At 41.6% G+C, this 288,358-nt stretch overlaps 4 protein-coding genes, 1 non-coding gene and 5 pseudogenes across 11 annotated transcripts in view; 6 read left to right on the top strand and 4 right to left on the bottom strand.

The window, feature by feature from the left end:
• The window catches only part of ONECUT2 (one cut homeobox 2), a 48,447-nt gene extending 15,606 nt beyond the window's left edge, over window positions 1–32,841 (top strand). Inside the window, 1 exon segment of the mRNA XM_039840938.1 lies at window positions 20,759–32,841. Coding sequence (XP_039696872.1) covers window positions 20,759–21,045 — 287 coding nt within the window. The 3' untranslated portion in view covers window positions 21,046–32,841.
• A 34,215-nt stretch (window positions 32,842–67,056) lies between these two features.
• Window positions 67,057–96,936, bottom strand: FECH (ferrochelatase). Of its 4 annotated transcripts, none has more exons than XM_039840810.1 (12): window positions 96,780–96,926; window positions 93,451–93,501; window positions 93,032–93,236; window positions 87,708–87,827; window positions 86,440–86,588; window positions 80,695–80,829; window positions 77,982–78,088; window positions 74,450–74,548; window positions 71,616–71,723; window positions 71,047–71,211; window positions 68,347–68,406; window positions 67,057–67,870 (listed from the first exon to the last, which is right to left on the bottom strand). In XM_039840810.1, the coding sequence occupies exons 3-12, from the start codon at window positions 93,229–93,231 to the stop codon at window positions 67,736–67,738; spliced, it is 1,278 nt and encodes a 425-aa protein (XP_039696744.1). In that variant the 5' UTR covers window positions 93,232–93,236; window positions 93,451–93,501; window positions 96,780–96,926; the 3' UTR covers window positions 67,057–67,735. The 4 variants fall into 4 exon arrangements, with proteins under 4 accessions (XP_039696744.1, XP_039696762.1, XP_039696755.1 ...); XM_039840828.1 differs by having other exon boundaries at window positions 93,032–93,158; XM_039840821.1 differs by lacking the exon at window positions 93,451–93,501 and having other exon boundaries at window positions 93,032–93,158; window positions 96,780–96,936.
• A 4,368-nt stretch (window positions 96,937–101,304) lies between these two features.
• On the bottom strand, window positions 101,305–101,423 carry LOC120591017 (uncharacterized; annotated as a pseudogene).
• A 2,741-nt stretch (window positions 101,424–104,164) lies between these two features.
• NARS1 (asparaginyl-tRNA synthetase 1) lies at window positions 104,165–117,534 on the bottom strand. 2 transcript variants are annotated; one of them, XM_039840788.1, is made up of 15 exons: window positions 117,304–117,534; window positions 116,178–116,257; window positions 114,294–114,359; window positions 114,101–114,193; window positions 113,923–114,012; window positions 112,886–112,964; window positions 111,962–112,032; window positions 111,122–111,208; window positions 110,021–110,242; window positions 109,710–109,909; window positions 109,158–109,293; window positions 108,391–108,504; window positions 106,233–106,364; window positions 105,790–105,921; window positions 104,165–105,270 (listed from the first exon to the last, which is right to left on the bottom strand). In XM_039840788.1, the coding sequence occupies exons 1-15, from the start codon at window positions 117,344–117,346 to the stop codon at window positions 105,139–105,141; spliced, it is 1,677 nt and encodes a 558-aa protein (XP_039696722.1). In that variant the 5' UTR covers window positions 117,347–117,534; the 3' UTR covers window positions 104,165–105,138. The 2 variants fall into 2 exon arrangements, with proteins under 2 accessions (XP_039696722.1, XP_039696713.1); XM_039840779.1 differs by having other exon boundaries at window positions 116,178–116,260; window positions 117,304–117,533.
• A 5,756-nt stretch (window positions 117,535–123,290) lies between these two features.
• On the top strand, window positions 123,291–123,424 carry LOC120589374 (small nucleolar RNA SNORA5). Its single transcript, XR_005649468.1, has one exon. It is a non-coding gene; the product is annotated as a small nucleolar RNA SNORA5 (small nucleolar RNA).
• Window positions 123,425–136,817: 13,393 nt separating this feature from the next.
• LOC120591061 (uncharacterized) lies at window positions 136,818–136,934 on the top strand (annotated as a pseudogene).
• An 8,359-nt stretch (window positions 136,935–145,293) lies between these two features.
• Window positions 145,294–253,122, bottom strand: ATP8B1 (ATPase phospholipid transporting 8B1). 3 transcript variants are annotated; one of them, XM_039840761.1, is made up of 28 exons: window positions 252,037–252,815; window positions 199,997–200,199; window positions 184,927–185,024; window positions 183,524–183,637; window positions 182,129–182,227; window positions 181,949–182,010; window positions 179,787–179,859; window positions 179,611–179,681; window positions 178,205–178,287; window positions 177,928–178,086; window positions 177,669–177,757; window positions 175,317–175,507; window positions 172,850–173,058; window positions 171,267–171,310; window positions 170,471–170,627; window positions 164,941–165,129; window positions 164,001–164,113; window positions 162,207–162,371; window positions 161,367–161,478; window positions 160,329–160,404; window positions 157,269–157,401; window positions 156,579–156,867; window positions 152,413–152,636; window positions 151,225–151,308; window positions 150,332–150,577; window positions 149,874–150,012; window positions 148,007–148,137; window positions 145,294–146,771 (listed from the first exon to the last, which is right to left on the bottom strand). In XM_039840761.1, exons 2-28 carry the CDS (start codon window positions 200,175–200,177, stop codon window positions 146,547–146,549), a joined length of 3,756 nt encoding a protein of 1,251 aa, XP_039696695.1. In that variant the 5' UTR covers window positions 200,178–200,199; window positions 252,037–252,815; the 3' UTR covers window positions 145,294–146,546. The 3 variants fall into 3 exon arrangements, with proteins under 3 accessions (XP_039696695.1, XP_039696703.1, XP_039696685.1); XM_039840769.1 differs by lacking the exon at window positions 252,037–252,815 and adding an exon at window positions 231,633–231,653; XM_039840751.1 differs by lacking the exon at window positions 252,037–252,815 and adding an exon at window positions 252,988–253,122 and having other exon boundaries at window positions 145,295–146,771.
• Window positions 169,616–169,734, top strand: LOC120590091 (uncharacterized; annotated as a pseudogene).
• LOC120590820 (uncharacterized) lies at window positions 193,016–193,132 on the top strand (annotated as a pseudogene).
• A 13,902-nt stretch (window positions 253,123–267,024) lies between the features above and the next one.
• Window positions 267,025–267,143, top strand: LOC120591083 (uncharacterized; annotated as a pseudogene).
• Window positions 267,144–288,358: the final 21,215 nt, after the last annotated feature.

Here is a 288,358-nt window from a genome sequence, read left to right as displayed (position 1 = left end):
TTACCTTCACAACGTCCATATACGATTGAGTGAAAACAGATTTTATTATTATCCAACTTTAGTAAGAAACTGAAACTAAAAAATTTGGTATATGTCTTATGCGGAAATTACATATTGCCTTGAGATATATTATCTTTTTTATGGTTATGTTTTGACATTCATATTACATGAGTAACGAACTATGAAGACCAACTACATATGAACAGAATTCAGTATTGAAATTAAAGCATTCCAGACTTTTTTTCCCTGATGCCTTTAATTGAATGCATTGCTGTGCTGCACGATAATTAGGTATGCTCAGTAAGCAATTGACTTAAGTGATTGTCATTTGTGTGACTTGCATAGCCAAACCAAGTCTCCTTTGACAAGGAGGCCGACAGGCAGGGTTGGGCAGAGCTGGAGGCAGGTCTGAGGCCTCTCTGAAGAGCCTTAGACTCCCAGTCAGAGGCCAGACTCTGCTCTAGCTGAGGCATCGTGGCCTGAACATGGCTGGCACCAAAAGCCACACACTGTCCTTTTTCTCTTCTGCCCAGTGCCTCAGCCTCCTCCTTTACCATCCTCCCACAGGAATCAGGTCGGACCAAGAGGAGTCAGTACTGCTGAGCTGACCCCTTCTGACCAGTTCTCTACCTAGAGCCTCAGACTTAAGCTTCCATAGGCAGATTCTGGAAAGTCAATCAAAAGGGCAGAGTGGGGAGTAAGTAGGTAATTGGATTGGAGGAGAAAAGGAAGAAAATCCACAGTACACATACTTTTCTCTCATAAGCCACACCAGCTCAGGAGCCTATAATCTGCCTCCTTAGAACTCCATGAGTCCCTAGGATATGAACATCCTTATCTGAAATGGGCGAGGAGCCCTAAGCTCATAAGAGAGGAAGTCTAGAACGGGTCCTGGGAACAGTGTTACTCAAACCAGATTGCTAGACTAGACTGCTGGGAAGAGTGTGGAGGCATCAAGCACACCTTCCTCCCCTTCTCTCTCAGAGCTGATCTTGCAGAGGTAGTGGCAGGGTAGGTCAGTAGAATGAATGGCCTTTGGCTTTGGAGTCAGACAAGCTTGGGAATTAATTCGAACTCTGCCATTTACTAGCTCTAACTTAACCTCTCTGAGTCTGTTTCCTCTTTATAAAATGGGAATATGTCCACCTTGGAGAGCAGATATAAGTATTAGAGATGAGTTGTACAAAGTAGTTGTCGGGTAATAGGCTGAACTGTCTTGAGGGCTTCCCCACAGAATCCCTGGCCTAGAATGGTGGCCTGAGGGACAAGATGGCTTTGGATGTTGGGGAGGGAGAGAGAAAGGAAATAAAAGTATAGATTTTACTGAACTTCTATTATGTGCTATGTATCCGTTACCCATTGCCATCATAACTCTTGAGTAACAAACCACCCCAACACTCATGGCATTCAATAATAAGCATTTTTTTTCTCATAAATCTGCAATATTCAGCTGATCTAGGCTGGTTCCAGCTGGGATTGCCCATACACTGCGGTTCAGCCGGCTTGATCGTGTGTGGTGGTGGCTCTACTCCACGTTTCCCGTTCTCTCCTGAGACCACTTGAGGGACCTGGGCATGTCCTTTTCATGGTGACAGCAAAGGGGAAAGGGCAAGCAGTAACATATTCTCTAACAGTACGTTGATGAAACCAAGTCACATGGCCGAGCCCAGAGACAGGGTGGGAGGGCACTACAAGGTGACATGGCAAGGAGCATGGGTACAGGAAAGGGAGAACTGGAGCTTCTGGAGGCTCTATCTCATGCCGCATATTTTGGCTCACTTTTGTGACATTTCTATGGTAGGGTTAGGATAGAAAAACAAATTTGGCAACAAATAGAAAATAAATGTGGAAGGGGATCAAATATATGGTAGCTGAAGGAAACTGGACTTTGGGTGGTAAACACACAATAGAATATACAGATGTCAAATGATAATGTACACCTGAAAATTACATAATTGTATTAACCAATGTTTAAAAAAATGTACATTTTCAATAGAAAAAAATTAAGATCAAAAAAGAAATGTGGAAGTATTTCAAAATATTTTAATATTTTATGACATGTACAAGTAACAAACCTATGCCTGACTTGACAGTAGCCATGTTTCTTTGTCTTATGACTATTTGTAGACATGCCTAACCTGCTCTTTTAGATCGTAGCAGGTAGGGACCCCGAGCTTTGCTCTCTTTCATCTTCTTTTTGGCACTGGCACAGTGCCTACTCCATACTTGGCACGCAGTAAATACGGAATGCCCTTGATCACCAGTCACACCACTCTAGTGACCTATTAGGAGGTTCCCTCCAGCCCCATCAGGTGACCATGTGTACCTCTAAGCCTTTAAAATAAGGCTTCATTTTAAACTTTTTTTTTTCCACTGAAATAATCATCAACCATCCAAGGAACAAAAGTCCAAATCTATTGCCTACAGAAGTTAAGCCATCCAATTCAGATCCCAGTTATTCCATGCTGATAAAATCCAAATGATGTGAACACTTTGCTTAGCGTTTGCCTATGGACTTAGAAGCAATTTGAAGGAGATATCAGAAAGATCGAAAGATTTACTCATTTGTGACTCCGACAGTGTCTAAGATTTGTTATTTTTTCAACCTTAGATTTTACATCTGGGCATGTTTTTAAAATCATAAGCAGTGTTAAAAAATACTTGGCAGCTTTGTCTTGATTCTTAATGCAGATGTTAAGAGATACCTTCCGTTAGTGACTGTGCCCCCAGACCCTGTGTTTGTTTGCATCGTCCTTCTTCTCTGCCCGTGCCCTAATGGTCTGCCACACATCGGGCTACTGGAGCTGTTTTATGTGGATCTCAGTTTCTCTCATTTGTGCATACTTAATTCAGAGAGGTGATCACACTGACTTTCTCAGCCCATTTTTCAAGACATTGTACTAACATAGAGATCTCAGCTGCTCTAACTATATCATCTGAAAAGGAAAACATTTTAAACCTTTGGAATTTCGATGGACATTTCATTGTGTTCTATATTACTTACCTAATTAAATTTCCCTCACATCGAGGTCTGCTTAAAATTAAATTGAGGAATATTTTTGAGTTCCATTGGGCAGATAACTTTGTTTAGCTGGATTTGTCCTGTGTACATATGAAATGGCATCCTATGAATCAAATACCCAGTGCTTACAGTTCCCATGGATGTGAAGAAGTGACACCCTTAGAAGGCAGATATGGTCTCCTGTTATTCATAACAAGCTGTCCCTCGTTATTGCATTTATTTAACCCGTATTCTAAAAAGTCCTCTGGTTTGGCAGGGTGATTTACTCAGATGCTGAGTGTTGTGAAAAAAATTCCTAATTCTTTCACAGATTAGCTGGAGTCCTGGCACCCCATTTACCAGTTCATAGTCTAGCTCAAGGCAGCTAACTTCCTTTGGGGCGTACAAAAGTCTTATTTGCATAGTTGAGGAGTTAGAATTCCAAACTGGGTTTGAAAGCAAACAGGGCAAGTGGTCTGAGGATTCGTCCCGAATGAAGAGGTGGGGGTTCCCAATGTCTTGTACCTTTAGATGCAAGACATAGGAGAAAGGCCTTATCTCTCAGCTCCACCCACTCTGCTACTAAAGACAAGGAAAATAGCCCTTCTCATTTTTTATCCCTTCTCGAGACAGCCATTCCATTAGATTCTACTGCAAAGCAACCTAGAGTGATAGAACTGTAATTGGAGAGTTGGCACTCCATAAGCAAGGCTTTATTATTTTTAAAAATAGTCCCAAAGAACTGCTTTTTGTTGCATTGTTAATTAGCCTTTAAACATTTTGGAATTCATTCGACTCTTCAAGGCATTCAAGTTTTATCTCTTAGTCCATTCAGGCTGCTATAACAAAATACCACAGAGTGGATGGCTTATAAACAACAGAAATTTATTGTTCACAGTTCCAGAGGCTGGAAGTCCGAGATCAGGGTGCCAGCATCGTCAAGTGAGGTCCCTCTTCCAGGTCACAGACTTCTCATTAAATCACCTAGAGGAAAGGGTCAGGGAGCTCTCTGGAGCCTCTTTGATAAGGCACTAATTCTATTCATAAAGATTTCATCTTCTTGACTTAAGCCCCTCTCAGAGGCCCCACCTACCAATTCTATCACCTTTAGGGGTTAGGATGTTAACATGAATTTCAGGGTCACAAACATTCAGCCTATAGCAATCTCTGTGTCTCAAATAATAGGTACACATAAAGTATACCTGAAATGAGCTTAAAATAAACAACTGGTACATTGTGAGTGTTTGCTAATTTAGCTGTTGTTGCTATGAATGTAATTGATTAATATTACCTTTTGTAGCATCTCTGTATATAAGCAGGAGATTTGGCCTAGGTCATCAACTCTCCCATAACTTTTATGTTAAGAGCATTGCTTGGTGTTGTACTTGAGGCATGAGCTCTGGCATTAGATCTACTTTGTGTCACAGTCACACCACTTACTAGCTAGCTATGTGACCTCAGGCAAATGATTAACTTCAGAGCGCCTCAGTTACCTTCTCTGTAGAATAAGTTGATATCCAACATCACCTACTTGGTGTGCAGATTAAATGAGACACCACAGGTGCTTAGCACTGCACCTGGCACATGTACCTCTTACTTCCTCCATAATATAGATGACACCCTATTGGGTATGGACACATCTATCCTTCAGCATAATTTACACGTCATTTTCACTGATGGAATTTGTGATGAGACAGATTGTCAAACTCCACAGTGGTCCCTGGATATGATCCTTGCAAACTGGTCAAACATGCAGCAATATTATTTACTCCCACCACCACCACCTCTCCCCCACCCAGTGTCCTTTTAAGACACTTAAGACTTCTTCATACATACACATTGTCATCTGTTACAATAAAGTTTAAATGATCCTTTAACACGTATGTGATACTTCTGCAATGTACAATGTTTTCATTACTTATTGTAACATTGAAAACTAAAGTGCAGGAAAGAAAAAGTATCCCAGCACCTTCCTTGTGAACACTTGGAATTACTTTCATTTGGACACATCCAAGATAAACTCAACTTTCAAGAAAACCTTGGATATTATTTAATCATCTGTGTAAGAATGATACATATGCTTGATGATTTCGGTTTAATAGCTTTATTCTGGATCTCTCATCACTAAAGCTAAATCCAAAGGCCTGAAAAGGGACAAAAAGAAAAAAAAGAAAAAAGAAAGAAAAAGAAGGAAAAAAATAGCAAAATAAAGCGCAAACGGATAGGGAAAAAGTGAGTTGTCTCCTGGTGACGTGAGGAAGATGTCGTAATGTAAAAAAGGCAAGAACTTCTTTCCAAGGACTTTCAATAAATGTCTCATACCAGATAATGTCACACCAGAGAGAAATGCGTGCTTTTAAAAAATTACTTACATTTTGCTAAGGTTGTGCGTAAAACACAGAAGTCTGCTGTGTGTGTGGTAGGGCCTCACTGAACCCTTACTGACCTATATTGGGACAGAGCCCATTTTGCAAGTATGGTACGTGTTGAGCACAAACTCTAGATTTGATAGAATTTTACAATTTTACATATAAAAATTGGTGCTCAGCCAGTAAAGCTCAACTCATGTCTCCATCATGATTGCAGGTATCAGGGGTCACATCAGAAAGTTATTTTCTCAGACATCAGGTGCTCGTGAAGCTAAAAGTGCTGAGAATGGTTTCCTCTTTAGCATCTTTTCTGGCTTCACTATGTCTGGACCTTGCCTCTTTATCACATTCCCCAAGACCATTCATTGTGCTTTCAATTGGGTTCTCATCTAACTGCTTAAAGTGATCTTGTTTTGGTTCATACCATCATCTTTATTCCCAAAGCCAGGATCCTTAGGGAGGAGGGGAGAGCAGAGGGAGAAAGGGAAAGGCTACAGACACCCCACTGTTGCTTTTTCTGAAGTAGCAACCTAATAAGATTTTGAAGCCATGAATCTCTGAATTTTCAACACACAAGTCTGTTTAAACACTCTAGAATCCTTTCCTGACCCCAGATTACTCCCAAGGATTAATTGTCCTAGTGGTTTCATGGCCACATTATTTTATATTCATTAGTGTTTTCATGAAAAATTATAACACTAATTAGAGCAGCTTCCAGTTAATTCACTTGGTGATTCATTACTCTCTCCCCTCTTGGTGTTCCGCGTGTGGTCATCTTGGAGAAAGCATCCAAGGGCTAATTGTAGCTCTATTCCCGAGCGATTGCCTAATGCCATTAGTTCTGATCCACAGGTGCATCTCAGGCGGCTCTATGGGATCTGGTTACAGCTGCACCCTGTCCCTGCCCCTTGGATGCAGGGAGAGAGGGATGCCTGCAGTGAGGGCTGGTCCTCTGGGGGGTGGGGGATGCGGGATCCAGGACAGCAGAGGGGAGAGAGCATTTTAAAGAGAAAGAAGTGGGGGTGGAGCTTCTTGGTGGCAAATGAACATCACTTTAACCTCTCCTGGGACCTGAGGTAAGGACAGGATAGTGCCAAGAGAAATCTGCCCTGAGAACTTTGACCTGGAAGAGAATAAGGCAAGCGAATTCTCTTCAGTGGGGGCAAATGTGTGGCCAGGTGCTGCCTGGACTCTGGAAGGCTGGTTCTCTCTCAGAATCCTAACCCAGTTCTTTTCATTAAAAGTTTATTTGACCTCACACCCATTGAAATGACAGCTATCAGAAAACACAGAAGATAACAAGTGTTGGAAGTGAAGAAATTGGAAACCTTGTGCACTGTTAGTGGGAATGTAAAATGGTGCAGCCACCGTGAGAAGAATATGCTGGTTCCTCAAAAAATTAAAAGGAGAATTACTATATGATCTAGCAATTCCCCTTCTGGGTATATTTCTCAAATGATTGCAAGCAGGGTCTCAAAGAGCTTTGTACATCTATGTCCATAGCAGCATTATTCACAATAGTCAAAAGATGGAAGCACCCCAAGTGTCCGCTGATGGAGGAATAAACAAAATGTAGTACATACATCAAGTGGAATATTATTCAGCCTTAAAAAGGAGGGACATTCTGACACATGCTATGACATGGATGAGCCTTGAGGACGTTATACTAAGTGAAGTAAGCCAGTCACTACGTGCGCATGCGCGCGCGCGCGCACACACACACACACACACACACACACACACACACACACTGTGGTTTTACTTCTATAAAGTAATTCATAAAAACAAAGTAGAATGGTGGTTGCCAGGAGCTGGAGAGAGGGGGAATGGAGAGTTGTTGTTTAATGGACATAGAGTTACCTGTTTTACAAGATGAAAGTTCTGGAGATTGGTTGCACAACAATGTGAATACATTTAACGCTACTGAACTGTACACTTAAAAATGGTTAAGATGGTAAATTTTATGTTATTATGTCTTTTACCACAATTTTTGGAAAATATTATTTGTCATTAATATTGTAATGCTTCCTTAATTTAAAAAATTAGAAAATAGAAAAAAATATTTATATCTTCAGTAAGAAAAGAAAAGTTATAGTTTCGGTATTTCCTTTCTTTTTTCTTCTTTTTTTTTTTTTTTTTTTTTTTTTGAGTTATTCCTAAGTACTCTTTTTATTTTTGTATTTTTTCTCTTGCATTTTTCGATAGCTCATTTTTGGTGTACAGGAGAGCTATTCTCTTTCCTTATCAAAAACCCCTCCGTCAACTGTAAAGGAAGCAATTACCTGCCTTTTATGATCACTTCTTGGCTTTGTTGCATAGTTCTTAACACCCAAGTATGTACCCCTAGCCACTCGTTTAGTTTTGTCGGGTTTTCTAGCTTCACGTAAATAGACTCACTGAGTGTGTGTCCTTTGTGTCTGCCTTCCTTTCAACATTCTCTTCGTGTGGCTACGCGTTGCTGCTCGTAGCTGGAGTTTCCTCTTTTTCGTAGTTATATAGTATTTCATGAATGCACCACAATTTACCGTGCTCCTGCTGAAGAGCACTCGGCTTGTTTCCAGTTATTTTTTTCAAGCAGAGCTGCTCAGAACGTTCTTGGACATGTGTTCTAATGTACCTAAGCGTACATTCCTCTCAGGTTTTCTTAGTTTGGGTCCCCCAGAGGCAGACACCGAAACAAGAATTCAAGCGCAAGTAGTTTGTGTGAAAGGTGATCCCAGAAGGTACTGGTAGAGGGGTGGAGAAGTGAGACAGAGAAGGGAACAAGCCCAGTAAGAGTTGCTTCCTCAAGCACATTTCCACCATGGGCAACTGGAACTTAATCCTACCGAGGAACTGTGTGTGTATGTCCATAGAAAACGTTTTGGAGTCCTTCCTCCAGGAAAACAACGATGTTGGGGTATGTGTCTGGCAACCATTATCATGCAGTGATTGGGGGAAGCACCTGGAAGGGGCCACTAATCCCCCAGCACTTCCAGCCTGCCCTGCATGAGGACAGAGCAGGGTCTGGCAGCCAGAGTGAGCCCTTAGGCAAAGAGATGAGGGTGCTGGCAGTTGGCAGTTGGCAATGGCGAAGGCCAGGGGAGTGTGCCAGCATCTGCAACGAGGCGGTCTACCTAGGAGAGAATTTCTGGGTCATAGGACAGGCACGTATTCAACCATATCAGATACTGCCAAACAGCTTTCTACCCTGTCGTACCAATTTACACTCCCACCAGCAGCCTAGGGGAGTTCTCATTTCATTGCCAGCACTTGGTATTGAGAGACTTTTATATTTAAGCCATTTTGGTGGATGTATAATGTTTCAAATTTGTAATTCCTGAATTACTAACAATTTTGAGTGTCTTCATGTATTTATTTGAAATCTGAATTTTTTCTGTGAAGTGCCTGACTGCCTTTTTTTCACGTTAGGATATCTGACTTTTTCTCATTGATCTCCAAGAGAGCGTACATATTCTGGACTCAGGCCCTTTGCCAGGCATGTATTGCAAATAACCAGGCTCTCCTTTAACTCTCCTTTGTTTTTCCTGTTACTCTCTTATTCGTGTCTTTTGATAGACCGAAGTTCTTAATTTTAATGTGCTCCAGGATAGAAATCTCCTTTGGCTTAGTACTTTTTTGGTCTTGCTTAAGAAATTCTTTTCCGTCATGATGAAGATATTCCTCTATATTATTTTCTAAAAGCTTTATTATTTCGCCATTCACACTAAGGTCTGTGATCCTTGCAGAACTTATTCTTCGTGTACGATATGAAGTAGGGGTCAAGAATCGCGCACCATCCCAGTGCCTGTCCAGTTACCCCAGCTCCGTTATCAGAGATAACACTTGTACTGCAGTGCCAGTCTTGCCGGTAAATCAAGTGTCCGTATGTGTGTGGATCTGGTTGTGGGCTTTCTGTTCTGTTCCGCTGGTCTCGTTGTATATATTCTTGTCCCCATAGTGAACCACTGTAGTCTTACTAAAGGTCTTGATTGTTGATACAGCAAGTCCTTTTATCTTGTTCTTCTTCATCAAGAATTACTTGACTATTCTTTAATGTTTTTGCATTCTCATATAGATTTTAGAATCAGCTTGCCAAGTCCCAAAAAGCTGAAAGAAAGAACAAAGAGAGGGAAGGAAAGAAATCTGCAGGGGTTTTGATTAGAGATTTGATTGCATCTATATATCAATATGAAGCGAATTAAACTCTATAATATTGAGTCTTCCGATCCTTTGATTTGGATATTCATTAATTTCTCTAACAAAGTTTATAGTTTTTTTTTTCTTGTCAAAGTCTTGCATACCTATTGTTAGATCTATTTCTGTGTACTTGATTTTTTGATCCTGCTGTAAATAATATCTTTTTCATTTTCTGTTTGTTGTGTTATATAGAAATACAATTGATTTTTTCTACTACTAGTGAGTCTAGGAACCTTGCTAAATTCTTATATTAATTCTAATAGTTTATCTGTGTATTATCTTAGATTTTCTATGTGTACACAATCAGTATTGATCTTTATATGTTCATCTTCTAACTGACTACCTTACTGAACTTTCTTATTAGATCTAACAATTTAAGTATTGAGGCTCTTGGATTTCCTAGGTAAAATATGTGTATATATATACTTATAACTGTGAGGGTTGCCTGGAGAAGTGGTATAGGGTAGCTATTAGGTACAAGGGATCTGGAATCAGACTACCTGGGTTTGAATCCCAGGTTCATTACTTATTATGTAACTTTAAGTGATTTTCTTAATCATTTCTGACTCAGTAGCATTAATTATAAACCACCTCATAGATTGATTATAAAAATTAAGAATTAATATGCTTAAAACAATGCCTATCAAATAATGAGCATTCATTCATTCTTCTTTTATTGCATTAACTACTTTTCCAGCATGATATTGAATAGTAGTGATCCTTTCAAGCCTCACCTGAAACTTAACACTTTGAAATAGTTCCCTCTAGTTTTTTTTTTTTTTTTTTTTGTAGACATAGTTTCGTTTTGTTTTTCATCCATTTGGACTTGTGAATCAGGTGTTAAACTCTGCAAGAGAGAGATACTTTTCTAGAGGAAATTCTTTTTTTCAAACTATATTGTTAACATTGTGATTAAAAAAAACACACACAAATAATGGAATTATTTTTAAACATCATTGAGATCCTGTTGCAAAAGGAGGCACCACCTTTCTACCTTCCTGCAGATTCGTTGGTGTAGCCTTTCCAAAGAATGCTGTGCATGTAATGACATTCCTTTGGATGTGTGGGATAAGCGTAGTAGCCACATAGGGCTGTTGGCCAATCCTTGTTTCAGACAGTGTCACATTCTTCAGCTCTTAATTTTAAATATATTCCAAGTAAGCTGGAGTATGTCTTCAGTTATTTTTCTTTTCATAAAGAGTATAAAGATATACTTTTTGAGTCACTAGATAACTGAGAATGCCTTCCCACAGGAAAGACCCCCTGAGCTGCACAAAGCCTAGCACTTTACAACTGCAGTGTTAGCTTTGCTTTTGAGTTCCTCCAGTGTTATTTCTTATTCTCCTGCAAATTTTTAAAAATATGTATCATCTTTTATCTCTTTAACTACGTGCTATTACTTATAGAGTTCTGTTTTTTCTTCTTTGGAAGTTTTGTGTGTGTGTGATTTTGTTTCGTTTTGTTTCACTCTTGACAAGTTTAGTTAGTTCAAGGTAGTACAAAAGGCACAACTATACTTCTTCTTAATCATTTTCTGTTCCTGTTTCATAGAGGCCATCTCTTTCTGCATCACGTTGAGATACCAAATGATTCTCTAAAATGTTCTTTAAATTTCTGTAAGATGTTTTCAGATGAATTTCCTCTGATTTCATAGAATAGTCTCTTCTTCTGTTTTCCATTATTTTTTATATGTTTTATGTTTCCTGATTTTTTTTTTCTTTTCATTCTCAAATGAGACTCAGTCAGGCCTGATATGGTCCATAGAAAGGTCGTTTTCCTCATGACCTCCTTTCTGGATGTTCGTGCACCCGCCCTCTCAGACCTGCACTAAATTGCTGATTGATAAACCTAACCCAGCTCCTCGCATCTCACCAGCTTTCTTGTAATCTGGCCCTGCTGGGCGGACACAGCTTCGTCTCCTGCGTCCACTCTCAGGTTGCTGACAAGCTGGTTAGATGGAGCGTGTGCGTTGACCCCGATATACTGCACAGCAAAGCCTTCTCTTGTCCCTACGCTTACCCAGAGCACCTTGAGAAATTACATTTCTCATTTCTCAGGCTGTGATCTACCATCGCTAGTGTCCCTCTTCCACACACACACACACACTCACACACACACACACACACACTCACACACTCACACACCCGCACACACCATACCATTTTGTGCCCAATTGTTTTCTGAGCGTTATGATTGTGGAGAGGAGTGGACAGTACTCTGGCTATTTGAAAAGGCATCACCTGTCGAGTCAAGTGATGGCTGCTTCATTTGAATTTCTGAACCGCTAGAGGACCCAGGTGTTATTTTTCGAATCCAGGTGTTATTTTTCAGTCCAGTTCCATTGGCCTTGTGTTAGGCAGAAATTCTTCCTTGGTGGCCCATACAGGTTGACTGCACTCCTAGTGTGCAGTTTGGTGAGTTTTATCTTTTATTCTAGGTCTTTGAGACGATTTTAGTGGGAAGTTAAGAGAGGCTGCACCAGGTTCTCTTAAGCCAGATGTTTCTATCCAGAGTTAAATATTATAGCAACTCACAGCTTCCCGCGTAGCTGACGGGCATGCGGCTGTGCAGCAGAGCCAAGCATCTCTCTTTGCCGGGCTTCTTCACAGGCAGAACAGATGACCAGGAATTGTGATGTCAAAGGCTGAGAGCCTCCAGAGGAGTTCTTCTAATAAAAGCCCCACTGGAACAGAAGTGAGGGAATCTGCATGTTCAGGGCTATGTCACCGACTAGCTGTGGTCAGTGTCGGGCAAATCACATCACCTCTCAGAGCCTCAGTCTCCTTCTATCTAAAATAAAAGATGGGACCAAATGGTCTCCAAAGTCCTGTCACTGTATGACTCGGTCTTACCAGCTGATTTGGAACACCTTCTCTCAGCAACCTGTTCCTTGGGGCTCCCCTTTTGCCCTTAGGGTTTCTGCTAAAAGGGAAGCAGAGGTAGAAGGCACATTTCCGCAGGGCAGAACCTGCCAGCGAGGGCCAGCTGGAGCACTGCTTTGGCGAAATGCAGAGGTCTGACACCCTCCTCCGGGCAGTACGCCCTCTGGGCCACCCTGGGCCACTTTTCCAGTCCCCGCCTCTGCATAAGCAAGTTGGCAGACTTTCTTGAGGAAAAGGACCCCCATTTCCTCAGTCCCCTTCAGTGATGTTTTTTTTTTTACTGAAAGCAAACATAGGACAGGACATAAAACTCGATTTCTTCAGAGGATGTCTTCGAGGCCCTAAAACAGAGAATGGTGGCTGTCTGTCTGTCACTCGATAACGGACGTAGGGGAATTCCTGTGACATTCCTATGACCGACCTGCAAATAACCCTCCCCACGCGCGAGTGAAGGCAGGGGCAGGGCGGAGAGGAAGAGCAGAGGTTTTTCATTTATCATCCGCATTTTCCAAATGAGAGGAAGAGGGGAGGGTACGGCAGGGAAACCCAGATGGGTAGAAATTTGCCTTGTGTCAAAAGTGAAGCCTGAGGGGTGACTCAGGCATTCTAGGGCGTTGGTGGGAGGGGTGTAAACCAAGTCTCCTGGGCTTCTGCATTTCTGAGCTTCGGACACGGCCCCCTTCTGGAGTCTCCAGCATGAGGGGTTTGCGCGTGTTCTCATGCGTGCGTGGCCCCCTGCTCTCTCGTTCTTTCTCCATCCTCTCCTGTCTCCGTCCTGCTCCCACATCCCCCTCCCGTGATAGTTGCTCTGATTAACTGGGCAGCAGCACTCTCGCAGGCACGTAGGTTGTTCAGCCTGAGTGCCTTCCACGTGGCTGTCAGGATAATTTGCCAAATGGTTTAGCGGTTTGTCTCGCTATGGTGTTGCCTGCGCTCACAGTTAGAAGGGAGCAAAGGGAGGGATGAAACCCCGATGACCAAGAATGGCTTCAAGTTCATTTTTCACGATCCATCTTCCTAGTCTCTGTTCTTTGCCCCCCAAATGGACATTGGTCTGGATGTCACTGGCTCCGCTGCCTGAGTGGATTGGCATCTGGTCTGTGAGGAAAACCAGCTCCCGACCTGGAGACAAAGCCATTAAAGTTTCCTGTCTGAACTCAGCCAGGGACATTTGGAGAAATGAGAGTGAAGTTAAAGTTGAGCTCTCAGGGGGCAGGTTCATGGTACTGACTCCATGGTAGTCCGGACCAAGGTGGCCTTCAACAATAAGGTCAGGAATCACAGAGGAGCAGGGAAAACTGCAAAGCATCTAACAGAACTATTTATAGTTTCCAGACGACTTGAAAAGATCCTGTCCCTTGCAGCCCCTCCCCCTTCATCAAGAATTCCACCTCCCAGGTGGGTGATTGGTGGCACCCTCTGGCACCCTATGGCCCTTAGTGGCCAATGGACATGCTTAGAGCCTGAGCCCCAAGTCTCCTGTGTCAGAACCCTCCTCTCCATGTCCCGTTAGAGTATGCCAGCACGTGCCCCTTTACCAGCCTGAGAAGCCTGCACTGCTAAGATTTATCAACATCAGAGGCTTCCTGAACATTCGAAAGGTATGTAACTTCTATTCTTGCCTCTCTGTTTGGATGGAAGGGATCCGATTATGATTTTAAAAGCTCTCGAATAAGCACATTGATTCCAGGAGCAGGGTGTTCTGGACGCCATCGCCTCTCCCATGGGCTTGCTCTTGTGTCAGGCCCAAAGGGCTACCTCTTCAGAGCAGAAAAGGAAAGGGACGTTGTTGCTCTTCTTACCTCAAAACCCCGTCGTTTCTTGGGACAAGGCTGGAGATACAAATGTGAGCTTGCTTTTGTCATTGACTTTCCAACACAACTCCAGCCCCCTTGCTGGGGAGGGTCATTCTCCCCCTTCGCATAGGCCCTGCCTGGTCAGAAGGCAGCTGCAGGCTCTCTAGCTGAAAGATGGAAATGATTCTCCCTCGGCATAGTTCCCAACGCATCTACTCCGAGGCTGAGTGTCAGTGCTGACAAATGCACAGCCCAATGACTTCTTCCCCACCCCCACCCCGTGCCCCGGCGAGATCACATTGAACTATTCAGGGAAAGTGTTTACTGAATGCAAGGAGAATAGAGCCCTTGTGCATTATTTATTAGGGGCTAACAATACCCATCATACGTAGAATGTATTTAGACATAAATTAGTGATGTTAGGAAACACCAATGGTCCAAAGCCTATTAGGATCACTGACACGTATGTAAAAACGCATCGCATCGCAGCCTTACCTTCCTCCGAGGCTGGGAATTGGCTATGAGACAACTTTGCAATGAAAACAAAAATCTTTAACCTTTTATCTGCCATTAACTCCCTGGGAAGTTCATCTACCACTAAGTATTGGAAAATCATTTCAAATGATGAATTCTTAACCTCATCTTCTTTCTCTGTGGAGGAAGGGTACTTATATTTACTGAGCACCTACTGTGTGGCACGCATTACGGCTGACCTCTTGATGTCCAGAGTAATGGGCATTAGTAACCCCATTTTACAGACAAGGAAACTGAGCCTCAGGGTCATGCAGCTGATAGGTGGCCAACGTGGAATTTGAAACCAGGTCTTGATGTCCAGCTGAGGCTTCTTACCCTACATTTGACCCCACGCCCTGAACGGAAAGCAAAGGGGGGTTTCTATATCAGTTATCTATTGTTACAATAATGCTACATAACACAGAACCACACAACCGGTGGCCTCAAGCCATGAACATTTATTTTTGCACAGGAGCCTATGGCTCAGCTGGGTGACCCCGCTGATCCAGGCCACGCTCAAGTGGTCTCAGGCTCGCTCCTGCACCTGCGGTGGTGGCCAGGCAGAGTCCGAGAGTATGAACAAAGCACACAGCTTCTTGAGGCTTGGGCTTACAAGTGCCACACTGTCACTTCTGCCACATTGGGTTCGCTGAGGTGAATCACCGGGCCGGGCCAGTCCATGGAAAAAGCGAACAAACTTCACCTTGTGCAGAGGGTATAGATATTGGGAGGGGAAGAATTGAGGTCAGTTTTGCAGTCAGTCTGCCTCAGTTCCCTCCACGGGGCTGCTTTGCCCCCTTGTGGACACCTGCTTTCTGGGGGCCTCAGTTCCCTCCGCTCCCTTCTTTCAAAGCCCCTTCTTATTCACGCTAAGGGCAGAATGACTGTGGAGAATTTAAAACGGCCCCCTTCCCCAGGAGAAGCAGGTTGTCAGTCTGGCAGGGGTTAAGCCTACAAGTGACCGGATTACACTAAACCAGGCAGCCCTCGGCATCAGCCAGTGGGTGCAGGGGGTTGGGGATGAGGGCAGCTGGCTTTTTGGGGGCCCTTGGAAGCCAGCCAAGATAGATCCTCTGCCTGGACCTTCCTAATTCCCTTTCAGGCTTGGCTCCCTCTTGCCCAGCCCAGAGCATCTTTAGCAGACACCCAGTTTTGCTGGCGAAGACAGGCATCTGCTCATTTCCAGGGCTCAGCCACTCGCCTTCCCATGGGTCTGTGTGAGGGCCTCTCTGGCCTGTGTGCTTGTGATTTCCAGGGTTAAAGGAAAAGTCCGTTTCTGCAGGACTCCAGTGCCAACCTGGTCTGTGCAGGAAGTGAGGTTGGACGTGGGCGGCTGGAGGAAGAGAAGCGAGTGCTGGGCAGAGGTGGAAAGGCTTCTGCATTCCTGCAGCACTGGGAGGGGCCGGAAAGCTCACGAGAAAGGAACAAGTTGAACGGAAGCAGGGGAGGACAAGAAGATGAGAAATGAGAGGACGAGCCAAAGGAGGCTGGTTTCCTGACCCTGGAGACTATTCAGACCATGCTCGCCCCGCTGCTGGCTCGCGGTCGTGCCCTCCCATCGTTTTCTCCATTCTCTGCCACTACCCCTCACCCTGTCTCTCCTCCCTTTGACTCAGCCCCTTCCGAGGTGCGCCACCCCCACTCGACAGCCTTGCCATGTGCCTGCCCACAGGCCCTCGTGCTGTTCTCACGTGGGTGCTGTATAGAGCTGTGGCCAGTTGCAGCTCTGGATGTCTGGGGACAGCTGAGTCCCTGAGGACACCCAGAACAGCCTGACTGTGCAGGAAGCTGGGGTTGGAGGCAGGGAGAAAAGTCAGCTGTGGAGGGAAATTGTCCTCTTTTCTGGTTTGGAACGATCCGCTGCGGAGTGTGGGATGCCCTTAGAGATGCATTTTCTTTGTCCTATTTCTGACCCTCTGAGAAAAACATGGAGGCCCCCGGAAAAGAGGTGAGTTGGCATGGCATCTCAGATCTCAGGGGGCTTGTGCCTTGACAATTCTCTCTTGTTATTTCACTCTGGGAACCCAGCGGTTTGAAAAATTTGTCTACCGAGGACCCTGTGTTTCTTACACAGGAACCAACTGTTAGCGATCACAGATGTCTCTGTCTGTGTATACCTACCAGGCCCAGATCCCAGGCCGCAGTCCCGATCTGACTTAATGTTGCTCTTGGCCAAAAAAAGGGAGTGGGGAGGCCCTGCAGCCTGGGTAGGTAGCCTCGCTTTATTTCACCTCATCTTTAAAATAGGAATGAGCTCTCAAAGTCTATGGCCCACCTAGAGAGGGGAGGGAGGTCAGGAGTAGCTGAGGGCTCTTCGCATCCATACCCCACGTCACCACCCTGCAGTACACACATCAGCCCCCAGCTTTTCTCCTGCAAGTGGGAGGAGAAGCGGCAGATCCAAGTGACCTCATGCCTTCCAGTGGCAGAATCTACCCAGTAAAGTCACTGGAACCTGGCAGAGCTGGATCTGCCCACACCACTGATAAACACCCACTGTCTGTTGGGTTTCTAACACACATTCCTGGGTCGTAGGGGACTACTGGGCACTTTCCTAGCTGTTTAGAAGTGGGTATTTGACTGTACAGTGATTGTGCCCATGGGGTAGGTGGCTTCACACCGTGGTTCTGAGAAATTCTGAGGTTCACAACCTCATACCAGCTTCCAGACATCATTCGATCGGGCTCCAACTTTCGAAGTAGGTGTTCTCCCTCTCGTTTTTATTTTCCTTCAGCTCCTAACCAATTGCTTTTGAGTAACATTCATGGGGTGGATACTGTGAGTGTTGTTTGTTATTTCTGTAACTGTCGGGGTGGTGCGCGAACCTGGCTCTTGAAACATATAGAAATAAGCAGCTTTATATTGTGCACACGTGCGCGTGCACATACACACCCAGAATTGTGGGGTGGCACTGCATTGTAAGGATCAAGCCTCCTTATTTTGGGCTCTTGGACTTGGACGTTCGCAGACCACAGGCTGCTGCTTGGCATTTGCTGGCATGGATTCCGATGGCTTCGGAGCGCTGCTGGGAAGGCATACACAGGGTCTGTTGATCTGTTCTTTCTCTGCGGTTTGCTGAACATTAAGCTTTTAACATTTTTCTCCTAAATTTGTGCGTGTACATATATAATCTCCATATACTCCACAATCTACAAATAGAATCTGATAGGCCAAAGTGGACCTGCACCAACACTGTCTAAACACCCTATGAAAAGCACAAATAAAGCATTATCTGAAGAATAATCAGTATCGATATGAAAATTGTGCAAAGTACGGTTAATCCAAAGGAGCGTGAACCGACAGAGAACCTCAGCCACTGTTTAAAGAAGATATCTGTCCAGGAGACCACCGTACCCCAGTATTTATTCAGAATCCTCCAGATGAAGGCTTGGAACCAGGTGTCCCAGGGGGTTGGGGCAGGGACAAGAGTCTGGGGACCTGAGTGGCCGTGTGGTCAAGCACAATGGCTCTCATGTCTCGAAGAACCCAAGGAGGCTTGTAAAAGCACAGATTCCAGAACCCTGCCCCACACTGTGAAAATCAGAACCTCTGGAGGTGGGCTCGAGGTGGCCCTGCTGGGTGCCTTTTCTGCAGAGAAAGATAGAGAAACTGAAGGACTGAATTCTTGCCTTGGGTCTGCAGCAAACTTGGAACATGATCTCAAGTCAATCCTTTACCCTTCTGGGTCTCCATTTAGTTTGTTTTAAAATGAAAATAATTCTGCCTGCTTATCTACCTCAGGATGACTGGGGGACTCCAATAAAAGAAGGCAAAAAGGGAGAATTTACATAATGTTACTTCACTTCGGTTCACAGACGTGAACACCATCATTTCCTTTATCCAGATGAGGATGACAGGCACTGAGAGGTAAAGTAATTTGCCGAGGTCCCGAGTCTCGTAGGCGAGGGAGCCCAGATTTGAATTCAGGCATGTCTGGGCTCCAGAGCTTTCTGTTCAGGAAAGGTGCTCCTCTGAGATTTTAGAAGCCAAGTAGATGCTTGGTCGTCAATCTGAAGCCTGTGGACCAGCAGCATCACCTGGGAGCTTGTTAGGAATGCAGATTCTCAGGCCGCAGCCCAAGCTGACTGCATTTGAACGAGCTCTCCAGGTGACTCCTGTGCCCCCAAAAGATTGGAAGTACTGTTGTGGAAGGCTTGAGATTAGACAAGAGAAGACATGTGAAAATGAGGTTATGGTAAACAGGCATCCGACAAAAATGTGAGGTCCTCGCATATCTGAGCAAAGAAGAAATCATTACTGGGGGACTCCTGTGAGAGGAAGGAAGGTACTTGAGTCCACACTGCAGCGGGGCAGGCCTTATCTGAGAAGTCCAAACCTCCCAGGGGAACGGGTTTTAAGATGGAAACAAATTGTGTGTGCATGTGTGTATTTAAAATTCAAAGATAATAGGGTTATTTTTATTTTTCAAAATGGAAGAAAGAAAAGTCAGGAAGAAAACGTTTAGCAAAGCATAATGTTGTCACTTTTCATTTATCTCGGGAGCGATTCCTTTATGGCAGACAGCAACCGCCAGGGAAGATGGCCAGCTAGGTGGGGGGAAGTTCAGCTTCCAGAATATCATTTCTGTGAGGGTTGGTCCTCTGCTTAACATCCTAAGACCCATCAGAGGCTATTTCCCTGGTCCTCAGACTGCAGCAGAGAGGGGCCCCAGCACAGGATGCTCACTCAGAATGCAACAAGCGGCAAATGCCCTGGCCCAGGGATCGGAAGCGACACTTGCAAACCAAGGCTTTGAGAAGTATGGGAAAGCATCCAGGTAGCACCCCAAACTGCTAGCCTTGAGAGGGCAACGTCAGTCCAGGGCAAAGAGATTCTCCACGTGGGGCCGGAATGAGCAGCAGGATCTGCTTCGGGGAAGAGTGCCCGATGCCAGGCCTTTGGTCCCTCCTTGCCTTCCCCGGCTTAGCTCTGCCGAGGCTGCTGACACCCCTGGGTGAGCTGGGGTTTCTTTCCAGTAATTTTTAACACATGTTCTCCTGCTGAAATTTGTGATTTGTATGTGCTGTGTTATTTAGCCCTTAGAAAGGTTCAATTTTGGTCTGTTTTCTGAGACTAAATCTGTAAAGTATACATTCCTGAAGGTGTCAGGATACCACTTATCGGCAGCTCAAGCATTCATTTATGTTTATGGCCCCAGAAAGAGCCAGTTGGGAATATTACACAGACCTGATCCCTGCTTTCTAGAACGTGTACGGTAAGGCAGAGGTAGTGACACATTAATGTGCTGGATACACATCTGCAAAATCAGAGACTCTGCATATACTAATTGCCCTCTCTAGGACCCTAAGGTCTTGTCGTTGTAACTTTGGGTTCTTCTACCACCCTCAGCCCTTGCCTTCCTGGACTGGCTTCGTTTTAGCCAAATTAGAATTAGCTAAACCAATATTTTCATAGTCCTTCTCTCTATTTTTTCTTTTTTTTTTTCCTTGATTTTTCAAAAGTCTGGAAGTAGGGGATTTGGGTCAGGGTAATACCGTCATCTGTCACTTCTAATTTCATTCTTTTAACAATTTTTTGAGTCACGTGGGTACAAGCTTTGATTCTGAGAAATTACACACTTTTAAGTTCGACTTTAGAAAGTAATTTTAGCTCAGCTGTAAACAATTGAAGAGAGTGAATATGAAAGAACCGCCTAATCAGGCTTCCCCTGGGAGCCTGGAGTCATCACTGTCTCATAGCGCCTGATTTTGGAGATAAAGAATTTTGAGGATGTGCTTGTGTGTGTGTTGGAGGCGAGGGGGGAGATGAAAGCAATTGGTTCCAAACCAGGCTGTCTAAATCAGCCCTGCTGTTTCCTCCTTTCTCCCACTAACTGATGCCTTCTATCACCCAGAGATGAACTGGGAAGCCTGGTTATCGACAGCTGGGCAATTTGCACGATAAAGTTTAACAGTTTACAGCACCCCCTCCCCCGCCCCCGTATGACTCTGTCAGTGTTTTCAATGGGTCACCTTCTCAGGTGCCAGGACTGACTCCTTTTTCTCTTTTCCCTTCCAGCGTGCAAACGCAAAGAGCAAGAACCAAATAAAGACAGGAACAATTCCCAGAAGAAATCCCGCCTGGTGTTCACTGACCTCCAACGCCGAACACTCTTTGCTATCTTCAAGGAGAACAAACGCCCATCTAAAGAGATGCAGATCACCATTTCCCAGCAGCTGGGCCTGGAGCTCACAACCGTCAGCAACTTCTTCATGAACGCGCGGCGCCGCAGCCTGGAGAAGTGGCAGGACGACCTGAGCACAGGGGGCTCCTCGTCCACCTCCAGCACTTGTACCAAAGCGTGACGGAAGGACCCGGTTGGGCACAAGTCACCTCCGAATGAGGAAGACAGATACCAAATGAAAACACAAAGGAAAAAGACACCGGATTCTTAGCTGGGGCCCTTCACTGGTGATTTGAAAGCACAATTCTCTTGAAAAGAAACTTCTATTCTAGCTGTAATCATAGGCCAGGTGTTTTTTTGTTTGTTTTTAATGGCTATGGAGTCCACGTGCAAGCTGAAAATGAATCTCTTTGAACCGGACATTGTCCTCTGAGCATGCTAAGCGTCCCAGAAAACCAAATGGGGCCTTCCTGGAGCAAGTTTATTTCAGGGTGGTGTCAGCCAAGCTCAGGATTGCTTAAAACGTCAACAGTCTCAGTCTGGGTCCTATGAACCTCTTGCAGTCAGAGTCCCCACAAGTAACAGTGGGAATTTAGCCTGAGTTTGGGCTCCCAAGATGCTATATTAAGAGGAGACTCTAGCAACCAGAATGACCTCATTTGCTTTCCAAGTGCTTAGCCTCATCATACCACAGTACGCCAAAGTTCACAGCCATAACATAAAAAAACATCAGATTGATAATTACTGAGCACAAGTTTTAAATATGGAAGTTAAAAAAAAAAAATCCAAGGACCTGTTTTTCCAACTCAGGTTTCTTTTCATTAAATGGTTTTGAAAGCTTTAAGTTGATTCAGTGTACAGTTTTCTTTTCCTTACCTCCTGGAAATCTCACGTGGTCTTGGATCCATCAAAACAACAAATCAGTTCACTTGAGCTCAAAGTATCAAGCACAACGAAGACAAACAGAGAAGGAAGGAAGGTTCTGGATTCACCGCATCTGGATTTTCAAGACGCCGACTGTGAAGTCATTAGGGAATCGTTGGGAATATGGCTTCGAGCACATTTTGCAGTTTGCTACAAATTCTGTTTGTACGTAATGCAGACGCACACTCAGGAGGCCAATTTAACTGTTACGGTACATGGAGCAAATGCAGCATTTTAAAAGATCTAGATTTTTTTAGATCATTAATATATCCTTCTTAGTTATTAGTCACCTGGTTCCTCCTATTGTACATTCTGACCACCTCGTAATTCATTCTCAGTCTTTGAGATTTGGGTCGTTCCCTCATCCATCCCATTGGTAGGGACATTTTCAGTGTTTTCTAGCAAGAAATAAATAATTCAAACCATCGCCCATGTTACTGTTATCTAGTCCTAAGTCTCTTCCATTGTTGAGTCATCCTAGCAAAACAGCTGAATAAAACTGGAGAAAATACAGCACACCAAAGAAGCAGAATTCTGCAAACCAAAGACATTTATTACTTGCCATTTTCTAGCCTAAAAATACTGTGATTACTTTTAGAAATCAGAAAACCTCTGCAATTCCGAATGGCATTCAGCTCTTGCATTTGGCTCACCATCAAGCTGAGTGGACCAGCTACACCAAGGACATTAGCCAAGCCACCCAGGGAGTGGCTTTGCCACGCCAGCTCTGGTTTCTGGCTGTCACCTTCCCACAGCAAGCGGGAGAGCGCCCACGGAACTCTGGAAGATTGCAAAGGTCACAATGTGCATATTTACCAGTGAATGGCCCCAGGTGGGCACCATGGGGGTGTTCAAAGCAAGCCAAAAGCTGCAGTGATTCTTTACAGACACTTGAGACTGACTTTTTTATGAATTATTTAATCGAAACCAAAGAAACTTTTTCTGCACCTACTTCTGCAACAAACAAAACTGTCCCATTAAGATGAATAAATACATAAATCAGTGAAAATCACCACCAAGAAGGAAGCACGCCAGAAAAACAAAAACAAAAACAAAAACAAAAACAGTGAGACACACTGTGTTTAAACAGACCTCTTGGGACATTTTTTGGAAGCAGATTCTAAAGAAAGGGTTGAGACAAGAATCGAAATAAGGAAGAGCCTCAGTGGCTGCTGCTTCATTTGACAACTCACACAGTAATCTTAAAGTTGAAGATTGTCTTTAATTTGTGCCTATGCAGTTTTCAAAAGAACACGGAACAGAGCAACAGAAACCTCAACAGCTACAATACCAAAGATGAGGATTTCTCACACCTTTTGTTTCAGTTCATTATCTCCTCTTGCCTGGCTAAAATGCTAATAACGCCATTGATCTGTGTAAAGGTAATCAATTTTGTTTCTGAGCAACAAAAGGAAAAGGTCATTTATTTGATTTTATTGTTTCCCTTTAATTTTGTTTTATGGCTTTCTACCCCAACATGGAATCTCTCAAAAGGTTCCGTGGACTCCGAGTTTAAGATGTTGGGATACTGAGTGCTTCTCTCCTCTCTGCTCCGTAGAGTGTGGGGAATAATGCTGTCACTTGAATATTCTTTGCTTATTTTTTAGACTTGGTTCCTTCTGTATTTAGTCTCACCATCAGGGGAGGGAAAGGGAGTGAGGGTCAGGGTTAGGGGTCGTGATGACACATCCTCACCCGAGCCACAGAACCAAAGAGTTGATAGAGGAATTGACAACCTCGTCTTCATATGATCACTATATCTAACAGGGCTTCATTTGAGGGGTTGGGGGGGTGGGGCAACATGTGAAAATAATTGCCAGTTTCTACTTTTCTATTAGCTTTTTAAAAATCAGCTGTAAAGTTGCATTTCTAAAGAAGATATATATATAATATATGAACACATATATGAATTCAACTTGACATTGGTGATAACCCCAAATTATTGCTGTCCAAATTCATGTCTTGTTTTTGACATTCGTTAAGTATTCAGTTCAGAATTTTGCTCATTTTTCATGCCATCCCAGAGTTCATTTGCCACTGTGGATAATTTGGAGTATTCAGGTTTTTAAAAAAATTCCTGGGAAAGATTGAAAGTCAGGTTTAAGTATTTCAGCATTTAAGCTGCTGATAAATAGATCCATGGTGCAAATGTGTTTTATTTGTATTTGGAGTCATCTCCAAACTATGCCTCAACCATTATCAAGGTGGCAAGTGGGATCCATCCAGCAGACCTGGCCTAGAACTGGGCCAGGGCCACTTGGAAGCTCAGTGGTCCATTCCCACTAGTTCTGGAGGTGAGGCCAGCCCAGAACTCGGTTCTCGAGGAGTTTCTCTGTCCCATCAGGGTGTTCCATATTTTCCTCAGTGAGTAGATCCACCAAAGAGACTTCTCCGAGGGAAGTCCAACTCTCATTACAATGGGTTGATCAGGTTTCCTCAGGGTGGTAATTACCAATTCGTGCAGACAGACCTGTGTGCAACCACGGCTGGCACTAGGGGGAGGCAGTGCTGCAGGTGTGGGTAGGGGGCAGTGCCTCAGTCCTGGAAAGAGCAGGGTTTGAGGAGGGTCCCAGAGTCCCACCCCTGGGAGCCCATTGTCCATTGGGCACCTCCTTGCTCCCACCATGTGGGTCTCCCTTTGCAGAGGCAGCAGCCATGGAGCTATGAAAGAATGTGACTCTCCATGGCTTTTGTAATGCATCCTCCCTGGAGATGTTCCTTAACTTTTCTCTGTGTCTCTTTGTCTCTTTCTCATACTTCATGTCTCCTTTATCGAATGACCAAAAAAAGAAAAGAAAAGAAAAAAAAGAAACATATTTCAGCAAGGGAATGCTCCACGTGGGTTGATAAGAATGAATTTCAACTTGTGTATTTCCAAATGGATCCTTGTGACTTGTGGCCAATGGAAATGGTGGTTCTTATTGAGAGGAGATCGGGGAACCAAGCCTGCTTGGTTTCATTAGTGATTCCTTGGCCCTTAGCATCTGGGTCTCTGGCATCCTCTGAAGAGGCTGCCTTTGTAGCCTGAGATTTCAACACTGTCAGCCAGGTGTAGTCACATGCACCCTCTGTCTCCTGGTGACCTGAGGAAGATGTCATAATGTTAAAAAGGCAAGAACTTCCTTCCAAGGACTTCTGATAAATGTCTCATACCAGATAATGTCACACCAGAGAGAAATGCTTGTTTTTAAAACATTATTTACATACATACATAAATACATGTATGTATCTATATACGTATCAAAAATTTAAGCCCTACAGAATTTCAGTTTGTTAAAAATCTGAAAGAAAAAAAAGTCCTGCAAATCGAAAGGTAATAGAATTTGACCTATGAGTTTCCTCAAGCATTTTAAAAACTTACTATAATAATTTCAGGGAAAATAACCGTTTGGTCTTGGCTATAGTTTAGGATGCATTTCCTTCATCCAGGAAAAATTTGGGGCATGCCTCAGCCATCAGTTATGAAAGGGGCAGTTGAAAGGATGGTTCTAAATCAAAACTCACATTCTCGAGGCAACAGAAATCCAAAGGCTATTGAGTGGAAAAATACCCTTCTCTATTCCTTTAGGCTTGCTTTACTTTTGTTTAGTACTGGGGATATAATTATTTCATTCTAGGAAATTTTTCTTTTTTAAAGGGAAACAGCAACAACAATAAAAATTCAACCCTGACATTAAAGGCTTTTCCAGAACGTAAAATAGTGTATAGGTGGTACCACTTAAAGGTACAGGTGAGAATGAGTCGTGAAGGACCCAGGTTGATGCTTTCTCCGTAGAGATTAGAGTACTGCCTCTGTAGCATCTCTTTTCCCACAGGTTCTTGGCAATTGTGGGTTTAGGAAATTCAAGCTAATTTTCATTTCTAGCTAAAATAAAACCAAAATTAGGACAGTAACTCTGATACACACACATGTATCTACATGCATTTTTGTAAGTCAAAGCCAATGTATTTCAAAGCCAAATATAATTTACCTTTTATATGATCAGCCATTTTACCTTATCTCTGCTGGGTACCTATCTATTAGTGCCAATAAATTAAAGTTAAACAGATTTTTAAAAATCGTTACCACCTGGATTCAAGGGTGGACGCTTCCCCACTTTTGAAAATGCTGGTAGAATTACAGAAGTGTTTGTATGATCACCATTAAGCAGTGGCATGACAACATCCTTTTGTGGTAAACTCTAATTTTCAGAAAGTTGTAAAAGAGGAGTTTTTAGAACAGGCCGGGTTCCAATGTTATTGAATAATAATGGACTCTATGAAAAAGTAGAGGGAAAAAAAATGATACACGTGGTTCAGGATGACCCCAAGGCCCAGACACAAGCACTGTGAAGATAACTGTCACGATTCCTAACAGATCAGAGCTGATTTTTTGTTGTTGTTGCTGCTGCTGTTGTGTGAGTCAGACTTGGTAGCCTAAGCAGGAAGAGTGAGTGAGAAATGGCGGACGGAGAAGGGACAGAGCTGGTGCCTATAACTTTCCGATGTTTACCTATAAGACTGGATAGCTTAATAATTTTGTACCTTTAAGTCCAGGTCACCTCTAAAACAGCAGGAGAGTCTAGTTATTAAATACGGCTACAAAATCCTTACTAAAGGAAGAAGGGGCGCCTGAATTTGTTGTATAAATATCCTAAGTTAGTGACATTGGCTTTAAATATGGATGTCTCTATCTATTTTCTACCCATGATTTGTTTCCTTCTAAGGGCCAGGGGAAGGGAGGGTTTGTTTGTTTTAGAAAGTCTCAGAATGCATTATAAATACAATAATAATTATTAAAATATAGGGCTTCACATAGGTAGACACAAAGCTTATAACTGAGGCTGATGAGTTATTTGCATGGATCCCACAGGGACTGGAGATGCTCATTGTTCTTAGATATCGAAATGACTCTGACAGTCCGAGGCAAGTTAAAACTAGAGCCCAAGTTTTCCTTATCTTTCCTTATGGGTTTTTGAGTTCGATGACTGGAATTAACCAGCTAATACCTTTCTAGTAGAGAAAATGTGTATAGGAAAAAATACATCGCTACATGTTTGTTCATTCCATGGAAGTCTACCACTCTGCTCCATTATTAGCAACAGGCATTTTGAATAGCATAAACCTTGGTAGATACATTTGCCTAAAGTTTATACAGTCTGTCAGCTTGAGTGTACACAGATTTAGATGCATCTTTCGACATGTATTCTCATAGGTGTCCTTAAAACAACACACATTATCTATGTGTGTCGAGACTGCACAGACATCTCCATACATACACACTGTCATCTGTTACAATAAATTTTCAATGATCGTTTAACACGTATGTGGTACTTCTGCAATGTACAATGTTTTCATTATTTATTGTAACATTGAAAACTAAAGTGCAGGAAAGGAAAAGTATCCCAGCACCTTCCTTGCGAACACTTGGAATTACTTTCATTTGGGCACATCCAAGATAAACTCAACTTTCAAGAAAACCTTGGATATTATTTAATCATCTGTGTAAGAATGATACATATGCTTGATGACTTCGGTTGAATAGCTTTATTCTGGATCTCTCATCACTAAAGCTAAATCCAAAGACCTGAAAAGGGACAAAAAGAAAAAAAAAAAGAAAAAGAAGGAAAAAACTGATAGGGAAAAAGTGGGCTCTGGCTTCCAGGGGTGACACCATGGTGACGTGGTATTGTGGGGGGCTGCGCTAGCTAGAAGGGGGAAGTGGTGATTTATTTCTCATGCTTCTCTCATCAAAATGGTCTTTGTGAATGAGAAAGTTTTAGAGGTTCTAATTCCTGTTTTACTTTCATTTAACCTCATCGAGAGGGGTTATACATTTTGTCCATCAAAAAAAGAAGACAGCCTAAAGAAACACTTTTTTTTTTTTCCTTGCCTTTTCTGGGTTTTGACGCAACGAGCTGAGTACCATTAATGTAATTAATTTATTTATATTAGTTTCTAGTACAGAAATGTATAGGATTTGGGAAATTGTTTAATCGTCCTTCCTTAGTTTGATTTTACTCCTCGTGCTTATTTATCAAAATCTAGACCAGTGGTGCATCGGAGATGCAAGATCACTTTTAGAATTCTCTTGAAGGTTAGTTTGCTTTATAAAGCAGTGAAATTCTGTTACAGACAGGGAAGAAATACAAGTTACAAAATAAAAAAAGAATTGAGGTATGTTTCCTTCTTGAATTAACTTTGAAAATAGTTTAAACAACAATTATTAAATTATTTAAGTTCGCAGCCCCACCTGGTACCAGGCGAACTTCACCTACTAATTATTGGGGCCCGCAGAGCCTTCGTAGTGTAACTTATTTATTTAACTTATTCGGCATCTGCGAAAGGTGCACTGTATAGTTTATCTTTTTTATTTAAAACGACAGAGAGCACTACAGTTGGTTCGCTGTCAGAACGACAGAGCAAAGTTGGTGGACAAGCAATGACGATTCAACCCAAGCGTGTACATTCAGAAAACATGAGCCGAGACCCTGCTTCCCGAGCCTGGATTTCGGGGCTTCTATACAGAGACTGGAAAAAATACATTTAAAAAAAATCGTAACAGCAAAAAGAGAGAAACCCTTAACACTAGCTGCTTCCAAGGATGAACTCTGTGTGTGTAAGACAACAAAACAAAAAAAGAGGAAAAAAAAAAAGCAGAAAAAAGGAAAAACTTTCTATTTCTAGTGAGAACCAAAGAAGGCTACCTCACTGACTTTTTCCATTTGTAATTTTAATCGTGTTGATGACACCAAAGATACCAAAGATTTCTTTCTCTGTGCGGTCTGCATTTTGCTTGTGCTCTTTTATGATTTTAACTATTCTCTCTGACATATGGTATGTACAGCCACAGCTCAGATATCCCAAAGAAAGAATTATCTATGCGACAGCGGCTGCTAATTTGGAAAGGGATATTTTCTGTGTTTCTCATTTATTCGCTGTCCCCACCGCAAGTTTAGATGCTGCTAATTTGGATTGCATTCCTTAAATTCCAGTTCCAAATGGGTGAAGAAGACTGGTTGGAAGTGGCCTTCTATCCTAGCCATGACCTTGTCCCTGCTTTGGAGCCACCACAGTAAATATGTCCAGTACTGGACCATAGAAAATCTAATCAGCTGGGAAGGACCTTAGAAATTTAGTCCAACCTACAGAGCCTGGAGCAGTGAAATAGCTGAGATTAATAGCTGTATAGAGGCAAAGCCCAGCCAGGCCTCCTGCCTCCCGCTCCAGTGCTATACCCATTGCTCAGAGCTACCTCTGCCAGAGATGGGCCACACGTTGGCAAAGAGGAAGGTGGCAATCCTTAACATCTTCAGTCGGTAAAAACAGTCACAGGCATTTATTTCAGTGTCTGTCTAGTTAGAACCTCAGCAGAAAGTCACATGTGGTCAGTTACTTGTAAAGGTGGCCAGCCTTGAAATATTAGGGCCCATAGAAAGGTTTTTGCCCCAAAAGTACACATTGATTCAGTGTGATCACGGTTGGGGCTCCCCATTACAAAGTGTCATATATATATATATATATATATATATACACTTTTCATTCAGTGGGGAGAAAGTTTGTTCTTGGTCTGATGACTTTAACTGTTATGGATATTTCAGGTCAGTATCAGAGAAGGGAAATTTGATCACTCTTTGCACATGTGACATTTAAGCTGTTTAGCTTTTTACTTTTTCTCTTGACCTGTAGGTGTTTGTATTTTGTTTCTAGGTCCACTCTGTATTTATGAGAGAAGATTAAACCTTACATCATTTGGATGCTAAAGGATTGTCGTAAATGAAAGATGACCCCAAAATTTCCAGAGGAATAGATAGGCCAGATTAAGAAATGATTAAAGTTACTTCTCTCTTCCCTTCTTACTCATGAAATTAATTGGTCTTCTTTAGATTTCAGTAAATGGTTAAATCACTATTCAGATCCATTCATCAGAGTGATTTACTTGTTAGCCAATGAGTCATTCTCAGCTTTTGACTAGATGGGGTTTAGACACATGCAAAGATCTCCCTGTCATCTGTATGCCTCTATATCGAGTACTGGCATTTTGCATTTCACGTGTTATAGTTATCTTTGAGCTTTTGAAGAGACCATTTAGATATAGAAGCTAAGAAGGGAAAAGACCAATCAACACATCCATTCCACACCTTGGCAGAGTGTTGCTAGTAGAGGAATTTAGAAGGCAGATGGACAGACTTGAGGGAACACTTATCCCTTTCTGTAGTTTTCCAAGCAGCATACTGACGTGTGAAAGTTCTCTCCTGCCCAGATAAGCTCAGAGCTCCAACTTCCCACTATACATGGCAAACTCGTAAGCCCTTCCTTCCAGACAGCAAATGGTGTTAGCTTTCTCCCCAAACTCCTATTGGAAATAGAATTCTGAGAGTAGCTGGGAGACACAACAAAGAAGATCTGATGGGGAGCAGCAGAGTGCGCCCCCCGAGCAAACACCACCGCCTTCCTACCGCCAGACGCCTGCAAGAGGGGACCTAAAGAGCAATGACAGCCTGAACACAGAAAACATCCCCAGTTGGCAGACCCCTCCTCAGCAATCCCCCCTCAGCCTCATGCTTCACTTGCAAAGTGTGACATAACCACGGGACGAGTGCCTTGCTTGAACCAAAGCAACGATTTAGCCAGTCTGGACCTCTCTGTGCTTTTTTTAATCCTTCCTGTGAATACCTCAGCTTCAACTGGGCCTCCATACAGTAATTTGGTGGGCTTATTGTACTGTGGTGCTTTGCAATGCAACCCTGCAAAGAACAAGATTTGTACTAATACCAAAGGTTCTTTCTCTCTGTCTCTTCCTTCCGCTCCCCTGTCCTCCTCCCTTTTCTAGTTCTTCATGGTTCCAAAGCTTTAATATGAACCTGGGCATGTTGGCAATGCAGACCGCGCAATTCCTTACCGAATTTTCTCAGATATACCTCATAGATAATAGTGTTTAGAGTAATGTTATTATAGCGTATGTAATAAATTATTCACTGTTTCTTTTGGTAACTGTGATTTAAAAAAAGAAAAAAGAAAAAAAAGCTTTATACGTTTTAGGTTGTGCTTTTGTAATAGACAAAAAGGTGCGCTTAAAAATGTATGTTCTTTTTTTTCCCCTTTGGATTTTATTTATTCTGGATTGGGGAAAGTTGCAGAATGAGCCCAAAGTTTACAGTTTCATATTTTGCTGAAGAAACAATCTGTGTTCATTTGCTCTGTTAAAAGAAATTATTTTCTACATTTGTGCTACTTGGTCTGAACAATTAATTGTTCTGTGTTAACAGTGTAGTATTATAATTAGCAACTGCCAATCAGTGCTATAATTTTATGCATGAGGCTAAAAAATTAGCAGTGTGATGCATTGTGGTTCTAATAGCAACATTTCATTTTGAACTAGATCTTCCCCTTTGGTTCAGTGGACTTTATTTATGCATGGGTGCCCATCGTTTGTTAGCAGTTGTGGAACAGTTGTGTATGCATTAAACTGTGAAAATGTACACAGTTCAGCCTCAGACAGTGGTAATATTGCTTTTATTGAGGACATTTCACCTCAAAAATACCTTTACATCTGTTGGGATTTCAAAAGGAGTCAGATCAAATTGAGTTCAAATTTTACGAGACAGGTCATTCCAAGTTTGAGTTGGCCAACTTGCAGTCCACGATTAGGATCCTCATAACCCAACTGTCTCGTGCTGTATGAGAGGGGTTTGGGAGTAAGCAATGAAAAACGACTCAACTCTGCATTTTTAATTTCCGCTAAAAGGAGTCGTTTTGACTTTATGTTCATGACCTCAGACCTAACTGGCCATGTCTGTGGAGAAGCAGAGTCATCCAGTTCTTGCCTCTCCCGGGTCTCTGCTTGGGAATGGCCACCTCAGCTGTGCTTGGTTTTTCTAATATTTTGTTATCAGGTCATACCCAGTAGAAACTCAAATGGTATCAATATCAATAATTATTCTCTGGGTTGGTTGGTTTCTCCTTTTTTTTGTCCATTCTCCTGGAGAACTCCACCAACTATTCCAGTGATTTGGGCAAAAATAGATGGCCCTTCCCCATAACGTCACCTGTGCAGCCATATCATGGTTCTTCCTCCCTAGAGTCAGAGGTGACTCTAACGTACTCTCTCCTGCCCGCCCAACAATGTCACATCTGTCCTAAAGGGGATAGAGGTCGTTTTGAAACCCAATTTAGGAAGACCCTCTTGGTTTAAACTCCCCAGTTACTCTAAGGCCTCTATATCTCAAAAAGTATTTTTTCAGTTGCATTGGATTGGGCAAACTTGTTCATTCTTATATTTTGGTTCTGAGATCCATTCTCAAGTTTCACACCTATTTCCCAAACCAATATGCTTGACATAAAGCCAAATCAACTGCCAAGCTCACTTTGCATGGGAGAGTGCAGCTTAGGACACAGTGGTGGGAAAGCGACCGTCTGCTATGCAAAATATTCGCAGTCACCAATAGGAGAGCATTCATATTACTTGTCAATGAGAATATACTGGGAGTTCGCTTTCATTAATACAAAGAAACATTTTTATTTGGCCTTATAAAGTGTATTGTGATCATGAAAGCTTTGAAATAGTCTTTTTAATTTCTCCCTGTATTAATCTGCCAAAGATGGGAATGGATACAAGGATTTTAAGTCGGCTTTTGTAAGACAGTTAATGATTGTAATAGTGTTGCATCTTCCAGAAAGCTTTATATGTTTTCCACAATAAACCAAATCAATATTTGTTTCAGTAAAGTTCTCCTCACATTCACAAACCCACTGTTTCTCTTGATACAGATATTGTAGTATCTATACAAGGTTCAGATGCATTTTCCATCCAAAGTAACAGAGGAGTGTCTGAGACATGAGTGTGCCCAGCCCTTTTGATTACAAGTAAGACATGGGACTGGCTCACTAGCATTTGCCAAGAAGACTTGTCTTATAACTCTTGAGGTATATTTTGTTATGTCATTTTATGTCTTTTTTTTTTTTTAACTTTGTGGAAAGTGATATGTTGAATCAAGTGTAAGCTGAGTTTTCCAGACAACTGAAGTAGCTACGTCGTGAATGTTATTTTGTTATTAAAAGGGTTTTTACTCGATGCTTTGTGCCAGTGGATGTCCTTTTCCTTGGAGACACGGAACTATCAATTTACCTCAGCTTGGCCTGGATTTCTCTCCTGCTCTCGTGGGGAATGTGGGCCTGACCTGGGAAATGGAAGGTCATGAGCTAAAAAGTAGATTTTCACACTAGGAAGAGATTTCCATAACATCAGTTGTAAAAAGAGCTGGGCCCAAACTTTCTAAACTCACTCTTGACCCCAACATGTCTATGAAATCCCTTGGCCTTCAGCATATGCCAGCATGATGGTGGGCCTGAATTCTTACAGGAAAGGCAAGAACAAAAAATAGCAATCCTGACTCTTCTGTGGCCCACCAGGCACTGACTGCCCTTCCCCCAAGCTGGGCTCCACCAGCCAAGGCTGTGGGTGGCCCATCTGGGTAGCTTTACTTGTGCTATCCCCGAAGGTGTCTTCCTCCATCTTGACTGCTGCAGAGTCCAGATCCCCACCATCCAGCGGGGCTCTTCCAAATCAGAGCCCCGCCCCCCAGCCTTCCACTCTTCCTCTGCATCCCATTTAGCTATTCCAACTAGAACTTTTGTGGACAATTCTTTGGAAAACAAAGAAAGTCATGAATGGGTTTTTCTGTCATTTTGTTTTTAATTTATATTTTAGCTAGTCCCAGTTCTTTGATCTGGAAAAATACAAGGGAGAAAAAGGGGACCCCGCTGCCTGTCTGTACCTTGCCCGTCTCTCAGGGGTCCATGCACATTGCCCATGCTAGGGGTCTTCCTTAGGGGACAGGATGAACCACAGCTATTAAGCCAAGAAAATGGCCCATCGATGCCTACTTTATCTCTGCTAGAAAGTACTCTTCAAAAAACTGTGGAACTTGGGGTTTTCTCCATTTTCCTTGCTTTGTCTCGGTTTGTCATTTAGCTTAAGAGTTAGTTTACTGTCTAGGAAAGTTTTTTCAGATTATGACAGAGAACCTCCTACCTGGTAAGAAAGGTTAAGTATTCAAAGACTTGGATAGGTAGTAGTCAGAACAGTAACAGATACTTCCTCGAAGCTAGAATATTATTTCCTTTACTATGTTGTTTTGTGTTACACAAGTCTAAATGGTACCAGCAAACTTCTTACCATGAAAGGTTCTAAGACATCTGGCAATTTGGAGTTCCTGAAACAAGAAGACAACCTTCAACTGACAAAATGATAACATCGAAGTTTGGCAGGCAGGGACAGAGATGACACAGGCACAGTCCTGGGGCTGGTTTCTAATCCATCTCTCCAACCACCAAATCTTATTTTTTCCCCTCAACTCTATCCTAGAGCAGTTCAGTCTCTCCTCCCCTGCTCTAGGATGCCAAAGAATTTCATGGGCAAAGATAATTGGGGATTGACCAACATTTCAATTAGTTCTTTTCTTTCCCCTTTGCTTTTGTCTAAGAAGGTGTTTTTCGGGACTGCAGAGAAAGAGCCTGGCCAGTTTTTTTCATCCTTCTTTTTCTGATGTTTCTACTCCAATTTACATTTTATTAGTATACAAGTGCTATAGATTCATTCTTGGCCAATGTTTTTAATGCTAGAGGAACTATCCTGCCACCAAAGTGAGTGAGAACACACTCTGTCATTTTTTCCCCCCATTGGCTTTTGTTCTCAGGATGAGTCAGTCCTGTCTCTTTTCTCACTTTTGGCCCTGATCTCAGATGGGTTTATTTTTAATATTAAAAATACCTGTTCATTTCACATGCTGGCCTTGTGGGGCTTGACTCCTTTCTTCCAATCCGTTGGTTACCTTGTGGTTTTAAAGGTGACTAAAATGAGGGAAGGGAGGAAGAGGGACAGAGAGGAGAATTTCTCCAGCTCTATTAAAGTTTCAAAATGGAAAGTATACTCTTTAAGCCATGGTCAAGTGGCTATAGAGTGGTAGACACTCCAGAACTCATGCTCTGCCACATGGCTTCTAGGTCGGCTCTTCCAGAAACCCAGCCCTGTAGAAATCCAGCTACCTTTGGTAGGTCTCCATCCAGATTCCAAGGTGAAAAGGGATCAAAGACTCGCACGCATACCTCTTGTTCTATTTCCTTGCTTTTACAGATATTATCTCCAAGAAAATCATAGGGGAAAACTTTAAACAATTTTAGTCGACATGACCTCTTATATTTAAAATCAGGAAAACACCACACCTAAAATTTGCACTCCCTCCTGTTGTGAGAAAGAAAACCCACATAACTAGTTAATCCACATTCTTATTTTCTTTTCACCGTGAGCTATGTTTCCAAAGCATATTATAACACAGATTTTGCCCCGTCTCAGGCATGTTAAGTCAGACTCTGCTGAAAGGTTGTTCAGGGACGGTCAACAAACAGGGTATGTGTTCAGTGGCTGCCCTGAAATCCTAAGGGGATGAGGATCACACATCATTGGCAAGGGGCCGCTCACCCCCGATAAGCTCCCAGTCCTTTGGAAAATTTCTTTGAATGTTAATTGCGTTTTCAATTTTGCTCATTTCCCACCCTGATGTTTTGTCTGCGACACTGCTTACACTGGATTCTTTCCATTTTTTATTCCTATCATGAAATGGTAGTGCTGTAAATTCTGCAATTAATGTCAAATAAACTGCTTTCATTCATTGACCGTGGCTCAGTGACTTCTTCCTCTTTTCGTGGAAAGGCTTAAGCATCTACCACTGCATCCCATCGTGGTTCCATTATATAACACGTTATATGAACAAACGTGCCCTTCCTAGGTCACGAAGTTACTGTGAATAGCAAGCAGTGCGATATGTGTGGATGCAAGCGACTAAAGATATAACCACTATTTTATGAAAAAAGAAGCCTGAGAATGGTCATTACCCATGGGAATGGAGCGTGGGTAGCGGGAGGACGAAGAGGGTAAACAGGGTTAAGTCCCCAGTGACAGCAGGGGACCACGCTTCGTGTGGTGAGCGCTCGGTAGAGCATACGGACATCGTTATAAAGTTGTACACCTGAAATTTACATTATTAATCAATGTTACCCCAATAAATTTAATTTAAAATTTTTTAAAAAAGAAGTCTGAAGCTCAGAGAGTTTTAGTAGCTTGCTCTAGGCAACACGGTAACGGAGCCAGAATTTGAGCCCAGAAGCATCGACGTGAAAGCACAGGAAAGTGCTGACTAAACATGGACTCCATGTTTAAGGAGGGAGCCAGTCTTGGCACGTGTGGCAATGTGAATTCCGTGTCAAAAGTCACTACAAAACAATTAGCCTAGAAGTGTAACTAGTAGGAAAATCAACTTGCTTTTCTGCCCTGATAGGATGAGTCATAAAAATAGTTACGAACTGACTAAGCCAATTTGGCCATGCATGACATTTACACTTTCTGGTGGCCAACAGTAGTCACCCAGCGGCTTTGAGATGGGCACAAGTTACCTACTTCCCCCTGCCAGATTTTAAAGAAAGTGAGTCCAAAATCAAATACTGTCACACGTATGACTTTTTAACAAATTCTATTTAGCAAATCAGGCACAGTGGTATGCATACTACCTGCTGGGTAGGCTCAATGCAGTCTGAGTTCTCTGCCGTACTGGGGGCTCTAACCAGATAAACTCAGGATGTCCCAGAGGCAGGCTGTCGTTAGCCCTTAGGCAGCATCAGACAACAGGCGACCTCCTAAACAGAGGATGAAACACAGGATATTTTAGGGCTCAGACCTCCCATGCATTCCCCAATGGTGGAGGCTAAAGTTTTCACTGCATTCTTACAATCTGTGTGTGCAGGGGAGGGCAGGAGGGCTTCTCCAACCCCTCACCTAAAATACATTTAATCTTACCCATCACCAACATCCATTTGTCACATTTCTCATAATCGATAGACTACTATTTTCACCATTGAAACTCCACTTCTGGCATCCGATATGCTAATTAGCAGAGCCTGGTGATGACTGAGAAGTGGATGGCTACGGCGCCAGTTTGCGTGGTGGCTGCCGGAGAGTGACGCCTTTCAGAAATGATGTTCACTGACCAGCCAGGGCACGCGCCCTTGATTAGGACAACTTCTTGCCCCTAGATTGACGCTTGAACTGACACACACATTATAGCAAGCTATCTGTGCTAAGGTCTGTTAAAAGAAGTCACAGTCATTACAAGAAAAGTTCATGTTTATCCACATCCTATGATAGAAAAGATTGGAGACCATGTTGATTTTAATAATAATTTACATTTGCATTTTTAAAAATACTTTTCTACTCATTCTTTTTCAGTCTCATTTTTCCCTGGGACCTATTGTGCATGTATCGTTCTTATTCCCGTTGAATAATTAAGTGCTGAGTTTAAATCATCTTTTTCATACTCACAACGAAGCTTATGTGGATATTTACTATGTGCTAGACATTGTGATAAACACTTTAATGTGGTTTATTTATCTCATTTTGTTCTCCCAACTACCTTATGAGGCAAGTACTATAATTATCTCCGCATTACAGATGAAGGAACTGGTGTTTAGCGAGACCAAGGAACTTGCTTCAGGTCCCAACGCTAAGCAGCCCGAGTCCAGGGCTAAGCTCTGACTTGTGTAGTTTCCTTCCATTAACGGCAGAGCCTAGACTAGTTCTCACAGCACAGGATGGCTACTCCTGTGCTTTTTCAATGGGAAGTCCAGATTGCTAGGCTGCAGAGATGGGCAGACGTGAAGGCGACCAGTTCCAATGGCCTTCAGACATCTCCACAAAATGCGTTCACAGCTGCGATGCCATAGTTTATGGTGGCTCAGAACTTACGTTTCCAAGTCTTCGTTTTGGCCTCGGGGAAGTCCCTGTAGGAACTGGGCGTGGGACTTCCCAAACCACAAAGAGGCATGTAGAAAAGTACAGAGAAGACGTCACTGTTGGCTGTGTGTACTCGAAGCGCAAGAATGAACTTCTAAAGGATAGTGACAGCCGCAAAATTGAAACTGCAAACAAAGTACCTGGTGTCAGTGTGAACCAGTGGCACAAACACCATCTCCTAACTGGATTATTTTTGAGTAACCTCATCTGAGCTTCAAAGGGTCCTCAAAATCATTATCATTGTCATTGTCCTCATGACCTTTGCCTTTGGTATTCTGCCTGAATTTCAGGAAACAAGTAATGCTTCCACCTCCAGGCTGGGCCTCAGCTTGCCCAGCATCCTACAGCGGGTCCAGCAGAGGGGCAAGGTGGTCATGAGTGTGGGTCCCACAGTGCTTCTGCTTGGCAGGGCAGAGTGGCCCACTTCTACCCGCAGAGGAGGAGGCAAGAGGGCCCGGGTCCTTGTCCCCAGTGAGCTGAAGAAGGACCATTCATGGCCTACGGAACCAAAGGGGCACTTGGCCTCCCCTTCTGAAATAATTTCTACTTGAAGGGTGTTTGTTTTCACAATCAGCTTCAAGCATAAATCAAGAAATATCACCTAGAGAAACAGAAGCCCATCGGGGTCCAGACTCTTGTGAGGTGCAGCTGCTCCTCTGCATAGTACTCTCGTCATTCAGCTGGCCCAGGGGACACAAGGGTCAGCCAAGCGATATAACCACAGATAACAGAAGCCTATCAGCGATATATGAGCAAAGACTGTTTAAACTTTTAAAGAACATTCCGCACTGAAGTTGGTCATCTCCAATGTCCCCAAATTAAGTCCATTCCAATGGAGTTAGCACATGGGGGACAATGAGCCCTGACAGTGAGGGAGATAGGACTAAGGAGCCAGGAAGGCCATGTAGGGATGGCAGAGGGGCTGGCCAGCCATTAGAGGACCCCCAGGAGAGAATCATGCTCCCAGTGGCAGGGCTGTAGAGGGCCAAATGTTCTCAGAGATGGACAGGGACAAAAATCTTTAGATAAAAAAAAAAATTATAAAAATTCTAAGTTACTTTCTAGGGAGTTTTTCCCCTCAAAACAAGGGATAGCTGCTGGATGATTCCATCTGCTCCCACATGTCTTTAGGCAAACGGCTTGAGACCTGGGGAGCCCAACAGGCATCTTGGGAAGTCTAGGTCGGGCAGAGCACCTTCTCACGATTAGACTAAGGACAGAGGTTTGGGGAAGGAAGACCGCAGAAGTAAAGTGCCATTTTCATTATGTTACATCCCAGGTTTATGCGATCGACATGACTGATGTTGACCTTGATCACCTGGCTGAGGCAGTGTTTGTCAGTTTTCGCCACTGTAAAGTTACTCTTCCCCCGTTTCCTTGCCATATATTTTGGGAGGAAGTCGCTATGTGCAGCCCTCACTTAGGGAGCGGGAACATTTCTCCTCACCTACTCCCTGCTCCTAGTTTCCCATCTTTTCATCATCTCCAGCTCGGCACAATCACAGACTAAGGGCTAAGAGCCCATCTGCAGTGACACGGAACTGCAACCCGCCTCCCTCCACCCTCCGCCTTTCCAAGCTTGGACTTGAGAGGAGCAACCTTATCTCTGCGAAAGTTTCCTGGCTGTATTCATCCCCCCTTACAACAGAGACGACGGTCCCAGAGTTCCCGGGAAAGTTCCAACTTCAGCTGTTTGATACAGCAATACAGCAATACAGCATCCCCTAAGTATGCTTTAATCCTCAACGCAGGAAAAAAAAACCAAACCAACAAAAAAACAGCCGTCAGTTCAATAACACATACATACGCACTCACTCTCATACACACAGTGTACGTGCAGGGCAGGCCCCTCGCAAAACCCTGAAACAGAATGAATTTATCTTTGACGGCCTTTCTTTTGCAGTTTCAGGCTCTCCCTAGAGGTCCCCCGTGCCTCGTGCTTGAGATCCCCATCCCGGCCTCGTACCTCTCCTTTCTCCAGGATACCATCACAAGCTCGTTAGCAGCTGGGCTTGCAAAACTGTATCCAGGAGAAGGACAGGATGGAGACACCAAACCGTCTCTTGGGGAGGAAAGAGGCCAGGGAGGGTGGTTCGGCAAAAGCAATGATTTTTAATCCGTTCACCTGTCCTTTCCTGAGAACTATGAAAGTTACTTACCTCTGTGCTTTCGACGTATAGGGAATGCAATCATCTAACAGTGAAAAATTGATTCTGCCTCTAGGAGTTTCTACTTAGCCGAGGGATCCAGAGGCAGACTCAGATTTGCACTTCTATCACTCAGATGTGCACTCCCCCTCCAAGCCTGATTAGAGTAACCTGTGTTTCCCAATTGCCCCATTATTTTTCACAGCTTCTCACATTGCGAATCAAACTCCATTTTGGAAATACTAGTCATTTCTCAGAAATTTAGGAAACCTTGCTTTCTCCATGTGTGAATTTTTAGAAAAAAAAAAGTTTATTTTCCCCTCTAGGTTTATTTTTACTTAGCTGAAATAATTAGAGACAGCATAAACTGTACATTTTTTTTTTTATCAGCCCGCTTTCAATGTGCTGGCACTGTAGTTGAATTTCAATGACTGTGTTCAATGACTTGCAATGGAGAACATTGAAACTGCCCGTGCCCAGAGCCTTCCTGTTGGTAAGAGTCCAGACTGCACAGCATTTAGTGTCTCTTCAATCTCAAGACAACCACGTTGTCTCCTTATTCCTCGTGCAAATAATTACGAGCACTCTCGTTTGGGCCTGGCAACTATGTTAGCAACCAAAAGCACACAAAAAGTACAAGGCAAGCTACTTTCCTTCAGAAGCTCATAATTCAATTGGGAGTCGACGTACATGCATAATGTGGTTCAATAACATTATCAAGTCGTATGAATGTGTTTTAAACACTCTAAGCTGTACTAATGGGGTTCTACACCGAATTCCAATGTGTGTGTGCATGGTGGGGCCGGGGGTGTTCCCCACACGTCCAGTGACAAGCAAGTAATTCTCAGACACCAGCTGGATGTCCTACAACTTAATTCTGAAACTATTTACCCGGAGATTAGATCAGATTCCACAGGTTAAGGGTTCAGTCCAACAGGAATGCTTCCCAGCTCCACTTCAGACCCAGCTCGCAGGCCTAGGTTATCACCTGTGCTTCTGACTGCCAGCTATGAACTGGAGGTGTTCCCACGGCCCTCTCCTTCCGTGTGATTAATTTGCTAGAGCAGCTCACAGAATTCAGAGAAATATTTTACTCACCAAACCCAGGAACAGCCAGATGGAAAAGGGGCATGCCACGCTCCCCCGAACTCCACGTGTTCGCCAGCCCAGAAGCTCTCAGAACCCTCTCCTTCTGAGTTTTCATGGACGAGTCTTCACACAGGCATGGTTGATTCACTCACTAGCCACAGATGATCGAACTCAAACTCCAACCCCTCTCTCCCCCCGGGGGGTGGGACTGAAAGTTCTAACCCTCTAACCAACCTCCAACCGTAAGTGCTTTCCAAAAGCCACCTCGTTAACATAACATGAGCCACCTTTAAGCTCTCATCACTTAGGAAATTTCCCAGGAATTTAGGGGCTCTGTGCAAGAAATAGGGCAGAAGAACAAATACCGTAATATTTCTTATTATAAATCACAATATCTCATATACGTATCTGGAGATACCAGCTTGAGTGACACATACTCCCTTTATCAGTGCTGCCGTGGCCCACCTGTGTTTGGATATTGTAAAGGGCTCACTCCGGTGTTTAACAGTCACAAAAGAAAATCAACTTCTTTTCAGCATTAGAGCTTGGTTTTCCCGGTTGTGTTTTATTCTCTTTGCTTCCTATTTAATCACCCACCACCGTCAGCAGATTTGACTTGGAATGACCTCAAACTACACTCGAAACTAGTATCTATTCTCAAAGGAGTTTTTTCAACCTATTCTGTTCTCTTAATCTATTAGCCTCCGGCCATCTTGATTTTCTCTCCTGTCTAGTCTAGAGCACTGAACTCCAGCGAGACTTGTCAAGTCCTTCAACTCCTTTGCCTCTGCTGGCTCCCATTCCACATATCTTCAAACACCCCAGCCTGGAATACGTCATACTGTCTGCCTTTGCTCCACACCTGGGTCCTTGGGCTCAAGAAGAAAACCTCAGGGCCAAGCACTTGGTGCCACCACACAGATGGGCAAAAACATTTCTCCAATGTTTCAGGATAAAGTCCAAAGTCTTTAGCATGTCTTTCAAGGCTTTTCTTCATCTGAAATCCTCATCTTCACCTTTCACCATCCAGCCTCCCACTCGAGAGCCCGATCTTAGAGAGCCCCTCGCAGGTACGTAAAGGCTCTATCTGTTTTTTTGCCCTCAGCCGTTCATACAGGCTCTTCCTTCTTTCTAAAACACCTATCTTTGGCTGATGAACAACTACTTACCTTTTAAGACACAGGTCTGGATTGGTACGCTGATGTTGCCCCATGTTCCTACCAGTGGGAGACCTACCCCATCTTCCTCACTGTCCTGGGAGCTCGTTGGAAACAAAAGCTGAATCTTATTCATTTGTGTCATCAGCATCTTATCTTACACAGAATGGGAAGGCCAGGCCCAGGAGAAAGGGGGAGCTAGAAGCCACCCAACAAAGCAAGAGAAGCGAGATCAGGAACCAGCCATGTGCTAGCAGCACATTCATTGGGGGAGGACTGACAGAAGCTAAGAGCAGATTGACCAGTGTTCTGCTGGGAAACGGGGCCCTGAGCCTCAGGTTTTGGCCAGAAAGAGCCAGCTTCTGGTGGAGCACCCCATTCCATGGCTAGGCCAAGGCCTAATGCCGGCTAGAATGGAAGAGCAGGGACCTTACTTCCTCTGGGAAAGGCTTTGAGAAGTGCCCAGACACGATGGCCTCTGAATGACCATGCTGCTGAGAACATTTGGGGGCTACAAACCAAATGGAAGAGACAGATTAAGGCATATTTATTTGGGGCCAGGAGCATAAACCATAGGCATCCCAGCAAGCCCTTGACTGTTCTCTCATTCTTGAAAAAATGTATAAGGATGCTGTAGGGTTCTCCATCAAGTTTTCCAAAGTCTCAGTGAAAATTTGCTTCCTCTCTGTGTCCATCTTTTTGACAAATGTAGGCACAATGGCCCCGATGAGATAAGTCCCTCTCTCATGAGCTCCCGTTGCTCTCCATGCCATCCCCCGTGAATGTTGATACAATATTTATTAAGGCTTAAATAGCACTGTTAAGTGCACATGTTGATTTAGAATGATGGAGAGTGTCAAGGCAGAGAACAGGAATGCAGCCTCAGCGTAGGGACCCCCAAAGGACAAGGAGATAGATCATTAGCTAAACACCCAAGCTAGCCAATGTCACCAGCAGGAAAAACAATTCTTTAACGAGGGCTTTCTTTACGCCTATTGTTAACACCGCTTTTTATAAAAAAAAAAAAAATTTTCAAATATCATAAAATAATATATGCATATAGTTTTAAAAATTCTAACAATATAGACTGGTATACTGGAAAAGTGAAACTCCTTCCATCCTCTTCCACCCAAGTCCCGCCCTTCAAAGGATACCCCTTTTACCCTTCTGTTTTTATTCTGCTGCTAAGTTACTGCCATAATTTGAAACAATATGCTTAGATCTTGATTTACCAGCAGTAGATAGTATCAAGCCATTTCCATTCTCTTTGATGGAGCAGGAATTTAGCTTACAACATTTTTAACCATCTCTTCTGAGTTTTGTTGGAGTCCTTTCCCGGTGGTCTCCAGGGTCTGTTCCAGCTCTGAGTCCCCTCCTGGCAGAAGCACGCTGCCCACACTTTGCACCAAAGCCCCAGAGCACCTGGCACATTCCAGACTCATATTGTCTCCAAGAGGTCCTAGGGCCCTGCCGGAGAAGGGTAATGGCAGGAAGCCATAATATATTAAAACAGTAGGTTAAAACAAACAAGGGTATTTTGGATCGGATTACACATCATTTTCTTCATGTCTGACAACAGAAAAAAAAAATCAAAGGCAGTAAAAAAGACAACCATAGACCATAATGGTCTAATAACTTGGTGTTATTAGACTCCAGAGCAGGAGTCAAAGCTCTTGTGCAAGCACGCAGTGCTGGGCTCAGAGGAATTACTGCTTAAGTGCCCCTTTAAGACTTCCTCCAAAATGCAGCACATTCGCTGGAGGATCATAATTAGGCCTCAGTTGTGGGCCATATTCACACATTGTGCATCATCCTTAAAGATGACAGAAAAAAAAAATTACCCAGGGCCATGTGGAATAAATATTAGATCTCTCACCATTGTCCTCCATGAAAAAAAAAAATTCCACTTAATAATCTCCTGTCTAGACTCATAGCTGAGTACTGAGCAGTATGGCTTTGTTTTGTTTTGAAATGGAAGGAGAAAAGGCAGGAAAGCAGGAAGGTTGGGAGCACTAGAACCCTGAGATTGGCATTATGGGCACAGACATGGTCAAACCCACAGAAAGGAAGAGTGTAAATCATTTTCCATTCATGGGGTGCTGTCAAAATCCAGGTGTGACAAAAATTCCAGAAAAATCACAGATCGAGTTCATCAGGAGTATACCAGCCCAGAGCTGATTAAACACTGGGAGCGTGTAATCTCTGGAAAACCACTTTCATCTAATAGTTTGTGTGATGAAATAAAATGCCACCAAAACGTTCGGCCATTTCTCCATTACCCCTTCTTTCCTTCCCAACCTTCTCATCCCAAACCCATTCGGTTCCACTCGTGGGGAGGAGCTATCTGGGACTGACAAGCAAATCTGCCCAATTCTCACGTTCCTCACACGAGTGTTGGCCTGTTGCTGCTTTCCATCCTGAGTATCTATTCCTGCTCTGGAGAACTCGGTTGGCTCCCCGGGGGAACAGACCTAAACTTGATTTCGGGTCATTCTCATTTGTATTCTCAACCTGCCTACTGCTGTCATTTCTTCATCTTCTTTTCTAAACCGGTCACACACCAAAAACAGTGGTGCGTATTTATTGGTCTTTTGGTTTTTTTGTTTGTTTGTTTTCCATCACCAGGAGCACTTGAGATTCCCATCGGCTTTTCTGCGACCCATGTGGCCCTTGGCCATATATTGCCTCCATTCACTCAGCTTTTTCAGGCGTTACAGTCTTTGGTCCATGAATACGAAACAGTCTCTTCATTTCCCTGTTTCTCTCACCCAGACCTAGAGCAATGCTCACGGCAGAACCTCAGCTGGTCAGTTGACTTAATCACTGAATCCAGCCAGCCCTCATCTGAAGATGTGGGGGACAAGGAAACGAAAGAGAACCGAAATCTCTAAACAATGCCTAAATGTAATTTATGCTTTAATTTTTTTCTTGGACTGTAACATCCTGCCCCTCCCCGCCCCCCAAAAACCATTCCTTGGCCATCTTTATAAGACTTGGGTAAAAAACTTTCTGTCTTTTCTTCTCGTAACTTTGGCAAGATGTGAATAGGAACAAAAACAGACACGATCATGAAAGAGGAAAATATGAAGGACCTAAAAACCCTCATGGTGGCTCAACCCAAAGTAATCAGTAGTCGACTGTACGTCATTATACACGTTTTCTTTGGGAAAATGGCAAGCAGTTTGGTGCCTGTTTCCTCTTTTCTTTCTCTTTTTAAAGTGTGATGAGCCACCAGAGCTTTTGTAGAATGTTTCAGAATTTGAGAAACCATTTCACATAGTTTTATCTCATTCGATTTTCACGATGACTCTGGGTGCTGAGGAACAGATTATAATTTCTGCGTTACAGATTCTAAAATCTATACTGTAATAAGATCCTCGTGGCTAATATAGGAGGTATTACAAGTCAGTGAGAAAAGAATGAATTATTCAAATGTGATTTTAGAAAAATTGGCTCTCTTGGTGGCAGGAAACATTTAGATCCTCATTTCACATTACGAAATAAAATAAATTCCAGACATGTTAAAATTATAATACGCCCGAATTATAAAAATCTGTAAGAAAATGTAGGTAAATATTTATCTGATTCCCACAATGAAAGAATTCTCCAAGTGTAAAATATTGCAGGAAGTCACAAAGGAATAGACTAACAGATTCTATCACACAAAGATTTTAAATGTCTAGATATAAAATATGAAAAATAAAAGCAAACAATAAACTGGAAAAGTATTAGCTACATACGTGACAGGCAAAGGTTAATATTCTTACAATATAAGGCATCCATAGAAATCAATAAGGAAAAGAAATAGAAAATGAGCAAAGGTTATAAATAGACGATTTACAAAAGAGAAAATACAAACACCTGCCCAATACACACGAGAAAAGTTATTCAGCCAGAAAAAGTAATCAAAGAAATTAAAAATGAAGTCACCAGATACAGCTTCTTGCTTATCAAATTGGTAATAAATGGAAAGACTGATAATACCAGATGCTACAGAGGTCAAGTGAGAGAAGAATATAAATTATATGACCTTTCTGGAAGGCAGTTTGGCAATGTGTATCAAGAACCTTGAAAATAGTCATAGTCTCCGGTTATTCCTCTTAAAAGACTCTGTCTTAAAAAGTAATCAGAAATGTATGCTGAGATGTATGTAAAAGACATTCCTTAGAGAGTAATTTATACCAGTAAAACATGGAAACGATGTACCCCAACAGCAGAGTGGTTTAAGTTGTGGCACATCTATGTCATGGAATATTATGAAGACTTTAACATTTCGAATAATTTTAGTGGCATGAGAAAATATTTATGAGATAGCGTTAAAGAGAAAATGCTGGCTGAAAAATGGTATAGAGTGTAAGATCTCAAATGTATACATATCGGCCTAGAAAAAAAGACCAGAAAGTAATGTCAACAGTGGTCACAAAGTGAGTTGAAAAGTTTACATATCTTTAAAAATATATTTCTGATTGTCTTCGGTGAAAGGGGTTTATTATCACAAAAGGGATTTATAGCCAGAAAAATATAGTTGAGAAAAGCCTCCGTTTTTAATGAAAAAGTCTCAAAAAGGTAAACAGTATAATGGAACTTAACCTCCAGTCACTTGATTCCGTATCTACTGTTCTTTCCACCATATCACACTTTTTCATCTCACAGGAGAAACAAAGACCGCACACAAATTATGAAGCCCACAGTACTCTAAAGTCACTTCTGAGTTGGTGAATATACATCGTTGCAATTACATAGTTATTAGTAATTAGTCCTAAGTAGCGCTTCTGGGTTCTGCTTTTTCTGTTTAATGCTATTTAATATTTAAATTCCCATGTGTCGGCAGAGGCAATGTGCATAGCACGATGTGGCACTCATTGACTGCTGTGTGTTCACCAAACCCTGTCACCCTTTCAACCTGGGCACATAGTGATACCTCATTTCCCAGCCTCCCTTGCAGTTAGATGTGACTAGATGACTGAGTTCTGGCAACTAGAATGTGGGTAGAGGTAATGTTGCCTTCAGACCCACAGATCTGGTTCATGAATTCTCCCTCGCAGCCTTCTGTTATCCCTTTGTTCCCTTATCCATTGGTCTGATGCAGACAAGAAATGATGAAGCCACTAAATGGCTGGACCCTGGGTCCATGAGAGATTGTATGGAGTAGAGGAACTACTTTTCCAGCCACTCACATTAGATGGTGATGCGGAGAAGAAATAAACATTTACTGTAATCAGCCACCTAGGCTTGGTGTTGTTTGTTAAAGGAGATCTCCTACCCTGACTCCAAAGACTCAGCTACTATCCCCTCATCTTAACAGATCACTCTCTGCTTTAAACACTTTCCTGTCCTGCGTGTTTTCGTTGTTGCTAAATAGTGCCGCGATTATCATTGAACAAAGTCTGGTTTTTCATTTACCCCTTCTGGTTTATCTATATTCCCCAGAGGGGATTACCAGGGGTATTACCGATGCATTACCAGGGGATTAACCATTTCATCGCTCTTGTTACACATTTGCCCGACTGCTCTCTCGAAATAGGGAGCAAATGAGTGTAGCTGTTTCTCTACACCCAGACACACTGGTTTTATTATTTTTACTTCTGTTCGTTAATTCCTTGGCACCGATTAGAAAGTGCTTTCAAAGAGGTTTCACTGAGGTCATGTACACTCGCAACACTTAGTTTGAGTTTCTTCGCCGTACAGAATGTGGCAGAGAATATTTTCTTCTTCTACCCTCACCCTACTGCTCACCGTTTAGCCTGCCCTCTGATACAGGCAGCCACAGGGACGTCCACGCATCCTACATTAGGAAAGTGATGACATTGCAAACTGTAGTAAAAGGAATCAAGCTTTCACTTCTACGTTACAAAATAGGCTTTTGGAAACTTGCAGCAGAGACTATAGTTTTAAGAGGGGAAAAAGCTTTCTGTGTTTCAAAGCCTGGCTTCTAAGCATAAGAAGCCTCAGGCCTGAAGGACTCAGGGCATACGGTTGAGGCATAAATAATAGATTTAGAAGAATACGTGATCAGTCAGAGCCAGACAGCTCTGCCCCAGGCTAGATAAAGTTTCTCCAGGCGGAGGGAGTGGAGAAGGAACAGAGGGCTTAAATGGCAGGTTCCGAAGGCAGAAGGCAGAGGTGTGTGACCGAGTCCGGAGGGACAGGTTGGTGCTAAGTCCCCTGCACCCACGTATGCATAAGCAATAGAGGGAGAGGGCTATGCGGATTCGCCCATTCATTCAGGAACTCCTGGTGCACAGGCACTGTGGATACAAAGTGACTGAATCCTTGCCCTGGTGAAGCTGACATCCCAATGGAGGGAAATGGAGAACAAACAAACAAATAAACAAATACATATTACATAAATGGGGGCATATATATACGTATATAATGTCAGTTGTGATAAGTGCTCTAAAGACAAATAAAGTAGGACAGAGAGTAATGGATAGTGCTGTTGTTTTAAATAAGATGTCAGGGGAGGCCTCTCTGAAAACATGACATTTAAATAGTGACGTGGGAAGGGAACCATGAACATATTTGGGCTTAGAGCATTCTGGGAAGTGAGAACAGCAAATGCAAAGACCCTGAGACAGGACTATGTTTTACACAGATCTGCAAGGAGGCCAGTGTGGCTAGAGCAGAGTGAGCAAGACAGCGAGAGAAAGAGAGGAGAGAGAGGTGGTGGGAGAGATGAAGCCAGCGAGTTAGGGAGGCAGGACACGATCAAGCTACGTGGGCAGTCAGGCCGGAGGCAGCCTTACTTCGTACGGGGCCTCTCTTGTCCTTTCTCACAGTGGTGTCTAAGTTCCAGGCTCCGAAGGGCCAAAGCAATGATGGGGAGCGGGGGTGGGTTCGAAGGGGGAGTGTCTGGGCTGCAGTCATATCAGAGGTGACCGATGGTCCCCAAGGTCTCCACAGCGTCCTCCTGGCTTACCACTGACAGGCCCCTTTGTCCACTGTCCCCTCCTTACCCCTGGACCTCTTGTAAGCACACGGAAGACAGTTGGCCTCCCCTGGACCTTGTGGCGGGGAGGAGGTGCTTTGCAGGATGTTAATCAAAGTCCAGAGGAGAAGCTGGTCTTTGGAGCCTGGCGCTTCCTTCTCCACTACTTTGCACCCTCCTTCGCGGCGTACAGTCACGCTGCCGAAGGCCTGGCCTACCAGGGATGCGCCCTGGGCTTCAGTCCCCAGCCCTTCCTTGAGCTCAGGAATTCAGACTAAAGCAAACCGATTATGTGAAGAAATACCATGTACATCAAAATATGAATTAACTTTCCATGGAAAAGAGCTGCTAACTAACATAAATAAGTCTTTAGGGGAACACGGAAAAGTTTTTTTGAGATTTTTTTTTTTAAGAACTTTTCTTACCTATTGTTTTCCATGGGCAGATGAACACACACACACACACACACACACACACACACACGGACACACAGACACACACACACCTGTGTGCTCTAGGAAAGCAGGGATCAGCAATCTGGCACTAGCTATCGACAGGTTGTCACTCCTGTTCTCAGTGAACTGCCGGCCTTGGCCTCCTTGTTGTCTCTAAGGCCATTTGGCATCACCCCATTCATCCGCACAGACTGTCACATTCTCTCTTCCAGACTTCTCCTGTGACCTTCATTTTATTCGCTGCTCGTGCCTGAGTTTGGTGGCTGAACCGGATTGATTAAAGTTTTAGACAAGTCTTGATTTAATTCAAGAGCTAAACGGAGCATTTCAATGAACTCGGAGCAGGATGGACTGCCAGGATTCTGAAGTCTGGTTGACATCAGCCCTCAGGAACCCCACCCCCAATCTCACTGCTCTGTCTCCAGGTTGGCCCCGGGGTGATGTTCATGGCTGGTGAAAAATGACATCATCAGAGTGAGTAAGAGTCAACGAAAGTTTCTTTCTTGCCATCCATCCATCACTGGGGTTCCCGGGTTCGTTGAGTGTACTCCAATCATGATTTCCCTCCATTTCCCATAATTCGTCAAGGGGTCTAATGAATCAGGATCAAGTTTGTCAGTTTCTCCCAGTTTTGACTCTAAGGGCCAGTCCTTCAGTGCGAGGCATCTTTCATCCTACAGAGAGAAGACGAGGAGAAGGGCAGAGAGAGGCCTCGCACAGCGGCATAGAAGTCAGAGCACGCTCACTCATCATGTCTGCGGACAAGCACCATGAAGGGCTCCCACAAGATCACGGGCGCTGAACTCACACCTCCTCTTCTGCCCTGGGTCTTCAGTCTGATTGCTATTTCTCAGGGAGTCATCTGGTCCCTCCATTCTGTTTTTCCACTATAATTGCCTCGGGTTCTTCTCATGACAGAGAAAGGAGCCTGGGAGAAGTGGCCCAGGGCTAGATCAAGCATATAACATCACACCCAGGCCCCACTGAATTCTCAAGGGTCTGCTCATCCATTCGTCCGTGCGTTCATTCAATTCAGCAAATATTTGTCACTCGCCTTCTAAATGACAGGCAGTGGGGTGTTTTAAAATGAGCCAGAGATTTTCTTTTGATTCAAGTGAGGCCAAAGGATCGGGAGATGACTGCAACTGAAAAGATAGTTTGCTACACCCCGTCGGCAGGTCCTAGGAGGTCCATCTTGATGCAATACTGAACAACAACAAAAAAGAGCAAGGGACCAGTACACGCAGCAGCACGGATGAATCTCAGAGACACACCGATGAGTGTAAGGAGCCAGAGGCAAAAGAGTCCCACTTCCATGAAGTTCAAGAACACCTAAAACTTACAGAAGTCGGAATAATGGTTACCTCTGGGTGGGAAGGCACTGATTTAGGAGGGCAAAGGAAACTTCTGGGGTGATAAAATTGCTGTCTAAGGTGCTCTGCATGGTTGTTACGTGGGTGGAATACAAAGGTGAAAAAAGAAAGGAAAGAATAGTTTGTTACAGTTCGCAAGAGGAGGGGCACGCAACTCCGCCCCGTGGGGAGCGCCGCACAGAGGCACCGGGGTCAGTCAGGAGACCCAGGAGTGTGGGGAGAGCGTGGACAAAAGTCTTTATTGTGGTTTTTTTGGTAAGGGATGGGAAAGGCAGGGTAAGCAGCGGGGCAAGCTTGGGAAGGGGTAGTTGGAAGAACTTCAGAAGGCTCTGGGCTTCAGGGATGGTCCTCAGCTATCCAGTACCTGGCCTTGAGGTGATTTGGGGCCAGAGGATAATGTCCTGGACTGACAAAGCCTGATGGAAGAGGGCAGACGGGCTGTATGAATTTGGAATTGGTTTGTACACCAAAGGCAGGCTTGCAGACAAGTTGGATGCAATTCCTAGGAATTAGCTAACTCTGAGAGGGGCAGTGCCTCCCTGGGTCTGGAAGGCACCAAGATGTCTAAGCATCACAAAATATAGAAAATTAAAAACATGATGAATACATGGGGTCTCAAAAACTGACCGTCTCTGCCTTTGAAGAGCTCATAGACCTCAAAGCAAACAAGTGTAGTAAAGTTTGATACCATAATGGCACAAGGAGTTGGACCAGCCACTTTTGGAGATGTCCGCCCAGCTCACAACCTCCCACTCTTGGGAAATACACCCCAAATCTAAAAGAGTAGCGATAGCCAGGTTTGTAGTTCATGACTTAACCTCTCCTGCCTCCCACCCCAGCCATGGCTAATTGGACCTAACTAGAAACCTGGTCCTAAATTCAGCCAATTAAATGTCCTCTCCCACTAATTTGGAATTGGGATTCAGAGACTGCAGGTCTATGTGGGTGGAATTTTAACAGGTAAATGCAAGAGCCAGGAGACAGTATTACTCCATTACCAGTGATCCCCAACTCTGGCTACACAGTAGAGCCATCTGGGGAGCTTGTAAGAAGTACTTATGCCAAGAGAGCAATTAGAGCCACTTACACCAGAATCTCTGAGGGTGGGACCCAGATATCAGAGCCCCTGTTCCCCGCCTGACTCACTCCGACACTCATCAGAACTGAACTCTTGTACCCTAAGCCCTCTGAAAGTGACATGGGACTATGCTGTCATTTGGTGGTTATTCTACACTTCGTGGACTTGTGGAGCACTGCACTAGGAAGCCATGTGTAATACACGCTGAATGCACGGCACTCCGCGTAGTCAGAAAGGAAAGATCTCTCATGGCTGGCTGAACCAGGAAGACTTCCCAGAGGCGAGGGGATTTAACCTAGTCTTTTGAGGAAAAGTGGGCTTCAAACAGGCGGAAAAGGCGGGCAGCCCACTGAATGCTCACGGACCAGAGAAACCAGCAGCGTGGGGGCTTGAGGGAGCAACCTCCCCACTCCACTGAAAAATCAGCCCCACCAGAAGATGTTCTCAGGCCTCTCCCTAACCCACTCCCGGCAACTCCCCTCAATCAACACTGTCCTCTGTTCATTACTCTCCTATAGCCTTGGGATTTGTCCCCTTCCCCAACAAGATGACTTCCTTTTCCATCAAGCAAACCAAAGAAGCCCAGGAACTTAAACTGTCCCTGGTCCAAATCCAAGAAAGTACAAGGCCCCAGGTGGAGCCCTCTGACCTCTCTGAGAGCAGGTGTCAGGGGACTAGATGGGTGATCAGAGAAGACACGAGACCTGGTCTCAGCAGTGGGCAGACGCCACCTCTCAAAGGCACCGGCGCGTCAAGCACTTGAACTTCCCAGTCGATTCAGAGTTGAGTTGTGCCCCTCCTTCAAAACAGCTGCTCCGACAGGTAGAGACAGATAAGAGTTTTGCTCCAGATGCTTGGCTCTTCCTAGGAAAAAAAATCCCTGAATGCTCAGGACCCGGAGTGAGCAGAAAACCTAGACCCTCCAGAGACAGCACCCTCCCTCCAGTCCATCTCCATGTTTACACATCCCTCCCCAGCACCAGCCGTCCTAGTGAGAGCTGCCCCTACCCCCATCTCTACCTGGGCTCCTCGTTCCTTAACTGCAGCCAACTCTCATGTTTTCAGCCTAAAATTCTCCAAATACCTGCCTGGCCCTTTAAGTCCTTCAAATCCACAGCCCGGAGTTGGAGTTTCGGGTCAGGAGTGTCCCCTTTCCTTGCCCTTGAGGGGGGAGCTCAGATTGCTACACATCCTCTTTCTCCTTTAAAACCACCCCTTCCCACCACTCGGTTTGGGTGTGAGAATGACATCTGGGGACAGATGTCTCTTGGATCCCCTGCGTCAGGGAGCTGGGTTTCCCCCTCTGCGCAGTCTAGGGCGGACGGTGACCTCTTGCCAAGGACAACCTCTCCTCCCTCTCCGGATTCTGTTTATGGGCTTTTCTCCACGGTGGCAGCTAGCTGTAGGCTTTCAGCTGCGCTGGGCTCGGCCCCTTTCACTGCCACTGAGGAGTGTAAATGCTCCTCACATGCATTTTTGAAAGACCTTGGAAACCTCTGCGTAAATCAGTGGAAGTTCATTTACGGTTTTCGAATATTCTGGATAATTTATTTGATGTCAGGGATGCTGAGCCTGAATCGAGTCTTCACTTTTCGACCCGGGGCTCTGCAGGCCTGCACTGCGTTTACCCTTGCGTGTTTGTTTTGGTTTGCCCTGAAGTGCTAGCCAGCCACAAGGAGACCTTTACCATTATTCCGAATAGATTTCTCCCCTTTCTAATGACACTCTTTGGAGGTTTGACACTGAGCCAATGCTTCTTCCCCTTTTAAAAAACCAGCAGCTAATCCGGAGCGCTTCCTTCCAAGCCAGGCTCTCAGATTTCATCTGGCTTTGCTGTCCTTCCTGGGAGTTTGAATACTGTGCGCCAACGCGTAGACCACCTCCCCATGAATCCCTGTCACCTCCACGCCGGCCAAGACAGACAGCATGTGGAAAAACGAACCTGATTAGGGTGACACCATAAAAAAACAACATCTTGCACCTAACGGTCAGCAGATTTGGCAAGCTCAGTGCTCTCAGGGCCTTCCAACCAGAAACAGCTGGAGAAAGACACAGCTGACATTTTTAGCAATTCATACAAGGTCGATCCCTTGAGGCTTTTTTATAGCCTTCCTGGCTGTGGATTGAGATTCAGATGCATAGCGTTCTCTGCTTTTTGCTCTCTCAGTATTTCCTCTATTCTGAATCACGTGATTGAGCCCTAAACTCCTGTCCTCAGAGGACGATCGGAATGACACCTTTAGTGTTTGCGCCTGATTTTATGGCCTCATGATCTTGTGCCCTTTGGAGTTCAAAGGTCACATCAGGCAGCAGACAGGGAGGTTTTTGATGTAACCTCTGAACCCCAGAAAACAAAAAGACAGAGGCCCACAGAGACAATTCATCTAAAAACAGTCATATAAAGAATGCAACTCAATCAGCCCAGAGCATGCAAATCACCAATCGTTTTTATGGAGCGCCCTGCTAAATCCAAACTTACAGCCAGAGGAAGGGACACAAACCCCATGATCCCAATACATAAATCAGAGCTTGAGAAAAGCAAAGCAACGAGTTTACAACCGGCTCAGAATGGAAGGATTTGCAAGATGTGATTTATAAATTGGTTCCCTCCCCTCCTCCCGCCCCCGTCCATACACAAGCACACACACTCGTACATACAGTGGTCAGTACCATGCCACTATTTGAAAATCAAGCATTTTCTTTTCCGCAGCCTGTCAGAGGCCCAGTGTTTTCCAGAACCACCAGAACCACCCTCAGAGACAGATAGTGGAGCACACAGCCGATAAGAAAGATGAAGACTTGTGAAATAGGTGAAAGGCTGGCCTCACAAAGCAGGTCACATTCTGCAGAACAGATGTCACCTCTCATACTGCACAGATTTTTCCCTCAATAGCCCTTAATACCTGGCACGCATGCCCCCAGGGCAAAGGTCAAACTAATTTCTGAATTGATGAGAAACACTATTCAAATAGGGAGCCGAGTGGGAGATGCTCCTATTTTTCATTACTATTGAAGTTTTATTTCTTTAAAAAAAAAAAAATCTAAATGTGTGTATCTAGCTTAGTTTGAGAGGACGCTGACAGTGAGAAAGAGATCTTGAGAACTTTGCCAAATAAGACCACCTGAGCAAAAAAATCTGTTCAGAGAGGAGAAAAAAATCTGAACAGTGGGGAGAAAAAAAATAGATGTGCCTTAGCCTTTTGAACGAAGATTCGGTTCACAGATAAAATACGCGTCCTCTTCTACAATGAAACTGAAAATTTAGGTCATCGCGGACCTTCTATTTGGAAGAATTTCTCTCTGCTCTGTCTCATCCAGGAGCCTCTTTCCTTTTAACATTGCATTGAATTGTAATTGCCCTGGGAGGAGTAAATATATTTTTATCTGAACGGCAGCACGACCATGTTTAATAAAGATGTATCCTAAACAGTGGGACCCAAAAGCAATTTCAGATGAAATAAGAATCCTAGAAAGAAGCCTAGAAAAAAAGAATCCTGGTCTTAGAGTCAGAAAACGGATGCTGTGGGATGCTGGGCAGGTCACCTGACCTCTCCGAGCTTCAATTTCTTCATCTGTAAATTCCAGTTGTGCTCGTGTTCTCTGAGGGCCTACTCTGCATAGGCTCTATCTGCCCAGGGGCCAGGACAATCTCTGACCTGCTGTGATTTCTCTGTTCCTGGACAATCTTATCTAGATGTGGGAGGATGGATTAAATAGCTGGTTCTCTAATCCTGGTCTTTAACTCAGGGACTCCTCAGCCTGTTTCCTTCCCAGGAGGAGCGAAATACAACCCGCTGAACCCATTTTCCAAACGAATCCTGAGCAGCAAACATTACTTTTAGATATGCTGCAGAATTCTCCAGAATGTTTTTCTGGAAGCCCGGTCTAAGGAGTATACCTGAGCTAAACTAAAGCTGGTCAAAAATGAGAATTCCTGGGTAGTGTCTGCTGCATCGAGGGCGCGAGGCCGCTGTAGCTGGAAAGGCTAGGAAACCCTTATGCATCCCAGAGACACTCAGAGAGGTGGGCCCCCAGCAGCGGTCACATGGCTGCCTGGGAACAGTCAGGACCGAGGCCCAGGTTTCTCCGCTCCCAGACCATAATAATGGCTACACAGCGAGCGTTTTCTCTGGTCCAGCACATTTGCTTTTTATGTGTCATCTCTGCTCATCTTCACAACAGGTGGCAGGTAGATTCTCCTCTCCTCATGTTAGAGACGAGGAACTGGAGTCCTGAGAGGTTTGATTACTTGCTCAGGTCTCACAGCTGGTACCTGGGGAGCCAGGACTGGGTTCCAACTTCTGTCAGATTCCCGGCCTCTGCTTGTGACCACCCGCCTCAGTCCTGGGCCTCGTTTCTCCACTCTGACCACACCATGCTGCCTCGTGAGCCTACCAGACACTGAAGTTAGTGTGGGGTGGTTTCCAGATAAGGCAAGATTGGGTTTGTGTAGGGGGTGTGTAGAATTTGGTGTCACCCCCCAAAAATATGTCCACATAAGGACAAAAGGGGATGTGACCTATTTTGGAAAAAGGGTCTTTGCAGGTATAATTAAGAATCTCACAGTAAGATCATCCTGGACTATCTGGGTAGGGCCCTAAGTCCAAGGACAAGTGTCCTTCTGAGAGACAGAAGAAGAGACAGAAAAGGCCAGATGGCGATGGAGGCAGAGATTGGAGTGATGCTGCCACAAGCCAAGGAACACCTGGAAGAAGCAAGAAGAGTCATGCTCCTTTTCAGGAGGTGGGGACCCAGAGGGAGCCGACCCCAGCTGTCTGCTACACACTAGTTCTCCTCATTAGGCCCAAGTAGGTGGTCACCTAGGCTTCTGAGGCCGGAGCAGCAGGTTCTGTGAAACTGAAATTTCCACACTTCTGGAAAAGACAAGAGCTGAAAAGCTACCCGGTAAGTTAGCACCAGCCCCAGCCCAGACTCTCGCCTGCCATCTTCATGCTGTTTACCATTATAAAGCTTCCAATAGTGGGTTTTGGGGGATTGTTTTTTTACTATTATTCTATCTGCCTTTTGCCTAATGAAACCCATTTCTTTCTCTTAGTAAGATTTGACAATTGAACCCAGACATGTTCTAGCCTGAGTCAAAAATCGAGACTGAACACCTTAGCCAAGGCGGGAGTGGGTTAGAGGAGGGTTTTACTTCGGCGAAGCTTTCCTTCAGACCCCCGGGCCTCCCAAATCTACGTTAAATGTAATTAGATTTACAAAGCTCTGTTTCCATGGAAATTTTTAGGGACGCAATTCTTACGTGAAGCATCATGGTCCGCGGCACACATCACCTGTTTGTTCACGATGAACGCTCGGGTTATGAGATGAAGGGCAGAGGAGCTGGCCTTCCTTAGAAGACAGCCTGTGACAATCACATGGCTAATGTGACCGAACACTCTTCCTCATACCACTGACGCATTGAATCATGCTTTCCTGTGCCTGTTCTCCTCACCTATAAATTAGAACACCCCACCCCAGGTGAAGGCTGGTTAAAAAGGGAATGACACACTCTGCTTCTTAGGCTGTGTGCTGTGGTCACAGATGGTCACTTGATTGTCACCTTGACACTGTATTCCAGCATTTCCCAACCTTTTTCAAGTAGACCACAAGTCAGATCCTGCTTTGCTCGTGTTGCTCCGAGGAGCCCGGCACTGCTCTGGGTGGCCAGAGGTGAACTGCCTGGGAGGTCAGGCCACCTCAAGCCACACCTGGCCACCCTAAGGGCTGAGGGACTGAGAAGCAACCAGAACACAGAGAGCCCTGCCCATGCACAAGAGTCAAGAGGCTCTGCCTTACATATTTTTTTTTGTATCTATTCAATATTTAATATGCCCAATTTTCAAAAAAAAAAAATGGAATCTCAATTCTCAGGAGCAAATTTTGGAACTATAGAAATATTTGAAGATACCTCTAAAGCAGATAAAAGGAAAGTAGAGGTTCTTAAAAATAGAAGCTTATGCTAAGATTTTTGATAAAATGAAATTGCCATAATAAACAAATTAACCGCCTCTCCTTGGACGTTGGGGCACCCTTGAGAAGATGTAGTTTCAGGAATATGTATATAAGAGCACACCTTTCCTCCACTTTCACAACCAAGACCCCCCTTCCTCCAGTCTCCAACTGTCCCAGCCTCCAGGTGCACACGTGTGTGTGCACACACGCACACACACGCACAATGAACCAAGAAAGGAAGGGAAAGAGATCAGTAATGAGAGCCCACTAATGGATTGGCTTAAGTATAGAACAACATCCCATCACTGTTCTAGAAAATAATCAATCAAGCACTTAATTTTAAACATAAAAGTAAGCTGCCAGGAGACTGTTAATAGATAACCAAATAAATTAACAGTCGTAGGTGGGATTTGAAATGAGGTCAGATTTCCCTCTCCACCAAGCTCTGAGCCCCATGCATATAAAGGGTCTGCCCAGCTTGGCACTTGATCTCACACTGTTTCAAAGTGAGAAATCTCCTTTTAGCCAATATCCCCTCTCAGTGGGCTCCTCACTTCAGGGAATTGTCCTTTGTGCGTCTTCCATAAATTTTATAACACCGCTACTTTAAAATATTGATGGGTAACTTGGCCTTGGCCCAGGCCCGCGGTGGGTTAGTGCAGACCTGAAAACCTTCAGGGGCATAGAAGCAGGAAGAAACACATTCCCCACTGACCTTTCTTAAAGAGAGAATTGTGCAAATGCAGTGGTCACCTGAGCTGGAGGCCTACTTGGCTTTGATGGATGGCTCTGCCCTCTGGGAGCCGGCTCAGAGCCACTCGGAGATAGGAAGATGTGGGGGACACACACAGAAAGTGCTCAGGTACCCGCAGACCTGTAAAGGGCAAGTGAAATCCACACATAATCCCTCAAGTTATTTTAACCTGAAACTTAACTTTTGCCCAACATTCAAACTCTTTGCAAAGTTATTGATGAATAAGGATTGACAGCTTTATAGTCTGTCTCTTCTCCCTCTACCCATGACCTGCTCAGGGCAAGTGACCAAAAGTAAACAGCAACAATGAACTTAAAAGGCAGGACTAGAGAATTGATCCATGATTCCTGGAGGCTCTGTGTGTGCTCTGAACTTCTAATACAACATCCATTCTGCCATCCCACTGTCTTCACAATACCCCCCGAAAAAAAAGAACACAGTCAAATTCCACCTCCTAGAATAAAGTCACCACTGAGAACAATACAGCAATAGTCTGCTAACCAGGTGAATAACGCAAGCTAATAAAAGCTACCATTTATTGGGCCTTTAAAACACACACACACATGCACACACAGTGCATGCACTGTGCCATACAAAATGCATTATGCACATGATCTTATTTAATCCTTTTTTAAATCTGCGAAAATATCCTTTCATCCAGAAAATACACTTTAAAAAATTTTTCCCATGTAAGTGATTGAAGATACGCCCCAAAATAGCATCTACAAGGACATTTGTCAAATACAAGCAAAAAACGAAAATAATAGAAAGTTCCAATAATTGAGGAGTAAAAATTACATTATATCTATAAATACAACATTGTGTAGCCATTTAAAATTGAGTTGTCAAAGAATAATGACAAATAAAACATGTCTGTGAGAGATATTCAGCATACAGAGTATAGGAAAAAAATATGAATATTTTTATAAATTCTAAGTATGTTATTATACACATGTATAAAATATGTCAGATGAGACTCATCAAAGTGGCATAAGATTATGGGTGGTTTTTCCCCTTCTTTTTTATCTTCTTTTCTAATTTTTTATAATTCATAAAAAAAATATTTTTGAAATTTTGACCTAGGTATTATGTCCAAATCATTAACTTAATAATAGCCCATTACACATACAAAGCCCTGTCTGTCTAAAATGTGGTTTTACATACTGTCTCAGCTGAGCCCCACAGCAACCTTTTTGGATAGACAGAGCAGATGTTTTAGAATCCTGGAAATCTTCAAATATACCAAAAAAAAAAAAAAAAATTGGAGGGAATAGTACAAAGAACCAAGAGCCCCCTCCTCCCTTGGGCAGGCAGCACACAGGCCTCTCGGGAGAAGGCTTGCCCCTGGCTGCCGTCCACAGGGCACTGGCTCCAGCTCTCTGCTGCATCCAAGAGTCTGGAAGCAAGCCGCCTCTTTCTTCCTTCAGCTTCCCCTCCTCACCCCCCCCATGAGTGCTTAGGTTCTCCAGGATCCTTCTCTGTTCAGGGACTGGGGCAAGGGAGTATTCCAGAATACATGGCAAGCAAAGTCTCTGACAAAGAGTAGAGTCAGCAGTGTGATGGAGCTGTTTCGTGATGGCTCGTGAAAGCCAGTTGTTGGCATCTGTGCTCAATTCTGCCATCAGTGACACCACAAAGGTAGCTTGAAACTGCCATGGTGGAGTATGTATACCATGGAAATCAACAAACACTATAAACCAGGGCGTTTTCGTCCACCCACCCCTACCTGCCAGAGAGAGCCAGTTGTTAAACAGTTACCAGCAGACCACTGCCTAGTCTTAGAAATAGAAATTCATATATTGAAATGAGGGCCAACCTACTCAGACCCTTGATTTAAACAGGATTACGCCTACATAGGCTAAAGCAGGATGTGAATGTTGTTTGAAAATGATAAAATATTATTCGGAAAACTTTGACAATTTGTCTACTCTTCACCTTCCTTGTGGCCACTTAAATTTCCTTTTGCTGTGTCCTCTTCAGAGCCAAAGGAAGACCATCTGGTGCACTTCTTTCTAAACTTGATCGGTTCAAATCATGGTTGGAACAAGAAGAGTGGCCTGTTCGCCAGTTAGGTGCTGTGTCAGCCAACATCACGGTCTTGGCCCTGAGACTTCCTTCAGGGTCCCTGGGGCTTGTTTGCCTCTGCTCTGGCTCCCAGCCCTGGGGCCACCTCCACTGAGGCTTTATGAACGATCTCTGCTCTTTCTGCACTTGTGGACAGCTCAGCTGGGAGTGAAACTTGATCAGGAGATAATTTGGCCCAGATGGTGCTAACACGGACAGAAATAACAAGCAGAAGCATTCGGCAGCACATATCCTTAGTCTGGGGGAATCCATTTAAATCTTTTTGAGAAGTGACTGTAACTGAGCTGCCACATAGCCTCAAAATGCTACCTCAGGTTGCACAGTTGCAATCAAATGTGTAAAGAGACATTCAGCTCTCAGGAAGGTAAGGCCAGGCTAACCTTTCCTATCAGATAGCACCACGGCTCAGCTGGGTGCTTGGTCTTGGGGGGATATACGCAAGGGATCGGCATAAAACCCCGAAGATATCGCTCGCTCCCGAGGATCGAAGGATTGTAGCAAAGGATAACATGCGGCTGGAAATGAAAGCAAGCATCGCAGAAGCGCGGAAAGGCAGGAGAGCTGAGCAGAGGTGCAGAGAGGCCTGGAGGATGCAAGAAGGGCGAAGAGGCTGCATAGAGGAGTCGTCGTCTCTCTTTCGGTCAAGTTCCGAGGCAGAATTCACGGTGGGATACAGTTTTTTTCTTTTCTTTCACGAACGTGACATGAGCAAGACACAAATAAAAGAAACTTCTTGTCTGTAGAGCCTAGCCCTGAGAAAAGACCATTTAGCTTCAGGAGAAATAGGAACCGTGAAACCAGAGGCAGTAGGCAGAGTGTGATGACGATTCTGTGGTAAGAGGGTCGCTCAGGTATCAGCAAGGCCACTGGGCGGCACTCGGGGCTGGCCCTGGACACTGCGCTCCACCGCATTCTCTCCGGCTATCGTGGATGTCATAAGGTTCGGCCCGCTGGAGTAATGGCCATGAAGAAACCACCCTTACGAACTGTGAGCGGGCTCTCAGAGGACCACTGTCGATCTAACAGACGAGCTTAAGTGCCCTGAACAAGTACCAACTGCTGCATGTGGTCGTCATCTGTGACAGTTCCCCGGGCCCAGCGAGGTGAGAAGTGGAGCCGAGCCCACCCCCCCTCTTTCCAACTTTGCCATCAGAAAGTTCTTCTCCCACCCAGCCCCCTGGAACTGATTGGGAGACCCACACCTGGGATTCTGTCAGTACAACAGGCCCGCAGGATTTTGTTGGAGATGATTGGAATCTTACTAAAAAGATTGAAATATCTAGTCACCATGGGGTAGCTTCTGGCTCTAAATAGATAGTGATATATAGAGTGAGCTGCCTCTCTGTATATAATGAATCTGGGGAACAATGTAAGTATGCATTCCACATACATCATGTCCATCATCCCAGAAAAGTTCCCTTTTAGGCAGTAGTGTGCTGGTAAATGGTCACCTACCAGCATTCTGAAAAAAACAATCTATACACATATGTGTGAGTATATGTTTATTATAAATTTTACCAATATAAGAGATATAGGAAAAAATTCACAGATATTAATAAAATACACAATACTCTTTACTATAAATTCCATGGAGTCAATTGGTTCTCAAAGAATGCTATTGCTGATTTTTACCAAGCTCTGGTTATCTGTAGCCAGCCTATGGTTACAACTGATTAACCAGTGTAGTTCTGATATGATGTTGACGTTTTTGTTTACGTTAATGAGTACTACAAACATGAAACAACATTTTTGCGTGTGGAAACTTCACCTAGTTACATCAGATAATGGTTTTCACATAATGGAAGAACAATTTCCTCGAGTTTTTATGCTATTCACAGTGTAATAGCTACAGGCACGACTTCTAATCTGCGTGATCAACATTTTTTCCCCCCATCACTTTAAGTCTAGATAATCAACAAAACAATCAATCAAGTCCTAAATTTGCTGATTTCCAGTGTAAAAAGTCCTACTGCAGCCAATTTCAAGACATCGATGTAATGTCCCTGAATGAAGCTGCAAAGCCGCACAGTAGCTCATCATCATATGGTATTTCCACCTTATAGGTCCAAATGACATTAACAACCTCCAGGACAAAGTTAACAACATCTAGTAAAAGAATCGGGAAGTGGCGGAGTTCATCTTCACTTTTGTTCTGAATACAATTTAATGGTAAGTTACAGAATTTTGAATGATTGCTGTGTCGAACCCGAAAATTTAACCATCGGCTCTCGCGAGCCAGCACGCCTCCACTTGTACCCTTGCATAGCCTATTCTGTCCCAAACACAGACATTTTTTTCAATAAGGAAAAAGTAAAAATACTGAATACTTGAATGATTGGTGAATGCTCAGGGTAAAATCTATTATATCTTAATATGTCAAGAAAGCAAAGCTTCGACCCATAGAGGTGACCAGAAGTTGATCTGTGTGTTCCCACTTTAGGAGCGGGCTGCTCAGAGCGTGTGCCTGGGATGTCAGTGTGACAGTGATCAAGACACCAGAACAGGACCCAATTCCGGCCCAAGGGCTTATAGCAAAGGCTCAAAGCAGGCTTTTTTCCAAAAATGTTTTTAATTCCAACATCCCTCTTAATGGCTTACGGTAGACTAATTTAGCCAGTAATTGTTATACTAAAAATAGAAGCTAATGATTTCAGCTAAAAACAGCTAAGCCAGTACTATCAAAGTATACTTATTGTACAAAACTGATTATCACTGATCACATTTGTTCCCCACTTCCTTATCCCTGTAGAAAGGCTTAATAAGATGCCCACATCGAAAGCAAAAGCATTTCTTCCTCTCCTGAGACCCCAGACTATTAGGAACGTATTGTCTAGAGGGCACCCACTTCCCAGAGCTCGGCTGAGAGGCATCTCACGCAGGCGTATCCCACAGAGGGTACTACCCACTACGGCTCATCATATTGGTGCCACTCGGCAAATACCGGCAGCATCAACTCGTTTCTCCTGAGCGCCCACAGGCCCCTACCGGCCAGCTCGGTGCCACATAGCTTGGCACACTTTGGTTTCCAAAGTTAAGTGCATTTTGAAAAGAAGCAAGGCTTTTAAGGCAAAGATCAGATCAGAGCTATGCCACACAACTGTCCAGCTGGAAGAAATCTAGCAAAATAAAAGAAAAAATAAAGTTTTCAGGTACCACTGTTTGAATTCGCTAGGCATGCTAGAAGGTAAGCACCTGAAACGTCAATAGGCTGATGACATGATTAAATATTTTAACTGGCAACCATTCGGAGCAGAATTCAGATTTGCTGAGCCACCCGATATTCAGATTTAATCCATCTGATGTACGTTCCCCAAAACTTTATGACGCTTGTTTCTATAAAATGAATTTTGAGTGTCACAAAAAGCCACCTGGACTGGAGAAGTGACTTAAGGGCTTCTTATAAAGGAACCTCAATTATTAGGCGATGAGAACAAAGTTCCTAGGAATGCTCTTTACCAAGCCTTTCTGGGGCATGACCTTGATGAAATGTTAATTTTACAATTTTTAGAAATAATGAAAGAAATGATTAGCTTTTGTCTTCCTCTGAGGATTGCCCACATTGCTAATAATACCGAGAAGCTGAATGATTTTAATGTAGGGCACTAGTTTTAGTGTCAACTCAGAATTTTCTTTTCCAACTTGTGACATCTCAACAGATATCCCATGTCCACCTAACTTTGGGAAGCCTGTTCCTATTCTCGTCTTTGGGGGGGTGGAGGGGGGCGGTCTTTCAGGCTAAGAGCTTCACTGTGCGGTCGTAGGCATCTGTGCACGCACACATCCGCACACAGATACCAGTTCTTCCTTCTGGCCGCCAGCTCCAAATGCTGCCCTCCAGCTATAGCTACACAATCTGGCTCCTTCTCACATCCTGGCCCAGCCCCAGAATGGAGTAGTGAACACAGCAGAACTCCGAGGACTGCAGGCCCACGTGGTCACCTACACTTGGGTGGGTGCAGGTCTTCCGACTGCCCCTACTCAGTGTGGGCTCCCCCCTGTCGTGGTGTAATAACATGTTTTGGATAAACACAGTAGCATCAGATTGGGCAACTGCTTTCTACTGGCAGACCTAAAATTAGGATTTCTTGGATTAAATACCTAATGTATGAGATTAGATTAGTTGATAGGGAAAAAAATTAATCAACTTTAAGACTTATCCCACCAAATCATTGTATTTTCCCCCAAGAAGAAGGAAAATATATTTTTAAAGAGCAGCTGAACACGGAAATGACGTAAATTTAGGATTGTTAACATTATGTACCTTGTGACAGGCTTAGTTTAGGCAATCTGGAGCAGAAAATCCACTTTCTCTTCATACTGATGTAACCATCCTTGTCTAAATAATTTCAGCCATAGGGAAAAATTTAACAGAATCCTAGAAAAATGTTATATATTCTGCGCATGGGATCATCTGAGTAAGGATATGTACTGAGGAAAAGTCATGGATCTTTACTATTTAGTCGGCACCAACATGCCACTGATCTACCTACTTTTATTTATTTATTTTTTACGATGGAATATTATTCAGCTTTTAAAAAACATTTTATTTATTTATTTAACATTTTATTCTCTGCCCCCCACCGGTAACTGATATACATACTTTTAAAGGGCTCTTTACAAGTTTTGTTTCTCTTGAGAAGAAGCAAATTTTCTTTGAGTGCAAAAATGTCTTTTAGTTTTAAAAAGTAAGTAGTTCCAGAATGCATAATTCTGAAGAGTTCCTTCTGTGCTATACACACAGGGGCCTGGGCCTTCTGTGACCCTGGCAAGCTAAACCGCCTCACCATCACAGCTCCTGTAAGTTTTCTGTATCAGCTGATTCATCAGTTAAAGCCAGGTCTGTACATAAGTGCAGCTGGAAGAAACTGTCAGCAGTGCATTGCTACTTACCAGGGCAAGCATTTGTATTTCAAAGTTGACAAACAGGATAACAATTCTCAAAGACTATTAGCTCTAAAAAGAGCAATTGCTGATTTTGTCCTACCAAATGCTACCCTTGCATATGACCCTTACTCATCTTTGGTTAATCGCAGTCAAAAGTAACATTTCTTAGAACAACAAATATCATGGGCAGTGAGCCCAGTATCATTTGCCTTTCACCACAAAGGCCAGTCTGGTCCAAACTCAGAATCAAGGATATTATTCCAGACTGCCTCGTCACTGTCACTGTGGAAGTTTCCTTAGCAAATGATGGGCTTCAGATTCCCTGGCAAGAGCGCCCAAACTGGAATTTTCTGCAACACGTCCATAAGAATGTATATTCAACTCTAAAGCAAAGTAGGGCAGGTGATCAGGAAATTTCCTGAAGGAGAATGGCCATGAACATAACCTGACTCCCGGTGCCACGCCACTAACCCAGAGAACTCACTTCATGTGAGACACTCGAAGTCTACCTTGAACCTACCCTCAAAAGCTGATGGAAACAGACGAGGAAAATTCTTAAGAACTACCCAGGCCTTGTACCTTTCTCTAGAAACACAATCCACAATTAGGAAAACCAATTTGAAAAAAAAAAAATGTAGATGCTACTCAAATTTCAGAGCCGTTATCAGTGTGGGCAAACTATTAACTAAAGTGGCTGATAGGCATGTTTCTTTTCTTGTATTACAAAGTGAATTCCCATTTAACAATTTTGATTATTAACTAATTTAGATTAGTTACAATTTAACAGAGAACATGAATCCAACTGGTTAAAACCTAAATGACACCATAAAACTTATTAATAATAGTAAATCCTGAATATGGAAGATCTGTAACTCCTCTAATACTTCTACTTTATGAACCGGATTTTTTAAAAGATCAAAGAAATACTCTTTTGAAGAACAAAGTTCTAGGACAATGAGGAAAGACAAAATAATCATTACAAATTCATTATGGATCCGTCAGAGATTTTTTTAATCCATTTAAATCTAAGTATAGAAGATCAGACTCTGATCCTACATTATTTCTATTTTTTTAGAACAACTTTTCACTCACAAATTCAAGGTTACAATGGCCTTAAAAATATCCACAGAGAAAGACTGACATGAAATACAATATGATGAGCAGTTGTTGCATTAAGGCGGTTATTTTCCTTTTCTCTATTTTTGAAATTTCCTATAGCATGTCATATAATCTTTGTAATAAAATATTATAAGAAAGAATTCAAGGTTACAAAACACGGTTGACTTTATAAAATAATTCTGCAAACAAATGTGTGGAAAGGAGACGTTCGACCAAGATAAAGAAGATGCTCGATGGGAAGGCTCACTGGGGCCCTGGCCGGGGCCTTAAGGATGAAGGCCATCATTAGCATTACTGTTCCTGGCATCACTGTTCTTGGGGACAGGAGACAGCGGGAGCCCCCTCTCCTGTGGTACACAGATTCCTACCAAGACACGTATGACAAACACTGGATTCCTACCAAGACACGTATGACAAACACTGGATTTCAGAAAATTTATTAGCCTTGTGTGCCTGGGGAATCTCAGAGCACATGTGGAATCTGATTTGGTTTTATGGTGAGGAAAGTGAGGTTCACACACAAATACCAAAATGACCATTAACAGCGACAGCAGTGGCAAAAGCAGCCGCTGTAGGCAACCATACAGCCTCACTGGCATTCTGTAAGCCATGCACTTAGGTGAGATTAGGTAACATTTCTTTTTCATATTATATTTCATTTATTTAACTCTGTTCACTTAAAAAAAAAAAGCTATATGCAAAGGACTGTAAATAGATGTCATTCCCACTGACAGCCCACAGAGGGCACTCTCTGTACCCTTGCAGGAGGTTTTCGAGGCAATAAAACCAAAACCTCTATTTAAAATATGTGTGCATATGACAAAATTTTAAAATTCATTTTTTAAATAGCCTAGCGGCCATTCCAAACTAGTAACTTTACCCAGAGAGAGGGAATATACTGTATTGATATATAAAAATAGAAAACTTTCGATAAGAATTTCAGAGTCCATTCCTCAAGAAATCATACAAGGACGTGTGCCCACAGGCTGTACATATCCTAATGTAACTCCCTTGATCTCTGAATCCGTCCTCCTCTGCATCGGAGGTATCTGGAGGCTGGGCATTTGCCTAATCCCGGGGCAGGGGGCTCCTGGCAGGTGTCACAGCTGCTGGTTGGTGAAGAAGGATTTAGTCTCCCTGCAGACAGGATTCACACAGAGTGGACAGCTCAGTGTCAACTGCTTGGAGCACAGCTCGTTCGACTGGATGTGTGAGTGCACCAGATCGGCCAGGGCCTGCAAGGCGGACGGCAAGAAGCAAAGGTTCCTCAGAGGCAAAATATCTGCTCATCTCCTATGGAGTCCTCCGCCCACCCCCGCTCATCTGCACAGGTGATCACTACGGCCGGGGGTTCTTTTCATTTGAATTACGAATCCTTTGAACCAAATTCTATACTATCTTCTCCCAGGAAGCCTCTCTTGGAGAGAACTTAGAGATTTTTAAAAAATGAAATCCTCTTACCCCCACCCGCTACACCTTGTCTCTGAAAGGCAGCTTTTTAAATCAGACATAGTTATAGGTGAGTAGAAATCAGAAAATTGGGGCTATCTAGAGGAAAAAAGACTGAGAGTATAAGGAATTCGATTTTATTTTTGTAATTAATTGGAACTCAAAATGTTCTAATATGTGAGAAAACCAATATTCTGTAAGGGTTTCTCAGAGGATTACTCTCCGATACGTTCTACTAAAATGGTTGTAACGCTATAGATACCTTAGAGAACAATGGATTTCCATTAAGAGACTCTGCTCTTCTGATGTTTTCAACTCCACACTGAATCGAATGAGAAAGGGGAGGAAAAACACGCACATGTTTTATTTTCTCTCTTAAAAGAAACTGCTACAAAAAATAAAAACATGCACAGATATACACATAGACGACTCAAAGTCTTACTTCAAGAGTTCCCAGACTGCTCGGAAATGAAAAGCAGTCACGGGACCAAGCACATATGCTGATCTTCACCTCTGTTATCGCAAAACTGTTCTTCAATTTCTATTCCTTCCCCCACCCTGTTACCTTCCCACAGGTGCTTTGTTTCCAAACCATTCTTGAGGTTGTATCTGATAGGATTCCCAAGTAATTGAAATCTGTTTACCGTTTTTACTGCACCTCTGTAATACATGCCTTTATGGACTCCACCTACGCAGAACGTTGCTTTAAGTAAGTAAAGTTTTATATCTGTTTTGATTCCGAGTGTCAAAAAAGGTCAATTAATTTAATGTATATTGAACCTAGACTGGATCCAATTCGGAGCTGGATTTTAAATATACTTATATTTAAAAATTCAAGGATTGTTTCACTACTACTCCTGTTCTCCTCTCCCAAAAATATCCAGTTAATTATCCCCCAAGTAAGTGAGGATTATCTAATTATTATTTACTCAGGTAGTAAGGATCTTCTCTTTCCCTTTCCAAAATGCTGATGGCTTTTCGGCTGCATTAACATCAGGAGATGGGCATGGGAAAAATGCTGAGATTCAGCAAACGCATAGCTCTTAACTTGAAAAGAAACTGTGTTCTACAACTTCACAGAGAAGTCAGTAGCCCCGAGGTAACCCGTGTCGGCCAGCAGTGCTGAAACGCTGCTGAAGTGAGAGTTAAAGGATTCAGTTCTGTAGGGCAAAGCAGTAAAATGTGTATCGACATCAAATCCCATTCTAGAAACTTATCCTAAGAAAATAATGGGAAAAATAAAAAAGAAAATGATGTTTGTTACAGAACAGTTTGACAACAAAAATTAGGAACATCTTCAATGTATGCTAATCAAGGATTTGTTAAAAATAATTACAAAGATCTAATTATATTTATTGATTTGGGCCCATAATATATTTTTAAGGAAAAAAAAAGGTTACAAAACAGTGTGCAAAAATACCATTTTTGTTAAATGCGTAGAAAAATACCATCTTAATTAAAATACACATACATTTAGAGGAGAAAGGGGACTTAACTTTTGTTAAAATATTAGTGTACTATGTGTGAGGGGTAAGATTCTGAGTGAGTTCTATGTTATATTTCTCTCAACTGGCTGAGCTTTTTATTATTTTTATTATCAAAAAGGAATATTTACTTCTGCTTGAGGAAAAATTCAAACTACTTTTTAAATAAAGTCAGTTGTTTTAAGCACGGTATATTCTCCCATCAAAAGAATGAAATAAATTGTAGCAAGATGGTTTTCTTTATTCTCTATATGGACTAATTTATAGTCACTAATAATCCATTTGATTACTAAGGAATGGCCTCAGTTTGATAATATGAATGAATGTGAATTATCATTCAATACAAACAAAACTTGTTTTCCAAGTATGAACTATATTTGCACTTAGGTCTTTTTAGCAAGCTCACATTAGCCAAGGTCATGGCGAGACACAGAAGGCGTTATTACGTGAAATCCACAGACAACCCTGCAACCTCATTTTAGCCAATTACAACTTTCCTATAAATTCTTTATCAGAATTACTGACAAGTAATTTAGGTATCCTCTAACTTCATCAATGCTTGATTGATGACCAGGATGTATACACAAAAACCTGTGAGGCTGGGTGCTGGCTGAAGCTTCCCCCAGCCCACACCCTGCCCTATACCAGCCATCCAGCCTTTTAAGACCAGGCCTCCATCAATCACACATGGGATGACCAGGGCCAGGAGTTCTGGCAGAAGATGGCGGGAAGGGCTTCTTGGGTCCCAATGCTTCCACAATTCCCACAGAAACAGTGCCATAATCGAACTCAGGTTTCAGGCCGGCCCTCAGAAGCCATGAGACAGGAGAACAATAGATTTTCTCCATTCTGAATGACAATTCACATCCATCTTACATTACAGGACACTAAGAATAGTAGTTGTTATTTCAATAACCAGACTGATCACAACACAGCAGCAAATAGCTAATTGAGTGCATAAAAAAGGTAGTCAAGAAAATAACAACACACACTGCTCAGTATTCATTCCATGCTCTTCTCTTAAACGACAATGACTCCTAAATACCTCAGAAACCCAGAGAGAAGCAATGTAATAGCCTTAAGTAAAGGGCATTATTAAGCAAAGAAAAGGAATTATAAGATAATAAAATGTTTGGCCTCCAAATTGGTAAGAAGGACGATTACTTTTTCTTAAGGAAATATGGTTTTCATTACTTTTAGGTAGTACAGTAACTCGAACTAAACAAAATGGTGTCGCCCCCAATGGGCTGCCTGGTTTCAGAAAGGCATGAAAGTGCTTCCCCACTGCTGACCTGGAATTAATCTGATGTGCTCAGGTTATTACTCAGATTAAGTATCCTTCAGAACAAGGAGGACGCAGCACATGCAAATGTATATACCAAACAATACTTCTGAGTGATACAGTTAGATCACTACAGAGAAAGCTGCCCTTTCAAACAAATCACAATGGGATTAACAAGCCAGATTGCAAGACTTACCTCATTAGCTAGAACCTGAGAGTACTCGATATCCAGTTCATACAGTGTCTCAATGTGATCGCTGGTAAATGCTATTGGAACCAAAAGAATGTTCTTCCAGCCCCTCTCGCAAAGCCCTTTGATAGTCTCGTCTGTCTGAGGACCCAGCCAGGGCATTGGACCAACCTACGAGAAAGGAGGATGCATGCAGAGGGACCACCTCTCCCACTGTGCCCACTGCCCTGGGCACACACACCTCCTTAGGAGTGAGGGCCATGCTTTACACCTGCTTTAATGGGTTCTGGTATTTCCACGTTCAAGCTCGAATCCTCCTAGAAGTTGGTAGAATATAAATGACAATTTCTGTCATTACAACAGAAAATAATACATTAAGTAAACGAAGCTCGACTAGCCGCTTGATTTCCCTTCCACCTCACTTGCTTGTGGAGTTCTTTCTGCCTACGGTGAGCAATCGGGTTCCGCAACAGTCTGTCTACGTGAAAGAGCCAAATCTCATCGTTTTAAAACAAAGTCCTAAAATAGACCTCCTCAAAAGAGCTGACTGCCTGCAAACACACGGAGCCACCTACCTTGGACTGCCAGACCAGTCGGTAGGGGTTGGAGTAATTCAGCTTCTCCATGACTCTCTGGACGGTGGCGCCCACCTCCTGAGGATAGGGGTCCCCTCTGTTGACCACCTGCAGCAGAGACACAAGGGGGTTCAGTCGCCAACATTGTGCGGGGCTCGGAGGCCTCACCACGCGTGGTGACACGGCGTGAGCTGGGCCTGCAGTCCTCCCCTGCTGTCTCCTGCACTGACTCAGAGCGGGAATTGAAAGAGTGTTGTATGGACAATGTATAGAACTGAGCTGATGGGGTCCAGGTAAAGAAAAGGGGTAAACGCTAGCGGGATAGAGAAAGCAGCAGCAACGGGGTTCAGACTGCGGACTCCTCAGGAGTACGACCTGTGTCTTCTAATTCCCATTCTAATTCCACTGCAGAAGAATGCTTTGTGTACAGCGAATGTCTGATAAGTCAGAGCAGCTTGTTAATACCTTGAAAATATTCAACGGAAATTTCATTTTTAATGCTTTAATATTGAGTTGTGTACTGGCTCCCTAATACCCTTACTCTGCTTATTTCTTCTCTATTATTTCTTCCCATAACACTTACTACCTCCTAATATACCATAAGATTTTCTTACGTGTTATGTTTATTATCTCTTTCCTCCCAATCTTTGGGGGCAAGGATTTCTGTCTATTTTGTTTATTCCCATCCTGTGACAGTGGATGGAACAGTGCCTCGGTGCTGTAGGGGCTCAGTAAATATTGTTGAAGTGAAATAATGATGAATAAGTTTATGATATTACTAAAAGTTAGTAAACAACCATGAGAAACATAAATCTGGAAGGAATGAGGGAAATATAAAGTCACCATCAGGAAAGCACAGAAATAACTGCCACAGGCAAGATCCACCAATTGATACCAAAATTAGTGGGCAAAAGTCTGAGAAACAAGACATTGGCATAGTCTGGAAGACTCTCCCCTAAGATATTTTTAATTACGAAGAGAAAAAGAGTAACTATACAATGGACAAATCCAGCAGACACCACCCTAGATAAATGACAAACGACCACAACACCAGCAGTAAGTCCCACTGCCATTACGCATCCCTGATGTGATGTACTGGGAAGGACAGGTCGCCTCTGGGGTAGTCTCCCTATAACACCTAACCTCTGTCTAATCACGAGAAAGCACATCCAAACACAGGTGCATGCTACCAAACAACTGACATTCTACAAAATCACTCTTCAAAAACATCAAGGTCATGAAAGATAAGCAAAGTATGAGGAACTGCCACAGACTGAAGGATTCTGAGGGGACATGACGACCGAATGTGAGGTGGGATCCTGGACTGGATCCCAGAAGGACAACTGTGGAAGCGGCGAACTCCGAGGGAAGCCTGGCCTTGGCTCGCGGGCACTGCCCCACGGTTCAGTTCTTAGTCCTGCTCTCTCTACTCTGCTTACGTGAGATGCCAACGTTAGGGGACGCTACGTGAAGGGGATGTGGCAACTCTCTGTATTGTTTTTGCAAATTTTCTGTAAGTCTAAAATTACTTGAAGTAAGTTTTTAAAAAGTCACGAAGGGAAAGTCATTAGAAGCAAATGTGGGGGAAAAGAAGCGCTTGCGAGATCCGCTTTCTTCCTCTATGATCGTACTCTCTCCCCTACGCCTTCCTTATCCTCACGACTTCACGGCCTCCCTCCATCCCACACAGATCCCCTGGGCGGCAAAATAAAAACAAAAACAAAAACAATAAAAAACCTGGAAGCAGCATGCTCAGTCCCGAAGAGTTACAAAGGGAAGCAGCACCTGGAAACGTTCACGTATAAAAATGCGTTTCCTCCTTTCTCAGTTCAAGAGCTTCCCTTCTGGCATTGCAGACGTGGCCTCGTCACACACAGGACAGTTACAAATAGGATGAGTGTGGAAAAGGAAGAGGGGCATGTGAAGAGGACTTGCATAATGCAAGAAAGGAGAATCTGACCTGTTCACATAAGATAAGCGTGCTTCCAGAAGAGAGAAATTTCTCTCCAGAGCCATATATCGCTGAAATGCAGGAGGGGAAAAGCTGCAAAGGGCTCGACCCTGGTGACCGCCAGGGGGCAGTAAAGACCAATTAGAAGAGTGGCCCAGACACTACAGTTAACTCCAATAATCCTGGGGTTAAAACCTCAGTAACACCTAAAAAAATGTAATTCTCCACCTCTCCGGCTCTGAAAGCGATGAAACGATGCTGCTTCTAAGCTGATGAAACTGGCTGCTTATTCCAAGTACTTCTATATATTGCACAGCGCACCAGCTCAATCATACTTGATCCTAAAAATGCAACAGATATGGCACAGATGCTGTATTTCGATGAACAGCCAGGGTAATATGATAAACTAAGGAGCAACCAGATCACAATTTGAGGCACTCTACATTCACTTGCCAAAGTGTGGTCCTTAGTCTTAGCGAGTGAAAAATGGTCATCGCTTCCTGGAATTCAAACAGCCGCTTGACAGGCTTAAGGACAGAAGAATGGGATTAGGAGCAATCAGTCTAAATGGTGGTCCTATGAGTCAACCCACTGAAACATCGGGCAGGTAAAAGCAATCTTCTTAACTGTCCCACTTACTAAAAATCTTATACATGACTAAATCTTCAAGTTATTATAATTTTTATGCAATAAACTGTAAATATTATAATTTGAATGAGCTATTAGGTTTCAAGAAGTGAGTCGAGTTAAATGAGTACCACGTTAAGTCTGAGATTTAGAATTCATCCTTGCACTGGGGTCAGGACATTGTAGAAGCTGGGTCCATGTTACACACTTAGAAATCTCCTACCACGGGGTCATCCGACGAAATGTTCTCACTTACGGACATTGGCAGTGAGTGAGCCGAAAAAAGAATGACCACCTCGCTTCTCTTCTCCAGTGGAAAATGGTCCAGTTCTTTCAGAATGTGGTCTGCAAAGCACTGTGGGAACACCAAGAAAAGGGGATCAGAAGGCAGTGGGAGGAAAGAAATGGAAAGAAAAGACAACCTTTTAAAAATAAGAGCTACACCAAAAATCTCAGAGCAATCCTCAGAAATCGGAACTCTTTTTGAAAAACTGCAAACAGTACAGTCTCTCTTGCTTTGGTTCATCATCAAAATGGCTCATAACGGTTTCAGGGGCCTAGGGAATTTGATGGGAAACTTCTAAAGCTCACTAATGGCTCAGTGAAAATGAATGCTCTGGATCTGCCTCCCCGCGGGAGGAACAGGGCACACTTCCAGATGGAAAGGAAACACAGATGGGAAGGAGAAGTTGTTTTAAGACCTCTCATTTGCTCGGTTAGCAGGAAAACAGCTTACAGGGTCTTTCTAAATCCCCTTAGTTTGGCTTTCAGGCACATCGCATTAAAATACATTAGACAGAAATAGTAGAGGAATAAGAAAATACTATCTATTTTTATGACCTTTTCCTTCCGAGCTCACTATCCTCACTGAGTCATTCTTCGGAACAACCTTCATCACAACAGATGAGGGGTTGTACAACTCTCATTAAATTCACAGAGCGGGGAAAGACGCGCCGACTCGGGGGCGTGTTCAGGCACATCTGTGGAACCTGGGCTACGCACAGGCCCCGCCTCCTCCCCCAAATCTCTGTCCACCAGACCAGTTAATGCCTTCGTCTACTTGGCACTTTCTGATTCACATCAATAGGTGCTGAAATACCAGATCTGAAGAGGCTTTCTTTCATCTTACACTTTAATCATTCTCTGTCATTGCACTTATAAAGCAAATGCTGCAAAGGACATTAATGGGTCAGTGGACAAAATTCTAACATGAACATAGATTAGATAAATTAATCAATGTTAAATTTACTGAAGTTGGATATTGTATCATGGTTATGAAAGAAATATATTCCTGCTATTTAGGTGTAAAGGGTGACTTTGTTATATATACGTGTGTATATATATATGTACACATAAAACTTATTCTCGAAAGGTTCAAAAAATCTTATGTATATACAGACATACATTCAGAGATAAATGTTAATAATATGTGAATCTAGGTAAAGAATAGAGTTCCTTATACTATTCTTAGTCCTGTAACTTTTCTGCATGTTTGAAATTATTTCCAAATAAAAAGGTTTTTAAAAATATTATAGGTCCCTCTCAGTGCCTTTTCTCTGTCTCTCTGTCTCTTGCACTGTCCCTCTCACTCTCTGCCTCTGAGAGGAGACCACACTCTGTCTGTGGAGTGTTATCCCTTTTCTAATAAACTTTCCCTTTGACTCTAAAAACTAAAAAACTAAAAATAAATAAAAATAAAAAATAAAAAAATAAAAATAAAAATATTATAAAGGACAATTTACCAGAACCACGTAAAATTATACTTGGTATTTGGATATATCACTGGTTAATCCTAAAGGATGAGCAAATTATCCCCCAATAAATATTGAGATATTATTAATCTTTCCAGAGCCTTCAAAATTTGATAAATAAATGCCCTATGGCACAACACGGTGTCTAGAGTCAGTTCCCTTTTCAAAATATATGATTTACTTATAGAGTAAATGTAATAGGATTAGATACAACAAAAACAGTATTTTCTGGTGGCCTTTGCGGTGTTTGGAAACTAAGGATGCTCAGAAAGGATTATTTTGGACAAAAGCCTACATAAGGAGGAACGCTCATTTACTTCAATTATTCCAACAGCCAGATAACAGTAGTAAAATGACTATTCTGAATAATTACTATCTATAATAAGTAGAAATGTAGATTCAAAATATGTATAGTTTTAGTTTTTAATCATAGTTTTAGTTTTAGTTTAGCCCGGGTTTTTTTTTTTTCTATTTCTGCTAGATATAAAATCTCTCCATGTAATCTACTTAATATTCAGAATAAAATCTGTAAGTCTTTGATTCTGAAAAATTTTGGTATTTTTTTCTCATTTTGAAAAATTACAAGCACAAACGCAATCTGTCATGGCTTACAACAGAATCTAAGCCATCGTCCAAACTGAGGCGCCCTGGGCAAGAAGTGCCGCTTGAATCGTCTAAACTCCATCTGCAGTATTTTCTCCGTGCAGTCCCGCCGCAGAATGAAAGAGGCAGGCAGCTCTCAGAGCCTTCAATCACACCGTCCAGATAAATGCCTCTACGATTCCCTTTCATTTTATGAACGGAGACTTCCTCAGTTAAGAGACCTTTCCATCTTTCTGCCGCCCCCCTTTTCAAAGGGCTGAATTTTAATGCAAATCTAATCACTCGCTGGATCAGGGCAGGCAGATGCTGCGCAGATCCCTCAGTCCTCTGTAACCACATGTCAGTGCTGACCTGAAACACCCCTCGTTTCTGATCACAGGCCTCCAAGAGCAAAACCGTCAGGGCTCGCTGGGGCTTCCGGCGATACCGACGGGACCCCACAGCAGAGCCGAGTTGTGGGGGAACACGAGACCAAAACGATACTCATCCCACAGGAAAGGTGTCTTCACTTTCCACTTGAAATTGGATTTTAACCTAAGGGTTAACCCTCGACACCATCTACATGCCTGAGGGTCATTGTCTGCGCCAGGAGGAGCTGGCCTGCTTTCAACGATGTCTAGCCCCATCTAGTGGTTCCAGATTTTAAGTGACTCCAGGCTTTAAAAAGGGTGTTAAGCTGGTATTTCGCCAGAGAACGTCCAAGGAGTGAAACATAAACTGGATGAACTATAAATCATTTAATATTTCTCCTACCTAAACTAACTCAAATAACTTTCACTGGCAAAACAAAACTATATTTCCATGATTTAGGGCAATTACCAATAGCCTGCTCATATTCAAAGGGCAAAAAAAGGATATAATAACTCCAATTCGAAGCTACTGGCTTTGGAATTGTAGTTTTAACTGATTCTCCTAAAATCAAGCATCTATTAATATAAATATATCAATATAAATTGTATAGGAGAAATCTGAAATTTCTTCTAATACATTCAACTTTCTCAATTAAAATGTTAAATTTTATGTCTCAGAACATGTAGATATACTATCTTTAAAATTTTTAAATCTTTTGACATTTTAAAAGATTTAGAAAACAGAGGATTTATTTGTCAGTCATTCAATCTATGGATATAAATTAGCAGAAACACCTTGCATAATCTTTAACATTCTGGTGACTGGGAAACAAAATGTAATTCTGCTATGGTTTATGACTGACAGTATTAATCTAAAGAAAGAAAAGATTCTCACCTTTAATCTTTACATTTATTTTCTCTTGTCATAATAAATCAAGACTCTAATACTTTTTTTTTAATCCCTAGCACACAATTAAGCAAGAGAACAGGGAAGCTCAGAAGTACACTCGGAAACCAGGTAGGGACAAGAATCTGACCCCTACCAGAAGCTGGGGTGACGGGCTACTGGTAGTTGCTGGCTTACCTGAATGAGGAGGGGATGTGTGGGCCACCTGTCAATTGTGCTCCACTTCATCACAGGCTTCTTTCCCTTTTCATTATAATATCTGTAAATGGCATTTAAGCTGCTGCCTGAAATATACAGTAGGGGCCACTCAGTAAATGCATGCTGATTATGGTGAAAACAAAAAACAGACTCGTGATGGCAGCAATTTTAAGTTCAAAACAGACAACTGCTTATATACTGAATCAGTCTAATTACAATCATTTCAATACTCTAAAATGCATATAGATTTAACTACCCTGCAAATGAAGGTCGCTAAAAAGCAATCAATTTCAATGGCCTTTCAAAGACTGCTGAGGTCATTTCTAGGGAGAAATAGGATGGCAGTGGATTTACGAAATACAACCAGTCGTTGTTTGCAGGGACCAAGTCTTACAACTGAAAGCATATTAAAAAAATTTTTTTTTCCCATTATTAAGGTAATCAACCCTACTACAGAAAATGTAAGGGCTGAGAAAGAAAGGAAAAAAGAAAATGGCCATTATCCCAGCATGCTAACATTGTTTTATTATAGCATAGTTCTTTCCAATTATTATTTTTCTTTATAACCGTTTTGTTTTACAAAGTTCTAACTTTCGGTATATGTCAATTTTGTATCCTGAGTATTTTGGGCATTTTCACTTAATATTATGAGATAACTATTTCCCACATTACAATAAAAGCTTTATAGCCATCCTTTCTAAGGGCCTGTTGATAAGAAAGAGTAGCTTATTGAGGTTTCTGTAAGCACATTCTATTTTTAACTGCTTCTACAAAATCATCATCATTCCCTGGAATAAAATAGATGGATATCATTTGTTAGGTAATCTAACAAAAATCTGTATTTCTAAATAAAGAGATGGAAATGATGAAAATTCAAAGCCTACAGGAAGGTAAAGGGTACCAACTCAATGCAACTGGATCCTGGCCTAGGTGGGGCTGGTACAGGGGCCAAGCCTTAATCCCAACATGGGGCACATGGGGCCTCCCCCTCAATCTTAATGCAGGGCCAAAGTTCCAAAACATCCCCATGCTTCAATCTGCTGGCTTCTCTATGAGAAATGTTAATCAGTTAGGTTACCAAATTTAAAAAATGCTAGTCAGGACAGAGCCATATTTAAATCTAATGTGGTGCTCTAAGGCTCATACTCAACTTTCAAAAAAAAAAATGAGTTCCACTTTGATGAGTAGAACAGAATAAATCAGATGAATCCAAACTGAATCCATTCCAGGTTCAAAAACAATCTCTCCTGAAATCACAAAGTAGTCACCCCCACAGTCACACTACAAACCACATTTTACAGGTGAATATCGTTTTCAGATACACAAGATCCAGGCCAGGACTTCTGGAAGCCACATTAGTTCTTCTGGGTCACTCAGGAACATTTCATGACCTACCAAAAGTAGTCATTAAGAGGAAACTACAACTAAAAATCTTGCTGTGACTGATACACAGAATATACTGGCTCTGCCACAACGTGTGTCTAAAAGATGTAATAAACGATCCTTAGTGGCCTCAAAGAACTAATGTGCTTCCTGAAGGTTTTCACATCTCTAAAGTGAAGATGTACCTGCCCTTACACGTGACACGCACTGGGGCAGGACTGCACAGACACTGACGTTTTGAGCACACTGACAGAGCCAGCTGTGAAACGAAACCCGTCGTCACCCTTTGTTACGTAAACAACCATCTTCTTGTCTAATTTGGAGAGCAGACATCTACATGTTGAGAAATATTTTTTAAAGTAAGGAAAAAGTATAGCTTAGAAATTTATAAAATCTGATTCATTCTCCAATAACATATTATCAGACATTTTGAAATCATAGAGGAACATTTCCAAAAGAAATCACAATTCAAACTCCTGAGGGTGTCTGAGAACTCAGGCATTTTCACAGGTGCTCAGAACAAATACTTAAGGCACACAAACAACAGGATTTGAATATATTTTCCAGCAGCCTTTTGTTCCTCCTTACAGTTATAGAATAATAATACACACTAATATCCAAAAGGAATTTGAGTAAAAATGTGCTGACCTTGATATAATAGAAATAGAAAACAAATGAATGTATTTGTGCCTAACAGTAGAAGCTTTACCTACAATCGATGGGACAGGGATTGGCAAACATAGATTATTCTCCTGCTGCAGTTAAACATATAGAAAATAATATGCAATAATATTTTCTAAAATCTAGAAAACTAAATTTGCAAAGGGAAACTCAAACTGGGCTTTGGGTTAACCAGTAACCAACCCATAACTGAAGCATAACAAAAAAAAATATATGAATATTTCCAATGTTATATGGGCACTTCTGCTTTCAAAATGGAAATAGCAATCACCTTAGCTACATTAACAAGACTATTAAGGTAGCCATAAAAATAAGGTTTATTATACAAACATATAAAGTGGCTTAAGGTTCATTACTGATCCATTATGCAACTGCATTAAAGCACTGAACACCAGCAGCTACCGCCTGCCACCCACCATTTGTAATTCTCAGCCAATTGGCCAATAACTCAAGGGACAGATGAACCATGAGATTTCAAGTGGACTGACCTGAACTCTCGTGTTGAAAGGAGACGGGCTGGATTTGCATTCAAATCACAAATGATTTATCCTTTCCCTCCACACTCAGGTTCCCTGTTATTTTTGCCAGGGGCATGCCCACCCTCCAACTGTCAAAGAGAAGCCCTTACCTGTGGTAGAGCAGCTGTACTGTGGGTACTGCGTGAAAGCAATAGCCCTTTCAAGCCCGTCTCTCTCCATCTCTTCAATTGCTTCTTCTGTTAAAGGATGGACATACCGGAATCCAATATAGTATTTGTGAGGGGCTGTTAGGGAGCATGTGTGGAAAGGAGAAAGTATTAATCTTTATACAGATTCCTCAGTCGCCAAACGTAATGCAATGTCCAGAAAAAAAGAGTAGTTAACCTAATTTCCTACAGTGCTGATAATGTGGGAGAGCTGAGAATATTCCTTGGACTTTATCCAGTCTCCAGCCAGTGCATGGACGTTTAATCACTGTTTTCAGGACCAAATTCCCCTCTCACATACACACACCTTTACTTGGCACAATGGTTTTTTTTAAAACTCAAGCTTCTGTGCCTAATTCTCTTCTGTGCCTAATTCTTAAAGTGTCAGCTACTCTCACGTACGAGACACCATGGTAGACACTTGGCTTTTTCTCCTCCTCACTCATTATACCTCACTGTTGAGACAGGGAAACAGAAGCTCTCAAAGGTTAATGAACCTGCTCAAAGTCACACCGGCAGATGGTCCAGCTGAAATTACAACGGGCCTTCCCCATCCCAGAGCCCGTGTTCCCTCCACGCCCCCGCCTGCTTCCACCCCCGGAGTCCCCTCCTCCAATGCCCTCACACCCCAGGTCACCTGGTTTACACAAAAGCCCTGGGACACTCAATATAAGTTCACTGAGAACAAATGATTGAAATGATTCTCCTCACTTAGTATATGGAAAAAAAACAAAACAAACCAACAATGTTTAAATTGGAGGCGACGACTGAGATTTATAATAACTGTTCCTGGCACCTGAATGACCCAAGTCAGCCATATATCTTTGTGATCCTTCCTCCATCGCTTTACCAACTCCCTCTTCTAGCTCCTCCTGTATTTTAAAAGCACCCGCATAATTTCTTAGGCATTTATAAAATCATAAAACTGAACGTTTCCTAAGGTTACCCAGTCTTGTTTCCTATCTTGTCATGGGATTACACCTAATTTATACTCAGGGATGATACTGAGAAGATGCTACATAAATACTAAGTAACAGTAAGCTGAGACGATGTTACTGTCCAACCATTAGCAGCGGCAACAACTAAAAATGTGACACTAAATTGCCACATAAAAAAACATTTAGGTCAAAGTGAAAGGAAAGATAAATGCATTTATTGTTTATACACACACACCCACACACACACAAAATTTCTCAATAATTTGACCCAGAAAATGATGAATCAAACCAAATGAAGCATGTCACTTAAAAGCAGAATACTGAAAAGAGAGAGAAGCATGTATGTATATGGGAAAGATGGTCTGATTCGGTATTTTCTGGTTGGAGACCACAAAAATAGGAAGAAAAGGGAACAAACGGAATTATTTTTAGTTCTATGCCTTCTAAGCCACCAATTTTATGTTCTCTTGCATAAAATATGGTCAGCTACAGTTAAAACACACCAGAGAACTTGACTCGGTAAGCAAACTCCAAATGACCGTTCAAAGATTATGTGGCTCATCGTAAAACTGCCAACTATCACAATATCAACAAGTCCATTTTTAAGGTGCTCTTGGTGCTGAGGTGGAATTTGCTTTCTAATCTATTTTGAGACGATACTATTATCAGATTGACACAGTAAGATCCCCCACTGCTGTGGGCCAACTAGCTTCTCACATTTTCTTTCCACCTTTGAAAAGATGCAGCCTAAATGCCCGGGATCTGGGAGTTCCTCGACACTGCTGACTAAGGGAAGTGGAGAGGCTGCCCTTGCAGATAAAGGCAGGGTGGGGTCCACGTTTTGAAGTGGGAGAGGAAAATAGTCTGCAAAGTACAGATAAGCTTTGCTTAACCGTTGGCGTGAAGATGGCTTACAAAAACACATTTAGAAAAAACGACAATGTGTGCTCTCCGACTAGACCTCTCCTGAGGAAGTAACAAGAGTTCGGGAAGGTTCTGTGGTGATCAGGATGGATTTTGCACTGCGCTGGCGGCTGCAGCAGGAACATAGGGGGCGGAGAGCCTCCTGGACTAACCAGCACCACGCCTGCCCCCGCGGGCCCAAAACACGGGACTCCCTGGCCTAGCCTCCTCTGCCCTCGGAGCCACTGCCCGGGGAGCTCTCGGTGGTGAGAATGAGGAGAAACTGGATTTTTAAACAGCAGAACACTTCCAGTCCATTAATGTAGTATGTATAATAGTTCGAATGTCTGATTTGTACATGACTTTGAGAGAAAGGTGTGAAATATAGAGCACAATGCTTTTTAATTTGCATCAGATCATGAACCCTATGCCAAAGACAAATAAAAGCTTATGGTTATTGAATGTTTGTCATCTACTACAAGCCATGCTAATGCCTTTCCAGATTATTTTATTTAACATTCGCAATGATCCTAGGAGTGGGTTCTGTTAACATCCCCAGTGTTATATGGGGTAAGCAATCTGCCTGAAGTCAAACAGCCAGGACTGGAGAAGCCAGCTCCGTCTGTAAGACCCACCGCTCCTTCCTCCCCATCACACACCCTAGAAAGAACAGAATTATTTTACTCAGTAGCACTTACTTCAGCTTCACTGAAAGCAGTGAGTCTACGTAACTAAACTATAATTTTTTAAATGTATTTCAGATTTAGAATTTTCATGAAATTATTACACTTTGCATCTACTTCCTTCTGGATTCCCTAAATTACTATAATGTGGTGTAACTATCTAAAACCAATTCCAAGTTATATTCGTTTCATATAACACAGAATATAAGTTAACAGTCAATACTATGTGAAGACAGTGCAAGTCTCAAAATTTCTATACAGGCTATCAAGCGACAACTATTTCCCTAAAAAACTGAGAGCACAAAAACATTTTTCTATCTGTCTGCAATCTTCATACTTTTTTTTTTTTGCCTAAAGAGAATTTTTCTAAACAGAAATGGACATAGCTCAAAATTATAAAGTAAACTTTATAATTCTGCAGGAAAAAAAAAGTAGAAGAAGAAAATAGAAATGAGAAAGAGATGAACAGAGAAACAAAGAAACCAGAAAGCAGGAAGGAAAAGCAGCATAAAGTGAGGGAGGGAACTGACTGCTCTCCCCACCCAAAGGCTCCTGGGTCTTCACTGCCGAGCTTCTGGTCCGCTCAGTGAAGCGTGAGTAGGACAAGGAACTTCCTCCCAGGCAACCGGCTGAGCCTCTGCTGGAGGCGGAGAGGCACGCCTGGGGATCATCTTGGTCTCAAAAATACTGCCAGACCTTGAGACTATTCCAGTTTCCCATTCCACACTCTGCGTGATCACCAGCCCTCATACAGCCCTCATACAGACCCCAATAGGTCTTCAAAAGATGTTCTCTCCACCCCTCAAGCAGACTGGTCTGCAGCAGCAGTGGTCCACTAGGCTGGAAGCTTCATGTAAGTAGAAACCATGTTTTTCAACTTTGAATAGCAGCATTGCACAGTGCAGGGCACGCGATGGGTCATTGATGAATGAATGAGTGGGTGGTCTTGGGCCCTATTCAACACCACTATCATACCCTGCCACTAGGCCTGCTGAAATGACTAGGTGTCACTTACCATGCAGAAGAAAACAATAATTTAACTTGCTGGCATCAGAGGGTGCCAACTGTGGGCCACAGAGGATGGAGATATGCCAAAGGGTCATCAGGATAAAAACCCTCCCAGGACGGGGCCCTGGACAAGCTTCCAAGATCCAGAAAAACCAAAAGTTGCACCCAAGATAATCACCCCCCGCCTCCGTGAAGACTAGTAAGAATGTTGCTCCACAAAGGTAAGGGTATAACTTAGTCCCTACTTTACCCCTCATCACTATTCCTGGCATGTGGTCATCATGAATCTCTGATGTAGGTTAGAGGAAGAATGGATGGATGTGGAGATTAATGGCTGCAAGAGTGGGTGAGTGATCAAATGGGCGAATGAATGAAACAAGGAGGAAAGATGATTTCCTGTCACATTATGACGTCGTGGTGGGACAGACAAGCCACTGAGCTGATTTGTGCTTCATGGATACCCTAAACTTGTCCCCAGAGTTATAATGAAGAATAATAGGCTTTTTTTTCCCCATATAAGTCTCTACAAGATGGAAGGTTTCAAAGACTCTTCCAACAATTTTGACTCTGAAAATAAGGAGTGGGTATTATTATTCTTTAGTTCCTACCAACGCAGGGAATAATTAATCCTAGAATCTAGATACTTGTAACTTCCTCTCTCTGTACTAAATGGCCACATGTTAAAATGATCAGATGTTTGCTAGCAAGTGAAATACTGAGTTAAATTCACATCATTCCATGGGACTCTTTCTGGGCCAATCTTTCCCGGGTGCCCTCCATCTAAATTCCTTTTTCAAGTCTGACAACTCTACTGGGGCCCTTTGTGGTGATGGGTACTATACTAACATCAACAGAAACAAACAGCATCCCTCCACTTCTTCCACTGAAGACAGAGTAACAGCTGCAGATCTGATTCACACTAAACCTTTTATCGTGATAAACTGCTGATGACGAGACTTTGTTTTCTATCAAGTAGGTGTGAGTAGAGATCAGCTAAGTCTCGCTGACCCAGCATTTTAAAAGACACACTGTGGCACGTGTGGCTGAACTGTGTAAGGAATGCCCTTGAGCCACACGTGAAGGCAGAAAGCAAATCTAACATTCAGAAGCGCAACTGAGCAATTTTCCAAGTGAGATGATCTGCTGGGGGCTAGAGAGCCCTTTGTCCCTATTTGTGTGTGATGGGAGACTGGCTTCTGAGAGCAGCTCAAGTCGATGCTCAGTGGTGTCCTCTCAGAGAAGAGTGAAATGCTGGTGTTCGTGCCTAGCAGGGCTGCTCTCGTTGAGGGTCCCCACTGTGTCACATTCCTGATCCTGAAGCCCTAAAATGTATCTGCCATTAATATACTTTGCGTGTCCTAAGACGCACATTTTCTGTTTTAACATTTCTCATATTGGTCCACACCTACAACAGATGCTATCTTAAAATTAACAGGCAGTTTTTTTTATGTGTGTGTGTGTGTCTTAGAATTACATAAAAACAACGGTACGTCCTACAATCATGGTCTCTCGAATGCTATTAAATACGGCACTGAACAGTTCGTTCGTGCAGCCGGTGTTCGATGCTGCACATCGTCATTCCGTGTTGGGGGTTCTCAGAGGACAGCTGCCAGATGTGTGCAACCCTCTTTTTGGTGACACATCTGACAAGGCCCTTACGTGCCTCACAACGGTGGTATTGCCAAGAGGTGAAGCAGTTGCTGAAAGTTGCTTAAGAGTCTCACGGCTGCACGACAGCTAGCTAACTCTGTTCTAAATGTTGATCTAATTAGCTATCCACACAGTAAGAAAAGACAATAGCAGCATTCCCCCCAAATTTCTTTCTAGAGCAGTGATATATGCCTCTTTTATTATGGTATACAGCCCTTTAGAATCTAGCTCAACTTAACATATACTTCAAACTTCCTTTGGAAACGAATGTTCCAAATCTTTAGCTTTTTTATTTGTAATGTAAGGAAATAACAGAAAAGGTTCTACAGCCAGGACGAAGAATAAGGCCTCGAGAGCTAAGTTAAGTGACCATGCATCACACAGGAACTGCGCAAACCGAGACCAGTCGGGACACAGAGCTACGTTAGGCGTCCAAGAGTGTTTCGAATTTTGTAACTACTTCGGAAGAGCAAATCTAGTGGGCCGTTAATTGAGAAACGCCGTACCTGTGTGCGGGGACAACTCATCCAGCAGCTTCACCATGCCTTCTCCTTGCTTGGAAGTCCACATCTTGATGGGGGATCCGCCTCCGATCCTGCGGTACTGCTCCTGAATTCTGGGGGTTCGGCGTTTGGCGATGATTGGTGCCAGCTTACTAAAGCATTTAACGTGTAGGTAAGTGGATTTTATTCCATCTTAGCAACTCAGACACATTTTTTTACTCGATTTAAAAAAAAAGGATAAGCAAAATTTTTAAAAGAGCCTAACAAGATCAAGCCTTTAAAAATTAAAGCTTGGGGTCACTGACAATGGCCAGTTCTTCCGGCCTAGATTAGAGAGAGAAAACGAGATACTCTAGGGAGGGGCAGCCACCTCTGCCCCACGAGTTGTTCCTCCGGAGGCAAGATCCGAGATCGGGCACAACACACACCCGTGAGGAGGCCTTGGGTGTGTGCTAGTTCCTGTCTTAACACCTGGTCCTGCGGCTCGCAGGAGCTGGGATACAAGACGTTAGGAAGCATACACTCCTCCCAATTAAGAAAATGTACATTAATCCCATACATTTGCATGTGTGAGCAAAGGTGTAACATGCACAAGAATGTTCACTGTAACAGTGTAAACGACCTAAAGATCCACAGCGAGGCGCTGGTTAAATAAATTAAGGCCCAACCATACCATGCAATTCTTTACGGTCATGAAAAAAATGAATGAAATCTATATAATCTGGGATGGGAGACCACCTAGGAAGACCAGGTGCTGTAGGTGTAAAAAATAAAAAAAATAAGGGATTATAAACTGACAAGGTCCTTGCAATCTGTGAGGTCAACCAAGGGTTACCTCGCCTAAAAAATAAAAAAGGAGGAAAAGAAGGAGGGAGGATGCAAGGAAGAAGACGGCAATAATCCATATTCACAGTGCAAATGAATAAGCAGTCACAGCTTCCCTGATTAACACTCAGCTGTTAAGTGCCAGGAACAAATATATCTCTAAAGATCTTCCAAGGTACCTCAGCTGGGTCAGGACAGCTGCAATTTCCAGAGCTCTGGGAGGACAGGGCTCAAGGAGAACACTCACAGACTTGCTTTCTCTCCCCCTTGCAATTCTTCCATTACCATATCTTTCTTATATCCAATGGAGAATCTTAACGCTGCCTTAGCCACTACCACATATGCGTTATAACCATTTATTTTTTTGAAACTACAGAACTGAGATACACGTAAGGCAAACGCATTGCACAAGTTACGAATAAGTGCGGGTGTCACAGGTAACTTACTCTTGAATAGGCAGCGTCATGAGGTCCCGGTCCAAGAAGAGCCTCAGGAGAAAGTTGTAAACTTCTCCGAGGGTTTCGGGGCCTCCCATGTTTAGCATCAATATTCCAGTTTTCGGCTTCCTACGTAAGACAAAATGCAACAGTTGATTTGTAACACTTTTTAGTTTCCTCTCGGGTAGAATTTTGGTTTGGCTAGCAAACTCTCATCTTATTTGTTTGATGCAAATGTAAAAACCCACAGACCTGTTCACTGCCATCCATCTATTTATCTGGGGACTCACGAGGCCTCTAGTGCTGCACGGTCCCAGCTCAGACCGCGACCTTCATCCATGGCACTGGTCTTCACTGGGCTCAAAATATTTCTCTATTAAACTATCAGCCCTGAACAAAGATCCCATTCTTTGGGGACCGAGAATCGAGGTATAAACCTAAAATTGTCCTGACGATGAAGCATCTCTTCATCTGAGAGCCTTATAAATACACATGAAAACACAAGTTATCTGATCTCTCCAAACCTCAGTTTCCTCATCGGTAAAGTAGAGAGGCCACCGCCTGCCTCAAAAGGTTGTGCTGAGAATTAAATGGGAATGTAGCTGTCCCTTGCATGATTTGGTGCACACAGTAAGTTCTATTATACACAGAGACATCTTGGGTTTCCCTATAATTTTAAGCCTCCAGAGTTTAGTACCAGCCCATGTCTCACTCTGATCTCTTCTTTTTAGATGATTATTAATTACTGACAAATTATTTCTTGCTACTCTGCTTCCTTTTCCAGCACCTGCCTTTACTCCTTCTTCAGTGTCTCCTGCTATGATAAACTACATTTCTCACTCTACTCTTACCTCTCCATCCTTCATCTAAATCCACTGCTTAAGTAATTCCTGTAAGAAACTGCTCTAATTTATTCAAATTAGTCTCAAGCTAAAGAACCAAGCACCCAACGAGCAAGAAGAAGCAAAAACAAAAACTCTATAAGTTTTAGGTAAAACAGCGTCTGAGAAATTAAAAAAACAAAAAAACAAAAAAACAATAGGACTATGCAAAAATATAAATTTCTAAAATCCAAAGCGATTTACAGTTGACACAGCCCAAAGTGAGCCAGGCCAGGATGGGAAGGGTTCTCTATTCCTAAACCCACCAGGGGTCAAGGTGAAGTCAGAGCAGAACCAACTGCATCCCGCAGGCTTCCGGGAGCCGCCAGAAAACCATGACCAGAACCTGCAACTATGAAGTCAGAGGCTGAGACAGGACGAATAACTGGAGGCCTGTGTGTTCCCATGAATGGGGAGCCACGTGATGGCAGTGCAAGAGTCTGCAGGTGGGGGGGAAACTAAGGCAAACAGGAGTGTTTCTTCCATTTTTTTTCAATTTAAAGAAAATTTAGATATAATTCATATAAAATTTGCCATTTTAAACTGTACAATCAGTGGTTTTTAATATATTCACAAGGTTACGAGACCATCACAAGTATCTAAGTCCTGAATGTTTTCATCACCCCAAAAAAAAACCTCATACCCATTAGAGCCACCCCTCTCCAACCTCCCCCACCCCCTTGGCAGCCATTAATCTACTTTCTGGATCTATGGATTTGCCTACTTAGGACATTTCACAGAAACAGAATTATGTAGTATGTGGCCTTTTGTGTCTGGCTTCTTTCACTTAGCATGAAATTTTCAAGATTAATTCATGCTGTAGCATACATCAGTACTTCTTTTTTGTGGCTGGATAATATTCCATTGTATGGACATACTCTCCTGTCACTCTTCATAAAGCAGCTGAGAAATAACTAGACTGAGGTTTATCTAAAACACCATTATCAAGAATGCACTTTGTAAATCTACATCCAGACCACCTCTAGCTACTGTAGTGACTAAACCAATCCTGCTGAGATGGCTCTTGTTTGGAAAACTATTCTTAATGTGTTCTAAAACTAATGATATTATGATGACAGTTTAATCGCAATTTTTATACAACTGTTAACAACATTTGGCAATGTTAGACAGCAGTGTGTGTCAAATTTATACAGGTGGAGACTGTCTCCTTGACCAAGCATACTGTAGGTGAAATGTGAATCCTCAGCCTAAATTTTCAAAATCAGAACCAAATCCTGGGGAAAGGGAAATGCTGCATTACAATGTAATCAGAGATTTTTCTCATCCAGACCCAATTATAAAAATTAACTAAGTTCATTTTCCACATCACTACCTTGTACCAGAGTTTCCTGGCCTCAGCATGGCTGGCATTTGGGGCTGGGTAACCTTGGTAGTGGAAGGCTGTCCTGTGCACGCAGAGGTTCATAGCATCCCTGGCCTCCACGTACTAGCTGGCAATAGCACACACCCTACCCCAGTTGTGACAACCAAAAATGTCTCTAGACGTTGCCAAATATGTCCTGAGGGGCAAAAATGTCCCCTGTCCTCTGTAGAGACCACTGTGTCAGAGGAAGGGGGTCGAATTTCCTTTTTATTAAACCACGAATTATACTGCAGGCATCTTGTTCTATAACTTTCCCATCCCCTCCGACCCGAAGTCCTATCAATGAATTAACAAACGTATTAGGCTTTCTTTTCTTGACACCTGAAAATTCCAGATTCATTATATTGCGAAACTGTAATATTCCCTTAATCTTTCTACTCAGACCACCAGTGTTCTCTTGGGATCCTATCTTTTACTCTCAAAATATGTGACTCACAATAAATTAAGTACATTTTTCCATGGATTGCTGCCAGTTCACAGATGAGTGGCTAAGAAACCCCAGGCTAAGAGACCCACCTAAGCCACAGAGGGTATCAATGTGCAAACGGGATTTCGAACTGTTTTTCATCTACACCTAAGCTTAAAACAACAGTGGCTTAAAATGGGACACGACCTTGCCCTGCAAACCCATGTTTTGCAAACCACGCTGATCTTATACATGAGATGCACACGATTTGAAAATACCTAAATACACATGCACATCATTCAAAACTGTGTTATGCATGATGAATGGTGCATTAGTAAGCCCTAGTCCGATACCCCTTTTCCAGAATGTGAAGTACAAAGCTTCAGTCGAGGGTCTGTCTCTTCATCCCTCTAGACAGAGCACATCTGAGACCAAGGTGTGAACGGCCAAGTTCCCTTTGTTTGAACATAAACATGTATACAGCGAAAAAATATTTAAAATTTCTCACTTGAAAAGGTTGCAACATTTTGCCATTTTTATATTCTAGAATTCTCAAAATATAAGTTTTTTTTTAAACTATTAATGATACGTAACAGAAACTTAGCTCGTCAATTAATAGAATACTATTCTACTGTATACAGTCAGTATTAGAATAAGAAAAATGAATCCCTGCTCTTCATTAAACCTACAAGATGTAAATGGCCTGAGGATCTATGCTGCCTCTAACACATGGTTTGGCAAACCACAATCCATGTACCAAATTTGGACCCTGCCCCCATGTTTGTTTTGTAAATAAAATTTTATTGGAACATAGTTTACTTGTTTACCTATTATCTGTGGATGCTACCACATTACAACAACAGAGTTGGATACCAGCAAGAGAGACCCCAAAAGCCTAAAAAACTTACTATCTAGCCCTTTACAGACAAGTTTACTGACCCCTGGTCTACTAGGGTATTAGCCTAGTAATGTCTAGTCTAGTACAAGCACAAAGCAGCACGATGCCTTCATGAGGTCTAGCATCAGAATGATTCACAAAGATACTCACCATGTCATCATTTCTAATCTCTAAAAACTATAAATAATCTATGTGCCTCATAATATGGGACCAGATAATGATTTAACAAAATACCCTCAAATTATTAAAATAATGTAGAGTAATTATATTTATATGGTGACATATTATTAAAGAGAAAGTTATAAAAATATATACAGTATTGTCACATTTTGGTAAATATATACTGAATGAATATTAAGATACAGATATAGAGACAAAATACTGTATGGTGAGATTATGTAATTTTTAAAAATCTTGTCGCTATTTTCTAAAATGAATGCCTTTCTTTTGTATAAATATAATAGTTACTTAATAAAATTTCTATTTTTAGATTTTTATTAAATTTTAATAATTTAATATTAACACTATTTATATAATTGACTTTTGCCAATAAGATAAAATAATAATGAAATAATTTTTTTCCAGGGCTCCATGTAGAATCAGTTCTTTGGGTTAAACCAAGTGCCCTCAGTACTTAACGTACTTTGCACTATGGCTGAGGTGAGCAAAGAGGGGCCGTGGGGACGAGTGGGAATGGCGCCCCGCTCAGCACGCCTGACCTGAGACAGCATCTGCGCTTCCTCTCTTCCCTGCCAGATTCGACGTTTTAGGAGGCCAGAGAGTTGAAAGAAGATGATTTGGGGTTCCATCCCTAATGCCCTATCCCCTGCAAACCTCAGTTTACTTAGTATTCAATCAATGTACCCTTGGTCACACTATGAAATATAACAAACACGAAATAGGACTATTTTATTTTCATAGCTGTATGACTTTCACAGAACATCTGGTCTACCAGAAAGATCAATGCATTAAATAGTTCCTAGCTTCTTTCTTTCTTTCACTCTGTTTAGTGCTAAAGTGTGGTATTTCTATTTATGCACTCATTTAAATAATTGTTCTTTACAGTCTTTTCTTGCCTCTGTGCCAGAGGAAGACCTGAGAACAGCTGTGGCTTCTGTAATGAAAGAGGATACTCACAACAGTGCCATGCCTGCTGACGTCTGCCCGCAGACGGCAGCAGCAAGGTATGAAACAGGTACTTTATTTCTTCAGTAAATTACACATCACATTATGTCACTTACAATTATGTTCACTGTGCTAACAGATGAAAAACAAACGTAGAGTTTACTATAGAAAATCTTGGTAGATTAGTTATTCTCGATCCTACATCGGACATAGGTTTCATAGGTACGATTGTGTTATGTTCATAAATACATTTCCAGCATATACAGAATTTGTGCTATGTGACATATTCCAGAACTAAATTCCTAATGATTTGCATACTGTTTGTACTCAACTCCATGTCCTTTAACAAAAGCCTTGTGGGATTTTTCTGTGTCAACTGTACCTCAATAAAGCTGGAAAATAAATAATAGATGATTTTTAAATTTGTAAAAATTCAAAAAAAAAATGAAAAGCCCTAAGGTGGGGGAGAGGGGAGTGAAATCCGGTTAATAGTTTAACAGCTGTTTAAAGGAAGCCAGGACAATCACACGGCTCCTCAATACTGCGTTTCCCCAGCACCGCTCCTCCTAGGAGCCTGCATCACTGGTGTTTGCATCAATAAACCGAAATCCTTATTAGTACCTAAAATTAGACTCATACCTCTTCCCTGGTTGAACTTGAGGACTTGGGCTTCTGGCACGTTGGGCTGTTTCTGTGGCGGCTGTGGCTGCGGCTGCATCTGACTGGCACCTCCATGGCTGATGGGCCCTTGACCTGCCGTGCACCACTGTGACGAAATTAAAGTGGCAGCATGAAATGGAGCTGGAAAGTAATTTCTTTTGAAAAGGTCCTCGGAGCATAATTCCTGGATTTAAAATTTAAAGAGATGCTATTGCAGAGGTGATGTGCTCATTTCTCCACAGGCAGGTGAAGGCACTTAAGGCCTCTCCCAGGGGACGTGGTGGCGCCCCCTAGGACGGCACAGCAGGACTTACACAGAGCCTTTTCAGAAACCACACACCTCCTCCCCAGGCCTTGGCCGCAGACTTTGATAGGAACCCTCATGAGAATCGCTGTACCTTCTGGAAGTTACTGATGACAGCATGCTGCTCATACGAAAGGTCAGGAGCCTGCAGAGGTAAGAGCCACTGCCTTAAGGAGTGGAAACTGGCCCAGTTTCCCACCAGTTGCACAGATCTCAAATCTGCCTCCAAGCCTTCTCTAACAGAGCACCAGTGCCCAGGCCCCCAGTGTGGCTCTGGGGCCAAGAAGGGGGCCCTGGCGCTCCTCCTGCTGCACCCGCCCCACAGGGTGTTCAGTCTGCATTCATGAACCCCCGAGTCCACACCCCACACTCCTGACCAGGGTCCCAGTACCTAGGACTCCAGAATTCCCTGTCCCCCATGCCCCACACCCACTTTCGGGGTCTGCACAGGCTTCTTTCCTGGGTCCGTCCTCCTGAGCTGACCGTGCCATCAGTGTAAGCAATCCTTGACCTGAAGGGTAGCCAACGGGTGGCTGTTTGGAGCTTGAACATACAGACAGGAGCGTCCACACACGTGTATGCACAAGACTCTTCACAATGCAGGACAGAGCCAGCAGTGAGAAGAGAAGCAAGGAAGCCTGCAGGCCAGAGGCAAGTCTCCCAAGGCCTCCATGTTTCTGCAGGAACTCCAAGTGGTTATGAAGGTCTATTTGTCAGCATAGGAGAACTGAATATATTTTGGTTTATTAGCTTGCTATCCCACATATGATATGTGGTTCATCTGTACTCTTGCCCTGGGCCTCACAAGGGTCAGTGGTGGGTCTGGAGAACCCACCTGAATCGAGGAGTCCATGGCCGTACGCAGTTGCTGCTCCACACTGTACACGTGACTTCCCTTCCCTAATCTCAAACCAACTGGTTTGAAAACAGGCTAAGATCAGTCTCCTCCTTTCCTCCTCCTACTTATGAGTCACAGGAGTCCTGGTGAGGAACTCGGGCTGGGGACAAGCAGCTCTGACTCTGAGTCCAGCTCTGCCACTTACTGGTAATATAACTGGGATCAGATTATAATCTTCCTGGACCTTAGGTTCCCCGGCTGCAAAATGACACCATAACATCCTCGTGAAGATCACATCAGGTAAAACTAGTGAAGCATTCTGCACAGGGCCTGCCACGTATGATTAGTGCTGGCATTTTTTCAGTCACGCATGTCTAGAGCACAAGGTCTACACCTGCTCTGATTTTTTATCACCTAGCATGTGATAAAAATAAAAATAAAATATAGGAAAATGGTATCTCCAGGCCACTTAGATTTCCAACTATCCAGACTGTGCCCTTTTCCAACAGTTCAATTCTGCTCAAATGAAGTCTCAAACCAACCCACATCTCCTTATTTTAGATACATTCAATTCTGAACTGCATGATGAGATTTAGCTAGGTTCTCAATCATGCCACAATGTCTGCAATTCCTTATATGAATGAGATTATATCAGATCCCATGGGGTCTGAGAATAGAACTTTGGCATCCTATAACATGACTGCTGGTAATAAAATAAGATTTCCTCCTGTGAACCTTAGAAAGGAGGACAGAGATGGGGTGAGATGAGTCTCCAACTAGTACATGAGTATTTCAAATATACTTCTGTTACGGTTTCTAAATCCTTCCATTTAGTTACCTGTAACCTGGACAACAAATCATTTAAAGTTTCTCATATTGCTCCATGACCGCAAATCTAGAGTCTGTCAGACTTTGCCACAGGAAGGGACAATGAAAGAAAAGATTAACTTGATACTTCTTTCAGCCCCATTACTGCCACTGTGCTTCTTCTTCTTAAAAGATAATGCCTTGACTCCCAGCGCCCTGTGTGACCTGGTCCTCATTGCACACTGGGTCCTTATTATATTTCTAACAAAGGCACCTGTAATAAGATATGGAAGTTCAGAGTGGATTCTCTCTTCTCCCTCTCAGTAGGTGCCAGACTGATGAATTAGGGAACTTCTTCGAAAAATAAGTCAGCTCTGCGTCCAGTCACTGTTCAGATGCGTTAGTATGTGGCCATCTTTTACATAATAATAACTGAACATTTTGAGAGTCTCGATGTATCTACTGCATGCCCGGCACTGTGCTACAGACCTTACCTATATATAATCTTCATGGCGAGCCTACGAGGTACCACCTTACTCCTTTCCTTTTACATTTACCAAAGCTGAAGCCAGGCTGAGTACCTTGCTCAAAGGGTGAAAGTCAGGAATGCTGCAGAGCTAGTATCTCAACCAGGTGTGCCTGACCCAGAGTCCCATCAGCTCATCCTATAGACACAACCTACATAACGGTTTGCATCAGAAATACGTGGGGTTGTCAAGGGGTCTTATTTGTTCTCCAAATATCTCTAGAAACTCCAGCCCAGGATGCCTCGTGGTAAGTCCTGCTTCCAAGGACAAGTGAGCACCAGTGATGCCAGGGGCTAGAGCAGAGCAGCTCTGGACACACTGCCCTGCATCACCAGGGACAGAAGCACCAGGTAGATGCCCATGTAATGGTGATGACGATGAAGAAAAGTGAATAAAATGGAGTCACTATGGTCAAGCTGCTAAATTATTAAAAGAAAGTAAGCTGATGCATTAGGAAACGATTCTATTTTTGCCCTAACTAGCCTAGGAACTTAAATTTCTGAACTTTCCAGTCCCGCGTCAATACCTGAATGTACATCGGTCTGCTATAATCAATGCCTGGACATACATCAAAGCTTCAGTTAACCATGTGAATGACCTCAAGAAGAAAATGTTCCACAACTCAGACCCTAGACATCTGGGAGATCACCCTCGGAGCCAATCCGCAGACTCAGAACTTAGGACTGACATTTTCCCAAACGTGTGCTTTTTACTATACTCTCAAACCGTTCTTTCTTCCTGGGAAAACTGCGGATATTGCCTAGCTGTGTTTTCCCTTTGCAAACCCCAAGACCCTTAACTCAATCTTTGTCATTTATTTCTAGCCAAAGCCTCATGACACTTCTGAGCTGATGGACAATGCCTTGGTTTCAGTTCTCCCTGTCGCAGGCCCTTATTAACACACGTCCCTCCCATAATCCTCACAGCAATCCTGTGACTATCATTATTCCGATTTTACAGATAAAAACTAAAGCTCTGAGAAATTCAGCCATTGCGGACAGGCACCCAGCTGACCTGTGGAACTCCAAGCCCCTTCCCCGAGGCCTCCCAGGGCCTTCAAGTGGCCAAGGTCCCGTTCTGGACCCTCCTAGGGTAGGGTTCCTTTCCGGTCCCTTCTCCGCCCCTCGCTCCACCCCGCGCAGCTTCCTGCGCAGTCGCCGCGGCTCCTGGAAGCCCCCAGGCTGGGGGTGGGGGATCGGGAGCGCTCCGCTGTCCCCAGGTGCCGGCGGCTGCAGCGACAGCTCCACTTACTTCCACCGCGGAACAGGGCGCCCGCCGCTCGCAGGGCCGCAGCCATGTTCGTGCCGACCCAGAGCATTCCCGGGCCCGCGGCCGGAGACCTGGCGTCCTGCCGCGGCGGCACCCTCAGCCGGGGCCCTACTGCGCCCTCAGCCTTATCTCACGCGCGCCCACCCTCTGCGCCGCGGTGGCGCGCCCGCTCATTCGCTGCCGGGCCGGGCCGGGGCGGGGCCGGGAGAGGGCACGCCCCTCGCTGGGAGCCCGCCGCGGCCCGCACCGCACGCGGGGTGAGGAAGGGCCCCCGGCTGTGCCAAAGGACCCCTCTCCGCAACCACCGCCAAAGCCATGCTAAACGTCCGCCTTCCTCCTGGTCACCCCCGGTGAATGCCCTGGCTGCGTGTGCCAACATGACCAAGTCAGGAACAGCAGCCACAGCTCAGCAAAGGACTTTCTCTACACGTTTCCATGACTGTTACTTGGCTATGAGGACGCTTTGCCTCAGTTCTCCATTTTGCTTGCCTAGTTACAACACAACTGTGCCAACCCAATTTTGTTTTGTTTTGCTTTGTTTTCAGAATGGGAAAAGGAATTCTTTTATACCAGACGCTCATGACATTATTATTATTCAATTTCCCCGTGGTATCTATGTAGCAGAGTTTGACAGGTGCGACCACAAAGCAAACATTACACTGCTAAACATGAGGGCATTAGAAAAAGCGAGGGCCAGTCCGGCAAATGCATTTCTTAAAGAGATGATAGTATGGTGAGGTTTGTCAATATCAGGTCTGCGCTCCTTCACCAGGTAACCACCTGACCCCAATCCAGCGCGGGGAACAGGTACCTTCCTCAATTCTAGGCATTTCTATATTCCCACACTTCTGCTCGCCAACCCCGCCAAGATGTTCAGTGCGAACAAGACCACCTCTTGGAACAGAAAGGTCTGAGACATCATTCATTCATCGGACAATTATCAAGCGCTTACTGTGTACCTGGGGAAAACAGCACTGAACAGAGTACATGAGGTGCTTACATGGAGGTTAGGGGAGAGACAGAAAACAATCACAATATGTACTAGTTTGGGGTAATGATGAGTGTTAGAAGAATGAAGCAACATTAAAGGAGATGGTGGAGTGAGGGGCCGGGTGGGGTATGGGGGAGGCTAATGTAATTTGAAATAGACGAGTCAGAGAAGTCCTCCCTGACATTCCGGCAATGGCTTGAAGGAAGTCAGGGAGCAAGCCATGTGGATAATGAAGTCTAGATTGGGTTGAAAACCAGTTTTCTGCAGCTACAATGTGTGCTCTTAATTGAATTAGTTTATTTATTATTAAAGTTAGTCCTCCTTATAAGTCCAATGTAAAAAAGGTCAAATGAAATGGGTTGCCTTTCGTGTCACCTCCATGATCTTCAGACTCAAGCGTGAGACATTCATTCCCTGAGAAGCGAACAGTGAAGCTCGTTGCAGGTATCAAACTGCTTTCCAGTACGTTTGCTAAACTCTCTACTGTCATAGCGAAAATTATGTCAGTTTCATTTGCCCTTTAAAGAGATGATCTTTATAGATAATATACTTCTCTACTTAAAGCCTAAATCTATTTCTTTTAAATAAACTAGATAAAAAGAATGCTGCACTGGGGAAAGTATAGAAAGGCTGGAGAACTAGAAAATGCCAAGGGCTTCGGACATCTGAGCTACATGGACTCTTCTCAGCCACCTCTGGGAGCTCTGGATAAGTTACACCTCCAGCTGGGGTGCTGTGCCCCTCCTGCTAGGTGAAGATAACAGGGTCGTCTGGCCCCTCCCAAGCTAATTCTGATGATTAGTGACAAGGCATAAAAGATGCCAGACCGCACATCATCACCAGTTGGGAGGGGTTATATTTATATCTGACCTTCAGAAAGAAGGAGCTAGCAAAACATGATTTATTGAATGTATCAACATAACATTTTAAAATATGAATTAGCACCTTTTCATCCATTTTATTCACAGCCCGTATTTTCATTTTTACTGACTTTTTAAAAACCCAGTCAAAATTCATTTATAAAACCTCCCGGTGCCCATATACTCAGAGGCTATAAATGGAAACAGAACTTCATTATTTTTCCCAACAGAGAGTATCACTTGTTATTTCTAATCTATGGCTTATTTCTTACAAACATCAAATATAACAGCTTTCCAAATGAGTAAATTTTTATATTCTTATGAAGTGAAAGAAGATAAAGTGTTTTATAATGGCCCTTTTCAAAACTGATTAGAAAATGGCCCTTAACCTAGAAATTGTGAATTATAAATATGGGTTTACTAAGAAAACCAGAAAGGCCCTTGAAAGGTTAAAGAAATTTATAAAAACATATGAGATTTATATATATGTATACATTCATTTTTGTATGTATTCGTTTTGTATGAATGCATTCTTTTTTCTGGCTTATATATAACAAAATTATATACTGCTTCCCTTAGCAAGCAGAGGGCCAAAGGCACAGTCTCTAGGCCAGCACAGATAAGTGTCACCCCCACCTCGCAGAAGAGGGTTTGTCTGAGCCGGAGTGACATAATTAGTGAGGAAAGCACTCTCCTGTCACAGGCAGTACTCTGAGTTCAGCCTGTGGTCCTAAATAAAATGAATTTGTTGGTTTCAGCTCAATGCTTCAGGGAAGGGGGGATCGCGTAATTCATTATTTACCATGATTGGCACCTCGGAGCTATACAAACTAAATTTAGATTACTCAATTCTGTTTCCTTAATCAGAAAAACAAGGCAAGTGGGGGTGGTGTTCAATACAAGAGAAACAAACAGTGGCTATGTGGGGCAAATAGTGATTACTCAGAGAAATCGGATCGTCCCCACAATTGCTTTACAGCCAAGAAGCCACCAACTCCAGGCCAGTGCGACCCGCATTGACTTTCCCTCTTAACCCTGCAGGGCCTTAAGCCCTCTAGTGGTGGTGGGCTGACTGGTCCATTTGCCCATATTTACTGAGAGTCTATGAGGAAAGCAATGCGAAGGCTAAAAAAGTGAAAAACTGGACTCTCAAGTAGCTTGTTCACTTATTGAAACAGATACAGATTGTATGGAGAGCTTCCCAATGTCAGGTACATGGTAGGCACTGGGCAGGCAGCCATGAATGGGACAGTCTCTGCTTTCATAGAATCTACATTCTAGAAGGCAAGGCAGACAATAAACGAAAGATACACGACAGAATGTCAAGTATAGCTAGGGACCACAAAGAAAAAAAAGCAGCAAAGGAATGCAGGCAGGAACTGCTTGTTTCGGTGTTAGGCATGGACTCTCTGCAAAGGTGGCATTTGGGCAGGGACCTGTGGGGAGTGAGAGAGGCTTCTTGCAGAAGGACTTTGCAAGCAGAATGGTCCGGAGCAGCAAGGGCTGGAACATATTTGAGGCTCGTATTATTTTCCTGGGGCTGCTGGAACAACGCACCACAACACAGGTGGCTTAAAACAATGGAAATTTGTCTTCCAGTTCTGAAGGATGGAAGTCCCAAATCAAGGCATCAACAGAGCCATGCTCCCTCTGAAATCTGTAGGGGAGAATCCTTCCCTGTCTCTTCCTAGCTTCTCCTTGGCATGCAGCTCATCACTCTGATCTCTGCCCTCATCATCACTTGGAATTCTTGTGTGTCTGTCTTTGCACGACCAGCTTTCCCTCTTATAAGGATACCAGTCATATTGGATGAAAATTGACCTCATCTTAACTTGATTACGTCTGTGAAGACTCTATTTCCAATGAGGTCATGTTTACAAGTATCAGAGGTGAGAATTTCAACATATCTTTTGGGGACACACAATTCAACCCATAACAAAGCTTTTGAGGAATAGCGAAGAGACAATGTATCTTGAGTAGCATGTGTGGGGATAAGTAGGAAAAAATTTCAGCCGATTAATGCAGGACTTTGTAGATGATTAAAGACTTGTGTCTATCAGGTGACCACCTTCTAGCAGTGATCTGGGTTCACGTTTCAGAAGGCTCCCGCTCCAGTATTGACACGTACTGCATGGCTCAATGCATTCATTTCAAGGGTTGTGACTTTTTTGAGTATATATTGGGCAAAAATGTTTTTTTCCTGAGTGTTACCTATTCCCTGCTGGTGGAAGGGTCCCTACAGAGCCTTTCTTGGTGCCTCTGCCAAGATCCAGATCTTTCACCAGTCCTAGACCAGGTTTGTGTGGTTTCTTGGCTGTGGTCCTGCTCCTTGCAGGTGTGTACATTCAAACTGGGGAGCTGACTCTTCCCAGCAAGCTTTCACTCCCTAACCCCAGCCCTGCGCAGACAGCAGGGTTCTTTGTCCTCTGGTCTACAGGGCCAGCTTTCTAGATTTCTTTTCATAGAAGGGCCAGCCCTCCAAGGCCAGGCTTCATGCAGGCCCTTGCTCCACCTTCCTGTCTGGGCGTAGGCATTCTGGGAGCTGGGGACATGTGTTCACTTTGTGAAAATTCATGGAGTTGCATGTTTATGATGTATGCTCTCTTCTGTATGAACATGATACTTTAATAAAACCTTTTTTTTTTTTTTTTTTTAACACCTACAGCACCCAGTCTTCCTAGGTGGTCTCCAATCCAAGTACTAACCAGGCCTGACCCTACTTAGCTTCCGAGATCAGGGAGGATCAGGTGTGTTCGGGGTGGTGTGGCCATAGACTGAAAACTTTTCTTTAAAAAAAACAGCCTGTGGTGCCTTTATGTGGGTTCAGTTCTCCCTGTAATCTGTATCCCTATCCTAACCCATCCCTAGAGAGGTTTTCAGACCCTCCATACTTCCCCTCCTCCAATTCTAACATCTAGAGATGTTTCACACTTAGCTAAGATTTGGGGGCCAGGAAGCATTATTATAGTTATTCAGGAAATTTACCTGTTTAGGGTCAGGAGCAAGAGGGGAGCAGAAGATTCCCTGATAAAAGCGAGTGATGATTTCAAGCTGAGTGGATGAAGGAATGCTTTGTCATCAAGGTGGTCTTTGGACTTAACAGGAGTAGGCTTGGAATATACTGGACGTGGGGGGGGACACAATGGAGGCAGAAGAGCACAGGATAACTAACGGCACGCAAGGCATTCACTTGGCCACCACAGAGGACATGCGAAGGATTCAGAAAGAAGCCTGAATGTGCTAAGGACTTGGACTTTGTAGGCTAATGGGAGTCACCAATAGTCATGATAGTGACTGAGAAGAGAAGCCTGTTGGGGTTGTGCTGAGAAAAATAACTGAGCAAGTAGGGTGCAAACTGTAGCATGCAAGGGAGGCAAGCAGGGTGAGCAAATAGGAGACAGGGGCCACAGTTCTCCTGAGAAGTATTGAAGAGAGTGGCCATGGGAAGCAGCAGGTGGTTAATGGCACATTGGTGCTCAGAGAAGGGTGAAATCAGGCAGCGCCAAGGTTTCCAGCCCTGGCAAGGCCAAAAAAGAGAAACACATTAGTCAGCACAACAGCTGGTTTGAGGCAAAGACGAGTGTGCTTTTTCACTGTTTTCATATTGTTGTTTTTACCTGTTTTACGTTATAGGAAGGACAAACAGGTATAGCTATCCAACAGGAAATTTTAGTGGTCACCTATGTAGAAACAAGGATTGAAATTAACCATTCATTAATCGTATTTTTATGAAACAATTTCCAGAGGATTCATCACTCTCCTTGCTAATAGCTAATAATTGAACTTTTTCCCCCTTTCACTTATGTCTACTTTCTTTGATTTGTCTTCGAATACAAAGTAAAAACCTTTGGGTAAAAACAGGGAGTCTAAAACATGGATGTAATTTCGCTCCCTCCCTCAAACCCCAGTAAAGTGTCAATAGAGGTTTTATTGGTGGTGGTGTTTTGAAGTACAAAACTAAAAGGATAAGGAAAAAAAGAAAAGGGAACCATAGCAACATAATTTTGGAAGCTGGGAGATGGATAAATGGTTAATAATTTAGCAGACCCAAGAAAACTGTATTCTAAGCTGACCTTCCTAAGCCAAGAACCATCCAGATTTACATGACAGAATCCCAACGTGGTTCAGGATTGGCAGCACCACGTACGTCTGGAAGTGGAGATGAAAGAGGAGAGATGCTACAATGAGAGATTAAAAGTTTGTTGAAGAGGTCAGACTGCCTAGATTCCCCCACTGCAGCAGGCGACTGTCCCCGCCCACCCCGCAGCCGACTGGAGGTCTGATTCCTGGAGAAGCAACAGAGGGCTCTGGACGAGATACCAGGCAGTTTAGAGCAGACCACTGGCAAGAACGGAGTTCGAGGAACCAGACTTACTGACAGTGCAGAGACCCACAGTAGATGGGAAGTCTGGAATCCGACCAGTCTATGAGGAAAGACCTAAGGATGCTGACATCAGGGATGCTCTTGCTAAATGGCCCAGGCAGCTCAACCAACACGAGGCACACATCTCCTACCCACACACTTTGAGCACTTTTATCTTCTATTTGCAATTCTCAGCAGATAACCAAGCACCATGCCAAGGAAAGCCTCTAACAGGGAAGACAGAGACTCAAACAAACAGAAAAAAACAGCGTGGAGGAAACTGGGACGATGTGGCCAGGAATGGCTGTAGGACATTAAAGAAGAGAGAAAATTAACACCTAAGTCATTTGAATTGCTACAGTATTAGCCTCCCATCTGTCCCTAAAACTTTGAGCAGGTCTGCCACACAAGTACCAAAGACGAAGGGATGTTTGGTGTGAGTGTCAACTTTAAGAACCACATCAGGAACAGGTTTCATGGGGCAAAGAATATCAGCCTAGCGAGGGGAGAGTGCCACAAAAGCAGGGCTCAGAAGCAGGGTGTCCATGAGCTGGACACTGGGCAGGGACATGGGATGGGGTCGTGATGCCTGGATTACAGCAACAACTACACAGTGAAGGAATTAAAGCCCTGTGGGGGACGTCTGCTGCTCATCGTGAAGTTTCTCGGCCTGATGTCACCACAACCTTGACTTCCTTATCCCCACCTAATTCCACTGCTCTCCTTCAGTATTTAAAACTCTCAACTCATTTACACAATTAAAACTCAGGCTGATTGAGTCTAACCTCTTCACCTAAATTCTGATCATATAAATTGCCTACTTGAATGCAATTAGAGCACGTTCACACTCTTAAAGTGTTTTTTAAGATACAGGCTAAATTTCCATCTGTCATTTCATTTAATTGCAAAATAAGATATGTGTTCAAAAATAACACAAAAAGATTATAAAAAAATGTGACTAGGACCCACATCTAATTTTTAAAAATCATTCCCGTGTAATTTTAGTAATGACTACCAAATTTAGTAATATCTAATTTCATATCATGAAAAATATACATATACACATCATGAAATATAAAAATATAAAAAAATGCATAAGGCATGAAATAATATGAAATAGAGATGTTCAGCTTAAAAAATTTAAGCCAGCAAAGAGCTTTTACGTGTCTATTTATTGACTGGTGGGAATACATCACATTGAGAATACATGACATGCATTTTTGGGGAGAAATTAACCAAATCTGAAATGAAGCCATTCAATACACCTGCTCAGAGTTAATAAGGTAGCACAGATCAGATGTGAGGGCATGGTGGGGACGACTCAGTCACTTACAGTTATCATTAAGATTCTAGCTGTAAATTCTTTTGGAACTTATTTATTCTTAATTATTTAGAAACTACTAGGAAAGAGGGAAGATCAACCTACCTCTTTAGCTAAAAGTAATACTAAGAAGAATGCTGTTCATTGAAGCACTGAAAAAAAATTTTGCTCTTATTTCAAATTGTTAAGGCAATTCCATTTTTACAAATTCTTCCATATATATTTGTATGCCTCAGAATTATAAGCAGCTATACAGATTTAGAAAAAATAACTGATACAAGAGACTATTCATTTAATTCAAGTATCTACTGTTGAATTATACTCTAATACAGATTTTTACACCATATTATCAATTTTTCCCCAAGATGTTTAACTCATTGATATAATAAAATGATATAAAGAATTTAAGTTACACTTAAAAGTACAGAAAGATAAACTGGAATGTCTTAGACCATAATTAAAAACTGTTTAATTATATATATGGCATATACGAGGCAAAGATCATAACCTATTAGTAGACAAAATGCTGAAATGCATTCATAATTGCAGAGTTACATACCACGTCTTTATCCCAACTTTTGTAATGGATATTTTTTTCTTAAAATGACAATATCGATGTCAGTTGATGTTCAAGTGATCTGGATTGCTTTTTGTGATAGCAGGAATAGAAAACAAAAAGAGAAAACAGAACCAGATATATTCCAATGGAATAAAAATGGGAAGATCTTGGCTTTTGTTCTTTTTAAAGAGGCAGTCTGTTGTTCTCACAAACTGTATTCTTTCCTTCGTGCTTCAGGAGGACTCGGTTATGGCTTGCAGCGCTGGACAAAGCGAGGGTACAGGCATACGTCTCGGATGTGATACCTATTCAGAATCCAGGTTAGGAATCGTTCTAAGCCCAAGCCATATCCTCCATGAGGACATGTGCCATATTTCCTCTGTTTAAAAAGGAGAGAAGAATGCTTAGTTTACAACTTTGTTTAAAAAGTTGAAATTTTCTACTGTGAAATGAGTTAGCTTGTTACGATTAAGATTCAACCCTTAATCTATATGCCACTGTGGACTATGTGTGAAGAAATAATTTGGTATGAAAAATAAACCAGGGATTAAATGCCATCGTGGAAGAAGAGATTTCAAACTTTTAAAATAAGTCAATGTCTCTCTTAGTCAGAGGAAAGTGAAAAATACCACTAGATGTTGGTAGGTTCGAATGACAAATTTTTAAAAATTCAGCAGCAATGAGCAAGCAAGCCAGCAGTTAAACAGGTTTTCAAATAAGTTAACATATATTAGAAAAAATAAAAATAGCAATATTCGCATGCCATATTATTATAACCACAAAACTGAATATGGTTCTTCGAATGCCAAAGTACCACCCTGAATTCTCTTCTTTTAAAAATTTCAGTTTATATAGAACTATTACAACGAAAATATTTTAGAGTATTAAAAATTTTTACCTGATCTGTGTACCAGTAATAGGGAGTGGGATCGATTCCTTCTCTTTTATAACCTGCCAGCATTTCTTCACTATCCCAGATACGCATTGAGCCTCCCACAATCTCACCAACATTGGGCATCAACACGTCAACCTTTACAGACAAGTGAATAAAATGCAGTTACTACCAGGCTGTCAGACAAGACACTACTCTAGAGTTTAAATGAAAATCATAATTAAGCTCCTATAGCTAAAAGGGCACTATGATCATGCAAAATTCAAATATTCAAATTCTATAATTTAACAAGGTCTGTTAAACCCAATCAGAGGACCAAAAAAAAAAAACTTCTCAAAATAGTCATTCTGGATTTATGAGATATTTGTCATGAGCTGTATCTCTTTTCAATGATAGTCCCCACCCCTTTAAAAGCAAAATTACTAATACTATTTGAGTCACAAACTGACAGATTCAGTAAGGCGGGAATCCTCCGGACATCGCTGCATATAGAAGGACTTGATCTCTACAGGAAATCGACACAGCAAGATTGGCTCATTAATGGTGTCCGTCATCAGTCTCTCAGGAGCTTCTGGGATATCCTGAGGTTAAATGAGACTTCATTAACATTTACAGTTCGAGATGCAACAAGACAGAAGCAGCTCTTTCACCCAACAGCAGCCCTTCACCTTATTAATGCAATACAGGAGAGCCTACGCACCCACCCAAAACCCATACACATGGGTATGAGGGACAATTTCTTCAAAGAACAAATAAATGTATTAAAAAATTTACACAGTTGTTAAATAAACTGTAAATAGACCTGCCTCCTTCCACAGTATATCTCAAGTGCCATGCTGCTTGAGGAATGAAAACGAAAAATAACCAGATGAAAACCACCCGAGCCATTATCACTGAGACTAGATGCTGCTCTGTTACTTTTTTCAGTGGCTAGTTTTAACTAGCTCTGAAGCAACTGCGGTCCACTTAGTACCAAAAGGCACAAGATAAGCAGTGAAAGCTCCAGAACACAGTGCATGCTATTAATAACACCAATCTTTAAACTTGCCTGTTATCTGCATTTCTATTACAATAAATCTATATGCCTTTGATGGTAGTAAGATAGTCATAAGATAAATAACCTATGTGAGATTTCAAGTGCAACCACATCTGGAACAGTTAGCCAAGAAATGTTAGATGATGCTGAATCAAGTTAATGTTTTTCTCTCAGAACACCCTTCAATAAACCACACATAAACTCCAGTTAAAGCTGAAAACTCTTGTCCCAGTAAAAACTGAGAGAGCTGGACAAGATTCACTGATTTGTTGAATGCAAGAACTGACGTGGAGCTTGGGCAGTCACCTGGCACAGCTGCTTTCAAGTTCTAGTCCCTAGAGCCCTCCACCCGCTAAAGTAGAGAGGAAGTGGGAGGCAAGTGGGAGAACTCTGGTCTCACTCTTTGCTGCTTCACATACTAGAGTTCTGCATAAAATTTAATTAGGGGAAAGGGGTCTTACTGTACATTCCAAAAAGCCTAAAGACTGTCAGTCTACTCTAGCGTCCTCATGTGTATGGATGTGGAGTAAAGGCTGATATGCACCGAGGGCTTCCTGCATCATGGACCCTGCTAGGCATTTGGCTCATTGAGTCATCACGCCTCCAAGGCAGAGGAAAGATAAGGAACCAGAAAGCAGGGTCACTGGCCTTCAGTAATATAGCAGTAAGGACAGCAGTGGCAGCTAATCCCCCCTGGAAAGCCTTCTTACTCCAAAGTTTGTGTTCTTTCCACTCAATCGCACCACTTTGCAGAATATTAAATAATAACAGTTCTCAATACAAATTTTATTAAACATTACCAACTGAATTCATTAAACGATAAGTGTAATTTATATAGACCTACTATACTGTTTGTCTTTCTATAAATTCCTTCTTAAAACAAAACAAAACTCTATCTAGCAGTAGTTACATTTCATATGTAAAGCAGTTAGATTTGCAAATACTGTGTAAGGAATGGTTAAATGCACAGGGATGAGGGTTTAGAAGAATGTTAATAATCTATACCCCCAATTCAGGTTAGGAGGGTGTCCCCATGCAAAACGGATTCATGCTGGGGCACCACACCACCTTCCCCATCAAGGCCTTCTTTCTTGGTTTTGCATTTTAACCAATGGCAACTTTTTTCTTTGAATCTCTTCCATGAGCAGGAGTTTTAATTCATTGTTTTGGAGGGAGAAATCCTTTTTGAATGAGCCAGATACTTTCTCCAGATAAACAAAACAAATGTATACATACACCAACATTTTGCATGTAACGTTACAGTTCACAAATTTCTGAAGCATCCTGCCAGCCCAGAGAATTATAACTAGAGCTTGTGATTGATCATGGAACAAGAGGAAAGAGGCAAAGGATGAGATGTGAAGGCTAAGAACTTGCTAATGTTTACTGAACACTACAGAAAGGCTTACTCTATACCTATTAACTCAATGAATCCTTGGCCAATCTCAGGCAGTTGTTCTTACCATTTATCTGATAAGCAGATGCCTCCTACATCAGTTAATTAAGCAGAAGTAGCAATACACGTAAGCACCATGCTGTCTTTGAAACAATGATTAGAACAGAATACATACCTCTCCAAATTCATAGAAAGTTCCATCTTCTTTCTTTATATTGTTTTCTTTTAGCCACACAATAGCATCTGAATAGTTCATCCGTTTGAAAGGCCGTTTGGGGGGCTTGAAGTTCTATGGTCAAAAGGAAAAATACAGTGTCTATAAAGAAACCATTAACACTAAAATTTCCATTTTAAGAAAAACGATTTAGCATTATTGTAAAATATTATTTCAGACTAAAAAATACAGATATCTCTATAAATGGAAAACATGAACTTTCTCTTATGTAAGTTAAAATATTATGAAATTATTGGCAATGTTTGGTATCAAATTTTAGTCTTCAAAATATTAGTTCAGAAATGAGTGAAGGTGGTCAAAAGGTAAAAACTTCCAGTTATAAAATAAATGAGTCCTGGGGATGTAATGCAGTTACTAATACTGTGTTGTAAATCTGAAAGTTGCTAAGAGAGATCTTAAAAGGTCGCATCATAAGGGAAAAAAACTGTAACTGTGTGGTGATGGATGTTAACTAGACTTATTGTGGTGATCATTTTGTAAGTATACATATATCAAATCATTATTCTGCAAGTACACATATATATTAAATCATTATGTTGCACACCTGCAACTAATGTTACATATTAACTCTATTTCAAAAAGTATGTATTAGTCATTGAAATTTCAAAGTTCACCAAGCCATCAAATCTACAAAAACTGAGGATAAAGACTTCATTGCCTTCCAAGAAGAAATCATCATTTGCATTCTCACAGGACACTAGACCTACCGGGTTGAGGTCATACACTATGCTTGCTGCAGGCGATTTCAAGACTCTGTCTACCACGTCACAAACCAAGTCCTCCAATCGGTTTAGGAGGTCCTCAAAGGTCAGGAAAGGGCACTCAGCTTCCACATGCGTGTATCTGAAGAACAAGAGACTAGCTCAGAGCTGCTCTTCATTTCTACAGTTTCTCTCAAGCAAAGATTTTAACACTGGGCAACTGTCCAGAAAGGTAAAATTCCAGCCTTGCTAACCTACTCCCAACTCTGCAATTAGTTTTAGACCGCCCACCCATCTTTTGCCCTCAAATAGTAAATTCTTGTTTATTCCTTAACATATAAAGGATCGAGGCAAGTGAAAGACTAGACTAGATCTTAGCTACCTATGGCCTAAGAGGCAACACTTCTTACATGGTTTCCATTAATTTATTCAACTTCCTTTCATATATTTTCTTAATATATTAACATTTTTACATAGACATCCTTTGTCTACATAAGGATTGCTCTTCTAAACACATTTTGTTAAAAATTTTTTTTAAATAAAAAGACAATTCCATACTCGGCCAGGTGCCTTCGTGTCCTGGATTGTTCTGCCCTGTATGACTGTGCAATACAAAAGACATCTCCCAGAGCTGGAATGCAGGTCTCCAGGTACAACTGAGAGGACTGAGTCAAAAATGCCTCTTCCCCAAAATAGTCAAGCTTGAAGAGTGTAGCGCCGCCTTCCACTTGTGTCTGCACTAATGTTGGAGGAGTAACCTGTTCAAATGGAAGGAAGGAGTAAATAAATAAAGGCCTATTGTGAGCACCTCTGTTCAAGTTTAAAAATGGCGAAAGGTATTGTTTGCAAGATGATGAATGCACACTCACTTCACAGTACCCCCTATCGAAGAAGTGATCTCTAAAGCACCTGGTGACCATGGAACGTGCTTTCATGATTTTGGACATGTTCTCTCCTCGGATCATCATGTGTCTGTTGTTGAGCTGGACGTCAACGTCGGACTCCTCATTGATCAGGTTATCAGCTCCTCCAGCTGGGGCTAACCCGATCAGTTCCCAGAAGTCACAACTCAGCTCATGGCCCCCGGGAGCCTACATTTTAAAAAAGGGAGTGGGAGAAAGAAAAAAAAGGGAGAAGACAAAAATTTTACAGTGTTAAAGATTTTAGTTTATGTCAAAAGTTTTGGTAAGCTGCTATTTCTAAGAACTTCATTATTATTAGCCTACCCTTCTAAAAAACAAGACCCAATAATTGAATTTCATATTGACATACTTGGTATTTTGGTATATATTTTCAGCTTTGGCCCAATAATTTAAAATAACTTAATATCCTCATTGAAAAACTCCTTAAATGCAAAAGTTTAACTCAAAGCTATTCCTCTGGGAGACTTTCTTTCAACTTTATTTCTAGTCTATTAGGTAGACTCTAGGGGCTCCCTCTGGTGGTTAATATGTCACATCTGTTTGTTTTCTTTCCCAGCCAACAAATATGAACAAAAATTACCAACAAGTAATTCTTAACTGGTATAGGTTATGTGCCTGTTGGCTTTGGAACAAATAGCTTTCTGAATATCAGAGTTTTATTTAACTTCTTTAAAAGAGGCTTTCAAATTCTATTCAGAAAGTTTCAGATTTAAATTACTGATCTTTCCCGAAATTCTTTGGGTAGATTGTTAAGTTTTTCTACCTAGCTGAAAAATTATTCACATACACACAGCACAGTGGCTACATTATGGCCCATGAGGATTATGTATGAATTCTATAAGGTTGGAAATCCCTAAGTTTGTTACATCTTATGAGCTGTACAGTGTTCATATTTCACTGGAAAATGAAAAGGCATACTAAATTAAGCAAGTGCACTGTACTTGTGTTTTATAAGCCAAATACCAAAAGTACAAATAAAGATATTGGAAAACAAACAAACTAATCTACAAATACCTATTCAGCCAGTAAGGAACTCAATTCACTCACCTGCTTGCCCTTTGGAGTAAGATTTAGTATTCCATACACTGCAACACTACTCTCAGTGGACAAGACTACTCCACTGTAACACTGACACTGAAGAAAGATCAAGTTCAAATTTAGTTATTCATATTTTACATTAAAATAGTCTAATATACATAAGCAAAGGGGATTATTTACAACCAAATTTTCTGCTCCAAAACTAGTAAAATAAGAAGATGGCCATCAATCTTTAATATTAATAAAGAACAGCTACTTCCATGAAAGATTTATCTATATATATAAATGTAAATACGTACTTTACATACATACATGGGCATAAATGACACTTAAAAGTATTTAAAAAGCTCATTTTTCATTTTAAAATTCAGACTGTTAAAATAATACACAGAGTCCTTCTAAGCTATGATCACCAATACGTGCTAAAATCATTAGCAAAAAAGTGATGGGGAACTTTATAATGAAGGGATTGCGCTATCAACACCCAAACCCATAATTAATAAAACAAAAACAATCGGATATTATGTGTTTCATGACAATGCAATTGGAAGAACACAGTTTTGCCCGTGCAATAGTCGTGTACCACCCTCTTCCAAAAGAACCTGAATCTGATTAGACCTAAATCCAGCTTATGAAAAATAAAGAAGGTAAAGGAACATGTTAAATTACACCGAATACAGAATGGCAGAAATTCCACAGGACAAACAACCAGGTTTTTTCCAACAAATAAATTTTTCCCATAATAACAGCTGAAAATATGTATACAGATCCTAAAATTCCCAAAATTAACGATCAAGGAACCTACTGAAAAAATCGAATTTTCAGTTACGAATAAGAGAAAATATTTACCAAATCATCTGACAAGACACACTGAAGATACCCTGTACCATCTCGCAACACCAGAAACATTAAATTCTTTCCTAAAAATGAGAAAGAGAAATTAGGTGGACTGTTCTCAAGGCATTTAAAAGTACTTTCTCATAATTCAATCTCATATAAAGGAAACTCCAAGGTCAAACATTGACAGTTCGAATCTCCCACGTGGCCCCCTTCCCCTGAAGCGTCCACTGGTAATGGCACTGCTCAGTATTTGTAAAGCATTTTATATTCTTCATTGTTCTTTCAAATCCGATGTGATCTGCATGATCCACATGATGATGAGAAAGCAAGAGAGTAAGCAATGAGATGAGGATTAGTCTTATTAACCACTGAATCCCTTGCCATGCTTAGTGTGGTACTGTGCGCTCAGTGGGAGGTATATAAATACTGTCATACAGAATCACTTTTTCTTATTTATGTCCCACTTCTTTTTTACAAGGACAAGGGATTTGATAAACACTTACAATAAAACATGTGTAATAGAGTAACGAAAAGAGAAAGAGAAAGCAAAATATCAAGACCTGGGGAGAAGAAGAATGTAAACATACTAATTATAAATGTTAATACTACTGCCAAAAATTAGTTTCAGGTTTGGCTCTCTACTTTCTGTAATACGTCCCCTGCTTTTCATTAAATAATTAAATTCAATTAAACAAATATTTACTGGATACCTCTTAATCACTAATTGCTTACAGTTAAATAGCATTTAAATAATTTAAAGATTTTTAAGTCATGTTGAATAAAAACAAATTTAGGATACTGATCACTATTTCCTTTAAAAAGCTAGCATCCAAAATCCACGATACCTCTGAGTAAATGTTTTTATGTTCTTCTTCATCTAAAACCAGGAATATTTAAAAATAAAAAAGAGAAAAGGAAAGCCATGCCTTTTACCTTGCCTACGCAGCCTGTGGACCCAGCCAAACACCTTTACTCTTTGGCCTCTATATCCTTCTAATGCGTGAATCTTCACCTGTCAAGTTAAAATAAATAACATTTGAACAATCGTGCCATTTATCACATATCAACTTCAGTAATATCAGATGGATGGCAGTAAAGTGGTAAAAAGTCACAAATTGTGGAAAACTGTAGCTAATTACTCCACTGCAGGTCAGAACCAAAAAAATATCACCATACTGGAGTGGTTAAAAAAATGAAAATAAAGTCTTCTTTCTCTTAGTATGAAACCAACAATGAGAAAGACACAGAACTTCAGAGACCACTATAGAAAATCAGTAAATAGATGAATTCACAATAGCAATGACTCAAGTCCACACAGACCCTTAGCCTTGACCTCACAGTCCCTCCCCCGCACTCTGGGAGGTGGAAATTAACAAAGGCTAGCTAGCTTTTTGTTTGGGGTATGTAGGAGGGGGGAGATGAGTAGAGAAAGGGGATGGAGAATACAACCTAGAAACAGCTTACTCACTAAGGAAACAGAAAAAAATATGACAATTCATCAGCAATAAGAACTGTTTGAAACCTAAGCATGCCCATTCACAGTCCAATATTCTGTCCTAAAAAAATATAGAAGAAATCCAATTTCATAAAATCACAAACGTTTTATGCATTTTAAAATATCATAGATTTCCGCCTTTTATTTCATGGTGAGGAAATGGACATTTTGGGAGGGTAAAAACACTCGACCAACACCGCACAGCACAGCCAGGCTGGATGGATCCCAGACCTGCCAGTTTTTGATCAGGATAGAATTCATTCGACACACAATTATTAAACTTTATAATAAAATAAACCCCCCAAAAACTATCAGCCTCAAAACTCTAAAACATTATTTCTCTCTATCCCTTCTAAATGAAAAGGAAAGACAGACAAATCAAAGGAACAAACCTCACAGCAGTTCCCTCAGACACAGAAATAACAGTCTGATGTAGCAAGTCCACAACATTCACAACAATACCTGTCATACTTACGCATTTTGGCTCTGGAAGACTTGGATCGCTTTGAATGGTAATCTTCTTCGCTTCTTCCAGGTTCTTTTCTCTTCTCAAGTTGTCTTTTGCCTAATTTTAAAGACAAAGCAATTTGTTAAGGTGGTTTCTAGTGTTCTAATTCCTAAAAAATGTTCACAGTGGCAAATACGTTGCTCACCTCTTTTTTTTCCCGGGATTCACTCTTCATTTGTTCCCTATGCCACATCTTTTTAATGTTCTTCATCTGTGATTTAGAAATAACATCCCACCTCTAGAGAGAAAAACAGATATTTGATATTTTCAAGACCTCTATGTTCTGATGAAAATTTATTCAGAAAATATAATTCTGTAAAGGTTGTGGCTCACCCTACCTCATTTTCTTTTTGTGAATCTACGTAAATGGTAGGAAATGGTTCTTTTCCTACTGTCATCAAAGCCTTGGGTGAAGAGGGAGAAAAAGAAAATGTCTTTAACATTGTACAATATTTGAAATCAGAATAACACTTTCATTCATTATAGGGCAACTTCAACTATCTAGAACATAATCAAGAGCCAAACAGAAAGCATAAAGACCCCAAAAGTCAAAAGTAGAAGTAGCAAGAATGGCTGGTTGAAGTATTAAGAACATTTTGTTTAAAGCAGAAGCCCTCAGGTCCTTTTGCAAACAATTCTAGGAAGTTACGTTACACAGTATACAGTTTCCCAGTACAAGCAGACTAGAAGCAACCAATTTTAAGTAGCAGTAGGGACCAGATATAGGTATGCTGACAACAGAGGAGAAAGACAATAGCACAAACCAATTGCAGATCACATCTAAATGGTTAATCTTTGCTAAGAAACAGGGAAGTAAGTTATTTCTGAAACTCTTTCAGCAAAATAATGGTTAAGAACACAAAAGACTAAGCTTCATTTAATTTGAAAAATAATCACCTGAATAATACCTTTTTTCACTAATACTAAGACACGTTAGGCATTGTTGTCATTATTATTTTACAGTTTGGTTTCTTAAAAAATAGATAGTTAAAGGTATATAAAAGGTAGATGTTTTCTTAACTGCTTCAAATATCCCTTCAATTTTTCTCCCAAGTTATTAAGTCAACCAAGAAATGTAAGGAATTACTACCTTCAGTCTCAAGGTCTGAAGCTTACAAAAATGACCCACTTTAACCTGATAAATCTTTTTCATCTTGTTTTAACAATAGTTCCAAATCAATGATTGGTGCAGAGGAGGAGGAAACCTGGACCTTTTAAAAACATCAAAGACAGTTCATCTTTTTAAGAATTAGACTTTGCAGGATGTTTGCAAATCGTTAGGAATTTATATACTTCCTGATACTCTAATCAACCCTTTTATATCACTGAAATTGAAAGACCCAAACTGTAATTCCCCAAATCAGAATGGCACTTTTGCTGACAGTGACATTCTACAAACATTCACCTAATCAGTGTTGTAAGTATGCAGAGCCAAGTCATCCCAACAACCCAGAAATCAGAGAAAGATTTTCCTCTAAGAGTTAAAGAAGTTGGACCTACATATGATACATCAAAGCATAATCATAGAGTGTGGCCTAAAAGAGGAGACAGAATGCTCCCAGAACAGGAGCACTTGATAGTAACCTAAATAAATACCCCCCTGATCTGTAGTTGCCTTTCCAAATATGTCTGCTTAGAGAAAATAAATATGCTAAACTCATTCAAGGATTCTAGCCCCTGAGAAATAATAGTATATTAATAAATTAGTATCTGGCTTCAAGCTCCAGACTCATGAGTTACTGAGTATGTGTTCTGAGAAACAGGTCCATTCTTGGTGTAATGATATAAATTAGGTCTTTGAGTTTCAAGGCTCAGGATCACATCCGGATTTTAGTGGCAAATTCACTAAGAGGCCTCAGGAGTCAATCTGGAAGAAACCTGGGTATGAGCTCACTGTGCATGAGGGAAGCTGATTTTTATTTCTATTAAGAATTGCTAAACTGGCCATTTGACTCACTGGAAAGAAAAATGCCAAGAAGCAATGCTGCGCGATAAGGAAAAAAGAAGACACCTTTTAAAAATGTTCAAATAAGTTTAGACAGATTATCTAATACTCTTAAAGCTACATAACTGTATACAATCCTTACATGCCCTTTTCTGAAAATTCTCTTCAAAACCCAGTGCTTGAAACAAAATTATCAACAAGTCACGTTAATAATTGACATAAGTCATTAATAAATGCAAGTCATTAATAAATGTTCTCCTATGAGAAGAGACACTACCTTTAGACCTGTTTTAAAAGGTTTCTCCTTGGTTCCATCACCGGTGGCATCATTTCCCTCTCGGTCTGAGACATATAGCTCTGCTGTTTTACAAAATGAGAATAAGTTACTCATTTGGACAATAATTATCAATCATCTCATACTACGTTATCCATTCTTTATCTTTGTAAACTGAGCACTCATTGATTAGTAAAAAATAACACAGTACAAAAAAATCATATAATTATTTTCCCATGCCCCCTATTTCAATGACATTCATCTCATAACATATTAGTTACAAATTTAGCTTTTCAAAATGAACTTTCATCACTTTAATTTGTGATACTGCTTCCCTCCACTTGAGACCCCGGTAATAAAGAGGAGCTTTGAAGTTGGCCAGACCAGTCTGCAATCTTGGAATGTTATAACTTAAAAGCCAGGGTGACCCTGGAAAATTCTGTTAAACTCTCTGAGCTTATTTCTTCGCCTTAGAAAATGAAGAAAACAATACCAATCATGAAGGACGGCACTGAAGATGAAATACAATTACACAAACAAATCAGATATGCCAGTGCCAGTGCACAGATGTCAAATAAATATCAGTCCCCTCTGGCCTTTAAAAGAAACCAAAGCTCTGAGGTGAAACAAATCACAGAAGGCCTCACAGCTAAGTCTGAGCAGTGGCAACCAGGTCTCCGTTTTTCCTTTTTCTATATACACTGTAAGGTCTCCCGGGAAATCTCAATATAAATGAGGATGTGTGAAAGAAAATCAGAACTCTAGTCCTTTCCTGACGATCACTCTGAAGAGCTTCATATATTGGGGTACCTTTGATGTCTGACGGTGCCTAAGTCTCAGCGGTATCACGGGATTTTTTGCAGTGGGGCGGGGCAGGGCCGGGAGCGGCCGCCATGCTGGCCCCGGGCACGCATGGCTGGAGGGAAGCCCGGGCCAGCCCAGCAAGTCCCGGCCCACGGGTCCGGGCCCCTACCGCCCGCGCGCCAGTCATTCGCACGTGAACAGGGATGGCGCGCCCACTCTGTGCCAGGCAATCAGTGCATGCTGGTAATCGGCCGGAACGAGGTTCCTGCTCCAGGCAGGGGCACCGCGCCACTTACACACTCCGGGGTCCCTGAGCCTCACTCACCGAGTACCATCGCTGCGGTCGCCCGGGTTACCTCCAAGGACATCGTCTACCAACACGCCGCAGGCTTGTCACCGAAACAAGGACCTGAGGAGTCCTTGACTAGAACGTTGCATCATCTAACGTCGTGAATAGGTCGCCCCAGTGAGTCACCGGAGCGTCGCGGCGCTATTGGCTACGAAAGGTTAGGGGACATGGGCAAGCGTCGCCGCAGCCGCCCTGTTTGGGTGGGGCCGAGACAACTTCCGGTCCGGCGCCTCGGCCCGGGGCCTTCCGGGCTTCGGGCCTTCCGGGCTTCGGGCCTTCCGGGCTTCGGGCCTTCCGGGCTTCCGGGCTTCCGGCCTTCCGGCCTTCCGCGGCGCCAGTGACCCGGCACTCCCTGATGCTGGAGACGCGGTGGCGCTGCTACCCTCTCCCTTCCATCTCCACCCCCTACTTTCTCTACTGATCTTACAATTCTGCCCCTCGCTAGAAACTCCCGGGCTCTCTTGGAAACCAGACCAAGGATTTCGGTCCATATCCCCAGATGTTGGAACGCTTGTGGAATAACTGTCATTGTACCAGATCCCCAATATTTTTTTGTTGAGTCCACTTGGGTGTGGGTACTGGCCCTGAGAAATGCAGGAGCAGGCGTTTGCTGTTATAGAAAGAGAGAAAGAGAGAGAGAAAGAGAGAAAAGGGAGGAAGGGAGCAAGGAAAGAAGGGAAAGGGAAAGGGAAAAAGGGAAAGGGAAAGGGAAAAGTTAAGTTTAACATTGAGTTGGCCCATATGGAGGCCCGAAACTAGTACTCAAAATGCAGAGTTCCCCGATGGCTTGTAGGTACACCATGGATTAGGGGGTGTGCTAGGAGCTAATTGGTTGGACATAAGGGTAATGAGTCATTTTTTTCAGGTCTTGAGGAGAGTTCTGAGGTCTTGTCTTGCATCTCTCTGTCAGGTGTCATGGGAAAGTAGCCAGGGGGATATTCCACCTTAGGGCTCAGGAGCTGAAACATAACTTAGGTCAAGATGTCATCTTTAGCCTGCCAGAGGTCTGGTCCCTGTGACCATTAGGTCCAGGCTACTGTCTTTGCTGCCTGTGGGCTCGCTGATTATCCAGGGAAAAGGTCAGGTCTCAGAGGTGGAGGGGATGGGCGGGGGATGATTTCTAGAGCTAGGATTTAAAACTAAATTTAATCAAAGTTATAGGGACCCACCGTTCTATTATCAATATATTGAGTGCCAGCAAAGAGGTGGGGTTGAGCCAGGCCAGGAACATAGTTAAGAACATAGCTCATATGCATTGCCCATTTTGGTGCTTTAACTTTCTAACTTCAATGAATGGATGTATTTTTGTATTTATGACTTGCACTGTGGTATATTTTTATTTAAAGTTAGAAGGATCCCTATTAGGAAGGTCATAATGATGTTGTGGAAAGAACTAGGGCTTCAAACGTGGTTGGAATTCTGGTCTGCCTTTAACTAACTGTGTGCCTTGGGATAAATTACCTAACCTGTCTGAGCTTCAATTTTCCTATTCATGAAGGAAGATATAAGTTCACTGCCCAACACCTAATAAGTACTAAATAAAGAGTAATTAACATTATCATTCTCAACTTAGTGAACTATTAGAGTTTGTCCTTGAGTCAAAGGAAAACATTTTTTTGTTCTGAAATAAATTCTAAAATAACTCTATACATAGGTTCAGAGTCTATCAAGAGTATCAACCAAATTCTTTTCTTCAATAATATTTCACCCAGTTTCATGGACTGTCTCTTTCCCTCTTTGATGAATGTTTTTTTGCTCACCCACATGTTTATTACCTATTGCTGCAAAGCGTATTACCCCAAACCTTAGAAGCTTAAAACAACAAACATTTGTTGCCTCACAGTTTCTCAGAATCAGGAATTCAAGAGTGCCTTAGCTGGGGCTTCTGGCTCAGAGTCTCTCATGCATGGAGCTGTGGGAAGGGGCTGCAGTCATGAAGGCTTGATTAGGTGAGGATCTACTACAGTGCTCAGATATGGCGGTTGCATAAGGCTTTGGTTCTCTTCCAGGTGGGCCTCCCATAGGACTGCTAATGACAGATCAGCTGACTTCCCCCAAAGCAAGTGGTCATAGAAAGAGAGAGCCTGAGACTGTATTAGTTACCTACTATTGTATAATAAATTATTCCCAAACTTCAAGTAACATTTGTTATCTCAAATTGTCCATGGACCAGGAATCTGGACAAGGCTTAGCTGGGGCCTCTGGCTCTGGGTTTGTTGAAAGGCTGCAATTAAGGTGTCAGTTGGGGTTGAAGTCATTGCAAATTAAGATCCTTAAATCTCACCTGGGGTAGATTCTTTTCCATGCTCACTCAAGTGGATGTTGACAGGATTCAGTTTCTTGTGGGCTGTTAGACAAGTCCCACTCAGTTCCTTGCTATGTGGGACCCTCCATAGGGCAGCTTGCTTCATCAGAGCAAGCAAGAGGGCAAGAGAGTATGCAATGAAAATGGAAGTCACAGTCTTTTGTAGCCAACTCTTAGAAATGATACCCCATCACTTTACCATATTCTAGTCATTAAAATCGAGTAACTTGGTCCAGCCAACACTCCCAAGAAAGTTTTTACATAAAGGTTTGCATATTAGGAAGCAAGGGTCACGGAAACCATCTTAATTGCCTACTACAGTGACCAAAAACAAAGCTGGAGTGCATTTTGTAACCTAATAAGTGAAGTGGCACTTTTTTATTTTTGCTATATTCTATTGGCCACACAGACCAATTTCAGTGCAAGATGGCAAAGGACTATACGGGGGTGAATACCAGGAGGTGGAGTTCAGTGAGAACCATCTTAGGGGCTGCCTACCACCACACACCCAGATTTTCTCCTCTTCATCCAGCTGTGAGCCCCTAGAGGCTGTCTTATGTGGATCACATCAATGGGCTCTTTGGCTTTTGGTCAGATACAGCCAATGGGGATCACCGGTGGCAGAGGAGAGGGAGGTGGCACGGTTGGAGTACTTATTCCCCCAGGTGTCTTATTGTAGGCTGGCTTCATTCACAAGTGAAGGCCACAGCTCCTGTCAGGTGGCACTAAGACTGGCATCCGATCTGCCCTTCGTGAATTTAGTTTTATCTGATATATAAAATTTGATGTATTGTCCCATGAAAATGTCCATTAGAAGACATTTAATATGGAGGGCTCCATACTCTGTGGACACTGGCCTTTTCCCCCAAACACTCCAGTGCTTGTTCAGAGAAAACATATATAAAGTGGGTATAGTAACAACATGGAAAGCTGTGCATAGGTCTGACCTCTTGGACTGCTCTTCATCAACTCTGATTTGGCTGCTACTGCCACTGAGACAACCCAGCCTGCCAATAGCAGAAGCCAACTTCGAGAACCTGATAGAACACAAATCTCTCGGGGACCCAGCTGGCCACGTGGTGGAAGAGCAATATGCGTTTCAACTATAGAGTCATAGTCCACACAGAGATGTGCCCTCCCTGCCTACAGCACCAACATCTGTGAACTTACAGAATGGTATATCCATCTCCACGGTACATAACATCTCTAAACAGGGAACATGTTTTCTTTTTTTTTTTTAATTTTCGTTAACATTGGTTAATGAAATCCATTAAGTTTCAGCTGTACACTATAACAGTAAGACATATATATTTACAAAGTGTGTTCACCTCGCATAGTTAGATTTCTTTCTGTCACCTCATATTTGACTCCCTTTACCCCATCTACCTCCCCCCTACCCCCACCCTCTACCCTCTGGTAACCACTAGTCTATTGTCCATGTCCATGAGTCTCTGTTTGTCTTGTTCCTTTGTTGCTTTTAGGTTTATAATGCACATATAAGTGATATCATGTGGTTTTCAACTTTTTCTGGCTTATTTCGCTTAGCATGATTATCTCGAAGTCCATCTATGTTGTTGCAAATGGCAGTATTTCATCTCTTTTTATGGCTGAGTAATATTCTATCGTATACATGTACCACAGCTCCTTTATCCAATCAACTATGGCAAAATACTTTGGTTGCTTCCATGTCTTGGCCACCGTGAATAATGCTGGTATGAACATCGGTGTGCAGATATCTTTTCAGACAGGAGTTTTCAAGTCTTTGGGGTAAATATCCAGTAGAGGGATTGCTGGATCATATGGTAAATCAATTCTTAGTTTTTTGAGGAACCTCCATACTGTTTTCCGTAGTGGCTGTGCCAATTCACAGTCCCACCACCAGTGTATGAGGGTTCCTTTTTCTCTGCATCCTCTCCAGCATTTGTTATTACTTGTCCTATTGATGATAACTATTCTAACAGGTGTGAGATGGTATCTCATAGGGGTTTTGATTTACATTTCCCTAATAGCTAGTGATGTTGAGCATCTTTTCAAATATTTGTTGGCCATTTGTATGTCCTCTGTGGAGAAGTGTCTGTTAGGTCCTCTGCCCATTTTTTGATTGGATTGTTTGGTTTTTTTTTTGTTGTTATTGAGTCATATGAGTTCTTTGTATATTTTGGATACTAGGCCCTTATCAGGGGTGTTGCTTGCAAATATATTTTTCCATTCTGATGGTTTTCTCTTTACCTTGTTGACGATTTCATTTGCTGAGCAGAAGCTTTTTAGTTCGATGTAGCCCCATTCATTTATTTTAGCTTTTATTTCCCTTGCTTTTGAGATCAAATTCACAAAATCTTCTTTAAGTCCAAAGTCCTTGAGTTTAGTTCCTATGTTTTCTTCTATGCATTTTATTGAAGGAACATATTTTCATAGAAGGAAATGTGATGATGGTCTCATACCTATGGAATTCTCTGGTTTATCCATGGGCTTTATGTAAAATTATTGTTTAAAATAGTCACACATGCTCCCCTTTCTTATATGGGAGAAATATACTTCCCTGCTTCATTTATGTTAGGTTTGGCCATGTGGATTTTCTTTGATCATAGGGTATGTGATACAAGCAAAGATTTCAACTATGCTGGTAATTTGAGTTTGTTTTCTTGCTTCTGCCATCATCATGAGAAGAACATGCCCAAACTGGTCCACTGGTCCGAGGAAGGTAAGAATGTGTAGCTCGAAGCCACGCCCAACTGAACTCAGTCTATCCAGATCAACTGATCCTTAGATGCATTGAGAGAATAAATGATTGCTGTGTTGCCTCTGGGTTTTAGAGCATTGCGCTACACAGTTTTATTGTGGCGATAGTAGACTGATACATGACCCATTGCCTAGAAGAAGCTGGTTTAAAAGAATAGCTGAAATGGGGGTCAGTTATGACACTCCTTAAGGGTAGGTACTATATATGCCTTAAACCGGTAGCCAGTGTAGGGTATAATCTCCCCCATACTGGAATGCACATTATTATTTTGGGGGTTGATTTCAAAGGTAATTTCATTTCCATGAAATAACTGAGATATCTATGACTTGCCCTGAATCTAGTAGTGAGGAATCTTTACTGTTCATTGCTCAAAGAAAGGACTATACCTCTCTATAACACCAGTGAAAACCACAGGAAATGGGAAGCGGGGGGAAGGGAACATAGCTCTTGCAGACCACGTGCCCATTACCCTCAGTTTCCACCCCAGTAATAAAAACAAAGTAGTTGGGTAGCACTGCTTCTTTCCCAGGGGCTAATCGCTGTCTTATTAGTGTATTGACCTCCGCAAGCCACCGTAGCATGGCCAGCTCAAGCTCAGGGTACGTGAGGCTGGTGCAGCCATGTTATTTCCGGGACGCTTCCGGGTTTCCTACACGTGTCTTGCTCTTTGGGTTTCGCCATACACCTTCAGACGAGGAGGGGACCCCCGGGCTGCTTTTCCAGCACTAGGTCCGAGGAAATCCACAGACGTCTTTAGAGCTTTCTCATGCACTGTTATGTACTCCTCAAAACAATCTTCTGAGAGAGAAGAGGCAAAAATCTCTGTAAGTGCTTTTAGGGCTCATTTCCTCATCCCAGGGAACGGGAGTGGGGTGCGGGGAGGCCCAGTGTTTGCAATTTTAATTAATGAATACGTCCCGCAGCCTTGTCAAATTCGGTGCCTGCCCACCCATGGCCTGCGCTGGCCCAAAAGGCTGCCATAGAAACACTGTGACTCATGGGCCCTGACCCCCTCTGCTGGGTCTCAGGGATAGATTTGGTTACAGACACCAAGCTCTAGACGTGGAGGCCGGTGGAGTGGTGGAGTGGGCCACCGGGTAAACCCCAGGGTAAAATAAAAACATTTAAAAAAATTAATACGTCAATTTAAAAAATCTCAGTAATAGTTACAATTGGCTTGATACTGCAAACAGAAGTGGAGCTTGTAATTTCGATGTAATGATTAAGGAACTGGAACGTAAACTTTTTTTGTTGTGGAGTTAAATTTAAGCACTTAGGTTTGCTTTATTTCAGTGCTTCCCAGGCTCCTTTATGTTTTGAATTGCTTGTTTGTAAGCACTTTATCTATAAAAGCTTTCTAAAAAATTAAAAACGAATGAGCTGTTAAGGTGCTGCTAGGTGCCCATTCTTTAAGGAGGGTGAATAATGATAACTCTGCAGCTGGCGCTCTGAAGCCAGAGATAGACATACCTGGTTTTATTGCTCTTAGCTTTATTGTGCTTCAAAGATGTTGCGGTTTTTTACAAATTGAAGGTGAGACCACCTACCTAAAGATTGCAACTGGTTTTTTTTTTTTTGTGTTGTTTTGGTGATATTCACTTTACTGAGGTGGTCTGTCTCCGAGGTATGCCTGTACATTACCAGAGGACACAGGACTCATTTTCTGCCTCCATGACTCTTCTGAGCCACAATTTTCTACTGTAAAATGATGGTAATTCTTCTCTGGAAAAGAGGTTGATATGAGATCAAGTATACAAAAATGCCTAGTATGTATGTGCTTGGCATCTAGTGAGCCTTCTGAATTAGAATATAAATGGTATTAATAGTTCATCGTTGTTCTTTTCCACCCTGATCCTATATGTATCAAAGCTTTAAGCCTTCAACCAAACTGCCTAGGGCTGCTGGTGGACCCCCGCCATTCCCCACCCTCACCCCTTTTTATAACACCCCCCTGCTGAATTCTGGCCAGTATTCAGAATGTCTCAGACTGCAAATCCTTCCCACTGCTCCAGCTCTCAGCAAATCTCCTGTCTCTTGCATCAAGCCATTAGATACAAGCTCTCTGACAGCCTTCCCTTAAAACCCTCAAACTTTCCTGCTTCAGTGCCCAGCTGTTCCTAGTAATACAGTGCAATACTGTCCCCCCTCTTGTCTTCTGAATCCCTCTCAGCTCTTCAATCTAATCTTTACATTCCAACCCGGGTAAATGCGTACAGACACAAATCCAATCATTCCATCGTCCAGCTGACAACCTTCCATGACTTCCTTTTGCTCTTAGGATTCACCCTAGTTCCCGTGTGCTCATCAGGCTGTGTATGCCCCGACCTGTCATTGCTTTCATTTTTTTCTTTTCTTTTTTTTTTTACAGTAGAAAAGAAAAGTTTTATTAGAAGGGAAAGTACACTTCCAGACATGGCAGCAGGCCTAAGCAAGACAAGCGTGGCTCAAAAGGCCCTGTCATTGCTTTCTGAAAGCACAATGAACATCAGCCTAACTTCTTCAGTCCATTGTCCTGGATACAATTTGGGATTTAGGATAGACTTTAAGAAAGGTGACTGCAGAGTCAAATGGAGAAGGAGATGGGGAAGCTTTCAAAGCAGAACGAGTTGTGTCCTCCGGTGAGGAAGAACTCCCCCAGGGGAGTTTGAAGAGCAGTCATTGCTTCAGTTTCACAGAGTCAAGGCTCTTCGGGGTCTTCAGAGGGTCTCAGAGCCTGGGTTGATGGTTTCTTGATTTGTGAGGTTTTTTGCTCTTAGAGCAGCTCATGAAAGTATTTTCACCACAAGCCACAAAATCCTGAGAAGCTTCCCAGTCTTGGACAAACCCAGTTCATTGAAAGGTGCTCTTTTGGGTCCACACTTCCTCAAGATGTTTGCAGTGAGGAAATCTTGATGCAAGTTTTCCAGAAGCCGAACCAAAATTCTACCTTTAGAAATAGTCCTCAGTGGTACCTTTCTTAAACTCTTCAATAAGCATAAATATTTATATTGGTCGCACAAAATTTACATAAGGTAGCGAAGGTAGGTAGGAATCCCAAAGCAGATGGTAACCTGAAACCTCCTATGGGATTTCCATAGATTGGCTTATTCATTATGCAGCTTGGCTCAGCAGAACCACTTTATAATGAAAGTGCAAGATGACTCCCAGCTGGTAAATCAATCTCTATTCTAAAAGTTGATTCTAATTACCTGGGAGAATTGATTCCTGATGAGACATGCTGGGCTAGAGAACCCATCCACATTGGCCTCGCAAGCCGCATCCAGTATCTTTAATCCCCTGGTGGAAGCGAAACGGGGAGACTTTCCAGAGTTTGCGACTCCACTTCAAGAGTGACTGCTGTTGTTGAGCCGCGTTAGGGCCCAAAGGAACATTGATAATCTCTCCAACTGGACATCATAAACAGGTTGTCTGGCGTGAGATACCCATATGCTGAATTTGGCAGGATCGTCCTAGGTTTTTAACCACCAAACTTGGTTGCCAGGTTTGGATTTCTCTCTTAGAATTTCCCTTCCTCTTACATTTATTGTAAACAGCTGCATTATGATTGTATTCAAGTTTTGTGGTTAAATTCTTGATAATTTAAAAACAGAGAGTGATTTCTTTCTGTGCATCATCAGAGTTCATCTTAGTTGATTATTGATTGGACAACATAGAGGCAAATCTGAAGTGGTCTTTGACTCTGGAACTTTCTCTCAAATTCCATTGGAACTTCCACTTCTTTGACCTTAAGATGTTACCTAAACATCTGAGGGCAAAGAAAAAGTGTTCGTATATAAATGGCCTAACAAAACACTCTGCTCCCAGTCTATGACTGTGAACAGGAAGCTACCATCTCTGGACTCCCAGTCACCCAAGATGGCAACGTAAAGAGCTGAGGGTTGCTGGTCTAGTGAGAAACTTGTGGGCTAGGGAGATTCTCAGTTTGAGAGGATTTATAACTTAAGCAGGAAAAGTAACTCAAGTGACCCTTTTTTGGCTTAAAAACTATTTCTGTTATTTAAGTTTTGGAGTAGATCATATATTCATCTGGCTAAAAACAAAAAATTTAAAAAGATTCCAGTTTTAAAAGTCTCACGCCTCACTTTCTTCCTCTTTAAAAAAAACCAAATAGCTTCTTTTGAAGTATAAATGATATAGAGACATACTTCAGAGATATTGTGAGTTTGGTTCCAGCCCATTGCAGTAAAGCGAATATCACAATAAAGCAAGTCTCGCAAAGTTTTTAAAAGGTTTCCCTGTGCATATAAAAGTTATGTTAACACTATGCTGTAGTTTATTAAGTGTTTAATAGTATAGCTAAAAAATAATGTACATACCGTAAAAATATTACTAAAAAAATGCTAACCATCATCTGAGCCTTCAACGAGTTGTAATCTTTTTTTCCAGTGGAGGGTTGTGCCTCAGTGTTGATGGCTGCTGACTGATCAGAGGTTGTGGCAAATTTGCCACATATTGACTCTTCCTTTTATGAACAGTTTCTCTGTAGCATGTGATGCTGTTTGATAGCATTTTACCCTCAGTAAAACTTTCAAAATTGGAATCAATCCTCTCAACCCTGCTGCTGCTTTATTAACTAAGTTTATGTTACATTCTAAATCCTTTGTTATTTTAACAGTCTTCACGGCATCTTCACCAGGAGTATAGATTCTCTTTCGCCAAATCACTCTTTCCTCAGCCATAAAAAGTAACTCTTCTTCCATTACAGTTTTTTCTTGAGATTACAGCAATTCAGTCACATTTTCAGGTTGCGCTTCTAATTCTGTTCTCTAGCTGTTTACACCATGTCTGCAGTTACTTCCTCCACTGAGATCTTGAACCCCTGCAAGTCATCTGTGAGGGGTGGAATAAACTTCTTCCAAACTTCTGTTAATGTTGATATTTTGTTCTTTCCCCATGAGTCACAAATGTTCTTAATGGCATCTAAATGGTGAATGCTTTTCAGAAGGTTTTCAGTTACTTTGCCCAGATACATCAGAGGAATTACTATCTGTGATAGCTATAGCCTTATGACATGTATGTCCTAAATCATAAGACTTGAAAGTCAAAATTACTCCTTGATCCATGGCTGCAGAAGGGATGTCGTGTTAGCAGTCATGAAAATATTAATATTTTGTACATCTCTATCAGAGCTCTTAGGTGACCAGGTGCATTGTCAGTGAGGAGTGATATTTTGAAAGGAATCTTTTTCTGAATAGTAGGTCTCAACAGTGGGCTTAAAATATTTAGTAAACCATGTTGTAAACAGTTGTGCCGTCATCCAGGCTTTGTTGTTCCATTTATAGAGCACAGGCAGAGGAGATCGAGCATACTTCTTAAGGGACTTGGGATCTTCAGAATGGTAAATGAGCATTGGCTTCAGCTTAAAGTCACCAGCTGCATTAAATCCTAATGAAAGTCTTTTTCTTTGAGGCTGGGCATTTACCTCTCTCTAGCTATGAACGTCCTAGATGGCATCTTCTTCCAATATAAGGCTGTTTGTCTACATTGGAAGTCTGTTTAGTGTAGCCACATTAATTGATTATCTTAGCTGTTTAGTGTAGCCACCTTAATGGATTATCTTGATAACTTGTGGCAGCTTATAGCAGTATTTGCTACTTCACCTTGCACTTCTATATTACAGAGACAGCTTCTTTCCTTAAACCTCATTAACCAACCTCTGCTAGCTTCACACTTCTCTTCTGCAGCCTTCTCACCTCTCTCAGTCCTTACAGAATTGGGGAGAAGGCCTTGCTCTGGATTAAGCTTTGGCTTAAGGGAAGGTAGTGGCTAGTTTGATCTACCCAGACCACTAAAACTTTCTTTGTATCAGCAGTAAGGCTGTTTTGCTTTTTTATCATTCGTGTGTTCCCCGGAGTAGCACTTTTAACTTCCTTCAAGAACTTTCCCTTTGCATCCACAGTTTGGCTCACTGACACAAGGGGCCTAGCTACTGGCCTGTTTTGGCTTTTGACGTGCCTTCTTCACTAAGTTTAATCATTTCTAGCTTTTGATTTAAAATGGGTGATGTGCGACTCTTCTTTTACTTGAGCACTTAGAGGCCATGGTAGGGTTTTTAATTGGCCTAATTTCAATATTTTCTGTCTCTGAAAGTAGGGAGGCCCAACGAGAGGGGAAGAGAGAGAGATGGGGAACAGCTGTGGTCTGTGGAGCAGACAGAACACACACATTCATCAAATTTACTGTCTTATGGGTGATTACAATAGTAACAGTTACAGTAGTAACACCAGAAGATCACTGATCACCGTTCACCATAACAAATATAATAATGATGAAAAAAGTTTGGGGAAAAAAAGTTGGAAATATTGTGAGAATTACCAAAATGTGACCCAGAAACACGAAGTGAGCAAATGCTTTCGGAAAAATGGCACCAATAGACTTGCTCAGTGCGGGGTTGCCACCAACCTTCAGTTTGTAAAAACAAAAATAAAGCAATATTTGTGAAGCACAGTAAAGCCAGGTCTGCCTGTATTGCATGTATTTAAAGGGTGCAATTCGATGTGTTTTAACATATGTATTTACTTTTTAAACCATCACCACAATCAAGGTATGGCAGATCTATTACCCCCCCCCAAATTTTCTTATGTCCCTTTGCAATTGTCACGCATTTCCCTAATGACTGATGATGTTGAGCATCTTTTCATGTGCTGTTTTGCTATGATCATCTTCTTTTAGATTTATTGAGGTATAATTGACATATAGCACTGTATAAGTTTGAGGTGTATCACAATGATTTGGTTTATATATATCATGAAATGATTATCACAGTAAGTTTAGTTAACATGCAGCATCTCATATAAATACAAAGTAAAAACAAACATTTTTCCTTGTGACGAGAACTTAGGATTTATTCTCTTAACAGTTTTCCTGTGTATCATACAGCAGTGTTAACTAGTCATCATGTTCGTTATATCGCTGATCTTTATTTATCTTATCACTGGAAGTTCATGCCTTTGACCACTTTCACCCAGGTCCCCTCTCTCTACCCCCTGCCTCTGGTAACCACAAGTCTGCCTTCTTTTTCTATGATTTTTTTTTTTTTTGATTCCACATACAGTGTTCATCTTTCTCAGATTGACTTATTTCACTTAGCATAATGCCCTCAAGGTTTATTCATGTTGTTGCTAGTGACAGGATTTCCTCATTTTTTTATGGCCGAATAATATTCGTGTGTGTGCGTGTATATGTGTGTGTGTGTACCACAACTTTTTTCTTGTGGCCAACATTCTGTTTTTCCTTCACTGTGAAGTTAAATGGTGCTGTTGGCACATGGTATAGCTTTCGATAATATTATATTCTCATTTTGTGTATTTGTAAAATTAAAAAATATGTAGACTGTTAGAACTTTTTGAATACACCTTTAGAGATCTTCTATACAATTTCTAAATTTTATAGACCAAAAAATAAAAGTGTGGCCAAAGGGTTCAGGTAACTACAAAGGTCACATAGCTGATCTTTTGACCAAATTAAATGTTCTTTTCAGTACATTATGCTGTTATCTAAATTCCAGATCTTGGAGTGACGTCAGAAACATGGCGGAGTGAGAGACGTCCCCAGATCTCTCCCCTTGAAACAACAGTAAGCTGAACATCTAAAGCTCAACAAATAAACACCCAAACTGCACACCAGCACTTCTGAGCATGGGATCTGCACATAAGAACAACACAGGGATCCAAGGGGCTTAGACGCCACCTACTGGAAACCAAAAGAAAAACACCTTCTTTGCAACAGGCTAAAGAGAGGCCTAATAATTCTTCCTTCTGGAAAAAAAGCAGAAAACACTTCCATTAATGCCTAGGTGGAGAAATAGTCCATTAAACACCATGAACAACCAAGGTGACAAGGCAGCTCAGAAAGAAAGAGAAAAATCTCCAGAAAATAAGCTTACAGACATAGAAACATGCAACTTAAATGACAGAGAATTCAGGATGATACTTCTGAAAAAACTCAGTGAGTTCTGAAACGAGTCATATCAACAATTTCAAGAACTGAAAAAAAAAACTAAGCAGAGCAAAGAGATTGAAACCCTCAAAAAGAACCAAATAGATAAAAAAACACACTGCAAGAGTTGAAAAATGAAATAGCAAGCTTGGGAAATAGAGCCGACCAAAAGGAGGAGAGGATCAGTGATATTGAAGACAGAAATCTAGAAATAAATCAGAAAGAAAAAGAGAGAAACCAAAGAATGAAAAATAATGAAAGAGAAATACAAGAACTAGCTGATACCACCAGGAAAGGAAGCATAAGAATAATAGACATTCTTGAAGGAGAGGAAAAGGAGCAGGGACTAGAAAGCATTTTCAGACAAATAGTTGACAAGAATTTCCCAAATCTAAGGAATGAGCTAGAGCTTGGCATTCAAGAAGTCAACAAACAGAACACTCAATTATCTCAACCCAAAAAGGCCTCTAAGACACATTGTATTAAAATTATCAAAAATCAAAGACAAAGAATTCTCAGGGCAGCCAGGGAAAAGAAGACCGTAACTTATAAAGGAAAAACCATTAGATTATTGTTGGACTTCTCAACACAAACCTTACAAGCCAGAAAGGAGTGGAATCAAATATTCAAACTATTAAATGAAAGGAACTACCAGCCAAGAATAATGTATCCAGCAAAGCGCTCCTTTAGATAAGATGGAGAAATAAAGACTTTTCCAGACATACATTTTCACAAGTGTAAATCTATCAAAGTAAACCTGTTTTTACTTCCATAAGCTGTAACACAGCATAGCTGATTTCCCTTCAGGTGTATTGAATTAGTGTTTTCTCAGCTTCTTCAAAAATGTTCTCACCTGTTTCATGCAGCCTGTTCAGAGAGGCTAATTCTCCAATCACTTCAAACATTGACTCCTTGAAGAAACAGGAACAAATGAACAGTATCCTGAAAACTGTCAACTTATTAAGAGTCAAGGAAAACCACTCAAAATAATTTTGCCTTCGCTAAATAATTTAAATGGACTATTGGTGTTGTTCCCACTGGTCTCAACACTTTAAGCAGCTGTTCTTACCCAAAGGCTAATGGTCTTAACAGGTTTATTTTTTCTGGATGCATTTTTTTCAGCCACTATAATCAACGTTAAATTTCTTGCATGGCTAGCAAATGAGTCACATGGACAGGTACTTTGGTTACAGCCTCATTTCTTTCATTTCTTTCTTTTTTTGTGAAATTTAACTGTGATGAGATATAGCTTTTAAATTTGTAACTTTTCTGAATTTTTTTTTGTGATTTGGTAATATTGTGATGAGTTCTTGGTCTGGTAATGTTGACATATTGTAATCTTACAGCACAGATACAGGTTTGTTGCATAATAAACAATGCCTTGCCATCTAAATAAATAAATAAATTTCAGATCTTTATTTAAATTTTTCAGTTACAGTTGACATACAATATATTTGTTTCAATTTTACCACCTAGTGATTAGACATTTATATGCCATACGAAGTGATCACCCTGATAAATCTCGTACTCATCTAACATCATACGTAGTTATTAGAGTATTATTGACTGTATTCACTATGCTGTATCTTATATCCTTGCGACTATTTTTATAACTGGGAATTTGTACTTTTTCACCCATCCCTTCATTCTGCCTCCCATATGGCAACCATCAATTTGTTCTCTGTATTTATGAGTTTGTTTCTGTTTTGTTCATTTATTTTGTTTTTTAGATTTCAAATATAAGTAAACTCATGGTGTTTGTCTTTCTCTGACATATTTCACTTAGCATAATACCCTCTAGGTCTACCCATGTTGTCACAAATGGCAATATTTCATTCTTTATGGCTGAGTAATATTCCAGTATGTATGTGTGTGTGTGTGTGTGTGTGTGTATGCATACTACCTCTTTAGCCATTCAGCTATCAATGGACACTTAGGTTGCTTCCGTATCTTGGCTATTGTAAATAATGCTGCAGTGAACATGGGGATGCATATGTCTTTTCAAATTAATGTTTTGGAGTTCTTCAGATAAATACTCAAGTGGAATTGCTGGGTCATAGGTAGTTCTATTTTTAATTTTTTGAGAAACTTTTATGCTTTTTTCCATAATGGCTATGCCAATTCATGGTCCCACCCACAGTGCACGAGGGTTGCCTTTTCTCCAGGTGCTCGCCAGCATTTCTTATCTCTTGTCTTTTTGATGCTAGCCATTCTGATAGGTGTGAGGCGCTATTTCATTGTCATTTTGATTTGCATTTCTCTGATGATTAGTGATGTTGAGCATCTTTTCATGGACCTGTTAGCCATTCGTATATCTTTGGACAAATGTCTATTCAGGTCCCTTGCCCATTTTTAAATTGGATTATTTGTTTTTTTGCTTTGGAGTTGTATGTTTTTCCTCTATATTTTGGATATTAACCCCTTATCAATAACTTTGGATATTAACCCCATTCTGTAGGTTGTCTTTTACTTTGTTGACTGTTTCTTTTGCTGTACAGACAGACGCTTTTCAGCTTGATGTAGTCCTGTTTGTTTTTGATTTTGCTGCTTGTGCTTCATATTCAAAAAATTATTGCCAGGACCCATGTCAAGGAGCTTTTTTCTCCATGTTTTCTTCTAGGAGTGTTATTGTTTCAGGTCTTACATTTAAGTCTCTGATCCATTTGCAGTTCATTTTTTTGAGTGTGTAAGAAAGAGGTCTTGTTTCATTATTTTACATGTGGCAATTTTCATAGCACCGTTTATTAAGGAGACCATCCTTTTTGTTTTTTTAATCCTTTTTTTCCATTTTATTTTATTATTTTTTAAATTAATTAATTTTTAATGGTGACATCAGTTAACGAAATCCGATGTTTCAGCTGTACATTTTAACAGTAAGATATATTTACATTGTGTGTTCACCTACCATAGTTAGATTTCTTTCTGTCACCACATATTTGATGCCCTTTACCCTATCTACCTCCCCGCTCCCTTACGCCCCCACCCTCTGGTAACCACTAGTCTATAGTCCATGTCCATGAGTCTCTGTCCTTTTCCTTTGTTGCTTTTAGGTTTATATCCCACATATAAGTGATATAGTCTGATTTTCAACTTTTTCTGTCTGGCTTATTTTGCTTAGCATGATTATCTCAAGGTCCATCCATGTTGTCGCAAATGGCAGTATTTCATCTCTTATGGCTGAGTAATATTCCATCATATACATGTACCACAGCTTCTTTATCCAATCTTCTATGGCAGGACGCTTTGGTTGCTTGCATGTCTTGGCCACCGTGAATAATGCTGGTATGAACATCGGTGTGCAAATATCTTTTCAGATACGAGTTTTCAAGTTTTTGGGGTAAATATCCAGTAGAGGGATTGCTGGATCGATCATATGGTAGATCAAGTCTTAGTTTTTTGAGGAACCTCCATACTGTTTTCCATAGTGGCTGTACCAATTTGCAGTCCCACCAGCAGTGTATGAGGGTTCCTTTTTCTCCACATCCTCTCCAACATTTGTTAATACTTGTCCTGTTGATGATAGCTATTCTAACAGATGTGAGATGGTATCTCATAGTAGTTTTGATTTGCATTTCCCTAATAGCTAGTGATGCTGAGCATCTTTTCAAATATTTGTTGGCCATTTGTATGTCCTCTGTGGAGAAGTGTCTGTTAGGTCCTCTGTCCATTTTTTGACTGGGTCCTTTGTTTCGTTGTTATTGAGTCATATTAGTTCTTTGTATATTTTGGATATTAGGCCCTTATCGGAAGCATTGCTTGCAAATATATTTTCCCATATGGATGGTTGTCTCTTAATCTTGATACTTACTTTTCCTATGCGGAAGCTTTTTAGTTTGAGGTAGTCTCATTCATTTATTTTAGCTTTTACTTCTCTTGCTTTTGAGGTCAAATTCATAAAATCCTCCTTAAGTTTAGTTTCTATGTCTTATATTCTGGTCCTTAATCTATTTTGAGTTAACTTTGGTGTGTGGTGATAGACAACAGTCTAGTTTCATTCTTTTGTAGGTGGCTTTCCAGTTTTCCCAGCATCATTTATTGAAGAGACTTTTTTTCCTCTATTGTGTTTTTGGCTTTTTTGTTGAAAATTATTTGCCCATATTAATATGGGTTTACTTCTGGACTCTCGATTCTGTTCCACTGGTTAGTGTATCTGTTTTTCTGCCAATACCATGCTGTTTTGATTATTGTCGCTTTGTAGTATAATTTGAAGTTAGGCAGAGTGATGCCTCCTGCCTTATTCTTTTTTCTCAGGATGCCTTTGGCAATTCAGGGTCTTTTGTGCTTCCATACAAATCTGATGATTTTTTCTTCTATTTCTTTAAAAAACGCTGATGAGCTATTGATGGGGATTGTATTACATCTGTATAATGTTTTAGATAATAAGGTCATTTTAACTATGTTGATTGTTCCAATCCAAGAACACAGAATATCTTTCCATTTCTTTGTATCATCTTCAATTTCTTTTAATAGAGTCTTGTAGTTTTCATTATATAGGTCCTTCACATGTTTCGTTAGATTTATTTCTAGGTATTTTATTCTTTTTGTTGCAGTTGCAAAAGGAATTATTTTTTCCACTTTTTCTGACACTTCATTTTTAGAACATTGATTTTTGTATCCAGAAACTTTACTATATTTGCTTATTGTTTCTAGTAGTGTTCTTGTGGAGTCTTTAGGGTTTTCTAGAGAATCATTTCATCCACAAATAGTGACAATTTGACTTCTTCGTTTCCTATTTGAATGCTTTTTATATCTTTCTCTTGAGACCACTTTTTTTTAAATTGAGTATTCTTGGCTCCTTTGTCGAATATTAGTTGACTGTATATGCTTGGGTTTATTTCTGGACTCTCAATGCTCTTTGGTCTGTGTGTCTTTTTATGCTGTGCCATACTGTTTTGATTACTGTAGCTTTATAAGATAGCTTAAAATCAAGGCGAGTGATGCCTCCTGCTTTGTCCTTTCTCAATGTTGCTTTGGCTATTCAGGATCTTTTGTTGCTCCATATAAATTTTAGGATCGTTTTTTTAGGATCCAATAGCAAAAATATGCTATTGGAATCTTGTAGGGATTGCCTTGAATCTATCGATGGTTTTTGGTAGTGCTGACATTTTAACAGTATGTATGCTTCTGATCCATGAACGCAGTATACTTTCTCATTGACTTTGGTCTTTTATTTCTTTCATCACTGTTTTGTGGCTTTCAGAATATAAATCTTTCATGTCCTTGGTTAAATTTATTTCTAAGTATTTTATTGTTTTGATGCTATTGTAAATGGGATCATTTTCTTTGTTTTCAGATAATTTGTTGTTAATGTGTAGGAATGCTACTGATTTTTGTATGTCAATTTGGTATCCTGCCACTTTACTGATTTCATTGATTAGATCTGTTTTTGGTGGAATCTTTATGATTTAATGTATATCAAATCATGTCATCTCCAAACAGAGACAATTTTACTTTCTTTCCAATTTTAGTACCTTTTATTTGTCTTGCCTAATTGCTCTGGCTAGGACTTCCAGTACTGTGTTGAGTAGGAGTGGTGAGAGTAGACACCCTTGTCTTGTACCTCTCACCGTTGAGTATGATGTTATCTGTGGGCCTGTCACATGTGGCCTTTATTATGTTGACATATATTTCTTCTATACCTAATTCGTAATAATTTTTTTTAGTCACAGATGGGTGTTAAAATTTGTCAAATGCTTTTTCTGCATTTATTGAGATAATCATATGATTTTTTCTTTCATTCTGTTAATGTGATGTGTCACAATGATTGGTTTGTGTATGTTGAATCATTCTTGATTCCAAGGATAAATCCCACTTTATTGTGGTGAGTGCTCTTTTTAATGTGCTGCTGAATTTAGTTTGCTAGTATTTTATTGAGCATTTTTACATCTATATTCATTAGTGATATAGAACTGTCGTTTTCTTGTAGTGTCCTTTTCTGGCTTTTCTAGTCAAGTAATGCTGGCCTTGTAAAATGAGTTTGGGAGTGTTCCTTCCTCTTAAATTTTTTGGAAGAGTCTTAGAAGTCTTAGAAGGATTGGCATTAATTCTTCTTTAAGTAACAGATCTGTTTAGAGTTTCTATTTCTTCTTGATTCAGTCTGGATAGGTTATGTTTCTAAGAATTTTAATGTTTTAGGCTGTCCAGTTTTTTTTTGTCATATAGTTTATAGTAGCCCATATAATTCATATAATACACATTGTATTTCTGTGGATATCAGTTGTAATGTCTCTTTTTTCATTTATGATTTGTTGATTTGGTTCTTGTCTTTTTTCCTTGGTTAGTCTTGTCAATGTAAGAAACGTCTAAACCTGTAAAGAGTTTTTATTGGAGTTTATTTGAGCCAAAACTGACAACACGTGCTAGGGAGTAAGATCTCAGATGCTTTGGAGAATAACAATTTTGTGGTTTCTTTTATACATGTGCAATTAAGAAGGGACCATAAGGAAGATTACATAAGGATGAGAGAAAGCAAAGCAGGGATTGGATTACAAGATTATGTGCTTTCTTGTCTAGGCCATGCCACCCTGACATGCCCGATCTTGTCTGATCTTGAAAACTAAGCAGGGTCGGGCCTGGTTAGTACTTGGATGGGAGACCACCTAGGAAGACCGGGTGCAGTAGGCGTTAAAAAAAAAAAATACGTGCTTTCTTAAAGATGGTTACACCTTCAAGGAGTATTACTTTGGGCATTTCAAAGGTGTGTTAATCTAATCTAGATACACAGAAGCAATGGACTGGGCTTACTTAAGGCAAAGATAAACCTTTTACTAAAGAAGTTATAGACCAGAGAATTGACTATCCTCCATGATCTGCCCAGTTAAGAATTTATGATCAGATTGTTACCACAAACTCAGTGGGTCCACTTGCCTATGTGTATCCAAGCCAAACAAGAAATGAACAAGAGATTGCTGCAAAGAAAGTAAAGATTTATTTAAGGAATTGATACCAAGCCAAGAGACGCAGGTGAGGTAGTGCTCTCCAAAACCTGGCTCCCTGACGGCCTTTAGTGGCTAGGTTATATAAGTGAAAAATTGTTAGTCATGGTTTTTATGGGAGTTGGGGTTGGGCCCTACTGACTGGTCGGGGCTAAGGCAGGGGACAGTTGATCACGGTATCAGGTCCTTATGTCACTCGGTCTGGTTTCCAGGGGATGTGGTTCATGGTGCTGTTGTACTTGCATGTGTCTGGAGCTGAAACATAACTGAGGCCAAGGTGTTATCTTTGACTCAAACCTTATTCTAGCTCGAGGTTTGGTTATTGTGTCGTGGTCATGGTTGATAAACTTGAAGCTTTCTTTATTCTTAAGTGAGTTGGACACTGACCAGAACCCAATGTCTTAATGATGAAAAGAAGTGGACATACAGTATATATACAGCAGGAGAATCTGGTAGAGAGAATGTATGTAAGTCATAGTTCTATCATGCTAAACAAAGCTCGCTTGGATTAAAGCAGAATGCATGCTGAAGAAGTGAAGTTCATGTGTGGTTACAAGTTTACCCTGTGAGGTTACTTTCCATAGAACCCCTTTTTCTTCCACAGTCTGTCTATAAGTTTGTTGATTTTACTTATCTTTTTAAAGAATTGACTCTTTGTTTTGTTAATTTTTTCTATTTTTTTCCTGTTCTCTATTTCATGTATTTGTCTTCTAATCTTTATTATTTCTTTGCTTTTGTTAACTTTGGGCTTGGTATGTTCATTTTTCTAGATCCTTAAGGCTTAGAGTTGTTTGTTTGAGAACTTTCTTGTTAATTAATTTAGGCATTTATTGCTGTGAACTTCTCTCTTAGAACCGCTTTTGCTGCATCCCATAAATTTTGGCATGTTTTCGTTTTTATTTGTCTCAGGATATTCTCCTTTTAATTTCTTCTTTATCAGTTGGTTGTTGAGGGTGTTGTTTAGTTTCCAAATATTCATTAATTTTCCAGGTTTCTTCCCATTAATGGTTGCTAGTTTTACACCATTGTGGTCAGAGAAGATACAGGGTGTGATTTCAGTCTTCGTGAATTTGCTAAGCCTTGTTTTTTGGCCTAACATACTATCTATCCTAGAAACTGTTCCATGTGTGTTTGGAAAAAAAGTGTACTCTGCTGTTGGATGGAATGTTCTGTATATGTCCGTAGGTCCATTTGGCTTATATTTTTGTTCAAATCTGCTCTTCCTTTATCGATTCTATGTGTGGATGCTTTATCCATTGTTGAGAGTGGGGCGTTGAAGTCCCCAGCTATTATTGTATTGCTGTGTATTTCTCCTCGTAGCCCTGTTTTGGCTTTATATATTTAAGTGCTCCGATATTTGCTGCTTTTATATTTACAGTTGTCATATCTTCGTGATGGATTGACTCTTTATCATTACATGATAACATTATCTGTCATTTATTACAGTTATGTGGTGTGGCACAGCAGACTTCTGAAGAAGCCCACCCTGGACCACCCTGCAGACCTGGACCCAGTGCTCAGTACCCGCAGGGGCCCATTGTGCTGCAGACTGCTCCCCACTTTGCATTGTGTGAACTTGGGTGAGTCTCCTCTCGGAATCTAGGTCTCCTTGCTATAAGTAGCAGTTCTTGACTTTATTTGAACTGTTCCCAGAAAATCTTCGAGATGGTTAAAGGTCGAGATAACTCAAGGAAAGGAAAAAAAAATGAGTTGCTGCTTTTCATTTTGGCTTTTTAATTGGATTGCTTACTGAGAGTCTGAACAAAGTCTCTGCTGGTTAAATGAGAGACTAAGCTCTCTTTAGCTCTGAAAGAGAAAGGATACTTGCTTCTCCAACCCAAATGGCCAATGGGGTGATGACAGTTGTTTCAGATCCCCACATCCAAAGTGGTGGAGACTGGTGCTGTGCAGTACCCAGTGTGGTAACTCAACCAATCCTGGAGAAGCTGGTAGGAGCCCAGGGGAGAAGGGCAGGGCACGCTGGAATGGATTCACCCTGAGAGAGGGGCCCATGCTTTGTCAAGCGTCATGGTTCTGGTGGTGTCCTATAAGCTCTTGCTGGCCCTTGCTTGGATAGTCTTAGATGACTAAGAATCTTTGTGGGGTTGCCTGAGGAAAATTTTCTCTAGGGTGTAAAGCAGTTCTTTAGGGATGTTTACTACATTTGGCTCCTCTAGATGTGTTCATGTAAAGGCTGGTTATTCCTAGAAGTTTGTTCAGAATCTAAAGATTTCAAAAGAAAAGCTAACTTAATGGAAAATCGTGCCTTCGAGGCTGACAAGCCTCAGGACAGGCAGCCTCCGTTAATACTAAAATGGCTGAGATGAGGATCCTCTGCTACTTCTAAATTAACTTTTGTGTGTGCAGTTAGAAGAAGCTGGCTGTCAAATTAGGCAGAATGAATGAAAATCATTTAATTGGTCTCTTGAAGCTTCAAAAGAAGATTTAGATAAATGGGTTAACCTATGATGTAGTTTAGGTATCAGCCCAGTTTTTTGAGGTATTAAAAATGGTTGTCCTTATTTTAAAAGTGGGGAGGTCATTTGAAACTTGACTTGTCAAGGATCAATGTAAATTTTAACTGCCTCCATGGCAAAATTTAGATCCAGCTGTTCTTTTATAAATAATTTTTCTAATGACTAAAAGGTCTCTGTTTCTGTCTGTGTATGTCTATATATATGTTGTAAATGTGGGAGAAATTTCTACCTCTGGATGGTATTGTTAAAATTAATTCAAAGGCAAATGCTTATCAGAATTAGGTTTTCCAAAATTTTCAGAAATATAGAAAATAACTCAAAAGCTTTTCAAATTCATGTGATTTAAGATTCATCCTTAGTAAATAAAAGCTAGCGCTAAGTAAAACAGACATGTCTTTATTTTGCCTGGGTTTTACAAAAATATGTCCATGATAATTATCGAGTTTGATGTGTATGAAATATGTTTCTAGAGGTTATAAAATGTTTTCATTAATCTGTCAAACTCAAGAATGGTAATTATTTACTTCTTAGTTTTCATTAGAAATTGAGGTTTTTAGGGTTAAACTCTCAATATGTGTGGGAACAACTTTTCACTGTTTTATAAGGGCCGTTGGAACAACTTAAAAGATTTGGAATCGCGGGGGAAGCAATGTAAAATAAGTGGTGAAAACCTAGAGTATATTGTACGGGTAAACAATGGTCGTAAATTAGTCAAATAATCAAGGCTACAGGAAACCCACGCTAGTTCTTTTCCCAGCTCCCTGGCATTCCTCACTTTTCTGTTTCTATATTGCTTCACGCATCACAGTACATTTAAGCTAATCTTAAATGAGACAAAGGAACTTATGAGTTGACATTATTGAAAGGAGACATCTTACAACATTACCAAGCTAAAAGAGATGTATAAGATAATTTTAAAATCTTTTTTGTGGCTTGTATAAATGTTATATGAGATATCAAGTACAGAAACATGAGAAAGAAAGCAAAACTCAGATCATGATGGATACAGGGTAGAAATGATCCAGAGCGTTTTTTCACAATGAAGGCTGTAAAACCTGACTGCTTTCCATTTACCTGCCCTTCCCATTTTGGGCAGTTTTGGCCTCTACTCACATCCCATGATTAGGGTATTGCCCTATCCCCAGTGGTCAACCAGTTCAACAAGACTCCGTCAATACTGAGACTTCCTAGGAATGAACCTACCTAGTGCTGTGAGACCACACTATCTGACCAAAAGGTTGGTCAAAAATGCATTCTTTGGATTGATTTATGACCAGAGAGGGAATTGTGAATGAAAAAAGGTGCTGTAATAAATCATAAATTCCTAAATGGGCAGGTCATGGTAGGTAGTTACATACCAGGCCTCTAACTTCTTTAGTGAAAGGTTTTTAAGCCAGCCTTGTCCTTTGTTTCTGCATATTAGGTTAACACACCTTTGAAATGCTGGAAGTAATACCCCTTAAAGAAAGCACATAATCTTGTTATACAATTTTCGCTTTGCTTTCTCCCACCCTCGTGTAGTCTTCCTTAGTTTCACATACGTAAAAGAAATTGTAAAACTTATTCTCTAGAGCATTTGAGATCTTGCTCCCCAGCATATGTTGTCAGTTTGGCCCAAATAAACTCTTATAAAAATTCTTTATAGGTTTGGATGTTTCTTACAATGTTTTTTTTTTTTAAGTCTATTTTGTTGGATATAAGTTTAGCCATCCTACTTTTTTTTTTTGATTACTATTTTCTTGAAATACCTTTCTTATTTCTTTACTCTTTCTATGTGTTATCCTTAAGACTAAAGTGAGTCTCTTGCAGGTGGCATATTGTTGAGTCTTATAATTTTTTTAATCCGTTCAGCCAAGCTGTGTCTTTTGATTGGAAAATTTAAACCATTTATGTTTAAGGTAATTGTTCATAGGTAAGGATTTACTATTGCCATTTTATTGTTTTCTAGCTGTTTCGTAGTTCTATTTTTCCTTGTTTCTTATCTTGCTGTCTTTGTGTTTTGATGTGTTTTGATGTGTTTTGGTACCAGTGTGCTTTGACTTCTTTATCATGTTCTTTGGTGTAATTACTGTAAGGGTTTCCCCTATGGCTACCTGGAGGCTTACATAGAGTATCTTAAAATTATAACCCTTTTTAAAGATGATAACTTCAATAGCATTCCTAGACTTTATACTTTTACTTCTCCCCCTCACGATTTAGGTTATTGATGTTACAGTTTATATATTTTTATATTGTGTAACCAATAACAGATTATTGTAGCTATGGTTATTTTTACTACATTTATTTTTTGACTTTTAAACTAGAGTTTTAGGTAAATTATATACCATTATATTATAGAACTAACTTTGACTATGTAGTAACCATTACCAGTGAGTTTTACACTAAACTTCTTATGTTTTTATGATGTTAATTAACATCCTTTTACTTCTACTCGAAGGACTCTTAGCATTTCTTGTAAGAGATCTAGTGGTGATGAACTCCCTCAGCTTTTGTTTGCTTTGGGAATGTCTTTGTCTCCTTCATTTATGGACAGCTTTGCCATGTGTAGAATTCTTAGTTGACCGTTTTTTTTCCTTTCCATATTTTGAATATATCATCCCATTCTCTCCTGGCATGAAAAGTTTCTATTGAGAAATCCACTCATAGTCTTATGGGGGTTCCCTTGTATATAACTTCTCTTTTTTCGCTATCCGCTTTCAGAATTCTATGTCTTTGGGCAATTTAATTATAATGTGTCTCTGTTTAGTCCTATTCAGGTTCAGAGGACCTACTTGGAGTTCTCTGGGCCTCACGGCTCTGGATGTCCATTTCTCTCCCTTTTTCGGGAAGTTTTCAGCCATTATTACCTTAAATGTATTCTCTCTCTTCTCCTTCTGGATTCCCATAATGCAGATAGTTTATTTCAGTTGTCTCCCATAAGTTCTGTAGGCTTTCTTCACTTATTTTCATTCTTTTTCTCTTTTGCTCCTCTGATTGGATAATTTCATATGTTCTGCTTTCTAGATCATTGATTCTTTCTTCTGCATGGTCGAATCTACTTTTGGAACTTTCTCTTGAATTCTTCAGTCATTGTATTTTTCAGCTCTAGAATTTTTTTTGAGGGTTTCATGAACTGTTCATGAACTGTTTTCCTAATTTTTAGTTGTTTGTGTGTGCTTGTAGTTCACTAACCTCTTTAAGAGGACTATTTTGAATTTTTTGTTCAACAGCTCATAGATCTTCATTTTTTTTTAGGATCAGTTATTGGAGCTTTATTAGTTTTCTTTTATGGTGTCAGGTTTACCTTATATTTCATGGTCTTTTATTCCCTACATTGGTATCGGTGCATTTGAACAGTTTCTTCTTCTAGACTCCACAGGTTCACTTTGGCAGAGACGGTTCTTTACCAGTCGGCTCATTTGGGTTTCTGGCCTTGTCTGCTGGTAGCATTCTTGCGCAGGATGGGGCTTGCTCTCAAGGGCTACTTTGTGCAAGGCTACTGCCCAAGCTTTGAGATCAGGGGCCAGGAGGTGGTGCTGGCTAAGAACAGTTGGGTAGGACTACTGGGGTTCAAACCCTTTGTTCCTCAGGGAGACTCTCTGGGTTTTGAGTTCTCTTCATTGTGGGTCGCAGTGCCAGGGGTGGGGTTTACAGCAAGATTGTGTCTCAGCCTTACCCACCTACTTTAATGTGAGGTTTTTCTTGTTCACTTAATGTGTAGGAATCACTCAGCTAGTTTTTGGATATTTTCAGAGGAAATCTTAACATTTGTAGCTGTAGATTTGGTGTGACCATGGGAGGAGGTGAGTTCAGGGTCCTCCTAAATTATTTTGAACTGGCTTCCTTTTTACGGCTAAATAATATACATTACAGGTATACATATTTTATCATTTATTGATGGACATTTGGGTTGTTTCCTCCATTTGGCTATTGTTAATAGGGCTGCTATGAACATTTGTGTATGCGTATTTGAGTACATGTTTTCAATTTGGAGATATATACAAATAAGAATTTGTGTATATATATATATGAATTTTGTTGTCCTATAATAATTGTTTGACTTATTGAGGAACTGCCAAACGGTTTTGCACAGTAGTTATACCAGTTTACATCCCCAGCAGCAATGTTTGAGGATTCCAACTTCTTCATATCCTAGGCAACACTTGTTACTTTTTTTTTTTAATAGTCATCCTAGTGGGTGTGAAGTGGTGTCAAATTGTGGTTGATCTGCATTTCCCTAATGACTAGTGCAACTGAGACTATTTTCATGTGTTAATTGGCCGTTTATAGATCTTTGGAGAAATGTCTATTCAAGTGAAGAAAGTCATTTTCACCATGTTTATGTCTAAGGGTCCCAGCCTCCACTTCTCCCTAGATATGCTTTGTTTTGCTCTTTTTTTTTTTGGCAGGACTCTTTGTATTCATAAATGCACCATATGTTTTATTGCAGCCATAACTTTCTAAGATTCTGACAGGATTTTTTAGTTTCATTCACATCAGATAAAGCCACCAACTGTTAAAATGCACTTGGATTCCATTAGGGTACATTTTGCTATCACATTGGAATCTCTTAGGAACTGTTTTATCTCTCTCGGATAACATTACTTGGTAGTTTCTGGTACTGAATGTCAGTAAGAACCTTTAGGTGGTGCTCTTTGGTTAAAAACATTTATTTCTCAAACAATTTACATACATTAGTATATCCCAGGAAAAAAAAGGCCTTTAATTTTTTTTTTCTATAGAGCATCTCCCAGGTCTGCTCAGACTTTTTCTCATATCACTTCTATTGCAGAAGCTCATCTGTCCTGTCTCACACCCCATTTTGAAAGGGTTGCCCCTATGTAGACAGCCAGATCAGCAGACTCAACTCTCCCCTCCCCAGCGTGAAGCCTCAGGCCTCCTGTGTCCTCCTTACCTGCTCTCTGGCCCTTCCATGACCTAATTCCCCTTTGCTCATTTTACTGCCAACTCTGTGCCATGTATTTCTGGACTTACCTGCTCACTTCCTAGCCCCGGCTTTGTCAGGGGTTACCTTTGCTCTTATTCTGGCTCCAAAAAGGTTGATATCATTTGAAAACATTGTGCCTTATCTAAGTACCCTAAGATGCACCCTCCCTGGACACAGTAATACCAACTATAAATCTATGCCATCTGCCTTTAAAGTCTGATCACCTGTTCTCAGTCATTTCTCCCCTGACACATGGTACCTTGCCCCTAACTTTATTTCTCCCCATTAGAGGACTGCTAAGTTCCTTTAGAGACCTTGCCGGCCTAGGTTCTTACATCATATATACAACTCTAAAATGAACGACCTAACTTAGAGGATATTTTAAAAGATTATACTTTCCAAAGATTTTACTAAAGCGTTTATTTTTTAAACAAAAATATACATCAAATCTCAGATTTACAGAATGTAGAAATAATTTATCCAAAGCAATTTGCATTTTAAAATTGTTAATATTGCACCCAGCAATGTCTTTGACACATTTGCATTGTCGACCTTTCCCACAATTCGCAAAACGGAGAGAAATCTGAATCTGACAGAATTACACAAGCTAACTTTTCTTTACCCACACACACACACAAACACAAAAACGTACAATTTTTTTTATTTACAAGACAAAGTTGTAAACTTTCAGAAATTTGCTTCCATAAAGAGCCATACATTCTTTTATTATACCTAGAAAATGAACTATATACATTCTGAGATTTCCTAGTAGGAATTCGGTGGGACAAATTATTGTGAACATTTGCAGCCCAATGGTAAAGAACAGAATTATTGAAAACACTTCTATATCTTCACTAAAGTACAGAAATTATGTGAAAGATGTAGAACAAAAAAAGCCTCTGGAAAAATAACTCTGGCCTCAGTCTTAGAAATGTGGCTACCAACAACAGCCTTTCTCTCAAGACGTAACACAAGTGAAAAAGAGTGAGATCTCAGTTCAAGTCCCTTGAAAATACTTTACATACAGGCAGGCACAAGGTTTGCTTTTCAAAAGAAAGCTTTGCAAAATATTCTGCAATTTATCACTGATATTCTCAGTTTTTTAAAACTTTTTTAAGTGCATTTTTTTTATGAAAGTAGGTAATAAACTCACCCGATACTACATGAAGTGTCTAAAAGAATATTTGATAGTAAGAATAAACATATGTAGTGTGCTATTTTACCTCGATAGTAAGAATAAACATATGTAGTGTGCTGTTTTACCTCGATAGAATAAACATATGTAGTGTGCTCTTTTAACCTCGTAGTAAACGAAAAGACTGAAACCTTATACTTATGAAATTTGAAGTAATATTTCTTGATTGATTTATTCAACCAATATGAGCATGAAACCATGCAGCCCATTGTCAGCTCTGGAAAATTTATCAGACCTCTTAGCTTCCAGGTGATGGGCATTGATGAATTTTTTTGTCCTTACCATTATAAATAAAAGATTTTTGTTAGAAGAGGGCCTGTTAGAAAACAAGGAGCCTCTGGGAAGTTCTCGCTGAAGATCCCAGACTGGAAAATCTGATTGTAATTTTACAATGCACTACCATTTCAATTGAAATATAAGACGTTTTCCAATTCTGTTGTCCCAGGTTGAGACTGGGTTAAAATATTCCCTTTGAGTCATAATAAACAGAAACAGTTGAATAACAGGACTTTTAAAAAGGTATTCTTGGCTTTGCTGTTGCTTAATAGTCCAACCCAAGTAGTTTGTTACCAAGGTTATGTCTTCAACATCCTTGTGACGAATTCAATTTTTTAAAAAAATGGTCCTGAGAGTTCCATTTAAAAAATATAAACATTTTCTTCGTGTGACTGTCTGGCCCCAGGCCGCCCGGAGGCCGGTGCATCAGCTCTCCACGGTTCGCCTGTACTCCGCAGTCCCGTCCGCTATGATCGCGTCCAGCGGAGAGCGCTTCTTGCGGATGCTGCGCCCGGAGGAGATGAGGTCCGCGTAGCCGCGCTGGTGGGAGAACGCGTAGGCCGAGCGCCGCGAGGACACGCCGCGGCGGAACACGTTCTGCCGCCGCTTCCACTGCTCTTCTGCTTTTAACCGCTTGCGGTGCTTCGCAATCTGCAGAAGGGAGAGAGATGGGACAGGGCTAGAGAGAACTGGCCGAGGGAGTGGACATGAAGGTCTGTGACGGCAGCAGCGGTGGACAGGAGCACGCGTGAATGGGGCACCGACGCCAGGCTTTCCCACACCTTTTGCGGTGGGCATCACCGTCCCCATTTTGTAGGTGAGGAAATGGAGAGAGGGAGGTTAGGGGAGGCTCCCAAGGTCTCGAAGGCAGGAAATGGGGAACTTCAGCTTTGAAGAAGTTCACTCTTTCCATTCCTAAATCAGACTGGTTCGGGTTCAGGTTCAGGAGAAAATTTCCTTTGTTGCTGCTGCGTACACTCGTCAGTGGAAAAGGGAGGTCCAGGGGGTCCTGCAGCTGGCCTATCTGGCATCTACTGTCTCCTTTTTCCTGATGGAAACTGAGTGTATTTAGGTCCCTCCTCTTCCCACCATACAGCCACATTCCTCCTAGGATGTGGACACCCCTCCCAGGGGTGGGACTCATTGATTTCCCTTGCTCAGTACTAGGCCAGGAATGGGCATGTGACCTAATTCTGGCTCATGAGACCAGGGGGAGTGTGCTGGGCCCTTCCATGAAAGGTGTAGAGGTTCCTAAGAGAAAACGATAGTATAATCAGTCATTTATCTTCCCGTGGACATTGACATGTCAGAAAGCGATGCCTAGAACCACTGTAGAGCCATCATTCAATAATTCATTCAAGGTGAAGCTAATAATGAAGATAGCAGAGAGAAGGAAATAACCCCCTTCCATTCTGATATTAAGTTGCTCATCAACAGAGCTTGAAGTCTGCTAATTATTAACGTGAGTTGACATGATACATTAGTGGTGAACCATTCTGAGCCACAGCTTTCTGCTACTTGTATCTCAAAGGATCCTGCTATAAGAGGTGACAGTTTTTCTTTAAATGAAGAAAAAAAAAAAAACCCCAACCTATTTTCATGGCAAAATGTTAATAGTGTAATTGTTAGATTGAAAGGACAGATATATGAGGGTTCTATACTATTCTCCCTCTTTGTGTTCGATAATTTTTGTAACAAAAATCAAACAAAAATGACAGTCCCAAAGGACTTATTTGCAAGATGGAGTTAAAGAGAATAGTTATAAAAAATGTTCATACCAGACTTCCCGAGAACTTAGATTTTGCAGGAAAGCTGCTTTTGGAAAATGCTTTTTTGATTTCTGTGAGGGGCACTCAGAGTTAGGAGCGGGATTATTTTTTCTGTACCTTATCACTTTCCGATGGCCAAATGGTCATTGACAAGAAACGGATGGCAACTACCGGCAGTAAGCACACTGCAACCGTCAAAATGATGGTCAACCAAATGTATGGCTGTCTCAGAGCATTCGAAGCTGTGCCTGTAAGAAACATGAAGATTGAATCACAGTGGTCCTTTCTACCTAAGGCTTAGTTCCTATTCCATAATCCATAAATGGATTCTCTGTGGTAAAGTTTTACAACTAGATTGTCCTCCCAAAACATCCCATCACTGCTCAAGAAATGAATATTTTAAAATCAGATCAGCAAAGCAAAATTTGGAAGGTAAGTTCTTTGGAACAAAGCAAATGTGCATAAGCAAGCAAAAAAAATGCACTTGTTGACACTGAACTGATTAAAAATGCAAAATTAAGCAATCTATACTTCATTTTTGAAGAACTGAAAAAAACACTCCGCAATTTATAGTTTTCGTTTGAAACTTCAGATATTAACAACTGGCACTGCCATTTGTGTTACAGGCCTCGTACTAGGCGTTTTATACAGATCATGCCATTTAATCAGCTCTGACAAACGAGTATTCTCCTCTTGACCATGGGAGGAAGTTGAGTCATGGAGAAGGAATTTGCCCCCTGGTAAGGAAAATAGCTATGGCAACTTCTGAATTTTCAGACCCACATCCGTCTGATGAGAGCCAGGCCATTTTCCACTGCAGTACAGCTTCTCGATTTTTATGTCAGAGGAAATAATAATTCAGTTTTATAACAATCAGGTCATCATATATACAATTCGATTTTAATACTAGAGCCAAATTTGTCAATATTTTCTGTACTTATACTGTAAGTTTCTAAAAATAATAGTCTTTTTTAAATGTTGTTTTTATACCGCTAAATCAGGATGGGTTTAAAAACCACTCACTATGAGAATAAGTCACTGGGTACTAAAAATTTTAAACAGTAAAGAGAAAACACAATCGTAAAAAAATGAGCTCAATCCCAAGTGGAAAAGGGTTACCATAGCAACTGTCTTTTACAAGCCAACAACTGGATGTAAAAAAGAAAAGCTAATCTTTTATAGGGAAACAAGTTTATGGGGATTTTTTTTTTTTAACATTGTGAATCTAAGCTACTCTATTCAAAATGAGAAGTTCATAAATTGCAATTCATGATATTTTAAAAATAATATTTATGACACTTACCAGCTCAAATTCATTCTAGCATTTGTCAGTTTGTCATATATTTTATACAGTTGTAAACTATTTTGTTTTTATAAGTTTACTTATTGCTCTACATATATATTTCCAATGATATAGCCCACTTTTGAGTTCTAGAATTGTATCATATGAGATTCATACTTTGATTAGCTAAGTTGATATTCTTAGGTCTTTGGGTTATTTTCATTTTTGAAAAACAATTAGAAATGTTGAGGTACAATCTTGGTACAGATAACCTTTCCAAAATTTAGTGTATTTTTATCTTAGAGTATTTCCCCCAAGTGGAAGTACTGGTCAGAATGTACAAAATTTTATAGTTCATCGTGTACTTCCAGATAGTGTTTTGGAACTACTAAACTATATGATAGTGCTCCCAGCAATACATGTATTCTAAATTTCCCAATAACCTACCGATGTTAGGTTTTGTGGGGGAGGGAGGCACGGAGCTTCGATCTAACTTAACAGATGTACAATTATATCTTAAGTTTATTTTAATTTGCTTTCCCCCCATCGCGTTACCACCCCTCAAAACCACCATCACCATTCAGTTTCCATGCCATTAATTTCCCTAGCACTAATTTACAGTTTATTTTTATTTACCCAGAAGTTATGTTAGACTCTAATATTTTTCTGTACATTTATTTTTGGAATTTAGAAGATACCAACCTGTAAATTGAAATGCAGACGGAAAGAGAACGTGTATCCCAGCACTATGAAAGTCAAACATGATGCCAAAATAAAGAGCAATGCTTCCAAATATTGAAAAAGCATTCACAAAAGTCCAGTAGGAAGTATCTAGGCCAATCTGTTGGGAAACCAGAGAAAAATGAGCACTCACTTTGGGGAGTTAGCAAGAAATAAAAGGATCTAAAGATTCTGAAAACAGAATTTAGCAATTTAGGCATGATTTGGCTTGAGTACTGAACAATCAGAAACTATCCTTGGCTTAGGCAAGAAATAGGAAATATGCTTGGTTTTAAGGAGTAGAAACAGCATTCATATTTTGTATAGTGTCAGAGGCTCAGAGAGAGAGAGGGAGCCAGGTGGATGTGCATGCTGTCCTATGTACAGAAATACAGGCACCAACAGATTTCAATTGAAAGCAGATGACTAAAACCACATACCTGGAAATTGACTGTTATTACGAGAGCAGAAGCAATTGTGACAGCAAAAGATTGGTAGTCTGAAGGTGCCTCTCCATCTTGTCCCACAGTTTGTAGATAAGCTCCAAGAGGTATGAAGAAGAGGATCATCGATGTTAACACCCCATGCAACAAGCTTACGAAGAATCTCTTATAGTTGAATAGTAAGTCTCTTTGTCCCACTATATATAACCCAGGGAATCGGAGGCTCAGTTTGTCACTCACATCCTTAAGGGAAAACACAATTAGAATGTGTACCGTCCAGCAGGAATCAACTCAGAAATGTTACAACTTATATGGCACAGAGTTTCAACTTGTTTTGGGAAGAGAAAAACTAAACAAGTCCTGAATAGTTTCACTGTACAGAGATCAACCTCATTACCATCTTTTGATATTTAATCAGTGAGGGACTAGGTACAAGTGTATTATTTTACTATTTATGGAACATAAGCAAATTAGTAATATCAAAAAAATATATAGGGAGGCTATTTTTACATCCTCTTGAGAATATATACTTTATAATTCTTGGGGAAAGTTATTTTCTAAGAATTATTAGAATGTGGACTAATTTTGGAATTATACACAAGTTTTGTGAAGTGTTAATATACTTTTAAAATGAATGAATCATTGTAGAGAGATGTACTATACTGTCAGTGTCTTATCAAGAAAGTCTTAGTGTCCAAAAGGAAGATACTAAACTCTTGTCAACCCAGGCACAGAAATCCTCTTACTATAAGACAAGAAACGCAGCAGTTACTCCGGTTGCTTAGGGTTTACTCAGAATGAAGTGAAAACCACTGAAATATTTGCTTTGAACTTCTCTAAGAGGCACGCTCAGTCTGTCCAGAGTGTCCCTGTCAGCTCAAGGCTCCCACCTGGTCGAGCAGCGCCATGAGGAGCACAGGCAGGCTGGAGTACAGTACGTTGTAGAGGGTGATGAACCAGTCTTCGTACGCAGTCTGCGGGGAGATTACAGAATTTGTGTCAGCCAGGAAACATTGCCAGCCTCCTCGACAGGCATTCAGGTGCTCTCTCAAGGCGGGGGTATCCCCAGGCCGAGTGGGGACTTCTCCTGCCAGGGTAAACACTACCCCTCCCCACCATCTACACCTGAAGAAGGCAAGAGTTTATGTCTGTGTAATGGGCAGAATCAAAGACTGTTCCACAGAAACTAATTTTCCCCTTAAATAAGTGGGGGGATGTGCCCCAAAAGTTTAGGAGGAGTCTTCTATTTGAATAAAGCTGGAAATCGAGTCAGTGTTCATCCTTTTTATGTCTCTTAATTAATGAATTTGAATACATAAAACTAGCCCATTAAGTACCACTAAATTTTCATTTATTTTTCACGTTCCAGCATTTCCATTCAAACATTTTGTGAAACAATTCGACTGAATACAATAGATATGCTTCTGAAGGAGATAAGTGAGGCTGTGCACACACCCATCCTCAGGGTGGGATGGAGGAAATGGGCTTACTCAGCACCAGCAGTTATGTACAATCCTGCGGGAAACAGGAAGAAGGCCCCAACCCTACTGAGGGTTCCTCCCAGCCCATCTCCGAGGCTCCTCTGGTGCCATTTGTCTGTGGCATAGCTTCAAAGGGGTTTGGACAACCACGGGCGCTGACTTGGGCTCATTTTTTACTAATGATGTTTTTTCTGCTGTATCACTATTTTAACATTATGTATGTCCACCACTCCTGTTTCTGCAAAAATGAAAAGGCATGAAACCCCAAACACATGAGGACATGGTAATCTATGATCTTCTAAAGTTTATATAATCCCTTTAGCCTTGGTCACAATATAATTTTATACATTCAAAGTTGAACAATTTCTTATCACTACTCTTTAATGGCAAAGTAATTTAGAAAAAAAAATCTAAGATGAAGGCAAAGACACAAAAGCCACAGATCAGGAACAAACTCCACCTTTTTAAAGGCAAAAAATATTTTTAAAGCACCAGAAACAGAAAGATAATCCATAATCTTAATCTAGGCCTCAGCTATTAGGAGATGGAACACCAAAACTGCAAATCAAATAAATGATGATGATGATGATATATTACCTGTGCAGAGTACCCATTGAAGAAGGAGTACCAGAAATGAACCAGAGTAAATGCAAAGTTTTTATAAAAGAAGTAGCGTAGGAACTTGCACATCCTTATATAAGACCACCGGCCATGCACCAACAGCAGTCTCTGCAGGTATCTGAACTGAGCAAAGGAATAGTCACTTGACATGACAGCTTGCATGCCTTCTTGTCCACTTATTCCAACACCAATGTGGGCAGCTATGGGACAGAGGGAGAAGATACTGTGAATGATAGGCTTATTTTAAGGCAAAACATTGAGATGATAAAAGTGTTTTCATAGCAGGACAAAAAACATTCATGGGACAATCAATATGAAACCTCTTGCTCCCCAGCCCCCACTGCAGCTTCTGAACTCAAAGTCAGAGGTACAGTTGCTAAACACAGCAAACGGTTGGGCCTCCATAAATATTTGTGAAAATATCTCAGGTGGGTGGGGAATTCCATTTGGATCATCTATGTACCCAGCTCATAAGCCATCCTTCTCACCCACAGGATGAGCTCTAGGCACCCATCTATACTAGTATGGCTCTCTTCCCTGGCCACAGCTGTGTCAGCCATGGGCAGATATGTAACCTTCATTTCACCCTACTCTAATTAGAGAGGTGGGAATGCAAATAAAAACCTTATATTGCCCATTGCAGCTAGGTTCTCTTTGTGAATTAAGTTTCATAGTTTCAACCCACTTGATACTTGGAAGCAGAAGTGAGCTGAAGCCCACCATCACCTCCCTTTGTGGCATTTCAGCAAACAAATGCCATTCTCCAGCTGCCAGATGTTGACAGACAACTGCAAAGGCTTCTCAAGTGAAAGGCTCTTCAGAGGATCCTCAAAGCTAGAATCTCCTCTAGTGAGTGACTCAGATGTTAGACACTCAGCCGAGAACCTGCTTCTTCAGTCCACCTAGAACTTTTATGACTACTCACCCCCTTATATTATCACTTCTTGCTTAAAGTACCTCAAGGAGTCTGTTTCCTGCCCTCTCTCTGACAGAAAACCCAAGCTGGGCCATCAGTCTTTTGGCATTTGGAATTAGGACTTGGGTGTGCTTATGTTTGAAACTTTAACATATAAATTCTTGAGATGTGGGATGGATATATTTCTTTCTGAGGGGATCTGAAGGGCAGAGAAAGTAATCTAGAGGGAGGGAGGGAGAGAGAGACAGCCACTGGGTTCCTGTTGAAGCTCTAGGTCCTGGTTCCAGCATCTTCTAAGGCCGGGCTTCTTGGGCAGCATGAGACATCTCTGTATCTTTTAAAATAATTTTTTTTTCTTAAGCTAGCTTTAGTTGTTCTCCAACACACATAATCAAAAGAGTTTTAACTAAGATGCTGTTAAACTTCCAAAGGCTTATTCATGGTCTTTGTGACTTTAGGACATACTGTTTTTTTGTTTTTGTTTTTTTTTGTTTGCATGGAGGAAGGTTTCCAGAATGATTAAATATGAAAATGATGATTTTATTCGTCCTTCCAATAGTCATTAAGTCACAGATTCAACTTAGAGAATTACAAACTTTACCTAGGTCTTAGAAGTCATGAAAGTGAAGAAGGAAGTGACATTTAGAGAACATGTGTTTGTAGAACACCCCCTATTACGTAGACCCCGAGAAGTGACTGCCAACTCAGCAGAGTTGCCAATAAAAAGAAGCTCCAAAAATCCCGCTCCATTTGCAAAAAACACAAGGTTTGGCAAATTCAAAATATAGAGACTTGTCCAAACCTAAGTTTTCAATAACACGTTGTAATTTTAAAAAATAGAATAAATTGCATCTCATTCAATATTTAGGGCCTCTCTCAAAACACGTAAGTAGTTCTTATGACCAGTCGTGATTGCCAGACTGCTCTTTCCTACCAAAGCATGGCCTCCTTTTCCTGAACAAGCAGCAGAAGGAAATGTTGAGATGCTGTTGGAGCCGAGGAAAAGGGACGGCTGCCACAGGCCCTGGCGTCCAGTCCAACTTTTCTGCTGAGCAGACCCAGGACAGTATGTGAAATGATTCACAGGGTGATTCAAGGCAACTGAACAGATGTACTTCGTAAGGCCACACTGTTTATTTTCCTTAAAATCTAAATATAGGCACCTAGATTTTCCTGAAGTTCCAAATGTGGTTTCAAATGCCTCCCTAGTAAGCTCCTTCGTAATTCCTTAACAATCTGATCATTTCCTCAAGCCTTCCTGCCTCTGTCTCAACCTCTAATGCTGCTTGTTCATTCTCAGGGTCTTAGACCAAGAAAAACCACACCCACCACCCAGCAGACATCTTTAGGCACAAAAGACGGAGAAGGCAGCCTCTGAGAGTCCTCGGATCCTCGTGAGGGGCAAAAATGGCTGGACCGCAATTCCCTCCACTTCTATTAGGCTACATTGCTGACAGTGAAATGTTAGCAAACAGTTAGACTGTTTTTGACACTTAAATTTCACTCTACTTCTTTAAAAACAAGGTTTTTTTCCCCCCTCTGCATATTGTTCTTGATGCAGTTGAAAGAGATGACAATTTTTACAGAGTACAAAAAGGCACTAACAATACTTAGATAAAACTACTGACTTTAGACTTCCTTGTTTTGTTTTTGTTTTTGTTTTTGTTTTTGTCCCAAATGGATGCCCCGTAGGTTATATATAACCTACATATAACCACCTGCCAAATAACAGAGCTTAATGAAATTCTTAAAGACAACTCAGGAAAAACAAGTCTTTCTAAGGTTATCTGTGTTGACTTTGTGATCTTTTTCACTATCAGTTGGTAAAGTCAAAGGAACAAAAACATATATGAAATCTGTCATATAATCAGATGGTAGCTCTATCTGCAAGGTAACCTCCATTCCTCAAATATCTAGAAGTCTACATTATAACTGAATAAAAATAATATCTTGAGTTCCTTGCCCTTTTGGCACAGCTAGTTATTTTAAGGGTAAATAATGGAAAATAAACTAGAGCTGCCTACGGAGGAAAGAAATAGATCTAATGCAGAGCAAGAAATGCCATTTGCATGGTAGGATAAGCACCTGAAAACAGTGGAGAGGAGCTAAATGCAGTAGTGACAGACACATGATAAAAGAAGCAAGAAGACGTACATCACAGCTGCCTTCTGTTGAGGAAGATAAAGTTGGAATATTCTTAGTGTATATCAAGGAGGAGGAGAAGAGACTCTAAGGAAAGAAAGACAGATGCATGAGTTACAAAATTGGCCGAATTAAAAATCTAGCTATACATAATGCTAAGCCACCTAGTGCAACAGGACATGCATATACATGTGCAGTCACGTAATAGTTCATTTTATCACAAAACTATAGGTGACATTGGAGATAATTTTCTTGTTTTCAGATGAGCATAACAAGCCCAAGGCAACACAGCATATTAACAGTAGGATAAGGACAAATATTCAGGTCTTCCTGGTTTGGCATTTTCATTACAAGATTTTCCTTATATAGGGAGAAAAAAAGAACCAGGATTCAGATACGTTGATAAGATTGATTCCACATGCTTTAATACTGGTACAATTGTACTTCTGCATGATGGGACTAAATTTTTTAATTTGTGGGAATCTAGGGTCCTCCAACCAGCAAAAGGACCCTTGGCAGTTTTCTAGGGAGGTCAGGAGGATGCTGAGATTGTGTTGGAGCTTTGCTTCAATGCCAAATGTGTTATTTTGAGCTTACCCCAGGTCTCCCAATGGTGAAATTCTAAAAGATTTACCAAAGGCAAGAAGAAAGCTCCCGAAAAAGATGCTTAGGGGAGGGAGAATAATAGTCTCAAAACAAATACCAGAAGACGGTTCAATAATGTATTCCAAGCTCGGCAGAATTTTTAACAAAACCTACTAAAGAAATATGGGAGGAGAAGCAGAAGGAGAGAAAAAAGTTCAAACCTATGTAAAAGGAGAAAACAAGGATAAATTTATTCATGTGGAACTCGTCTTCTACTTGACATTCTCCAAGTGGTGCTGTCATGCCTGCTCTCTCCTACTGGGTGGACTGTACGCTTTTTGAGGGCAGGGTCCCAGGTGTACTCAACATGGTAGTGTGTCTTTATTAAATGACTGCATTATGAAAACCTAAGTAATGAAATCTGAAAAACTCCCCTCAGAAATGTTCCTGCCATTTCTTTAGCAATTCAGGTTGCACTGGCTGCATGCACAAGACTCACTTTTGATCATGTTCACATCGTTGGCCCCGTCTCCGATTGCCAGCGTGATGGCTTTCTTGTATCTCTTCACCAGGTCCACCACCATCGCCTTCTGCTTGGGCGTGACTCGGCAGCAGATGACTGCACTGCACTCGCAGGCCAGGTCGACGAAGTTCTTCTGCCGCTGTTCTTTTTTAGCTTCCAGCATCCTTTTACTTTGCGTCCGAATTCGTCTTTCTTCTTCTGTCCTTGGGAACTTCAGCTTCAGAATCTTACTTGTCTTGGTCTTTTTCTCTAGAAGAATTTCATTCTGTAATATCAGAGAGGGAAAAGGTTATGACCATTTTAGTTTTTACATCAAGAGTACCAATCCCAAGATTTTGACAATGTGAAGGCTAATTCTCGGATTATATTGTTGATTATATTGCTCTCATTATAAAACATATTAACTGTCAAAATTTAGAAACTACAAAGTACAGAGAAGAAAATTTAATTAGCCATTAACTGATAAACCAGGTGTATAACCACTGTTACCAGTTTGGTATAATTCCTTTCGTATAACGTTAAGTCTTAAAACTTGGGAAACTGCACTTTCATTTATGGGCTAAATGATTTTTAGGTTGGCAGTTCACATGAAAAGCCATCTAAAATTGGTCCATAATGAACTGCTTTAGTTTGAGACAAAGGCACATGTACGTTCATGTTACGTACCAACCAAGAACCAGTGATGATTAAGGCGCGGTTCCCACTGGATGGAAAAAAGGGTTCATGCACTGGGGGTACAAATTTTGCATAGACTCCACCTCTGTTCCTCTGGTTTTCCATCCTCGTGTTAAGAAGAGCACTGAGGGAAAAGGAATTTAAATGTTTAAAGAGCAAGGTCATGAACAGGGCCTGGATTGGGAGGTAATTTTGACATATACTCTCTTTTTTAAATTGTGGTAAAAACACAACATAAAAATTTTCATCTTAACTATTTTGAAGTGTACAGTTCGGCAGTATTAAGTATATTCACACTGTTGTATAACCAATCTCCAGAACTTTTTCCGCCTTCAAAACTGAAACTCTGTACCCATTAAGTAAGTCCTTATGCTCCCCACGCCCAGCCACTGAGACCCACCGCTCCCTCCAATTTTTCTTTCTGTGAATGTGAACACTCTAGATAATCTATATATGTGGAATCATACAGTATTCGTGTTTTGCGACTGGCTTATTTCACTTAGCATAATGTCCCTAAGGTTTATCCATGTTGTAGCATGTAACGGAATTCTCTTCCCTTTTAAGGGTGAACAGTATTCTATTGTATGGATAAAACACATTTTGTTTATTCATTCATCCACTGATGGGCATTTGGCTTGCTTCTACCTCTTCGCTATTGTGAATAGCGCTGCTATGAACATGGGTGTGCAAATATTCTCTTCAAGTCCTTGCTTTCCATTCTTTGGGATTATACCCAGAAGTGGGATTGCTGGGTCATATGACAACTTTATTTTTAATTTTTCTGAGGAACCACCATACTGTTTTCCATAGTGGCTGCACCATTTCACCTCCCACCAGCAGTGCACAGAAGTCGCAATGGCTCCACGTCCCGGCCCCCATTAGTTATGTCTGTTTTTTTGAGAGTAGCCATCCTAATGGATGTGAGGTGATATCTTACTGTGGTTTGAACTTGTACTTCCCTAATGATTAGTGATATTGAGTATCATTTCATATGTTTGTTGGCCAATGCTGTATCCGCTTTGGAGAAATGGCCGTTCAAGTCCTTTGCCCATTTTTTAATGGGTGACATGTAATCTTACTAAGCCTTAATTCCTCCACCATGGGGAACACCACATTCTTGTTGTTTCATTATATGCCAAAACAGCTAAAAGAAGGTACAATTGAAAATGCGTTCACAAGCGACGGAAGGCAGGCCATCTTAATCTGAATTAAAATGCACTGGGGTGAACTCTACTGCACTATAGGCTATTGTTTGGCAAAAAGAAGCTTATTTGCACATAAAGTTATGTCTGCTTTTGAGAAATGCTCAGTGCTTTATATCAACACATTATTGAGAAGAGCACATATAACACATTCACGTGATAGAAAAATGAGTCGGGATTTTGGAGTGGAAGGGACTGTAAATATCTTATCCAGTCTCTTCATGTTACAAGTAAGGAAATCCAATCCGACAGAGATGATGTGATTTCCCTACAGCAAGTTGTGGGGAAAAATGGGATGAAGACTCCGGTCTCCTAACTCTTGGCCCAGGGCTTTCCTCATCACACACACAGCCATTATTTTTCACCATTAAGAACAGGTTTCTCAACCTTGACACTTGACGTCTTGGAACAAATAATTCTTTGTTGTATGTAGCTGGCCATTGGACTGTAGTATGTTTGGCAGCATCCCTGGCCTCTAACCGCTAAGCCAGTAGCACCTTTCCTCTCCCATGGTGACAGCCAAAGATGGCTCCAGATATGGCAAAATGTTCTATGAAAGGTAAAACTGCCTCCTGTTGAGAACCACTGCACTAGAGGATTCGTTGTCCACTATCCTATTTTACACATTAATTTAATTAGCATTTTCAAATTGAAAATAAGGAATGATCAAGACAAATCACTAAAAGGATGAAAGAGAAAGAAATGTGAAGTTGCTCATTCAAATCATTCTAGAGGGCTCATTCTTTCGGAAACCATCTAGAAAGATGGTTCATCTCTTTATAAAGATAAGCTGAGCTAAAAGCATGATGATAAAATTTGCTACTTGCGTGCATTTTATGTTCTAATTTAGCTCAGGGCTCAATTTTCAGCACTTTAAAAAGAATACCATATGGTAATTAACTAAATTACTTAAAACCAAGAAGTTACTTAAGTAAACATATTAGTATTTATTTGTCCATTGCTGTTTTTCAAAACCTAAAAGCACAAAGAGGCATGGTTTCTGTACTTCTATTCAAACAGAACTGATCTCTTTAGATTATAAGGCTACTAATTTTGTTTGTCTAATTTAGCAGAGTGCCTAATATACTGGAAGGACTCCCGAAAGCTCTATCATCATCATTAGAAAGAAGACTAATAATAAGCATCAACTCCCTCATCATCTCACCAGAGGAGGCAAATGTGTATGTTAACAGCTTAATTTGGCCTTATGACAGCCTGAGGGAGACGTCATAAGGAAGTCTTGAGAAATAAAAGGAACTGTCAAGCCAGTGGCAAACAGGTCCTGGTAACTGTGTGCAGCAGCTTATACACCACAGGGCTTTCCCCCAATATATTTCCAGGTCTGCTGCAACTCTGATTTAGGGCTAACTAGTGTTTCAACACAAGCTAAGCGTGGAAATTCAGGCCTGAAAATCAAGACAAGACTATAGATGTAACCCACCCAAACATTTCCTTTCAGGCAAGATTGTGGATTTTTCTTCTATTTTCCTTTCAAAAGGTAAAATTCCTAGAAAAGACAATACATGAATATAGTTCGTATTAATTTTAGTGGTGTCACAGGCCCGCTTCCTTTATCAGCAGATAAGCGCTGAGGACTTCTAAGGAATGGAGAAAAACGGCTCTTGAAAGGGCGGATAAAGGCCCCAAGTTTCCCTACGATGTAAGGCCATGCCACAACCATGATGCCTTAGAGCTTCCCATTCTCTTGCTTCACTTAAACATGAAGAAACTGTCTGAAGTGACACTCTCTCTAGCTTCCACTTCTCCTTGTCTGCTGTGTCTACCGCACCGAGTCACCTTTATAAAAATGAGGCATTTCATGTTCTCATCCTGCAGGTCCTGGACTTACTTTATGTCTTCCCCAAAGCAAATAGTGGTATCTTCCGTCAGAAGTTCACAAGCAAATCCTATATTTTCAGCAGTTTCTACAACAGAAAAAAAGATGTCATTGCTACTGATGAATTTAATAATTGACTTTAGTAATGATGATTTTTTTCAGTTAATGAAAGAGCCAGATTGAATCAAATATGCTGGCTTTTTTTTTTATAGCAATGTATAGAAATCACATAAAGAAAAAAAATTCCTTTGTAATAAAAAGTTTGAAGTCTGGTTTGAGATGTTTTCAATAAAAAAATGTGCTATGTTATCGAATACATCAACTGATTATTTAATAAATGTTAAGAAAACATTTACTGAACACATTCAGTTAATGTGGTTTTAATCATTATGTTATAGAAGGAAAAAAAATTTGTTCATTTCCATCGGCCTTCATATGGGGCTCCTACTGGAGATCTTCCCTCTTTTTTCTGTCATCGCCCATTGGTATTTGTTTATGCTCAGGGCTGTGCTTCCTGTAGCTTATCAGTGTGTGGAATCCACTGATGTTAGAGCAAGAGAAATTATCTGGTCTCCTGTGGGACACCAGTGGAGTAATGTCAATGCCAAACAACTCTGTTGAGCTCTAAACTTAAAAACTAAAATCTGCCCTGGGGCATAACATTTTAATTATCATTTTCAATTAATAAAATGGGCAAGAAAACTAAAGTTGTTCAGTGTTTTGTAGTATTTTAACCAACGCCCAACAAATGGCCAAGCGCTGGGGAAGACAGAAGGGCCAAGAAGGATGGCCCTTTAGGACAGCAGCCCATGTCTGGTTAGAGGGACGAGACTAATCACAATCAGCAAGACTGGACCAGGAGCTCGATTATAAGGAATAACTGAGGGAGTTTCAGGAGGGACGCAGGCAGAGTGGGCTGGAATAAGAGAAAGGTTTCTGAGGGAAAGTGTCTGTGCAGGATGGAAAGTCTGAGAAGGTCACCTTGGCCCAGGGAAACAAGAACTGCAAATATTTGTGTTAACAGATACACTTCTCCATACAGTGAATTACCCTTTTTGTCTCCGGTAAGCATCCAGATCTTAATGTCAGCTTTTGCAAGTTTTGAGATGGTTTCTGGGACTCCATCCTGTAGCTTGTCTTCAATAGCTGTAGCTCCCAATAGCTGGAATGTACATTAAAAAGAAAAAAAAGTAAAATAAGCCAAAAATATTCTGTTATTGCAGTCTGCCAATCTGCAAAAAAAAAAAAAAGGCTAATTCTATGCCCCAGTTGGTGTTCTACCGGGGCCAATGGCCAACACTGACAGAAAAGCTTGCCGTGCTTCACACCGCAAACCAAAGTAGCCCAAAATTTTTTTCTTGAAGTAAGAAAAAATATAAGTACAAAATCAAGGACATTAAAAATGTACTTTTATTGTTACTTTACATGGACATAAGCCGATTCTTGCTAAAGGTCAAAATTACTTGTTGAACATTTCTCATTAAACTCTAGGTACAGTAAGTATTAAACTCTGAAAAATTTTACTTACAAATAGTTTATTTTCCTTTTTCAAAATTTTACAAAATATATATCATTTCAGTAGTTTTCACAATGTACTATGTAGATGCTGGCTTGTTATTGTACGACAATCATAATGAATTTTAATAAATGATATAGAAATAATAGAATCAGAATAGGACCCCTTTTAATGTTTTCTGCCTTTTGTATCTCATAATGGCAACTTATATTTTGCTTGCCGAACAAAAGAAATTCAAGCAACCTAGTTCCCTTATACCAACTCCAAATGCTGAAGTTAGAATTATCTTTCAAGCATGAGATCAAAATGTAATAAAAGTTAATATAATTTTGAATTCTGTTTAGGATATCAGTGAAATGAAGGTTAAAACTCACAATTAAATCTTTTTCAATCTCCTCATATACTTTATCCAGGGCTTCGTCTCGGTTGGTTGAGGCCACACTGGCTGCCATAAACTTTTTATTCCATTGTTCAAATTCTTTTTCTTCAACTTCCTTGTAGCAAAGGCACAGAGTTCTAAGAGTTTCACTTGCAAAGATCTGTGTCATTTAAAAGACAATCCATCCACCCAAAGAATAATTAATTTTGTGTAATTCGAGATCAAGTTTGAAATCTTATTTGAAGTAATACAATAAGAATTTTTAAAGAGGCTCTGAAAAATGAAGGATTCCATACAAATACATTTTCTAGAGAAGATTAAACAAACGCTATTATTTTTCTGAGTATCCTCAGGATCTGAGGACTGTATTTCTAGTTCCCAAATTAATTAAAAAGAGATGTATGCCTTTCTTCTAAATCAAGTGACTAGAGTGAAGAAAATTTTTTTTTTTTCCTGAATGACCAAGAAAATAACAGATACAGGGAGCTGCCTTGGGGGTGTTAATGATGTAAACGTAGAACTGACAACTTTATAATTTGTTCCCGTAAACAAGCCCAATTATGAACTCTCAACAAGCATTACTTCCTCAAACCAATTCTGAAATACATGAGCCACTGTTAAACAAAACATTTTAACACTGAGATGAAACATTTTCATGAAAAAAAGTGTCTGGAAAATTTAATCATGGTGAACATATTTAAGCTATTTTAAATAGTTTAAATATGAACCAGTAAAAATATTTCATTACTTCATAGTCACATCTTGTCTAGCTAAGATGGCGGAACTGGTTCACCCAACTGAGTGTTTGCTTCAGAGATTCTTTGGAAGGTTCTGCATTTGATTGATTAATTGGCATTGTTCATATCCTCATGGGAAATTACGCACTGTAACTGCTCCAACAGTGTGTCTAATCTTAAAATGTGACCCCACTTAATAAACAACATATTCATCATGCTTCTTTCTGAAGGACCTTTGGCTGGCCCCAAAACTTGACACTTAAAGGGAAGAAACTACCCTTTATTAAGCACTCACTAAGTGCTGGTAACTGCAAGATGTTTTCCATTGCAACACCTCTCCATGGTAGGAATTATCCTCTTCCTTTTTCATATGGGCAATTAATAATTCATCTGAGACAACCATCTCCCCCAAGGATACAAGATAAAGAGACAGAACTGGGATACCAGTGTTATACATATCTTTCACACTTCATTGCCATCATCATATAGAACCAAAACATGAGGATTGGTAGGCAATTCTACAGAAGAAATTTCCAGAAGCATTCTGAATAATTGCAATATCGCTGGACTAAATATGTAGTCCTCTTAGAACACAGGTTGGAAGTAATGAAGACCAAACTGATTCACTAACCAAAGTATCGGAACTCAATTATGCGACACGAGGCTCTGTCATGCCCCGTCATATATGAATGCTTTCTTTCCTCTGCTATACACTAGGGGGCTGGTGGAGTCCGTAGGGCCCACAGCAGATATTAAGCCTACGGCTCAGTATGGTTATGTAGTTTGTCCAAGGACACTGGAAGAGAGACCAGTCATTCCTCTGGGCCAATCCTACAGATTCTGCCAACCTGGATGCTGGGAAAGGGCACCATGGTCACTTTCTAAGAAGTCACCAGCAGGGGCAGAACAAGGAACCAGCCTGCTGTATTCCTACTTTGGTGCTCTTTCCACTCGATTACAAGACAAAGGAAGGATCACCAGTTAACATACAGCTTTCACTCCAGCAAGTTAAGTTTGGAATTTTTAGCATAAAGAGTGAAAGTGAGACTTACATCCAGGGCATCCTGTGTCTCTTGTTTCGTAGGATTCATTCGATGTAACCGTTCATAAATTACAGTGTCAGCACCTTTACAGTAAAGCCTGATATTGCCTTCTGGGGTTCTTACTAGTGGCAAGGGAAAGAAAAGCAAATAATAAAATTAGGTTTGATTTCTTAACAGAAAACTACATTGATAAAGTTAATTTGAAGTGTTACTGTGCTGATAATTCACCATTGGTTTAAAATCATCAATGCACCTAAGAAAATGTTGCTCTCAACAAAGTGGGTAAGCCATTACCTCTACAGAATGCACTTGTGAAATAAATATGAAAAGATTCTTTCAGTCATTCAGTTTTCTGTATCCTTATTTATTCTTTCATCAAATACTTACTGACTCCCTGATATGTCCCACGCTCTGTGCTAGTTCGTTTCTTCCACAGAGCCTCAATCCTGTCAACCAACAGGACTCTTTTACCCACAGACTTGTCACACTAACCGCCTTTAACACTCGGACCATTACATGGCTCCTTGTGACCGTCTTCTTGGATTTTTTGATCTGTGTAGTAATTTGACTGTAGCATATGCTTCATAGCGAACTAGATTTTAAGTTGGAGGGGCTCACAAAGTAAAGACACAGGTGGGCAGTGCTGCAAGCTGTCCAGCTGCTGCTTTGAGCTTGTTGCATCTGCCACCCCAGATTCAGCAGCTGACAGCTCATATCATTGAAGAATGTCAACATTTACAAGATTTGGATACATTGCAAATGTTTCTTTGGATAATGGACATCGGGCAGAATGAAGGAAAAAAACACTAGTTTCAGTAAGTCTGTAGAAATCTTTCAGGAGCCAAGTAGTTCATTCACTGGCCACTTTATCCTGGTGTCACTAAACCAAATGTGTGACAGGTCGCTTCTAAATCAGTGATTCACAGGTATACTCTTGAGGGAGTCCTACCGATTATAGACATTCGCTTCCGGTCACTGTTGAAGTCTAAAATGGCAAGGACATTGTAGGTCCTCTCGGTGCCCATCTCACTGATGGTGATGGTGTTCTGGGTCCTGGCTAGGAAGGCAAAGCCGAAGTTCCTGGCGGCGTTGACCAGAGCACCTTCATCGGGAGAGGCCGCCTGGTAGTTGAGCTGACCTAACAAAGGAGGCGGAGGACAAAATCAGACAAACTGTGACACCAAACGCAGGGCTCACCACGAGGAGTCCACGCCAGAAGTGAGGAGGCACTGCAGAGCCCACTCCCGTCCCAAGAAAACAAGTATGCCGACACGAATGCTTTTGAAACTCTAAAGTTTTATTTCTAATTATAAACAGTAACAAACTCGAAGTTAAAAAAAAAAAAATGGCGGAGAATAAGAAAAATATTCCCATAATCCCACCATTCAGAGGAAAAACAGCCCTGCTGACATTTTGGTATATTTCCTTCCAGTCGTTTTGAAAAAGCCTAGTTCTAGGTTTATGCCATTAAATATGGTAATAGTGTCCATCATGCTGAATCTACAGCATCCTGATTACTTGACCATTCGATGTGAGCATGATGCCATAGCTTTAAGATTTTTTCCTAAACACTATTTTAATGAAAGTAAGCATGCCACCATTTTACTATTACAGGTACTTAGTTTCTCTCCAATTTTTTTGCTCTCAAAAATAACACTGTAACATCCATTTTGTGTGTACAAAGGTTTTTCTGACTTTATTTTCTAAAAATAGCTTCCTAGTCGTGAAAATACTGAGCTAGAGAATATGGATCATTTTTGACCATTCGTTTTCCAAAAGGGTTGTACCAGTTTATCTTCCCTCTACAAGAGTGTGCTTACTTCACCTGAGCTATATTTTCATATTTAAAAAAAAAAACAAACCTCACAATTTGTCAATCTGTTCAATATCTTGATGTTCTTAAAAGTTAAATAATAGAAAACTGCCTTCTAGTCACAACTACGTTTTGACAATTGAAACATATCTCACTATGTTGAGTGAAAGAAAGCCAGACATACATATACATGATTCTATTGATATAGAACCAAAAACAGACGAAGCTAACCCGTGCTGTTCAAAGTCAGGGCAGTCGTTACACTTCGAGGGGCAAGGACTGGAAGGGAACACAAAGGGTACTTCTAGGGAATGGACAACGTTCTGTTTTTAAAAATATAGTACTCATGACACGGGAGTAGTATTCAGTTTGTGAAAATTCATTAAGCTATATGCAGAGGCACACATGTTGCCCTCCAGTGAAGAGTTAAAAAAAATACCCTGCCTATCCAAGATTTTCTGTTTTTCTCCTCTAGCTCTTCTGCTGCAAGCAGGAAAACAAAGTGTTTCTATGGTCAGATGAATTTTACAGAAAAAGGCATTTAGTTTCCCACCATTGTTTGACCAGGATGCAGGCCGTGGATGGATGGGCAGCTTTTTCCACCATCAGTCCATGTGGAAGTGGAGGGTGCTCCACAGTGAGCGCTGTAGTTAGAGCTGAACTCTGTAGGTAGACCTCCTCCCTCCCTCCTTCCTTCACATACCTGTGCAGGTGGGTCGCTCTGATTAAGTCAGTATTAATCACTTCCCAATTAGTAATTAAAGATGATATTTTAGGTTCTCTCTCTCTCTATTTGTTCACCCAGGAAGCCGCAGAGCAGAAGTTACAAATTAAATCCAGCATTCTACAAACATACACGCACGCCAGAGGGCAAAATATTTAACCGGAGCTAAACAAGCAGCAGTGAGAACACAGCACACTCAACTTCGCCTTTGCCAAGCTTAGCTGGCACATGAGATACGTATATTGCATCATACTGGTGGCGAACTTATTTCCAAAAGAAACAAAAAGATGAAAGGTGGTAAAATTCCCATGAGTAAGACAATCATATCTGGAACAAACACTGATATTTTTATCATTAAAAGAAAATCCTTCCATTTTGTTCTAGTAATGGAACCACAGAATCTCAGACTAATAGAGACGCTGAAGCTTCGGAGGCCTGGCTCAAACTTCAACGTCATGTTTACAGGGAGAAACCTAGACTAAGAAATGACCCTGAAACCGTTTCTGCACAGTTAGAGGCAACCAGAGAGAACATCTTTTCTTTTATGGACTAATTTGTGGATCGTGAAACTGATAGAAATAAAAAAAGGTGTTCAAATTACAAATCCCACATGTCATCAGACCGATTCTGTAGCTCCCTCTGGGTGATAACAGCCTCCCCAGGCTGCTGGTCACCAGCTTTGAAACAAGTTAGCTTTCGGACAACTCCTTCCCCTCAATTGTCTGCGGAATGACCCCACATTCAAGGCATTCTCATCTCCCCATAATCCAGGCCCTGGGCTTCTGTAGCAACCTCCCGTGTCTCCCTGCTCCAACTCCTAAAACATAGTCATGGTGCATCCCAACATAAAGACCTGCAGGGAGAGAAATGGCCTCCAATTCTTTCACACTCTGTTCTCACACGGCCTCTGTGGTAGGCAAGAGTGTAAGGTGGCCCTGAGGTCCCCCTGCCCCAAGTCCTGGTGTACACGCACCTTCCAGTTATTCAAGCAAACACTAAACTAGATACTGCCAGAAAGGGATTTTGTGGGTCTAATTAAGATCCAGATCAGTTGATCTCAAGATTTCCCCGGGGTATTCCCAACCTAATCAGGTTAGTCATTAAAAGAGACAGGGCTCTTCCTAGTGAGAGAGATATGAAGCATGAAAGGAGTTTGATGGAAGGGAGATTCTCCACTGCTGGCTTTGAAGATGGAGGGAACCATGTGGCAGGGAGGGAGGGAGGCCTCCAGGAGCAGAGAGCAGCCCCAGCTGACAGCCAGCAAGGAAATGGAGACCTCAGTCCTACAACCACAGGGAACTGAATTCTGCCATAGCCACACCTCTTTTAACCTCCTCCATCTGAAAACCCACCTTGTCTCCATTCTCAGTGACTAGAGCAACTGGCGGTCACACACAGCTTGGAAGAGGATGCTGAGCCCCAGAAGAGAACATGGCCTGACCTTGATCTTAATGAGATTTTGAGCAGAGAACCCAGTAGTACCATGGCCAGATTTCTGATCTAAAGAGCTGTGAGCTAACGCATGGGTATTTTTAGCCACTGAGTTGTGGTATTGTGTAACAGAGCAATAGAAAACCAAGGCACCTCTTCGCACTTCGCCCCCATCATGCCCCACGTGTACTCAACACCCAGGCTGCATAAACCGTCTGCTGAACTAGTCAGATGTTTTGGCACCATATAGGACAGCGTTTCTTCCACTCTCTCGTTGATGTTATACATAATAAAAGGCTAACCAGTCTCTGTTATTCTTATAAAAGAGGGAAAATGAGAGCGGAAGACCAGAGGTGCACCAGCATGGTGGAACGCGAGGAGGACTCAACTAGAATGAGCTTGAACCTGCTGCATGTGCTCTGGCAGCTCCTTGTGCTTTCTGGGTCTGCACCTCCTTATCTGTAAAATTTGGAGAAGCGATCCCAATGGTCCCTTGCAAGGGAAGATTTCTAGGTACCTTATGTATCAAAGCCAAACTAATTACTCTTTTAACCTCCCGCACTTGGAAATCCAACTTGTCTCCATTCTCAGGGGCTAGAGCATTTGCCTCGTATGTGCCTGTCAAATACTGCACGAGAGAGGGTTCCTCGGGATGGTAGACTCTGCCTCAGCAGACAGTGGAACAAAGAGCTGCACAATGTTAGGTGGGAAGAGACTTTGAACTCCACTCCTCTTCCTGTAAATAGAGGAAGCTACTGCTCAGACAGAGGCTTTGGTCTCTACTGTGTGTTAGGACCCCCATGAGGATGGCCCATCTGCATCCAGCACACGGTCCGGGGCTCTTCTCATAATATCCCAGTGGGGAAAGAAGAAAATAGAAACCATAAGAGTAATGCACATTTGCCTAAGCTGGCTGGTTAGTTCGGAAAATGACACTACCGCACACTCAGAAATAATTTAGAATCATTTTACTAATGACTCAATAATCTTAAGAGAACCAAGTTGCTTAAAAATGTCATTCCTGCTCTGTATTGCATGAGTAAAAAGTGCTTGGCTAGTCAAACAGACTTCGGCCTCCACTTCGGTCATCGGTGACCTGGTATTGTCCCTTTCCATCTTCCCCACTTTGCCTGCTAATAGACCCTCCCATGAATCCACCCAATTTGAATTCTGCTGTTATCTCACTTTATTGCACTATTAGATTCGTCTTTGGAGAATGGGATCCTTTGAAACTTGCTAAAAGATATCACATACAGCTTCGACACTTAGTTTTTATGCATATTCCTTCTCTGGAGTTTAATAGGTGCTACATATGAAACCTCAGGATTAGAAACAGAGAGGGGCCTTTGCCATGTTGATGAAAAGTGGAGAATGGACAGGCAGACCACACTGAATTATAGACATGCCAAAAAGGTTCCTTTTGCTCTTTCTATAATGTAGATATCTGTCTATATAATTTATCATTATATATGCTTGGGAGAAAATGACTAGGTTTCATTGACACTGGACAAACTTGCTATAACAAAGCTGGCACAGGCAGCATATAGAATTCTGTAAACACACAGTGTGAATATATATATGCTTACTGTCAAAGTGTGCAGCTGAAACTTATTGGATATCGTTAACCAATGTCACCATAAAAAATATAAATTAATCGTCTTCGGCCATGCTACCCTGAACGAGCCCGATCCTGTCTGATCTCGGAAGCTAAGCAGGGTCAGGCCCGGTTAGTACTTGGATGGAAGATCACCTAAGAAGACCAGGTGCTGTATAGACATAAAAAAAATAAATAAATAAACAAATAAATAAATAAATAAATAAATAAATAAAAATAAGGGGTTGTAAGCCGACAAGGTCCTTGCAACCTGTGAGGTCAACCAAGGGTTACCTCGCCTAAAAAAAATTAATTCAAAAAAAAAAGAATTCTCCAAAGTCACCTTTGCTTGTTCCCATGCAAATGCACATTAATTATGCTCCTTCAAATGAATAAGGTACCCTAAGGAGGCCTTGGCTGGTATTATTTCAAACCCTAAATATAATCTGAATCTAGAAAATAAAAGTTAATCTCTGAAATTATCTTTTAAAAAAGACTGTCCAAGTTTAAGATCCAGATAAAGATAAAGTTTAAGATCCAGATAAAGAACCAGATATAAATTAATCGCTCTTAATAAATGTTAAGTAATAATATAGTGGGAAGATTTTGATTCTTCTGTTATAAGTCAAGAGTCAACCATTTCTTTCAGTGATAAGATTTCATTTACTGCGTGATGAACACAGCTGGAGCGATAGCTGTGAAGAAGATGTAAACTTTCAGAGGCCAGGACCGTGTTTCATGTTTTGCTACCCCATCTACCATCTAGTGGCAGATACTCAAAAGTATTCATTGCTTGAGTAAAAGTGAGACAAACCTATCCTGCATACTACTCTATATCCATTTGAGTCCCAAGCACGAATTACCTGTAATCTAAAAAAATTGTTCTCCAATGTCTGAGGAGCAAGAAGAACACTCACCGTCAATTCTGTCCACCATGACCGTGTGGCAGACTGCAAGCAGGAAGAAGAACTGTCGCACTTCTGGCTCTTTCCCTGACTGGATCTGCTCCACGAGATAATGGTCATAAAATGCAAGCTTCCCATCAGCATATGTATTCCAACTAAAATCAACTTCCTAAAAGAAGTGGAAAAGGAACAGAAAATCTGGTTAATAAAAACAAATGATACAAACTTTTCTTTGAAGCCAAGACTTTATGCAAAAATCACTGTGGGATTGCAACACATTCTTAACTGTCAAAAGGCTCACACCAGTCTTAAGACAAAAAGATACCCTGTTGTGGGTTGAATTGTGTACCCCCTTCTCCCCCACTTAAAAAAAAAAAAAGATATGTTGAAGTCCTAACCCCTCGTATCTGGGAATTTGAAAAGAAGGTCTTTGCAGATGTAATAAGACGAGGTTATACTGGATTGGGCTGGGCCCCAATCTAATCACCGGTATCCTTATGAAAGGAGAAAAATTTGGACACTAACACACAGGGAGGATGCCATGTGACAATAGGCAGACATCTGAGTGCTGCATCTGCAAGCCGAGGAACACCAAGGATGGCAGGCAAGCTGAGAAGCTGAGAAGAGGCAAGGAAGGATCTTCCCTTGGAACATTCAGAGGTTCTGACAACCCTGATTTCAGACTTCTGGCCTCCAGGGCATGAGAGAATAGATTTCTGCTGTTTTAAGCTGTTTTGTGGCGATTTGTCATAGCGGCCTTGGGAAATTAGTACACACTCCCAACAATTCCTTAAGGGAAAGGACTCACCTCTATTCTGCTATGACTGTGTTGAGAAGCATCCCGATGGTCTCCTGAAAAACAAACAAGGCAAAGCAAATTGAGTGTCCGACTGTGTCCACAGGTGTCTCCTCCTCTTGCTTTGGGTCTACGTTGGTGGTGGTTCTATGGCTTTCACAGCCTGTCTCTGGACAGCCCGTGAGTTAAGAATGGTTTTTACATTTTCCAAGAATTGTAAAAAAACAAGCAAAATATAACAAAGAAGAATATTTGATAGTGTCCATATATGGCCTGCAAAGGCTAAGATATTTCCTATCTGGCTCTTTACAGAAAAAGTTCCCTGACTCCTGGTCTAAAGGGTCAAATAAATGTATGTCCCTTTACACTGTGATCTCCTCTTAGGCCAGAATCACTTCTTTTGGAGTGCTTTACCTCCCCCAGCTCAGAGGGCACTGCCACCATGCACGTGAGAACCACTTCCTCAAACCCCCAGCATCCCACCTTCCTCCCAGAAGCTCGTTATGTGAAAACAAGTTCACAGTTTCAAGGTTTCTACAGGTGGGAAGCATATGGTATTCTTATGGTTTAAAAAAAACCGTACTAAGTCTTTGTTTAAAAGTTAGAGCACTCTAATGGAATACAGTATTAGCCTTAATATTTTATAAATATATAGCACATTTCAGAAGGTTAGAATGGAAATAGACTTCAAAAATAATATTGCAGCAAAATATACATAAAATTTACCATTGAGCCATTTTTTGTATAAAACCAATAATTTATTTCTCCTTATTTTCATTTTATGGCATTACAGAAATAAAATCCAATTAATTAAAAAGACAAATAAATTTATGAAAATGTGGTGTCATACGATTACTATTTTTAACAATAGGCTATTTTCATCTTAGCTTTTTTTAAGTGGACAGTTCAGTGCCATTAAATGGCAATCATGCTGTTGTACGACCAGCACCACACCCATCTGCACAGCTCTTTATCTGCTAAAATTGAAACTCAGCACTCATTAAACAGTAACTTCCCACTCCCTCTCTCCCCAGCCCTGGCAACCATCATTCTGCCTTCTACCTCTCTAAATCTGACTGTTCTAGATAGTTCATGTAAGTGGAATCAAAGAGTACTTGTGCTTTTGTGACTAGTTCATTTCACTGAGCGTAATGTCCACAAGGTTCACCCATGTTGTAGCATGTGTCAGAATTCCCTTCCGCTTTAAGACTAAATGATATTCCATTGTATAGATGTAGCACATTTTTTTTTATCCTTTCATCCACTGATTGACACATGGCTTGCTTCCACACTTTAGCTATTGTGACTACTGCCCCTACGCGCATGGGTGTGCAAAGATCTGCATCCATGCTTTCCATTCCTTTGGGTATATGCCTAGAAGTAGAACTGTTGGATCACATGGTAATTTTAAGTTTAATTTTTTGAGGAATGTGTGCCTATTTCTGACTGCTGACCTTTCCCGGCGTGTGTTCCCAGTGATGCCAGTGACACTGCTTCAGGACTCAGCCCAGAATGACCACAGGGCTCTGCACTGGGATTGACACTAGCGACTCAGGTCATACATGTCCAGGGACCGCGTAGTGGCTTCCACTCACCGTATATTTGCCCGTTGATGCAGCACTTTTTAAAGGTCATGATATTTTGTGTGAGCGTCCCTGTCTTATCAGAGAAAATGTAATGGATCTGCCCAAGCTGCTCATTCAGCGTGGTGGTTCTCGCCTTTGCGGGCGTGTCCTTCTCAGGATAGTACATCTGCAGGTCCCAGTTTATGAAGTAACTCTGTCCAAGACGGATCACTTCCACACTAGCAAGACAAAAGATGACTTTCAGTGGAGTTCTCGGATACAAGTGGCAGGTAGTGTGTCTTATCCTCACTTGTGTGTACAGGACTGAACTGCTTGTCTGCAAAGACACAGCCTCTGGGTTCTCCTGATCAAATACATCTTTCTTTAGCTTTAGGGTCAAAGCACCCTAAAGCTAGTTACTCCTGAGCACATCCAGCCGCAGCCATAGGGCCCCATTATAAACACTGGCACTGCAGAGGGCACTGCATGGTGTGGCAATTCAACTCTCTTTCTCTCATTTCCCATCACACCCTGGGACAACTGGAATGGCAATGTTAACCTTTGTCCCAATTGTAGGGCAAAGGGAGTGAGCGTCCACTAGAGTAAGAAAAAGGACTTTGGGCAAATAACCCTTAAATCATGATTCTATGTTGTGGAAAAAAAAGCATAATTTTTTCCCTAAGTTCTTATAAGGTTACAGAATATCCAAAATAAGAAATTCTAAGGGGATCATCTCGGTTTTAAAATTCTAAGTGATTAAATACATCTCAATTGTAAGGAAACTTTATATATCCAGCAAGTGTTAAGTGGACAAAGGATGTCTTATAACAAGTCAAACAGATGGAAAAATAACTCCATCTTCCCTCCTCCCATAAATAGTTCCTTAGTGCCTACTGTGTGCCAGATACCAATCTAGGCACAGGGGACACATCAGTAAATAAAACAGACAAAAATCCCCACTCAAGGAGGTTACTCTTCTGCTGGAATCAGACAAATAAACCAGTAAAGATATATCACGTGGTGAAAATGCTCTGCGGAAAATCAAAGCAGGGAAAGGAGAAACAGAGACCAACGTGGGATGGAAGTGACATCTAAGATAGGACGGGTCAGGAAAGGCCAAGGCGACGAGGTGGCGTTTGAGAAGAGACCCGAAGGAAACGAAAGAGCAACGATGTAGATAGGGAAGGAAGAATGTTCCAGGCAGAGATAAGAGCATGTTCAAAGGCCCTGGGGCAGGCACTGGCACCACTGAAAATATCAAGGAGGCTGGAGAAGGGCAGAGCACCGGATCACACTGGGTCTCAGGGTACAGTGTGGCTGCAGTGAGTTTATTCTGAATGAGATGGAAAGCTACCGTAGGGTTGAAAACAAAGCAGAGAGACTATCTGGAATGACCCGATCTGGCTTATTCTCGAAAAAGACCTTTATTTCCAAGAGAAATAAAGAAATCATGTTAGTCACACGACACGACTTTTTAAAACCCCAAACTACATACACAGTTTATTTTATAAAATGCATTTATAGTATTGGACAAAATAATCTATGTAAAAGTTCCCTTGAAAAGGTAAAACTCAGCTCAGTTTTTCTTAAAGTAACTGTAAACAGATGGCTCCCCAGGGCTTTACCTCATGTTAAAAGAACAATAGTAACTACATGTAATAAAATTAATAAGAAAACAAATGCACATGTAATAAAATTAAAATAAAATAAATGCTTCTAATTACAAGTGTGTATGTGACCTTGTATGCCTCTGGGCTATTACCTACTGAATCTAAGAGCAGACTCTGGCTGTTGAGTGTATTTCAAGGTGCAGTCCCTCTCCTAAAGATTTAAAATCCAATTGACCAGTGACAGTGAACTTGGCTATTAAAGAAAAAGTAAAAAAAGGAAGGAATATCATGAAACAAGGTTACCATTTGTCAGAGACATGACTCACTCTTCTTGTGAGTTGCGACTGAGGTTGAGGTGAGAAACAGAACATTTCGAGAGGCCGAAAGAGTGAGGCCAGGGAGCGTGGCATTCCCATTGGGAGGAAGCCCAGTAGGTTTTACAAGGCATGGATGGGTGTGGCAGGCGGTAATAAGTGAGGGGTGGATAAGAGGCTAGGAAGCCTCCTGAAAAGGAAACAACTAGTTTTTTCCATGACATTCTAAATCTTCACCCTCTCCCAGGCTCTTTCTGAAGCTTAGGTGTTAGAGCTCACAGAGAAGGAATCATACCAAGCGAGTGGCTAGTGAGTAGCATTCGATCTCTGAACCCCAATAGCCTTATCTGTCAAGAGGCTGAGATGCACGGTGCTGAGCCTGGCACAGAGCGGACACTCAATGCTAATTTCCTTTCCATATATTACCCCCAATTCTGAAATAAAAGTGCTTTTCTTACTTGTTCCTCGTGACCTTTGAAACAATTATAGCTAGAAATCAAGGTGCTAAGTTGTGAAAATGTACTTCCTGCGTTCCTCCCTTAAAGCAAAAGTCCAAAGAGAAGACAGCCTTACCTGACATAGAGAGAGATGGGCACCATGGTGTTGAGAACAATAATGTAGCCCCAGAAATTTAGGAATCCACGGTAGGAGGGGGTAGAGTCTTCTCCGTCATAGAGGTACCAAGAATAATTGCCAACTTGAGCTTCCCAGTAAGCGTGGCCAATGGCAAGACCAGCAGAAAGCAGGATAAGAACAACAAAGATCTAGAAGACATATAACGTTTATGTGCATTCCGAAGAAGGGTTTTGCACCCCATGCGTTTCATAGACACTAACTGACCTAACTCAGTGTGTTACATGTTTATGATGATTTAGTAGTCTGTAAAAACAACATACTTAAAATAAAAACAGTGCCATAAGAATGCTTTGAGTCTATTTGATTTCTAAGATTGATTGATTGATCCTACATTCTGCATACGAGGTGAGGTTTTATTCTAAAATTATCTTCCAGAAGAGAAGACAATGTCTTATATTCAAATCCTTAAACACCATCATACTGCACAGCATTCTCTCAATATTTTTACTTTGAACAACAGCATACTGTTATTGAGGATAACAGTATGTTATTGTGGGGATACCTTAGCTAAGTTACCTTAGCTTAGTATAAAACAACTTTAAACGATGTTTAATGGGATGCTTATAGATAGCATTTGATGAAAATGATTTTTTAAAAAGTCAATGAAATTTCACCCATAAATGGGTAATTATTCCCAAAGTTGGGTATTTGTGGGTAGTAAAAAAATTTCCAGGGGCAGATTTAAATTTCTGGACACGGATTCCAAAAGCGCTATATCTCAAAACAAATTGGTACAGAAGGAGAAACAATGGGCTTGTTGCGAGTGTCCTAGTCATAGCCAAGACAATGACACCAAAGATGCGTGTGAAAAATTCAAATAAAGTTTTCAGGAAATGTGAGAGCAGGGGGAAAAAATTGTTTATTAAATTAATATATTAGTTTTATATGATTTTAAATATGTATGTATAAAGTATTCTATTATATATTTCCTAAAAGTTTACATATTCGAACTAAATACTTAAAAAAAATTAATTCTCTTTAGGAAATTGGAAGACTGCTTACTATTTGGGGCCACCCTATGCGCAGAAAAGAGTTAACACAGCAGGCCTGAGACGACTGTCTTCAGAAGGCCTGCTTGTAAGGTTGGTCCTTGGGTTTGGGACATCTGGGAACTTAGATTTGGGGACACTTTCCTGATTCCTTATTTCTTATTCTCTGATAAGAATGTCTCATTATTTCTGTTTGTGTAAAACTATCTGGTCTGTGCTGGCCACCTGCATTCCTTTGGGGAATCTGGAATTTTCATCATGCTAGGCAGACGGAGCCTACGTGAGCAGACAGACCCCAGTAGAACTCCAGGTATTAGATGGGAGGGGGGTTGGGAGGCTGGATGAAAAAGGTGAAGAAATTAAGAAGTACAAATTGGTAGTTACAAAATAGTCACAGGGATAAAGAGTACAGCATTGGGAATATAGTCAATAATATTGTAATAACTGTGTATGGTATCAGGTGGGTTCTAGACTTCTTGGGAGAATCACTTCGTAAGTTATATAAATGTCTAACCACTATGCCATACACCTGAAACTAATATAACATTGAATGTCAACTGTAATTGAAAAATTAATAAGAAAACAAAACAGGCATTGAGTCTCTAATGAGCTCCCTTGGTATAGACAACATTTCACACGGGCTGTCGCAAATTATTGCTGGGGGAATTAAGTGTGTCTGTGTGTGCGACTCAACTGGGAGAGGACTCTTGAAAACTTGTGCCTGGTTTCCTTTAGACTTTGCCCCGTGAGCCTTTAGACTTTGCTGATCTTGATTTGTTTTAAGTCATAATAAGCCATATCAATGAGAACGGCTATACACTGAATTCTGAGATTCGCCGAGTGAGTCATCAAACCTGGAGGTGGTCTTAGGGACCCTCAACACAACTTAGATTTAGGCTTGTCTTATATTTGGATGTATACAGCATATGTTGAAAAAAAGAAGTTTGCTTTTAAGAGAACAACCCCTATGGAAAACTAACAGCAGTAAAATCAACCCCACCACGCCCCCTAATTTATCTAGGGCTCCCCGGTTTTCCAAATGGCCACTCCAGTCATCAAAATAATCTAGGGCAACCTACAACTTGAATTTCCATGCCCAAGGGAATTCTTCTTTTGGAAGTGTGGCATTTCTGAGAAAAAGTGAGAGAACCCTCTCTCCCCCATCTTATCTTGAAGTGCCTCATGCATTTTTTTACTTGGCTTACAGAGGTAAGATTTCTTTGCATTAGAAAAAATACAACAAAATTAGAGCGAAAGACAGCAATCTAGCTTTTCATCAATGGAAGAAGAAAATAAATACCGTATAAACCATGTAATTCATCAAGTAATCAATTTTAGTTCTTTTAAATCTGGTTTTCCCACTATTCTTCATTATTTTCGTGTCAGCACCTAAAAATGGAAAATTCAGTATGATCAGCAATTGGGAAAATCAATTCACTGGCATGTCAGTAAAATTATTCTTCCTTTGGTTTCGATGGAGAAAGAACAGAAAAGCAATCCCCTTCTTTATATCAAGAAAGCGCAAACCAGATCAATTTCCCAAGAAACTCTGAAAGTACCTGCAAAAATGACCAATCCATGGCAGAAATCAGTGTTCCTTATTACACAGCCACGTAACAAAATTTTATCAGCGTCCAAAGGAAAACTGGTGTTTCTCCAAAATAGCGTTCCTGTAAACTTATCTAGCCGGTTATTGGGTTCTTCACATTCAATAAAACCTTTAAAAAAAGATATGATTCATGTAAGTACTCATATATGAAAGATTTTGTTTTTAATTAATAGGGACTGGATGAAGCAACTACAATTTAAAACAAAGTAAGATGTGTTTGCACAAACCGTCAAATGTTGCCAATGAATTTTCTCTTTGGAGATATTGGTGTGTGATTTCAAGTGCCATTTTGAACTTTAAATTTGTTTCTCTAGAGAGAGAGAGAAGAATTAAATGAACAAATTTTGGAGCTTAAAAGGGAATATAAAGAAAATTATATAAAATAACAGTAGGTACACTTGGAAGCAAAAGCTAGATAACTAGCTTTTTCTATTTTCAAATTCTGCTCACGTTAGAACTTCAGGCGTGGGTGAGGTAACCCCCTGAACTGGAGAACTCTGAACCGGGGTGGGGGGAAGTTGGTGCCCTTCACCGTTTGACATTTTGAGTAATTCTTGCTGGACAGAGTCACCCGGAAACTTCCCTTCCTCCTCTAACCTAACTCCAACCAGCCTACACTATCAAACTGCCCTTGAAAAATTTAGCATCTAATATTTAATCACACTAAGATGATTCTACAAAACATGTGTTACAGAAAGTATCTAGACTCTTTCAACGTACTGTTTTCCAGTGTGAATAACTGGATCCCGTGGCTTTGAAAGATAATTCTGAGAAAGGAGGTGGTAACCTTACCCCCAATTCTTGGCATGTCCCACCCACTCTTTATTCTCACTCATGGGGATAATAGCTATTTTATAGTTAAGGCTCAACAATCAAACGACTGACTTTAGAACAAAGGAAGACGTAGGTTTTACTCAAATGATTTCAACTCTCCATAAAGAAGCTTACGCATATCTAGGGTATGAGGGAAGGTGTTTATGTCAGAGTGGAAATTACAGGCACAAGCCTTGAGAGCCAGCACAGGGGAGCAGTGTCCCAACTCTGCCACATACTCTGTGACCTTGGGCAGGCTACTTCACCTTCTGTGTTTCGGTTTCCTCACGGGGAATGCAGAGGTAATACTACTACTTGGCTCGTACAGTTGTTGAGATTATTAAAGGAACTAACACGTAAAGCTAATGTAACCTAGTAGGCATTCAATAAATGTATTGAAAACTGGTCAAAAACAGAACTTGAGTCTCAGGCAATAGCATAATAATCAAAGAGAGAATTCAAAATTATCTATTGGAAAAGACTTTAAAAATCGGTTCCTTTTTTCTATAGTAGATTATATTAATAGTCATTCACGTGTCTGACACTGCTCAGCAGTTTACAGAGGGCTCAGGCATACATTCTGCCACCGATCCTTTTACCTTCCCTGAAAGGTGGGGAAAGACAGGTTCAAGAACACCATTTTACGGATGGAATTAAAAAAAGAGAGAGAAGTTGGTCTGTTAGGGAAACTGCTGGGCAGAAAGCAAGGGCAGAGGCAAGGCCAGCTCCCAGGGCTTCTCGTCTGAAAAGCGAGGCTTTCAGTGTGATGGACACACCTTCAAGGTCAGCTTTAACCCAGGCCCACCTAAGACACACTCACCCGTCTAGTTCAGCCGTTTCGACATAACAGAGGCTGTTAGGTTCAGAGCTGGACAGCAGCAGGATGTCAGCCTGTTCGAAACAAAACACACCCATGACACACAGGCTCCCAAGGCAAAATCAAGCTCCAGGTCAGATGGGGAAAAAGAATCAGAGATGCAGAGCTTGTTCACTTACTGGAATAAAATCATTTTTCTTCAGACGAATAACATCTCCAACTTGAATCTCCTTCCACTTGGCAATTTTGAATCTAAATATTCAAAATAAAGATAGTTTATTGTTTTTCCAAAAGTTACTGGCAAGAGATATGGAATTATCCTTTCAGGAAGCCAAAGATTCTGGGAAAACATGTAAATCGCGGGAAAAATTTTCGCTAAAAGTTCAGCTGTTTAATGATGTAACCACATTGAGTGGCTGTGAGAATCGTATTATCCTTTGAAAGAAGTAGTAATGATGGTGCCGAATTTAACACGTTCTCTTCATCCTACAGCAAGTAATGAAGGGTTAATGGCGGCTACTTAAAACATGTGGCCAGGAGGGACGTGCCCCCACCTTCTGCTTTTGCTCATGGCCTGTGCTTCCCCCTCCCCTGTCCTCTCTCATCCCTCTGGTCCATCACCTCCTTCCTCAGTAGCAGGTCCCAGGTGGTCCCAGGACAGGGACACATTACGGCTCCCATGTGGGCCACCTGGAATTTGCCTCCTCTCTAGGTTAAATGATCTTTTTAATGAGTGCGTATCACTTTTATAAGTCTAATAAGGATTTTGATAAAGTGTAAAATAAATGAAAAGATGATTATCTTCAATATTCGATTACATAGGAAATACCCATACAAATGTCTAACAAATCAACATTTTAAAAAGTTTTAAAATAATAGTCTGTTTTGATAGTTTTCATATATAGAAAAGATATTATGAACCTACTACAACTAATAAACTTAATGTTTTTGGAGGCAGAAACCCAACTACTATGTTTGTCCTCCATTAATTTATGGATTTTAAAAAAAAAGATCTGGAGATTTAAAATACGTTTTAAATATATGCTTACACCCCAGTTTCCCCCAATTTTATAAGAATTTAACACACAATTCTTAATCCCAGGATTTTTTTTCTTCAAGTTTGGCTTTTCTTGCAAAAAATGGAATTGTAGTGAGGCTGCATCTTAGTATCTCTAAAACTGTGAATTAGCAATTTGCACGCGGGTCTCCAGTGATAGGTGACCAAGTTCGCATCTCTTGTCACAGCCCTTGGTGGGGATTAGAGGACATTCCACCAGACCGCAATGTCCCGGTTCCCCTAAGGAGTCCTCTGCTGCCCTGCCCCATTGATGCTCATGTCCTGACACAGGTTTGACCCCACCCCAGAGGCTGCCACGGCCACAGCCCTGCCCAGGGCTCCCCAACTCCCAAATTCAAGGCAACTCAGAGCCACTATTTACCAGTGTAGTTAGCCAGTCTGAGGGCTAAATAGCCAGGGGTGAGCTATGGCTCCCTCCACTCTTCAGAACAGTGGTTCTAAGTGACTTGAAAGGCAATTTTGGAACAGAATCCATTTATTTGTGGGGTGGGAGAAAGCCTCTGAACATATTTATAGATAGACATAATCTATATTTGAATTAGACATAATAAAAGTGTGGCTATAAATCAGGTTATTTTGCTCAGTGTTGACCCATAAAAAGTCTTTGAATTGGCCTTCAGTCATTTTTACTACTTGACTTTGTAGTTCTGCCTGGAGGCCCTTGCTCAAAACACAACACATTACTGGTCTGTGAGCTGGCACTTGGGGCACAGCTGACTTTATTAACTGAAACTGGTCTTGAGCTCTCTCTGTGTGGTGGAGGCTCTGGCAGACAGAAGAACAAACACTCAGGCCAGCCTCTCTGAGAAACTAAAACATTCGGCACAGAAGATGAGACAGCTACACGGATTCTAATACACTTCCAGATTTTAGATCATAATAAGAAAGATGAGAAGAAACCCTCTGAAAGTGGAGTGAAGGAAGAAACCACTTTAGCTGGAGAATCAGGGCAGGTGTCAAGGCATTTGAGCCAAGCCCTGAACAGCAGAAGTTTGGGGCTGGTAGGTGGGAGCAGCACATTCCAGGCTGAAGGAGCTTGTAAACACAGGAGAGATGATGGCTCAGCTCAACTGGCCACCTCCCGTAATCTAATTTAGGTATAACCTCCAGGTCACAAACGGGGTACAAAGAGAGGCCTTCCAGTGAAAGGGTGAATGCACTGATAGGCTTCTGAGTTCTAATGATTATCTCTAAGTATGTCTCTAGACATGTTTACATGTTACAGCCCTGTAACTAGGTTACCAATTAAGGAAGGCACAGTACCTGCCGTCCTTAATAACTTCACACGTCCTGTTGTTGACTTCGTTATCCATTTTATGGCGAGCCTTTAGAAGAGAGATGGGGAAATGTTGTTTTAATAACCTCCAAATGTAAAGTATTAATGCCAAACTGAAAAAATAAGCTTGCGGCCGAGGGGAAGAAAGTTGCGTGGGAAGTCCTTACCGCGTCGTCCACGAGGTCCTTGATGGCCGTGATGCCCAGCACCAAAAGCAAGGGCACCAGCGTGGTGTACCATGCCAGGGTCGTGATCTGAGGGATTGTCTGGAAGAAATAAAACATGCATGTGTGCCTGTGAAGGCATAGCTGACCCACAAGTAGCTGCTAATTCTAAAACTGATAATTTGAAGTCTGATCTCCATCATCACCCAAGTCTATACCCTGCAGAGCCTGCAGAAAAGGCCCTTAAGCATCCACCTTTCTTCTCACCATCTCTCTAGCTTCTAGCCCCCTGGAATAGAGCACAGAGGCTCCTGGAATTGTCTCATTGTGACCTTAACTCAATACCAAGGAGGCTTTGTAGCATCTGAGGGAGAATTGCTTCAAATTCTTCGTGAAAATCATAATGAACAGGGGGAGGGCAGCGTGGAGTGTCAGGGGAAAGAGAATGCATACGGCAGGCTCTACACTGCTGGTTGCTTAGCCTTGGGTCCCCGATGGAGGCAAAGATGGTAGTTGACAGTGGCTGCCTCTGAAAGCTAGTGGTTGGGGTGGGGCATCTCTGAGAGCATAGAAGAAAGCACTTTCTTCAAAGTCATTACTATTGGTCCAGCCAAGAAACAGGCTGGCCTTGGAGGAAGCGCCACTTCCATCAAGACAGTCTTTAAGTTGGAACAAAAGATTGGGAAGCAAGTTTTGTAAAAATCTCTTCTAACCATCCTATTGGTTATTGGGCCATATAATATAAGAATCTGATAAAACCAAGTGGACGTGCTATGAGATGTTTGTAACCTGCACGTGAGGTTACAAGTGATAACTAGAGAGTATAGAGTTCCCCTGATTATAAAAACAGTTCCTAAACAGATAAAATTAATGCTGTCCAGAAAAGTTCCCCTGATTATAAAAACAGTTCCTAAACAGATAAAATTAATGCTCTCCAGAAAAGTGAATTTTTGCCACAATTAAGGGGAAAAAAAAACTCAGAAAAAAATAGACCTTTTCCAATGTAAACCCAGTTCACAAAAAATAATTTATTGAGATGACAAAATATTAATAACAATCAATAATATTCTCGGGGGAAATTAGGCATCTAAAAAAATAAAGGGCAAGTGTAAACAATAAATTTAATTTTAAGGTACAAATGATTTTACAAAGTGAGGGTTTTAACATTATTCACTTTGGGGAAACCAATTTTAACCAAACATTTCCATTTGCTGCCTTCCCTGTTTACTTTACACCAACCGAGCAGGTTCGTGTGTGAGGCATATTCCCTTGCGTGCAGAACCCCGATGTTAAAACAAAAACTTTCAAGATTATTCACATTATATGCATCCACAACTTAAATGTTATCGAGTCACCATAATTCAAAACAGATTTAAGATATCAAAGGGCATTCATTACCTGTAAGATAAGAAGGACCAGGAAATAGAAATTGGCTGCCCTCTTAAACTGCTCAAACAAATTCAGTGGTAGAAAGGTAAACGCATTATACTTGTATGTTTTAATTGCATTACTCTGTTGGAAAAAATCAGAAAGTTATTTTAAATCACACCACACATTTGTCATGATGTAGACACACCCGCAAAAATCACTAAGTCCTATGGTCCAAGAATGTCAATTGTCAGTCAGAAAGATATTGAGATTTCTTTTAAACTTTAATTTTAACCAGGCCTCAAAAAGACTCCTTGGGAGCTTACATCAAGAGACAGTATTGAGATGTAGCCATTTCACCTCGAAAGTCCCTGGCAAATCCAAATGGGCCACATGGGCCACATGGGCGCTGCCGTCAGATCCTTGACTCCTTAGAACCTCTTTGAAAACTGGACAAAAAGAGATGGCAAACTGGGTGGAAAAGCAGGAAAAGGAACACTTTTACTTAAAGGGGAGATAGAGATTACTGTGTAAGAGAGAGGACGCCCTTGTGGCTTGAACTGCGTGCCCTCCAAAGATACGCTCACATCCTAACCCTGACACCTGCGAACGTCATCTTATCAGGAAATAAGGTCTTTGCAGATGTAATGAAGTTACAATGAAATAGTACTAGATTAAGGAGGCCCCTGATCCAGTGACTGCTGTCCTTAGAAGAAGAGGAAAATTAGACACAGAGAAACACACAGGGGGAAGAAGTCCATATGAAAACAGAGAGAGAGATGAGAGTGATGCTTCTACAGCCAAGGAGCGCCAAAATTGCCGGCCAGCACCGGAAGCCAGGGCAGGCGCTTGGAACGACTGCCCCTCAGATCCTCCAGAAGGACCCAACCCTGCCGACACCTTCGTTTTGGTGCTCTGGCCCCTTGAACTGTTAAGAAAATATAATTCTGTTGTCTTTAACCACCCAGTTTGTGGTACTGTGTTACAGCATTTAAGCCCACATTCAACAGGTGTTCTGTCTCATATTTCAAAGGTAACACACAGTTTTGAGGTGAAAATATTGTTTCCAAATCCATCACAGGCAGAATAGGGGGAGATAAGTTATTGAGATTCCTTTCAAATTTTTGTCACTTTCAGACAAAAGGCTTCTGTGGCATTATCGCATATTTTTTCATAAAACATTTTTTAAGAGAGTTTTACACATAGGGAAATTTTCGATCTACATAATTTTGTTTTGTTTTGTTTCAAGCTATCCCTACACACCTTCAGGGTAGTCGGACTTAATGAGATGACGTTCTATAGACCTAATGCTGATTATCAGTGGCTCTAGGGGTTATCGAGAAGGCAGGTGACGCAGGAAGCTCGTAAGCATGATGGCCATTAAACAAACTGGCTTTTAGTAAAGATAATTTACGCAGTTAAAATCAACTTACCGCATATTTGCTCTCCTTAATACAAAAGAACTTTGTGTTGATAAAATGAGGCTGTTCATGGAAGCTTCGATCATTTGCTTTGACTTGCCATGTACAATCTTTAAAAAAGAAAGAAAAAAAATAGTCCATCAAGTAGAAAATTAGCATGCTGTTATAGGTTGAACTGTGTCCTTCTCAAATTCATATGATAAAATCCTAACCCCCACTCAGTAGCTCAGAATATGACGTTCTTTAGAAATAGGGCACAGCAGATGTAATTGTTAAAGTGAGGTCATTAGGGTGGGCCCTAATGCATTATGACTAAAATCCTTCTAAAAAAAACATAAATTTGGACACAGAGATACACAGAAGGAAGATGATGTGAAGTCACAGGGTTAAGACCTACAAACCAAGTTGACAGGCCTGGAACAGGTCCTTCCCTCACGGCCCTCAGATGGAATGAACACTGTCTATACCTTGATCTCACACTTCTATCTGTCAGAACGTTGGGACAGGAAATTTCTGCTGTTTAAGCCCCACAGTTTGTGGTACTTTGTTAGATCTGTTCTAACAAACTAATGAAAATGTTGTAACTTGACCGACTGTTCAAAGAACATTAGAATTCTAGAAGAGCAATCCTCGTTTAAATGTGGCTCAAACAAAAGTCCCAGAGCCCCGAGTCACAGATAAATTATTTTTTCAAACTCATTTACTCGGTTTGTTACCCTATTAAATATTTAGTGAATGAATAAATCAAAGAAAAAGGACCCAACATTTTTGGGTCCTGATGATGGATCAGTGTTATGCACTGCTTTATCGTGATCTCCAGTATCTGTCATCTTTTTAAGTTCATTTCATGTATTTAATGTCACATCCACCATTCAGTCACCATGTCTAAATTCCAGGAAACTTGAGAAAGTCCACAGCATTTCTGTAGCTGTAGATACCCAACAGATATTTCTTATGCACTTCTCCCTAGCCACGCCCCACCCCCCCACTAACTCCTTCCAACCCAATTCTCCTGGGGGTGGGGTAGTTTTTGCCCCAGTTATGAGGTGATGTTGTCTCCTGGTTTAACAGAACAATTCTCAGCTCTGTGGGAGCCTCCTGCGTGCCGCCCCCACACGAGCACATTTCCGTCTTCCCACCTTTCAGCCAATCGCATGCCTAACAGCTGTGTTCACCGTCCTCCATTTTTTTCTGTGCGGGTTTACCAAACGCGCACCCCAAACACTCTGTCGTGCAGGCCAGTTTTGGAGCTATATCTTGTGTAACTTTCTGTGAATTCCTTTTTTTCTCCCTCAGCATTATGTGAGCTTCATTCATGCGAATGTGAATAACTGCTATTCATTTCCACTGTTTTATAATATCCTATCATATGCATATACCATGATTTATCAGATTGGTCACTGAATATATGCTGTGTTTCTAGTGTGTTGCTATTACAAATTATTTTGCTATAAACATTCTTGTGGTTGTCTCTTGGAGCTTGTAAGAGTCTTTCCAGGTATCTATTTAGGAATGGAACTGCTAGGTACAGAATGTGACTTTCTTCTTCTGGTTGACCACAAATCTTGACGCGCCCCTCCTCCCTCTCTTGAATATCCCCCTAAGGGATATGAGTCTAGTCTTCACTCAGGGACCTTTGAGGGGATGAGGAGAGGGAGGTGTTGCTGGTGTGACTTTCAGCTACAGCCTTGGGGACTAAGGCCAGGAGGGGCTGAGGCAAAGCAGTACCCTCATGCCAGCTCGGAAAAGCGTGAGTGTGAGGTGGGGTCACCAGACTGGAAACTGGGGACTCAGGCACAGTGACATCGCACAGTTCCCTGGCCACCCTGCGTCATCTCCATCGTGTCTTCCATCTTTAGCACAACAGCCACTTCTCTACCTCATGGGACCACTGTTTTGTGGTAGGGCTGGCTTTGCAATTTCTAGAGGCAGGACCAATCCAGTGGGTCTCTCCCAGAACCTCCATAGCAGGAGATGGGCTCTTCCCTGCTTTGTGGGATGTCCCAGGATTCTTCGTGGTGGGGCTGTGGCTGCTGCTCCCTGGGCTGCACCAGACTGGTTTCTTTTTGTCATCTCTGGTTGGTCCACAACTGGAGGTGGAATTCTTTCTTTCTTTCTTTCTTTTTCTTTTTTTAGAAGTAATCAGTGGACTTCTTTATTTTATTATTATTATTATCATTATTATTATTATTATTTTAGGTGAGACAAACCTTGGTTGACCTCATAGACTGCAAGGACTTTGTCAGCTTACAATCCCTTATTTTTTTATTTTTTACTCCTATAGCACCTGCTCTTCCTAGGGGGTCTCTCATCCAAGTACTAACCAGGCCTGACCCTGCTTAGCTTCCGAGATCAGACGGGATTGTTCAAGGTGGCATGGCCGTAGACTGGAGGTGGATTTCCAAGTCAACCTGTCACCAGCCCCGCCCATCTACCTGTTTCGTCTTTGCCCATCTGCTCTCCATATATAGCTATATAGCTAACATCCGTTCAGTGCTTACTATGTGCCAGCCACCATGCCACGTAGTCAGTATCTCCATTTTACAGCTGAGGAAACTGAGGCAAGAGAAGATCAGCGACCTGACTGTGGGGACAGTCAGAATTCAAAGTCTGGCAGTCTGGCCCTCACGTCCAGCCTCTCCCATCCACCTCGCAGTACTGACTGGGCCTTTATCTGCAACCTAGGCTCCAAGCCGCCACGAGAACTGCTCTGTCAGGGAGCTGACTTGGGAGGGTCACTTACAAGGAGCGGGGTCAGTCTTTCTACTGTCACCCAGTGTCAGGCTGTGCTTGGTCTGCTAACAGGAAGGCATAAGCATGCCGCTGCTGTGAAAGCTCGGGACAAGGATGTTATCAACTGGGAAGAAACGTCGAGGAAGCGCCTCTCAGCAGTAGGTTCCTCACTGACTGTGTGTTCGAGTGTGCGTGCCGGGTGAACATCTCTGTGCGACACACGCACGAGTGGGTGAACCAGGTTTTGATGGACTCCACTTCCCCTGCAAACCCTCCCCTCCTCAGAGACCATAAAAAAAGTAAAAACAGTGTGCTGCTTTTGTGAAAGACAGCATGTTGTATACCTTTCTTGGACAGTTAGTGGACCCGCTGAGATGTTAAAGGCTCTGAGAAGTCCTGTAGTAAAGAAACTTATTTAATTCAGTTTTTTTCAAAACTAATGTGACCACAGGCACTTAAAAAAAATCACCGACACCTATTAACATGGTTTAAGAACTGCTGTGCTAAAGCACATGCCTTTACGAAGGGCAGCAAATAGTACTTGGAGAAGTCTGTGTGATCGATAAAACATTTACTAAGTATTCAATTGCAACAGAGAATTTGACTGGACACTTGGACCATAAGGCTAATTTATAGCAAAAGTAGGAATTCTGCCCCATTTTCTAGAATGGAAATATTGACTAAGAAAAAGGGAATAACTAATATGTTTACCATCAAAAAATATATCTTCACCATATGGCCTTTTAGTTAAAAGCTAGAAATAAACTACCCAAGGGTTGTGCCTAGGGAAACCATCAATGCATGTGTCCCACAGATACATTTAACATCAGCCAGCTGTGGCTCAAGACCATGTCCAAATCTGGTAAATGTGTATTTAAAACATGTAAACATTGCTACACGCTGTTCAGAGGTTTCCGATGGTCACCGAGTCCTTTGATCATCTCCATCTGGAGAAGGAAGTAAGCTAGGCCTGGCCCCTCATCCTGTCATTCCTAGTTCTGAACTCTTGCTTACAGACACACCAACAACCAAAAAGCTGCAATTGTTGGAACAAACTATAGCAAACCAGTAGAGTAAAGAGATCAAAAGTTTAACATCAAAAAGAAAGAAAAAAGCAACCAGAGAGAAATGAGTGAAGGGTATGAATAGACAGGTCATACCCAGGGAAATTCAAATGGCTCTTAAATAAGTGAAAAGATACTCAAGTGCATCTTTTCATTTGAAAAAGAGCAGTGCACTGCCTCAGTGAGGTGCCAATTTTTATCCTACAGTTGCAAAATATTGGCAAAGGGTGAAGAATTTGATGACACACTAAGTTGAAAGAGGCACTCTCAGTCTATGCAGAGAGGAATTTGGCCAGATTTCTCACACTTTTTAATACATACACAATGATTGAGCAATCCCACTTCTAGAAGTTTGTCCCCAGGTACGTCCTCATGCACAGGTGAAATGACAATCGCAGGGCTATTCAACGCAGCCCTATTTATCAGAAAGATAGAAGCAACCTAAATGCAACCATGAACATCTGGCTAAACATCCATACAGTGAAAGCCTATGCAGTCCGCAAAAAAGAGGAGACAGCTTTGTGTGTACTGATAGGGAAGATGTCCAAATTACACTAAGTGACAAAAGCAGAGGGTGTCCACCATACTGTGCTTTCAGCTGTGACACACAGAATTAATGCACAGTACGAATGCATGCATGGGCACACACCTGCATGTGTGTATGTGTATCTATGGGTATGTAAGGGCACATGTTTATAAGTATTCTTCGTACATACAAGCGTGTGTATATCTCTGGGAAGACGTTTGAGAAATTAGTAACAGCAATTAAACACGTGTTCACTTAATAACTATTTGTGAAACTATATGCTTGTGTCCTATGCACTTTCCGGTAATTAAAAATATATGAAAAGAAATACATCATAAAGAAGGTAAGAATAAACCATAAAGAAAGGTAGTGGTAGAAGGAGATAGCCCAGGATGCTGATGATGGCAAGAATTCAGAACAGGTGAATAAGAGAAGCCGTCGCCTAACCATGAGCCAAGCCAAGCTCTCTTTAAGGGCTCTAGCTGGAGGTGGCCTGAGAGTGACAAGTCGGGGGTGGGAGTTTTAAGAAGACAAATGTGCCTTGTCTGCTCTCCACTCCTGCTGCCAGGAAGGCTCTGCCCTTCTCAGGTCACTGATACATATCAGTCTCTGAGGTGTATGTGTGTTGGGTCCTTCCACTCTAACCTGGGCCCAGGATAGCCAACGGGCCACAAGGGGTAAGACAGAAGGTGAGACTTAGCATATGATAAGAGACTTAGCAAATCGACTCTGCCTGGAAGGGTAGATAGAGCTCATCTCCCTCGTGTCACGCATTCTAGTCTTCCTAGATTAGGCTCTACCTCTATCCACACTCGTCGTTTCTGAAATGTGTGGATGGAGAGAATGTAGCTCAGCTGCAATAATGTGATCGTTTGTAGTAGTGGTTCTCCAAATGAGGGTTCCAGACCAGATGCATCATCTGAGAACTTTCAAAAAATGCCAATTCTCAGGCACCACCCAGCATTGAGCGTATTAGGAACTCTGGGCGTGGGCCAGCAGTGTGTTTTCACATGCCCTCCGGGTGATTCTCATGAGCCTGCATGTGTGCAAGAAAAAAAAAATGAGAAAAAAATTAAAAAGTGACCCTAGGATACTACTTTGGGTGGCTGGATGGACAGAGGCACCATCGATGACCTAGAGAATGCGAGAAGAATACATCTAGTGTGTAGGGGGGCACAATGTTTCTTGGATCTGGTGAACTGAAGACGCCTATAGGACATCTGGGTGGAAACGTCCATCCAGGAGCTGTAGAGATAAATCCGGAACTCTAGGCTGAGTTCCAGGCTGAGGTTTAGGCCAGAGATACAGATTTGAAAGTACCCGATATTCAGATGTTAGTCGAAACCACAAGCGTGAATAGATCACATCGGAAGCGAGGGTGGAGGAAGAGCAGCGGGCCGAAAGAGGACAGAGATGCTTGAGTGGTGGAAGCAGGAAGAGGCATCCGTGAAAGTCTGCGAGGCTCAGGGAGGAGTCAGGAGACCTGGTGTCACGGAGCGAGAGGGCACGAGCGACAGCAGCAAGTGTAGATGTGCCCGGTAAGAAGGGACAAAGGTGCCTGGGGATTTGGTGATCAGATAATCACCTCAGTGACCTTATTAAGATGTTTCTTCTAGATAAGAGACTAAAGGGCGGGGAGGGGCAGGTAGAGGCTCATGAACAGGTGTTTGTAGAATGGGGAGGCTGAAGGAGCCAGGAGAGAAAGAGAGGGGATGGCTGATGGTAGGGGCCTGCAGAGAGGCTGGATGGGTTGGCTCCCCTTCCCCAGGTGAGGGGCAGAGAAGGATGACTGAGGGCCTTGAGTTTCTTGAGTGATGAAGCACGAGGTAACTCAAAGCGGGCACCTTTAGGACAGAAGTGACAGTTTGCACAGCTTTTGAAAAAATGGGAAAGGCGCTAACCATGGGCAGGTTGGAGTCTAGAAGTAATCGTGTCTACTTGCTGGATTGTTTGTTGTTTGTAGCATCTGGCTCCGTTACCAAAAAACCCAACTCAGTATTGGTAGTTGATAGAGGAGAGATAGATTGAAAGCCGAGCAAAAGGCCAAATGCTGCATTTGCCTGTGGAAAAAAAAGGAAAAAGAAGAAACATACAACTTCACTCCTTGTTCCTGGCCTTTGCTACACAAAGTGTGGACCAGCTGCATCATCTGAGATCTGGTTAAAGATGCAGAATCCCGGGCCGCACCCCAACCTCCAGCACCAGAACCAGCATTTTCACAAGATCACAGATGGATTCCTATGCACCTCGACTGTGGGATGTGCTGCTCTTGATCCTAATGGAATCCCTGAGGGGGATTTTTTTTATCACTTCCTGATCTATACACAGGGCTCCACCCTTAGGGGTTTCTGCTTTAGTCTGGGGGGAGCCCAGCACAGGTCCCAGATGACCCTAATTTGCAGGCAACTTTGTGACTCACTGTTCAAGACAGGTGTTTCTCAGCCTTTCTCCTGCCTCCATCACACCTGAGGCTGACAGACCCTCCAGCAATATGCTTTGTTACTGAAGCAGTGTGCTGCAGAGTTTGAGCAAAGCAGTACTTTGGGTTTTCAACTGCCTTTTGAAATAAATGCCCCTCGCCGTCATTGAGCATCCTGGGGATCTAGTTAACAGATTCTGATTGGATGCTGTGGGAAGAGCTGCAGGTTCTGCGTTTAATGAGCACTCTGGTGATCCTTGCTGGTGGACCACCATCCTTTGAGCAACGGGTGTGCTAGGTGGGGCATGAGATGGATTGTTCTATTGATGTAAGGTTGAAACTGGTGGAATTCATTTTAGAATATGAATTCTCCCCTTGTCTCACTCCAGACCTACTCTATCAGCATCTTCAGGAGCTGGGCTCAGGCACCTCTGGAGTGTTAAAAGCTCCACAAGCGATTCTGATGTACCAGCAGGATGGAGCACCTACAGTGAGTCCAAGAGGGTGTGTCTTCCTAGGGTGACTCTATCGTTAAAAACCTACTTTAGAGACACGGTTTCCAAGCAGGCAGTAAGAAAAGCGACAGCTGCGTTAGGTCTCCACAAGCAAGGGCTTCTCACTCAGGTTCGGTCATAAACAGCATTACTCAAAAGCAAGTTCTGTAGAGATGGCACAGTCTCGCCACACCCGCCCCTGATGCACATCACTCAGCACAGGAACCACCCCCTAGCCCCACACACCCTTTATTTTATAAGCCGCCAGTTACTGTGTACTCTCAAGGCTGGAGTGGTAGAAGGCAGTCTGTCTATGGCTAATTAGAGAAAGAAATTAAGTAGAGTGGAATTTCCACATGTTAGGTATGTGTCAGAAATCCAAATCATCTAATTGAGCAGAACACATAGCTCATAGCTCCTCAGCACGCTTCATGGATTTCCTCAGATCTATATATTTCGACGGACTGGCTTAATCAGTTTTTCAAGTCCAGAAAAACTTCTCACCTGAAGCTAATATTAAATATTATTGAATGTCAATTGTAATTAAAAAAAAATTTTTAAATTTTTTAAAGATAAAATTTATTCATAGCGCTCTAGAGATTGACACCTTTAATTCCAGATTCTTCTCTGAAGAGAGCACTTTCACTGGGTTTATAGCCACAGCTTTTTTGTTGATGTTCCATTCAGTCTGCGGTCACACTGAGGTCACACCGAGAGACGGAACTTCCTCTCTAGGTCCCGATGTTCATGACACCTTTAAACTTTAACGATTGAACATTCCATCTCGAATACTGTCAACCGATGATTGTTACACTCCTAAACAAAATTCTGAGTTGTAAAAGGCTTTTAAAGAAATGGAGTTTTGGTTTATGGCTGTGCCACTCTGAACAAGCCCGATCCTGTCTGATCTCGGAAGCTAAGCAGGGTTGGGCCTGGTTAGTACTTGGATGGGAGATCACCTAGGAAGCAGGTGTTGTAGGCGTAAAAAATAAAAAATAAGGGATTGTAAGATGACAAGGTCCTTGCAATCCATGAGGTCAACCAAGGGTTGCCCCGCCTAAAAAAAAAATGCAGTTTTATATTTTCAAGTACAGAGGGTACTTGAAAACCCAACCCAGTCAAGAAGAAAGGACTTTGGGGACCGCTTCGAATGAGGAGACGGGTGAATACCTAGCCCACCAGCTGTTCACAGGCACATGTGCCTACAAGCTGCTCCTCCAGTAGCTTAGCATTCCCCACGCGATCTGTTCACAGTATTATTTAGCTTAAAACATAAAAATAAATGATATGGAAGCCTTTGTGTGAATCATCTCCAATTCCAAGCTGTAGAATCACAACCAGTCAGCTCTAATGTGCAGTAGTCACATGTCTTTGCTAAGCTCACAAGCATGGGAACGTATGCAAACTGGGCCTGTATGTACCCCGGAAGCCCAGGTGCTGATGACAGTGCTGTGTGTGTGTGTGTGTGTGTGTGTGTGTGTGTGTGTGTGTGTGGTGGGAGGTGCGTGTGTGCCTGTGGAGGGAGTGGGGACAGGTCCTCATTGAAGAGGCTCCTCTCCTAAAGCTCTTACTGAACACCCCCTCTTCCTAAAAGTATGTAACATACATGGAACAGCAAAACCCAAAAGTCAATCAACTGCCTTTGCTAAGGACTGCAGTCTCAAGAACTAAAACTCAGTGCTGTCAGTTACCCTGTGGTTAAGAATTTAAAATTCTGTCACTTTACAGGGACAAGGCTGCACCATTCTTGGTCGTTTCTTACCCCTTCGTCCTATGTCTCTAATTGCCAGCTAGCCAGCAACACAAGTAGATGTCCCATAGATATCCCTAAGTAGTCAGGTTCAAAACAGCCGCCCTCTCCTTGACCTACAAATGGGCTCCTCCCCCAACCCAATCCACCCCCGCCTTCCGCCCCTGCTATTACTCATCCCCACAAACATCTCTGTTATCCATGGAGGCAGAGAGCACTTTCCAAAGGCAGCCGTGACAGTATCTGCCATCGTGCAACATGACCTTTTTACTCCCTCATCAGGAAGTGGCATCTAATTTCCCTTTCCTTGAATCAGGGCTGGCCTCTGTGACTCCCTTGTAACCAAGAGAACCTAGCACACGTGCTGCTGTCTGAATTTCTCAACTGGCTTCTGCTTTGACCTCTTGGGATGACAGTTCTCCAGACAGTCCCTCTGCGGACACTCCCAATGCAGCCGAGACCCATGCTGGGAGAAGCCCAAGTCACAAGAGAGTGTTCCCATCGAAAGACTCAGTTGAGCCTTTGTGTTATCCAGCTCAGGTGCCAGACACAGGAGTGAAGAAGCTTGCACATGATTCCAGGCCCCAATGGTTCAAGTCACTTCAGCTGTTCAAGTCTTCGTAGCTGAGGTCCCAGGCATCCTAGAGCAGAAACAAGCCAGCCCCGTGCCCTGTGTGAATTCCTGACTCAGAATCGTGAACATCATGAAATAGTCATTTTACGCCGATAAGTTTGGAGTGATTTTTTTTTTTTTAATGCAGCAATAGATACCTGGAATACCCACTGAGGTGCTTAAGCCAGAAATTACTCATTGGGCCTCCTTTTCCCTTGATCCTCAGGGCCTGAGCAGCCAAGAGAAGGAATCAGACTCCAAGTGCAATGAAGTCCTCTTCCATGATGAAGACTGGCTTAAGAGGAGCATCATGGCTATGGAGAGGCCGTAGAGGGAGGAGGCCACTGCTACCTTATCATGCATGTTATTTTCAGCCTAAAGGGCTTTCATGGCTCCCTGAGGCCTTTAGGAGGGCATTCAAACTCTTCAGCATGGCCACCGCCCTACCTCAGCATGTAGGCTCCAAAAATGACTTGCAATTCCTCAGCTCCTTGGGGCCTTCCTTCATGCTACCTCAGGCTGGAATGCCCTGCACCTGAGACCACTGGGGTCTCTTTACTTCTCATACTTCCTCAAGGCTCAGCCCAGGTGTCCTCGCCTTTGTGAAGTCTTCCCCTGACCAGGGAAGGCCACTGAAAAACTCACCTGGTTCCCCACTCATACCTCTGTTGAAGCACTCCAATGCATCCCATCACAAATGCCCACCAAGCCTCTACAGCTTGCCAGGCCCAGAGCTTGGTGTCCTGACACAAGCACAGAACAGGACAGATGGGACTCTGGGCCCCTGTAGCACTACCAGCTTAGCTAGGACATGGGCAACGTGCCGTCGCTCAGTTTTAAATTGCACTGTGAGAGCTGCTGAAAAGGAGGTGAGTGAGCAGCACGCGCTAATCCTCTCTTCTCATAATCTTCTCATCTCCCCCAGCTTCGTTTCAGTTCCTCCACGTGCCACCTTCCCTCCTGCCACAGAGCCTCTGTAGGCGGCCCCCTATTCTGAACACCCCTGCCTCTCACCTCCCCTAATTAACTCCTCTTTATCTTTCACTTGGCGGCTCAGGCATGCCTTCTTCAGGGCAGAATCCTTTGTCACAGCTCTTTCGAGGGAACCATAGGTGAAGCCATTAAACGCCCAAGTCATTGCATGAGTGAAGTTATTTTTTTGAACTTTTGCTTTGTGCCCATAGTTTTATATGTGTATGGGTGTACTTTTCCATAAATATAGTTGCCTGCCTTCTCTGTCTGAAGAGACTTATACCTTGACTGCCTACAGGTGTGCTGCGCTATCTGAGACCCAGTCAGAGGTTTTATCTGAAAAATCACTGGGGCATAGGAAAGCATGAGGGTGGTAAGTCCACAGGTCTGCAAACGAAGAGAAGGCTGGACTCATGGGAAAGGCTTATAAGGTAGTAGAGGCAGGGATGACACTAAATCACCAAAAATTTCCTTAGTATGTAGGCAGACTCATTGCTGGGAAAATTAACTGTTTATTCCATCCATCTCTACATCCACTCGTTGGACTTGAATTTGGAGACAGAGGATCCGTTGGAAAAAATGACCACAACTTCAGCCTGGGGGCTCTGGGAGAATCTGAGCACCCCAGAGGGAAGCAGACGGGTCAAGAACAAGATCTGGTGATCGCAGAGGAGATGATGAGTGGCGGTAGAGAGTGGTGAAGCCCAGGCCCAAGCCCACCGTCTGCGGTCCCCCATCCTCTCCCTTAACCACCACGCACTCTGTGTCTCGGGGTCCCTCCCAGAGATGTGGTACATGAAGTAGATTGGATGGAATTAGCCTGCCGTACAAAGGCCTGGAGAGTGAGAACAGACTACGACTGGAAATATGAGCATATTAGGGGTGGGAGGAAGAGTAGCCAGAAGGAAGGAGAAGCAGGAGTGTTGGGACAAGAGGTGTCATGACCCGCCAAGGAGGTCAACGTTTCCTGAAGGGTAGGCTTTTAAAAGGTCAGGCACTTTAGAGCAAACAGAGGTCGGGAGAAGATGATCGATGAAGTGCTCACTGCACTTGGCAGGAGGGTTCTCGGTGCCCTTTTAAAAAGCCTGTAGAGTGCCGGGCAGCCCATGGAGGGGACGGACCTGAGGGAACGGGAGGATGTGGAGGTGAGGAAATGGGTTTCCAGAAGCCCGGCCATGAGAGTAGGAAATAAGACACCAACCAGAGGCAGAAATGCAGGATTCGAGTAAGAATTTGCCGGACGATTGGGAAGCTGTGAGTGCAGCTGTAAGCCAGCCGGAGTGGGAAGGTCGGAGAGTTCTTTAATAGAGCCATGTGCCAAGGAGGCAGGAGAGACAGCTTTCTCATTCCATCCCCAGGCTCGGAAGAAAGAGCCAATTTGCACTAATCCAGAACCCTCTCCAGAGCACTTATTTCTTCCCCAGGACTTCATCTCTAAGCTGGCTCTTGACTGGCACAGAATTACCGAAGGAGTTGACCTAGTCGCACCAGGACAGTGGGATGGAAAGCTGAAACAGCAAAACGAACAAACAAACAAAACCCCCAGCATTCGAGAGTCAAGGAAGTTAAGGAACCTGTGGCTGAATAAAATTGAACTGGTTTTTTCAAAGCCAAACCTCTTGGATCCTTTTATGCTAATGGACAACCCTAAACTCCGACAAGAGGATAAAGAATTCTGAGTTTCCGGCTGCAGGGGGCCACACAATCTTTGTGTCCCCGAGCACCTGGCAGAACTAGTGTTTCCCAGAAAACACTCCGGGACATACTGTTCTAGTGCGTTCATCAGGAAGCGACGGTGTTCATCCCTTCGAACGGAAAACATTCCCGCGCGTTTTTGTCAATCTCTGCTCAAAGAAAACTAAGTTCTTCTAGTAAAATCCATGGGCTTCTCTCTTTCTCCGTGGAGAAGAACGTTTGCTCTTGCTTTCGATCCTCACAGGACACGATAAATGTCCTTCGACTGAAAAGTCCTTGCGACAGTTTCTCTCCAAACACTCGCTAACACTAAAGCTCAGTTGGACGAGGGCATCTTAAAAAAAAAACAAAACCAAACCGACTTTCTGCACTAAGATGATATTGTCACAGAAACGAACTTGGGTGACACATTTTTAGGCACCGCTCTGCTGTGCCGGGCATGGTCCCTGGTGTTACTCAACCCGATGGTACTACATGGAGTGACTCGGCTCCAGTGCTCTAAAGAACCGAATTCTTTGAAGGAAATTGTCATTCATGTAAAATATCCAGATAAACAGATGATGGTTAAAAAGTCAGAATGACACTGACCTTCATTGGGAAAATGCCCAAGTGAGAATATGTTAAAAAAAAAAATTAAGAAAGGGGGACAGAGGGATGCAGAGGAAGTAGGGAGGGAAGGCGAGGGGAGGGGAGGATGCAGATTGGTTGGGGGAGACATGGTGCCCGGCAGAAGTAGGAACCGGGCGGCGGGGTGTGTTTGTGAAGGGCGGATGGAGATGTTTTTAAAAGTCCCGGGCAAAGACATTTGACAGGGGTTTTGAGACATGAGAACCACCAAATTCTTCTAGAAGTATTTCCTTGGAAAAGGCTATGAAGAGCCAAGATTAAGCCTGAGCTCCCTCAATGCCTGTATTCTGAGGGTCGAAATCTACAAGAAATACGACATGCAAACTGAACGACCAGGAAAGAGCCCCGAGCACCAGAATGTGAAGGCAGAGTTGGAAAAAAACAGAGCCGAGGCTTTCCATCCACTACGTGCTTCTCTGTCATTTCTGCGGGCACCCAGCCCCAGTCCCTTTGCTGTGTCCTCGACCACACATCTGATAGCGTGGCACTAAGCACCAACAGCAAAGTTCGCCCTTCACCCCGCTGAGTCAACTCTCTGCCAACTCACCAGATATCCACAGAGATTCCAAGATTGTGATATGAAACTTCGAAGGACAGAGGGAGAAGGAATGAGGAAGAAACGTGTTATTCACTCTTTGGGCGATCAGCTAGAACTCCCTTGCTAACTTGTCAGGCTACTTTATCTCTACCCCATTCGACCAATATCCAGTCTGGACTTGTTATGACAGAAGCCATAGTCCTGTTCAGACTGGCAGTGATTCCATTTTAATTTAGCTCAATTATCATGATTTCAGTACTTTCTACTTAGAGGCAAAAGGCACTTAAGCTTAATATTCAATAGCTTAAAATTATAGCCAGAAATCCTTAGTAAGGTCTAAAAATTCTACACATTTGATATGAAAAGCTGAGGACAGGCTAATGATATACGCCAATGGCCTCCCGCAGGTTTCAGAGACTGTGGTGGGAGGGGCCCATGTGGACATGTGCACTCCCCCCAATGAGCACCCCCCCCAACCCAGAAGAAACGAAGAGAGGCACCACCTGACCAGAGCAGGAGCATCATTATATAAATAGTATTTCATGCCTTGTCACTTTTCCTACAGGTAAAAACTGAGGGGGTTGGGGGAAGGGAACCCTCCAGGTTATGAACCAGGAAGCAGAACCCCGGAAGGAGAGACAAGGGGGCAGGGAGCGACATGAGGAACGCAGACTTCTGGGAGACCTGGAAAGACAGATTGGCTGGCAGTGGTAGAGACTTTGGGGAAACCAGATGAAACCAGAGATTATTCTAATAGAGACTGCGGAGAGATTTGTCTGTAGAGTCAGAAGCAGATCAATTTCATGAAGATTTTTGTGAGTGGGAAACCAAAGTTATTTAGCTGGAATTAGAGGGATCTTGATGGAACATTTTCAACCTGCAACAAATCTGGGGTCCAAAGAGAAAAGTATTGGCTTCCTCATGGAGCAGATGAGCTACAAGAAGAGACCACACTTGTTTGCCAGGGTAAGAGACCCAGCAGAAAACGAAGTAGAAGAGCCATAGGAGAAAAAAAGCACAACCATAAAAGAAAACTGTTACTCTAAATGGCGGACTGTCCGTGGCCACATTCAAGAAACATCAGTAGAGCTGAGTAACTGCAACAGAGACCACATGGCCGACGGAGCCTAAAATATTTATTCTCTAGCCCCTAACAGAAAAAACATCTATTGGACTAGACCTCGCCTTGAAGCTACGCTGATTTGGAGCAGGTAGCACAGTTTGCTGTACAACAGGCCCTGTGCGGCTAGCAGAGACCCATAAACATTTTCCTGGAGAAAAAGAGAGCCCAGATCATTTCATATTCATAAATGGCTGAACAAAATGTATGGTAACTCCAAGGTTCCTGGGTGCAACGACAAGCAAATTCTTCCACATTCAACTCCCTCCTAAAGATACAGACATTAACGAAGACCTAGTTCTTGGCGGAACTTGTCGGATATGGTCGACCAGCCGTACGTCCTGAGGAGGCTGTGTCCTTGTGTCCTTGTCTAAGCCTGTCAACACTCTCCCAGTTCCATCCTAAGAGAGGCGAAAGGAGATGCCTTCTGGACGATCTAAAAACAGGCCGCCCGTCCTTTGTAGCTGTTGCCACCACTCACGAGAGGCTCGACAAGGACAGTACCTAGTGTCCACGTCCCGGTGAGGTTACCTTTTCTGAATGTCTCCCGTCTTTGCTCTGCTTCTCTGTTGACGCGATTCTGTACCGGTTCAACTGCAGGCCCCTGGTCTTCAAGTTCGTCTTCTGTTTCATCGTCGCTGTAGGGAACCACTTCATCGTTAGGCTGAGAATCCTCCTCAAATGTCGTCTCTGAGTCTCTTTCTGTACTCATTCTGCTGGCAGATTAGAGCTACCTGGTTTCAAAGAAAGGGAAACCAGAGTGAATTATGACCCGTGCCCAGTTTTTGGTTGAATTCTGCTTGCATTGAGTTATAACGCCCTTTCAACCAAACACTACCTTACTAACATGTAAATGTGTCTGAATAATGACTTAAAAGTTCAAATTAGCATGTAAATAAGAACAAAACCATTCATTACTGATTAAATGCTTGGATGAGAATTAACAACAACAAAAATAGAGCTGCAAAATTTTTTTAAAGGGAGTAGACAAACTTCAAGGTTCTATTTCACACTGTAGGTCTCTACCCAGCGAAGTCAATTTAATTGGCTCACATCGACTTTCAACTAAAATGAAACAGATTATACAATATCAGAGTACAGCAGGCATAGTAAGAATTAGCACTGTCTGGTGAAACAGTTTGCAAACAATGATGCATACAGACATTTATTTGAATTGTGGGTCTAAGGAATTAGATTTCTTACTGTGGATGGTCAGCGGGGTTTGAAAACCTCTGCTCTCAGATAGCTGGTTTCTGCTGTCACTAATATTCTGAGCCTTTCCTCTGGTACATTTTAAATGCAAGCTTAGGTCCTCAGATTTTGCTATGACTTCCTGGGAACACTCTCAAGCCAATTTTCCTAACTGCCACCAACCATTCCTTGCATCTAGCATTCATGTTTGTGTATAAACCACTGTATTAAGTGACTCTACACAAGTAGAAAGGACAACATTAGTTACATTTATATTAGAAAAAATATTTACACAAATACCTCAGGACAGACATACAGCCTGGCATTATTTACATAACCATCATACTGCCATGTACTCAGTACTGTTAATAATAGCAACTCATGTTTATTTAGTGTTACCTGCACGCCAAGCCCTGCTTGAAATGGTGTGTACACATTGCCTCCTTGAAACTTCCCATACCACCGTGGGAAAGGTGTTCTTATAATCTCTACTCTACACAGGAGAAAAGAAAAACTCCGCTGTTGGATAACTTGCATGATAATCATTAAAAGTTTGCATCAAAACCAACTGCTTTCCAAGGAGAGATTTTCTATATTCTACTTTTATGTTACAGTTTGTTAGAAATTTTAATCGAGGCTTAGTTGCCTTGAGTGGGACTGTTTACTGATTGCATGCTTTGTACCAAATCTAGTCTCTTGGACGTCTAAATTTTTATAGCCATAAGTGTACATCTAGAGAATGTTTAAATATTTATGAGGAGTCTGTCCAGTGTTATTTAAAATGTTGAAACTCAGAAGCAACTGTGTTCTTCTTTGGCACAGATGTCCAATGATTGGCAACTGTGTACATAAATTGTGGCCTCCTTGTACTATGGGACAGTGGATGACAATTTAGATCATGAGCAGAAGGGCTTTTAATGACATTGCAAATGTCCAAATGCATTAGGTTGAAGGGTAGGTTAATAATCCATATGCACAGCACAGTCCCAGTTATTCATGGACACACATTTATTCATTTCCCAAAATTCCAACAACTGCCATGCATGATTTTAAGTGAGATGATGCATGTAAAGTACTCAATTCAGTGTTTAGCCTACAGTAAGTACTCAACTGTTAGTCATCATTATTGTTAACAATTATTCCCATAATTGGAAAAGTTGCTGATAATAACAACTGGAATCGTATGTCATTTTCAGATACTTGGCTATGAAATACTTGTGAAGCGAATACATGCACAAAATCCTCTGTCCCGTTTGTTAGCGCTGAAGGAGAGGAACAAAGGGACACCAGGCAAGAGAGATGACCTTTCTGCCTTTGCAATAAGACTCTGAAGTCAGAAGGAATAAATACACAAACTTTTGTTGCAAGACTTATAGATTCAAATGAAGAGAAAGTGGGGGCCAAAAATATTGAGTTTTGCCACCAATGGGGTATGATCTGTATGGATAAACAGCAACAGCAGGAACTCTGAGGCTGGGAAAGGTCAAGTGTCACTGATCAATGATATCTTTGTTGTATGTATTAATTCGTGTCCAGAGTGACCCAAGCTTAGACAGCAAGTAAGATTCACAATATTCATTTTTGCTCATTCTTTGTTATCTTTTCTACAGCTTTTAAAGTCCTCAACAAGAAAGAGCATTTCTGAAATGTGTTTTTCCTACTTAATTTGCTTCTTCTTATTATAATTAAAGATAAAATATATGATATAAGATGTTGCAACATAGTAAATTAGTGTATTACGTTTCTACATGTTCTATACTATGTTTTTATTGTACGCTTTATACTAAATATAATAAATTACAACTCTGGCAGCAGAATCTGAGTTGCCTCCAGTGATCCCGCCATGTTTTGTATAATCTCTTCCTATGTTACAAGAGACTATAGCTTCCTTCTTGCCAGCCAGCTCTCCCCACTTCCTGGCTTCGATAAAGCAGGTGCCCTACAGAGAGGTCCATATAACAAGAAACTGAGTGAGCATCTAGCCAATAGGCAAAAAGGAAATGGGGGTCTTCAGTCCAACAACCCTCAAAGAAATGAATTTTCCTTGTATAGCACAGTAACGATAGCTAACAATACTGTATTGTATATTTGAAAGTTGCTAAGAAAGTCTATCTTAAAAGTTCTCATTGCAGAAGAGAGAGAGAGCAAGGAATTGAAAACCTATCTGAAGAAATAATGACAGAAAACTTCTCTAACTTGGTGAGGGAAATTGACATACAAGCCCAGGAAGTTGAGAAAGTCCCAAACAAGATGAACCCAAAGAGGCCCACACCGAGACACATCATCATTAAAATGCTAAAGGTTAAAGACAAAGAGAGAATCTAAAGTAGCAAGAGAAAAGCAATTAGTTACCTACAAGGGAATGTCCATAAGACTGTCAGCTGATTTATCAACAAAAAACTTTATAGGCCAGAAGGGCTTGGCACAAAATATTCAAAGCAATGAAAACCCGGGATCTACAACCAAGAATACTTTACCCAGGAAACTTATCATTTAGAATTAAAGGACAGATAAAGAGCTTCCCGGACATGAAAAATCTAAAGGAATTCATCACCACCAAGCCAGTATTACAGAAAATGTTGGAGGGACTTCTTTAAGAAGAGAAAAATATGTATCAAAAGTCTAAATGAAGAGCGTCAATCAATAACTACATATCTATCAATGAGTACTTCAAATGAAAAAGAATTAAATGCTCCAATCAAATGAAAGAGTGGCTGAATGGATAAGAAAACAAGACCCCTACATGTGCTGCCTACAAGAGACAATTCAGATTAAAAGACACACACAGATTAAAAGTAAGGGAATGGAAAAAGATATTTCATGATGGACCTAAAGGGTAGTGTGCCGAGTGGAGTAAGTCAGATAGAGGGGAACAAATGCCATATGATTGTAAATATGTGTGGAGTGTAAAGAGCAAAACAAACAAATAGAAACAAACTCATAGATACAGAGAACATTTTGAGGGTTACTAGATGGGAAAGGGGTTGGGGGTTCGATGAAAAAGGAGGAAGGGATTAAGAAGTACAAACTGTTAGTTACAAAATAGTCATGGAGATAGAAAGTATAGCATAAGGAATATAGCCAATAATATTGTAATAACTATGTATGGTGTCAGACAGGCACTGGTTTTATTGGGGTGATCACTTTGTGAGTTATATAGATGTCTAATCACTATGCTGTACACCTGAAACCAATATAGTATTGTATGCCAACTATAACTGAAAAATAAAAAAATATTAAAAGTTCTCATCACACACAAAAAATTTGTAACTGTGATGTGATGAATGTTAACTAAACTTATAATGATCATGTTCCAGTATATACATATATCAAATCATTGTGTTGTACACCTTAAACTAATACAGATTTATATGTCAATTATATCTGAATAAAACTGGGAAAAATACTTTAAAAAACATGAAATGAATTTTGCCAACAACCACATGAACTTGGAAGAAGGTCCCTCTTCAGTCCAGGCTGGGCTGACACCTGAATTGCATCCTTGAGAGAGACCCTGAAGCAGAAGACACAGCTAAGCCATGTTCAGATTCCTGAGCCATTGAAACTGTGAGAAGCTGTGTTGTTTTTAGCCACTATGCTTTGATATAATATGTAGCAATAGATAACTGATACACACATCATTAATCACAAATAATAATAATTCTATAGTGAGGGCCTAATGTGGCCACTAACATTTCCAACTTATTCTAAGGAGCCCCGTCCAAGAGGCAGTAGGAATTCCTGTTATCCTGGTTCATCCAGACACAAGCCACATCTTGTTTGGAATCTGTCCAATGCTCTTGAGAGTAAAATCTGACAAGCTTGGTGGCAGTTGTAATTAGACAAAGAATCTTATGAAGCAATAGTAATAAAACATATCTAGGATCTTGATTAAATTTAAACTTTATACTGTTATAGAAACAACATGGTTACTCTCCCTAGGACAAACAGAGTTCGATTTTTTTTTCTTTTTTAATTTCCTCCCAAACTGAAGCCCAGAAAACCCAGAAGCCTGGGATAACTAACGTAAAACTAAGGGGCCCTTTAATGTCACCGCTGTGGGGACAGTTCAATCTGGACCTTTACTCCTAAGAGAAAAGGCTTCTCTGGGCCCCCGGCTTCATCCTTCACTCCTCTGAAAGGCCGCCCCTTGTGCGCTCTGCCACAAAGAAGACACACCCCCACGTCATATTGTACAACTTTGATGGCCGCCATTGAAAACGGTGCAGGGAAACCTCACAGCTTTGACCTTTCAGAGAAGGGCAGGGTTTTTTGTTTGTTTGTTTTCTTGTTAAAACTCAAAGGATTTCTTGGTCATAGGTCCAGCATTGTCATGGTCTCCCCAACATATCCTGGCAATGATGGCTATTTCTTGTTCATATTAGGCAGCCCCTAACAGTTCTCTGAGTATTTTTCATGCACATCATCTCACACAATTATCATGGAATTATTCTGAGATGTGTGGCCGTTTTCCCAATGAGAAATCTGAGTTGGTCAAGGAACTTGCCCAAGGTTATTTAAGCGGTAACCTTGTGATAGCTTCACCAAGTCACTCCATAGGTGGTAACGTCAGATTAGATTCAGGCCCCCTCATCGCATAGCCACACCTGTTCCAGGTGTGGTGCAGCAAACGCACCCGGATTCAGACTGGAATTCAAGCTCTGTCCAGTGGGCATCAGAGCCTGCTCCCCAAAGGCAAGTGTCAACTGCTTTCCCCTTCGACACACCGACTTAGAGCCTCATTAAGTCACAAGGAAAACCTAAGCAAAGGAGATGGAGAAACTGACAAGCAAAACAAAGCAAACTTTGCGATCTGCAGACAGGTGTCTCTTACAGCAATAAGTGTTAAATTTTTAAATGCTTCCCAATTCATATCACATTAGAGGGTACTGAAGTCAATAATTATTTGCTAGGTGTTTTGAGCTGGACCATGTGGGAGTCACAGAGGTGAACAAAAACTCAGGGTGAAGATGCAGTGACAGGAAAATACGAGGTACCTGCCCGGCAGAGAGACACAGCGGTGCAGGAACTGGCGAGAGGCCGGGTAGAGTCACTTTCCCCAGCCCACGGGGCCTAGACAAGGCTTCGCTCCAGGAGCAGAAGGAACCACTGAAGATGTTTGCCGGGAAAGAAATACGATCTGTGCGGCAATTCAAGGAGATTAATCTGATAGAGGAGGGAGTGTGTGGGTGGCCAGGAAGATGAGAACCAGGCAAAGAGACCGTGCAGAGGTCAGAGTGGACACTAAGAATCTCTCAGTCCTGGCTTTGTCATCTGTAAAACCAAAGAGTTCGGTCACGTTACCTCCGCAGCCACGGACAGCAACGGCACTCAGTGCATGAGTGGAGCTGGAACAAGAAGGAACACAGGCCTGGATTAGGGTGGTGGCCACCAGAAAAATGTGTTTAAAATTAAGACAGGGTGGGGCTGCCATTCTTTTGTCTGGAAAACTAAGAAAAGAAGTAAACAAAAGACTAGTATTGGTTCCCATAGAATAATAATGCCAGATTTCTCAAAATGTTTATTTTGGAGACTCAGCCTCAATCCACAATTATTTTTATAAAAACACTGAAAGTTACCAGGAGAAAAGCATGGTTATTTTTACATTCACGCTTCATGCTTACTTGTAAGGGACAATGGTCCCATTTTTACTTCATCACTATTGTCTCTGTGATTAGGTTTAATGATATTCATGCTTAAATAACAGAAAATCATAGAGGCTTTACAAATGATGGCTGGCTGGAAGCAAAACCTCCAAGGTAAAATAAAAAGTCTTTTGTGTTGAATTAATTTTAATGTTTGAAAAGTCACCAACCTATTGATAGATGGCTACGTTACCACAAGATTACACTACAGAAAGAAGAATCAGAAGTTTTCGAGAACTAAACATAAACCTTAAAATTTTCAGTCTCCAAAGAGACCATTTCTATTCCCCATTCGGATGCAATAGGAAATTGCTGGTTTGAATAAAAGTGTAGTAGAAGGGGGCAGATATTGATAAGTAAATGGAAACAGTAAACACGCAGGGAAAAGAGTACTCTTACTAGCAATCAAAGAAAGGTGAACTGATGAAAACATATGATACGTTTATGCTTATTATGTTAGCAGTATTCACTGACTGCATCTGATGCTGGCTTTGGTAAAGCCGAATGCATTCCCACAGACACATGCACTGCTGCTGCTGGCATTGAAATTGGTACATTCCTTATGGAAAACAATATAATAACACTTTATGTACCAAGAACACTAAAGATATTTATAGCATTTGACCTGATAATCTCATTTATAAAAATGCTTCCAAGGGAAATAATTAAACAAGTAAATTTACACGACATCTTTTATTGCTATTGTTAGCTTAAAAAACAAGAATAGAAACCACTTGAAAGTCTAGCAGGATAATGGTTTTATAAATTATGATTTTAGTGTAGCAGTTAAAAACAGCCATGAAAAATATTAATGTCGATATTAATATTAACATTACTATTGATGTTAATATTAATATTATTTAAATGTTTTTAAAAGTATTAATATGAAAAGGGGGAAGACAAATCAGAATTGTGTCTTATTACTGAAGCTTTGTGAGTAATACATATGTATACTTTAGAAAATAACTTTTGGTCTAAAAGAAGAGACCCACCATGTGTCGAAATAATCACCAATTGATAACACCTACCCACCCCTTGTTGAAGACTTAGAACATTCACGTATGTGTTGAGATCATTTCATGAAATCTTCACAACATATTCAAAAGGAAGGCCTATCCTCATTCTGCAGGTTTTATGGAGGCTAGGTGACTTCTCCAGGGTCATACAGTGAGGGATCAACCAGGTCTTTTTGCCCCCAAATCTCTTAAGATTTGTCACAGAGCTGTTCCAAGGGAAAGAAAAGTTATATCAGGGTATTGCTTTCTCTACTGTCATGCTTACACACACTTAATTTACTATCCTCCTTTCTCTCTGCAAATGACTACAAAACCGAAAACGGTAGCATGAAAGCTGGTTGGCTTCATCCAGAGGCCGTCTCTGAGCTCAAAGAAGGGACGGCTTGCATGTCAGGGCAGGAGAGAGGAAACCTACCAATTTGTGTTCTTTGTATCATTGCACCTTCGCAATACATCATTGAACTTAAGGTTCCAATTTTCTCCTAAAGATCTAAGAGCCCTTGCTGACCAACAAATGCTATGTGCTGGTGGAGACCCCAAACCACTGGCCTTCGCTAAACCTCTGTGCTTCGAAGGACAGCAGGCCTCAAGAGCCCTGGGCAGAGGTCTAGTGACAGAGTGATTAAAAGGTTAGCAGTTCCTCATCCTAAAGTTCTGTGGCTTCAGCAGAAAATGCAAACTCCCTCCTGGTACCTTTTGATACGTAAGTGTTTCAAATTTTCCAAATATTCATATGTAACTATGTTTCAAGGCTTAAATGGCTCTACGTCTGATTGACACATCAAGTACATATAGGACACTGGTTTGATATCTTTTCTAGACACTGCCAAGGTTGCACGAGTGCCTTTGATTGGCCACAGAGCCTTACTTCTCATTCCACTTGAGAGTTAACACCTTCACAAGTCCTGGGTCCCAGAAGTCTAAGGGATGGCAAAGGCCACATCTGATGTTTCATCACTGTCACTTCTGCTGTCTTTAAAGTCAGCTTAGAGGACTCAACTTAGCTTATAAACTCTTCCCAGACGGCTGAATTCACACCTGGAGTTTTGGACCAAGATCATAGTGCAAACACGTCGTTAATATTTTATACGTCCTTGGAGATGCATTTGGCTCGAATGATCTCCAGAGTTTTCTATAGACAGTCAACAATTCTAATGATCTGTTCTGGCTTTCAGATTTTGAACAGGTTAATGAACAGGAGTGTCTAAGTTCCTAGATATCTGATGGGTTTGAAGACTTGTGTTGATACTTATAATGCAGAGCTTTGGGAGCTCCCCCACGTTTTCCTGGGACAATAGTAATGAGCGTGGACAATAGAACTGACTATGCATTCTTTATACCAGGCACTGGACCAAGGGCTTGACATGCGTTATCTTACTTCATTCATTGAGGGTCAAATTATCCTCATTCTACAGATGAGGAAACTGACACTAAGAGATGTTAGGTTCTTTGCCCAAGGACAAATAGATGGTAACCGGGATAAAATGCCTATGTTCTTAGTCACGAGGCTCAGTGCCTTCATTGTACCTACTAACCACACGAAGAAATAGTCAATCCAATTTACAGCTGATGAGACAAATAACTAAAGGACATACAGTTAAATCTGTGTTTGGAGCTAGAATGGGTGGGTCCTACCGGGTCCCATCCTTCTTGATATCTTCTGATTGCTCCACTCAGGATTTGACCTCTGCAGAAACTGAGGTGGGGGAAGGGCAGAAAATGGAGGTCATTGCTGGCAAGCATGTTTTTACCCGTGCAAAAGAATCTCTTCCCAGTCACCTCGAATCCAGGTGTCTAATGTTATATGAAATGCCTTTTGTTCTCTTGGGGGAAAGCAGTCCTTAGAGCTGCCTGGTTTCCTGCTCTGCTTTCTTCTGCCCTCTACCCTGCCCATCTCCCACACAACTGGTCAGGTGGTTTCTCAGAGGTGCCCCTTGGCAGTGCTCCCGAGCAGAGCCCCTGGGGCAGTGGCACCCAGCAGTTCAGCTGCTGCCTCTTTTAAATCGAACTATGGCGATCCACAGAATTTTAAGAATTATGGCTTAAAAAAAAAAAATAAAAAAAGATACAATGATCACTGCTGTAGCCCATCCTCCCAGGGCACTAAGAATGAAATATCATGTGTGTGATATTGGGATTTATAATAAGAAATATATATTCGGTTTTCATCCTGTTTCTGGCACGGAGCTCCTGAAACCCTTAGAATTTCCTAAGTGATGAGAGTGACAAAGGTGATTTTCAGAAAGCACCTAAGTAACCTACGAATGGAGCTGGTTGCCAGGGGAACCAACCATATGATGGACTTCAGGGGACAGTAGAGGGGCTAAAGACTGGGTTCAATTGCCAAATGCCAGTGATTTAATTAATCATGCCTATGTAATCAAGCCTCCCTGAAAACCCAAAATGATGGGGTTCAGAGTGCTTCCCAGTTAAACACGTGGGAATTTGGGGTGAGTGGCATGGAAGCTGTGCCCTATCCCCACACCTTGCCCTATGCATCTCTTCCATTTGGCTCTTCCTGAGTTATATTCTTTTATAATAAACCGTTAATCTGATAAGTAAAATGTTACTCTTGAGTTCTGTGAGCCACTCTAGCAAATTAAGTGAACACAAAAAGGAGGTTGTTGGAACCTCCAGACTATAGACAGTCAGTCAGAAGCACAGATGACAACCCTACTTGCAACAGGGTGTCTGAAAGAGGTGAGCAGTCATGTAGGACTGAGCCTTTCTCCTATGGAATCTGATGCTATCTCCAGGTAGATACTATCAGAATTGTATTGAGCCGTGGGACACCCAGCTGGAGTTGGAGAATTGCCTGGTGGTGTGGGAAAACCGCATGCAAGTTGGAATCGGGTGCAGAATCGTTCATGTGTCTCATCTAAACTCCCACAGCTAGTCAGCTAAAGGCCACCTTGGCCAACGGGGACCTTCAAGGGAGAGGGGGTATTGGTTGGCTCAGCTTGCAGGTAATAATGAAGTGCAGCCCCTTTAGAGGATTCAAAAAACTAGGAAAATCCACTAAAAAGTCATATAATTTTTATTACTTTATTATCAGCGTGAATAGGCAATGTCAGTGATAATACTCCTCCTCTCAAAAATCTCTTTGCTGTAGTTACTGCTCAGTTTTAATAATACATAAGCTTCAAATAAGCACTTTAAACATTTTATTTATCCTGTGATAAACACTGGATTCTTTGGAAGCGAGTTCTGAGAACTCCTGGTTACACCGCCCATCCGTCACATGCAGGTTCAGCTGCATGCGTTCTTACAGAAGTGAAGTCTGTGGGGTTCGAGGGTGCTCACTTCCCAGTTAGTGTCTCCTGTCTCTGCCATTTTATATTCCTCAGCTTGCAGAGCAGATTTGAAATAAACAATTATAAAGAGACAGAAGAGTGAAATTAAATTTAAAACAACCCATCAGAAAACAGAATGCTTCCTTCAATCCCGTCACCCTCTGTGATCACTTGGAGTTTTAATCTGTATTCAAAGTTTAAAACAGTGAGTTCTGACCTATTGCCAAAACTTTAAAAGTGAATTCAAGTTCAATTAGAAAAAAAAAAAATGTTACTGCCGGGGTTCCTTTTCCAGCCATTATTCTTATTCGTTTAATTTCAGGATTGTTAACTGAAAATAATTTTGTCCTATAGAGGAGGAATGTTAAAAAATGATCTACACGGCATGTCAGATCCTCGGGGGTACCACCGCTGGCCAGTGTCCAGCTCCTGGGCTTTCGATCTGTTCCCCTATCACACCGCCTGCTGAGGGTTGAATCATGTCGTCCCCACTTCTCCTTTATATGTTGAAGTCCTAACTCTCAGTACTCCAGAACGTGACCTTATTTAGAAATAAGATTGTTGCAGATATAATTAGTTAAGATGAGGTCATTAGAATGAGCCCTAACCCAGTATGACTGGTGCCTTATAAAATGTGGACATTTGGACATCGAGACAGACACACATGCAGGGAGAATGCCATCTAAAAATTGGAGCTATGCTGCCATAAGCCAAAGAACTACTCAGCTGGAGAGAGACTTGAACTTGATCCTTCCCTAGCACCTTCAGAGGGAGCATGGCCTTGATCTTGAACTTTGGACCTCTAGAACTTGAGGCAACACATTCCTATTGTTTAAGACACTCTCAGTTTAAGGTATTTTGTTACAGCAGTTCTAGGGAATTGATAACACTCTTTAAATGTGTAGTTTTAATAAGTTCTTTAATTTCTACAGAGGATATTACAGTCAAATATAGCTTACTCTACGTCTACAAATCCAGATTTCACCTCCCACCATGACAGTGTACCTAAAAGGAAAACCTGTGGCTAGCTTTTGTAACAAGTTATATAATTAAGAAGTAAATGACCACATTTTCTTTTCTCTCCTCTAATTACCCAAAGATAAAACATGCTAATTTTTTTTTGCCACTTAACTATGTTATAAAGTTATTTGCAGTGCATACCTGGAAGAAGCAGCTAGTATTTAATACAAATAAGGACAGGCTGCTCAAATAGAGATGACTAATGCAAGCCCTGTACAAACATCTACTCTGATCTGCATTTTAAGAGAACACATAACCCCATAGAAATATCTGACATTTATTAAACATCCTCGAAATGTTTTGAGGTTTTAAAGAAGTTCCAATTAAATAAGCCTTCTGCTCTATCTCTTAAAAAATATGGCTCCAGGAAAAAAACCCATTCATTCCAGAACTTTTTTCTGTGGTGACATTTTCTCCTTCCCTTTAAAATCTCTGTATACCTTTTTGGGGAGCAGTCAAACCCAGTGATCAGGGCTTGGGTTTGATTTAGCAACACCTACCCACTCCAACCCCCACACACTGAGGTATGTAATACAGATAGAACATTTTTTAAAACTCTGAAGTGAAATAAAGTGTGAAACAATCAACCAAAATACATTTAAATTTTTTTTTGCTCTTCCAAATCCCTTCTTCTCCTTAGACCCTGGTTTTGACCCTTACATCCTGCAAGGACTTTCTTGAATGCAATTGGACTCTAATAACAGAAAAATTACTTCTTCAACCCTATTGTTATCATACTATTTACAACTTTTTTCATACGTTACTAATGATAATGCACTTTTTTTTTTAAATGTGTAACTTCACCTGATTTAGGGGAAGGTGTACTATAGAATTCTCAGTTCAGTCAGGAAGGTCATTTCTTTATTTAGGAAACAGGGCTCACTGTCATTGTCCCCTGTGGGTCTGGGTGAGTAGTCCAGAGGACACCCTCCCACCCCACCCCCTCTACCTCCCACTCTACCTCTGCTCTCAAGAGCAAACCTTCAACTGTCCATCATAAATCAATGCCAGGGATAAATTCCCAACAAATAGCCAATTTAACTGGCCATTAACTTGCTATTTCAACACAATAATCCCCCTGACTTCTCAGAACTCTTGAAAAAAGAAAAAAAAATAGTGTAAAAATAAAGAGAAGAGCTTCAAAAATAAACGAGGCATTTAAATCATCCATAAATCACTATAGCCAGGTCAGGAATAAGCCATGAGTGCCTACATAGTGCACAGCCAAAGAAAAAAATGACTTTAAAGCCTTTAAATGGATTTGAACTTTACTTTAGATACCTGGAACTATTTGAAATCTTTTCAAAGCATGTTTTAAAAGCACTCTGAAAAGACCGTGCTCTAGATGTACCCTCAATACTTCAGAGTTGGGACACATATGTTGTCATCATGTAGTCAATGAAAAGCCAAACTACACTCAAGACCCAAAGTTAGTGGTTCAGCCACAAAACAGGCTCCCTAGGAGCTCTTGACCAGACCTGCAGGTCTGGTCCCTGGGTTTATCACTGGCTACCACCCCAACCCTTGCTCAGAGGCCACACTTTTCCTCCTTCACCTTGGTGAACTTGTAGCTTAGCTTTCTAAAGTCTAAAGCCTATGAACAGGCAATGTTGCCCTAACCTTGCTGCAGTTAGCACTGTGGATGTTTGCAATATGTCACATGAGGTTTTAATGCTTGTTTTGCTTTAAACACCTAGGCTATCAATAAGAGAAGAGTGTGCAAATGAGATGTAAATTTTGCTGTTTAGACCAAATGCAAAATACAATCATCACTCAGCCTCTCCTAAAATCTGAGTCAGTGACTCTCAAGAAACAGCTGTCACAAGTCAGGTCAGATTATTCAGGTTGCCTTCAAAAGTAATTGACAGACGACTTCTGTCGGGCTCCATTATGGAAATTATTACTTTTACATCTGCATTATAAATTGGAGAGACAATATCTATCAGCTCTGGCCCCGCCCATTACAGGCTCTCTGCACTCCAGCCACCTCCTGCGGCACACAGGGACACACTCACAAAGGCACAGGGTACTCTCATTCCTTTCCCAGATCCTCACATCCCCATGTAAGGGCTTTTTCATTTGTACTCGAACAAGGTACTGTCTGCCCAGCCCATTCTTTGTATTCTGCCTTGTGTTTTGGTTGTTTTTTTTTTTTGTTTGTTTGTTTTGGGTCTCTATAGAGTATAAATTCCAAAGGCTCAGGACCAAGCCCTAGGTCTCTTATTGGCCAAGTGGGGAAGAGTCAGGAAATGGTTTAAGTCTCCGGTCTGAAGACAAAGAGGCTGATAGAGCTAAAATCTCAGCTCTACCACGTACAGCCTACAGGACTTTGGGGAAAATATTGTCACTAAGGCTCCTCATTTATAAAATGAAGCTAATGCCTACCTTACAGGGTCCTTGTAAAGCTCAGTCTTAATCTCATATAAAACCCTCAGCAGAGTGCCTAGTACCTGGGACACAAGTATCCCATCTACTGAGTGAACAATTTTGGTGATCCATTTCATCAGAAATGCAGTAAGACAGCATAGATATGATAGAATGAATAATATTTTTCTCCTCGATAAAACTTAAGTAGTTTATTATAAACTATTATGAGCCTAGAATCCTTGGGAACTGAAGTTTTCAAGTGAAAAGCCGAATAAGGAAATAAACGTATTAGTAACCTTTACGTTTTACTTCAGAGTTGCAAAAGGTTTTCACATGCCATTAATGTACTTGATCTATACAGTGTCATTGAAAAGTAGATTATTTTTGTTTTATTCTCTGTGATATCTCCATGGCTCAGAACAGTATCTGACACATAGTGGACCTTTAATAAAGAATTACTAAGCAAATGAATGTTATAAATGAAGAATCGAGCTCAGAGTTCAATGTTGTACCCAGGTTCTTAGAACTCAAAACAGGTAGAAGACCAGAACCAGGTCTACCATCTGAATCCAAAACCTGCATCCTTTCCCCTCCATTGCCCTATCTCTTGCCACTTTCAGAGAACCATTTATTTTCTAGATGATAATAGCCTAAGATCACTTAAAAGTGGACCTTATTAGACAAGGAAACAAAACTATCACTCTTGTGTCATCTAGGGAAGAATCACAGTTAGTGATCTAACTACTTATACTTAAATGCAGATTTTTGCTTTCCTCAAAGTCTGCAGAGCAATCTTTAACATGGTATGAACAAGTGAAATGAACTAAAGTTGCAAAACCAGATTTAATGAAAAGAAGCACTGGCTGTGTTTGCTTTGAAATAACATGGGGGAGGGAGATGAAGGTGTAGATAAAAGACCATAGGCCATGGCCATGAATAAGTGGGGTTCATTATACACTGGTTTCTATTTTTATACGTTTGAAAATGTTCTCAATTAAAAAAAAAAAACTAGTCTTAAAATAAACCAATATATTAACATTAGGTCACCGTTGTATGTGACATCTAGGTCCTAATATGTAACACAGGCTCGAAAGGGACTTTGTGCTTTGTGTGGCCATTGGCCCATCTTGAAAACTCAAATATTGAATAATGTCTTTTCAAAGTTAAAAGAGACTATTTTTAATGAACTTGAATATTTCATATTTCATAAAGTGAAAAGCTAATTTCGCTGAATATTTCATAAAGTGAAAATGTCACAGAGAGCTACAACATTTTATAAATTAAAGCAGCCCCATCTCTAGGGTACCTGAGGAGGCGTATTTGCTCTTTGGATCACTAGGAATATTTACCTTGTTTTTGCGCATTATAACTTTTTCCTCTAAGAATCATTTTTAGCTCAAATAAAGTTTCCATCCTTTATCACATTTTTTCTCCCCCAATAAGCTATTATAATATTATCATTCTCCCCATTGTAAGGATGAGCAAACTGAGTCTGAGAAAGGTTGCATGGAACACTTAAGGTCACATGCGGCTGTTGCCATAGCGCCAAAACTGGAATCGTGTCCAAATTCTCCAGTTGCCAAGGCCATTTCGGTGAGCCCACAGGTCAGTGGCAAAGAACGAGGGGTCTGGAGTCACACTTCCTGCCAGCTGTGAGACCTCGGGAAAGCTCATGAAGTAACACTGCTGTTCCTCAGTTTGCTCATCTGTGAAATGGGTAAAATAAGAGTGCCTACCACTTAGGGCTGCTGTGAGGATGAAACGAGTCGAGATACAGAAAGCCCCTGGAACAGAGCCAGGCCCAAAGAGGGCACAAAAATATTAGCCACTGATATTCTTACATGAGCAGCTTAAACACTAACGAGGAGAAAGAACGTGTGGCCAAAACTGACACTTCAGGGACAGGTGAGAAGTTACTATGGCCCTTGCTGAGGCTGAAATTTACCTTCGTTTGTTGAATCATTGATAGCGAGGGGGAATACCTAGCTCGTAACCTGCTGTGCTCGGGCCTCAGGAAAATGTCACCCTAGTAGTGATAGCGACATTAAATATTTTACTCTCCTAGCTGCTCACAACAAAGCAGCCTGGGGTGTAACCATTACCTCCTTTTTCAGATCTCCTGAGTAAAGGGGAGAACTGTCCCAAGACCCACACTTTAGAATTTAAAATATCATATAAACACGACGTCCTTATAGTCCGTATCTGCATAATGAATAAAAGTGGGTACTTCAGAAAGAGAAAGTGTTATTTTCAGAAACAGAAACTGTCTTTACATCTGACACCTCTGCCACAATATACAGTGTCTATCTTGCCAAGAAGAGACACGCTATACCAGCCAGCCGAAAATAGTCTCAGGTCGTTTATCAACGATGTGTAATTGTACGTTGGAGAACCCCAAGCTGAATGTGTTCTTATAGTCACATATCACATTTCCACTGGAATCGCATTATTAAACTGTTCCTATGATAGGATCCTATTTAAAAAGTAAAACTCATGTGTTATACAATCACATTAACATTTGGGACGGGAAAGATTATAACAGACTGAATTTTTTTTTTCCTATCAAGATAAAACATTCTGGATAAAATTTTCTGCGGTTTTGGCAATTTCACATCGACTGCTTAATCAAGTTAACCCTTGATTATTTGCATGTTTAATGATTGATTTCTTCACTATCTGGAGCTCCCAGGCTGGGCTCCTTCCTGGTCAGCTTTCTGGCCTCGCCTGTTTACACAGGCAAACTCCCAGAGGCAGTTTTTAACTTTTAACTGTTTAAAGAACGGGCAGAGTGGTCAATATCCTAGACATTTCTAGGCCTTGAATACAGAGAATCCTTCTATATTGTCTTCCATTCTCTACAGAGTCACAGCAGAGCTGCGACCATAACACAACCTCCGACCATAACGTAGGAGCAGTACTTCCAGGGACAGACATGGGACTCCCTGTGCACCCATGGGAGTTGGAACAGCTGAATGCAGCCTGCGGCAACGGGTCGTTTGGCTCACTGAGGGTTTCTCGTTTATTTAAATTTTAGTTTGCTGCATTGAAAATCCTGTTGATTTCGCATACAATCCAGATTTCCAAATTTTCTTAACTTGGTAAATCGGGCAACACTTGGGCAAGAAAACCACCAGTGGGGGCTGGGTAGCAGCTGTCCCTTGTGAGTGCTGTGTTCTCCTCCCCCCGCTGTTGCCACAGTCCCCACCTACCCCACCTGGACCCTCCCCACCCCTCACAGGAATTGAATTGGGAATCCCTCAGTCAAATATCCTAACTATCCTTACTAGGAAATAGTAAGACAAGGAAATTGAGGCTTAGAAGAGGTTAAGTGATTTGCTCAATGTCATGCAACTAGTAAGTGGCAAGTTGGAATTGCATTCAAGGTCTGTGTTGCTCCAAATTGGTGTCTCTAACTACCACACTCTCTTGCTCACTTGTCCCCTTTTAGCAAGGGAAATAGAACAACAAAGGGCAGGATAGACACATCTGGGTAATTTTCAAATTCTCGATCTGCAAAAGAGAAGCCACCCTCTAAAGTTAATCAATAGAGGGTGCTCTGAAGATAGCCACAAATTTGCCATAAACTTCTTAGAAAGGGAAAAGAAAAGTGATTCCATCTGAGGAACCACAGATCATTTCTACATGAAGGATCTCTTTTGTTGTTGTTTTTGACCCAGATTCACCTGTTATTAACATTTTACTCTATTTGCTTTACTCTTAGTTCCCTCTTGTGTATGTGCTGCCTGTGCATTTCCCTCTGAACCACTTGAGGACAACTTACGTCATATTCCTTACCCCTAAATACTCTGGGGTAGCTCTCATTCTCTTACATAACCATAACATAGTATCACCTTTAGAGAATTTAACATTAATAGGTTATCTGATATTCTTATTTTATCACTGACCCAATAATGTCTTTCATAGTATTATTTTTCCTCAAGGACAGAATTCAATCTAGAATCAGGAATTACTTTAAATGGGAAAGTCCTTTAATCTGGAAAGTTCTCACAACCATTGTTTTTCATCATCGATGAGACTAACATTTTTTAAGAATACCACCCCCCACCCGCCGCCCCTGCTCATTTCCCTTTTTTAAACAGAACCTTCCTCATTTGGGCTTTGATGGTTCCTCATGAATAAATCAAGTTATGCATCCTTGCTAGAATACTGCATAGGTGATGCTGTGTCCTTCACAGGACATCATATCTGGAGGCACATTATGTCCTCACCCCTCCCTGGTGAGTTCATTTTCATCACTTGGTCAAGGTGTTTTCTGATTACTGTATATCTATATTTTTAACTTGCAATCTGTGAGGAGACACATTAAGACAATGTAAACATCCTACTCCTTATCAAAATTTCCCCCTACATGTGGCACCCCTTAATGATTCTTGCCTGATTTGATCTTTACGATATCTACAACAGATGACTTCCCAGCTCTAGAATTCCCTCCACATCTGTTGTCAGCCTGAGCATTTCACTGTAAGTAGTGTCCCACTTATTCACACTTTTTTGTCTATTTATCAATTGGTTATCAGTGTGAATGCATACATATCATTTTCCCCAATGGTCTATAATTCCTTATTGTCCATAATTACTTTATTGTTCAAATAGTCCCAGGTTTTGCCAGCAGGAATTACTTCAAGCTGGCACATATATCCTTGTTACAGGCCCCCATTATTCTTTGAGCATTTCTGTACTCTGTACCAAGATGTTTCAGGTTCACTGACCCTATCCTGTCCCCATCCTGTACCTTCTAGTGATATTTGAGACCAAGATCTGGGCACTAGAGGGGCTCGTTGCTAATGGGATGTCTTGATTTCTTGGCCCTTTGGTGGACAGAATTAAGCAACATCTACGTGTACATACAGATATACATATAAACACACATACAGGCATACATGTTATATAAGAATGCTTCTGCATGCACATACTTCAGAAACGAGTTCATACCAAAACCTTCAATTCCAATTGATCTCTACAATTTCTCTCATTTCGTATTACTTGTATGCCCTTTCTTCCTCAGTGAGAAATCTGGCTCCCCGAAATATTTATTCATTTGCTCAATGCTAACTTTTTCAGACTTACTTTGCCAATATCACTACATAAAACACACTAAAACAGTTTAGGATTGTTTTGCCTTTCTCCCACACCTTGTCTAACATTGAGCATTTGCAGTAAAATGCTATGTTCATTGTTCTTTGAATTCTTTTCTTTCTTCCTCCCTCTTCCTTATGGTTGCGGTACTCATTTGAAATGCAGTTGGCTGTACCAATTTGCAGTCCCACCAGCAGTGTACGAGGGTTCCTTTTTCTCTGCATCATCTCCAACATTTGTTATTATTTGTCCTGTTGATTATAGCTATTCTAACCGGGGCGAAATGGTATCTCACTGTGGTTTTGATTTGCATTTCCCTAATAGTTAGTGATGTTGAGCATCTTTTCATATATTTGTTGGCCATTCGTATGTCCTCTATAGAGAAGTGTCTGTTCAGGTCCTCTGCCCATTTTTTTATAGGATTGTTTGTTTGTTGTTATTGTGCTGTATGTGTTCTTTTTATATTTTGGATATTAGGCCTTTATTGGAGGTGTTGCTTGCAAATATATTTTCCCATTCTTATGGTTGTCTCTACCTTGTTGACAGTTTCTTTTGCCATACAGAAGCTTTTTCGTTTACTGTAGTCCCATTCATTTATCTTTGCTTTTACTTCCTTTGCCTTTGAGGTCAAATTCATAGAATTCTCTTAAGGCCAAGGTCTTTGAGTTTAGTTCCTATGTTTTCTTCTATGCATTTTATTGTTTCAGGTCTTGTATTCGGGTCCTTACGCCACTATGGAAAACAATATGGAGGTTCCTCAAAAAACTAAGAATTGATCTACCATATGATCCAGCAATCCCTCTACTGGGATTGTCAATCCCAAAGACTTGAAAACTCGTATCCAAAAAGATATTTGTACACCGATGTTCATAGCAGCATTATTCACAGTGGCCAGTACGTGGAAGCAACCAAAGTGTCCTACGATAGATGACTGGATAAAGAAGCTGTGGTACATGTATATGATGGAATATTACTCAGCCATAAGAAATGAAACACTGCCATTTTCGACAATATGGATGGACCTTGAGATAATCATGCTAAGTGAAATAAGCCAGACAGAAAAAGTTGAAAATCACATGATATCACTTATACGTGAGATATAAACCTAAAAGCAACAAACAAACAGGACAAACAAACAGAGACTCATGGACATGGACAATAGACCAGTGGTTACCAGAGGGTAGGGGGCAGCGGGGAGGTAGATGGATAAAGGAGACAAATATGTAGTGAAAGAAAGAAAGCTAACTATGGGAGGTGACACACACTGTAAACATATATGTGCCTTCCTGATAAAGTGTACAGCTGAAATGTATTGGATTTTGTTAACCAATGTCGCCATAAAAAAAATTAATGAATTAATTTTTTAGAAATGCGGTTGAGTTCATTCATTTCATTCTGCTTTCAGTTTTAGGGTTTTTTCTTCTTTCACACTTTACTGATTTAAATTTATTTTTGAACATGTAGAACATCAACATGCTCCCCAAAGTCGAAACATTGCTAAAAGCTATACTTAGCCAAAAGGCTCTCCCTCACAAATTCCCTTCTTGTTCCCACTCATCCTTGTTGGTAATTAACTTCATTGTTTTCTGTTTGTTCTTCCTTTGATTCTTTCTATAAAGATAAGCAGATATATGTATTTCCTATTTTTTATCTTTCTTATACAGAAGTAGAATACATATGCTCCTTTGTTCTTTGCTTTTTTGACAGTATCTCCTGGAAATCACCAGAAGTTCACAAACAGAGAAACATTTATGTATGTGTATAAGTTATTTCCTTGGAAAACTTTTTAAAGAAATCCATAGATCCTACTAAGCTTTGCTTCCTTTCCAATCTCTGTTCTCCAAGACAGAAGTCATTATCACCCCTCCACGTCCTAAGGTCTAGCTTGCCTTTAGAGACTCGAGTTCACTAAGGCCACAGTAAATTTAGTAACTTCCAGGTAAGATACTTATGACTTTCCATGGACTTTTCCCAGGCAAAATTTCAATCTAAAGTGGTTGCCATAAAAGTAGCAAGTAAATAAATATTTACTCATAGAAAATAATAATAATAATAATAAAAGACCACTTTGTGAAACTTTAGTCCCTGACCCTTTAGTCCCTGACAGGTATCGGTAACTCAAAGGGCCAAACAAGGAACCAGAAAAGAAAAAAGATATTAGGATGACTCAAACCAAATCCAGCACCACTGCTAGGAAACCCAATTCCCAGCCCTGCCCTTGGCAAGCCAACTGCAGTTCAAGGTTAATTTTCTGCGACTAGTGTTGCTGGCACCTCCCATCCTTCCCACCATGAAGGAGAGTTGCTAGGAATTCTTCACACTTTGCCACTCGCACTCAAACTCGAAGGCACTGGAGAAAGCTTGTACTCAAAACTCTCGACACACCAACAAAAAGGGGGTTAAATTATGGTACTATCCCTCCAATAGACAAAGGTCAGGGGAAAAAATAATCAAAAGTGGTTCCCACCATAATTATTTTAATGAGCATACAGAAATATAAATGAAAGAAAGCCACAGATGAATTCAGCATAGTAATATCATAATTAATAGTCTATTAATATTACACAAACACAATTGCCATCGAGTAAGGCCTGGGTAGATGACACAACTGAGGGGCGTGGCCTTAGCCCCTGTCCTATGTGAACGAACGTCCTGTCCCCAACACCCCAGTGGCTAGGAACATGGCAGAGCCAGCTCCACCGATGCCTAAGGCCCCCATCCCATGGTTGGCCCATTTCCACCCTCACCTCTTCTCTCTCACTTCCCTAAACTGAACATTGGTCTCCCTGGAGGGCAAGAGAAGCTAGTGGCTTCCACAAGGTCCAACTCATGAGGAATGCACATCCTGGAGTTCGATCCTGGGCCTCCTGCAAAATCTTCTCTCCTTCATGAAATTTCTGGCAGGGAAATATGTCCATATTCTACGCTCATCTTTGTTCACCATGGTGTTCCATATTGTAAAAGCAAAATTAAAGGCTCCAAAGTTGTTCCTAACAAAGGGAACTATACCTAGCATAAAGATAATTTATACATCCCAAATTCGTACTTAGCGGATCCTAATTTAATTTCTTCTCTAATATTAAAATATTGCTTCTGTTCTGGAGAAAGCATTTAAAAGGATCAGTATGTCTGAAATAACACATTCTAGAATCAGTACTCATTGAGCACTTTTATTACTAAAAGTGGAAGAAGTCATAAAGATATCTTCATCTTCCCAGATAGGTGGCTTGCTGAAACGGATTTTCTTGACACAAGAGGAAATAGAGGACTAGACCAGCCAGAGGGGCTGGCTGAACCATCTCATTTGAAAAAAAAAAAAAAAAGACCAGGAAACTGCGCCATCTATGCTTCAAGCAATTTTTAGGTTAAAAAAATATCAGCTCCTCTGAAGGTCCCTGAGATAGCAGAATAGTGAAGAGAGGCTGGTCCAGCATGGCCAGCAATGGCTCTATGACTTTGGGCAGGTCATGTCCCCCTCCAGGGCTCAGACTTTCATCTGTAAGTGAGAGTTCTCAACCACTGGTTCTAAGGTGGGATCACACATCAGAATCCCATGGGATGCTTTAACAATGACAGACGGCTGAGCCTGGACTGGGCAACGAGAGACGACTGTCCTGGAGGCATCTTTAGAAGATGTCTGAGACTATCTGGCACTAAATTTCCTAATTTCATCAGATTAAAAAAATTTTTTTTTCTTAATCAATAGGCTATTTTTTTTTTTAAATTTAGGTTTACAGAAAAATTAGCAGAAAGTATAGAGAATTCCCATACGCCCCCCCGCCTCAGCCATCTCCCTCATTGCCTTTATTATACCATCCTGCACTAGTATGGGACATTCTTATTAACTGAAGTCTATCGTTTACATTAGGATCCACTCTGTGTTGTACATTCTACAGGGTTTGACAAATGTTTGACAATAACATGTATGTTTTCTAGTTTCAAGAATAATCTCTTGAGTAAGTCTTGCTCTCAATAGTGGGACACACACAAGGAGGTGAAAGGAATTGAGAAGTACAACTTTCTACTTATAAAAATAGTCACAGAGATGTAAAGTACAGCATAGGGAATATAGACAATGACATTATAACTATGTGTGGTGTCAGATGGGTACCAGACTTATTGGGGTGATCATTTCATAAGCTATATAAATGTCTAATCACTATGTTATACACCTGAAACTAATATAATATTGTATGTCAACTGTAATTGGAAAATAAAATTTTTTCATTAAAAAAAGAGTGGGACACACAAGTAAAAGGCAGCAGGACAAAAGGAAAGGCTGTTTACACCCACTGATCCTAAAGTTAAGACAAATCAAAGATATTTACATTGAACAAAGGTCTATGTGTCCAAATACCATAAACACACAAATCTAAACACACAAATCTACTTTTTCATTTTTCCTTTTATCACTTATGGTATCTTTCCTACAGAGTTTATTTCTGTTACGTAAACTACCAAACTCATAAGTAGTCCTTGATAATGTAATGTGCTTCCCAAATATGACAAGCCATAGGCTCTGTGATTTTACAATCTTGGACCATTTTTAAGAAATCTAAGAGATGGCAACCACACAATGATAGAGATTACTTCTCTTGATCCAAAGATAACTGGAACTTAAAGTTCCATGAAATTCGGGATTAAAATAATGAGAATCTTTTAAGGGAAAATGCAGTTCTTTGAACATACATTTTTGCACAGTTATCCAAATATTTCCTTAGGATAAATTATAAGGATAGAATAGTTATCAAAAATCTCTTCTCTAAAGATGGAATTCTGTTTCCACATATTACATCAGGAACTAATAGTAACATTTCAACATTTAAGTTTCCACGTGCATTTTTTTTTCAAATTCTAATATTTTCAAGGACCAATTGGTATAAATTCAATTGATTTTATTTCTTTTAATACAACAACTTATATAATAGATATAGGTTTCAGTTGATCAAAGAAATACATTTAAGAAAGTTAGGAGCTCTTTCTCGGACATTGTCCTTAAATCAACCTTTCTCTTTCAAGTACTGAGCTGTCAAAAAATAGAAAATAACAAGCATTGGGTGAGGAGGTGGAAAAGTTGAAACATGCATTGCTGGGAGGAATATAAAGTAATACCGCAACTGTAGAAAGCAGAATGAATGGTGGATCCTCAAAATTTAAACATAGAATTACCATACAGTCCAGCAATCCCATTTCTCGATATATATGGAAAAGAACTGAAGCAGAGATTCAAGCAAAAAATATGTACACCCATGTTCAAACAGCGGCATTACTCACAACAGCCAAAAGGTGGAAACAACCCAAGTATCCATCAATGGATAAATGGATAAACAAATTGTGGTGCGTATATATACAATGGAATGTTATTTTGCCTTAAAAAGAACATTTTGACACATGCTACAACATGGATGAACCTCAAGGACTTTATGCTAAGTGAAATAAGCCAGTCACAAAAGGACAAATACTCTATAATGCCACATATATGAGGTCTCTACGGTAGTCAAATTCATGGAGACAGTAAGTAGAATAGAAAGCGGCGTGGTGGGTGCCGGGCTGGGGGAGGGGAGAGAGGGGAGGTGCTGTTTAATGAGTACGGAGTTTGGGAACATGGAGAAGTTCCGGAGATTGATGGTTGCACAACAGTGTGAATATACTTAATGCCACTAAACTGTGCACTTCAAAATGGTTAAAATGGTAAACTTTATGTTATGTATATTTTACCTGAATTAAAAGAAAAGTCCTCAGTTGTTTTTTATTTCCTCTGGAGAAAGGAAAAGAGATTAAAATTTATTTCAGCTAAAAATTTCCTAACTGGACAAGAATAACTTAAATATCCTTTCTGGAAGTGTTTCTTGAGAATCTACTGAGCCAGGCAGTGTGCCAAAGGGACACCAGGGCACATAGAGTCATGGATCCCTCCTCCCTTCATGGGGCTTTCGTGGTTCTCAAACTTTAGTTGGCATCAAACTCCCTTAGAGAACTTATTAAACACAGGTTGCTGGGCCCAACCCTCAGAATTCTTGATTCAGGAGGTCTAGGCCGGGGCCTGAGAACTTGCATTTCTAGTAGGCTTCCCGGTGATGCTGATACTGCTGGTCCAGGGGCCACACTTTGAGAAGCTCTAGTCTAAGGGGAGAGACTTGTAGGCAAATAAGCGATTTCAATCAAATGTGGTAGGTGCTATGATGGGGGTCTACCTAAGATACATACCAGTAGGGGTGCCTATCAGTCCTAGGAGGGATCAAGAAAGCTTTTCCCAGAGAAATGCTTCAGGAATTGACATCCAAACTGAGACCCACAGGGCGTGTGGGTGAAGGGAAGGGAAAGCTCATTCCACGGAGAGGGCACAGTATTTGCAAATATCTCAAGGTAAGAATGCATACAGCTTGTTCTTGTAACGAAGTCTGTCCATTTCATGCGATGAGAAGTCAGAGAGTGACAGGTGAGCAGATAAGGGCATTAAGGAGCCTAGATTTTAACCTCAGCGCAACAGGAAGCCTCTGCAGGGCTTTCGACAGTAAAGGATTCACTCTGTAAGAACTAAGACTAGATTACCACTTCCCAGGGAGTGGTTACTCAAGCAGAGATGCTGCCTGAGGAGTTGGTGAGGGGACAGTGGCATATGTCCCTCTGATTCTAATCAACCCACCCAATCTGCTATTGAAGCTCTAACTCCTCAGAAAGCCAACTGCTGCCTGAATTACAGGCTATTTCAGGTAAGAATAGTCCAGGTCCACTGTGAGATCCTATACAAGTAACTACTAGCCATGTGAAGCTATTTCAATTTCATTAACTAAAATTAAATTAAAAGCTAGTTCCTTAGTTCTACCAGCTACAGTCGAAGTGCTCAATAGACACAAGTGGCTGGCTAGTGGCTAGATATAGAACACTTTTAACACATCACAGAAAGTACTATTGGACAGCACTGGTCCAGGAGATTTGGCAGGACTAGATCTCAGACTTGCCAGACATCTTGGTTTCACTGCATTAAACCAGGACACGACTGGTTTAGAGCCTTTATTCATGAAAACTCATACACGCACAGAGCTCTAAATCAATTTTTTAAATTACAGAGTAAAAATCTAGACAACTGGCAGCCTCTCACAATATATAGTCAAGCTACAAATACCCTAGATATCACTTATACAAGAAGAGAGAAGGAATATTTTTTCCAGGCCACGAAGAAGAATCCTAGAATCACACTTATTCTCCAAAGCCATTTCTAAATCCTCAAAATAACCGGCTAAGGGAATCGAGGGAGAGTAATACACCCTAGATTAAAATTCTAAAAGGCCATTTTGACTGCTTATGTGCCAAAAAAGCTAAGCTTTTAAGGCTTTTTCTCTATTGTGATTCAATTCTCAGGATTCATACTATTACATTGCTAATCCTTACTCTAAGTTCTAAAAATAAAAGGCAAGACATAGTGCATGCCAAGTGGATAACAAACGCCAAGCCAAGGACAGAACTGGAAATTGATGCAGGGAGGGAATGAGTTATGCTATGAAATGGAACACACGCCCAGAAGAAAGGTTTAACCCTTGGGTGGACAGTGACAGCCATCATTTTTAGGCAGCTGACAAACCCAAGAAGCCAGCGGTATGTGATGATTTCTGCAAATAAAAATCCAGAGATGTTTTTATTTTCCCAGCTGCTCAGAAGGTAATTGACCAGCCCGAGTAGAGAGGAAACACCCAGGAGCCCACCCTTTGTCCCCTTGAAGAATCTGGGAGGAGAGTTCCCAATAGCTAGATGGCCCTCCCCGGTTGCCTGAGTGTTCTGGTCCTGATGCCAAGGCAAAGATGGCTTTGGGAGGTACCAGGACAGACCACATGTAGCCTCTTTGTTCAACATTCCCGGAGCCCGGGCATGTGAAAGGGAGGGCACCTCAGAAGGAACAGGAACCAGTGGTCTGCACTGCTCCAAACCCCTGGCCTGCCCGGGAGAGCCCAGCCGCCCCCGCAGCCCTGTTTTCCGCCTGCTGGTGGTGCAGCTCCGCTCCTCTCATTGCTCCATCTCTGTCTGGATCTGCCCTGCGGGGAGATGGAGATCAGGATCCAACTGGCTCCCTCCTCCACCTTCAGCGGTTACAACTCTTCCTCAGGTTAAAACCAGTTTCTGTAGAGCCTTTCCAAGGATGGCCTTGGGCCTTTCTATTCTAAACCGCTAAGAATGGAAGGCCATTTATTTACCAATCACTGGTCTGGTTAAAATCAGGAACAATAAGGTTCCTTGGAGGTGCAGGGGTAAAGCAAGAAGCGTTAGTATGTGGATGATCTCAAGTGGCAGGAAACAGCCAAAGGGGTCCCCAGAATAGACAGTTGAGATGGGAGTTGGAGAAGAAAACTAACTCAGGAGGAACAGTGCATCTGCGGCATTCCAGGAGCACAGCAAATGGCATATATTCTCCAAGAATTGTTTATTTGTAATTCTGATTTAATAATGTATTAATGACAACATTAGCCAGCATTTACGGAGCTAATACTTTGTGCCAGGTACTATTCCAAGCTCTTTATACATCGAAATGCAAAATGCATTTAAAGCTCATGACAACCCCGTGAGGTAGGTCCTTTTATTCCCATTTTACAGATGAAAACACTGAGGTCAAGAAACCTGCCTAGAATCTCACAACCAGCACATGTAGAGCCTGGATTCAGACCTGGTCAGTCTGGCTCCAGCATCAGGCTTATAAGACAATCATGCCTGCAACTCCTTTGTCTTGCTCTCAGGCAGAAGTGCCTCTGCCCTGCAGGCCTTCCCCGGCACGCCCCTCACCCAAGCTGCTGATAGGAATTGCAATCCCAAGTGTCAGTTCCTTATCTGGAAATTGGACTGGATCTTTCCAGAGTAGCCCACAGAATGTTCATTTGCCTTGAGAGGCCTGTATTCTACACATAATGGTACCATGGAGCTTAGTCGCCATGTATAGTAACGTTTCTGCTCAGTTTGGAACGCCAGAAGCTGTCTCCCCACTCCTCATTGTCCTTGCTCCATGACCCGCATGAGGCACAAGGCTCCTTCCATTATCTCCAGCCAGCCTGCTCTGAGAGCAGAGGGCCCCAGAGCCAAACCACTGAGACAAGAGCTTCAAGGGCCGGGAGCAAGAGATGGAGACTTCGAGATTAATAGCCGGCCAGCAAACAGGGTGGCTTATTCCTAAGGGCAAACCATAAGTAAGGACCAGGTACATCGGGGCCTGCCGACTGCAGCATATTTCAAGTTCATGGCACTCTACCTGGAGGGGAAACATCTCAACATGCCCTACTGTTAACAAGAGAAGGACAGAAAAGGGGCAGTCAGACATGGGTTATTTAGTGTTTCCTCTCTACTAGAGAGAGACATAGACTTTAATTTTTATTAGGAGAAAATTTAGACTTAATACTGGTAAAACTGATGGGAGAAAAGATGGTAAATCTTTTTTCATAAGTACCTCATCAGATCAAAATAGAGCTGTTTCTGCTGGACATGTTATCAGTCCTTCACCCATTCAGATGGTTTTATTGAGCATGATACAGTCTACTTCTCAGCTCTGGGCTTTGCTCATCTCATAGTTCAAAACAATTTCTTTCTTTTCCTTATTCCGACCCTTCAGTGCACCTCCTTTATAATTCCTAAATGATCTGAGATTACCAGGTTTCCCTTACTCAAGCTTCCAAAAATCAGGCTGAGGAGTCATTTTCAGGCATCAGCACTGTACAAGCTGATTGCAGAGTTCCCTTCTTGATAAGCGATGAGCTGGTGGTGCCTTATGATTGAGACAGGCCACGCGCAGAGGAAGCGTGCTCTGGGATGCTGCCTCAGGTCTAAATTTAACTGGGACCTCTGACAATGAAAACCCACAAGCTGATCAGAACGCACCTGGTCTCTCAAAATTTGAATAATCGCAAACAAAATAAATTAGTTTTCCAGTCACTTCAAGGGGCTCACTCAGCATTTTTCTTGAAACAACCAGAAAAACCACATTCAGAAGGGAACACAGCCCAGAGGCCCGGAAACTCATGATAAAATACCTGAAAAGAAACAGGCAGGTTCTACCTTTAGTTTTGAGACAAATAAATCAGATATAGAGCCCCAGGTCTCCAGTACAGAAAACCTTCCTGCTTCTCAGAGGTCAAATCTGCAATTTTGTTAGTTACATCAGTGCTTGACAAAGGAGTTAAGATTCATCGTAAGGAACAAGCCTCCTAAAGTGTAAAATTCCACCATTTCCTCTATTGTTCTGAAAACTAATATAATAAACAAGTTATGAGTTACATAAAATAAAGACACACAGTATAGAGATATATAAAGATATAAAGCATGTGAAGTACATATAAGTTTATAAAGTATATAGATATACAAAATATGGGCCTTGGTCCTCATATGCTTGCAGCAACTGTGGCAAATACACACCCACCAAAATTTGGTGTGACAGGTGCTAGCATAACCCATAGGAGAGGGAAGTCAGTTCCACCTGCTGAGCAGGAACTGTCCAGAACGGAGAAAGGAGGGAAGTTATCTGATTTGGGCTTTGAAGGTCAAGTTGGGCTGGTTGACAGATGGGGGGTGAGAAGAGAAAGGCATTTCAGGAGAGGAAACCATAGAAGTGAAAGTTCGCAGAACAGTCCAGTGACTAAAGTGTGGGCAGGTGCAGGAGGCAGATAGCTGGAGGAGGAGAAGGCTGGAGAGGCTGTGAAGGCCTCCAGGTTAGAGGCATTAGTTAGGAATTAGGGTGCTAAGTAAGCAAAGGCCATTAGAGGCTTTCATGCTTTGAAAGCAAATGTCTCCAGGCTATATGACAGGTACTCAGTTAAGCTGCTTGGTGGGCAAGACGTTGGCTTCTGTCCTGCTGGGACTGTGGCCCACAGAAGTATTTACAAATGAGGTCAGAACACATGAGGTCAGCCGGGGGTCTGAAGCACAAGCAGAGCAACAGAAGGGAGGGAGCATCTGTTGAGGGACGGTCAGTGCAAAGAGCCTGGGCCTCTTCAACGGGAAGTGGCCTAGTCAGATCTGCATTTTAGAAACGATAACCCTGACCAGGGACTTCAGAGGGAGACGGTGTTAATCTTCTTGTGCTTCAAAAGCTTGCAAGATTGCAGGAAGTCCTCTGGTCCTCTGGCCCATGATGATAAAGGCAGAGGGAAGCCAGCGCAGGTGCGGAGGGGGCTCATGACAGATGTGCCTCTGTGGGATGCGGATTGTTCTGGCCTGAAGGCAATTTTAGCTTCAGGCTCTAAAGAAACTTCTGCTCCTCCTTTTGATTATCTGGAAGAACTTGAATTAGGGGCCATGTCCATAATAAGGGATTATCAGTGATGACTTTTTTAACCCACCAACACAGCAGGGTAAATTTTTATCTACTAAGCATCTGCTCTTATCATCATCCTGCAGTGAGCCTCTGAAGCCCCCAAGATACCTGACCTCAGCCCCGGCTCAGGACATCCCACAGACCAGGTCCCCATTCCTGTCTCTGAACCTCTCATGCATGTGGGGTCTCTGACTCTCTCAGGTGTAGGGGGTTCCCATACATATGCATATGCATTACATTCGGTTATTTTCTCTTGCTAATCTGACTCATGTCTGTTTGATCATTAGACCAGACAGAAGAACCTGGAGGGGAGAGGGAAGTTTGCTCCTCCCCCACAGTCTCTTTTTCTCCCTGCTGGAACCAGAGCATCTAGAACAGTGCCTGGCACGTAGTAGGCAGTTGGTAGGCAGTGAGAGGTTTTAGATTCTGGAAACTGAATCTAAATGTTTGGTAAGTGAGAGGAAAGAAGGATGGAAGGAAGGAAGGGAAGGAGGGAAGAAAAGAAGTAGAGAGGAAGGAACGGAAGGAGGGAGAGAGGGAGGAATTCTCACTCCATATGATCAGGGTCACAGGTAAGTGGCCTGAAAGGAAGAAACAACTTGTTCTTCTGTGTTTGGAGAGAGACTCTGAGGGAGCAGCAAAACAAGCAAGCATTCATTTAAAATCTACCCATTCATGTATTCCTTTAGTCAAAATAAAAAGGAATATCTAATAATGATGCCAGGACGAGGAATAAACAATACATGGATTTTAATCAAAGGAATCATGAGTCATTGAATAACAATTATCATCATTATTTGTAGGCTGCTTTCTTCTATGGTTCTCTGAGTAATAAATTCAAAGGATTGGCCGATCTTGTGATTTGGCATGACAAACCGGGTGAGCGTACTTCATGACTCAGTTCAGTTTAAAGTCGATACTACACATTAAGAAAACAAAACTAACATCTGTGCTCAGCTGAATTCTGTCCAATTATTCTTTCGCCTCCATTGCAATTTGTTTGGCACGCTGCCTATAATTTTAAAGGTAATGACTGTAATAATAATATCGCCTCAAATTCATAAGGCGCCTTCCTTCTATGTCATTTATTAGTCTTCACCCACCACGTTAATTAGGCTCCCACCACTGCTGCAAGTTATGGTTTCATTGCCCAGTTTAATCACCTTCGCCTTGCAGAAAGGAAATGGAGACATGAACAGGTTAAGATGTGTGGCCAAGGACTCAGGGTCAGCCGGGGAGGAAGTTACGTACCATTCCGTAGGCCTGGGACAGCACCACACAGTTAACAAGCGTTACTCGGTGTCCACCACTGCAGCACAGAACGAAGTAGAAAAGCAGCGAGATGGAGCCCTCACTTCCTTCTTCCTATCTGATCTGATCTGAGGGCTCATTCCACATCTAACCCAGAGTCATCTTAAAGTTCCCTAAAGCGACCAGAAGCAAATCTCTCTCACACACACACAAACATACGCACGCACACACACACCTAATTTTTCATAGTTTGAAGGGTTCTTAGGGAGAAGTTGTTCAGAAAATAGAGAAAAGGCTGGCATAAATGTCTAGTGCATTTTCTGACATGGAGAGTTATTTTCATTACCTACTCCCTTCCCTAAAAATTAACAAAATACTTCACTGTAAAAAAGCTCATCTGGATGTTTTAAATAGTATCCGGCCTGAAGATGAGTGGACAGACCAGGTGATTTCTCTTAAGTCCTGCTGCAGCCCTATCATTATGCAACATGTTATCTTCCTTTCTCGCAAGGTTATTCAATGGTTTCTTCAAGTTAATTTCTTATCTATTAAGTTGACAGTAGAATCCATTGGCAGAAATTATGTAAGATTTCAATTTGTTTTGTATTGACCATACTCCTGATTTCAAGTCGAAGTTGTAAGTTAAATTCCACTGCCATTGGTGTTATTTTTTGTGTTTTGTTTTTTATTTTTTGTGTGCAGTGGTGGGGAATACATATGTACACATTTGTAAATGCAAAGATTATTTGTAGTAGATTAACTGATAAACTGGGAATGGCTATTGCCTCTGAGGTGAACTGGGTATTGGAGTGAAGAGGGGCATTTAGATTTACATTACACTTTATATCCTTTCGTACCTTTTGAAAGTTGTATAATTTGCACGTATTGCTTATTCATAAAATTAAACTGAAAAACAAACGAAAATATGTGGAATGAAACCGAAGCTTGGAAACTCTTTCTTGTTGGAGGCCTTCATCGGAAAATAATCATGATGATTTCACGTGTGGGTTTACCAGTGATGCCTGACAGCCGGGGAGCTGACAAGATCGATGGGGAGCTCCCCGGAGCAGGGAGCATTTTAAATGGCACCTTAAATCTCTGCATTACTTATCTATTGCTGCCTAACAAATTTCCCCCAGATTTAGCTATTTAAAGCACAAGCGTGATCTCAGTTTCGGTGGCTCAGGATCTCGGGTACGGCTCAGGGTTTCTCTCCGGGCTGCAGCCATCTGGGTTCGCCTGGGAAGGCTCTGCTTCCAAGCTCACATACAGGGCTGTGGGCAGGGTTTGGTCCCTCATAGGCTGTTGGCTGGAGGCCACCCTCAGTTCTGTGCTGTGCATGTCTCCCCACAGGGCAACTCACAACATGGCAGCTGGCTTCTCTTAGAGCAAGTCAAAGGAGGCTCTTTGTGCACACTAGTCTGAGAAGTGACATCTCATTGCTTTTACCATACTCTCTACAGCAGCAGTGCATCACCAGGGCCAGCCCACATTCAAGGAGAGAGGATACCCAGAAGGAGGAGAAGCCACAGATCACACTTAACGAGAATCCTGAGACATGTTAGCAGAGTCCCCAAATTGGTCAAAGTCATTTGAGACAGCTCTCATGGAACAAGCATGAGAAGTCTAATGAAAACCAGAGACACGACTTCACTCAAAACAGCATCAGGAAATGCAAAGCGTCATGAGCACTCATGGACAGAGCTGGAGGGCTCCCAGAAGGCAAAAGAAAAATTCAAAATTGACTTTTAAAATCAAAGTTGGTATCAGCTATGGTCTAATATGCTCACTTCTTTTTTTAATTTAGCAACACTGAACATGGGGTTTCTATCTCATTTTTTTGAAATGATTGTCAATTCTTGTGTTATACAGTAAAAGAGAAGTGAAAGACTCAGGTATAATGTTAAACATTCTCTTTTTACTAAGCCACTGCAGCATACAAAAGCTGAATAAATCAGTTGGCCTCAAAGTCTACATTTCTGATCCACATATTTGATCATTATGAATTTCAAATTCACAAGTTTGTATATGTAAAAATCTGTTGGAGATATCAATGGAGAAATTTTTTTTTTAAATCTGAAGTTAGAAATGGTAAAGCAAAGATCTTTTTTTATCTTTTACTGACTTAAGTAAATCCTTAAAAAGATTGAAAAAATATTCAACTTGTCTATTTCTTTAAAAAGTCCTTTGAAAACGAAAATGCATAAGTTCACAATTACTCTGAATATCACTGAAGGTTTTACAGGATTCACTCTGTAAATAGCTTCCTCTGGCCTGGCTCCCAAGTATTATGCGTGGCTGTAAGGAATATCCTGTTATATGTTTACATATATTAACAGCTTTGGGAATCGAACAATTAAAAGTGTCAGATCTTATCATATTGCTAAACGATGGTAGGCTGGCTTCCGATTCAGGGCTGGGTTGATGGGAAACCAAGAAAAAGAAAACTGGAAAAATGGGAGTGGAGAGGTCACAATTACATCTGAATATGGATTTCCAATTGTTTCCCAGTCCTGCTCAAGGCCACAGAAGTAATTTCAATTCTCAGGTATATTCACCTAATCCTCACATTTCAAAACCCTTAAAAATCTCTTAATTGGCTTTAGACGAGGGGGTTGCCTAATGGAAATAAAACGGTACACAATATTTGAAGAACCTATTTCTTCTGTGAATGGTTTTACTCTAAGAGAAGGAAGATCTGGTTTCACATTTCCTCTTTCCTTCCCCTTTTCAGCACACCCGCCTCTCCTCCTTGCCCTAGCTGATTAGAAAATGGTTCCTAAGTGGTCAAGAGAGTCCAGCCTCAGGAGCCACATCATATTCCATCATGATTTGGACAGAAGACAACTTCCTCCTCTCAGAGGTGTGTGGCTGTCCAATGCTGGCTTCTCAAACGGGGTGCATGTATGTCAGCCAGCTGTTTAAAATTCATAAAAACAGACTTGAAGATCATTCACAGTCAGATACGGGCAATCTCCAGAACCTCAGAAAGTGGGCGTTAAGTGCTGATTGGTCTATTCAAAACCACTTGAGGAACTACGGAGAAAGAAAAGGGACAGACAAGAGTTTCGACTTTCTCAGTCTCTCAAGGTGAATTTGAAGCACAGCAGTAACTGCGTTACTGGTCTAAGCCGAAGGGTAAATATGAATTTCTGCTCTTGCCAATAAACGAGTCCCTTTGATCATATTCTTTACTCTTTGTCCTTGAGACTGTTCCACACCAGTCTGGAGAGCTTCACTGTGTTTTTGTAACGCTACCAAGTGGAATACAACCTCTATTTTAGAGCTTTAAGGGTTGTTAGAGAAAATGTCCAAATTCTTCAGAAAAGAAAAATCTAGAGCTCAGAAAAGTTAGGGGAAGTGAGTGCTGGGCCTGTATTTAGTCTGCCTGTGCCTCGGTGTCCCCATCTGTAAAGCGATGATTAAACATATTATTTAAATCATCAGTTATTGAATACACACTAGGTTATAGATGCCTGGGATGAATAAAACATGATGACCCGCTCCTCAAGGAAAGAGAAACTGTAACGCAGATTAGATTAACGGTAAGTGTAGGCAGAAGATGCCACGCCCTGGGGATGAAATGGAAGCTCAGAGAAGCAACACTTCCACCCTGACCGGAAAGAAGTTGGGAGGAGGAGCTCCAGGCCAGAAAAACACTGCAGCCGAATGCAAACAATGAAGAATTTTGTTCCCTGGAAAAAGGGCAGAAAGGGCAAAGGTGCCCTGCCCTCTCTTTAGAATCTTTGTGCGAGTGAGATATTGCATTTGAAGGCACTCTGTGATCTGCAAATCACTGCACACATGTGAGCTATGACGTTATCGAGTGGCTTGATCAAGGCCACTCACAGCTGATGCATTACAGAATCTAGTCTTATATCTTTGAGCTATACTACTCATTCATTTCAATCATTTCCCCCATATGTTTATATCTAGACATTTCCATAAACCCGAGTGAATTTTCGATACACCAAAAGACATTCCGTAAGAGGGCAGACTCCTACAGGATCTACCTTCCATGCAGTAGTTCTCTGCCTGACTACACATTAGAATCACCCCAGATGTGTCTTGGTGTGACACAGAATCTCCAAGTGGGGGCTAAGCATAAGTATATTTGACGCTCCCCAGGTAGTTCTGATATGCGGCTAAATTTGAGAACCTCAGTCATTGCAAAGCCAAGAATGGACGGTACACTCCCACATACAGAAAATTCCTCAGTCACCTCTGGTTTATACATCTTAAAGAAGGCTCCAGATAATGTGAGATCCATCTGTTTGAGTCTGGACTATAATGTGGTTCTTTTAGGAAAACAGTTACCCTCTGAATGATGACTGGCCTGGATTAATATTAATCTGTCTTTTCTGAAGATACACAGACTGATAGGGGAGTAGGGGGTGCCCAGAAGGATGACAGGTGGCAGAGAACAGTCTGTCCAGACTAAAAATGCTCTAACCATAAAATAGATAATGTGCAGATTACAGGGGAGAGAGCCCATCTGGAGGAATGCAGGCACGGATATTTAGGTGGATTTCTGTTTAACAAAAGTACTAACGTGCTTCTTTGCGGTCCCTTGAAACTAATGACAGACATATAACACAGGGTGGACTCAAAATAGCTCTTTTTTATGTTCTTATTTCATTTTATAATATAGGAAGGCTTATGTAAAATAAGAACTTTAAAGATATCAAATACACCTAGTAGATGCTGCCTAAAATGAAACCATAAAATGCATCTTTACATAATTCGCAAGAAAAGAAAGGGCATGTAATGACAGAGCTGTTGTCTTTCAATGCTATAGCTGGTTTTCCCTGTCCTCTGTGTCCTTGCTACTCAAAGTGAGGTCTGTAGACCAGCGGCATCTACAGCACTGAGAGCTTGTGAGAACTGCCAATGTCACCACCTGCCAAATTCAGAATCTATGTTTTAACAAGATTCCCCAGGAGATTCACATGTACATCAATGTTTGAGAAGCCACTAGTCAACACTGTGGAAGTGGCCACTTTCTAGGTGGTCCATCACATCCATGTGGGAGCATGATCGGAGGCCAGATTTTTCTTTAGGATCCACTTAATTTCAAGTATTTCCTCTAACCCAACTGGAATGTTTTATTATGTCCCAAATCTGAGGAACCCCAAATCATCGTTCAAGCTTGCCCTACAATGTCCTTCGGAAGCTTCCCGAACACCCGTAAATTGAGTTAGTAACTCCCTTCTCTGTGCTCCCATACCCTCATCACTTCAAGCTAGTCTCCATTCATTCATTCACTCACCCACAGAGCAACCACTTGCACTAAGATACCACTAATAGTAATCAGACAAGCTTCAGACAACCTTCAGGCATTCTGTCAGCTGCTGAGAAGGGAGCATGTCCCTTCTCAGGAAGCTTCCAGGCTCATGCAACCAATCCTCACAAGGAAAAGAGCAGAGGGCATGCCTTGGGAGAGACCTACTTTAATTAGTGTGGTCAGAGAATGCCCTGAAGAAATGACACTTGAGCCGGAAAGCAAAAGATCAAGGAAAGAGCTTATCAGGTGAGAAAGCAACAAAGGTGTAGGTCTTCTGACAGGAAAGGGCTTGTCATGCTCCAGAAACTGAAGCAGGACTAGATGAAACTTCAGGGAAGAAGCAGGCTGGCCCTGGTGAGCCATGGAAAGGAGGTAAATGTTATAACTGCGATGGTGACAGATTTTGCAACTGGGTTTGGACATGTTCCATGATCTGATCAGTTGCTTTGGGCTGGAGTAGGGCAGGGCAAAAATGGAGACGTCAGTTAGGAGACTCCCAGCATAGTCCAGGAGAGAGAGGGTGGTGGCTTGAACTAACGAGATGGCAGGGGAGAAGATCAGAGAGATCCAAGATCTTCTGGAAGAAGTAACAGATCTAGAGATGGATGGGAAATGGAGGTCAGGGTGGTGAAGTCTGGAAGAAAAAGGGGTCACACAGTTCAAGGCCAAGTTTCCGGCTTAAGCAGCAGCTAGAAAAGACTCATCTGCTCAATGCTGGATGTGCTGTGTCTGGGGTGCTCTGGAGATAAAGTGGAGATAACAGCCAGCAAGGAGAAACAGACAGCGGCAATGTAAATTCAGCAGGAATTGTCATATTAATAATATTTAAAGCCACAGAAGTGGAGGCCATCACTTCACAGAGTGAGAAGCTGCCTGAGGCTCAGTCCTAAAGAATCCCAGTATTTAAGATGATTCCTGTGCATGGTTAAGAGCAAGATTTCTCAGCCTCAGTGCTACTGGCATCTTGGTGGACTTTGTCGTGGGGGCTGTCCTGTGCAGTGTAGGATTTTAACAGCATCCCTGGCCTCTTCCATCATGTGCTAGTTGTACCTCCAGAGTTGCGACAACCTAAAATACCTCCTGGAGGCCAAAATCATCTCTGGTTGATTAGTTAGGGATACTTTTACAAACTCTTTAATAAATCTGGTACCGGTCTTCTGTCTCAAAAATTTCTTAGACAACCCAGGGTAAGAGTTCCATAAATCATTTCAACCAAGGTCCTAAAATTAATTGAATAAAGTTTGCATTAAGCTTGACTTTGTTCCACCTAACAGGAAACCACTGTAGTTATACTAACCCCCAAATGCTCTCCAGATGTTGAAAACTCTTTATCTTTATTGTCTTTTGATGATAACATAAACCCAAACCAGAACAATGATTACTATAGGTGTTAGCTGTTCTTCACTTGTATGAAAATATTTTGTAGCTCAGAGTTATAGAATGGTCTAGAAGTTTCCAAGAAAAAAAACAAAAAACGATCTCTAACCAGGCCAAGATGTCACAAGAGCTCACTTTTTCCTAAGTACAAGCTACCTAAAGATAATCCCTGGTATTTTGTGGCATTTGCAAAGCAGGGCAGTATGCACCAAAAGTTGGTACAAAGCCTTAAAATATTTGTTTGTGACTATTTTTACTAAGTAATAAGGTCCAAGAACTTAGTTATTTTCCTCTTACTTAAGAAATGAAAGCCATAAAGTTTACTTAACCAGGCCCCAGTGGATTCTTTTTATCAAATACAACCAATTTCAACACCTTCTCTCATAGAATATCCTTTAATAATGGCAGCTAAAGCCAGTGACTGTAAGTGTAGAAAAAGTCATGCTTCTGACTTTATTTCTTAATGTGTAATTGTCGGACAGCTACTACAATTTAAGCACTGTGCTAGGGGTCGGGCTACATTAGTAAAACTTAAAAAGCTGCTCTTCTCACCCACGTGACAGCCTGCCTAGTCCAGAAAGACAAACAGACCGGCAGTGACAACATGGTTCAGGGATGGCGCATCCCTGGGCCCACATCTGTCCTGTTTCTCACCTGTTTAAGGTGAGGTCACCGAAGAATCCTAATACACCTTTCTCCGCGGTGGCTAGACATTACCTTGGAATCAAACTTATCAAAAAACCTCTAGGCTGGTGGTTCTCGGCCTGAAGCAGGCATTGGAGTCCCCTGAAGTTGTGTTCAGACACAGGTTGCTGAACAGATTGTCTTACCCCTGAGTTTCTGATTTGACAGGTCGCGGTGGGGCCTCCAGTTGTGCTGTCGCTGCTGGTCCTGGGACCGTACTTTGAAAACCAGTGTCTAGGCCACTGGCCCGTGAAATAAAAACTAGCTACCATCTCTGAGATGGTGCGATCCAAGCTGAGACAGGCATGGGACAGAGAGCCATCAGAGCAAGGAAGGGGCCCCTCGCTTTGGCCTGGGAGGGAGGGAGGAAGGGTGGAAGATCAGGACGACTTCCAGGAGGAAGCAGCACCTGGTCAGCAGGTAGGAGGGGGAGGGGAAAGAGCAGATGCAGCGGCCCTGATACAGAGGGAGCCTGTGCTCTAGAATTCAGGTAAAAAGGGACATGACATTTGATATTAGGCAGTTAGCAGAAGCTACTGCACCATTAACCTCAGGAATGAAAACATTCTTTCTATGGAAAGCATTTTAATGGTCGAATACAGTAGGCCCTCCATATCACAGGGTTTCACATCTGTGAATTCAACAGCCAGTGATAGAATATACATATATTTTTAAAATCCTGGAAAGTTCTAAAAAGCAAAACTTGAATTTGCCATGTGCCAAGCACTTAGGCTGAATCCACATGAACGAGTGAATGAAGGGACACGTGTAGGCACACCCTGCTGTAGCCTGTCTGCAAACACTGCACCATTTTACATAAGGGACTTGAGTATCTTCAAATTTTGATATCCGCGCGGGGTCCTGGAACCAACCCCATGCAGATACCGAGGGTCCGCTGTATTTCACTGTCATCTTTTTCCTTCTTGCCCTGAATGCTTTCCTCCTTAAACAATAGCCTGTGCTTTAAAAGAGTGTATCACATGCCAGGATTACGAAATAGTAATAACTTCGCTGTTTTCATATCACTTCTAAAGATATGTGGGAGGCTCAGTTAGTTAGTCTAGAGATAGTGCCTGCAACGGTCCAGGAAATGAGCCAAGAAATAAAAAAAATCTCAGGATCACCTTTTAAGTGGAAACTGACTGGGACAGAGGTAGGGGAGGGAAGGATCCAGTATGCTGAAGATGATAAACAGGGATGTTCGAGCTGGGAGTTCTGCTGGTTCTCTTCTAAACTAAGCCCCTTTATTTCAATAATGAAACGTGGTCCTCTAAGGGTTCACAAAAACTAGGAAACCCTGAAAATATTAAAGGAAGTTGAAAAAAAAATCAAGATTTGCTTGAGTACAAAGAAGAGACATTATCATCTTTGTCTAGAGAAAGGGGTTAAAATACAGCCAGACGTGGAAAGTAACATTGACTTAACATGCGGGACAGAAAAATGATCCAGAACGATTCTGAGCTTCGTCAGACTAATTCTGAAAAAATACAAGAACTCGGCCAATAGGATGTTAGAAGAGAAATATTATTTAAAAGATTGGAAGCATTCGAGTATAAAATTTTGCAGACCGTGAAGGTTATGATATTCACATTCAATTCTAAGGGCTGGACTGGAAATCCTTGTGCCGTGCTGAAGACAACGCAGCAAACAAAACTTTACCGGAAAATAAACCGTACTTTAGTTCTTGCAGCAATTGCTAAACTTTATATTCCCTTAGTCCTGTGCCAAACGCAATTAAAACCATATTATACTTATTGATTTCCTTATGACACATGCAAAGGAACCTCCGTCTAAGACATAATGCCATCGGATAAAAAGTGACATAAAATTCCATCTGGAACCCAGAAGGGCACACCGTGAATTTCCTCTTGTGATCCTGGCTTGGTCCTTGCCATTAATTTCTTTTTCAAAACTAGCTGTTGGTGCCTTATCGTTTGCCCAGCTTTCTAATTTTCAATTTTTAAAAAGAGTCTCATCATTTTAAATGCTCTAAATTGGTCAAACTTCAGTGGTCAGGTATACAAATGTTATTTTATTTTGGTATTATTTTCTTTTTCTAAAGATTTTAAATCTCTCAAAATGGAGACCAAAAACCCCTTAAAATAAAAAGGCCTCATTTGAAACTTTATAAACTTTCTAAAGGGACCTATATAGTATTCATAACGTAGACAGAAAAACACTTCATAAAAGTGAATATGGAATGAACAAAACAGAACCTACTATACTTATCTGCCATCAGAAAAGCAAATGTTCATATGACTTTATTAACCAATGTCACCCCGATAAATTTAATTTAAAAATAAGTTTAAATCTTCCTCCAAAAAAAAAGCATATGTTTCACTGACTTCTTAACCTACGATGCTTGAAATTATTTATACCATGTACATGTTAAAATTGCAATCTTATGGTCATTGAGACCACAAAAAGTCATGGGATTACAGAGGAAGGACAACCTATAAAACATCGGGGCCAAGATTTAAAGCACGAGGAAATGGGAGCTTAGAAAACTGAACTGGTGATCACTGAACTGAAAGCTGGGAAGAGTGTTCCAGTCCAGTCTGGCCACTGGCCACCCACCCAAACCCTGCCTGCCCTTGGGTGTCTCCTCTGTTCCATAATATCTGTGCTAACAACTCCCAAGTGAGAAGATTTTAAATCTATGAAGTGGTCTAAAAACACCAAGCATTATCATTAGGGCCAAGGACAAAGAACTGGTGAGACACTTGGCCAGCTCTAATGTCCCCTGAACCCAAGGCCTGTTCACTAATACTAGAGCACTGTTTATTACAAATTATAAATATTCATTAATAATTAGGAGAATAACACAACACAGCCATTCTGAGACTAGGAAAATCAATCCTCCTCCCAACCCCACTCCCAAATTTAAAAAAATATATGGACAATCCAGGAGCTGTCAAATGGAGCTTAAATATACAGGTAGTCTTCAAATTACAAATAGCTCTGTTTCAAAAGTTCACTTCTGAGTAGTGTTGTCAAATAAAATACAAGACATACAAGAAATTTTCAATTTTAGATAAACAATAAATAATTTTTAGTGTACATATGTCCCAAATATTGCATGGGATGTATTTATATTTTTAAAAAATTATCTGTTGTCTATCTGAGATTCAAATTTTACTGTCGTCCCTGTATTTTTATTTGCTAACCTATTTTGGGGTCATTGGTACTGTTTTTCCAACCCTCAGCCATGAGAGCCTAGGAAGAACCCTTACCTTGGGAGTCTAGAAACCCAAGTTCAAGTTCTGATTTTGTCAATGACTAGTTCTAAGACCTCAGGCAAGTTATAGTTCCTCTACTTGCAAAAAGAGGCTGAGAAATACAAGTCCACGCTGTCAGTTCTCAAGGTGTCTGGTCTCCAGCCAGGACTCCTGAAACTGTCTAAGCTTGACCGGCCATTCCTGAGTGTCCCAGCGACTGGAACCGAACACGGCAAAAGCTAAATTCTTAATCCTTCGGCCCGTCCTCTGTCTTTGACACTATTATCTTTAGCCGTTCATGATAGAAATTTGAAAATCACTGGATACTTTCCTCCTACGAGGTTCTCAAATCCGATGCATCGCCAAGGCCAAGATTCCACTTCTAATTCTAAAACGCAGCTCCCATCTGCCATGTCTAATCTCTACTCGTGTCATGCTGGCCCAAGCCCTCATCATCTCTCTCATGGACACTGCAGCAGCCTCTTGACTGGTCTCCTCCCCACACTCCACCCATTCCCCACATCACAGTCTAGGCTATCAGCTGAAACCAGAACTCAAACCTGGTCACTCCACTGCTTAAAAATACATTAACACCTCCCCATCACGTTGGCCCCTGCCTACACCTCATCCCATACTTCCTGGCCCCACCAAGAGCACAGCATCATCTCTCACCATGCGGTCTCTGTGCGTGCTGATCCCACTGGCGGGACCAAGGGAAGCCTAACTGGCACCTTCTTATCTTTCAGGTCTCAGTTTAAGTATAATTTCCTCCCAGAGACGCTCCTGAGCTAATTTTTTCTTTTTTTACTGTGATAAAATATACACAACATAAAATTTAACAGTTTAGCCATTTTTAAGTGTATAGTTCCGTGGTATTATGTACAGTCACAGTGTCGTGCAGTCATCACACCATCCATTTCCAGAACTTTTTCATTTTCCCAGACTGAAACTCTGTGCCCATTAAATAAAAGCTCCCTCTTCCCCCTCCCCTTCGCCCCTGGGAACCCCTGTTCTACTTTGTCTCTATGAATTCGACTATTCTAAGTACCTTGTATAAGTGGAATCATACAGGTTTGTCCGTTTGTGTCTCACTTTTATCACATAGCATAATGTCCCTGAGGTTCATCCGTGTCGTAGCACGGATCAGAATTTCCTTCCTTTTTACGACTGAGTAACATTCTATCGTAAAGATACACCACATTCTGTTTATCTGTTTCATTCCTCAAAGGCCATCTGGGTTCCTCCCGGGCCATGTTCAAGTAGGCTTTCTTTATTCTTTTAGTAACATCTTATTTTCCTTTGAGTGCTTATTACACATTGTAATCCTAATATCAGCATGTTTCATACCTCTTTGGTCCAATATTTTGTTTACTATCTACTCCTGCCATCCCATCCCCAACAATCCTGTAAGCTCCAGGACGGGGAGGACCACGACCGTTTTTAATAAATAATTGTTGAATCATTAAATGAAAGAAAATCATGACACCACCAGAAAGCCACTAGTCTTTAGATTCACTGGTAATTTGCACGGACTTTGGATTCGACAGTGAAAAAGAACAAATTAATGCATACGTGCGCACACACACGCACACACTTAGCTCTCTGGGCAGAAAAATTCCCTTTATAACATGTAAGTCAGTCTATTTGTGACTAGCACACATCTTCATTCCTGTGTTCTTTTTCAAAATGTATTGTGGGTTGAGTGAATTTTTGAAGGGCTTAAGAAGTACAAATTGGCAGTTACAAAATAGCCATGGGGATGTAAAGTACAGCATCAAAAATATAATCGGTAATATTGTAATAACAATATATGGCATCAGATGGGTACTAGATTGGTCAGGGGGATCACCTCTTAAATCATATAAATACATGTCTAACTACTATGCTGTACACCTGAAACTAATATAAAATGATACTGAATGTCAACTACAATTGAAAAAAAAAGAATGCATCATGTACAAAAGTAATGTACATATTCAGCAATATAGAGAAATTAAATAGGTATCGATAAATGCTGCATGGCTGAACCTTGAAAACATTATGCTAATTAAATAAGCCAATCACATAAGACCGCATATTATATAATTTCACTTACATAAAATGTCCAGAATAGGCAAATCCACAGAGTCAGAAAGTCGATTAGAGGTTGCCAGGAGCTGAGGTCAAGAGGGAATATGAGTGACAGCTAAAGGATACAGAATACCTTTTTGGGGGGTGATGAAAAGTTTCTAAAATAGATTGTGGTGATGGTTGTACAACTCTGAAAATACACTAAAAATCGTGAAATTGTACACCTTAAAAGAATGGATTGTACGGCATACTATCTCAATACAGCTGTTTTTTAAAAAGACGACAGATGTGTATTGAGATGGGGGGTGGCCTGCCTGTGTATGAGGGTTGGGAAGAGCTTGCCTTCCCAGCTAGACAGTGCACCAGACAGAGGGGAAAGGGAGCAGGGCCTCAGCAGCAGACCTGGAGGGACAGCCTGTTTTCTCATGCACGGGGGGCCCGCCTTGCCCCCAGTACCCTGTGGATTATGGACTATCTTCCTTTCAAGGCGAGGCCTCTGCTTCTTGCAAATCGCCTTTTTCTAATACCACCCCTCCCCGCTACCAAAGTAGGAAGGCATGCTCTGATGATAAACACAGTGAAAGTTCTCTAAACCCAAACCTTATATAAATAGGCATATTTGTGAAGAGCCTCTTTATAACCTATTTTGAGTGATCTAAACACAGCCCATTGAATTTACAGCATTGGGAAACTGATTTCCGTCTGCAACCCATGCTCCGCCAAGAAACTTATCTTTGGCTCCTCTTTCACACCCTATATATCCAGGCTGTCCGGAAGTCCGCTGGTGCTACCTTTAAACCTTCTCTCTCAGACATCTGCCCAGGGTCAAGCCTCCTAAATGGTCTCCCTGCCTAGGAGCTCTCCCCCTGCCTGACCTCCACACAGCAACCAGAACGATCCTTTGAAAACGCAAGTCAGATCGCAGACCTCGCCACTCCAACAGGCAACTCCTGCACTGGCCGCACGCCCCTGCCTCCATCTTGCACAAAGTCACAGCGAAAGTCCTTACCCGCCCAGGAAGCCCCCGCATGAGGGGGCTCCCCAACCTCTACGCTCTTGTCTTCTCCTTTCCCCTCCTTCCCCACTCACAGGTATGAGGAACAGCCTACTACCCGTTCATCAGGCTTCATGGGAGGAGCCAGGCACTACCCAGGTAGGGCCTCTGGACCAAGACGGTTGTCCCCTCTGCCTGGGACACTCTTTCCCCAGATCTTCATGGTTCATCCCTTTCCAGTGAGGCTTTGTTCCAATGTCACCTCCTCTACTTTACCATTGCCCCCTGCTCCCTGCCCCACACCAAGTCCCTATACCCTGCCCAGCTCTCTCTTTTCATCCCATGTAGCACTTATTTCTAGCACACAATCTACCTACTTACTATCTTCATTCTCTCTCTCTCCCCTCTCTAGGAGGTGAGCTCCCCGAGGGCAGGCCCTTTAACTACTTGATTCACTGACAGATGCCAAGTGCCAGGCACAGAAAATGTGCTTCCTATGAATCTGTTGGCCGGATGGCTGGCTGGGTGGCTACGTGAGGGCTCTGTTTGCTTCAGACTTTGTAAGGCTAAGGAAGGGGGTCCGCTCCGTGGAATAACTAAGGAGACAGGAAGTTCCCTAGGAGTTTACTTTTTTGGCCATTTAGGCCAGAACTCAAGAAATGGGACCAATTAGTTAACTTAGAGTTCAGGGCCCAAGCAAACTTTCTTCTGCTTTCAAAAAGAGTGTTGGTCCACGTAATCTCAAAGACACATTGGCTGTGACTTAGGTCACCACTCGCACAGTCTGAGGTTCTCAAACTGACCTGTAAGCGGGGAAAGCCTAAAGGTGATTTTTTAAAAAAGTATTCTTAATCATGCAGAGCTACACAAAGTGTCAAAGCTCTGAGAATTAGCCACATCAGCCCCAATATCCTTTTTGTAGCTGTGAGTAGCATAGGATAGGAAGGTGGAATGATACCCGAGGATGGTGGTGTTTGGGGTTAGCTTGAAAAAATACATATATATATATACACATCTATATATACTTATATAAGTATATATATATATAAGTAAATATATAAATATATATTAATAAGTAATATAATAAGTAATATAAGATATATTTACTTAAAAATACATTTAATATATATAAATATATATTATAAGTAAATATATAAAATATATTTACTTAAAAAAAAACCCACTGAAATGAAACATGCAAATCCTTATTTTGCATAATTTTCATGGCACAGTATGATCATACACTCATATGAGTGTATTATTCTCTAAAAATATAGATTAAGATGTCTTTAACATAAACTGATATCTAATTGTTATAAAAAGGCTTCTGGTTTTTATCCTGCTACAAATATAAGTACATTATGACACAGATGCGACATTTGACCTTTCTGCCACTTCACAGTCTGTAACTGACCTTGCGCCTTAAAGCTTATGTTGAAAACCAAGGGTTCTACCTTAAGGTAGAACATAATCTGACTTTTAAGTATTCGATTTTTTAAACATGTAATTATCAGGTTTTCTCATATTCTAACCCTCCTTCCATCAAAAAATTAATTAATATTTATTTATTTTTATCCAAGTCAATTCTGGAGGAAAGATAAGGATTTTTTTTTTCTCCACTACACAAGGTCCTTCCTAGAAGGCAGCTGTGGTCTCCAGAGGTCTCCAGACCATGGAGACCGGTCTCCTGAGCTCTTACTCTGGCCCTGGCACAGATCACAGGGTCAGCCACACCACGGGCCAGTTGGGTGATGGCCCAGCTTTGTAAGCTTCAGGTGAGAAGAAGCACATGGCTGCCCTTCATGTGTCTTCAACACATCCATCCTCCTCACAGTTCCCCAAGTTATGATCTCCTAGCCGTTTTGGAGGAAAGTGGGGTCTTAAATACCACATGTCCCTGCCAGTCTTAACCACTTTCTATGAAAGATACATCTCACAAAACTGAATAAGATCTCAAAAACTACCGTGAACAGACATTCCTTTGCCTGTGTCCAGAGCAGCACTATTCATAGTAAGCAAAAGTGGCCACCATCCAACAAACCAAGTGTCCGTGGACAGATGACCGGGTAAACAGAATGTAGTAGATACACACAATGGAACAGTATTCAGCTTTGAAAAGGAACCAGAAGAGTCTGATACATGCTCTGACATGGATGAATCTCGAAGACACTATGCTGAGTGAAATAAGCCAGTCTCAAAAGGATAAAAATTGTATGATGGCACGTACGCGAGGTACCTTAAAATAGCCAAATTCATGGAGACAAATAAAGGAGAAGGGAGAATAGGGAGTCACTGCTGAATGAGGAGAGTTTCCGTTCGGGATGATTAAAAAATTCTGGAGAGGGATAACGGCGATGGTTGCACGATACTATGAATGTGCTTAATACCCCTGAATTCACGCTTTAAATTTGTTAAAATGATATATTTCATAAGCATTTTACCACATTTAACAAAAACCCATGAAATACATCTCTGAGGTCATCAGGAAATCTCCTCTCCTCCCAAAATCGTCTGGTATCAAAAACAGAGTATAGATTTTCACCTCATTTTCACAATCTCCGCAGTCTGATAAACCCCACACACTCAGTTTCCTTGTTTTATCAAAAATTCTTGAGGCTCAGAGGCCCACAAAAATTCTTAGTGCCTGGCTTAGAGGTCCTCACATTTATTTCCAATGTGGCAATAGGACCAACATTTTCCAGCATAAAACGTATAACATCTGACCCATCCATCTCCTGACATGAGTGAAAATTTAAACCAGCCACATCACATGGTTATCTGTTTTCTTAGAGAGAATATCAAACATGTTTTCTGGACCCACAGATCATATACAGATCTCAGAGAAGGGTCTCAGTAGTTCGCTGTGTCCCAAGAAGACAGAATAAGAATTTGGGTACAAGTCATGTCACACTTTATAAAATCAATAACGCATCCAACCCATGGAAGCTTCCCCAAAGAACAAGGATGGATAGCCAGATACTGTGTGAGGCTACTGCCTAATGCCCGAGGAGTTCCAATGAGAGCGTTCCGGCTCGACTCAATTTAAGGAGAGGTCAGAAAACTGATTTCAAACACTGCCTGTGCTAAATCAAACAAACCTCAACTCTGGTGGAACAAAAGCCACTCAGTAAAGAGACAAAACCATAAAAGACAGCCCTGTAAATAAAGACCAAAGATACCAGCCAAAGGTCAGGCTACACATGCACCCAATGCAGAAGTGCCAGGCTTCTCAGTCACGCTGGGGGTGGGCGGGGGCGGGGGGAGGTGGCTGTCGCTACTGAAGGACTGCCCAGAACAAGGGTGACGTCTGTCCTTCCCAGAATCAGTGGGATTCCCACCCTGACCCTCTACAGCTTCCAAGCCTGGCTCTACCTTACTCAATGCAAATTCACTAGACTTGACACTCATAATGAAACACAGAGCTTCAGAGTTAGAATTGACCTGGGCTGTCCTCCAGGGTCTAAGGCAACCATCTCTCCATGCAGGGAGGGACAATGTCCAGGGCAGGGAGAGAGAGAATGTCTGACCTACTTTCTTACTGAAGAAGAAAAAAACCCACACGACTCAGGCCCCCTGAAAACCTCATAGGCTTCTGTGAAGCAGAGGTAGGTAATCCTAAGCATAGTGCCTAGAGAAGATGCTCGAGCCATTTTAAATATGAATGAATGAATGAATGAATGAATGAGATTATACCAAGGGTCTCTGTCATTAGCAACACTTACCAGGCTCCGCCACTAAGAAACCACGCAGAGAGCACAGATCCTTTAAAGAAGACCTAGGTCCAGAAACATCCGAATTTTGAAAAGGAAAGAGTAATTTTCTTTTTTTAAAACAGGAATATGGAGGCTGAGAGAGAGAGGAAAGACAGGAAGCAGTGGGTAAAGGGGACACAGCACTGCTCAGTATGTCCCAAGGGCCTCCACTGTGCAGGAGGAGGAGCAGCCATGTGAAAGTAGCCAGGGCCCTTCATGGCTGTGACTGAGTGGGCATGTCCCTAGGTCACCAAGCACCCCACTCCTTTGTGCCCCCCACAGACGCCCATTCTTCAGTATTCAAGACCTGGATTTGTGGAGGTTCAGAACCTCACCCCTACTCTGGATGGCTCTTTCTTGCCAGCGCCTGGTGCAAATAGGCAACTATGTTTGCTTAATAAATACTAACATATAGAGTAATTGATTTCTGCCTCCTACATGGTCTAGAACAAAGGCAATTGCTGGATGAGCAGTAGATACTTACTGTGCGATAGCAACGACCACCCAATAGTAATGACTGCTTTTTATGGAGCTCTATGCTAAGCTCTTTTAGCTAAATTCTTTCATTTGGAACTCATCGTACAACCTAAAAGGTAGTACTGCTGTTATTCCATTTTACAGATAAGGAAACTGAAGCCAGAGGGATTAAGTGACTTGCTCTAGGTTTTACAGCTGGGAAGTGTGGAGGCCGGGATTCCAAGCCAGGTCAAGGAAATCCCGAGAGTGTGTGATCAGCCTCTATTTACTGCTGCCTCTGGGCTCAGTGTGCATTGGGACCAGTTATCAAACATACTAGTTTCCCACTGGGCATGGTTTTGGCAACACTTTACTTAAAAGTGCATGCATTTGTAAGTATTAGTAACAGTACTTATGTGTTCCTAAATGACTAGATAATAAAACTTTGTTTTTTAAGAATAACAGTGAGAAACAAGACTGGGTGTGTGCGTGTGTGCTTTCTAGATTCTTCCTCCACAATGCCGGGTCTTCAGTGACACAGGACCTCAAAAGATCTTAGACTTTATTTTTGGGCATTATTTTTAGCTGGGCACAGTGACGGGGATTCAGGAGTAACTTGGTTAACAGAAAAAAGAAGGATAAGCGATCTTTTTTGTGTGTGTTATTAAAACTCTTCTGGTAGCGAATTAATTTTTACTTATCTTAATAAGTAACAAAACACCTACAGGCACGAATACAATTAATCTAATTGAATGATACCAACAAACAGACCTGAAAACTCACAAGATACCTAAAGATACCGCAAAGAAGAACTTCCTGGGAAATTAATCTAGATGCAAATGTAGACTCAAATTCTAAACTTAAGTGCTTAAGAAACTTTAACTGCACCTTTCTTTAGAGATAAACGTCATGAATGGACTCCACAAAACGTGTTACCTAAAAAGCAAGTTCCTCTGCATTCATAAAAGCATAGGCTTCTTTTACAATGATTGAAACTAAAGAGCAAAGGTGACTAGTAGATTAAAATCTCTCCAGAATGGGTCATAAGGATTACCTAGATTTCATGAGTGTTGTTTATGAAAAATAAAATGGAATTCAGACTAGGAAGCCAATAAACTATGAAAAATACACCAAACACCTGAGCATCGCACTAATTTTTAAAAATATCAGATTAATAAAGAAATAATAAAGTGACATTCAAACCCCTACTATAGACAAGGCACATCCACCTGTTCTCACGTAATTCTCTCAATAACCCAAGTAGGTCGACAATATCTTTTTCCCCCCAGATAATGAGTAAACTGAGGTTCTGAAAATTTAGGAATTTTCATCTGAGGTTATACAATTTAAAAAGTAAATCATATAATGAAAGTAAATTATAAAAATTAAATACAATTTAAAGTAAGTAAAATAACTGAAATCTATGGGAATCTAAATCCGTATGTTTTCCACTACTCCTTCCTTTAGAAGGAAGAGAGAAAAGAAAGGAAAGAGGAAGAAAAGAAAGGAGTACAGACAGACAGGGAAAGAAACATTCTACAACCAGATCTCAGTGTCATCAGTACTAAGATCCCAGAGACTGAAATGCAGGTGAAACATGGAACTAGTCTTGAACTTGCCTCAGACCTGCAGGCTTCTTTTTGTTAAGCCATTTGCCTTACCAAATCATTATTTTAAAGCCTCAGCTAAACAAACAAACAAACCCTCGAGTTCTATCACTAACAAGTAATAAGCGCATACTCGTATGCATTTTCCTTAAAATAAAAAACCAGAAAGAACGCTTCAAAGTAGCCAGAGCTGCTCTCACACAGATGCCATTCGTGTTCATTAATATTAAGCCACATGGGTCTCATTTGGTCCTCAATAACAGACGCAAAGAACCACTAAAAATTACCCAAGCACTAGCCACTAGAAAATGGCAAGTGAAGAAAGCTGTTAAGTTTTCGTACCTAAAATTAGAAGGAGGAGGCCTCCAGGACATAATGAAAACCATTAAGAGAATTCGGAGAGGGGTAATTGCAGACACGCGGACTTCTCCCCAGACAGCAATCAGCTAATAACCATTAATCATCTTTTGCACAGTATATGCATTTACTTACAATGGGTTTTAATAAGGTCTGCAACAACAGGCCCAGAATTAATGAATGGCATTTTAGGTCTAACACAAAAATACTCTTGAGATGGTGAAAATCAGAACTTCTACTTCATGTTTTGTGTTGTTGCCTCTTTTTATATGCGCTTATATTTACTATCACTGGAGACTTTATCACACCATTTTTTTAGTTTTTCTGCCTAAAAGCAGTTAACCTTGGTCCCTAACCTACTGTGTAGTGGGTGAGATTCAAGCACTTCGCCTGTGTTGTCTCCTTTAATTCTCAAGGAGCGGAGACAAAAATTTAAAGGCAGTGCCATCAGGAAGGTGGGAGAGAATCTCTTCTCAAGCCAAGAGGGCGGGCGGTTTCCGGGAGGAAAACTTGGCGGCGTCCGGAGCTACCCTAGAAGGCCTTGGAGCCCACAAGGGGCTGCGCCTGCAGGCCGAAAGGGTCGGGTGGGGCTCGGGGAGACTCACTGGGCGGAAACGTGGCCTAGGTCCTTCGTACTTGAGCGTGTCAACTCCGTTCCCCCGCTCTGCATCCTGGTCCTACCTCTACAGCGGTCAAGAAGCTGCGTTCTGCGGCACATCCGGTGGGAACGAGGCGCGCACACGCCCCTGGGAGAAGTTACGCGGACAACGCAAGCTTTTCCTTCACTTGGGAGGTGTGGGGACGTGGGAAGTTAAAACACTCGCTATTCTCTGCAGTACCACCCACACCCAATAAGTCGCCCCTCCGCACGCATAAAGCGAGGTGACAGCGCTGGGCATCAAACTGAGAAGGGAAGGAGATGGGCCGTAGCAGTGCTGTGGGAGCTGGCAGATAACGACCCAACAATCACCGGGGAAAGTAACCCGTTCCCCCACCACCTCCCAACGTGTGTAAAAGCGCATGGAAGATGTCGGAAGGGTGCCTGGTCCCGCAACCGGCGCAGTAGAGGCGATCTCACCCTCCATCCTTCCCCAAAGCTGCGGCCAGGTATATATGGCCCTAAGGTCTTTTTCGGATGCGTTGACATCGGCTCCCAAAGAGGTTCCAGCAGAACCCAGCCACAGGAGACTTCCAGAGGGCCGGCAGACACTTCAGGGAAGCCAGCGGCACTTTCCAGGGACCCGCGAGCCGCGCCAGGTTTGACCCTCGGAGTTTAACCCAGACGTGTGTATAGCAAACGAGCGAAGGCTCCAAACACCTCCCGCGAGTTCCCTCCGCTCCCGGCCAGCCAGCTGTGCCTCCTCATCCCCGAGCCCGCAGAGGCTCCCTCGCCCCCATCCAAACCCCACCAGTGTGGACTCAAAAGACCCAGGGCTCGGACAGCTGCTGCCACTGCATCTCGGATCCCCAGTCCGCCAACCCTGGGGCGGTTAGAGGATCTGCTGGGCCGACAGAGTGGGGAAGCTCGGGGCCCCCGGCGCCGCGTCCCTGCTTACCTGGCGCTCGCTGGGCCCCAGGTGGGGCATCCGTCGGGTGCCAGCCTCTCCGCGCGCTCGCTGCGCACCTGGCCGCCGCCGCCCGGCCCCAGCTCTGGCGGAGGAGCTAGCGCTTCATGGCTCACGGGGGCTGGCCCGGGGCCCCGGGAAGCTTGTCTGTCCAGTTGGCGGCGGCTCTCGCGGCTCGCCAATAGTCCTCGCCTTTCCCCGCCCCTTGTCCGCGCGCCCTTCTTCTGTGGCCGCCCTTTTCCCTCCGCTCCCCGCGACCGGACAAACTGGTTTCTCTGCTCCGGGATGGTGCCTCCCGTCTCCCTTTGGCAGCTGCGGCTGCAGCGCACCGCAGAGGCCGGGGCGGGTCCAGCCGTCTGCCCTCCCTTTGTCCCTCCCGGGGGGCGGAGAGAGGCTGGACGGTGAGCCTCTGCGCAGACCGACGCGGCCCAGGTCGAGCCCTGCGCCCTCCGTGCGCCCCGGCGGCAGGTGGGCCCAGAGCCTGTGGCCTCCGCCTCGCCGGCTCCGCGACCTGGCAGCTGCGGTCGCTCTCAGCTCTCCCAGTGGTCCTGCCCCACCTGGGGGCCGCGCTCGCCACCCCGCCAGCCCCGCTTCACTTTCCCGCCGCCCTCGTCCGTCGTGGCCACCACCCGGGGTCGGTGACCGCGCCAGTCCGGAAAGCTGGCGGGGCCACTGCTCCCCGGAACTAAGCTCCCTTGGTAAGGAGAGCTGTACCCTCTCGATGCCAAGTCACGTTCCCGGACAGGTCACCGAATGTGTGTCGCAGCTCGACGCACGGAGCATGGGGAAAGAGACTGTGCCAAAAGACTTCAAGAAACTTATCCTGTAATTGCAGCAAGCAGGCTTTCCGCTGAGACCAAACTTCCTCACCTTTTCAGGTTTGGGGTCAATAGGAGCCAAGGCGCGGCCTGTGAACGGTGCGGTGTAGTTGACAGTGTTGGACTCGCGGGCATGGTTGACAGCTGGTGTTTGGCTTGTGAGTCGCACCTCCCTTGTATTGCACTCAACACCGAAAGTTTCCCTTCAACAGAATTTTACTGCTTATCTGCTAAGTCACTGGGATACGAATGAATGAAAGCCAAAGATGAATTAGATTTTGTTAAAATGTAGTAGTAGAGCCAAGACTCAAGTTACCTGCAGATCAGAGAGGCTCAGGTCATTCACCTGAGAGTTCAGACTCACATCTGGGGGCTGGTTTATGGGAGACCATCGGGGAGGCCATGCTTGAGGCAAGACTCAAAGATCCACACATTTAGGGATTAGAGTTGCATGGAGAGGGTATTCAAAAAGTGGCCCATTGATTTGATCTTCAGCTGTATGAAGGATTCAACTAATAACAGTTAAACCCTAGACTACCCTGGGTTTCTTTTTCATTAGTCACACTTGACCTTTGACTAGGTAGTGCTGGTCAGTTATTTAATTTCTCTGGGCCTTAGTTTCTTCATCTGTGAAATGAAACTGGACCAGATGATCTAAATGGTTCCTTCCAGTGCTTATTTTCTGAACCCAACAACAGAGCCAAGGTACAGAGGCTTGAAAATATGGGCCTGTCTAGTGACAATGGGGTAGACCAGTCATCTAGCAATACAATTAGTATCGCATAAGTCCAGGGAGGGAGTTAGGGTCAGGAAGTCCTTGAATGCAGGCTAAGGAGTTTGGATTTGCTTTTGGCAGCACCTGCAAACCATTAGAAGTTTATGGCCACAGCAGTGACATGATCAAGGCTGTGTTTTAGGGAAAGTCATGGGGATAGTTTGGAAGAGGCTAAGACTGAACATGGGGGTACTATTTGGGAGACTAGTACAGCAACATAAGGCGGGACTGCAGGAGTTGCCAGTGGAAATGAAAAGGCAGAGGCGTTTCCAGGGACACCCTGAGGAGAAATGGCCAAGATACGGAGAGGCCAGACCTGCAACTGACTGGCAGAAATATAGAAGACAACCAAGGTCTCCAGGTTAGCTGATGGCATTAGTAGGAACAGCAGAGTCAGAACGAGGGAGGCCACTGGGGAGGGCTCTACCCCACCGGGAGAAATGCCAGTAAACCTGGAATCGAGAGATGAATCTAGACTAAAAGAGGGTCATTTCCTTCTTGCAGATCTACCAGCAAGTGCTCAATCTGTCCAGGAAAACAGTGCCTAGAAAAGACTATGCTGAGACACATCCAAATTACACTCACGCCCAGATTTAATAAATACCACTCCTACTGCTGCATTTAGCATCTCTATGAAGACACTGAAGCCTTCAAGCTAGGTTGCTTCTCTTACAGACAACACGGAGGGGAGAAGGTGTGGACAAAGGGATACTTAACAAATATTTATTGAGTATCTACTATGTGCTAGGCATTGTTCTAGTTCCTTAGGTAAATCAGTGAACCAATCAGGCAAGTTGTATCTTAAAAGGTGACAAATACTTTGAAAAAAATAGAACAAGACTGACTGGGAGGAGGCCACAGAGGGAGCCTTCTAGGATGCTGTAAGAACTCTTCACCTTGATCTGGGTGGTGGTTATGTGAGTGTATACGTTTATAAGAGTTCATCAACCTGTACACTTAATATTTGTACATTAAAAATAAACAATAAAAATAGAACAAGGTTAAGAGATTAGGAATGGGAGAATGAGTTGTAATTTTAAATAACGTGGTCGCTGTAGGCTTCATGAAGAATTGCATTTGAAAAAGAATTGCCAGGTGAAGGGGTTCCATCCTCAGTGAGAGAAAAGTTTTCAAAGCCCATCTTGCCTGGAATCCACCAGAAAAGGCATATTCAGACCTCGTCCTACTGAGTTTCTCTTACCTAAGCCTTCCGCACTTTTCTGGTCATGGGGAAGGAGACACTCAGAACACGTCAGCTGATACTGCTGATAAAGGAAGTAGCTCACCTGGAAATCCTGACCCTTGTCCTCTCTGAAAGAACTGTGCCAAATTTCAGGGTGCCTTGTCAGGTCAATCACTGAAAGTGCATCATGCATGCAACAAAGATACAGTCATTTCTAAAAGGGTGACAATGCTTTTCAGCTTTTGTAGTTCGTAATTTCCTCCAACAGTTTTTTTTTTCCTTCCTCTTTTCTTGGCAACACTTCTGTGCATTTCCATGATGTGAGTAGAAAGGCTGGGGAGGTAGCTAAGAGAACTAGCTCAATTTTGCTGAAAATTCATTTCCTAGAATTTTTTCTACAAGATAAGAGCCAAGAGATAAAAGATATGTTTAAAGAGAGGTGATACTGCCTGTATTCGGTTCTTTGCTAAACTCAGTGGTCATTTAAGCTAAAGCGTTTAATGCCAATGGAAAAGGAGTCATGACACACAGGTGTTACTGTAACCCGTGCTTGGCAGTCAAAATTAACTCAGTTGGAAGGTGAATTCTTCACAGCCATCGTCTAGACCAGCTCCAGAATGTTAAACATGAAAAGAAGATACCTCTTGTATGAGCCTGTCTTTGCACTAAGTAAAATTAGAAGCTTCAGCTAGTCTAACCTCTCTTTCTTTTAGGTGGAATTTAAAACAGATACAGATGGTATATTCTATCTCTACACAAATACTTTCCCAAATTTCCTCTGACTTACATGCTTTCCACTTCCTTTACTACTTAGTGACTCCATTTTTTTCTTACCAACATTTTAAATTATAAAATTGGATTTCAAGAGAAACATTAAACATCAGGTAACAAAGTGTATCTCAGTTATTTTGGCTTAATATGCATGAGATATTAGGGGACGTATTATTCCTGGGCACATTATTAAAATTCACTTCTCTTTCATATTCACGAGCATGTAAATGTGTAGAATCAGTCTACAGTTTTTCTTTATTTACAAGGAGATTTTAATAATCTACTATCTATCTATATAGAAATAAAATGAACATTACATTGAATCTGTGTTGATAATACTAGTTAAGCTTAATTTATATAGTTAATTTAACGAATAAATGTCCAAAATGTCTTGTGATCATTGATAGTATATGTAGCCATGTTTTCATGTAGCCATAAGAAGTTTATACATAGTATCTTGTGCTCTATTTTCACCGTGTACCATGATCATGAAAACATCCTTCCCTTTGTCCCTCATCCTCCATGACTGGCATACTGATCTCCCCCATCCCAAACTGTTTGCAATCCACTGAAATCTGAATAGTATTTGATATTCCCTCTGCTTAACATATCCTCAACTCCTCGATCCAGCTCCAAAGTGGCTCCCTCTGGGTAAGCCTTGCCCCACTCTCCACAGACAGTGGTTTCCACAGCATTTTGCACCTAACTTCTAGGAAAGCCTTTATTTCATTGTATTTTAACTGATTACCTGTCTCCTTTCCCGATGCATAGGGAGCCCTTTGAGATCCAAGACTGAATTTTAATCTTCTTGGTCTCTCTTGGCATAGAACACTGCCAAGTGGCTATCAAGTCTTGTAGAATGAATGAATGGTCTGAGTAGTCATACTCTCTATGTGTGTTTATAGTTACATAGTATTTTCTCCTGCTGAGGATTTAATCATTTGCTATTGGGGAATATTTATGCATTTTCCAGATTAGTTTTCAGAAATACCTGATCAATCACAACCCATCACTATTTTTAGGGCTTCTAAACATCTTATTTCTCTCTGGTTCCTATTATTTTGTGGGTTGTGATTTGACCTTCTTTACTTTATTCTAGAAACAGTGTCCCTCCAGTACAAAAAAAGGTTTTGCTTTATTAGAACGAAGACATGTGTAAGCTTTTGTTGCTATCACTGGAGCAGTAGAACGAATAGTATTCAAGTTTTCCCATAAAGTTGTAGCAGCATATGCTACGGATGAGTACTGCCTTTTTAGTTTTCTAAACTGTCTATATGTGTGTAAACATATGTGTATGATGTTTACAGATTGTCCCTATCTGTAACATATAAATAATATGTGTGTATGTTAACATATTTATATGCTATAGATAAACAGCCAGCATGAGTGGTTGTCCCCCCCGCCCCAATTAAAGAAAAGCAAATTAAATGCAAAAAAAAAAAAAAAAATGAGAAACAAATTTTCACTTATCATACTGTCAAAGAAAAAATCTGGTGCTATACTGCACAGTCAGTGTTTATGAGGAAACAGGATTTCATATGCTGTTGGTGTGTGTGCAAATTGCACAGGTTTTTTTTTTTTTTTGGAAGAAAATTCAGAAACAAATAGCAAAATTTTAAACATATATGCCTGCGCCTCAAAAATTCATGTCTAGGAATTTATCCTAGAGATGTATTTGAACATTTACACAAGGTGAATGTGCATAAATATTCATTTCAGCCTGTTTTTTACTTCAAAAGACCAGACTTGGCCTCAATGTCCATTAATAGAAGGCACATCCGTATAATGGGATAATCATTGGTCATTTAAAAAAAGTTAAGGCGATCTAGTTATGCTGTTATTTGGAACATCTCCAAGACATATTGTTACATGGAAATGCAAAGTACAGAGGAGTGGAACTCTGAGCTAGCAGGTGAGGGGCAGATCAGGGGGAAACGTCAAATAGATGATTTTTCTGTCACCTCAGATTCAAATTCCACAGCACTAGTCAAGTCCTGTTCCAGAGGGACACATGAAAGGAACACCCTCCCCCCAAAATAAAAGCATTAGTCCTGTACTAATAAGGAGACAGAGCGCCACCTAAATGCCTTTCACTGAGCAATTCCCGGTAACTCCCAGTAGCAGAACAAAAGGAATTCTCAAGACTACGATGAAAGGAAGTCCTGTTGTGACAGAATCTACCCACATTGAAACAATGGGACAGAAGGCCACAGCAGGGCATATCACAAGGGGGAGAAAAGATAAACTGATAAATTATGCATTCGACTATCCTGAGAGAAGCTTTATGGTTATGTGTGAAATTTGGGAACTGGATTAACGGTGGGAACATGTGGGAAAAGGTACATGGGGAAAAAAGGCAATTATTAACTCCAAACCAAAAATCTCCTGAGAGAGGAAATGGAATCATAGTATATGTACCGCATGGCTTAGCTGCAAACAATATTTCCATACTCATAATAATGCACCCACTGAATATGATTTAACTGTAAATGGAAATCTAATTATGAAGGGAGAATGGAGGGGGACCGTGAGGGTATGCATGTGTGTGCGTAGGAAGCGTTCTGGGTTGGGATGCATATGAGTGTTAAATCATCTTCACCCATAACGGAAAGTAAAGAGATAATGTCTAAGACAGCAAAACATCAAAAAATGGCACTATAAGCATGTTATTAGTAATACGAAAATAAATGCAAGAGCCAACTAAGTGTTAAAAAATGATTATCCCTGGGGAAAAGCATTAGGGGCAGAATTTCAGGCAGGGGCAGCAGAAGTCCGATTGAAGCCGGCATTTCTTCAGAACCCCTCGAGTTACGAGGGGCCACTGCCCATTGTTCTGAAAGCAACAGACCAACCCAGGGTGAAGGACACAAGAGTCCTGTCGACATGGGCCCAGGGGAACCTCGTCTTACTTGGAATGTCATTTGCACCGATACAGTTGTTTGGGTTAAGCAGCGGTGTGGTAGAGACCTCAGTTACCCAGCCCAACACCCATCCTCTGCTTCTGCCCTAGCCTCAGATCCCGACATGATCTGGGGCAGCAATGTGTCCCGCGAAAGGACTACATGCCCCAGTCTCTCTTCAGCTAGACGTGGCCATGTGACTAAGTTCTGGACGATGAGGTATAAGCAGTGTTGGATGGGACGTCCAGGAAAGCTCTAAGTCAGTAAAACATGATTTTCCTTTCATCTTCTCACCTGCAAGGTGGTCACAGTGGCTGCTGAGCTGGTTGCCATCTTGAATCTGAAGGGACTTTGAAAATAGAAGCGATTCTCTGAAGAGGGTGGACCAGAAAGACGCAAACAACTGGGTCCTGATGACATCACAGTGCCACTCCGCCAGCTGAGACTGACTCTTGCTGGACTTAATTTATGTGGGAAAAAAAAGTGTTTTTGTGTGTTTAAGCCAATGTTTTTCAGTTCTCTCACCCATCACTGAATGCAGTTCCTCACTGAGGTGAGGTAAGACTACGGTAAGACTCCAGCTTTTTAAGAAAGAAGTCAGCAAGTAAAAATATGTATCCTGTGAGAGATAAAAACAACCTCAAAACTCTCGACTAACCACCCATTTTATACAGAGGAAACTGAGGCCCCAGGGGAGGTGTGCAGAGCCAAGCAAAATTAACAGTTTCTATGGCCTCCTGGCACATCTGGCTTTCCTCCTTTTAAAGCAGAGGTAGGTGCAATTAAATGTAAATGCTTTTCAGCTATTAATAATGCCAGATGACACTTTGTCACAGACGGTGGGCATTTTGAACATTTGTAGCTTTAAAGAAACCAAAATAGTTTCATATGTATTCATTTTCCTAGATAATGTTTTATTGGGACCCGCTCAAGGAGACATTCATTTAAACCCTGAATCCCAGAAATTCAGACTGTATGGAAAAGAAAAAGGGAAAAAATGAAAACACCTTCCAATCAACATTGGGGGATTATTGTTCCTCCCCCACGTAAAAGATAAGTGAGTCAGTCACCTGTCACCTGTTACAACATGAAGTTGTTTGGAAGGAAGCCAGATTCCCAAAGCTTGAGCAATGCTAACTTGATTCCTGCTTTGGGGAGCGTGAGGTCATCCATACTTGCTGATTCATGTTCTCTTTACTCCCGAAGGATCTAGCTCCTTTGCATCCTCCCTCAGATCAATCTCTGTTTCTGCTGCTGTGGATGCAAATCTTTTCTGATCTAAAGACTTCATGAACCATCTTTGTGAAGAGATTCAGGGCTGTGTTTGTTTCATTTGTGCACTGAAGAGCACATCCCATGCACAAGCCCCTAGAGTAGAGCTGGGGGTACAGCAGCAATCATCACCCAGTAGGGGAAGTACCTCCAAGGGGGAAGGCATGTAGGAAAATAGGAGGGGTCTCCCCTGAATCATTCTTAGAAGTCACAGAAGGCTTCTTGGAGAAGGTGACATCTACACAGAGACTTGGAGGATGAGTAGGAGTTTCTGACCTCCTCTTAATCACTTTTCAGTGGTGGCTGCTGTCATGTGACATTTCTTTATTCTGGTTCCACAGGGTGAAGTGGGTAGCAATGAGGTGGTTAAACAAATAAAATGCCCTCTCTTCCTTTCCTTGAAGTCTGCAGATAGTACCGTCTTATTTGCTCTGGAAGGAGTCAGAAGCTGGCTGTCCAGTCTTCTCTCAAGCCCTCTTACTTGCCATGTCCCTGCTCCCCACTCCACCCCATCCCTGGAGGCCTCTGCCTGGAACAATCTTCCATCTCTACCCCTGACTAATACTTATTTGTCCTTCAGATCCCAAGCCAGTTGTCCCTTCCAAGAGAAACTCTTCCCGACAGTCATATCCACACCCCTCGTAATTCTCGTAGTATTCTGTATCTCTCCTTTGTCACAGAGCTTACCCCAGGTTCAAGTGGACATTCGTGAATGTTTTATTACGATCTGCCCCCACTTTGTGGGTGGGCCATTGTCTGGTTTTGCTTTTAATTGGATCCCCTCTACCTAATAGTGCCTGGAGTATAAATATAGAAAGCATGTGGATGCCAACATGTACGGAGTGCCCCTATAACTTGCATACACGAGCTCATGTAAGCCTTATAACAATCCTATACGGAAGATACTGTTATTTTCATTTTACCAAAGAGATCAATGAGGCTGAGACAGTATAAACAAATTCCTTGCCCAAAACTGGTAATTAGAAGAGGAGGATTCTATCCTGGACCTATTGAATTCTCAGTCCTGAGCTCATTCCACTAATATCAGGCTGTTTCTGGAATGGCGAGCACGAATCTCTTCCATTCAAGAGTTATTATATAAACTCCTGTTCACAAATGCCAATTAATCATGAAAAAGAGCAACAGGGCAAAAGTCTCTGCTCCAAGGAAAGCGTAAAGCAAAGGTTGCGGTGATTACAGTGAGAAAGCTTCCTGATCTTTGAGACTCATAAAAAGACCCTCCCGCCATTGGTCAGCTTCATTCTTATCCGTTTGCTTGAAGTAACTTCTCACATTTCTAAATGGAGACAGAGTATTTCCTTTGGAATTTTCTTACATTGTTTTATTCTTGGGTGTCACCCTTTTTAGTTCGGTCCAGCAAAGAACTCAAAATTCAGTTCCTTTGGGGAAATTTTTCTTTTTCTTTTTTTAGGGAAGCAGTATCTCTACCAGGAAAAACTAGTTACTAGAGGTGTCCCCAGAGGTCACCTGCTTATGTATAGTTGTCACTGAGGCGTTTCCACCTAAAGCTTCTCTGGCACGTTGAGGTGGCCTCAGAGTACGTGAGTCGAGGCTCAACAGTGATCTCATCCTATGGACCTGGTCCAGCAGCTGCGAGCTTCATCATCACAGAGCAGGTGACTGACTTCTTGCTAATGTAGTGAGGTCATTAATAAACCAGGAATTTCCCAATTAATGCTACATGGGGGAAGGACGATCGGTCAGGGCCCCTGGCTGTAGGTTGTCTTCATATGGCAATGACAGCCCATTTAGGGAGTGACTTTCGCCTTACATAATGGACTCCTTTTGCTCTGAAGCATCTGAATATGTTCTTCTTTAATAAAAATTGCTGGTCCTTGTCTGTTTCCTACAGTGATAAATTTACTAAAAAATAACATCTCTATACAGACAATAGATTATTATTCAACCTTAAAAAGGAAGGAAATTCTGACACAGGCTACAACATGAATGAACCTCGAGGACGTTATGCTAAGTGAAAGAAGCCAGTCACGAAAGGACAAATATGATGGGATTCCACTTACAGAGGTTCCTAGAGTAGTCGTATTCATAGAGACAGAAAGTAGAATGGCGGTTGCCAGGGGCTATGAGGAGAAGGAGGAATGAGAAGATAGTATTTAATGGGTACAGAGTCTCGGTTTGGGAAGATGAAGAAGTTTTGGAGATAGGTATTGGTGATGGTTGCAAAAACAATGTGAGGGGACTTAATGCCACTGAATTGCACACATAACAGGAGTTTAAATGATAAATTTTATGTTCTATGTATTTTACTATAATAAAAAAAATAATGTGAAGATTTTTCTTAAGTCTTGCCTACTGTCCTAATTGTTCGTTAGTTACACCAGTGTGTAGCGTGCTACCTCCTGTCTTCAGCCTCGTTACTCAAACAGTGGTGCCTGGACCAGCAACATCAGCGTTACCAGGAAGCTTCTTAGAACGATGGAATTTTGGGCTTCTCCCACACCTGCCAAACTGGAATTTGCAGTGGTTGGAATCTCATTTCAACCACTAAACCATCAGAGGACCATCCTCTGGAGTCTGGTATCATCTGTTTGGTTCTCGAGAACATTTCAGTCAAAAATAATAATCTTCCTTTTGCCCGTCTTTAAGTCATACAGTTTGTTTGATGTGACTATTGGCAAGAAAATCGGTTCTTTCTGCTGCCCTCTCATAATGCCAGCATATTAAAAATAGATAAGATTCCTGAGCCACAGATGGTATGATCAAAGGTATAAGCAATTGAAAACATGGAGGTTAACATAGACACTGAGGTAATGCATGAAAATAGCTTGTGCCTAAATACAGTTGTATTTTCTACAGAGAAACCCAGTAGACAGAAAAAAGTAAAAAAAGGAAAAAAATAACCAAACAAATAAATCAGAGTTTTGTTTGTTTGTTTGTTCATTTGTTTTTTAAATAAAACCACTCAATTCACACATCACTTAAAGAGCACATACTGCCTGGGTGTTTTAAACACAATTACACTACTTAAAAAGTTGCTTCATTCAGATCTCTTTTGGCTGCATCAGGGAAGGGGGGCTCTGTTGCCTCTGTTTGGTCCAAGGTATCTGTGGGTTGCTTCTTTTACCATGGTAAGTGATAAAGAAAAATGTTGGCTCATGCTACTTTATCTGAGTCCAAGGAGCATCCTTCTGGGTGTGAGGTAGGAAAGGAGGCACCCGTACCTTTCTCCTCCACGAGGAGGTAGAGAGGAACCACATTTTTGGAGGCCTCGTCAAGTCCCAAAGAAAAAATCTCCCTAAGAGAAACCACAAGTTCAAAAGCAGGGACATTTCTCATAGTGACCTGCAGTGTGTCGCTCCATCTCTTTTACTTAAACGTACTCAATCATGAAAATTAAGGCGTAAAATTTGTCACGTTAATGGCCATTTAAAAAAATCCAGCTGCGTACCTGTTCCACTCCATTTGCCTCTGTTTCCTCATCCATGTGATGGACAGTTCACACCTGATGAGGGACAGGTGGTTGGCCGTCTAAAGTTACCACTCCTCCTCCTGAACTTGGGCAAACATCACTCTGCTTTGAGCCCTGAACTGACTTCTGATTCCTGCTCAACATCATGATCCAGCAATCTACCCCTAGTCAACCGAAGTTGCCACAAAAATTCAATTTTTCATTTAATACACTTAAGATATTCTTTGTTCCAGACAGAAAGTGAAACATATGGTCACCCCTAATGGTCACCTCCATCTCTGACATCTCATGATTTTATGCAAATAATACAGCCACCAAAATCAGGATTAGGAGTCAGTGTCTGATAGTGAGGGTCATAGGCGAGTCATCTCACCTCTCTCAAGCCTCCTCCTCTCCCTTCAAGTTCAAACGTTACTGTGCCCATGTGGGTCCCCTAACCATCCTGTCTGACATTCCAGCTATTGCTTCCCCCCGCCCTCATGCTCCCTATCCCATTTCCTGTTTTATTTTGAATCCTCAGTACTATTACCATCTATCATTCTCTCTCTCTATTTTTTTATCAGGCAGCTGTCTATGCCCCTTAACTTGAATATAAACTTCATGAGAGCAAGAATTTTTGCCTATTTCCAGCTGTTTTTCTGTTCCAGTGCCCAGAACAATGCCTGGCACCTACAAGGAGTGTGTATTGAATTCATCCACTAAACATAGATGATAATAACAATTCCCATTTCATAGAGTTATAGTGACAATTCTAGAGAGTTACTATGTAAACAGGTGCACTGTATTTTATAGGCACTAAAAAGAGACCATGTGAAAGCCCTTTGGAATGTTAATAATGATTGACAGTGTACGTGTCTACAATGGACGGAGGTGGCGATGTGCGTAAAAGGAGAAGGTTCTGGAAGATATTGAGGAAAGTAGTATAATGTGATACTCAACGGTGTAGGCTTCGGGGTCAGAGACACCTGGATTTGAGTGTTGACCTCCTTCACTTACATGCCAAGTGACAATGGTGAACTTATGTAGCCTTCCCATACCTCAGTTTCCTCATCTGTGAAATTGGATGGGGATAGCACCCACAGACGCAGAAGAGTGTGGTGGTTTACAACTTGGCCCCTGCAAGCTGGGGTTTTATGAGGGTTCCATTAACTAGGCATGATTGATTAAATCATTGGCTCGTGGTGATTAATTTCACCTCCAGCCCCAGCTCTGCCACTTCCCAGCAGAGTGAACTGGGGCAAGTCACTCAGCCTTTCTATGTTTCAGATTCCCCACCTGTAGGTGAGGATGATGATAATAGTACAGTTGACCTTCGAACAACATGGGTTTGAACTCATGGGTCCGCTTACTACTTGAATTTTTTTTTCAATAAATACTTGTACCATTTCTGATCTGTGGTTGGGGATCTGGATGTGTGTTGTTCTATGTTGTTTTTTATAGAGGACTTGAGCATCTGAGGATTTTGGTATCCAAGGGATTCCTGGAACCCATTTCCCAGGGAAACCGAGAAACAACTGGGGGTAGGTAAGTTTTGCGGGGGTTGCAAGTTATTCACAGCTTTTCGATTGCCCCAGGGTCAGTTCCCCTAACCGTCACATTGTTCAAGAGTTTACTGTACTTATTTCATAGGTTGATAGTGAAGGATATATATGAAACTTAGAGATTACTTGGCACCTAGTCAATACTGTATAAGTGCTACAGTGGTAGCTGTTGTTACTATCCCATAGAACTCTGAAGATTCAATGAGTTTATACAGATAGAGTGCTAAGAACAGTGCCCAAATGTGGTAATCATTCAGTAAATAATAAATAACAATTGGAGATCTTCTATTTTTTGTATCTGATTAAGTAAAAGACAGAAAGATTTAGATGAACAATGCCTTTTAAAAATAACTAATAACATCCCTAAAAGCAGAGGAAACTGAATGAGGAGTTTGGATACTGACGCCCCAATATCTTTCAAGGATTCTGAATATCGATACTTAGATATCCCCTCTTTGTTCCCACATTGCACAAGTGTAAGATTTATTTAAAGCCTGGAATGTTGATTTTTAAGTGCATGTAGATTTAGCATTATACCCTATAATATAACTGAGCTTATTTTAAATCACCTATATTTTAAATAGTTGATGTTCTAGAAAGATGCTTTATATGCTCTGGCATAGCCTGGGGTAGTAATTATCTAACAAAGATGCTTATATTTTTCTTTGGTGATTGAAATTTCATTTATTTTGGTTGATTACGAGAGACAATAATAGGGAGCATTCTCTATTATTCTCTTATATTTTAAGATCTCCAACTGTGACTACTCTTGCTTCCTCTTCTAAGACGAGAGAGTTCAAAAACAAAAAAAAATCCATCAGTGAACCCTGGGCTGATTCTCTCATATTTAGATCTTTGAAATGATAACTATCTTCTCAAGCTACTTTTAAATCCTTAAGCAAGTAGTCACTTATCTGCTTCCCTGAGCCAGCAGCCCTCAGCACACCTGCCCCTCATGTGTTCAACAGATGGCCGTGTTTCAGTACCAGGGATGAAGTTTGTGTGGCTCGAGAGATGGATGGCTGGACAAGGGTGAGCTTTGTATACAGTGCAAAAAGGTTTAAAAATAAATCTAAAAACTTTTAGAAAAAAAATAGGAGGAAATCTATGGAAGCCAGGACTAGGTAAAGAGTTCTTAGACTTGACAGCAAAAGCACAATCCTTAAAACACAAAATTGATAAATTGGAACTCATCGAAATGAGGAACTTTTGCTCTATGATGGAAGATAAAAAGTCAAGTTATGGGTTGGGAGAAAATATTTGCAAACCACAAATCTGACAAAAGACTTGCATCTAGAATACATAAAAAGCTCTCTAGTCTATGGCCATACAACCCTGAACACGCCCGATCTCATCTGATCTCGGAAGTTAAGCAGGTTCGGGCTTGGTTAGTACTTGGATGGGAGACCACCTAGGAAGACTGGGTGCTGTAGGCATTAAAAAAAAAAAAAGCTCTTCAAACCCGACAGTTGAAAAAATCCAGGTAAAAAATAAATAGACATTTCACTAGAAAGCATATACAAATAAGAAAGCACATAAAATGATAAAATGATGTTCAACATCATTAGACAGTTTGGAAATGCGAATTAAAACAACAGTTTTAATATCCTGATATCCTGACATACCTATCAGGACAGCTAAAATAAAAGTTAACAGAAAATGCTGTTAAGGATTCACTAGATCTCTCGTACATTGTCGATGGGAATATGAAATGGCACAGCCTCTCTGGAAAATAGTTTGTCAGTTTCTTAAAAAACTAAACATACACATGCCATACAACTCAGCAACTGTACGTACTCTTTGGCGTTTATCCCCAGAAACAAAAGCTTACGTCCATGCAAAACCTGTACACTTCTGTTCATAGAAGCTTTACTCGTGATAGCCCCAAACTGGAAACAGCCCAGATGTCCTTCAGCAGGTGAATGGCTAAACACACTGTAGTCACGGAACACTACCCAGCAATAGCACGGACTTTTGTTATTGATACACACAACTTAGACGGATCTTAAGGGAAAAAAAGCCATTCGCAAAGGTTATACACTATACGGTTTCATTTAAATAACATTGTTGAAATAACAAAATTATAGATATGGAGAATAGCGTAGTGATTTCCAGGGCTTAAAGATGGGAGCTGGGGGGATGGAAGAGTACAACACCAGGCCGTCTTGAGGTGATGGAGCAGGTCTGTATATTAGTTGTATTGGTGGTTCCACAAAGCTACGCATGTGAGAAAATTGCAGAGAAACACACGCACGCACACAAGCTTGTAAAATTGGTGAAATTAGAATAATTCTGTGAACTGTGGATCATATCAGTGTCAATTTCCTGGTTTTGATATGGTTACAGACGTTACCACTGGGTGGGGGCGGGGAGGGCGGTGGATGGAGGACATTGGACAAAGGGTGGACGAAACTTCCCTGTACATGTTTTTCCTCCTGTACCTTCTTGTGGATCTATCATTATTTCGAAATAAAAGTTTTTTAAAATTGCAGTTGGGCGTTTTAATTTAAAATCACCTTAGGATATTTATAGAATTAACATTTTATAAATAGTACTGATTTGCTTTGATAAGTATATCCTGCCATTCAATTTCCTGTTCTGCTAAAAATAGTGTTAAACAGCATTTTTGGCATGATAGTCATTGACTGGTGCATGATTTTTCTAGATTTTTGCTAGAGGACTCTAGATCTGATTTATGGTCAGTAACCGGATCAACTGGTTTGAACACTGTGGTTACTTTTGTAAACATCTCATGGTAAATCTTGGAGCCCTGGAGATTCTGTGATACCGCCGTGCCCCCTCCGCGCCCCAGCTCCGCCCTGCCCCGACCCCAGCCCCGCCCGACAGTGATCGCAAACTTGCTCATTGTTTGAGGGGCTAGAGTATATTTTTTCATGACGATCACTTCCTAAACTCGATCTTTACTGCACTCTCCACATTTACCAATACGTCTGATACCTTTGAGGTGTGTCTTTAATGTGACTCTTTAAAAGCTCACAATACCTTCTGATCTCCTACTATATGCAGTTGTTTTACATATATTATATTATTTAGGAATCACACTAATCCAATGAAAATGTTTTCTTCTTTTCTTAAAACATAAACATGTGAAGTTATTTATCTGAATAAATGATCCTTGAACATCGTTATTCTAGCAATGCTGTTTATTGCTCACAGAACCGTTGAAACTTTTCTTTTGGGCTTGTTTTCTTTTTTCTTTTCTTTTTTTTTTTTTTTTTTTGCAGAGGAAGGTACTTGTTTTCTGACTGGCATGTTCTTTTGACTGCTCTCAGTTGTGGAAATTTTTCACCTTTTAAAGTTTAGAATTTACCTACCTACCTACCTACCTTACTTACCTATCTATCTATCCATCCATCCACCCACCTATATCTATCTGTCAACAAAAGTAATTCAGCACAAATTAAAACAATGAGGTAGTATTTTCCACTTGCCAGGTTAGAGCAATCCATCTCCAATGCCCGCAAGGATGCTGAGAAACAGGAACTGTCTGCATTGCTGGGGACAGTAGGAATTACTACAACTTTCAGGAAGCGATCTGGCACTATGTATGTCCAAAGCCTTTAAAAATGTTCTTACCTTTTAATGAGTCATTCCACTTCTGCGCATGTAACCTATGTTTTAAAAAGTTTATCCAAAGTGTCATCCACTGCAGCAAATATCTAAGGAAAGGAAATGGGAAACCAGTCTGTTGCCTACGGAATAGGTTCCAACTCCTAATTTATTGTAATGTTTTACTTTTGTTATGATTCGTTACATTCACTTTTCTTTTTAACATGTTGACTTTCATGGGGTCAAATATTTTATTTATATAGGTCTCTTCCAAAGAACCTAGCACATAGCAGATGTTCTGAATAAATTTTATCTACACATTTTATAACTTAATTAATCCTTATATAGTGCTTACTATGAGCAAGCACTGTAGAGATATTAACTTATTTCAGAATCTCAAAAAAACCCTATGAAATAGGTTATTCTTCCTCTTTTATACATTTTATAAATGGCGAACTTGAGGCACAGAGAGGATAAGTAACTTTCCTAAGGTCACACAGCTAGGAAGAAGTAGAGTATGGTGGGAAGGTAGGCAAACTTGCTTCTTACTCTAGACTCTTAACTGTTTCTCCAGCACGAGCAAACACTCACAGAGCGTTTATACATGTTAATTAAATAAATATGAACCCAGGAATAAATTCCCAAACCATCATTGAGTAACTATGGTGCATTTTCTTGATGAAACATTATATAAGAACTGAAATTATATTTTCAAAAATTATATATCTAGAAGAATGCTTGTAACACTGAACAAAAACCAGGAAGCAAAATAGTATGTGGTTATGTGTAATATTCGTGTAGAGCCAAATGACTAGGAGGAAGCACATCAAAATATCAGTGATGGCTGTAAGTCAGAGGTGGATTTTTCCGTGGCTTTTTTTTTCCTTTTTTACTGTTAATTTCCAATTTTTCTTTGATCAGTGCATTAGTTATCCAGGGATATCGTAACATAGCGCCACTAGCAGCTTGTCTTAAAACAATAAAAATTTGTTTTCTTGCAGTTTAGGAGGCCAGAAATCCCATATCGATGTGTGGGCATGGTTGGTTCTTTCTGGAGGCTCTGAGGAAGAACGTGTTCCATGCCTTTTTCCCAGTTTGTAGTGGCTGCAGGTCACACTGGGCATTACTCGGTGTGCCTTGGCTTCTGGCTATATTACTCCAGCCTGTGCTTCTGTCTCACGTGGCCTGCTTATAAGCACCTCAGTCACTGGATTCGGGCCCGTCCTAACCCAGTAGGACCTCATCTTAACTAATTACTTTTGCAAAACACTTTTTCCACATAAGGACACATTCCGAGGTTCTGGGTGAATATGAATTTCTTGGGGGGAGGCACTATTTAACCCAATATAATGAGTATTTTTTTCCTATCGTTTTATATTAGCTAAATAGAAATATTAAGAGAACAGAAGACTGAGCCAAGTCTATTGATGATCAAATCAGATCAAATTACCTCTTATGTCTAAGAGGTAATATTAATGTAGGGAGGAGGCAAGGGAACTAAAAGTTAAATCGAGCTGTATTCAGAGACTGCAATGTGCTAATCAGACCAGGCCAGACCCCGAGGAAACCTGTGAACAAAGGCAGATTTCTGCTGGAATTGCTAGCAAACCATTTCCCCATGCTATGAAGGGAAAGCAGGAAAACTGAACCTTTAAGTTGGCCCTATACAAAATAAACATAATCATTCTTTCCCTACAGCTAAAACCGTGGGGGAACTTATAGATCAGAGGCTGGGAATTGCCAGCAGACCTTTCACGCTACGTGGTCTTATCTTTCACACTGTATGCCCACACCATCAAAGGAGAATGGGTAAAGAAGTCTTTAAATCATAATTCACAGAAATTAAGAATGATATATAAATGGAATTCCCCAAACACTAGGGGTCCTTCTCAGTGTCTTTTTCTTCATCCCTCCCAGTGTCTCCGTCTCCATCTCTCTCTCTCCCTGTCCCTGTGAGTCTTCTCAGGCTCTCACATTCTTTGTCTCTGAGAGGGGACCACACTCTGTCTGTGGAGCGTTACCTCTTCTCTAATAAACTGTTCTTTCGACTCTAACTCTGGAGTGTTCTTGAATTCTTTTCTGTGCGCAGTCAAGAACCCTTTCGCTCTCAGCACAGGGCCACTCAGGGAAATTTGCCCTGTCCTGCATCAATAGGGCTAAAAGATATATTTCAAACAGCTTCAGACAAAGCAACATGGCTTGTTGTAAGGAGCAGTAGACATGGCGTCTTGGGCCTGGGTTAGGATCCTGCTTCTCCATTTGCTCCCTTTGGTCGAGTGGCCTAAACCTTCTGACCATCAGTCTACACACCTGCACAGAAGAAAACTATTGTTATTTAAGATCTCAGTGGCATCTAGCCAAGCAACTATGGCTTCTAAGAGGATGGGCATAAATCCTTTGGGGGGCGGGGTGGCAGGGGGAACATAGGACTCTCTGCTGTCCTCCTCTCTCACTGGGACCCAAGGGTGCTCAGAGTAGAGATGGAGGTTTCATAGCCTTGTCTGTTCTTGATGAAGCTCAAGGTCCAAGAACAGACTCAACCACAGTCCCATTCAGGTGTGATTTCATGTGTTTTGCACAATGAAGCAAGGCCCGTTGAGTAGATATTCAGAGAATGAGGCCCAGAAATGAGGGGTGAAGGAGCAGGAAATTGGGGGTGAGGAGCAGGAGTTCAGAGCAATGGGATGCAAGTCTTGCAGTCTTTGGACAAAAGTCTACCTGGAGGCGAAGATGGCCGTGAGATTTCCAGGACCTAAGATGAGAGCCGGCCATTGCTTATTGTTGGGCCATTGGCCCGCAGTGCTGTAATGAATACACCCCCGACATGAGGGCCACTGCTCACTTGTTTCCTCAACATTTAGTAACAACCGTGTCACACAAGTGTCTTGTATGATATTGACGGGAGTGGGGCTGGGGGCGGGGAAGAGGAAAGAATGAGGCCATCAAAGGAACCGAGTAAGCCATGCGTAGATGGCTGGGAGGCGAGGTGGCTGGGAAAGGCACAGGGCCACATCCCCTCACCCCCAAACAAATGGGATATAGGTCCAGCTAATTTCATTTGCATCTCAAAGTGCCAGGTATTTTAGCTGACTTCTGCTTTGCATGTGTAAAAATACCAGCACATCACCTGCAGCAAGAGTCAATTCTAATTTCTGGCATGTCTATCACAGCCACAGGCCTCCCAGGTCTACTATTTTGATGTAAAGAGTTATTTAAATGTATATACTCTAACCTACTCATTTGCAAATCAGCCTTATTCCGAAGGCTTTTGTCAATGCCATTGTTAGTTTTTGCCTTTCTCTGCTCTCCACTGGTTTTCTGGCTTACATTTTCTAGCAATTTCACACTCTCTTCCATCCTGTCCTCAAATTAAGCTCCCAATTTCAAAGATTTGAAAAATATTTATAAATTCTTTCAATACAAGATACAAATTAATCCTTGTAAACACTTTAAAGGGATCCAGTAATATCTTTCAACATCTACCACTCACCTCTACCTGTTTATTGCCCCCTATACAATGCTCAGCCTAGTTCTTTTCTTGTTAAATATATAAAATCATTGCAACTAGGGGTTCAGAACAAGTCACCCCAAGATGTACCTCTGTGGTATGCAGATTGTTTTGAGCTAAAGGCAATTTTAGCGGCAGGCTCAAGAGAAAGTTTTGCCCCTCCCTTAACTACCTAGAAGAACTTGAATTAGAGGTCTTGCTCATAAGAGATGATCAGAGATAAGGTCTTCTGACCTATCTGTAGGGCATGGCAGACTTCTATTTGCTAAGCATCTGCTCTTCTCATCATCCTTCAGTGACCCTTTGAAGCTCCCAAGGCATTTGACCTCAGCCCCTGCTCAAGACGTCTCATAGACCAGGTCCCCTTTCCTATCTCTGAACCTCTCATGCGTGTGGGGTCTCTGACTCTCACATTTGTGGGGTTCCCATACATATGTATGCATTACACTTGGTTATCTTCTCTTGCTAATCTGCCTCTTGTCTATTTGATTATTTGACCAGCCAGAATAACCTGGAAGGTAGAGGAAAGTTTGTTCCTCAACTACACATCCCATACACAATTCCTTCTTAGAAATCTTAGCAATGCTTCCGTCCCCACAGGCCAGATGAAGCTACCCCTACCGGCCTGGTTACCACATGCCGGACCAGGGTGAAAGTAAGCTAGGCCAGGACAAGTGAAACCTTGCTCAGGAATTTGGAGTTGGGACAAGAAGAATGTCTCTTTGAAATCTGAACAAGGGGACGGAGTAAATTGCAAAGACCCAGACCAAAAGGCCAACAAGACTTGGAAACAGCAGCAAAAATAAAATACTAGGAAGATGCTTTGGAGGAGGAGAAAGGAGAACAAGAGGGAGGGAAAAGACAAAGAGACCGAAAGAAAGAGCGAGAGAAACTGGCCAGAGCTGTTATTCCCAACAAATTGCCTTTACATGAACTAGCAAGAGTGGGTTTCAGTTAATTACATCAAATAATCCTTGACTCTGAATCTCAGAGTAGGTCTTCAAAAAAAATAAATAAATAAAATAATGACAAAGTCAGTGAATAAATATTAACTATATTAGGAACGAATTCCATTCATTTTTCTACTTTTTCCTCTCTTTAAAACAAAACGTGAAATATACTGCGCATACCAAAAAAAAAAAAAAAACCCACTATTTATGTATTAAAAAGCAACCTGTGGTAAAACCATGCATATATGTTTTATACACCCTTCTGGGACAGATAGGAAATGTTTTTTGCTTTACAAAACAAGCAGTCTGTTGGAAATACTCTAGTCTGCTGTTTGCAGCACCGAGGCAGCCATACGCAACACAGAACAAATAAATGTGGCTGTATTCTGTGTGGGCTAAAAAAAAACCCTTTTTCTTCCACCTTCTAAGTCTAGTTGGGCTAATAATCAAATTAACAGGGACAGATTAACAGGAGGGAATGTACGGCATTTATTACGGACGTTCATGCAGGTGGGGACTGGGGTTGGGGGTGCGGGGAGGGTAGGTCATAAGATAGAAGATCTCAAAGGCATGGGGCAGTTGAGGTTTATATGCCATTATGGACAAAGGAGAAAGGGAACAGGGGTCTGAGATTTCAAAGGAAACAGGCAGTTTACAGGTGGCTGATGAAGAGTGAAATATACATGTGTCGGGCAAACTCTTGTTAAGCAACACAGAAACAGGGGGACATGAGGCAGGAGTTGGGGGAGGGGCATGTCTAGCTACCTGACTCTCCTGCCTGGAGCCTTACTGTCTAATGCTTCAGTGAACATGTTAAGAATCCCTTCATGGAGCACAGGTCTTTTCACGGGAATCTCTTAGGAAATGGGGAGGGTCAAAGGTTCTTTCTGAAACTTATTTCTTAACAACCAACTTAAAATTAATATTCCAAAAAGCACAGTTTTGGGGAGGCAAACTTTAGTCTCCTTCAGTTCCAATAAAACTTTGTTTATAAACACAGGCAGTGGTCTGGATTTGGCCCACAGGTCCTAGTTTGCTAGTCCCTGGTTTAAAGAAGAATTTTGAAACAAAAGTCTTCCTTAATCTGATATGGGCATTCACAAAAAGCGTAAACACCATACTTAATAGTTAAGTATTGAAAAAAAAATCCTTTTTAATTTTGGCGATAAGGCAAGGGTGTTGGTTGATCTCTGAGAAGCAGATACTAAGATGGGTCTGTAAGTGCATTATGTTTATTGGAGGCGAGATTTGTGAAAGATGGAAGAGGAGAAGGTTTGGGCAGAGAAAGTCACTGAGCTGCAATGCAGGAGGAGAAGAGAAGGAAGGAGCGAGACGGGAAAGCATTAGGCTGAGAATATCTCACCTGGCCCTATGGAGAGATTTCCCCTAGAGGAATCCCAGGCTCGCCAAATAAGCGAAGTCCTTCTATCACTGCCAAGTTCGCTCATTGGCTAGAGGGAGGCTGCTCTGGAAGTGCGTGGCCTCAGCTTAAATCCCAAGGAAATCCTACAGGCACCTGCAGTGAGAGCTGTGAGCTGACTATACTCCCCAAGCTCGGTTCTTTTTTGAAGGGAGATCTGAGAGGCACACCTCCACGACTGCCACAAGGATAGCCATGTGACCAAGTCTATGCAACATTGTACTGGAGGTCCTAGTCAGGGCATAAAACATAGAAAAATATGAAAAAAAAAAAAGGAAAAAGAAACAATACTGACATTATTTGAAAATTATATGAATACATATATACAAAATACAAAAGGAATATAGAAATAAATATTTAGAATGAGTTAAGCAAGTTCATTACATACAATGTCTATTTAAAAAGTTAATTGCATTTCTATACCAATAACATAAAAATCACGTATGTAGGAATTCTACTAACAAATGATATGCAAATTAATAAATGATGTTCTCTTTATACAGAGAACTATAATACATTATTGCATGAAATACACACATACTTGAACCATACACATATGGAGAGATAAATCATGTTCATAGATTGGTATAATAAATATTATAAAAATGTCACCTCTCTCAAAAAACTCTGAGTTTTTTCTTTTAGCTTGTGAAACTTAACAAATTAATTCTAAATTTTATATAGAAATGCAAAGGACCAAGAATAGCCAAGGTATTATTGAAGAATAAGGTGGGAGGAAATATTTAACTATTAAGACTTTACTATTGACTTATTATGAAACTATGGTAATTAGGTGGTATAATATTGGTGCAACAATAGATAATGAGACTAATGGAAGAGATTGGAGACTCTAGAAATAGGCTCTTTGTATATAAACATTTGATTTATGACAAGGATGGCTCTTCAGAGAAGTAGGGGATAATCTTTTCAATAAATAGTACTGGGCAATTGGACATTCATATAAAGAAAATAAAACTTGACCTTACCTCACACCTAAAGTTCAAAAGAGGCTCATCATAGACTAAATGCTCAAGGCAAATAATTAAATTTGTAGAGAGAAATATAGACAATATCCTTATGTTCCTGGAATGGGAAAGATCACTTAAGTGGGACGCATAATGCATTAAACCTAAAGATTAATGAGAGTGAAATGCAAACCACTACGTGGAAAGAAATATTTGTAACACACATAATGAGAAAGGCTTATATGTGAAATATATAAAGAACTTCAACTCAATTGGAAAAAGACAGTAAAGGGAAAAATGAGCAAAAGATTGGAACATACACTTTACAAAAGGTTATATCTAAATAGCTAAGAAACATGAAAATTAGTACAACTCATTAATCATAAGAGAAATACTAATTAAAACAATAACGTAAAATGATGCAACATACACCAGCAAGACTTAAATTAAAATGACTAAAAATAACACAACATCACTTATATACTATTTCTTTCATTTTTGCACAACCTGAACTTAAACATGAACAAACATTAGATAAACACGAATTGGGAGATATTCTTCAAAATAACCATATTCTTCAAAAATGCCAATATCATGAAAGATAAACAAAAGTTAAGGAATAACCAACTGTTTTAAAGAAAACTGAAGAGAATTCCATACTAGAAAAATGAAAATTGCTATAGAGAACATTTTTGAGACAATTGATAAAATTTAAATAAGATCCAGAAACAAGATAATGGTATTGTTTCTATATTAAAGTTTTATTTTGATAATTGCAGTATGATTACATAAATGAATGCCCTTGCTCTCAGGAAATAAACACACAGTCTTTTAGGATTAAAGAGTTTTATGTCTGCAACTTAGTTTTAAATGTTCAGAAAAAAATACGTATAAATATATAACATGTAATATATATATTATATAGTATAATAAAGATAGATACATTATAGAATAAGTGAGGCAAATGCTTTTCATAGACTAGATTAATCGGTGGTACTAGACAAGCCTTCTAAAATGTAACCTATACATTCTTATTGATTTATGCAATACAATGCTGTGAAATCATGTTCAGTTAAACTGGTGTCCTCAGATATATTGAAAGAGGGCAGACGGCTGTTGCTTCCTCAACAAATTCCTATAGATCTCTTCTATGACTGGTTACCAACTGCCTTTTTAGATATTGTGGATGTCCAGAGGTCCCTCCCAACTGTCATCTCCCTCTGGATGGTAGACAGCACATTATCGAGGTTCGGTAAGCTTTGGCTAATGGTAGTGACATTTGCAAGCAATAAAGGAAGCTTAGGTGACAAGTTTATTGTAGAGATTATATCTGATAGCAGCGTCTTGCTTTGCAAATCTAGTTTAATAATTTTGAGTTCAATTAAAAGCTGTTCATTTATCATCAAAGGTAGATTACAAGACTCCATAGTCCACAGGAAGGTGAGCATTAACATTCTTTTTGCCTGGAAGCTTCTACTTCTCAGCACAGACACATCCATGTTCCTATTTTTCTCTCACAGTTATAGATGCATATTCTCCTTCTCAGCCGAAGCACATAGAATTATAGTTCAGAGTTATATCTTAAGCTAATAGCACATCTATTGACCCTTGCCCAGTACTGACTAGTAGGCTGGGCTATCTTTACTACTGCTAGACATTAAAACCATTTAAGGTTCACTCTAATAGTTTTTCTTAAATCCAAAAGGAAAAAATCCTGGAAGAAGATCACTTCCACTAGATATGGTGTTTGTCAAATGATCTACAGCTTTAAATACACATGAAGTCATATATTAAGAAAATTCTGGAAGAATGTTCCTGAAATGGATAAAAGTTATTAGTGATTTGTGAGGGTTCTCAGATGAAAACTGCATAGATAAGAGACCCCCGCCCCCCAAAAAATTTTTAATTGTAAAGCATTTCATATTTTTAAATTTAGGAACTATGTGAGTTATTTATTGTTGAGAAAACAACAACAACGACAGAAAAATCCACGCTATCTGCGTGGACTCCATGAAAAATGCAACCTTGACTTTAGAATTATATAACTATAGCTTGCTACCCCTGAATGCCTCCTTTGTTGTCCCTACTCCATTATGCAGGTGGTGCTGATAACAGGTGGCAAAGAGTAAGTTGAAGTTTACGAGGTTAAGTGCAAATAAAGGACACCTGCCCTCCTCCCCGTTCTTGGGCTATCTTCCACCCAAAGATAAACTTAGTATATCACAAATGTAGCTTGTGGCATTGCTCCAAAGAGGAAGCATCAGTGCCAAATGGAATTTTTTCAACTTTAACGATTGTTTAAAAATCACATGAGCGGAAACTCTAGAGTCTCTCTCTTTTTAAAAAAACAGTACTTATATTATTTTTCTGATTGCAAAAATGAAATATTTTGTTGTAGAAACTTTGGAATACACAAGAATGAAAGAGGAAAGTTTACCAATACATAAATCAGCATTTAACAGGGGCGAAATTAGCCTTCAATATCCAGAACACATCTACAAGGCAGGGACTGAATTTCAATTCTGCTGTGATTAAAAGTTTCTTTTTGCCTCATATGGGATGTTTTACACTGATTTGAGTATTGGCAGGAACCACAGCCTCCTTGAAGACTGGAAATCAGCTGGCCCAATTTATAGACATGTTGTAATCCAAACTTCATTTCAAATTTTATTTGAAATTCAAAACACAGTTTTCTCATAGAACAACATAAAAATGATGGCAAGATTCTCAGGCAGACCAAAGAAGTCCGTGTAATCCACAGTGACTCAGAGAGCCAACAGTGCTTTATTACACTGAGGAGAAAGAGGATAAATCTTTTCCTTGCCTCGAAACAATTTTATACAGAAAGTATTTTGTTACACCGATATGATAAATATGTATTGGGATAAACTTTTATCAGTTATTTACCTAAAGTGATTTTACTTCTTCTTATTTGTTCCATTACTGTTGGTTGTATAGATGTTCCCTCACCTTTCACAATTCGCATCTTGCCTTTGCCATTTTTTTAACGCTTTCTCCATTTTTACTATCTTTATTATTGTCAACCCTGACTTTGAATTCAAATAAATCACCTTCAATTTCATCTGTTGGAATTTCAAGATTTAAAAAATCTGTGTCAGACTACATCAAACTAAAAAGCTTCTGCACAGCAAAGAAAACCATCAACAAAATGAAAAGGCGACCAACCAAATGAGAGAAAATATTTGCAAATTATATATCTGATGAAGGGCTAATAGCTAAAACATATTAAGAACTCATACAACTCAATAGCAAAGAACAAACAACTGATTGAAAAATGGGCAGAGGGTCTGAATAGACACATTTCCTAAGCAGACATACAGATGGCCAACGGGTACATGAAAGAGTGCTCCACATCACTAACCATTAGAGAAAAGTAAATCAAAACTACAGTGAGATATCTCACCTCCCACCTGTTAGAATGACTATTATCAAAATGACAAGAAATAAGCGCTGGTGAGAATGTGGAGAAAAAGAAACCCTTGTGCACTGTTGGTGTGAATGGAAATTGGTACATCCATTATGGAAAACAGTGCGTAGGGTCCTCAAGAAATTAAAAAGAGAGCTACCACGTGATCTAGCAATTCCACTTCTGGGTGTTTACCCAAAGAAAATGAAAACACTCAGATATATCCACCTCATGTTCACTGCAGCATTGTTTAAAATAGCCACAATATGAAAACAACCTAAGTGTCCACTGACAGAAGAATGGATAAAGAAAATGTGCTAGATACACACACACACACACACTGGAATATTATTCAGCCATAAAAAAAGATGGAAGCCCTGACAGTTCTGACAACATGGGTGGACCTTGAGGGCTTATGCTAGAAGAAATAAGTCAGATAGAGAAAGACAGATACCATATGATCTCACTTATGTGTAGAACCTAAAAACAAACAAACAAACAAACACCGAGCTCATAGATGCAGAGAACAAATTGCCAGAGGTAGGGGGTGGGGAGTGTGAAAAGATACAAACTTCTGGTTATAAAATAAATAAGTCCTGGGGATGTAATGTACAGCATGGTGACTGTAGTTAATAATTCAAGTATTGTATATTTGAAAGTTGCCAAGAGAGCAAATCTTAAAAGCTCTCGTCACAAGAAAAAAACTTGTAATTATGTATGGCGACATGCATGTGTTAACTAGACTTATTGTGGTGATCATTTTACAATATATACAAATATGGAATCATTATATTATACACCTAAACCATAATGTAATATGTCAATTCTACCTCAATTAAAAAATAATCTCGTGTGTAGAGAACATGATAGTTCCTTTCGCCTTTTCCTTAAGAGTCTCTGAACCTTCTGGGGCTGGAGCGGTCTGGACGGCCCCTCCTCTCAACAGTGAAAATAAAACCAATAACGTGATCACCAATAACTACAACAATAGCAGTAGCGACGATAACGAAAATGACTGCCAGCACCCACAGCTCACTGACTCTGTTCCAGGCACCACGTCTAAAAGGAAACTTTTTTCTGTCTGTCTAGATCATGAGAATCACTCTCCCCAAAACAAAAATATCAAGACCAACAACAGTCCTTGGATGATGTAACTCTTTGCTGGGGCTGCCGATTGAATTACCACGGATGCAGAGCTTCAACCACAGAAATTCATTTCTCACAGTTTTGGAAGCTAGAAGTCTGACCGTGAGGTGCTTGCAGGTTTGTTCCTTCTGAGGCCTTTCTCCTTGGCTTGCCCTTCTCCTGCCTATGTCCTCACATGGCCTTTCCCGTGTGTGTACCCATCCTTGGTTTCTCTTCCTCTTCTTATAAGGACACCAATCCTATTGGCTTAGAGTCCCACCCAGATGACCTTAATTAACCTGATTTACCTCCTATCTCCAAATACAGTCACATTTGGGGTTAGGGCTTCAACACATGAATTTGTGTGTGCTGGGAAGAAACACACAGTTCAGCTCATAACAGGTAAGACAATCTTGCACTTTATCTTCCCCCGCAGGCCAACCTTATCTGATTAAATGCCTGACCGGGGCTGGGTCTCCTGGGATTTGGGAATCGAGCAGAGATGCCGGCTGTCTCTGCTGATTGCTTCATTGGCAGCCGTGTAAAACTGCTTTGGGGCAAGCATGGCTGGCAGGGCTCCGTATCTGCGTATCTACAGCACAGTGGTAGTGGTGGCCTCACTTCACACGTGGCAGGCACTGTCCTAAGCGCTTTACAGGTATTATTTTCTTTAATTCTCTCAGCAACCCTGAGAGGTATTATTATCATCTCCAGTTTATAGTTATGGAAGGAAAAAACAGCAAAGTTGAATCATTTGCTCATTTGCCCAAATCATTCATTCAGTTAGGTTGTTAGCTTTTCATAAAGAAACAAAGGAAAACAGGAGAGAGAGAGAGAGAGAGAGAGAGAGAGAGAGAGAGAGAGAGAGAGAGAGAGATTAGAGTTTAAGAAGATGCACAAACTAGAAAAGGCAAGAACTCATGTAACCAGAGAAGGAAAAAGATGGCTAGACATCAGGTATTTGGGGAAGCGGGTGTTCAAAATCATGATAATCTGATTAATCATGGGATGAGTGACCTCAGCTGTATTCATAGGCTGGTGAAATCTGGATGTACCCGATGATGTGTGTGAAGTGCTTACCACAATGCCAACACCAAATAAACCATAAACGGATGCTGCTGACACTACTCTTCCCCCCTCTTCTTGAAAGCGAACACATTGTTTGAAACTTGAGAATCAGAAAAGTTAATCATATAGTCATTCATTTGACAACTATTGAGTGCGAACTATGTGCTGGGCTCTCCACTAGGTAGCAGGAACAGGTCCCAAGGAAGATCTGCATGTTCTTTGTGCTCCCAGAGCTCGGCGGCTGGCCCGGGGGATCCCAGGAGCTGAGTGTGAGAGGTGCTGTCCGTGGCGGGGGACGTGGTGCACCTTTGTCAGTGTCTTCCAGACGTTGGAGAGCATGGGAAAGCTTCGTGGTGGAAGCAACTTCCACTATGAGCTTTGAAAGACACCTAGAATTTCACTTCTTTGTTCATTTAATTTTCACGTGTTTATCCAGGACCTTTTAAGTCCAAGACATTATGCTGAAGCTCAGCATACAACAATGCCAGAGAAAGATGTAACCTTAAGCCCTCAGGGGGCTTACAGTGTATTGGGAAGCCAAACGCTAAATGAATAGTTAGACCAAGGGTGGGCGGGTGAGAGGAGAATGCTGAGTTAGCAGGACTAGCGAGGCAGAGGCCCAGGGGTGAGAACGAGTGTCTGCTGGAAGGTTCTACTGAGGGGTGATGACGGATGAGGTTGAGGAAGAAGTGACAGGGTGAGATCGCCCACCTGGAAAGTCATGTCGTGGTTCAAGGTCTGTCCTGGGGCAGTGGACATTCCCTGCAGACAATGATCAGATGTGCATTTTAGAAAGTTCAGCGGGGCTGCCCTGTGGCTGCTGGCTTGGAGGAGACAAGCCTAGAGGCGGTGAGTCTAGTTGGGAGGCTGTTGCCGCAGGCCAGGTAAGAAGTGACAGTGGCCTGGATGGGGATGGGCGTGCAGGAGAGAAGGGGACAGAAGGGAGATATATTCAGGCTCTAGGGGAGCATCTTCTCCCAGTCTCCCTTCTTCTGTAAGAAGGGATTCTTCCTCTCCCCACACCCAAGCATTCAAGTGAAGACGGACTCCCACTCTGTCCCACTCCTGGAAAGCAAAAGACTGTCCCTCTTGAGCCAGGGACAGACAGACTCCCGGCCCCCTCTCTCTGGCAATGAGAGGAGATGCCTTTTCCCTTTTCATTCCCCCTTCCCCTGCATGAGCATCAAGCCAGGAGAGAGGCAGGAGCAAGTCTCACCATAACCCCCAACCCCTGAAGCGAACGGGTGCACTTGGAGAGGAAGGGTTGGGGAGCTCTGGGCTGGCGGTTAAGAGACCGAGGTTTTATTCCCAATGCTACCCGCAGGCTCCTCGAGCAGGTCCCAGCAACTTTCCTCTGCCTTCGCTTCCTTCATGGTAAAGCCAGAGACTAAGCTAAAATCCTGGAAACTGTGAACTAGATTTCAGAATCGCATTTGCAGAAAAGAAAGACATTTCATAAGCTGTGTTGACTTTGGGGTTTGATAAAAGAACATAAAAGGCTCTAACTGGTGTTATTTAAATATTTGTTCCAGAACTAATATTTGCATTTAGGGAGAAATGAATTGATGTACATTATTTATGATTAACTCAGGGGAAGGGGAATAATAAACTGAGTGAGAAGGAAGAAAAATCAGCCTCATCATGATTAAAATAGAGTCCTTGTTCTCAGCTCTTCCCCCCACTCACTATTCTATCTCCATCTTGCAAGTACATATGACCTTGAAAACCTATTCTCAGTGCTTTCAAAGGTTTTACAACCTATGGGGGAAAACACCTGCAGTTGAACTAGACAAACAACAGTTAACACCAACTGCTCCTCAATGAAAAGCTAAAGGTCTTCCAGAACAATCTATAACAGATTCAGTTTAGCAGCTAATATTCTCCTGCTAATGATCTTTTCTTAAAACTGAATTTTGCTTATTCCAAGGCCCCTTTCCCAATATTATTTTTATTAATATTCTAAAAACTGTCAAAATTTTTTGTATTGATTGTAGAATGAAGATAAATGCCTTTAAAATGCTGACTTAAAATTTTTATTAGTAGAGTCAAGGATTTATCCAATTTCATTTGGGAACAGTTTGCATCCTGTCCATTCTCTCCAGGGTTCCTAATTTTGAAAAAACTGGGGATGTTTTGAAATAGGCTAGTAATTAAGCAGGAAGATACTTTATCCGTGAGATTACCTTGATACATTTTTGTATTCTCAGAATTAAGGAAAATAAATGGTTTAGTAAACATTTGTTGAATAAATAGATGAATGCATGGGAGTTCAGAACAAGTCACCCCCAGATGTGCCTCTGTGGTATGCAGATTGTTTTGAGCTAAAGGCAACTTTAGCCTCAGGCTCAAGAGAAACTTCTGCCCCTCCCTTAACTATCTAGAAGAACTTGAATTAGGGGCCTTGCCCGTTGGAGATGGTCAGAGATAAGTTCTGACCTATCCACAGGGCAGAGCAGACTTCTATTTACTAAGCATNAAACAACAAAACACTCCTTATCCTTCCTGTTCACAGTTTAAAATGATATATATTTTTCTAAGAGAGGGGGATCCAAGCTTCTATTCGTTCCTAACCAACTTCTGTATTGGAGTTGCTAATATTTTGGTAGGAATCCTTTTGAATTCTGTAATTAACGCAAATCTCACAGTAATGGAGAACTGTCTTTCTTATAAGCCTGATACATGCTAAAAACTTGATTACCTTGAGTCATGGGTGAATGGATTGCTCCAGGATTGTGCCTAGCTTTCTGTATGGAATCAAAATTGGGGGGGATGGGGGGCGGTTAGGCAGAGAAGCCTATCTTTTTTTCATAGCTCTCCAGGAAATTCAGAGGCATAGCCATATTTAGAAATTCCTGGTCCAGCTTGTCCAGGACTTGTCCACGGATGGTGAAGGCAGACAGCGGTTTCTTGTTGACTTTTGATCTTTTTCCAGACTCACTAGATCATTCTTCCAATTTATCATTTTGATGCAAATTTTAACCCTCTCTCTTGTATTTTTTATGATCCCAGGGCTGTTGTTGAGTTTATACCAACGAGGACAGACAATCCTCCTAGCTTTGAAACTGCCAGTGGCATTGGCATGGAGCTGGTCTCTGGGCTATGTAAATTCAGCCGCTGGCTGCAGGCCAGTAGTAAAATTCTATGAAAATAAATCTACATCTGTACACCGACAGAGGAAGCTAGGCAAAGGTTCTCCCTCTGTCCATTCAAATAGGCGACTCTGGAACATCTGAGCCTTAGGTCAGCTACAAGGCATTGTGAGAGCTGCTGGAGACCAGGCAGCCCAGGGTAGTAGTTTAAGAGGCGGGGTTCTGGAGCCACATGCTGACCCCATGTTCCAGCCTCCACTGACCTTCTGTGCCACCTTTGGCAAGTTTCTTCTTCTATAAAACGGGGATAATAATATTACCTACCAATGAGGATTAAATGGGCTAATATTTATAACGAACCTAGAACAGTGCCTGGCATTTAGTAAGTAGCAGGTAAATGGTAGGTAAGAGCTTTATTTAATGCTTCTCAAAGCACTTTCAGCTTGTCTTAATAAGGGGTCTCTGATGCCTCTTAAAGGGATGGGGGATTAGACTGTCAAAATGAATGCAGTTTTGAAACGGAAGTTTCTTTATTGAATCACTAAACTGTCTATTGCTCTTCTACCCACTGTAACCGCCCTGCCCAAGAGGTTAGTCTTCCTCTAGTGAGACGAGATGGGACCTCGCTTTCTTTGAAGACCTCTAGGCTGTTATGTTAGATAACACCCACCCTTTTTTCCCAGTCAGCATATACCAAACCCTGACAAGACCTGGAGAAACTTGAACCTTATTCCCTTCTTTAACAGAGATTCTTCATATCTTACCCTCTGGGTCAGGATGACAAGAGGTGACAATGAAATGCACATATTCTATGTGAGTCAGTGTGTTGAGTAAAGTCCTCACATCCACAGAGTAAAGGGTCTAATTCAGCCTCCAACTCTAGAGCTAGAAAATTAATGTTTAATCAGACCAGCAAACACATCACCAGTTATTACATCTGAGCCCTAAAAGAGCCCTAAAGAGCCCTAAAGAGCCCTAAAGCAACGAGGACAATTGTCATGGGGAAACAGAAATCCTGAATTGTACTTGCTTCTTACCAACTTATTACTTTAACAAATAGAAATCGCTATTCTGAATTTTGTGCTAAGCATTCCCTTGCTTTTCGTTATAGCTTGCCATATGTGATATGCCCTAAAATATATTTTTTAAGTTTTTGCATGTTTTTGAACTTTCTATAAGTGGAATCGTACTATTTGTGCTCTTTTGTGCCTGGCTTCATTAGCTTGACGTATTTCTTAGATTCGTTAGCATGGCTGAGAGAAGTACGTTCATTCCATTGTGTGGCTACCTCACTCTTTATCCGCTGTTGACAGAGATTTTGATTATTTCTGTTGTTTGTTTCTTTGCTGTTAGAAATGCACAAATCATGGTGCATTCCTACAGATTTTGCCTGCTGCCCTTGTGTAAATGTAATAATTTAAATTTTTTTTGAAGACCATAGGATCTAACAAGTGAGTGCACTTACATTTCTTCATTTGGACCTTAAAATACTTCTGTGTGATGGTTCTTTTGCCACCCAGGACGTTGAAAGCTAGAAAGAGCATTGCTCTCACCCTGATAATATGAGAAAACTGGGTAAACGACAACATCATAATGTTTCTTGAGCACGTCACTCAGTATGCGTGGCGAGGCGATCGAGTAGCTGGAATTCCAAGGAGGAAAAGGATTCACTGAGTAAAGATAAGATAGATGCATGTTAGACATCCAAGTGGCAATATCCAGTGGCATTGGCATGGAGCTGGCAATGCCACAGGGAGACAGATGTGAGGTAGAGGGGGCTATGAGTTGGACAACAATCAACTTAACTTATATATTTGTATATACAAAGCCCTGGGACTAGAAAAGACCCTCTGTATAGATACAGAGAAGGAAGGAGATGAAGACAAAAGTCCATATAACGTCAGTACTTAGAGTTAAGCTGAGGAGGAACAGGTATAGGAGGAGAGGTCAGTGCAGTGGGTGGAGACTCATAGAGCCTTAAAGTGTTTTAAGAATGAAGAAGTCAACTCTGTCCATTGCTGCCGAAAGATCTAGTTGGGTGAAGATTGAACACTGACTATTGCCTTTGACATAGTTCACCATATGACAGGGTGATGACCTTGAAAAGTGCTAATTCACTAGAATGGCAGACATTGAGAAAGGCCAGTTGGGACAGGTTTGAGAGCTAATAGGAAGTGGGAATGGGAGCAGACAAGAGAAGGAGTAGCTGGAGAGGGACTTGGAGTCAAGAGACTACATTGTCTGAAAGACACGTTCTCCCGTCATGTTTATTTGCCAAAGGGAATTATCTGGTTGAGGCACAAATCTATATGGTACGAGAGAAGTGGGTAATTGCAAGAGCAGAGTTCTTGGGAGCAGAAAGCTATTAAAATCTAAAACACAAGTGGAGGGGTTGGCTTCCGGTAAGAGCAGGAAGCCTCCTCATCTCCACCAGGAGAGAAGGTGGAGTTTGCAGGTACCAACACAGATCAGTGAGAGACCTGGTGGTAGAGATGAAGCAGTTCTTTTCTAACTGCCTCTACCTTTCTGGGACGTCCTGAGCAAATACTGTTGGATGGGGGAGGGGAGAGAAATGAAGGTGGTTTGAAGAGAGAGGAGAAAATGTGAACTAATCATCAAAGAAAGCAAGGAAAGGAATGTTTTAAGGAATTGTAAGAAGGTCGATAGGCCTTCCTAGGTGCCACATGAGAGTTGTGGTCATAATTTCAAAGTAGCTCAATTTAACGTGGTTTGTGTAATAAAAAAAAAAAAATGTATTCAGCTGCTTAGGGGTAGGTGCACAGCCAAGGAAGTTGGGTTAGACTGGGGTTTGGTTTTTCCTAGTTGTATCAGCTAGGATATTTTCGATTGCAAGTAACAGAAAACCTCCCTCAAACTAGCTTAAACAATACGATGAATTATTTAACTTAAAGGGAAGTTCAGAGACAGGTCAAACTCCAGGGTTGGTTGATTTTGTGGTTCAATGATTTCGTCAAGGATCCAGGTTCTTCTTCTCTTCACTCTGCCGTCCACGTATCCCTTTCTTCTTACGGCGTGTGTCTTGCTCGTGACATAACTACCAGTGGCAGTTAGGTCTACTTGCTGCCTCATTCATGTAGAATGGGAGAGAAAGAAAAGCTTTCACTAGACAGGCGGTACAAGGCCTCTTTTTCTGATCCCGATTATTACTGTGGGAACGCCATGTACTGGCTGGCTTCCGTTAGGCCGTGGGGTTATTGGGATGGATTTAGACCAGTGGTTGTTGAAGAGGGAGTTTTGGACCGGCAGCATGAACATCTCCTGAGAATTCAATTAAAAAGTAAATTTCTGGGCCTCTGCCAAGACCCATTGCATCAGAACAATATGGGGCCCAGCGATGTGTGCTTTACCAAGCCTCCGAGGTGACTGCGACCCACAGTGAAGTTTGGGATTCACTGGCTTAGGATAGCATGGTGAGCACCATGAATGGAATGAGGGTCCCGTTAGAAAGGAGGGTGTGGGAAAGAGACATCTACTAGTGTCTGCTAGACCAGACGCGCGTCTCAGAGTG

The sequence above is a fragment of the Pteropus medius genome, unplaced genomic scaffold (assembly GCF_902729225.1).
Source record: "Pteropus medius unplaced genomic scaffold, Ma_sr-lr_union100, whole genome shotgun sequence".
In the NCBI taxonomy this organism is placed as follows: domain Eukaryota; kingdom Metazoa; phylum Chordata; class Mammalia; order Chiroptera; family Pteropodidae; genus Pteropus; species Pteropus medius.
This window is presented reverse-complemented; position numbering and strand designations above follow the sequence as displayed.

Coding starts and splice junctions, on each gene's coding strand:
- NARS1 (XM_039840779.1), bottom strand. CDS start 117,346: ATGTCCTTGGAGGTAACCCGGGCGACCGCAGCGATGGTACTCG. Junction 109,910..110,020: donor TCGATAGGGGGTACTGTGAA/GTGAGTGTGCAT, acceptor CCATTTGAACAG/GTTACTCCTCCAACATTAGT. Junction 106,365..108,390: donor CTTTCTATGAATTTGGAGAG/GTATGTATTCTG, acceptor ATTTAACCTCAG/GATATCCCAGAAGCTCCTGA.
- ATP8B1 (XM_039840751.1), bottom strand. CDS start 200,177: ATGAGTACAGAAAGAGACTCAGAGACGACATTTGAGGAGGATTCTCAG. Junction 151,309..152,412: donor TCAATGGGTACTCTGCACAG/GTAATATATCAT, acceptor ATCTCCCCGCAG/ACTGCGTACGAAGACTGGTT. Junction 146,772..148,006: donor GGCCATCGGAAAGTGATAAG/GTACAGAAAAAA, acceptor TCCCTTCTGCAG/ATTGCGAAGCACCGCAAGCG.
- FECH (XM_039840802.1), bottom strand. CDS start 96,846: ATGCTCTGGGTCGGCACGAACATGGCTGCGGCCCTGCGAGCGGCGGGC. Junction 71,212..71,615: donor GACTGGTCTGGCAGTCCAAG/GTAGGTGGCTCC, acceptor CCTTTCTCGTAG/GTTGGTCCAATGCCCTGGCT. Junction 68,407..71,046: donor CTCAGGTTCTAGCTAATGAG/GTAAGTCTTGCA, acceptor CATTCGATTCAG/TGTGGAGTTGAAAACATCAG.